Source organism: Equus quagga, chromosome 8 (assembly GCF_021613505.1).
Source record: "Equus quagga isolate Etosha38 chromosome 8, UCLA_HA_Equagga_1.0, whole genome shotgun sequence".
Classification (NCBI taxonomy): Eukaryota; Metazoa; Chordata; class Mammalia; order Perissodactyla; family Equidae; genus Equus; species Equus quagga.
The window spans coordinates 98,502,992-98,738,833 of record NC_060274.1 but is presented as its reverse complement, the minus strand read 5'-3'; the positions used below and the strand labels follow the sequence as shown (position 1 = coordinate 98,738,833).

The following is a 235,842-nucleotide window of genomic DNA, read 5'->3' as shown; positions in this document are numbered from 1 at the left end:
GGACTGAAGAATCTACAGTTATCAGATTTACAAGCTTCCAGGTGATGCAATGCTACCTGTCTGGAGACCACACTTGGAGTAGCAAGGCCTTGGAGTTTAGATGGGAGTTAAGACTTTAATCATGCTGTATACTAAAACTAATATAATGTTATATGTCAATTATAGCTCAATAAAAAATATATTTTAAAAAAGACTTTATTCAGCAGAAAATGAGAAGCTGTTGATAACTTTTGAACAGTGACGTGACATCATCAGAAATATGTCTAGCAAGATAAATCTGACAGCTGCGTATAAATGACACATGTGAGAGCATCTTCATTCAAATAACTATTCATATGCAAAACGCTATTATTAAGTAGTTTACTGAGTGGTCATAGTGTGCAAATCATTGTTTCTTCTGGGTGGAAAGCAAACAGAAGCCATGCTATTGAAAAGCGTGTAGTCCATTTGGGGAGAGAACAGAAAGGGGAAGCTTGCTGACAGATGCAGGGAAAAGCAGGTGTCCTGCTGAGCATAAATGGTGTAGAGAAGACACGATAGAGAATAAACCACACCATTTGGCCAAGGACCTCACTGGATGTAAATAAATAACGTTTGCTCTTTTACAATTTACCATTCATTGCTTCATTGATTTCTCACTGCAACCTCATGAAGTAAGGTATTTATCAGCATTATTATACCCATTTTACAGGAGACAAAACTGAGGCTAAATATTTGTCCAAGGTTGCACAGCTCCTAAGTGACTGATTTTAGATTGGAACTCTGGCATTTTATTCTATATGCTGTGTTCTTTTTACTTTGAGATCTTTCTCCCTCTCTAAATTCTAGGCGCTCTCCCACCAAATAAAACTTAATCAAGATGATTTCTCTTCCATCTCGTCAATTCTATTCACCACCACCTCCTGCATCAACAGTACTTCCTTTTTTCCTTCTGTTTTTTGATTTCTGTTTACTCAGCAACACAAACATCAATAATCTGTACACAGTGAGTACTCAGTAAAATGTTACTTGACTAACTGGCTGCTCTCTTCCTCTAGAAACCTCTCCCAAATATGGTAATGTTTGCAATAAATTGAGTCAGACTATGTTTATAACTGTAACCTTGATGATACTTTACATGTAGTTTCCCATAGTGACACAGCCAGCAAATTATGTATAACTTCTGATAATCCTTTCAAAAAGCTCCCAATACCACACTCTTGATACAGTTCGAAGAAATTATAGAATTCATGTAACCTAGGAATTCTGGGAAGATTTCAAGCTGTCACACAAAATGGATATAAATATGGAATAACCACATGACCGCAAGCAGAAATGTATTGGTATTCTTGATAATCAGTTACTTTATGATGAAGAGAAAAGAAACAAAATACTCTTCCCACAATTCTACCTACTAAGTGAGAATTTCTGCTCTTTTCTCATTTAATTTCCAAACTCACCTTTCTTCTACTTATTAGTGGTGTTATCGTGTCCTTTCCAATTAAGCACACTAGAATCTGATTTTTTTAAATAATTCTGCCTTTTGTAGTATTTGTTTTTAAGTTACTTATAAACATCTTAATCCATTTTCCTGTGAATATGCTCTATATCCTTAACTAGATTTTAATCTTGTCAAGGTCAGAGGTTACCTAATTTCATAGAATCACAATCTGAGAGTCCATCTAGTACAAACCTCTCATTTTACAGGTAAGTTGAGCCTTAGATAAATTAAATGATTTGATAAAAATTGCACATCTAGGTGCCGGCCTAGTGACGCAATGGTTAAGTGTGCACCTTCTGCTTTGGCTGCCTGGGGTTCACCGGTTTGGATCCCACATTGCGGGCATGGCACCGCTTAGCCAGCCATGCTGTGGTAGGCATCCCACATAGAAAGTAGAGGAAGATGGGCATGGATGTTAGCTCAGGGCCAGTCTTCCTCAGCAAAAAGAGGAGGATTGGCCGCAGATGTTAGATCAGGGCTAATCTTCTGCACAAAAAAAAAAAAATTGCACATCTAGCTGATATTACTTTAGAACACAAGTGTTCTTATGATCAGACTCATGTTCTTTCCTTTATTTTACATATATGTATATATAAATCTTATAAGGTATAATAAGATGATAAATACTCAGTAAGTGTTACTCACCACTAGATGGTTGCAACTAATATCTGTAGGTTAAAGTGTGGCTTACCTCACCTCTAAGAAAAACTACCAGTGTTAGACAACTGACATTTTGTTGTTTGTTACTGTCTCATAATCAGTGAACACAACTGGTCTCAAATAATATTTTTTATGGCAGTAAAAAAAGTGTCAAAAATATGCATATTTTAAAAGTAATTGTTTTTGTAAATCAAATCATCACCTAAACTATTGGTTTCTTATAGTCGAGTGTGTCCTACCTGTAGTCCATTTCCTCAGCTGGATTTGAAAAGGTCCACAAAAGTGGCACCTCTGGAGAAGCCTAACATGGATCATTCTAGAGCTACTAAGAAATTATTGAAGAAGCTTGTTTTTCAATTCCTCCTCCCTCCTGAATATGCTGTCCTTCATAATTTGGTTCCTACCAACCTCACCGAACCCACCTCTGCCGCTGCCCCAAATGCATGTCATTGAAACACACAAAGTGACTTATGTATCACCCTCCCTCATGCCTCTGTCGAAGCTCTTTCTGAAATGTTCTTTGCCACCTATCTTTTAAAATTCTGTTTATTCATCCCTTTTTCCATATAACCTGCATTGAATCCTCTAGTTAAAGATAGTAATTTCTTCTTCTAGATTCCCGTAGAAAGTTTTCCATGGATTTTAGCCATGCACACTAGTGGCCAAGGGTATAGATTTTATAATCAGAAAGTCCTGGGTTTTGATCTTGGTTCCAGCTCTAGTTAACTTGGGCAACTTGCTCTGGAAGCTTCAGTTTCTTCATCTTACACTGGGGACAATAATGTCCTCATAGGGCTGTTGTGACGATTTAATGAGATAGTGCAGGCAAAATGCTTAGTACTCAGCACAGGCCTTAGCAAAGGTCTCAACAAATGTTAGCTACAATCATCACATTATAATACCAATCTGCTCCGTGAGGACGTGACCTAAGTCTTAATTAGCTGCCTGACAAATACAGAGACTGGCACATAAGTGCTTTAAAAAGCTTTGCTGGAATGCTGATTGAACGACTCTTTCATTTCATATCCTCAAATGGGAGCTGAAAAATTAAGCTAGCCACCCATATGGGGTTTAGAGATTGCCCTAAAATGTGGCTCTGAGACTCCAGAACAGGAAAGCAAACACTTTTCCCAGCAACCCTCAAACCATACAAATACTCCTACTCTGTACTACTCCATATTCAATCACCACTTAAATATCTGTCTGTCCAGTTGATTTCCTGCTCTTTAATTTCTCTGTTACTTCAGCATTTTCACATAATGTCTCAAATGACGTACAGGGCACGAGGAATACCCTAGGTGATCCTTTATGGTGAAACAAGGAAATACTAAATTTTCTACTTATTTCCATTTATTTATTTGAATTACTATTACAAAATATGTCAGATATACATAAAAGTGTAGTTTATCCCTTCCAGACCCCATTCCCTTTACTTTTTCCCAGGGGTAACCACCAGCCTAAATCTGTTCATCATTGTCATGCATGTTGGTTTGATACTGGCTTAACACAAGGTTGACATAAGGGAAGCCATATTGTAGAAAAGAAACCGTACTGTAACTTTGAATGACCTCTGACTAACTAACCCAGCTAGATATGCACCCTCTAGGAGATATATATGCTCTGTAGATTTTATGGCCCCTGCTTGTGTATGTGCCTCCCAGCAGATGATAACTTTGTTCTTTTGAGCTCCCTAGGAATATGATGACCGCCGGACAGAGATTTTATGCTAATATCCACGACAACTGAAAGATCTGATGTGGTAACTCCAGTCTGTAACACCAGAGGGTCAACATTCCTAACCTCCTCCCCTATAACCACTGCCTATATAACTGCTTCAGGATTCTGTGCCCCCTTAAGATGGTTCTTTAGGACACTAGTCCACCGTCTTCCAGTTTGCTGGCTTATTGCTTAATAAACGCCCTTTCTCTGCCACCGTCTTTCATCTTGATGACTGGCTTTTGTCTTGCGGTGAGCAGATCTGGGGCCCATTTGTGCCATAATAGGTTCTTTTTCTTTTTCATCTTTTTTGTCCGCTTAATGTGGTACCTAATTTAAAAGGTATTTATGGAATCTATTAGTGAGTATGATTTCTTTGTATAGTTTTGAAAACAACATGGATAGAGAATATTAGACTAATTTCTCACTTTAAAAAAACTCCCTATATGGCAACATTACACTCTCATGAGTGAAAAATTAAGTCAGGCTCTTGACCTGGACAGGCGAAGCAACACAGTGAACAGATTTGCTGGTAGTAAGTGAAAAGATAGATTCGATATCTTTAATTTTTTACCCTTAATGTCTGATAATACATTTTCTTTTTTTTTAAGGATTGGCACCTGAGGGGCCGGCCCAATGGCGCAGCGGTTTAGTTTGCACGTTCTGCTTCTTGCTTCTCGGCGGCCCAGGGTTTGCCGGTTCGGATCCCGGGTGTAGACACGACACCACTTGGCACGCCATGCTGTGGTAGGCGTCCCACATATAAAGTAGAGGAAGATGGGCACGGATGTTAGCTCAAGGCCAGGCTTCCTCAGCAAAAAGAGGAGGACTGGCAGTAGTTAGCTCAGGGCTAAGCTTCTTCAACAACAACAACAAAAACAACAAAAGATTGGCACCTGAGCTAATATCTGTTGCCAATCGTCTTTTTTTTTTTTCCTTCTTCTTCTTCTCCACAAAGCCTCCCAGTACATACTTGTATATTCTAGTTGCAGGTCCTTCTGGTTGTGCTATGTGGGACGCTACCTCAGCATGGCTTGATGAGTGGTGCCACGTCTGTGCCCAGGATCCGAACTGGCGAAAGCCTGGGCCACCAAAGTGAAGTGTACAAACTTAACCACTTGGCCACTGGGCCAGCCCCTGATAACAGTTTTAACTCTTCTTTGGAATCAGTAGCATCAAATTAGCAATATAACCGGAAAAGAAGTTTGTCATTTGTGTTTCCCCAAGCCAATCAACTTACAGTAAAATTATATTTCTCTAACTCAGGTCTAATCCAAAGAATTGCAGGAGTACCTGCCCAAATTTCTTCCTCTTGGTTCTCTGGGGATGCCACAACGTGATATTGTGATTTATAATAAAAATATGTATGTGGTCTTTGTCCCCATTTCTGGCAGAGCTCCTAGAACCCTTGGAATTTCCTACCTTGATAAGAGATAAAGGTGTCTTCTGTTATGTTAGTGAGGTGACTTTGGACCACACCTAAGGATGGGGCTGGTTGCCAGTGGAGCCAACCATATGATTAGAGGGTTGGAATTTTCGTTCCCACTCCCCTGGCCTCTGGGGATGGGAGACGGAGGGGAAGTTGAATCAATCACCAGTGGCCAACGATTTAATCAATCATGACTATGTAATGAAGCCTCCATAAAAACCCCAAATGAGGGGGTTCGGAAAGCTTCCAGATGGGTGAACAGGTGGAGCTGCGGGGAGAGTAGCGTACCTGGAGAGAGCGTGGAAACTCCACGCCCTGTCCCTGCACTTTGCCCTATGCATCTCTTCCATCTGGCTGTTTCTGAGTTATATCCTTTTATAATAAACTGATCTTGTAAGTAAAATGTTTCTCTGAGTTCTGTGAACTGTGTTAGCAAATTAATCGAACCCGAAGAAGGGGTCATTGGAACCTCCAATCTATAGCGGGTCCCTCAGAAGCACAGGTGATAATCTGGACTTGTGACTGGCATCTGAAGTGGGGTGGCTGGGGACAGCCTTGTAGGATTGACCCCTTAGCCTATGGGATATGACACTATCTTCAGGTAGATAGTGATGTGGGTTCGGTGAGCCGAGGAGTTGAAACAAAGTTTTCTTGGACTCTTAAGTTCTGGTGGTAGCGCTTCTTTATTCAGAGAATAGCATGGGGACAGGATCCATGGGTAGTAAAGAGCTGCCAGCATGGGGACAGGACCCATGGGCAGTGGAGAGCTGAAGCATGGGGACAGGACCCACAGGCTGTAAGAGCTGCAATGGGTTGGGGGGGGGGTGGCTAAATTTATAAGGCATACATATATGAGTTATTCTTTACAAGACAAAGGAAAGATTCCATAAAAAAGTTGTTAAAATGGTATCAGTGCAGGTGGGGTCTGGTTATTGGGTGGTCCTATAACGGGATGCGAATCAGGTCTGATAAGGTCAGGACGTCCTATGCTTCCTGGAGGATGATGTAGATCGGTATGTAGGCCAGGATGCCTTGGGCTTTTCTTCCTGGGGCAGCCTTGATTCTCATCAGATAGTATCAGAATTGAGTCAAATTGTGGGACACCCAGCTGGTGTCAGAGACTTGCTTGGTGGTGTGGGGGAAACCCTCTCCACATACACCCATGTTGTAATTGGTGACCAGAACCCTTTTACGTGGTGCTTTGTGTGCATTCAGAGATGCTTTCATATTGGCCTTTATCACCTCTGCTGCTCCCTATCTCATCAGATCTCCCCCAATGTTCTAGCTCTGATATGTTTCCTGATGCTTCTCTCCTGGGACGTATGGCTCAGTGCTCATGTCACCTCATCTTCTTCTTGTGGCTTTAGCTGCATCTATTGCAAGTATCCCCAGCGATCCCTGCCCACTATCCCAGGCCATGTGGTGGGGCACTCAGTTTTCTGCAGTTTTCTCCTGTGAGCTATTTCTGATGGTGTTTTGTTTGAGGGGGCAAAAATTATACTCAGAGACTGAGACTGTCTTTGCCAATATTTTATTTAACACAGGTTCACTGTGGAATTTATAGTAGTTTCACAAGCCAATAGGCCACAGTATAACGTCTCTTGATAAGCCAACATAACAACTCCATAATGTACTCATAACAACAACAAGATAACAGACTCCAAACCAATGATAGACTAATCACACTATTGTTCCAGGCAAGAGGAGATGAAAGGAGTAAAGGCCGAATTTACTTCAAGATGTACCTTTTTACAGTAGGCACTCTGGAGAGATGGTTTGACCAACCGAGAGTGATGTCCAGCTGCTGGCAAAAAATGAAAGTGAAAAGTCTTCCGTTGCTAGAGCACGTTGCTAGGGAATGACTGTGCCGGTGTTGGTGGGCAGGCTGATCTTCTTCATGGGCCACTGCCTCTTTTGTCATCGCTACCGATAATGGAGTCACTCACACCACAGTAAGAGCTAATGTCCCAGGATCTTCGGAGAGTTTATTTAGGTCAGCAAAGTGTTGCCTTACCCAGACTGAAACTCTCAGATATTCCTCACGAACTCTGGGTATTGATAATCTAAATGTCCCCTTACCATAGTTGCTCCTCCATATGTTCTTATCAATAAACTCCTAGCAGGGCCCCTCAGCAACTAGGCTACTGAGTTCTTATCAACGACGACAGATGAGATGATGACATCCTGATACAATTTACTTCAATCTTATATCAAAACAACTTTTTTTGTCTTTGTTTGTAAACAAGTGCATGAAAACAACTTCATTTAAGTCATAAACAAGTAGATTTGAAATCACATCAAACCAGTACACAACAGATGGATGGAGCTGTAGCGGACACTGTAAGTGCTCTGAATGGATCCTCTCAGATCACTTTGACTATTTCTGTGCTTTGGTGTTTTTTGTCTGTTTCACAGCACCTGCAATTATTCTTTGAAGGACTGCTGTTGTGCTGCAGGGGCTGCTTTGCCAGCAAGCACAGAGCTGGGAATTTAGGTCCTCTGGGGCAGCTCTTAACCAATGGCTATCAGATGATGGAGTAAGAAAACCCAGCTCTCCAGCCTCGGGTCAGAACAACTCTGAGGTGTAATTTACATTTCAGATTTTCTCTGAGGGAGAAAGCCAATCTCAACTTGCCTTTTTCCCTTCCAGGGGCTGAAGTATTATGAAAATTTATCAGATTAGGAACATGAGAACAATAGAATGAAAGGGAGGTTTTGCATGTGAGGGCATTTTGGGGTTCCCAACTGGAGGTGGGAGGCCAGTCATAAAACTTGGAGCACCTCGGCAGGGTTGGACTAGCCTTGAGGATGAACCACAAAATATTCATTTTGGAAGGATATTGATTTACTCTTGCCTCAGCAATATTAGCCCTGGGAACGGAGTAGGGCTAACTTTGCAGGTGACTTTAAATGTGGAGAGGAATAGAGACAGCAAAGCCAGGAACTCACTCAAATTGGGCTTGAAATGTGTGAAACAGAGAGCCAGAGGAGAGAGAATTGTAAACTACCCGCCATGATCCATGTCCTAAAGTAACTTACATTCTGGTTGTAAGGGGCTAGAACTCAATGTATAAGAAGATAAGCCTATGAAGCAATGTGTGATAAGTGCAAAATAAATGGCACAAATGAGAAATGTTTTCCTTATATATATGAGCTTGGATGTAAAACATATTGAAACAACGGATGAAAGGAGGAAATATAGATTTTAAATTACACTTCTCTGTATTTCTTTTTTTTAAAGATTGGCACCTGAGCTAACATCTGTTGCCAATCTTTTTTTTTTCTTCTTTTCCCCAAAGCCCCCCTACATAGTTGTATATTCTAGTTGTAGGTTCTTCTGGCTGTGCTATGTGGGACCTCAGCATGGCTTGATGAGTGGTACTAGGTCTGTGCCCAGGATCCAAACTGGTGAAACCCCAGGCTGCCAAAGCAGAGTGTGTGAACTTTACCACTTGGCCATGGGGCCAGCCCCAAGTGTTTCTTAATCTGCTACACTGCCTATCTCATGATTGAAGTGTGACTTTAAGGCATGTTACAATGTTAAACTATTAATATTTATTTATTTATTTTATTTACTTATTTTTTGATGAAGATTAGCCCTGAGCTAACATCTGTGCCCATCTTTGTCTATTTTATATGTGGGATGCCTGCCACAGCATGGCTTAACGAACAGTGTGTAGGTCCACACCTGTGATCTGAACCAGCGAACCCTGGGCCACCAAAGCGGAATGTGTGAATTTAAGCGCTGCATCATCAGGCTGGCCCCTAATATTTATTTTTATTCTAAATTTTAATATTTCCCAAGAAGATCTAAATTCTAAAGATAGGTATACATGCGATGGCTTCTGTGAGTTTATATACCAACCACTTCTTAGATGAGTTGTCTTATTTTAGGAAACAGTTTCCTAATTTCACAATATTCGACACAAAGTAAGAGATTAATGTATAGCAGAACATATTAGATTAGGCTGTTTTGATGGTATTAAAGAAAGGGATGTCTGCCTCTTGGGAGGGTAATATCCTTTTATAAGAAAGCATCACATTTTCAGTCTAACATTTCTATATTTTAACTAATGGGAGAATTAGCTGGATGATTTCTGCCAATTAGGGAAATCATTCTGAATCTCAACTTTATCATCTGTTAAAGGGGAACAATGGTAATATTTATTACACTTGTTTTGTGAGGATAACATGATGTATAAATGTTGCACACTTTATAAATTCATAAAGCATAGTTATTTGTAACTCACTGTCTGATGGAAATTGAAATCTGCTCACTCATCTTCACCGGGATAATTGTAATGAATATATAAAATATTTCCACGAATGCTTCACTTTTCATTTAAATGAAACATTAAAAAGATATTTCCCCCAGTTTGCTTTGACATTGTCCTACTTTGTAGCTGTCATGGATAAAAAGGCCTTGTTAAATATACGAAAGAGATTGGCTTCAAATACACAGATTTTAGGCCTGTTTTTTCACTTAAAAAAGTCCAGTGATCTTGGTCAAGATTTAACATCTTCATCCAATCCAAAGATTTATTGTGAAGCTTGCATGAAATAATGTATGACAGGTACTTTATAAAATAAAAAGTGCTGGATGAATGTCAAGAATTAGCATTAAAGTACATTATACCTGTGACATCAATAACCTGTCATTCGTCTTTCTTCTGGTTGTGTCTCTAGTGTATGCAAGTCTAATAATGCAGGAGTATTTCTTCAAAAAACATGTAGTATGCTTCTACTATATGTCAGCACTCTACTAGTCATTGGAGATGTAGCAATGAACAAAACAGACGTTGTCTCTGCCTTCATAGAGCTTATTATTTAGAGAAGAAACAGATAATAAACAAATAATCACTCAAATAACTATGTAATTACAATTGTGATAAATGCAATGAAGGAAATATACATCATAATTTTTGAGTGTACAGGTTGGGAGATAATTCTCAATGAGTCTTTCATATTTCTGCACATCTTGCAAGCAGACTGACTACCCTTTGTTCTGGACTATCTTTTCAAAAGAAGTTTGCATAGCAAACAACCTTGGAAGATAGTTTCTCCCACCAGAACAAAGCATAGGCATGCTTACTTCCCATTATAAAAGATTTGGGTTCCCTAAGATCAAGATTCCTCTTCCGTGATGCACCCATTACACATGCGGACTTCCATCTGGATCCATCTGTGTTGCCAAGTGAGTCTTGGGGACAAGAGAAACTAATGCCAATATGTGGATGCTTTTGTTGTTTGATGTACCATGAGTAATAAGCCTTTTGTCTCTGAGGAAGGCATATTGTGTTTTCTGCCAGCATCCATGAAACGGTAGCAGGCTAACTTGTTAGGTTGAAAGTGGGGCAGAATCAGAGTCTCATTTTAAAAGGGGACTGATTCTAGGAAACGACATTTAAGTTTCTAGTCTAGCCTCCTTCTAATTCATTTTAAAAATAAATTTGATTTCACCATGAAATGCTTTAAATATGCAGACAAGAATGCAGATTAATATAATAAACATTTGCGTATTCACAGCCCAGCTTTATCAAATGCTAACTAGCATTGTGTTATATTTGCTTTAGATCTCATGTTTATGAATAAAGCATTACTTACATAGTTGAGGTTCCCTGTCTTCCTTCCTCATCTCATTCTTCTCTGTCTATCCCTCTCTCTGTAAGATAAACACTATCATGAACTCACTGTGTATCATTCTGTGCTGCTTATTTCCTTCATATAATATTTTATTATTTTATCAACAACAGTTTATATCAACAACAGTTAAGAACCTTGATGCTCAAGCATATATTTCACTGTGTAAGAAAAGGACAATATTGCCAATGATAAATGAAGTGGTGGAAATTAATAAACAGAAACATCATTAAAATGGAGTCAGGAGACCAAAAGGGGGAGCTCTCATGTCCTACATCTACAGCAGAGCCCAACAGGAAGAAGAAAGATTTCCTGTTCCTAACCAGCAAGAAGCTCAGTCAATGAGGGACTATTATAACTCAGTCAATGAAAAGCCACTACACTTCAAACTCCTAGTCTCCTCAAATGCACTCTTGGTTTACAACAGTCCTCCCAACTTCCTCTTCCCCTCTATAAAATTTTCTCCTCCCTTTGCTGCTCAGGACTTGCACATGGCTCACCATGGTTGCAGACTCCAAATTGCAATTCTTTGCTGATCCCGAATGAATCCATTTTCGCTGGAGAAAAAACTGGCTGTTTATTTGTTTAAGGTCAGCAAAGGCTTCTGGGAGAAAATCAACTAAACTATCTCTAGGTTATAATCTGGCTTCAGCATTTCTGTAAGTTTACACATGCTCTGTCAGGGGAAGTCAGGGGGAAAGCCATGAGTGAGTCCCAGGAAACACTCGGCTACCAGTCGGCACTAGAATTTGGGCCAGGTTTGAGACGTCTGAGAGCAATGAGTTAAGGGGGAGGTGGGCTTCTTCGTGTGTTCTGATCCTAAGCTCACAATGGCCAACCTTCTGCTCTCAGGATTAGGCTGAAGCAGTGTTCTGTGTGGTGGGACAGATGTCCTCAGATGGTCCTTGCCCTGGGCATGGAGGAGAGAGCAGAAACTTCATCCGCACACAGTCAAAGCAAACCAAGTACAGACACAGATCTGAGGCAGGCTCATCTCAGCACTCAGCCCTCAGATTGCAGCAGGCATTTTTATCCTTATGGACCTCAATATGTCCTATTTCTTGAGGCACACTGCACTCTAATCTGGATATGTTCCCCGCTTTGTCAGATACATAAGTATCTCCCTTGGCAGCTCCCTTTCTCATTCTCCCAGAGATTCCTTTAGTACTTTGTGTTGATTCTGTTTGAACTCTATTTTGTGTCAGACCTCATATTTTCTTTATCCAGTGACTTCTTATTTTTTGATTTACTCTTGTATTTATAGAACATATTGTCCAGAAGTTTCCTGAGAAAAAGTATCTAAGAGGTAAATTTTTGCAACCGCACATATCTGAAAGCATCATTATTTGACCCTCATGCTAGATGGATAGTTTGGATATAGAATTCTAGATTGGAATTCATTTTCATTCAGAATTTTGAAGGCATTGTTACATTGTCTCTAGAATTTTTTTTGTATGAGACCTTCTCTTTGTCCTCAATATTTTGAAATGTCACAATAAAATGAATTCTGTGGGGACCGGCCCAGTGGTGCAACGGTTAAGTTCACATGCTCCACTTTGGCAACCTGGGGTTTGCCAGTTCAGATCCCAGGTGTGGCCCTATGCACCGCTTATCAAGCCATGCTGTGGCAGGCATCCCACATATAAAGTAGAGGAAGATGGGCATGGATGTTAGCTCAGGGCCAGTCTTCCTCAGCAAAAAGAGGATTGGTGGCAGATATTAGGTCAGGACTAATCTTCTGGGAAAAAAATGACTTCTGTGGGTCCACTTTCATCCATTTTAGTTGGCCCTATGGGTCCTTCCAATCTGGAAAATCATGTCCTTCAGTTCTGAGAAAGTTTTAAAATTATTTCATTAATGATTTTCATTCTTAGACTTTCTCTGTATTTTTTTCCTACAACTCCAGTTATTTGTATGGTCTACCTCCTGGATTGGTGCTCTATTTTTTAAAAATCTTTCCTTTCCTATATTTACATATGTTTTCTTTTTTGTCATACTTTTTAAGTAACAGCCCTGAGTAACCTGATTACTTAGTTTTTCCTTTTATTTGTTATCTGCTTATGTTTATGAGTGTTTGACTAGCTGGTAGAGTTTTGCTTTAGGAACATCTGATTGGGCCATTTTGTAATTCTCATCTTGTTTTGGTCAGAATCCCCAGAGTAGAGCCTTCTAATCTCCTGCCAGAAGAGGAAAGACCTGGCTAACAGTATTTTAGAAGCCAAGTAAAGGAGGAAGCCTGGATATCTCAACCATTCACCATCCAGATGTTCCTTTAGGTCCCATTTTTGGCATGCTATCTTCACCCTCAGCTATGTTTGGTATCCACCAGTCCAGAATCTTTTATTTTACCTTCCCCAGAGAATAAACTTCTAGACTTCTCCCAGGGTGGGGATGGGGCAGTGGCTCAGCAGCACAGAGTAGGGGACGGGATCTAAGGATCTACCTGCTTCTCAAACCGCCTTCATCTGGTCCTTCTGATTTGGGCCCCACTTCACCTCCATTTCCAGAGGTACTTGATACTATCAAGTCATGGACCCTTGAGGATTCCATGGGTACAACTGAGGCTGATTCCCAGCTTTAGCCACCACCAGTTTAGGATCTGGCTTTTTGAGGTCCCCAAGTCTGCTGCAATCCTTCATCTGCTTTCTAGGCTCAAAATTTCTGGTGCTGTTGTATCCTTTCCTCTTTTCCACATTGTTGTGTGTTTATTAATCTTTTAAAAGGTTCCCTTTAGTGGAGCTTTCTGAGGGAAGAAAAATTGGATGCATGTGTTCACTTTACCGACTTTACTTAGAACCTCCAATCTATTCACCATATTGTAGCTAGAAGGAACATCCTGTTTTGTTTCATGGGTGCAATATCTCATCACATGAGGATATGATTTACAGCATTGTTTTTGTCTTCTTTTTCAGTTTTCCAAAGCACTGTATTTTTCAAAGTACAAAATCTGTTAGTGTCACTCTCCCCATGTAACTCCTATTTTAGCAGCTTCCTATATAGCTTTTAGATAAAGATAAAATTCTCAAGACCATATCTGGGGGATAAATTTATGGTGAAATATTTATGAAATATATATGTTTTTGCGGTATAGTGCTGTTTTTCTCTAATTCAAATGGAATTTGAATGCCTGCAGGCAAGGTTTATTTTCTCCATTTTACCATAAGTTCTGCCACTCCCTCTTGTCATTTCACACATTATCTGCCCAGTCTCTGAGGTTATAGAGTCATTTACCTCTGCTGTGCATTTTTTGGCATCTCTTGCTCATGTCTTACCATGCTTCCCTCATTCTCTCAGCTTCACCACACTGGCTTTCTTTTGGTTCTTTGTAAGCCCCACGATCACACTTCCACTGGGCCTCTGAATGTGCAATTTACTCTGCTTCTAACCCCTTTTTTTCTGTTTAATATCACCTTTCTTCAGCTCTCTACTCACTTGTTGCTTCTGTCTTCTGACCTTCCTGACCAGACCAAATCCCCCATCACAGGCTCCCCGAGCACTATGAGCTACTCCACATCTCTTTGTATGTTATTTGGTTGCTGTCCACTTCCCTCAACTAAATTATAAGCTTCATGGGATAAGATCTAGGTCTGTTTTGCCTTCTATTGTATTCACAGAGCCCAACACAGAACTTGGCTCAGAGTAGGTACTTAATAACCTATTTATTAAATGAATCAATAAAGCTTATACCTTAAAGATGAATAGAGATGAATAGAGACTGAAGAAAGAGTCTCCAGGCCAAGCAAACATATGAGAATAATCTTGGCGGATTTGAGGAACTGAAAGACAAGGGTTTTGGCTAAAGCCATGTGAACCATGGGAGGTGGGGGTAGATGAAGCTGGAAGGATCAGTAAGGGGCAGATCACAGGGGGCCTTTTCAGCAATGGTGAAACTTGTGAACATTTTCTAAGGGCAATGAAAATATCACAGGGGAGTTACATACCCCAGGATACCATGTGGAGAATGGGTTGGAAATTGCAAAAGTGGATGAAGGGAGGCCAGTTAAACATTACTGCTCCAGTCCAGGCAAGACTTGATGGCTCAGAAAGGGGAAAAAGGTAGTAAAGATAGAAGTATCAAAGGATATTTTAAAGGCACAAAATTTGATGATGGATTGGAGATGGGAAGTGAAGAAAAGAGAATTGTCAAGATGACACTCAGGTTTCTGGTCTGACCAACTGAGTGAACATGGGTACCATTTATTAAGGTGGGAAAGATTAGCAGGGAGCAGATTTTAGGAGCAAAAGATTTTGAATGCTTTGTTTTAGATGCCTGTGAGCTGTGGGAGAAGATCTGTTGAGGAGATAGTTGAAAATATGTGTCTAGAGCTGAGAAGAGAGGTTTACATATAAATTATTAGACATATAAATTTGGGAGTTGTTAGCACATAGTTGCATTTAAGCCATGGTGGTAGATGAGCTCATCCAGATAGAGGGTGGAGTAAGAAGATAAGAGGCCTGAAGATAACCTAAAGAAGAAGCTAAAATAGTAGGTTATTGTGGTTCCACACTGATGTCTACATTAGTGATTTTGATGTGGGAGCAGGAGTTGGGGCAGGAATAGAAAAAATCTGAGGTGGGTGTGACTTTAATGAAAGGGTGACTGAGCTGGGTTGGAGAAAGTCACTTGGGGTAAGGTTATTAAGTGAGAGGCCAAGATATTGAATGCTTATCAAGTGAACACCGATATAGTTTAGGTTAATGACAAGAGCTGGAGGGGCAGGCTGAGAGCCAGGTGCTACAGACCTGAGGGAGTGGAAAGGAGTGACCAACTCAACAGATGAGGTAATGAGGATGGGGAGTGGGATATAACTGAATGATATAAGTCAGGTTAAAGTACTTTGTGCTTTTCCAGGCAGCAAAAAGTATTTTCACTGTTTGAATTTTACAAATAAAAGGCAACAAACAAGCAAACCCAACTAAACTAAGAAAACAAACTAAACTAAAAACAAAAACAAAGTTTATTGCAATGATTTGCCTGGTTTTTATTTAAGCATGCAGGCTTTTTGTTTGAGTATAGTAACAAGCAAACATTAAATGCTCCAAAAAAAGTAATATAGTAAAACACAGTAATGTAAGAATGTGATATCTTCTCCTGATACACTTTGACGTTTAGACTCACTAAAGCTGAAAACTTTGAAAAATAAAATAGAAAGTGGAAATGTTGGAGACCTACAAAAATGGAAGTTCTATTTGAGATGATTATTTTTCTTCTCTTTGGTGCTAAATATTTGTCTTTACCACATTGTAATTAAGTGTGATCATGTCCTTCATGGATTAGACACCCTAAATTTATAGATCACCTACTCAATTTTCAAACATGAAAGTAAATATGCATGTGCGGTATATTCTGGTAGTCACCCTCAACAACAAGATAAAGTCACTGAATTATAGGTTAAATTGCATTAAATTATTAGTATTATCGTAAACTTAAGATATACAAGAACTTTGACTAATAGAATGATTATCCTTGAAACAATTCATTCACTCTCTCTCACACACACATACATGATTATCACATACCTGTTATCACAAGTAACAAATTTGAAACACGATATATAAAAATAGCCTCCATGACCAGTCATATAAAATTCCTCCCTACCGTCCCTTGCAAACATCAGCGAAACTCATTTTAGGCACTACAAACATCTGGAACTTTAAGGGGTCACATTTTAATAAGAGAAACTCCTAACAGGGTCTCATCTGTAGTTGACTATATCCCATTGAGAAAGCACACTTACTGCACCATGATTAGAACAGAAGTAGGTTTTCTTTATTTTATGTTTGTGTATCACCTAAAACAGTTGCTTTCTTAAAAAAAAAAAAAAAAGGAGCAAGAAAAATGATTGAGAGTAGTAAGTGTTTTTGCTTTTTGTTTTTTTTTAAAGATTTTATTTTTCCTTTTTCTCCCCAAAGCCCCCGGTACATAGTTGTATATTTTTTTTAGTTGTGGTCCTTCTAGTTGTGGCATGTGGGATGCTGCCTCAGCATGGCTTGATGAGTGGTGGGTGCCATGTCCATGCCCAGGATCTGAACCGGTGAAACCCTGGGCCGCTGAAGCAGAGCATGTAAACTTAACCACTCAGCCACCGGGCTGGCCCCAGTAAGCGTTTTTTGTTTGTTTTCATGGTGGACAGATATTCACCATGAAAGGGGCTGGCCCAGTGGCATAGTGGTTAAGTTCACATGCTCTGCTTCAGTGGCCTAGGGTTCACAGGCCTGGATCCTGGGTGTGGACCCACATACTGCTCATCAAGCCATGCTGTGGCAGCATCCCACATGCAAAATAGAGGAAGACTGACACAGATGTTAGCTCAGCAACGGTCCTCCTGGAACAAAAAGGAAGATTGGCAACAGATGTTAGCTCAGGGCCAATCTTTCTCACAAAAAGAAAAAAAAATTCACCATGATGAAAACTAAATTTAGGGGCCATCCCGGTGGTGCAGCGGTTAAGTTCACATTTTCTGCTTTGACTGCCTGGGATTCACTGGTTCGGATCCCGGGTGTGGACCTACGCACCGCTTGTCAAGCCATGCTGTGGCAGGCATTCCACATATAAAGCAGAGGAAGATGGGCATAGATGTTAGCTCAGGGCCAGTCTTCCTCAGTAAAAAGAGGAGGATTGGCAGCAGATGTTAGCTCAGGGCTAATCTTCCTCAAAAAAAAAAAAAAAAAAAACCCAAAACCAAAACGCTGAATTTAGTTTCTGTGCTAGTTATAATTTTTAGTTATAAAGAACAGAGACAGACTGGAGTTACCTCAGTTCTGAGGTAATTATTTTAAGGAAACTGGGGAATTAAGGAAGACGAGGATCTCAGTCAGGTGATGAGAGCTCAAGAATAGGAACTCCCTGAGTTCTAGTTAGAAAACTAGAGGCCTAAGTGCATCTCAGCCTCCTGGAGACCAGTCTACCTTCAGGACCCGGAAGATCACTCCAGACTGGACCAAGTCTGCTCTGGCATATAGGTTATCTGCTCATCTCATCAACCCCTATTTAGCCATTAATGACTCAACTCCTTTCTGCTCCTGCTGCTACCACTTCCAAAGTTGTAAATCAATGAACTCAAGCCTACTCTCCTCCCCCTTCTCAATTGTCTGAAAAAGCAAAAATAAGTAACAAAGATAAGCTAGAGAGGATGTGGTTGGAGGAAGGTAAGCACCACTCAACTGGTCTCTTCACTTCCCTGAGGGTTTTCTGGTTACTCAAGGATTTTGTTCCCTCATGATGGATGGGTTAACTACTCTGGGTATCTCCAGTTCAAGCTTGCCAGGAGGAGACTCTGATTGGTAGTACCTGTCCTCTCTGCTGGGTAAAGGTCTCATTCCATTTGGCCTCATTGTCTGCTCTTAGGTGTCTTTCTCTGGCTAGATAGCTGGTAAGCTGATAAAACATTATTTCTGGGTGTGTTTATGAAGTGTCTCTGGAAGATATTAGCATTTGAATCAGTAGACAGTAAAGAAGATCTCCCTTGCCAATGCAGATGGACATCATCCAATCAACTGAGGGACTGAATAGAATAAAAAGGCAGAGGATGCCAAGACATCCATCTTCTTCTGACCTTGGGCATTGGTGCTCCTGATTCTTGGGCATTCAGGCTCGGATTTAGACTCACACCAATGCCCCACCCTGCTTCTCAAGAGTTCAGAATGAATACACCACCAGCTTTCCTGGCTCTCTAGCTTGCAGATGGCAGCTCAGCAGATTGTGGGACTTTTTGGCCTCTATAACCACATGAGCCAATTCATATAATAAATCTCTTATGTATATCTATCTATATATCCTACTGGTTCTGTTTCCCTGGAGAATCCTAATACAATAATAGGTAAAATTTTCCTGTCATTGATAAATGATAACTGATTTTCATCTTGGGTAGTAATCAATTATACAGTCCGTTTGTTCTTATTTTCTTATCACAGACAAGGCCTATTCTTCAATATGTAAGTCTAGTAATTCTCTTGTTTTCTGGTACGATTCTGTTAAAAGTCGTTGGTGGGATAATGAGCCTCCTGATTCAATCCAGAGCTCATGGGAGGTAAAAACAGCCTACAGAAATGCACTAAATTGCAAGGCACGTTTTAATCAAGTTTAATCTTCTTTTGCCCCTGACACCCTTTCCTAGAGCTAAAGAGAACTCCTGGGTTTCACTTTTACTTCCTTGAAGAGGTGCTAATGAGTGCAAAAGGAAGAAAAAAGTACTTGAGTACTTACATAATTTAAGATATGTTAGGGGTCTGGCCGGGTGGTGCAGTGGTTAGGTGCGCACTTCCGCTTTGGTGGCCCAGGTTCACTGGTTCAGATCCCTGGTGCGGCCATGGCACCGCTTGGCACACCATGCTGTGGTAGGTGATGAGGATTTTAGGCTGGTTACTTTTAAAACTGCAGATGAGAAGCAGGCTCCGAGGAGTGGAGTTTGCTTGCCCTTTGTTGGGAAACATTTACATTTGTAAGGGAAACCTCCATTTGTAAAGTTGCCTCCCTCTCTGTGCCAGGAAGAAGGGAGATGACCTTATCTCTAGAAACTCTTAATCAATGGCAAAGGCAAGAACTTAAGTTGGTTACTGTCTGGCAACCTCACGTAACTGATTTAGGGTGGTGGCTTCTGGCCTTTACTTAATCCGATTTGATTCTTATCTAAAAGTTGTGGGACCACCCAATGGCCAGACCCCACCTACACTGATATCATTTTAACTTTTTTACATGTTCTTTCCCTTGTCTTGTAAAGAGATGGCTCACATATCTATGCCTTAAATTTAGCCTTACTCTCTACCCATGTTTGCAGCAGTAGCGGGGGCAGCAGCAGCAGCTCCTCCTGCCCGGGGGCCCTGTCCCCACGCAGCAGCCTGACTGCCCATGGGTCCTGTCCCCAGACAGCAGCCTGACTGCCCATGGGTCCTGTCCCCATGCTATTCCACACTATTCTCTAAATAAAAGAGCACTACTGCCAGATCTTGAGAGTCCAAGAAATCTTTCTTTTGACTCCTCGGCTCACCAACCCCGCATCAGTAGGCATCCCACATATAAAGTGGAGGAAGATGGGCATGGATGTTAGCTCAGTGCCAGTCTTCCTCAGCAAAAAGAGGAGGATTGGCAGCAGTTAGCCCAGGGCTAGTCTTCCTCAGAAAAAAAATAAAACAAAACAAAACAAAACAACAAATACAAGATGTGTAAACCCTGGAATGTTCCAATCTTCTACTTAAGTAAAACACTAAATTTATTTTTGTTAATTTTTGTGAAAAAATAAGAAAGCATATCAAAGCAAGGGCTCCACCGAGGTGGAGTATCTGGCGGTTTGAGGGTGTAATGGGGACTGATCTGGGGACCAGGGCGGTGGTTAGCCTGCACTGGGCTGAGAAGAATTTATTGTAACTCAAATCTGTATGCAAATCAAGCAGGCAACCCTGCCAGATATGAGATGGGAAAAAAGATGGTGTTTCTAGCCTTACAAGTCACAGAGGTTACATTTCATAAAAGTTATCCTGCATTTTACCATGCTCATCTTCCTATATAAAATCCTATTGCGAGGTAAACAATTTTGAGGAAGCCGAGATTCTATGTAGTTAGGACTTTTTAACATATTTTTTATTGCAAATTCAGAATTGTTTCCACTAGAGTCCAGAGCCTGATGGGAGACAAGAAAGGCCTTCTGAGGCATTCTTTGGCTGGGCCTGGGCCAGAGCAGGTTGGGGTGGGGGACGCTGGGGGAGAAGATGGGAAAGAAGAGCCAGCAGAAAGAGGAAGAGGCAGAGTTTTTCCCCCTCTGTGGTTCACAGAAAAGGGAAACTGGGTTTTCCCAGGCAGAGGGGGTGAAACTTCAGGGGAACCAGAGTTTCTCTTCATGGTTAGAGCAAGCCTGGGGCAGGCAGAAGTGCCAGAGGCCTGAAAGGTCTTTAGCCTCAGCTTGACACGAATCCTAGAGACCTGGAAATCCATGCCCAAACCCTGGGAGAGGTGTCTGTACACAAATCCAAGATGCCGAGTGAAGGGTGGTGAGGCAAAAGAAGCAAGAGGATGACTAAAATGCAGAGTTGGTCAAGCATTTGAGAGAATATCCAGTTGCATTTTAGACTTATCTTTAAAAAAGATTTCCTCTAAAAGGGCTGTAAAAGGAAATAAATAAGGGAATGAGATACTAACGAGGTGAGATCACTCAGGGTGGCCAGGGAAGGCTTTTGAGGCATTTGAGGCATTTGAGCTGAGGCCTGATAGGTGAAAGAAAATGAGTGCCCCAGGTGATGGGGCTGAGGAGCAGGGAGAGGGAAACACAAGGCTTGAGATGGGTCAGGTTCCAGTTTACACTCTAACAGTGCCAAGTAACTTTCCCTCATAGTCTATAAGTGGAAGGGTGAACAGCTACAAAAGAGCGTTGTGCTGGAGAAGTGGGTGGAATTCAGTTTCCCTGGACCAAAACATGCAATAAACTCACTTGTGACCTTGTCTTAGTCAACATTCAATGATATTTTCTTATGCCTCCTCTTGCTTGATTTCTACCAAACACATTTCTGACAACTTTCTTTTTTCTTCTAAATTCTCCTTTCCCCAACACTGTGTTTTCTTATAAGGAGGCTTAGAAATGATCCAAACCAGCTATTTCCAAACCTGACTGCAATTCAGAATAACCTGAGGGATCTTGTTAAAAACAGATTCTTCACGCCTTGGGTGGGGAAGCGCTCCATGTGATTCTGATGCTGCAAGTTTAGCAGCCTAATTTTGATTGGTAATTTCCAAATTATTCAGCAAAACTTTGGTTTCAGGAGATGTTATCAGTGCTCCAAGAATAAAAGTTTCTCTTGTCAAATGAACTTGAGAAACTGTCTTAGATTCTCCTCTTAGGCCAGCCCGGTGGCGTAGCAGTTAAGTGCGCATGTTCTGCTTCAGCAGCCCAGGGTTTGCCGGTTCGGATCCCGGGTGCAGACATGGCACTCCGTAGCAAGCCATGCTGTGGTAGGCGTCCCACATATAAAGTAGAGGAAGATGGGCACAGATGTGAGCTCGGGGCCAGTCTTCCTCAGAAAAAAAGAGGAGGATTGGCACATGTTACCTCAGGGATAATCTTCCTCTGACAAAAAAAACAATAAGCCTTCACGCATGGGGCTGGCCCCGTGGCCGAATGGTTAAGTTCACGCGCTCTGCTGCAGGCAGCCCAGTGTTTCGTTAGTTCGAATCCTGGGCGCAGACATGGCACTGCTCATCAAACCACGCTGAGGCAGCGTCCCACATGCCACAACTAGAAGGACCCACAATGAAGAATATACAGCTATGTACTGGGGGGCTTTGGGGAGAAAAAGGAAAAAAAATAAAATCTTTAAAAAAAAAAAGATTCTCCTCTTAGCATTTCACAAACCACCCTAGAATACAGACCCTGAGACAGACTGAAGTGCCTAACAGTCAACAATAGAATCATATTAGATATTTTTTCTTAACTTCCCACAGAATAGTTTTCCCTAAACAAGAGTAGGAAAACGTTGATCTAGAAAAGCAGTCTTGTTTAATTTCCACGAGTATATGCGTGTATGTATTTTTTATTATATCATAAATTCTTTAACAAGATGTTCCTTCGGTTAAGAAAGCAATCCCAAAGAAGGCATATAGTCCTGGTTGCAGGTAAAGCTCTGACCAGCCCCACAGCTGGTCCTGAACACCTTCCCCCATCTCTCTGCTCTTGTCCTTTTTCCAGGCTCTATCTAAAACCCCTGTGCTGACTCTCAAATTTACATCTCTAGGATCAGCCTGTCCCACACTTCTACCTGGAAGTCCTAGGCTTACTCTCCACAATTCTAACACCAATCGCAATGCGTGGGTTATTTCCCTCACACCACCAAGCAATTCTCTGATATCAGCTGGGTGTCCCACAATTCAACTCAGTTCTGACACTGTCCACCTGGAGGTAGCATCAGATCCCACATGTTAAACGCTCAGTCCTACGAGACTGCCTCCCTCCCTTCAGATGCCAATCACAAGTCCAGGTTGTTACCTGTGCTTCTGACAGACTGGCTATAAATTAGAAGTTCCTACCACCCCCTCCTAGCCTTCGATTAACTTGCTAGGTCAGCTCATGAAACCAGTTTACTCACTAGATTACCCGTTTATTACAAAGGATACAATTCAACAGCCAGAGGAAGAGATACACAGGGTAAGGTATCAAACAAAGGAGCTTCTATCCCTGTGGAGTTTGGAGCCCTGCATAGTGGCCCATGGTTGTGTTCTGGTTCACCAACCCGGAAGCTCTCTGAACGTTGTCCTTCTGGGGTTTTATGGAGGTTCAATACTTAGGTACAATTGATTAAATCATTGGCTATTGTTGATTGAACTCAGTCTCCCCTCCTCAGGGGTGGGGCTGAAAGTTCCAACCCTCCAGTCACAAGGTTAGTTGCCCTGGCAACCAGCCCCGATCCTTAGGTTACCTCACTAACATAACAAAAAACATCTTTATCTCACTCATCACTTAGGAAATTCCAAGTGTTTTAGGAGCTCTGTGCCTTGACTTTGGATGAAGACCAAATATATATTTCTTATTATAAATCACAATATCACACTCTCCAAAACAGAAAACAGAATTCATGTTCCTTTCCAGTTTCTCAGTGTGGTTTCTCTTCTTGACTTCCCCAGTTGGGTGGTGACCGCTATTGTCCTAGTGATGTAAATCTCAAAACTCTAGTAACCTCTCCTTCCTCATACCACTGGAGATTCAAATTCTGTTGCCTGTCATCCTTGAGTACCTCAGTGTCGTTTCTTCCCATTTTTACTATTAATAACTGCATTTTTTGTCCTCCTTACTTTATGCATAGATGATTTCAATTGTCTACCTTTGGAATGTTCATGTTTTCTTCCATTTCTCCAAAAGCCCTTCTCACTACAGAAATCCGCTGAGACCAGTTATTCTCAAATTTTAGCGCCTCTCAGCATTACCTGGAGGGCTCCTGAAGACAGTGCTAGGCTCCACCTCCAGAGTTTCTGATTCAGTAGGTGCCAATAATTTGCATTTTAACAAATACTCAGGTGATGCTGGTGCTGCAGCTCAGAGACCACACTTTGAGAACCACTGACTTAGACCAATGGCTCTCAGCCCTGGGTTCCACATTAGAATCACCTCGTACAGTAGATGCTGTGATGCTCTGCCCAGATCTCCCTTCCAGGACTAAAACCCTTATTTCCCCCCTTCACCCACCCAAGATGCTAGGTTTGTTGGTTGCTGATGGTTCACAACTGTATTCCTCTGAGAATTGTCCTTATACATACTCTGTGTAACTACCACCCAAATCAGGATTTAAACAAACAAACAAACATCTGGGGCCAGCCCAGTGGTGTAGTGATTAAGTTTGAGCACTCTTCTTCAGCACCCTGGGGTTCACGGGTTCTGATCCGGGGCAGGGACCTACATACCACTCATCAAGCCATGCTGTGGCGGCATCTCACATACAAAATAGAGGAAGAGTAGTATAGATGTTAGCTCAGGGCCAATCTTCCTCACCAAAAAACCCACAAAAAACAAAACACAAACATCTCTAGTTCCCTAGAAAGTTCTGCCTTGTCCCTTTCCAGTCAAGTCACTAAAAAATGACTTAGATTGCCATAAATTAGTTTTACCTGTTCTTAAAATTTTAACAATTGAATTATTCAGTATATACTCTTATGTCTGTGACTTCTTCCACTCAGCAAAATGTGACATTCACCCATTCTCTTCCACATATCAGTAATTTATTCTTTTTTATTGTGTGTAGTATTCCATTGTATCAATGTACCACAATTTATTTATTCATTCTCCTATTGAAGGACATTTGTATTGTTTCCATTTGTTGGATATCTTTATTGCTAATATCTTCATCCAGTCTGTGGCTTGTCTTTTCACTCTCCTCATGGTGTGTTTTAATGACCAGAAAATCTTAATTTTAATGAAGTCCAAATTATTTTTTTCTTTTATGGTTATTTTTTTCTTCTTTAAGAACTCTTTGCCTACACTTAAGGTTTTAAAAGATATTGATATCCAGAACCCATCCCAGATCAATTAAATCAGGATTATGGGTATTTTTAAAAAGCTCCTCAGGTGCTTCTAATGTGCAGCTAAGTTTGTGAGCCACTGACTCCAGCTATGAGCTTTCTGAGGGTAGAGATGGTAACTTGCTTATCTTTGTTTATACAGACCCACCCACTGCCTGACACAGCGATGCTTGATAATATTTGATGAGTTTGATCCATCTTTCCCAGGTCATCTCAAATTCTATCTTCTCTTGACATCCTTTTGCACCATATTACTCACAATGACATGGTCTTTCTCAGACTGTTTTGACCTATAAGTGTTTCTCAATTGTTTTAAGCATGTATATCTTCTGTTCCCAACTAGTTTGCAAAACTGTTAGTATAGAGAATGTTTAGGGGGAGCCCTTATGCTCTCTTTCTCTTGTTTCCATGGGGAGATTAGCCTTCCATCTCTGGAAGGAACAGTTTTGGAGTATTATTTCCACCTCCTCTCTCCATCCTCTCATTTTGCCTCTCCCCTGTACTTCCTCTCCTGAGAAGTAACTAATATGCTTGGTGAGATGGAGAGAATCCAGTGGACATCTCACTCCATGGACAGTTGGACAGTGATGGGTTTCAGGGCAGGCTGCCCCAGAATGTATCACTTTGGCATGCGGATTATTTTGAGCTGAGGATAATCAAGGCCCGACAGACTCAAAAAGAGCTTTTTACTTCCCCTTTAACTGCCTAAAAGAATTTACATAGAGGGCCTTGTCTGGGAAGACAGCTATCACCAGAGATAACTACAAAGAATATGGGCTAAGTATGGTAAGCTGTGGGGAGCTCGGCAGGGCCTGTTTGTTCAAATTTCTGTGTCCATTGTCTCTGCATGGCATGACAAACGTTTGTTTACCAAACATTTGCTCTGACGTTTTGGTCTTACATCCCATCTTCCTGTGAATTGTCTTCCTTCCCTTTGAAGCCCCAGACCTCTACCCACTTCTCCTTAGTTCAGGATGGCATAAAAACCTCAATTGCCTGTCTTTGAACTGTATGAGTTTCCCGTACATATGAAATTAAATTGGGTTTTCTCCTGTTACTCTGTTTTATGTCAATAGATCAGCCAAAAGAAGGTAAAAAGGTAGAGGAAAAATTTTTCCGTTCTACAATGTGAAAACCAGGATTCCTCTAATTCTTTCTCTTCCTCTAGGTAATGCACACAGTAGTGAGAATGCCAGGGCTCTCCAGTGCCCTTTTTCTCTATGTAGTTAGCCAACTAAACTTCTCCACCTGCAGCTGGTTGGGGAAATTATATTCAGACAGATTCTTAGGTTCAGGGTGTCAAAGGATGATGTGACCCTTGCTCAATACTTGAAATAAAATGACAAAACTGAATCGATTGCTAAACGTAGTAAAAGGGGTACAGTCTCTCTGAATAGTCTGCCAATAAAACTGCTGATACAGTTTCATAAGGGAAGTGATGAGTTCGGGGATTGGCAGATTTGCAGAAACTTATGGGTGAAGAGGGTTACTTGGGTGAGGCTATTTTTTTTTTTTTTTTGAGGAAGATTAGCCCTGAGCTAACTGCTGCCAATCCTCCTCTTTTTGCTGAGGAGGACTGGCCCTGAGCTAACATCCATGCCCATCTTCCTCTACTTTATATATGGGACATCTACCACTGCATGGTGTGCCAAGTGGTGCCATGTCCACACCCGGGATCCCAACCAGCGAACCCAGGGCTGCCGAAGCAGAACGTGCCCGCTTAACCACTGCGCCACTGGGCCAGCCCCGAGGCTATTGTTGATTGGTTGTCACAGTGGCATTATTATTGGGATGAGTCTGTGATTGGCTGACTTTTGAATAAGGGACTGACACCGATTGGTTGGCTTGTAAAAGCTGTTCAGTAAGGTACATTGTTGATGGCCTGCACAGGTTTCAAGCAGGTTGTGAGTGCTACTTATTGCCATGGTATAAGGCAATCAGGGTTTTCTTAGGGGTGTGGGAATTTTTTAAAATTTTCCCATTCAGCTTCACCACTTGGTATGGTACTTTTATCATCTTCAAGCTCCTTGTGTGCATTTTTTCAACGGGTTAGAAGCTGGAGAGAGAAAGGCAGTGACTAGTGCCCCCTAAACTTTCCCAGACAGAGAGGAGCAGGTAGGGCTGAAACAGGCTGTGTTACAGCTGAAAGGAATTTGGGAGTTTCTTTAGAGTTTTTTTGAACATTTTAAAACAATGCAATCACCTCTTTAAGGAGAAAACTTGGATGAAAACTTAGTATAAGCTAAGAGCTAGTGTCCATCTCCCTTTTGTCTAGGGCGCAGTGAGAAAGCAGACATTTTGGTCCTACATCCCTGTTAAGATAGTTATGTGCAGCTGCTCTTTGGTGTCTCTGATGTTCTGCGTGGATTCTGCCTCTGTTACTGAGCCCCAAGGAACCAGTGACCCACAAATGGGTCCTTTTGCCCGGAGTCGCCTGTGCCAATAGAATGAGACGGGGTTTGGAATAATGGAGCAGAAACGTTATTCATTGATCAATGAATGTAGAAGGCAGAGCTGTGCTCTAAAACACTTTCTCCCCAAGGGAGGGTGAGCAGGCTTTTTATGGGATGTAAAGGGGGCAGGCTCTCCGCCCCAGGTGGGGGGGCATTGGGGGCATGTGCAGATCTTCCCTTCTTGCACACGGGCACCTTTTGCACATGGCACCCCATTGCCATCTTGGACCTTTCTAGCTTGGACTGGTTCGGCCATTTAGCCACTGGCATTGTTCTGCCTTGGTTCCTATGAGCAAGGACAACTTAAAAACAAAGCAATAGGTATGGAAAATGTTTTAGGGACTTCCCTGGGTGACAGCTCCACCATGCACCATGGCTCCCTTTGCTGCTGGTCACCTCCTTGAAGTTCTGGGCACAGGCCCTGGTGGGAATTGGTGCCCTCACCTAGGTCCAGGTCGAAGAGGAAAATGTAGTTCTGACAACTATGATTCTACTGCGCGGTCCTTTCAGCCTCCAGAGCACCATCATGAGGGCGGTCAGGTTTTCATTCTTCGAACACAGGCAGAAGTTAGAGACTTTCCTGGAGTCCAATGGGAAAAGTACCACAAAGGCAAAACCTCTCTGCCGCGTTCCCTTGAATTCCATTCCCGCTTCCTTTCTGGCTCTCCTGCCTCAGCATGACCTTTCTTTACCTGGGCACTTGCCCTCAGGCATGGATCTCGCTCCAGCGTCAGCCTTTATTCTCTGCGGCCCTCTGTTGTCTACATCTGAATCATCTGGCCTTATCCTGTACTTCACAAATTTCAATGTACTTATAGCTCACTCAGAACCTTGTGAAAATGCAGATTCTGACTCATTAGATCTTGGGTGGGGCTTGAGAGTTTGCCTTTCTAACAGGTCCCCAGCCCGTGCCCATCCTGTTGCTCTGCCACCCCAGTATGAGTAGGAGGGTTCTCATAATAGGCCAGGCAGCAAGGGATTCATCAGGTCAAACAGGGAAGGCTGCTGACGTGATCATGTTCCAGGACACATCTTGGGGATTTGGCGCTCAAAGTGGAGTCTGGGCTGGGCTGGGGCGCTGTGCATCAGGCTCCCTTTGTGAGCCGTCACTGCTCGGATCTGTAGGCATCAGGGCTGCATTATGACATAAGTGGGCTGCAGGCACTAGTGGCCTTTGTGGACTCCTTCCTCCATAAAAAATGTTAAAAACTACATTTTATGGTTGTGTTGGTACAAAGATGATTACAATCAGGCTGAATTTATTATTACACATAATAAAATATTTTTTTCTTCTGATTTTAAAAGAAATGAAAATGAAAGCATTTCCGTGGGGCCCTAAAAGTATCCTGGGTCCTAGGCACTGTGCTGACTGTCTCTAACGGATACGCCGCCCTTGGGAGCATGCATGTTGGACCAAACATGGACATCAGCCATGAGAAAAGTGCTTCTCAGAAACAGGGCTGTCTAAACTAAGAAGGATAGAAATATTTTCTAACCGCCTTAAATTTGCAAAGCATCTCCCTTTCTGCGGCACTACATTAATATTCTGCACAGGAATTAATTCAATTTATTCATTCCCCTCCCCGCTGCTTTCCAAATGGTGCTCATTTGGATTTGTCAGGAATTAAAGAAAAGGGAATAATATTTTAATGGCTGCGTCCCTAATTACAAAAAAGAGGAGCTGTGAGACTCTTACTCCAAGAAAAACTTGATTACATTTTTAGTCAAGGGCCTGGAGTTCTCCTCTGTTTCCATCCACAGGTATTTTGTTCTTACAGTTACAATTCCATACAAAACAAATGCAAGTGGAGATGCTGTGGTTGAAGTGGGGCTGGGGTCTTGCCCGGTCTGCTTCTCCTCTGTACCTCCTGGGAGACCTGTGACACTCTGAGGAAAACCATGGTTCTGTCGAAGCCACCAGTGAAACCACAAGCCCACCACACTTTACATATAAGCAACCAGATTCCTTTACATATAAGGAATCACCAGTGTGATCATGTCTTCTGTTTTTTAAATCATAAACTTGGATGTGTTTCCAGGTATCAGAACTAGCCTGCTTCTTCTAGACTTAGAATAGAATGTGCCTGCCTATTAGCTCAGATGCTTGTCTTCCTTCCAGACAGAATGGTTAGTCACTTTGCCACTCTGAATGGTTTTGATCCCAGAACCACACCCTGATTTCCTGGAGAAAAAAAGAAAGGCCGGAATGGAATTGTCAAGGCGAACAATGTCCTGCTACCCAGGAAGAGATAACAATAGCACAGGGTACTTAGAACAACTGGGTCAGGCTGGTTCTAACACTTGACACTTGTTAACTCTATATGCTTCTCATGGCGGTGCTATGGGGTGGGTGCCATCTTTTCCGCACTTAAGGCACAGAGAGCTTCAGTATTTTGTCCAGGGTCCCTGGTTACTCAGTTGTAGAGTCAGGCCACAGATCCAGCCAGTCTGCCTCTAGGGTCTGGCTCTTAACCCCTCTGCTATGGGGATAGCCCTAAAAGTTCCCATCCCAGTACTGGAATTTTCTGCTTCAGAGAACAGATTTTTTTTCCTTTCTTTTCCACTTAGCTTCTGCTGCCTCTCCAAGGAACTGAGGAATTTCCAACATCCGTTCTTGTCTAGTGATACAGCTCCCCTTACTCTCTCAAAATCCATCTGCAGACAAGAGCTTCAGGTCATGGTCCTAATTATTCCCTATTTTTGTGCTCACCGGGAGCGATTGTGTTATAGAACAGTCTTGGGGTCTCAGGTGGAGCTCCTGGGGGCTGCTGTGGAGTCAGAGGGAGACTTTCCAGAGCCAGGGTAAGGCTGTCTCTGGTCGTCAGAGCCCGTACCGCCTGTCACCCCACAGCCTTCCCCATCAAGGCATGCCCTCCCTGACTGAATGCTATGTCAGCATCTCAGCACCCAGCTCTCCCAACTTGACCAATAAGTCAAGCTGCATCCCTGCCCAGATAGCTGTGTAATACACAGAGTTCCTGTCACCACTGAGGTCGATGCTTTCCCCTCTCCGGGAGGCAGCTGAGTCTTCAGACAGAAGATAGTCTCTGAGTCAAGCTGCTTAGATTCAATGCTCATCCTATTACTTACTAGCTTGCAGATGCTGAGTAAGTGATTTAATTCACCTGTGCCTCAGTTTTCTTATCAATAAAATGAAAATTATTATCGTACCTACCTCTTTCAACTGTTGTGAAGAATGAATGAGATAATGTACATAAAGCACTTAAAACAGTGCCTGGTTCATAGTGAAGAATTAATGAACAGTAGCATTTATTATGATGAGGTGGTTGGCAGTAGGAGAGAAGACTAAGTGATCTCCTGTTATCATCTGAGCATATTTCAAGACTAGAATTTTTTTTTTGCTGAGAAAGATTAGCCCTGAGCTAACATCTGTTGCCAATCTTCCTCATTTTTTTTTCTTTGCTTGAGGAAGATTAGCCTGGAGCTAACATCTGTGCCAATCTCCCTCTACTTTATATGTGGGATGCTGCCACACTGTGGCTGATGAGCTGTGTAGGTCCTCCTGGGATTCCAACCTGTGAACCCATGCTGCTGAGCAGAATGTACTGAACTTAACCACTATGCCACAGGGCTGGCCCCAAGACCAGAATCCTTCAGGTATCTTTCACTACCCTATTGGACTTCCTTCCGGTGTGTAATCAGAAGAACACAGATCTCTCAGACTTAAAATAAAAGTCCTTGTCCACCTGTGTCCCTTACAAGTGGGTAGGGACAAAGCAGAGGCCCAATTAGCAACATGAGCTTCCTAGGACTTGTCAAATTAACTCATCCCCTGAAGCTGACTCCACTATGTCTGTTAATCCTAGTCGCCTGAGTAATATTACCAAATCACTTCTGATTCACTGGTTTCACCTCTACGAGCAGAAAACTCATGTATTACTCCATGGACAGACACTCCCAACTCTGTGTTCAGTTTTCTTCCTCATCCTTCCTCATCACCTTAGGTTCCTGACTTTGTCCTGTCTTGTCTGAGATTCTGTACCACTCCTAAACTATTCCTTTTATAGCTTGGCCTTCCTGTCTTACTCATTTTCTTTTCTTTTAGACAGTTTTTATTGTGAAAAATACCACACAAACTGATGTTGTGGTGGACACTGTGATGTGCTGCCTGATGCTTTTCAGGAGTAAAGGACCTAGTCCCAGCTGCTAGGAGCATGGCCAGCCAAAAGCCCTCAGTTGTCAGCCCCTGTGTGAATGGCCTCAGCTTAAGAGAGCAGCTTTGCTCAAGGTCAAGATCTTCTGCCAAGGGGAACTTGCATCCAGTGACTGATACTGTGGGCATATAAAGACCTGTCCCCCATCACCAAATCAGGGCAACTCTGAAGGGCCATCCCACGTTCAAAACTCACTATATGGTTGGCTGAGACTGCATTGCAGATCAACTTCTTCCCCTAACCAGTCCTGCTTCCTTCAATTCCCTTCCACAGTTGTTGATTCCAAGAACACTGCCAAATAAATCTCTTGCATGAGAATCTGCCTCAGAGGCTGCTTCCCAGGGATCCCAACTTGTGACGTGTATTATACATTATAAACATGTCACTTTTCCTACTGTACTCTTAGAAGGAAGTCATAAGGCTCTGACCACACACAGGAAGTGGGGAGTTACACTTCATCTATTTGAGGGAGTAGTAGTTACATAAATTATTTGGAACTCTTCTATACGGGAGATTTGTCTCTTCTCTCCTCATTAATTTATAGAATCAATTAATCATTTATGTTAGTAACAATTTATGAATTTTAAAAAATACTTTGGGTTATAATCAATACCACTTTGTTATTCAAATTGTTCCAGCTTTGTTCATTGGGAACTCTTTCAGCTGGCTCCTGTGTTCTTTCTCATCTCATTGGATGTGTGTGTGTGAGCACTTTCTATCACTACAAGACGCTGCAGGCTCATCTTGTAAATTTCCTGCCCTTTAGTCCTAGACTCAACCATTTCTCCAAAGAGCCTTGGTTCCTTTTTCTTTCTTTCTTTCTTTATTATTTATTTTTTTTGAGGAAGATTAGCCTTGAGCTAACATCCGTGCCCATCTTCCTCTGCTTTATATGTGGGATGCCTACCACAGCATGGCTTGCCAAGTGGTGCCATGTCTGCACCCGGGATCCAAACAGGCAAACCCCAGGCCGCCCAAGCGGAATGTGCTCTCTTAACCGCACCACCGTGCCTGCCTGGATTCCTTTTTATTGAAAAATGCTATTAGAAACCAAGATCTGGGTGCTAGCTGTTCAGATAGATTTTTTTGGTTACCACTTCCTTTATTTTATGTTGGCTAAGTCCTAGGGCTAGGGCTAGCTTCTCCTAGGGCAGTTAAACTAAATCTGTTCATCACAAAAAATGCATACTATAAAACAACATACCTATTGGGATATCGTATTGATTAGTTGTTCTTCCACAGGGAACTAGGATGGAATGGAAAGCAACTGAAACCGTAAAGAGCTTTGAATCCTGCAGTTCCCCTTCTCGCCATAGAAATAAATATATATTCCTATAGACCAGGCGTCTTCTGTGCTGGCTGTGCATTACAATGACCTGGGAAGCTCTTAAAAATGCAGATGTCCATCTCTGCCCATAGAAATCCTGCTTTAGGAGCTGCCCCGTGGCGCAGCGGTTAAGTTTGCACGTTCTGCTTCTGCGGCGCGGGGTTCACTGGTTTGGATCCTGGGTGCGGACATGGCACCACTTGGCAAGCCATGCTGTGGTAGGCGTCCCACGTATAAAGTAGAGGAAGATGGGCATTGATGTTAGCTCAGGGCCAGTCTTCCCCAGCAAAAAGAGAAGGATTGGCAGCAAATGTTAGCTCAGGGCTAATCTTCCTCAAAAAAAAAAAAAAAAGAAATTCTGCTTTAATTGATTTTAGGTGGAATAAGTATTTTTAAAATGTTCCCAATGTGCAAATAGAACTGAAAAGCATTGTTGTAAACCATGTGCCAATTATTTGGGTCAAAATGATTATGACTTTATTTTGTGCAAAGGGTGCTCCTTTTGAATGATTACTATATGTTCATCAAGGTAAACTGAGATCAAGAAAGCATACACAATAACAATAAACTCAGTGGAGATAATAAGGTGTGTGATATCTCAGTTGTTTCTCTTCAGTAAAGGGTTGCCTCGCCCAACGATCCTGAAAAGTAATCAGTCAGTTCCTGAGTGGGGCTATCTGCTCTTCCTTTCCTCAGCCTGATGGTCTTCCAGTTTGTCTCTTTTATTCCATAGCTTTCTACATCCTTTACCATTCTATGTTCAATTATGAGACATTCAACACCATGCGAATTATACATGTTCAGACTGTTTCATCTGATTTTTGTTTTTTCATTGAATTAGAAGTATATTTTAGAGATAACAGGGTCACTGATCATCTCACATTCATCTGGAAAAAACCCAGAAAGCCAAAAACCTTCCTTCCTTGGCTGCCTCCATAGGTGGTAACCAGTAACACGTCTCCCCTCTCTCACTGACGACCTAAAGTTGGATTAATTTAACCCCCAATCTCCTACAAACCAAACCACCCAACAAACTGCACAGACTAACTGGGTGAATCATTTCCAGGGTGGTGGAGTCCTGTGATGATCCTCAGAACCATTGTGATAAAGGCCAGAAAGGCGACTAACAGTTAATTAACTAGAAGAGTAGAGCCTTTCATAAAGTAAAGGACAATTTCATTACAACGGTTTCCTTTGAAATTTTTGGCTTTAAGTATTTGGCATCAAAAAGGAAAAGCATTACTCATTCAAGAAGGGAAACTGTCCTTGATGAAGAATCTGAAGAATAAGTAACACTTTTTGGAGACTTTCTAATGTAAAAATGTATACGATATTTGTCCTAATGCATTCTGTTATAAACTATGTCATTCAAGTACCTCTAGGACTGTGGGCTTTGATATCACATTGCCTGGATTCAGATATTTGGCTCCAGCACTTATTTTGGGAAAATCCTTTAATCTCTATGAGCCCCAGTCTACTTGTTTATAAAATGGCTAATAATATTAGGCTGAAATATGAAATTATTATTTTGATAGGTCATAAGCAGTCAAATATGAGCAATTTCCTATGTTAAATCTGATAATTCCTACTTTACAAGGTTCTTGACAAGATTACCTGAGATAATGACAGTGAGATGGTTAGAATATTTGTAACCATTTGCCTAGCAGGACCAGTTCCAACTGACCCCATCTCTTATCAACAGAGTGACTATGAATTGTTTTTCAGAAAATTTGCAAAGTCAGGTAGTCATCGCATGCACAGAAGAGGAAATCTTGGCCTAAAATGACTGTGGAACCAAAGATTCTCCTCCCCAAGGACCCATGGGACTAGGACATGACCAGAACTTGCAAGTCGGACTCTCATCAGAGCCAAAGGTTCCGCCGTACAGAATGATGTGGTGTTAAAACCCCTTCCCCACCTTACCATAAAAGTTTAAAAGCTTACCCTAAATACTTAAAGTTCTCCAATTAAAACCTGCCCCACCAGCATTTCCATGTGCCAGCCAGTTCTCCATCCTGTTTTCCCTAACCTCTTAAATTCGCCTCAAATCTTGAATTGGGGAGACAGATCTGAGAGCATATGTCTGCTGTCTCCTTGCAGATTGATCTCACAATAAACGTATTTTTCTTTTCCTAAAAGCTGATGCTATAATAATTGGCTCTTTATGAGCATTGGGTGGTGAACCCTTGCTTGGTAACACATTCTTGGCACTTAGTAAGTACTCAATATGCACCAGCCAAGATTAATATATACTATTTTCTTCTTCTCTGTAAGCTCTAAATATGTAATATAACAATTTAGAAACTACTGCTATCATGATTGAACACACGAATGGTAGGCCCACTTCTTGCTAGTCATACACACTATATGTTTAACTTAGTCTTGCCTGAAGTGAAGGGAACAGATCAAATCAGGACCTGGAATAGAGGTAGGGTGGCACAATACTTCATGACACAGTTTGAGGAGCAGCAAAAGACTTCACTCCCCCAAAAGATCTTCCTGATCATGCTTACCATTTAAATATCCTCAACATTTCTTCTTTTTTTTTTTTTAAAGATTTTATTTTTCCTTTTTCTCCCAAAGTCCCCTGGTACATAGTTGTGTATTTTTAGTTGTGGGTCCTTCTAGTTGTGGCATGTGGGATGCCACCTCAGCATGGCTTGATGAACAGTGACATGTCTGCGCCCAGGATTCGAACTGGCAAAACCCTGGGCCGCCAAAGCGGAGCGCACAAACTTAACCACTCGGCCACGAGGCCGGCCCCATCAACATTTATTCTTTTAGGTTTCCCATTGCATCTGCCAAAGTCCCCTTAAACAATTAAAATGTCATAATTATATAAACATATACACATAACAAGAGGGTGGGGGAGAAATTCATCAAAAAACAGCTAGGATGAAGTAAAGATGAGAAGGGTGAGGGACCAAAGCCAAACTTCTCGCTTGTCAAGATGGCACCAAGCCAGCTCTCAGCAGAGACGATCTCAAGAACTCTTCCATCTTAAGATACTTTGACTTCATTGTGTAAATAAATTTCTTGGAAAAGGAAGGGAAAAAACGAAGAAAAGACAAACAAAAAGCAAAACGAAAAATTCCATCTGAAATGAAATTTTTAGTAAGGGCTACAGAGTGGTGACAGCATCCCTATTGACTTTATGCTGCAAACAGTATTTTTAACGTTATCTCATATAAAAAGTGATGTAGAAAAGAAGCCATATATCAATAAACTTAATTTTTTTTCTATTCAAATAGGAGGGAAAAGTAGCCCTACTGACCAGAACGAGGGCTGATTCATGCACACTTTAAATGACTGATTTACAAACATCACCATGAGAATGGGCTATGTCTTTGATAACAAAAAACCCAAACATTAACAAATCTTTTCCTCTTCCAGAAGAGATGCAGGGCAGCACAAGGAACCTGTAGTCTTATGCTTGCAGTAGAAACTGTCTGGATTATGTGCTCCTTTGGAATCTACATGCCCTTGTTTACTCCCTGAAAATCTGACAAACTACCACAGCCAATAGAGTAATGAGAATTTATTTTTGCATGGGAGAAATCTTCCCAGGTACTTCTTAACAAGATTTTATAAAGATTTTAAGAAGTTTTCTTTTTAGCACTTCCCCTTTCCTTTCCATTTTCTCTAGCACTAATATTATTATTATTTTAAATTTAGTATTTCTATTTTTCACTCTTTCCCCACCTTTCTCCTCATTATTATATATTGGTTCACTCATGACATTTCTGGTAAAATTATTCTTTGGAAATAAAGTGAAGTAAAAACAAAGAAGAAACAGCTCATTGAATTAGGCAAAGAGCAAACTGGAGCTGCGTGGAGAAGGAACATCTCCTCAGAGGCCCTTTGTGGCCACTCCGTTATCTTCCTCTCCCAACTCGCTTCTGCATAAGCAGTTACCTAATGTCCTTGTACCTTAGTTTTCTTTACCCATAAATTAAGTTAGTATGATGAAGTACCTGCCTGATAGGGCTTTTAATGAGAAAATACCTGTCAAGCACTCAACAGATGTTAGTGATATGGATGATTATGATAATGATGACAAAGAAGGAAAAATTCCTGGGGCCACTTAAACAGAATTTCAACTACATCTCTTAATTTGCCTGGGTCCCAGGAATGTCAGTGGAGAGAACCCGGCTCATGGCCATAGTTGGTATTTAGTCACATAGAGAAATGTCTGATGTCCTCATGGGAGGATGGGTCTAGGGATCCAGATTAAAGGGAGGGCAATGCGGCTTCTGAAAGGAAAATCCTTATACGGGAGTCGGGAGTCTGTTCCACTTAGGTGTCTTAGGTGTAAGTCTGAGTTAGAAGGTAGAAGAAGATTCCAGATAGAATGTGTGACTGCACATGAATCCACCGTGACTCCGTGTCAACCCTGCCAGCTGCTATATACGAAAGAATTATATCTTTAGGGGTCCGAAAAACTCTGCTGTGGGAACCCCTCTAAAGAGCTTAACAGGAAAAAGAGAAGGAAGCCTTCATCAGTCACTGCCTTCTGGGAGCTCAGGGAGATCTTAGTTAAGAACGGACCTATAAATAAGAGACATACAGATAGAACAAAAACAACATGAACATATAAAGTATTTATCCATTTACATGATGTGTAAGTCAAAGAGAAGCTACTTTAGAAATGGAGGCCATAAGATTAGTGCCATAAGATTACCAAATGGATATCGGTTATGGTGAAAGACAGATGTCAGCTCTCATTTGGAAGTGACAGGGCTTGGGACAAATCTTTTTTTAGAGCTTGGGACAATTTTATTTTAGGATTTGACCTATTTTAGACTCCCACTGGAGGCTGGATCAAGGGAAAGGATCCTGGGTGTTATGAGTTGAATTGTGTCCCTCAAAAAGATACATGAGGGGCTGGCCCTGTGGCCTAGCAGTTGAGTGTGCTCCACTTTGGTGTTGTGGGTTTGGTTCCTGGCCATGGACCTACACCACTCATCAGTGGCCATGCTGTGGTGGCGACCCACATACAAAATAGAGGAAGATTGGCACAGATGTTAGCTCAGGGTGAATGTTCCTTAGGAGGAAAAAAAAAGATACGTTGAAGTCCTAACCCCCAGCACCTGTAATGTGACCTTATTTGGAAATAAGGTCTTTGTAGATGTAATCAAGTTAAGATGAGGTAATTAGGGTGGGTCCTAATCCAGTATGATTGTTGTCCTTATAAGAAAAGGAAAACATCATGTGGAGAGAGACACACAAGGAGAACACCACGTGATGATAGAGGCGGAGATTGGAGTGAGGTAGCTGTGAACCAGGAACCACCAAGTATTGATGGCCACCAGCAGAAGCTAGAAAGAGGGAAGAGAGGATTCTACTCAGGGTCTTGGAGCATAGCCCTGCTGGCACCTTGACTGTGGACTTCTAGCCTTCAGACTGTGAGAGAATAAATTTCCGTTGTTTTAAGCCACCCCGTTTGTGATACTTTGTTACGGCAGCTCCATCAAACGAACATACTGGGGTATGTTGATAGTAATAAGTATTGTTGCCATCAACTTATTATTAAAGAGTGTTTTTTTCAGGCAAATGTTCACAGCTTTTTTTTTTCCTTCTCCTTTTTTCCTCTTTTTTTTTTTTTTTTGCCCCTCTGCTTTTTCTCCCCAAATCCCCCCAGTACATGGTTGCATATTTTTTAGTTGTGGGTCCTTCTAGTTTTGGCACGTGGGATGCTGACTCAGCATGGCCTGATGAACAGTGCCATGTCCGTGCCCAGGATCCGAACCAGTGAAACCCTGGGCCACCAAAGCGGAGGGCACGAACCTAAACACTTGGCCGCAGGGCCAGCCCCAGGTCACAGCTTTTTTAAATCTTGACTGTGCCTTTACAAATAAAAGTTTCAGTTCATAGTTGCTCTTGATAGCCATATTAGAATCTATTCTGTATCTGGCACAGAGACTTTACTTAATATAACAACTTTTTGCTGGTCAGCCTTTAATCTCCCCATTTCTTTTTTTTTTTTTTTTTTTTTTTTTTTTTTGCACTCAAAATAGGATATTTTATTAACATCAAACAGGAACCCCACCCATTAATTTATTAACAAAGTCAACCTAGAATGGAGCATAGAACCCAATATTCCAACAGACAGAATCTAAGCTAGATTCCAATCCTAGCTTAGTCACTTGCTTGTGTGACCATGGACCAGTTAACCCATCAAATCATGTTTCCTTGTCTGTAAATGGGAACGAGAAATGGTTACACATCAATGGACTGTTGTAAGGATTAAACGATATTTCAAGTGTATATGTGTACAATGTAACTTGGACTATAAATACTAATACATTTATTTCAAGAAATACAAAGCATATATGATAAAACTAATACGTTATTTCTAGGTGGTGGGTACATGTTTGCTTATAGTTTTTCTTATTTCTTTCAATTTTTCAAAACAGAAATAAAAATATTGATCTTATATACTTTTAATACAGAATCACACATGTAAGGGACTCACTCTATGGAAAGAACCTTCACCAGATGGATCACATGCTTCCACAAAATCTCTGGAACAATGGTTTATAGCAGAAAGCAGGATGTAGACATAAGAATCACAGAAGATGAGAGACGAAAGAGACCTCTGAAATCTAACTGAAACTTCTTATTTTTCAGACTAGAAAACTGCTCGAGTGGCTTTTCAAAGTTACATCTAGCTAGTTAATGCCAACCCCAACAGAAACACTCTGATGCTGGCTCCTGAAGTGGTCTGTATTTTTTTTTTTGCTGAGGAAGATTCACCCTGAGCTAACATCTGTTGCCAATCTTCCTCTTTTCACTTGAATAAGATTAGCCCTGAGCTAACTTCTGTGCCCACCTTCCTCTATTTTGTATGTGGGTCGCCACCACAGCGTGGCCACTGATGAGTGGTGTAAATCTGCACTGGGGAACAGAACCCAGGCTACTGAAGCAGAGCATGCCAAATTTAACCACTAGGCCATGGGGCTGGCCCCTGAAGTGGTCTCTAGTGTACCAGATTTGAAAAATGATTTTCTTATTTTATTTTAAAGTCCAATTTTATGGCACAATTTTACAACACGAACACGCTATTTGATTTTTTGCATTCCACTGAATAGTTTTTGTTTTGTCAGAACATGGCAAGCTTGCCTTTGTAAACTAAGTACATTGACTTCAGAGAACAAGAGATTATACTTTAACACATAAAAATCAGTCAAGTTGCTCAAGAGTCCTTACCATTTGGTTTGAATCCAAAAAGGATAAAAAACATAAACTATTCATTATCTTTTGTAGTAAGTACGTACAGCACATGGAAAATTAAGAATTTCTTCAATTTGAAGAATGAATCAGTGTTATAATGGAAACATTTAAAAATTTATCTTTGGACAATGATTCAGACTTGTATATAAAAAATTATATACGTAAATGCCTGAATTGCATACCAATGATTTAAAGATTATTCTTTAAAAAATTTTCAAAGAAAAGAGTTCTAAACTGGGGGATAATCACATCAATTTGGCTACCAGCTACATGCCCAGTGTTATCAGCTAATTTTACTTAATAAAAATTTGAATTAAAAAAAAAAGTGCTGAGATTTAAGGGCACCATTTGAAGTAATTTGGTGTTTTGTGGTGTTTTGTATTCCATTTCAAGACCAATCGGCCATCTTACAGCCAAAGGACCAGGAATCCAGCAGCCAGCACAGCACCCAAGACAGATTAAAACAGCAACAGATACAACTGATGAGTGTAGTTTTCGACAGCTTAGTATGAACAGCACTAATGACGTCAAACAGGTATATTATAGGAAGAAAACCCCAGGTTTAATACCTTATAAAATATGTACAGAACTTGAACATTCTTGTGAGATACAATTCAAGTCACAGTTGAATTATAAATGTAATCAGATACTCTGATAAATGAAACAGCCTAGTTGGTTAAGAAAAAACATATGTAAACCATAAAAAGATTAAAAAGTATTTAAAAATACAGAAAATTCTAACCAGTAGGTTTAAATTCTGATTTAAAAAGTCAATGTATATTTACAATCTTTAAATTTCACAATTTGTTACTTTAACATGATCTTTCACCTGGATAACGTAAAACAATAAAAAGCTTCTTTAACCATTTATACACAGAAAAAAATCAGTAGGGAGGGTGGTAGAACACAACGTCATAGTAGCTAAAATATGGAAGGCCAGGGACTGCTCAGTGAGTCGGAGAACAGACTTGACCCAAAGTGCGAGCTGGCCGACAGGCTGTGCCCTTCAGAGACGTCACTGCAGGGACCCACGCTCCTCATTTGAACAGGAGTGATTACGAATGACCGTGATGCGAAGGGAGGACTCTGGGAGAATTAACAGGATCACCGATGCGAACTGAGGAGCACTCAGATACAACGACGCGACCGCCCAGGATATGAAAGTTCACAGTACCGTTCTCTCCGGAACCTTCCTCAAAGGGTTAAAGACCTCAAACCACAGTTAGTTCTTAATACAAGAACCAGTGTTTAAAGCATGAAATCCTTAATTGGAGTGTTCAGCCCAGTTGATTATCAAAAGCTATTTATAAAATGCATCAATACTGTCATATTAAAGCTACCAGCACTCTGTTATGATCACAAAGGCCTGGGCTCCCGGTCAGTCCAGAGTCATCTGCCTCTGCCAACACCGCAGAGACGCCCGCTTCATCTTACTCTCGGTGTGGCGCCTGCCGCCTAGGTTTTCCGTCTGTCATAGTCTCCAACCATCTTCTTGATGTGCGACAATTTGCTCTTCAACTGCTTGCAGTAATTCCTCTTACTTTTGTAATCTGCAGACTGAAAAGGAAAAGAAATGAACTAGGTAAATTGAACAAGGTAAAAACGAGTTATGTGTCAGCCGCTGGGAAGGCAGAGGTGAAGAGACAAAGGGGAATATTAGTATATAGAATTGCTGGGGGTGTTAAATGGAGTCACACCTGTGGCAGCATCTCGGACCACACGGGTGGCTAATTCTCTTTGCTCTCTCGGATCTTCTAACCTGGGTTTGACAAAGGATACGTTTATTTCTAATGATTTGTAAAGTCACCAAGAAAACTTACTGGCCTTTCTGCTAATACGTTACCTAAAAAAAATCAGTACAACAAGAAACTGATGATATGGGTTGACCTGGGAAAGGGAACTGGTGAAGGAGGCTGAGACAGGAAAGGTTGCTATATGCCCTACTAAACTCCTGCTTTTAAATCATAATGTTCTGCAATTAAAAAAAATTCAATATAAAATCTTTTAAAAACAAAAAATGTTTTAAGTCCATAAAGACTGGTGATGCCAAGTGTTGGCAAGGATGAGGAGCAACTGGGATCTACACTGCCTGGTGGGAATGTGTTACACAAAGCAGGAAAGCTGTCTGACAGTGCCGACCCAGGGCTGGATGCACACGTGCCAGGTGACCCCGCAATTTCACCCCTAAGTATAAACCTAACAAACGTGTGCACGTGTGCATAGACACCCATAAACACGGACCGCAGCTGTACACCAAAACACGAATGGGTCTCACCAACGTAATACCAAGCAAAAGAAATCACACTCTAAATACATACTGTGGGATTCCCATTTATATAAAGTTCAAAGTAGGCAAAACTACTCGACCATGTTAGAACGAAGGATGTTAGAACTTAGGTACCTCTGGGGTGAGTGTGAAAACTGGAATGCAATACAAGGGCAATTAGGATGTGATTTCTTTTTTTTTTTTTTTTTTAGATTGGCACCTGAGCTAATAACTGTTGCCAATCTTCTTCATTTTTTTTCCTGCTTTTTCGCCCCAAATCCTTCCTGTACATAAGTGCATATATTTCAGTTGTGGATCCTTCTAGTTGTGGCATGTGGGACACCACCTTAGTATGGCCTGATGAGTGGTGCCACGTCCGTGCCCAGGATTCGAACCGGTGAAACCCTGAGCCACTGAAGCAGAACATGTGAACCTAATCGCTCGGCCATGGGGCCGGCCCCTAGGATGTGATTTCTTGATCTGGGTGCCAGGCAAAGGTGTGTGGCTGCTTTGTGGAAGTTTACCAAGTTGTACACCTATGATTTGTCTACTTTTCTGTATGCACACCTCGACTTAAAAAAAAGTTAAAAAAAATCAGTATCGGTTGTAGCTGCAAATGACCAAAATTAAGGTTCCAGCCTCTCAGTTACAGTTTTCCTCTTGCAATTACAGGGCCTTCTGTCTATAATCAGTGCAGGTGTGACCGGGGATTCAGTCATTCTAAAGGTTAAAAGGGAAACACATCACTAGCAGTTCCTCCTCAAAGAATCTTACAACGCGAATACTTACCCCCTTCACTTGCTTCAGCCTGTTGTATTCATCGGCAGCAGCCTGTTATGAGAAACACAAAGGAATATGCTTAGCGGGGCATTTCCTCTTTCAAAAATAACATTCCTGATGTTGTATTTTGGAGCTAAAAATGCTAGTTGATGACAAAAATATAGGGAATTAAGAGAAAGTCTTAAAGCTCTTAAAAGTGTTGTGGTCACCAGGAGGGCCCGAAGGGACCCGGTAAAGAGACATTCACAGCAGTAAGCTATTTCCCACGTTCCATCCGTGAAGGCCAGCACCCGTCAAGGCCAGCACCCGTCGTTCCGCTGCCTCTCAGCTCCCCCCGTGCCAGGTCGTGCACCCGCTGACACCACAGTCTTGTCAGGCACAGCTCCGACCAGGGTAGTCTCATTAGAACTGGGCTGAACTCCCCATTAACTTCTCTACTAATCTAGTCTCCTACCCCTTTCATTCTCAGTGCCTGTCATTTGCAATCCTTTAAATCTAAGCATGCTGGTGCTTCCAGGTTTCTACCATGTTCTTCTTATGGCCGTACTCATGCACCCAGTCCCCTACTGTCTGGGGAGCTCATAATGGTCACCTCCCAGTCAAGCCTGCCCTAAACTCTCTGGCCCCCCCGTGGACTCCATTCCTTCTGAGCTGTTAGTGACAGTGCTGCCGGCACTACTGTGAACACAGCACCAGTCACGTCGTCCAGCGGTTTAGATGCCAGTTTCTCTCCTACAACAGGAGCTCTTCGAGGGCAGAGACGGATTTATTTATGTTTCTAACCTCAGCATTTCCACATCATCTGGGACACAATCACGATCAACATACGTTCACTGAGTTGAGAAGGTTTATGATGACGCCACACAGAAGCCATGAGAGAAGACAGACTATATAGAAAGCAAATACTGCAAAACTGAAAAGCAGATCACCTCAATTAAAAATGGCAAAGCGGGGGGCCAGCCCTGTGGACAAGTGGTTAGGTTCATGCACTCACTTTGGTGGTCCGGGGTTTGCCGGTTCAGAATCCGGGTGCAGACCCGCACACCACTTGTTAGGCCATGCTGTGGCAGCATCCCACACAGAAGAACTAGAAGGACCTACAACTACAATATACAGGTGTGTGCTGGGGCTTTGGGGAGAAAAAAAAGGGGAGGGGGAATGGGCAACAGACGTCAGCTCAGGGCCAATTTTCCCCAGCAAAAAACAAAAACAAACAACTCAGCCTTTAAAAAAAAAATGGCAAAGGGTTTTAGTAAAATCAATATGAAGTGATGAAAAAAGTTTAATTACTAATATCTAAGACACAAGGCAGTCATTTTTCAGGCACAAAAAGTTAGTGAGCTGTGGGTCAAATGGGCCCTCAAGAACATAGCCAGCAGGAATGCAGCTGGCATAATCTTTCTGGGGGGCAGTTTTGCAACAAAACTTTAAATGTACATCATCTCTGACTCAGATACTTCACATTCTGGCTAGATAAGCAGCCAAGAGTACAGAGATAAGGAGGCTCCCAGGGTGTTACTGGGGCAGGTGTGCGTGTGTGTGCTGGGGGGAGACCACCTCAGAGTCACCCTCTATAAATGGAACTTCAAGTAAATTATGGCACAGCCATAGGAACGAAAATTGTGTAGCTATAAAAATATTCTTTCAGTAAGTAGATCTTTTCATTCATGTGAATTGAAAACAAACTATTGTTGAGTAAAAAAAGCAGGATATAAGCAGTGCCAGGAAGAACTGAAAAAGAAAACCCCCCACAATGATGGGGCTACAACATGGGAGGCAACTGAAAGCGTTCCCAACAGTCAAAGCTGTAACAATTCGAGCAACAACATAAAGTGGTGTTGATTATACGCCACAGTATAAAACAGATACCATGAGTCCATACTGATGTAAAAGACGGACTAAATAAATAGATAAACACATGGCAGGAAGTGACAAATTTCCCATGCAGAAGAATTCCAAACAATCTGTGCAGGTCCAGTGCCTTTAAAGAGCTGGAGCATAACTCCCCACTCCTTAAGTGCCATCCATGCACAGCGACTGCCTTCCAAGGAGTGCAGCATGGAAAGAGGGATTAAGAAGAAAAGAGTAGGGGCTGGCCCGGTGGTGTAGCAGTTACGCTCGCGCACTCTGCTTCAGCAGCCTGGGGTTCGCAGGTTTGGATCCCGAGAGGAAACCTGCACACTGCTCATCAAGGCATGCTGTGGCAGTGTCCCACATACAGAAAAACAAAATAAAGGGAGAGTGGCACAGATGTTAGCTCAGGGCCAATCTTCCTCACCAATAAAAAAATTAAAAAAAATAAAAGAGTAACTTTACCTAGATAAATACTACCTCAACAGGTGATCGAGGGAAAAAAAACTATCATGGAGTAAAAGAGTAGGAAGGATAAAAATAAAACACAAGACGATTCAATGTAGAAGACCGTGTGTGTCCAGTCTTGCATGGACGGGACAGCTTAACAACTAATATTTTGGTGACAACTAGACGGCAGAATTTAAGGCAATTTATTTTCCTGTATGCAATTCTGTATTATCCCAATTTTTTATAGAAAGAATGAACTGTGTTTACAAATAGAAAAAGTAATATAGCTGTTTTCTTTTAAAGAGGAAGGGATGTCTGTACATAGACTATTGCTTTGGAATTGTTAATTACATCAGCACCCTTCAATTTGGAAAGACTTTCATCCAAGACTCAATTTCAATTATTCTTCAATGAAATTACAGTCTGATAATTACCAGCAAATTTGTATCGACATTAGCATAAAGGATACTGTATCTCCATAGAGTGGAGTAAGATTACACGTCATCGATAATCGTCAGGTGTGAATTTACCATGTACTCTGCGCTTTCTTCTCTGTAGTCGTCCAGTTCTTTATCCAGACGAGAGAGCTCTCTGTTGACCTCATCGAGCTCAGCTTGTAAGCTCTTGTACTCCTGCAGGCCAGTGTCAAAACTTCTCTTGTAGAGCTGTCTTTGTTGATCTGAAGTGATAGGTGGATATTCCCTAAAAATTGAGTGAGAAAATGACTCCTTACATATCCCCAGCAGACATAAAATCCAGTGTGTCCTCCTCAAAGATAACAAAGCTGGTGAAAAGTGAGAATGACATTCTCTTGTCTTCTTTTTGCTGCTGATGGGCACACGAGGGCGGGATGCACACAAGTTCTCTTAAGAACGATGACACTATATACATCACTGCTCATGTTTTTTTAAAAAAACTATGCCTCCATAATGTTTAGAAATAAAGTTGAAAACCATTTATGAAATTTAAGATTCAAGTCATAGGAACTCATTTATTCTGAACATACAACATCATATGGTAAAGGAAAACTCATGTTTAAGTCTTAAAACTGGAATTCTGGACACAAAGTATGTTTTTATCACTGCAGCGACAGAGCAGCTGACTGGCGGCTGGCTCTTCTGCTACCACCTACAGTTTTCAGACTGTTTGGGTATTTTTGGTCTTCATCTTGTTTTTCCTAAGTGGAAATAGCTATTTTCAGTCCTTTGATTATAATGGTAGACACTAAAATTCACTTGTATAAAAATGCATGCTCATTGTAAAAATAACCTGGCAATGCATTAAACTATGGGAAAAACCCTGAAATTCTGTCTCACTTGTATCTCTCAACATTCCAGCTACTCTTTCCATGTGAAGGTGACACTATTAACCCATAATCCACTGACAAAATACTCTGAATTGTTTCACAGGACTCACGAACTTCACAGCAACACAGAACTCAAATTTTAGCTCTAAGTCAGTCTAACAGCTTCATTTGACAGAGGAGAGAACTTAAATGATTTGCTCAAAAGGGAAACAAGAATTCAGGATTCTGGAAAGTTTTCCTTTAAATCTCCCATGATACAAGTTAGGCAAACAGTTTACAGACAGATGCCTGAACTTGGCCAAAAACTCTCGGGGGAGGAGGAGAAGGCGAGGTAAGAGAACCAGCAGCGAGTACGGACTTTGAGCTCCATGTGCCACCCCCTCCCGCCTCCTCGAGAAGCAATATTGTGATGAACCACCATTCATGCCACAAATGTTCTGAGTTGTGTCCCGTTGCTCAGAAGACTTGCGCACAAGGAGGCTGCACGTCAGACATGAGTATAGTGGTAGTGATGGACTCACAATACCACCACCGTGGCTGAACACGGATCAACTCAGTTGTTTACAAAGCTGTTTGCCTAAGTCCTTTGGATTAAACTTTTAAAAGAATCTCTGGTCTCAACGTGAAAGCTTAACTGACAAGTGAACGCCCAAGGAGGGCCACAGCCCTGCTCTGGGGATTTGACCATCGGTAAACAAAGGTCCTCTACTCTTGCATCTTATTTACAGCAAAGATCTTTCTCAGGTGACTGCTGGTAAAGTAAGGGCTCTGGTGAGGCTTATCGGCTACGTGGGGGACGGTGGATGTGTTTTTAAGACGTGGTGACAGCCAAACACATCCCTCCACATCACTCTTTATTATGAAAGCGTACTAACGGAAAAACCTAACAAAAACTGTCTCCAGTCCTGCCCGCTAAAAATGAAGTCATAGCACCCACCCCAGTTTAGGAGGAGCAGCTCCCAGACCTGGCTGGCTCACGCTAGGCGCTCCGGCAGGCAGGGCACGCATACCTGACCCAGTCCTCCTCCAGCTCGTCGCATGACTCGCCGCCGGTCGTGTAGTCGGTTTCGTAGTGGTCCTGCTCTGGTCTCTTTGACTTTCCGGCTCTTCCCTTTGTGGGCGCCCTCTTTGAAGGCATCTCAAAGTTACCACTGCTGCTGTACCGAGGCTGCCTGACGTCGTCCACAGCTGAAGTCAGTGGAAGCTCCTGAACCACTTCAGGCACCGGGGTCGATTTATAGGAAGACTCTGGGTACGAGCGCTTGTCGTTGACTTTCCCGTTGGAGGAGTAGGCCGCGGGGCTGTCCACTCGCTCCATGTAGTCAGAAGGGGGAGGAGGCATGTCCTGGGAGCCTGCAGACACGTTCTTAACCTCTTGAAGTACGTAGAGGCCTTCTTGATTGTTTCGTGTTCCTTGTCTGTTCCTCACCGTGGCCCAGCGAGACCTCTAATCTCCCCATTTCTTGCTTCCTATGTTGTCACTTGTTTCTACCTCACTGGTGACTGGTCTTCAGTAGCCTATTCCAAGGTATCTACCTTGGAATTTTGATTTCGTAGCATTTCCATCTTGTAGCCTTTCCTGTTCACTTCAAGCTGTTCTTACTGGAATCCATTGGATGTGGGGTCTATTCCACTCCAGTGTACTGAGGGTAGGCGGTTCCATGTTCATGTCGTTTCTGGTGTTTTCACAAGCAAAACACTTCATTACTGTGGGTGCCCCCCTAGTGCTGACATTTTAAGAGGAGTTTTCGGTTCTAAGATTTTCTCACACTTTCATTAAAAACGCAAATGTAGGGAGATCTCCATTAAGTCAGGTCCCACCCCAGCTAGGAACCCCTAAAATTGCTTTTAATTTTTGATGCTTTTGCAGGTCATTGACTCATGAGTTTTCACTTTGTCACTGCAAGATAAGCTCAAAACAAAGTCTGTTTTTCTTTGGGACTGAGAATTGTCTTGAGCCCCAGAGAATCTTGAGGTTGCATCCTAACTCTTATCAGAGTGTCCTTCGGAGGCCATTACTCTGGTTCCTTCATTTCACAAGTTAAGTGAAAATCAAGGCCTGCCTTAGTCAAAAGCAGACTGAATATTGCCTCCAGTCCTGTCCTTCTCTTTTTGGGCTTCCTTTTCTATCAACAACTTCCTGTTTCCTATCCTTTTTAGCCCTGGGGAGGTGGTCTCTCTTTAAAAATCTGACAAAATAACACAGCCAACAGAATAATGAAAATTAATTTTTGCAAGGGAGAACCTTCCCATGTGCTTTTTAATAGGGATTTTCTAAAGATAATATGCTAACCTTACTGGTAGGAAGGACAAGCCTTAAATGGGGAAATTTTTCGTTTTGTTTTGGGCAAGAGAGGCCTTATGATGCAGTTTAGATGTACATCCCAGGTTAGTCTTTCAGACATTTTTAGCAGATAAAAGCAAAAAAAAGAGGAGGCTTATGTTTATAGTGCTTTCTACAGTGCAACCGTTCTAGCATTCATTGTATTTTCAGGCCCCATCAAAAGAACATTGAGCATCTCTCTCCCTTTTGGCATCTGCTTGGTTGCTCCGTAATTCCAAGGACTATTAAAAGAACTGATTTGTGCATTTGGTTCAGGAATTCCAAAATAACCTGGAGCTCTCATAATAAGCAGACTGCTGGCTTTTTTCTTTTCTTTTTTTTTTTTGAATCAATGCAATTATAAGATGCATGCAAAGTAAAGGGTTTTGTTAACTGGCCATTTTCGAAGTGGCAAATGGAGGGGAGGCAATGTGGTGACAAACAGTTCTCACCACTGTGTGATTTCGAAGTCTCTGATATGTGATCTAAATTAAGCAGGTTTTCAGAATATATAATTTCTATTCTTCCACCACTCCTTCAGGAAAATAATAAAGAATAATAGTGTATGACATCTTTCATCGATACTTTTTCTTTCTTTCTTGTTTTTAAAAAAATTTTATTTTTCCTTTTTCTCTCCAAAGCCCCCTGGTACATAGTTGTATATTTTTAGTTGTGGTCCTTCTGGTTGTGGCATGTGGGATGCTGCCGCAGCATAGCTTGATGAGCGGTGCCATGTCTGCACCCAGGATCTGAAGTGGCAAAACCCTGGGCCACTGAAGCAGAGTGCATGAATTTAATCACTCGGCCACGGGGCTGACCCCTCATTGATACTTTTTATTATTTTTTTTTTTTTGGAGGACGATCAGCCCTGAGCTAATATCTGCTGCCAATCCTCCTCTTTTTGCTGAGGAAGACCAGCCCTGAGCTAACATCCATGCCCATCTTCCTCTTGCTACTTTTTAAATGATGGTTTGGCAACACAACTTCTTTTATTTATTTGTTTTTTTTAAAGATTGTCACCTGAGCTAACACCTGTTGCCAATCTTCTTTTTTTTTTTTTCTTTTCTGCTTTTTCTCCCTACATCCCCCGAGTACACAGTTGTATACTTTAGTTGTGGGTCCTTCTAGTTGTGGCATGTGGGACACCACCTCAGCATAGCCTAATGAGCGCTGCCATGTCCGTGCCCAGGATCTGAACTGGCAAAACCCTGGGCTGCCGAAGTAGAGCGCGTGAACTTAAACGCCCGGCAACAGGGCCGGCCCCACAACTTATTTTTCATAATGCATGTTTGAGTCGCTGAATGCATTTGTCTCTAGCTTCTTTATTTTCCTCTATCAACAAATGTTTATTAGTAACATTTTATTATATTCCAGGCAGAGTGCTAGAGACACAAAGATAAAACATAGTTCCTATCATCAAGGAGCTCAGAACATGGTATCAAGCTAATCAATAATTGTCATATAGCTTGAAAAGTAAAAAAACCCCAAAAGTATGTATTTGTTACAGAGGCAGCAAGGGGGAAAAAAAGGACCAATGTAGATTTGGTAGATTGGAGAAGATTTTGCGAAGAGGAGATCGTTGAGTTGGGTATTGAAGGAAGAGTACGCATTTAACGTACAGAGGTAAGAGGCAAGGGCTGATGGAAAGACGTTTCTAGTAGAAGGAACAGTTCGTACCAGAGCAAAGGGGTGAAAATAGGAGGGCATTTGAAAGTCTTTTTGGAATGGCTGGAGTGTAGGGTGATCTGGGGAAGATCTGAACTGTGAGGCTCACAGGAGGCAGTGGCGCAATCACAGAAGACCCTTCCCCGCCTTACCTAGGAGTCTGTAGAAAAGGGGGAAACTCTGAAGGAAGGCTGTTAACTGAAATTTGTGTATTAGAGAAACTAGATACTGGATTTAAGAATGGTGAAACCAGACACAGGCAGACCAATTAGGAGACTGTTCAATGTTGAGGTAAAAGATGAAGGGGGCCTGAGGTCAGGCAGTAGGTGTGGTCAGGAGAGAACAAGATAGAAATAAGAGATGTTTAAGAGAGAGAATTGAATAACTAGTTGAGCCTTGGGAAACGCTCACATTTAAAATGTGAGTGGGAGCAGGGAAAGAGAAGAAAAGGCGTTTAGGTAACGCAGAAGGAATTGGCCAAGTAGCAAAAATTGAACCAAGTATAGGACGGTATTCCACAGCACCTGAGTCTCAGCCTTGTACCTAGGCAGAGCAACAATGATTACGTTCATTCATTCATTTGACACATCTGTTTGAATGTCTGTGGTGTGTCAGGCTCTGTCCAGGTTCTAAGCATGTAGGGTTGGATAAGAGAGATTGATCCTTGCTTTCCTGGAGCCCGTGATCTAGTGGAGGGGAGACAGTACAGAAGTAAACACATTGATAAACAAGATGATTTCAAATAATTACAAATAAAAAAAAGAAATCAGGGTTATGTGACAGAGCATGACTGAGGGGGTAGGTGCTGTTTAAGACTGGGTGATCTGGGAAGGCATCTCTGAGAATGATGAGAAGGGGTCAGCCATGAAAAGATCTTAGGCAGGGAGTTCTAGGCAGAGGCAACAACTAGGGCAAGACCCCAAAGGGGAAATGAGCATAGAGGAAAGAAGGGAAGCTGGTGAGGCAGAAGGGTAGCTAGAGTGGGTGAGTATAATGAGATGGGTTGGAGAGAAAGCTGAGGCTTAATCATGTAAGCCTTAACAAACCATGGTAAACAGCTTGGACTTCATTTTAAGTGCAATGGGAAGCTGTTGAAAGATTTTAGATATGAAAGCAACATGATCTGATTTTCAAAAGTTCACCCCAGGGGGCTGGCCCCGTGGCCAAGTGGTTAAGTTCGTGCACTCCGCTGCGGCAGCCCAGCGTTTCGCCAGTTTGAATCCTGGGTGCGGACATGGCACTGCTCATCAAGCCATGCTGAGGCGGCATCCCATATGCCACAACTAGAAGGACCCACAACTAAGAATATACAACTATGTACCGGGCGGCTTTGGGGAGAAAAAGGAAAAATAAAATCTTCAAAAAAAAAAGTTTACCCTGGCTGCTATGGAAGAATGGATTGTAGTGGAATCTTGGAGACTGTTTGAGTAGCAGTCCAGGTAAGAAACGGTGGTGGCCTGATCTTGGGGTTTGGTGGTACAGATGAAACAGATTGTGATGTATTTTGGAAATAGAATTAATAGCATCTGCTGAAAGGTAGGATTTTGGTAGGGTACCACTGGGAGGTTGATGATGCCATTTTACTAAGATGGTGGAAGACTTGAGGAGTAGAGGAGGTCAAGAGTTTTGTTTTTTATCTGTTAAACTTGAGGTGCTTATCACATGAAGATGTCAAGTAGGCAGCTGAATATATGAATTTGGAGTTCAGGGGAAGATGTAAATTTGGGAATCTACAGATGTATTTAAAACAACAGGACTGGATATTATTACTTTGGAGGAGTGAGGCCACAAAAGAAATGGGGCTCCAGAACTGAACCTGAGATAATTGAGTTTGAGCCGGGGAAAAGGATCCAGCAAAGGAGACTGAGAAGGAGCCTTCTGTGAGATACGTAGAAAACTGGGATGGTATGGTGACACTGAAGCCAAGAGAAGAAAGCGAATCAACAAGGGAGGAGTGATCATGTGGGTCAAACGCTGCGGAGAAGTGGTGCGAAACTGAGGACAGATTCAACACCACTGGGGACTTTGACAAGAGGAGATCTAGTGGAATGGAGGGATGGGAAACTCGACTATAGCGAACTGAGGAGAGAATGAGGTGTGGAAGTAGAGATTGTGTCTTTCAAGACATTTTACGGTGCAGGGAAGAAGAGAAATTTAGTGTTGCTGTTTATTGAGCACTATCCTGTGCTAGGCATTTTTGCATATATTATTTATAATTCTCACAACTCCACAAGGTGGGTATATTTATTTTAATTGTTTAGATAATTGAACAGAAGATGAAAAGGACAGGAAACGTTCTTAAAGCCACATAACTAGCAATGACAGAGCTGGAATTCAAGCCCAGGTCCATCTTGGTCTAAGTTCTATTTCGTTCCATTACGCCTTATCCCCTTCAGAGTAGCAGATCACCCCATCGGCATGATTTTCCAGAGCCTAAGAATTCCTTCTCAGCTTCTAGCTGGAAATATTTTTCCTGGGACTTATAGTTTTCCTGAAATTTCACTAATAGGGATTTAAAAAAATATCCATTCTTGAAAGTTTTGCAGACTTCTGTTATTAATTAAAATGTCAATAACAAAGGGAAAGGTAACATCCAACAGCTTAATGCAGATTCCCATGGTTTCAAGTACTGTCTATAAGCTCATGACATCCCAATTTTTATCTTAAATCTAGAACTTTCATTTGTGTTCTGGGTTCATATTTCCAACTTGACACTTGAATAGCTTACAGGCATTTAAAAATCAGCATCTCCCAAAAGGTACTCTTGACTTCCACAAACCCTCTTCCAATTTTCCACGAGAAAGTAAATGGTGACATAGTGCTTTCAGTTGTCTGTTATGGAAACCTAGTAGTCATCTTCTAATTCTCTCTTTCCTTATCCCTCACATCAGATCCATCAACTTATGTCAGCTCTGCCTTCAAAAGAGACTTTAAGGGCCAGCTGGTGGTGTAATGGTTAAGTTTGCAGGCTCTGCTCTGGTGGTCTGGCTTTCATGAGCCCAAAGTTTGTAGGCCTGGATCCCGGGCATGGGCCCATACACTGCTCATCAAACCATGCTGTGGTGGCATCCCACATACTAAAAATAAAGGAAGATTGGTAACAGATGTTAGCTCAGGGCCAATCACTGTCACCACAAAAAAAAAAAAAAAGAAGGAAAAAAAGAGACTTTAAATCTGTCTGCCCTTCTTCTTCTTCAGCATCCCACCTTTAACTACTACCCCACCTAAAGTGGGTTTCTCCCACCGCATCATCTCACCTATCAACATTAATTTCCTTCTAGCACTTATCCCATGCTATTATCATTTGGTTTAATTTTTTGTTTATGTCTCCCCTCTAGAATGTAAGTTCCATTAGGACAGGGACTTTATTTTGATTACTGTTGTATCTCCAGTGTTTATCATGATTAGCACACTGCTAGGCATATGGTAGATGCTCAACCAATATACTGGTACTTGAATGAAAGGATTAATGAATAAATAATTTCCCTATGGGTGGCAGAGACTCAAGGCAAGGAAATAGCCCCGGACAACTGTAACTGAAAAAAAAAAATGTGACAAAACCCATGGTCATCAAAATTGGGCTCTCCAGAATTTTTGAGGCATTGAGGTGACTAGGGCTGGCTCCCCAGTGGCATCCTTTCCTTCTCCCTCCCCTGGTTAAGTTGTACATTACTCCTGTCTGACATGGCAGTAATACAAACAACAGCTTAATTTTTGGTAGTTTACAAAGTACATGCAGATATGTTACTTTAATAACCTGCGAGATGGGGACATAGGTTTTACAGATGGGAAGTTTGAAGAATAAGAGGATTATTTCTTAGAGCCGATAAGAGCTGAAACCAGCGATGGGCCTGCATCCCTGACTCTAGCTCTTCTTTGCATTCCACACGCTACACTTATATATTCTATCAAAAGGACATCATAGCTAGTTTCAGAGAACAGCAGTATTGTAAGGTCAGTGCCTGGTGATTTGCCTAAGTATAAACCTCTCTGTTGAAAAGGGATATCTACCTTAGAATTTGGCTTAGGATTCATCTTGCTCATTTCTAAAAATCAGAAAAGAAACTGAAAACTGTAATGATTTGTAACTCACTGAGACTTTTACATATAATGATCTCATTTACTCCTCAAAAAGACCTAGGGAAATACGTAGAAAAGGATTATTATCCTCATGTTTGAGATAAGTTATCCGAGTTTTAGGAAGGAAAGGGCTCAAGGTGACCCACTTTTAGAACATTGATTAAAAGCACAGGTTCTTGGAGGAACACTGCCTGTGTTTGATTCCTGGTCCAACCACTTATTAGCTATGTAATTTTGTGCAAGTTCCAGAACTCTCTGTGCCCCAGTTTCCTCATTTTTAAAATGGGGATAATAATAGTATGTACCTCATCAGGTTATTGTGGGGATTGTATCTGTTAATCCACATAAAGCATTGTGTGTAATGTTTGGCACATCACAGGTTCTCAATAAATGCTGGCTGTTAAAAGAAGTGACTGAGCCAGGCCTTGGACCTACTTCTTCTGGCTCCAACTCCAGCGGTCTTCCTATCATTCATACTAGTCCTATTCTTAGAAAAGCAAGTTGAAAGAAATTTCTCTTGAAAATGCTCTTTTCAGGAGCATCTGAGGCCAAAGACGTCTTGTTTAGATTTCTACTTAACTCGTAACTGGATTGCAGAGGAGCGATAAGAACTTAATATTGCTACATCTTATGAAATCATGGCACGGAGCGTAATTTTGGCAGAGAGTATGCTGAGGATCATAATAGCAACATAAAGAGTTGTTCTTTTTCATTTTAATTTTTTTCTCCAGAATTTCAGACCTGGAGCAAATGTGCCCATGCCTTTTTGTTATGACACACGCTCAGACTTATTGTGTGTCGGAGGAGAAATCTTCTCTTTCAACTTCAGGTATTTAACATGGTATTAGAGGCTGCATCAGTTATTTATTACTTCTTCTGTCTCTTTAGAACTGTATCCCAGAAGAATAAAAGGCTGATATATTCAGATTATATGTATAAGATATTTTTTGCAGCATTATTTGTAATGTAAACAAAACAAAACAAAACAAAAAACCTGGAAACAACCTGAATGCTCATGAAGAGGGGGACAATTAGATGAATTCTGAAACATCCGTTCTGCAGAATATTAGGCAATGAAAAAGACTGAGTTACAGACCGGAGGAGTACCTGTGATGTACTGCTAAGTGAAGATAAATCCTGCTGCAGATTATGTACAGAGCATGATGCTGTTTTATTTAAAAACCCTAAATTCGACTTATATGTCTATCTTTCTACAAGGATGAGAGGCACGGAAATACAGAGGTGAGAGAATCTCTCGGGACAGGGCAGTACAGGAGAGGACTGTTAGCATCTGCAAGAACGCTAGCTTAAAAAACAATTACATCTTGACATTATTTTACACATAGGAAGCATACACTACATATGAAATAAAAAGTCTAATAAGGACAAATAAAAATTTGTTTTTTCTTTAGCAGTGGCCAGTTGACACATTCACTTTCCCAAAGCCCAGTGATCTTGAGGAAATATTGGTAAGACGCCTCAAGACAGCCAACAGTGAAGCTGTCTGTCCCGCTTAGGAATCAAACCTCCGACCTTGGTCTCAAGAGTACAAAGCTCCACCTGAACTAGTACCCGCTGTTTACACACAATCATAGCAAACTCAGAGTCTGCTTGCAAATTATATAAGTATGAGCTGATGCAGGAGCACACAGCTCCTTAACAAACTAGATTTAATTATTTAATTATGTTAGCCTTTTAATTCATAAAAAAATGATACTTGAATTTCAGTATAGTGTGAAGCTAGAACCTATAAAATCTCAACCTCAGTTATAATAAATGTAATTGCCTTTTTTCCGCTGATTTACCGGTGTTCTTTAAAATGTATGTCTGATGTCATTTAAGCCATATCTGCTATTGTCACAACCGCCTATAGGTTTCAGATTAGTGAAGTCTTTGAAATATGACTCTGCTCAGCAGAAAGGAATCTGCAGCACTTGGCATAAAGATTATAATCTTTGGCCTTCCTGTGGCAAGATTTACAACTGTGACCTTAGGCTCTATTTCTTTTGGAGCGCAGTCACTTCAAGTTACCAGTGATGATTGCTTTGAGTTACTAGGTCAGCGTGAATTGCCTACTATAATGTCAGATTCGTGCTTCCCGAGGGCTGGGCAGTATTAGGGACACGAAACAAAGTGAATTTTAATGTCTGCAGGAGGCAGGGCTCTGATATATGAGCCACCCCAGTAACAACGACTTTCCACGGCAGGAGACTTTATCACCGGTTCCTAACCTCTTCCATGCTATCCGTCCTTTAATTCATGAAAGATTATGAGTTCACTTTTAATTAGGTGAAATAATCCGAAACTACTCAGTTAAAGAGATGAAAGGAAAGAGTTGAAAGCTAGCTCTACCGTAGGGCCAAACTTTTCCTAGAATGATAAAAAGAGGGAGTTGTATGATGGATGATGCAAAGCTGAAAACAGTGCCTTTAACACTGCCTAGAAGCTGAAGTCTCCCTCTTGCTGCATTCCAAAGTGAATATTTTGTTTGTTTAAAATTCAGATCTGTATCCGGATGACAAGCGATAAAGGTAGTTTGAGAGTTTGGTTCTTCCTAGTCAGATGTTGCCTAGTTTTTAACAAGAGGGAGTCGCATACGGTGCATGAAACAAGACCCTTCTTGATACACTGCATTTAAAGACGTTGCTAACACTAGATGGCACTCTAGGGTTGCTTTTCTAGTATCTTCCGCCAGTTTCAAGGTCCTTCAAGATTAATTCTGTCCTTTAAAAAGAGCAAACATGCTATTCAAACAAAGGTCCCTGTAGTTGCTCTGTAGTTCTGTTTTTATATTTATAGTCATGTAATCAATATGTTGGAAGAGTAATTAATTTTTAACCTCAATCCACGGGGAGATCAAATGTTAGTGGAGTTAATGGATGGAACAGGCTTCATTATTCTAAAGTAACACTAATGATAAGGCAAGGAAGAAAGAGGAGGTTGTAAACAATTGTGCTTTCAAACACAATCATAAAGCCACAGTGCCATGTGGTCACGGGATGCTGACCTATTGCCACTCTCCTCAGTACAGCTGTAGTTTCTGCTTCAGTCAAGTAGTCTGAACAGAAATACTCTCTGAGCTGATCTTTTAAAATATTTCCTATTCTAGTCAGTGCTGTTGGAGTTATTATTCCAAATAATAGTCCTGGTTTTGTTGCCCTTCTGTTTTGAAAGCCTTTTGTCATTCCCCATTTCCTAATACCTTAGGGCGATATTAAAGGCCCTTCATGATTTGGGTCCTCTGCACTCCTAGAGCAAGCACCCTAGCTCCAGGTGTGCAATGTGAATCTTCACCCACAACATTTTGCAGTGCCATGTGCCTGACTGCGTGCTGTATTCTTCCAAGAGAGATAAAACTCAGTGCAGATTCTGTATTGCATCATATCCATGGGCACAGAGGGCTCTGGATGGGCTCACTCCCAGGACAGGAGTGCGGTGGCATGGACAGAGCTGAGGGGCTGGAAGCCAAACAGGACAAAGGACTTACTCTCTTTTGTCCTGATTATATCCTCCCATTACCCAGCCCCATCATTGAATTTCCAAACTTACTTCCCAGGATCATGAGAAAATAAGAAAGATCATACTGTTGTAGGCAGCAGAGATGTACAGTTGATTGTATACCAAGGCTCATTATCAATAGACACATTACTATTTCTTCCCTAAATGTTATTATATTCAAATCAATCTCTCTTGCTCCTTAACCATTCTTGTATGTTCCTTTTTTTTTGAGGAAGATTAGCCCTGAGCTAACATTTGCCACCAATCTTCCTCTTTTTTTTTTTTTTTTTGCTGAGGAAGATTGGCCCTGAGCTACCATCTGTGCCCATCTTCCTCTGCATTATATGTGGGACGCCTACCACAGCATGGCTTGTAAGTGGTGTGTAGGTCTGCACCTGGGATCGAACCAGCAAGTCCTGGGCCGCTGAAGTGGAACATGCAAACTTAACCGCTGCACCACTGGGCTGGCCCACTTTCCTGACTTTGCTTATGTGATTGTCTATATGTGGAATGTCCTTTTCTTGTCTATCTATCTGGGCCCATCTTGCCTTCATCTTCTTTCTTTGCCAAAACCTTCTTCAAAGTCTTCTATCATAATGAATCTCTTTATATGCTGAACTCCCAAATTTCTTAATTTACAGGACAATTCAATAGCCTATTACAGTGAGGATTTCCGTCCTTTTTCTTTTTCCTTTTTTTTTTTGCTGAGGAAGATTCACTCTGAGCTAACATCCGTTGCCAATCTTCCTCTATTTTGTACGTGGGTTGCTGCCACAGCATGGCCACTGACAAGTGGTGAAAGTCTGCACCCCAGAACTGAACCTGGGCCACCAAAGTAGAGTGCATTGAACTTAACCACTAGGTCACGGGGCTGGCCCCTTATTTTTCTTTTATAATAAATGTATATATCATGTGAGGATTTGTAAATCTTTGTATCTCCTATATTGCTGAACCAGCTGCCTCATGCAACACAGATGGTCCATAAACATTGAATTTACTTAAATTAGATAGGGTAAAACTTGATCAAAGGACTGAGGATGGATGGCTTTATTAAGGATAGCTTGTTTTTTTGGACTAATCATTAAAAGAGGAAGATTCTTAAATGGTTTATTCCATAAAAAACACTGGTTGATAAGGGTTGTGTATACCCCCTCTGAAAGAGACCATTAGTTGCCTACCAACATCCATTCTCCCCTTCTCCCTTAACAGAAACCTGGTTTTTAGCTGGCAACTGGGGCCAAAAGGCAGCCCAGTCACCCCCTGCATCTAGGTGTAGCTCTAAGACTACATTCTGGCCAAATACAGTAGGGAAAGAGTTTCACAGGCCTTTTAGGAAAGTTCACAAAGGATGCTGACTCAGTGGTTCCTCCATCTTCCTGAAACTCAGGAAGCCACCCAGACCACAAAGGTGACTTTGACGATAGAAGCCTTGCGCCGGGAACGACGGGGCAGGAAGATGGGAGCCTGGGTCCCCGACAACACCTTGCAGCCTCCACACCAGCCCCCAAATATCTGTCTCCCAACTTGTTTTCTGTAAAAAAGGAAACTCTTACCTCATTTAAGCCACAGTTGTTTTGGCATTTTCTGAACCTGATCCTGATACACATACTCTAGATTAATTGTGGATCATTACTTTTGTTGTTTTTACAGACTTTCTGTAAGTATGATAATGATCCTATAAACATACCATCTAAGTATAAGCAGGAGTTAAGGTGTTCAAAGAGAACAGGTAAACGCAGGATGAAAATTTTCCATTTTAAAATGAAAGAAGACAAGCTTGGGTATAATTTGTGTTAATTTAGTAACTTAAGCTTTAGAGTAATTAGAACGAGACGGAATTCTTTAGAAGGATAGGAGACCTGTCATTTGGGATTACTAGTTGAGACGCACAATGACTTGTCAATGTATGATCTTTGCTGGTTTATTACATGCAGTTGGGGCCTATGTAAAATTGAGCCAAACTTTTTTTATTCCTAGGATATACAGTGGCTCCCTTCTCTTTTTTTTAGAACAAGTGATTAATTATATTTGTATATCGGGAGTGGGTAAGAAGGGAGAAGGTTAAACAAAAAGGAAGAAATGAACAATTGTTGAATGTCTTTAACTGGCTAGTAGCAAACAATACATAATTTTATTTAATCTTTCCAGACAGTAACTTTGCATTTTACGACGAGGTAGGTAACTCCTGCTCAGTCTCACTTCCCTGACCTCTAAACATTGCATGCCCTGAGGTTTCATCCTTGACCCGCTCTAGATTCTATCCCTAAATGGTCTCATCTGGTTCCAAGGCATTATACCACCAAATGCTGATGGTTTTCCTCCTCTAAACTTTGGATTTTGTATATTCAAATGCCTATTTGGCATTTTTTTTCTTTTTGAGGAAGATTAGCCCTGAGTTAACATCTGCTGCCAATCCTCCTCTTTTTGCTGAGGAAGACTGGCCCTGAGTGCACATCCGTGACCATCTTCTTGTACTTCTTTTGAGGAAGATTAGCCCTGAGCTAACTACTGCCAAGCCTCCTCTTTTTGCTGAGGAAGGCTGGCCCTAAACTAACATTCATGCCCATCTTCCTCTACTTTATACATGGGACGCCTACCACAGCATGGCTTTTGCCAAGTGGTGCCATGTCTGCACCCAGGATCCGAACTGGCGAACCCCGGGCTGCCGAAGCAGAACGTGTGAACTTAACTGCTGCGCCACCAGGCCGGCTGCTACGAGTCATCTTTGATCATTCTCTTTCCCTTCTCATGCACGTACAGTTCATCAGCATGTTCCATTCATTTTATCTTCAAAATGTATCTCAAATCTGTCCACTTATTTCTCCCTCCACTGCCTCCATCCTACTTCAAGCCCCCCATGATCTCATGCCTGGAGTTATTCAATAGCCTCCCTGCTTCTCTCCCATTGCTACGATCTACTTTTCCCTCAGCAGCCAGACTGATCTAGTAAACAGAAATCATGTCCTCTCCTGTTGAACTCTCTTTAGTAGCTTCCCACTGCTGTTCGAATAGAAATCTAACTGGTTGTTGCTTACATTTCCCACTTTGCCTCACACCACTCTTAACCAGCTCAACATATTACTGCCATGCAGGCCTGTTACCTGGGCCTTCAACAGGCAAAGCCCTTTCCTGCCTCCAGAAGCAGCCTCTGCGCTTGATGTTCTCTCCGCCTGGATTGCTCCGCACCAGCTCTTCACAGGGCTGGCTCGTTCCCATCTTCAGGTCTCAGCTCACATTTTGTGTTCCTAGAGAGGTCTTTCTGGATCACGCTATGCCACATAGGATTATTTTACTATCCTATTTATTCCTTTCATAGCACTATAACAATTTGAAATTAACTTTTGTGTATCTAGCTCTTCTATGCATCTATCTACAACATCTATCTATCTATCTATCTATCTGTCTATCTATCTACCTATCTGTCTTCCTTCTTGCTTTGGAATAAGTGCTCCACGGAGGCAACAGTCTTGTCTAGCACATGCCCTGCTGTATCTTCCTTCCTTAGAACAGTGCTTGTCATGTAGAAGGCTCTCAATAACATTTTTAAATGGAATAAATAGACAACCGTATTTGTCCAGTGGCAGATGGTGAGTAGATGGCAGAGCTGGGATGGGAACTTGGCCCTTTCTTGCTTCAAACCCTTGTTTTTTCATTACAAGATCTCTGTACCAATCAACCAGGACTCAAAGTTCTTCTCTGCTATTGAAGCAAAGATTATTTTAGCTAAATGTACTGAAGAATTGCAGTAAAGATTTAGTTAATTGGTGTTCCCTCTAAATTATTTTACCTGAACTCCACAGATGCTTCAGTTAAACATACATTTTTTATTTGAATTATTTAAATAATTGCTTCAACTCTCACTTTTCTTTGCTATCAATTTTTATCCTTTCTATGTATGAAGAATCATTTCCTTTTAAAAATAATGTTGTCCATACCCTTATGAACTAGTTAATTTTCTTTCCAACATTTTCTTTTGGGCCATGTAGATACGACCTAACAGTTATTGCAATAATGCTGCTTTTTTCAAAGAGCAGAGACCTTTTTTCTTATAAAAAGTTGAATGTGAAAAAAAAAAAAAACCCCACCACATACAGTGTGAAAATGCCTGTTTTTCTTGGTCATATTTCATTTCCTTAGCAAGACTATTTTCTTCTGCTTTCCATTGTCAGCAGACAAAAAAGATCCAATTAAATCAAGGAAACCTGGCAGGGCTGATTTTGGAAAATTAAGGGAATTCAGTTTCTGATTTGAACAAAGAGCAATTTATTATGTTGGAAAAACACTGCCCTGATGAGATTCAAACTCAACATGTCTCATGTTAGCCCAGGACACCGCTTCAGATCTGCGTTTGTGTTTATCTTTGAGAAGGGGCAGTGATTTCACCCCCAAACTTTGAACTCCAAAGAGAATGTGGAGTTCTTTAAGGGTCAACTAGCAATGAGCACCCAGCACCCCTGTGCGGAGGCCCAGGGCCTTCTCCAGTCCTGAGCTCATTGATTCTAAGTACAGATTTCTGTAAACAACTCCAGCAATTACGTTGGAACAAATGAAGTGCCAGGGTTGGTTAGAGGAGATTTTATGAATCAGATGAGATCTAAGGTGACTTTTGAAATAAAAAATATTTTGATGAATCTAATAATAATAATACCTTATATTTGTATAAAACCTTATTATATAATTTAATATTTACAACTATCACTGTGAAGTATAATTATCTTCATTCTTTATAGAAAAGGAAAGTACAACTTAAAAAGATTGTGACATTGAGGGTGACACAGGTAGTAAAGTCAGACGGGACTAGGACCCCCTAACCTCGGGCTGGTACCACTAACAAGGATGAGGAAAATCAGCGTCTATTTTTATGACTTTCACCCTCACATATTTCTGGATTGTGCTAAAATTTGGAGCTGTTTGTGGTAATTTCATTCTAGAGACTTCCACTTTGAATCTTTTTTGTGGAGCAAGGCAGATGATAAATAATAATAATGATGATGATAATAATAATGATAATAGTAAAATTCAAGGTCTTTAGAAATAATTACTGCCACTTACTGAGAGTTTTGCATGCATGGTTTCATTCAATCCTTGCACAATCTTACGAGGAAGCCACTATTCGTATTTCCATTTTACAGATGTGGAACCTGAGGCTTAGGAAGGTTAAGCAACTAGTCCAGAATCACGTTACTGGTAAGTGGTGGAAATGATTCAAACCTAGAGTGTCCCAACCCAAAGTGTGTCCACCTAACCTCTATGTTACAGCACTTCTATTCAGAATGAGAATAAAGGGTGGGTCTGCCGGGTCACTGGGCACTGAATTATGACTGGATTAAGTCAGTAACATGATGTTGGGCGTTTCAGGCTTCCACTTGTAGCTCCTTATGTAACGGACAAAAATCAGGTTGAGTGTGCTCCTGCCAAAAGGACGGAGTGCAGCAGAACGACCCGCTGCAGTAAACAACCCGTCTCTGTGGTGTAGGTTTACCACACATAAGTACAGTTTCCAGTGAGTTAAAAGTCGTCAGTCAGCTGAAATTCTGAAATAATCCCTCAGAGAATGCTGCTTATCGGGAATGGGTGACTTATTTTTATTACCTAAGTTGAAAACCCTTTATAACTTACAAGCAGTCTGGTTCGGAACATTGCAAAAGAGAACTAGAATTTTAGAAAAGTGTACTATTTTGCTGACTTTTTTTTTTTTAAGCATATTGATTCCACTTTGTTAGATGGAAATAAAGAAATCTGTTCTTTAATTTTCTTAAATAAGAGAAAATCATTTCAATCTCCTCTCTATTTAAACAAAAGTTAAGAAAATATTTAAAGAATATCAGTTTGAAGGGATATCAAATTATAGGCCCCCTTAGCGGGTGAGGGTGGCCCGAAGACCTGGTCTAGCCATGTTTAAACAGCTCATATCAAAAGGGGGATAATTTTGGTGGAAGTTCAAAGTCACAGAGGTAGAGGGACAATCTCTTGACTGCTGAGATTATGCTAATAGTTTGGTCAGTAAGGTGGAGGCTTTTGAAGGACGTCTTGAGGTGTCTGGCTTAGTTTAGAACTGATGCAGGATGGAAATTTCTGGAAAAATAGACAAGAAAGTGTTAACACCGGTTACCCTTAGGAAGTGAGGATGGAGGGTGTGGGAGAATGGTCAGAGGATATTTCCTGTCCACTTTATACCTTTTGTCTAATTAAAATTTTTTTCCATGTGGATATATTTTATAAAAAAAAGAAACAAAACGAGACATAACAACATAAAGAATTGAATTGATGCAGGGAACATCTAGGAATGGGCGTAGGTTTTCAAGCAGGAAAATGATGTAATCAGATATATTATATAATTTTGGCAGCTGGTTTTAGATCATAAGGAAGAGTCAATATGGAGAGGGCAGAATTAGGAAGCTAATTGTCAGAATAATCTTGGAATAAGACGTTGAGTAATGACTTCCAAGCCAAGTATAATTTGAGACAATATTCTAAAGCCCACGTGGAGGATCCACATTTTCTTCACATCAGACTGTTTAAAAATACGATGATTCAGAGCAATCATAATTTTGATATGCCTGCATTAGGGGGAGTCACATTTTTATTCACAGGTTAAATCTCTGTCAATAAAACAATCCAAAAGTAAACATATCCTCAGAGTAAAAGTAGGAGATAGATGTATGAAAGAAAACAATTATAAAGAATATATATTTTTCCTGAATTACAAGTGAATTAAAAAAATGAGTAAGAGCAACGCATGACACATTTTGCATTAGCTTTTTTTTTTTTCTGTGAATCAACCAGGCTCAATGCTAGCAGCTCTGATTTTGAAATTTCTGTCATTTTAAGCATTCGTTTACTAAACTAACAGCATTTCACTAAGTAAGACTAATTCCTCAGAGCGTCCCCTTAGCCCATTAGCTTCCAGACAGTCATCAATTCCTGTGACATGTCTTGGGATGAGATCATTATTATTCTCATTATTATTTTTACCAATTAAGTTCATTTTCAGAAAAAATATCTTTGTAGTTTTAACACTGGATATTTGCTTTCTGAAACAAGTTTTTTCAGTATCTTTGCGAGAGTGATTTCTTGCTTTATCCACGTGTTTCCATAGACCCTTTGGCTACCACCAAAGCGAAGTTAAATTCCCTGTGTTTAATTCTCATAGTCTAACTAAAATTAGAAACAGCTTTGCAGAAGTATCCCGATAGGATATTTTGGTTTCTCTGTAACTTTTCTTTATTGCGACTTCTGCAATAATCTCTGAAGGTCACGCGACTGACTTCAGAAGAGAAGGGCAGGATTTCACAAAGGCTCTGAATTTGGCATTCTTGTTTACAAGGACTGTTGCCCCTGATGAATAAGGTGGTGCTTTAGTCACAGTGCTACAGGAGGGAGGGCCCAGTGTGACTCTAATGGAAAGAGCAGATGTCCCTGGAGCACAGTGACAAACGTCAAAGTGAGGGCTTTGGCTGGCAGGGAGCGGTGTGGCCATTACCACTTTCCAGTGCTTTTAGGATGGGAGACAGAAAGAACACTCATAAAACAACTGTGAAAATTATAAACAACCAAGAGAGGTAAGTGAAATATGGTGCTTAAAAATTCCAAGCTGCCCAATAAAATAGGAACTGAGATTACAGATCCCATGGACCATAATGGGGAACACAAATGGTTTGGGGAGTCAGCAAAAAACAGTTCTGACATGTTTGGATGCCAAAGATTTTTAAAGTTGATCTCTTTCGGCCTGGTAAAATTTTATGCATTTTTGTCGTTCCAGCCCAGAGATCTACGGATTAGTGGATGTTTCTGCCAGCCTGGAACTCATGTGGTGAAAAGAATGTACACATGTGACAGTGAAAAAGTGAATGCATAAAGACAAAGGGCTTATTTTCAAGAAAAGGATAAAAATTAATTATCATAGTAATCCGGATCCAGTGCTTCAAAATAATGTTAAGAGTTTAAATTAAAAATTTCTCTTTAAGCATCCTAAATATGGCCATTTTCAGCTTGGAGTTGCTTCTTTCATGCTGTCTAGTTTTCAGAATGCCTAAGCAGGTAGCATTTAACTGCCCAGGACAATAGGACCTGAGCCCTATTCTAAATTGGTCTATATGAGGAGCTAGCCCTTTGTTAAAAAATAATAATAAAGGATTAGGAGTTATTTGGATGTTTGGATCTACACTTTTTATTGATAAGAAGGAAAACACATTCATCAGAATAGCTCAGAAGCATGCAAGGAGAGAAGGGAGAAGACAGAAGTTCCTCCTGTTTCCAGCATTTGTTAAATATTTGCCTTGGAGCCAACACAGTACTCGCTGGCTGACAGAACAGTAAGTCCTATTAATGATGGGCTCTTCATTACCGTAGATATGCTTTTGCAATTTTCCTAGATTTCTGCTCCAGGGTCACATGGTAAGTCAATAGTAGTTATAAACCTCTCAGCGTGGTGATCGATACCTTTGGCTGACGTAATCTAGACCTCTGGTGTAATTTACAACAGAGGACAGTTTGGGCAAGCCTTTGTTTTATTACCTTCAATTCACCAACTGAAATATTTCACTGGTTTATGACTGAAGTTATTTCCAATTTTTGATAGATAGGGAATTGAGATAGTCCTGAAGAAAAACGTCAAGTATGAAGAGGAAAAACATTTCATGGGATGAAAAGCAATGCATTTCTTCCTTTGGGGCATAATGTCTGCATACCTATCTCCTGAAATTGTCTAAAGCGCCACAAGAGTGAATCGTGTCTGTGCAGTTACCTGGGTATGTCTGGTCCTAGTCATCCAGATGGATTACAACATTAATGAAGTTTTCCTTATCTTCAAACACACACCATATAACTAAAACAATATTGTATTTAGTCTACTTTTTCCTGAATCTGAATGATCATTAACCATGCATGTGAGTCAAACAAGCAACAGTAATAATCTCTAGACATGAATACTGAGGATTGTAACTCCTGTCATTGTGCCTTCATGCAACTTTCCTATAATTTAGGTGGATTCTTCCTTTCCATGTCTGTTGTGGATCCTAGGTCTGAAGGCTAAACCAGAAAAAAGGAAACTAGTTATCAGAGATGTGATTAAAGGAACAGTAGGAAGTTTGGAGAAAGAAGAAGGGATGGCGGTATTCTTCAGGTGTCCTGCACTAAGAGGAAAGGTGCCACCATCTTGTCACCCTTGTCATCCCCCACCCGCATTGCCATATCAATACTCAAGGATGAGGTGGAAATACTACTGCATAAAGCAGCTATGAGGTGAAGGATGGGTAAAGGATTTGGATTAAAACGTCTGTAAGGTCGCTTTCAGGCTTAATTTCCCTTTCAATCAACCACAAGCTAACTTTAGATGGGCTCTTATTGTCTGAGACTGAAGATAATAATAATATCACAATTATTGAGCAACTATGGTGTGCAGGTGCCTTTACATACTAGTTTTTTGTCCTCAAAAAACCTTATGAAGTAAGTAGAATTAACCTAGTTGACAGAGGGAGGAATTTAGGTAGAGAGAGGTGCAGTATTTTTCCCAAAGTCAGTCAGAACTTGATCTATTTGCCCAAGAAGCTTCACTTTGGTATGTTTAAACTGTGATGCCCTCCCTGATTTCAAAGTATATTACAAAACTGCAGGAATCAAAATAGTATGATATTGACATAAAAACAGACACATAGATCAATGGAACAGAACAGAGAGTCCAGAAATAAACCCACACATATATGGTCGATTAATTTATGTCAAAGGAACCAAGAACATACAATGGAGAAAGCTCAGTCTTTTCAATAAATGGTGTTGGGAAAACGGGACAGTCACATGCAAAAGAATGAAACTGGACCACTATCTTATACTATACGCAAAAATGAACTCGAAATGGATCAAAGACTTAAATGTAACACCTAAAACCGTAAAACTCCTAGAAGAAAACATAGGCGGTAAGCATCTTGACATAGGGCTTGGTGATGATTTTTTGAATCTGACACCAAAAACAAAGGCAACAAAAGCAAAAATAGCTGGCACTACATCAAACCAAAAAGCTTCTGCATAGCAAAGGACCCATCAACAAAATGAAAAGGCAACATACTGAATGGGAGAAAATATTTACAAATAACATATCTGATAAGGAGTTATAGCCATAATATCTAAAGAACTTATATAACACAATAGCAAAAAATCAAATAATCCAATTAAAAAATGGGCAGAAGATCTGAATAGACATTTTCCCAAAGAAGACATATAGATGGCCAACAGGTACATGAAACGATGCTCAACATCACTAATTATCACGGATATGCAAACTGAAACCACAATGAGATATTACCTCACATCTGTTACAATGGCAATTATCAAAAGAACAAGAAATAACAAGTACTGGCGAGAATGTGGAGTAAAGGGAACCCTTGTGCACTGTTGGTGAGAATGTAAATTAGTGCAGCTACCATGGAAAATGGAATGGCAGTTCCTCAAAAACTCAAAAATTGAGGGGTTGGCCCCATGGCCTAGTGATTACGTTTGGTGTGCTATGCTTCGGCGGCCTGGGTTTGGTTCCTGGGTGTGGACCTACACCACTCATTGGCAGCCATACTGTGGTGGTGACCCACATACGAAATAGAGGAAGAATGGCACAGATGTTAGCTCAGGGAAAATCTTCCTCAGCAAAAAATAAAAAATAAAAAATTGAACTACCATATGATCCAGCAATTCTACTCCTGGGTATTTATCCAAAGAAAATGAAAACATTAACTTAAAAGGCTATATGACCCCTATGTTCACTGCAGCACTATTTATAATAGTCAGGATACGGAAACAACTTAAATGTACAATGATGGATGAATGGATGAAGAAAATGTGGTATATATATATATATACAATGGAATATTATTCAACCACAAAAAAGAAGGAAATCTTGCCAGTTGTGACGACATGGACAGACCTCGAGGGCTTTATGCTAAGTGAAATAAGTCAGAGAAAGACAAATACCGTACGATCTCACTTATATGTGGAATCTAAAACAAAAAACAAAAACACAAAAAACCAAGCTCATAGATACAGAGAAGATAATGGTGGTAGTCAGAGAGGAGGATGGAGGGTGGGAGAAATGAGTGGAGGGAGTCAAAAGGTACAAACTTCCAGTTATAAACTCTGAAGCCTCTTCAAGAGAGTTTACAAATGTAAGAAATGATAATTCTAATACTCACTATTGCAGTAATTTTGTTTGTCTCTTTCATTAAATTCCTTAGGGTGGGAGGGACTATTCATTCTTCAGTCTTCATTGCCTAGAACAGTGCCTGACATATGTAGATGCTCAATAAATATTAATTGAATTAAATGAATACTAATCAATTTCTTTTACATAATGCTAACTGGTTTCCTGAACTAAACTGGGTCAATCAACAATGGGAGAAGTCAGCATTCAAACATTTAATTTGCTCTACAGGTTTTATATCCCTTCCTCATTTTTTTTTTTTTTAAAGATTGGTACCTGAGCTAGCAACTGTTGCCAACCTTTTCTTATTTTTTTTATTCTTCTCCCCAAAGCTCCCCAGTACATAGTTGTGTATTCTAGTTGTGAGTGCCTCTGGTTGTGGCACATGGGACGCCACCTCAGCGTGGCCTGATGAGTGGTGCCATGTCCGTGCCCAGGATCTGAACTGGTGAAACCCTGGGCCGCTGAAGGGGAGCGTGTGAACTTAACCACTCAGCCACGGGGCCGGCCCCTATATCCCTTCCTCATATTTCTTTATGATGCAATCTGCTGTCTAGGTCAGAAAGAGCAAAAACACAATGGATGCCTACATTGTGAAGTGAAAGATCCTGTGTTGATTAAAAATTCAGAGCATCAAGCAAAACTTTGCAAAAGGATATCTTTTTATCCCTCTCTCCCTAGAAAGGTACACCCCCCCCCCCCCAACAGTGTTCAAAAAATATCATGGGAGCTACATAGGTAATAACCGTATCTGTGGTGGTTTAAAGTGGATGATTGAGGATAAGAAAATTCTGTTTCAGTTCAGCAATTGTCTGAGAATCTATGTGCCAGACATGAGGGATATAAAGATACAGGTTCTTGTCCTTCAGAGGCACAGGGTCTGACTGAACTTCCGATGGAAATGCATCTCTTGGCCAGGAGGCAGTCTGGCTGGGTACAAGGGTTGAATTCTTTCTCAGTAAAGAATCAGCCCCCATTGTATTTTGTAAGCACCAGTTTAAACTTGGGTTGTTCTTTTTTTATCAGATTGCTCCAAAGTGCCACATGATTCTCAGATGACGGAAATATCACCTCTGCGTTCTCTTACCATTACAAGAATATTCATGGAGACAGCCTGAAGGTAGTTGCTCTTGTAATTGGGGGCTCTTGAACAGTGGGAACCTGTATAGATGGAAAGGGTAGTTTTAAGGGGGTAAGAAGGCCTCTTTCCTCCAACTTTCAACTAGGTATTTCTATGCTAACTGTGGGGTTGCAGCTCTGTTGTCATATCTTCTGGTTCACGGATGCACTTTGCTGGAGCCACGTGCCCTAGCAGTTGAAAGATTGTCAGAGAAATGCAAGTAATTTGGCAACTCAGGGCCAAATTAGAAACCCAAAGGCTTCCAGAGATTCAGGGATGCAAATTAGTTTAGCTGCTCATGCATTAACTTGACTAAGGTTCTCATAAATGGACCATCTTGAAGCAGCCAGGTGAAATCAATCTTAGACATGCTGTGTCATTATGTAAAAGCAGGCAATCAAGCGTGACTAGCAATAACCAACTCTCAGTATACAAGATGATACAGCACTTAATTTTAATTGTATGATTTATCAAAACAACAACTATTAACATACAAAGTACCATTCAGCTCAAATGCAGGTATCGGCAGTGACAAGTATCTAATTCTTAGAAGAATCACTTATTCCCACAATCTGTCCAGACACATTAATCTAAGGACACGTTTATAAATAGCAAACATGATTTTCACATTGCAGCTTTCTCAAACATATGTACACAGGTGTGTAGTCTTGTTGATGGGTTGTTTCCGTAAGTTCTTTCTATACTTGATGCATTCATTCTCCTGACATTGGTAGAGATAGTTATTTCTTTCTGTGGAGTAGATTTTTTTTTCGTCATCCACCATTTACAATACTCTGTGAATTAGTATCACTCTTTACACTTTTGAAATAGTAACATTTGAATGGGAATATCTCTGCAGTACAATTCTTTGTGTCTGCTGGTAAGTTCCACCAATGTGAAAGAGCTTTTGGTTGTGATCACTCTCTTGCAACAATAGCCCAATTCTACTATTGGGTTTTAGTGTAACTCATTCTCTTTATAGCTTGCTGTGTTAACCCTTGGCTTCAAGTCCTGGTGATGTAATGAGGGTGGGGTGTACTGGCAATCAGTAGATTTCCTTATCATTATTTACAGCCATTTGAAACCATGCTGTTACTAGTCCAAGTCTGACATACCTTTTCTGAAATGTTCACAGTGCAGTATTTTTGTGGCCTAACGAAAATTTTCTTATATCATTAAAAATAAACATTTTTATAAAAATATAATACTTTAAATGTTTACATTGACAAAACCAGTTAGAGTATCCTGTGCCACATGCACCATACAGTAGTAAGCACAAAGTCCCACAGAACAAAACATCACAAAAGTCCTGCCCAGAGTAACTGTTCATCCTGGCGAAATGGCCAGAACTTTCAATTGCTTTTTTTTTCCCTAAAATGTGTTTTGCTTAACACAAAATATACCCTAATGCAAAACAGGACTCCCCAAAAGCTTTATTGTCTCCAACTGTTTTGGGGATAGGAAGTTGCCACTTGAGAAAGAGGCTAATATTCCAGGCCATTGATCATTTCTTTGACCTATATGAGAGCTGTTTTTGGAACCAATGAACCTTTTAGTCAGATGTATTCTGCTTTAAAAACATGCTGAATTACCTTAGACACACTTATCATCACAAATTACTTGTCTTATTTGCAGAGACGTCATTTAAAAAAAATATAGACAAAACATCTAAATGTCCACATTCATTAGATCAGAATAGCATCATTCTCAAACAGTTGATTTTCAAACGACAACTAAATATTCCATTGTGACTAAGCTATTTTATGAAAACCTTCTTCATGTCATCTATGTACAATACGTAAATATCCCTATTAATTTATAAACACATTTCATGTCCTGTTGTTTTGAAATGTTGACTGTGTTGCCTATGGATATTTCTCCCATAAGAGGAATGTGTATGCAAAAATTTAAAAGAGAATGTTTGCCTAATGGGCAAATGACAACATCAGTAATAAAAAATGTTAGAGACCATACAATATATAAAAGTTCTTTGAAACGCTTTAATTCTAAACGAGTGGCCTGGTCCTGGGGCTGCCATATATGTCCTGGACACTACTGCTTCTTCTGAATTTTCCGTGATCAAGAAGTCCTCAAAATTCATCGCCTCAGTTCCTCATGTGAAATCAGGAGAGATCCCAATTTTCAAAAATTTCAACCCAGAATTCAGGTTTTGGCTTGACTGTGACAGGAGTGTCATCATAGCTGCAGTGTTGCCGTTGGACACTGGCCTGGGGGACAAAGCTTCTGGCTCTGATGCTTTGTCAGATGAGAAATTCCTTAGAATCCAGTTATTTTAAATAACAATATAAGGTCCTATAATAGTGCAATTTTGGCAGAAGCAAAAAATATCTGGTGGCCTTTCAGTGGCCAGGCAGTGAAAAAACATTGGACAAAGGGAGGACTGTTGTTTGGACAGTTCTGTGATGTTTCTCAGAAGGGGGCCAGTGGTGTACCCATCCATCATGTATCTACCTCGCCATCAACGTTATCTTGTGATGACAACAGAGAAGGATATGGAGCAACACATTTCACATTCACATAAGTAGCGTTCACATGGACGTAGTGCTCCCCGATGAAAGTAGAGAATATCGCTGATATCCTGGAGACCAGTTCAGAAAAGGATGGGCGCAGTTCAGCTTTAGGGTGCCAGCATTTTAGCATCACTTCATACCTGTTTCAGAAAGGAAGAAATGCTCTGAGAGACCCTTTGAAGGCAAGCATTTCTGCAAAAGTAAAGAATATAAGAGCTATAGAGGATTCTGTCAGAATTTCTACTTACAAGGGATCTGGGCAGTACTCTGGTTGTAAGAGCCTTCTGCCTTGCAACAAGTAAACTGTTATATCAAAGGTGTTGACATCGGGATAAGGTGGTGCTCCTCTTGTCATCAGCTCCCAGAGGAGCACGCCAAAGGACCACTAGTCAAACAAGGGAAGGGAGAGTCCATGTGAGAGGAGTTTGACTGTACAAATGTGAAAGGTGATCAGTAGGTCTTAATAACTAAAACTTGGCTTAGAATATTCAGTACTATTGCTGTTTCAGGCAAAAATTTCCTTAAAGGCAGTCAGCAAACTATACTTTTTATGACTTGTTTAAAGTAGAATTGGATAAAGTTTAGAGCACAAGTAAATGTAAAGTTTTCAAAAAGACTGTCTGAAGTCCACAGGATGAGGAAGATTTCGTCTGTAGTTAGTGGAGTATGAACTTCAAGTTCTCTCTTATGGATCAAAGCATCAACATGTTTCTATACTTCTCTTTTCCAATCTTTCTCTTTCTATCCTTCTCTTTTCACCACAATTTTAGATTATTAGTAAAAGAAGAAGACAAATAAGCCTTGCAAAATTTAAATTTGTGGGATTTCACAAATGAATGTAAATAGTCTTTAAGAAACGTAAGGTATCTAAAAGTTAATGTTAAAAGAGAAGATCTAAGTCAGTATAAGTAAAAATCCATATTAAAAACAGAAGTTATAAAACTGCTAGGCAGCAAGTCTCTCGACTGAAAACTAATTTCAATACAATAACTGTAATTTGAGAATGTTAAAGTAGGAGATTAGTATAAAACGGTTGTATCAGTACTTCATAGGAAGACCGCAGGGACACCAGGAAGTTAAGAGACTTTCTAAAAATTCCTCAATAAATGTGAATTCACACTAGGATAAACATTTAAGAGTTCTTGACTCTTGGGTCTTGCTTGGTCTACTAAACTGCACTAAATACGCAATTTCTTGATTTAAAACACTAGGAATAGATCAGGTCATACACATTATCTCCCCCTGGACGTGTGCCAAGGTGATAATGACACAATGATGGTAAGTCAGCATGTGTGGGTCACGCCAGGGCAGAGGACCCAGGCAGTCAGCTCTTGCTTAGCCAACACTTCCAGGACACTCATGGACTGAGAAGCCTATGGGGGGAGAAAGAGGCTCTGAGAAAAAAGAAGCTTGGAGGGGAAGGAGAATGCAGACCAGACAGGTGGAGTAGGAAAACCCTGAGAAGGAAGTGTAGCTCATAATATGCAGCGGGAAGGAAAATAAAGCATGTCCTTGAACCTTGCGATCAACCGAAAGAAAGAAACCAGGCACTGTAGTTGTTGATACAAATCTCCCTTAATGGCTCTTTCCCTTTGCCCAAGTGCAAGAACCCTTTAAGACTGCCTTGACCCAAATTGAGGAAACAAACTCTTTCCCAGGTGGGAACTAGGTAACTTTGCTGTCTTCCGCAGCCTTTCAAAATCAAAGTTTTCAAAGCTTGAAAATCCTAGGAGTCACTTCTGACAACTTCATTGTGTTAACCTTCAAGTTCCAGAATTTGCATTAAAATTTAAATCAATTTAACAAGCATCTAGTGAACCTTGATTAGGTTACTGTCCAAGTTAGGTTACTGTCCAAGTTATTGGATAGGCCCCAAAGCTGATTTAACAGGGTTAAGAGTATTGTGCAACTAACTGACACATAAAACAGTAAGATATCATAACTGTAATATAGAGCAATAACAGAAAAGAGGTACAAATGTGGACAGTCAAAGAGATAACAGTGGGGTAATGAGAAAGGCTTTAGGAAGAAAGTGACAGTACAGTGGGTCTTGAAGAACAGGGAGAATTTGTTTAATAGGTACATGCACTGTGAGGGCAGAAAGAGCATTCTGGATGGAGGCAGTGGGCCTAGGGGTGAGAGTACTCATGTGTTTTTTTGAACTGTCAGGACAATAGGTCACTCTGATTGACGTGTGCAGTACATGAAAGGACGGCAGACAGATAAGGTTGAAACAGGACCATGCTGTGGACGTTTGTGAATGTTGAAAGTGGGTTAAACTGAAATCGATGGGACGTGACTGGAGTTGAGCTCCGGGACATTGCATTTGTAAACACTACGCTTTAGACAAATAGGGGAGGTGATCCACAATACGGAGACCAGTCAGGAGGCTTCTGAACAAGAACAGGTGAGAGGTGCTACTGCACACTGGCAACCTGGAACCCCGAGACTGAACCCTGAATTAGGGGGGTGGGAGAGAGTATGTATCATATAATGAGCTGAGCACAGGCATCATGCCCTTTAAAAAAATGATTACCTTGGGGTCAGCTCCATAGTGTAGTGGTTAAGACCAGCATGCTCCACTTTGGTGGCCGAGGTTCACAGGTTTGGATCCCAGGAGTGGACCCACACCAGCCATTCAGCCATGCTGTGGCAGTGACCCACATACAAAATAGAGGAAGACTGGCACAGATGTTAGCTCACAGTAAAAAAACAAAATGGAAGACTGGCAACAGATGTTAGCTCAGAGTGAATCTTCCTCACCAAAAAAAAAATTGTTTTATTTAATCCTTATAACAACTCTGTAATGTAATTGGTTTTGTAGATGCTTTAAGGATGAGGAAACCAAAGTTCTGCGAGGCTGATTACTTGTCTGGGATCAGGTCTCCCTAAATGCCTAGGCTATAAGTTTGTCTGGAGGCAAATTCACAAAAAAGGGGGGAGAGTTGCATAAGTTTCTGAGGAGCTATAGGATTTGAGCAATAACTGGGTATCAGAGGAGGGTTGGAGGACTCGAGGGACTGGAGACGTGAGAGGGAGGCAGTTTCCAGGAAAAGCACAGTACTGTCTGCATTCCAAACTCCCCTTAACAGCTTTGCACTGACGGGATGGGGAGGGGTGAGGAGATGAAGGAGAATGATGACGACCAAGAAGGGTGGGGAGGGTGGGGGAAGACAGAAAGAGAGAGAGAAAGAAGAAGGAGTAGGAAGAGGAGGAGGGGAGGGAGGGAGGGAGGAGGAGGGGAGAGGGAGAAAGAAAGAGGGAAGAGAAGGGGTGGGAGAGAGAGAGGGAGAGGGGGTGTACAATGCATGTGCATTAGGAATGAGGGAAACAAGTCAATTTTAGTTTCAAGATAGGAGAGCTCTGCCATTCATGCTTACTGTGGGAACGGTTAAGCCTTTTTGAACATCTGAGCACCAGCAGTAAGCTCATCTAAAGAATCACTGCCTAACTTTATCAAAGGTGAAGACCAAAGCAGTGACTAGATGTGAGAGAGTGTTATAAGCTATAAACAATGATAGAAAGGGACACTGCTGAGGCAAGCAGGGAATAGAGACAGCCAAATGTGAGCATTCAGAAGTAGGTAAACTGAGATACAAGACAATTTGTAGAAAACTACAATTGACTGAAAAAATGGATAAATTAATAACATTTTTCAACTGGTAAACTGATAAAATTTTGAATAAAATTTAAAACTTCTGTTCTTTGAAAGATAACAGTAAAGAAATGAAAAGTCAAGCCACAGACTGGAAAAATATATATGCAAAAACACGTATCTGATAACACATACCTCATATTCAGAATATATGAAGAACTCTTAACAACTCAGTAATAAAAAATAACCCAATAAAAAAGTGATTTTCTAAAATTTATTTATTTTAGAAAATAAATTCTAAAACTTAAAAAAAATGGACAAAAGATTTGAGTAGACATTTCACTAAAGGAAGTATAAAGATGGCAAATAAACACATGAAAAGATACTCAACATCATTGGTCATTTGGGAAATACAGATTAAAGAGAAAATGAGACAGCACTACAACCTATTGGAATGGCTAAAACCTCCAGATTGACAATGCCAAGTGCTGGTGAGGATGCTAAACAACCAGAACTCTTATATATTACTGTTAGGATTATAAAATGATACAGCCCCTGTCGAAAACAGTTGGTAGTTTCTCATAAAATTAAACATACACTTATCTTATTACCCAGTAATCCTACTTCTAGGTATTTATCCAAAAGAAATAAAAAATTATGTTCACATGAAAACCTTTAAGAAAATACTATAGAAGTAATAATTACATATAAGCAATTTCCTAAAACTGGAAAGAACCCAAATGTCCTTCAAATGGCGAATGGATAAGCAAAATGTGGGACATCTGTACAATGGAATACTACTCACAAATAAAAAGGAATGAATTACTCTGCTATAGAAAACAGTATGGAGGGTCCTCAAAAAATTAAAAATAGAAAATAGAATTACCATACGATCCAGCAATCCCATTTCTGAGTATATATTCAAAGGAAATGAAATCAGTGTCTTGAAGAGGTATTTGCACGTCTATTTTCATCGCAACATTATTCACAATAGCCAAGAGATGGAAGCAACCTAAATGTCCATCACCAAATGAATAGATGAAGAAAATGTGGTATATACATACAATGGAATTTATTTAGCCTTAAAAAAGGAAATCTTGTCACATGCTACAACACGGATGACCCTTGAGGGCATTATGCTAAGTAAAATAAGCCAGTCACAAAAAGACAAACTCTACATGATTCCACTTATATGAGGTATCTACAGTATTCAAACTCTTAGAAACAGAAAGTAGAATCGTGGTTGCCAGAGAGGCTGGGAGGAGGAGGAAATGTGGAGTTGTTCAGCGTCCATAGAGTTTGTTTTGCAAGATAAAGAAGTTCGAGAGAGCAGTTGCACAACAATGTGCATAAAGTTAACACTACTGTACCCTACACTTAAAAATGGTTAATAGAAGGACCTACAACTATAATACACAACGATGTACTGAGGGGCTTTGGGGAGAAGAAGAAGGAAAAAAAGAAGATTGGCAACAGATGTTAGCTCAGGTGCCAATCTTTAAAAAAAAACAACTCGTTAAGATGGTTGATTTTATGTTATGTGTTTTCTCACCACTAAAACAAAAAGAGGAATAACTACTGATACACTGACGCCACTGATACCACAACATGGATGACTCTCAAAGGCATTATGGTGAGTGAAAGGAGACAGACTTAACGGCTACTTACTGTGATTCCGTTTATATGACGTTCTAAAAAGGTAAAACTCTAGAGCCAGAAAACAGACCAGTGGTTTCCAGGTCCCAGGGAGAAGGGAGGAGCGGCTACAAAAGGCACCAGGAAATTTTCTGGGGTGATAGAACTGTTCTATGTCTTGGCTTTGGTGGTGGTGGTCATACAACTATATGCATTCTTCACAACTTGAAGAACTGGACACTAAAAAGGGTGAAGAGCCGTTATATTGCACAATGGAGATGCCATTAATGGAAATAAAGAAGTGAGGAATTGACAGTTGGCAGGAAGGAATTTGACTTTGAACATGGTAAATTTGTGAGGCTGAGGAAAACATCCAGAAAGAGAGGTTGAAAGGTGACTGGTGATGGGAATGGTTGAAATTGTTGAGGCTGGCTGACACCTGAAAACCAAAATCCTGGGGGACAGTTGTATGATGTGGGATGTGAAAGAAGGAAGAGAAGCTGTCAAGGGTAAAGAAAACACAACCAAGAAGCAGGAGGAAAACCAGATGGTGCAGAGTCCCAGAAACCAAAGAAGGAGGACATTTCAAGAAGGAAGGAGTGGTTGACAATGTTAAATGCTGCAGAATGCTGAAGCAGGATGAAAAAGCCAGCTGGTTGAACAACTGAGAAGTCAATACTGACTTTAATGGAAGCATTTGTGCTAAGTGTGAAACACTGTACAATACTGGGTTTGAGTAACTGCAAGTATAGTGGCACTCCCATTTTTTCTGAATGAGTTTCAAGAGTATTCAGACTTTAGCTGAACTCCTTCTGAGTATTTGTGAAAAAGCGGACCTTCCTACAAGCAGGCAAGTTTTTGTTTGTAGGTTTCAACATACATAGAGCTTATTACATGCTTTTGGAAATGTTCCATGTCAACATTCAAAAGACTGTGCTATCCTGGAAATGAAACTTCACGCAAATTTATCCTTGCAATCAATAACCATTTGCCAAAGCAGCACTGTGCAGGGATTACCCAGTTTCACCCCTTATGTAATATAATATAGTGTCTTTTAATGAGAGGAAGAGAGACACAGTACTTCATTTCTACAGAAGCCTCTGTAAATTTCCAGTCAAGTATTTGAGTGATAGTTGCTATGTGAGAAGTGCTGGCCTCCGTACTCTGTGAGTATATTGGTGGAGGTAGGGGTGTGTTTGTGGGGTTGTCAAAAAGCTCAGAATCTCAACTCTTGCCTTGAACAGCCAAAATTTCATCAGGCTCTTTTTGTTTTGTCTTGTTTTAACAGCTTTGCTGAGGTATAATTTATATATCATAAAATTTGCCAATTGTAAGTATATAGGTGACGATGTAAATTTACATAGTTGTGCAATGATCATCACAATTCAGTTTTAGATCAATTCCAACATCCCAGAAAGTTCCCTCATGCCCATTTATAGTCAATCTTCACTCCCACTCTCAGTCCTAGGCGACCACTGATCTGTTTTCCATCTCTACAGTTTTGTCTCTTTCTAGAAATTTCATTTAAATGGAATCATTTAACACGTAATCTTTTGAGTCTGTCTTCTGTCACTTGACAAAAAGTTTTTTTTTTTTTTTGAGGAAGATTAGCCCTGAGCTAACTGCTGCCAATCCTCCTCTTTTCATTGAGGAAGACTGGCCCTGAGCTAACATCCATGTCCATCTTCCTCTACTTTATATGTGGGACACCTGCCACGGCATGGCTTGACAAGCAGTGCGTAGGTCCACCTGGGATCCGGGCTGGTGAACCCCAGGCCGCCAAAGCAGAACGCGTGCACTTAACCACTGCGCCACTGGGCCGGCCCCGACAGAGTTTTTAAGGTTTATCCATGTTGTAGCATGCATCAATAGCTCCTTTATATTACTGAATGGTATTGTTCCATTGTATAGATGTACCACGTTTGGTTTATCCATTCACCAGTTGAAGGACATTAGGATTGCTACTGGTTTTTGGTTACTATGAATACTACTACTCTGAACACTGATGTACAAGTCTTTGTGTGAGCATATGTTTTCATATTCTTATTAGTTAGCTATTCATGTATCTCTTTAGTAAAATATCTATTTAAATCTTTTGTCTATTTTTTAAAATGGAGTTGTCTTCTTTCTGAGTTGTAAGAGTTGGATCTGGTTCTTAATGGTAGACTGACAGTCAAGTCTGGGTGAAATGTAGGTTCTTGGAAGATGGGTTAATTCTCCCTATCTTATGCCTTCACCTGCCACAATCACTAACACGTCCCCAGCCTAACTCTCTAGTACCCACTTCTTTCATTTTTTTCAGAGTCTTTCAGGATCAGAATCCCAGGCATTAAGCTCTAACATGTGCTATCACATCCTCGTCCATCCTGAAGTCCCAGTCGTTCACCACATCCTGTGTCACACTTGTTTATTGAAGATAAACTCCCAGTCACCCTCAACTTATTCTCTTTCTCCCCCACTTCCTCAGGAACTGAAATTCTGCTTTCACTGGAAGACTAAAATATCTTTGAAACTCTTACCAACAGGGGCCACACCTCTCCCTCTTGCTAACTCCCAGGGAGGAGGGTAGATGACTTCTCGCTTCCCAACGCTGCCCTCAGATCCCTGTGCCCTGTTCTCTCTCAACGGCCGGCAACCCTTTCTCTTTTGAGGCCTATGCCCTCCATTAACATTATTTTCTGTCCGTCTTTTTGCTGATACCACTGTTTACACTTTTTCCCTTTTCAGTTGTTATCCTCAAGGACTGAAACATTCATGTTTCTCTACCTCCACACATCACAATCCTCTTGACTTGCGACATGCAACAGAATAAGTGTACTCTTTATTCAACTCAATACCCAGGCTCCTCGGCACACTCTAGACCTCGAAGTCACTCAGCTTCCAAGATCCTTCTTGTGCAGTGAGTAGCACTGGACCCTGTTGATCATATCTCATTTCTTATCGAAACTTTCTCTTCCTCTGCCTTTCATGATGGTCTCTTCTCCTGACTCTCCTACCTCTGCTTTTCTCCCTCACTTCATATATGTAGGTTCTCCTGAATAATTGTTTTTGGACTCTCAAAACCCTACTTCTAGCCTTGACCTCTGCTATGGACTGAACTGTGTCTCCTCCACCCCCAATGCAAACGCTGAAGCTCTAACTCCCAGTGTGATGGTATTAGGAGGTGGGGCCTCTGGGAGGTAACTGGGTTTAGATGAGGTCATGACGGTGGGGCCCTCATGATGGGATTAGTGCCCTTTTAAGAACAGACACCAGAAAGCTTGCTCTTGCTGTCTCCCCCATGTGAGGACACAGGGAGAAGGCGGCCGTGTGCAAACCAGGAAGAAAGCTCTCACCAGAACCTGACCATGTTGGCACCCTCATCTCACACTTCCAGCCTCTGGAACTGTGAGAAATAAACGTCTATTGTTTAAGCCACCCAGTCTACGGTATTTTGTTACGGCAGCCCAAGTTGACCAAGACAACCAAAGAGGTTGTACAGACTACAGACGCACATTTCCATCTGCCTCACAGACTTCTCTGCCCGGACGCTCTACTCCCAAGTCAAACTCACCACGTTCAAGGCTCAGCTGCTATTCTTCTTCCTAAACTGGCTTCTGTTCTCCTGCTTCACATACTTGTTATTGCACCAGTATATAACTTGGCTCTTCTTTGACTTTTATCAATTTCTTGCTAAATATTGTTAATTCTACCTCTGAGATGCCTCTCTTTCCATCTCTTTTCCATTCTCACAGCCTCTCTATTATTTCAAGTTCTACCTCTCACTTCGTCTTCCTGCATCCACTCCTCTCAGAACATCTTACGGAATGAAGAAAGACTGTAATCTGATCACACTTTAATGTTTCCATACGGCCGGAGAATAAATTCCAGACTTGCTAGTTTGCTAAGGACTTCTATGATCTAGTATGAATATATTTTCCTCAATTTACTCTCATAACTTCCCTCTGCGCCTTCTGTTTTTGCCCAATCATCCACTGCTTACTATTTCCTCAGAACTTTAAAGAAGCAGATACTTCCCTGCCCCTCTGCCTCATGTGGATTGGTATTTCTTATTTCGTTGCTCATTCCATCCTCCGTTAAGGCCCATTTCAAGCACCACCTCCTCCACCGGGTGGAAGGGCAGAGCAGTGGCTCTGGCTGCTCAGGTGAGCACTACCCTTAGTGCTTAGGTGCATGCCTTCTGAAGCTTGTTCTATGAGAGAAGGATGACCTCTGCAGATAAAGGAGAGCATGTTTCTAGCTAGGTGCAGGGATCATGCCTTCACTGCTAGACCTGTCTGTTATAGCTTCCAGATTTCTCACAGTGAATTCCTGCCCGCCTTGAGCTATGAGTGGCTGGACTAATCCCAGTCTACTTTATGTGACAGTTATTGATGGGCATGCCTTCTCTTCCCTGCTGAGCCAAAGCTCCTGGAGGACACGGTTCATGCCTGGTTCAGCTCTGGGCTTCCCAAGCACCTAGCCTGGTGCCCTGCTAGACAAATGTTTTTGAATAAATAAAGGGATTCATGAAACCATACTATGGGTACCTATTAGACAATCAAGCTCATTTTTACTTATGAAGAAAACTGAGATTAGTGGTGAAGGTTTCCTTTTTTAAAAAATTAGCCATAAAACTACTAAAAATGTGGGGTATGAAAGTAAAAGAGGAGAAGGTTCGGGAATGATCAATACGTTACCACATCTGACTTGGTGGTAAACTTCTGAGTTTGCAGACTCTCTAAAGCCATCCACTTCACAGGCAGTTTTGCACCTGTTTTGTTGTGCACACTATAGTATTCTTTATCATACATGTCTCTGGCAAGCCCAAAATCAGCAACCTTGACAGTGAATTTTTCATCCAGCCTACAGAAAAAAACAAAAGTTATTACTGGTGGCTGAAATAGAATAATTTACAGCAATGCTGAATATCTATTGATTAGAACAAGCGACTTCAGTATTTGAAATCCATAACTTCTGCAGGAAGGGCTTCATTGGGCCTCCATTGACTAACACTAAACTACAATGGACTTCTTGAATAAAAATGCTTTACATTTACATTACAAATTAAACAGGCCAAAGAAAGAGATTACGAATGATATGGCATAAGAGAATCCTTTTTTCTTTAAAGTATGCTTTTTGGTGAGGAAGCTTGGCCCCAAGCTAACATCTGTTGCCAATCTTACTCTTTTTTTTTTTTTTCTCCCTAAAGCCTCAGTACATAGTTGAATATCCTGGTTGTAGGTCATTCTAGTTCTTCTATGTGGGATGCCGCCACAGCATGGCTTGATGAGCAGTGCACAGGTCTGCACCCAGGACCCAAACTGGCGAATCCTGGGCCACCGAAGCAGAGAGTGCAAACCCAACCACTCGGCCATGGGGCCAGCTCCAGAGAATCCTTTATGCTTTAACATAGATCTGGAGACGTAGTAAAAGTGGTCCCCCTCTCAGCTTTCCTTTGTGGCTAAATCAAGTACGCCAACTGACTACCCAAAACAATTGCCAATCTCCCCTTGTCAGCTTATTAGCAATACTCAGTTTCATGAGGGAGATATGACAGGTGACTGTTATTTCACTTTTTCATTCTCAAATGGTCTAGATTAGAACATAAAACTCATATATCCCACCACTGAGGTAACAGAGAAATAGGATCCGTCGTAAAGCTTCTAAGAAAAACAGCAAGGTTCGACAACAATCAATTTCCGCTATCTGAGGCTATGTATCTTTTGTTTAAGCTGGCTTTTATGTTGTTACCTTGACCAAAACCAAGGTAGGAAATTAATAGCACAGCTCTTTCCTTCACACATACCCTAAGTCATGAATCAGTGCTGTGCAGGGGAAAAGCACTGAATCAATTACAAATTGTTGACTGTTGTATTAGACAGCCCAGGCAGCCAGACACAAATAAAGTTCTTTGTATATTCATTCCCAGATACCATTTTTGGTAGGGCTTCTGCAGGCTGACTTCAAATCCACTCTGGGAAGTTATACTATGTTGGTATTTGTGTCACCAGCCCTCTCCTTTTCACTGGAAAATGCTGAATATCAAATTCTCCTTCTCAAATACTAATGCAGTGTGAAACCACAAGATTGGGGGCTACCGGTGGGAAGGAAAAGAAAAGCAAAAGCACACAACAGCTGTTTAAGACCCCCTCTGGAGAGTCCCTTTTAAATTCTCCATTTGATAAAGACTGAAAGTCCCACCTACATCCCCAGTTCTCATATACCGATTAACACGGTAACAGAAACGAAGGACTTTTGCATAAGAAGAGAAAACATCCTCAACTAGGCTTGAACAGTGGGAAACAGATTCCTCCTTGTCACTCAGTTTGCACTGTGGGCACAGAGATTCTCATACTTACATACAGTTTCTTGCAGCCAAGTCTCTGTGGACAAACTTTTTGCTTGCAAGATATTTCATGCCTTTGGCTACTTGAAGACCAAAGCCAATAAGATCTTTTACAGTTGGGTTCTGTAATCAAAGAGAATTGGAAACATAAACTAAACACCCACTGTTCTAGCTATGATCTCAGAATTCTGAAGCATTTATAAGAGTTATCTTGTTTCACATAATAACTTGTGCCCTGTTGATGGCTGCAATCATTTATTAAGTACCTATTGTTTGCAAAGCACCAGGCTACATGTTTTTATAAATTCTGGCTAACTCTTACACATTTCTGTAAGGCGGGTGATACAGGTTCCATTTTCCAGATGGGAAAATAGAGGTGTTTTAAAATGTAGGTTTTATTATTATTATTCAGGTATGGTGAGGCCAACAGATGGGAGACAAATGCCACTGAAAAGATAGTTTGTTACTTGAAATTCCCAAGAGGAGGGAGCATGCCACGGCACTGGGGTTGGTTAGGAGGCAGAGAGAGCGAGGGGAAAACAGGTTGGAGCCTTTATTGTGATTTGTGTGGGAAGGAATGGGCGAGGCAGGGTGAGCAGGTTTAGGATTAGCTCGTCTGAACGATTTCAGCAGGCTCTGGGTGTAGGGCCTGTCCTTGTTGTGGTACCTGGCCCTGAAGTGACTGGGGCAAGGGAACAGTGGCCCAGAGTGAGCGCACCCTTTAAAGGTGGTGGCTGGGGTATGGGCTCTGGACTGGTTGGTTTGCTTAGGAAAGCCCTGTTCTTTGAAGGTGACTTGCTTATTGTCTCTGGGAATTTGCTAGTCCTGGGAGGGGCCATCCGTCCCTGCTCAGCAAGGCCCCACAGGTCAGAGCATCAGATACACATGGTTAATACAGGAAGTTCAGAGAGAAATAAATCACCCCAAACCACTCAGATGGTAAGTGGCAGAGTTAGGATTTTAACCTAAATTTGTTAGGCTCTAAAGCCCACGCTGTAGTGAAGCCAATCCTATCAGAAGCCCTCTTACTGGTACTAAAGCACCAGCCCACAACTCCAGTGGCCTGGACCCACATAGAGAACAGGAAATCTCATTCTCCAGAAACTCCATTCTCAAAACTGGGTGGACAGAGGAATGCCTTTAGTAACTATATCTGAAATCACATAGATGTCACTGTGGCCCTACTGGCACCTGGTCCTTAAGAAAAGAGTATCTCTTCTTCAGCAGCCACTGTGGAGTTTGTGAACCCATGAGGCAGGCGATGGGGACCCTGCAAGGAGGGCTACAGCCCCCTTCACGCACAGAGCATGTGGAGCGGCCAGTTCCTTGCGTGTCAGGCTTCTCTTTAGGACATGCCTGTGCATGGTTGTAGCAAGTACAGACTCCTCAGACTAGAAAGAAAAGGTCAAGGTACTGGATAATAGGAAACCCCTATCACGCTTTAATCCTGGGCAGTAACATCCGAGAGAAGGCAGCACAGCCAACCAGAGGAACTCATCAGGGTAACGACAAGAGTTAAAGTGGAAAAGTGGGATTTGTTAGAGCAGCTCTGTGCTCTGTAAGGTAAATCTGTCTTACCTGCAAAATTCACTACCAGGGGGTATTTTATTCTTTTGGCTGAACACAAGATATTTCTTTACCATCTTAGAGCTTATTTCCTCTGAGAACCTGACCCCATGTTTATGAAGTTGTTTTTGATCCAGAGTAAAGTTACTCTGTTAACTACCACAGAGGCCTGGACGCAGGAGCCAAGAAGGGGCGTGAGGCCATCTGTGACTTCAGTTCTGGGGACTCCTTTCTCTTCCCTCCCTGCCCTGGCCTGGCCATTGCTTGCCCACCCCTTAGGTCCTGGCACAAATGTCACTCAGAAACTCTCATTTGCAAGAACCTCTTTTATAACCCTGATCTCATTCATTCAACAAATATTTACTGAGAGTCCATGTACCGAATACTATGTTAAGTGTTAGAGCTACAGCAGTGAACAAAATACATGAAAATTCCTACTCTCATGAGTTGCATTCTAATGGGATGTGTGTGTATGTGAGCATGCATATAGTGCTATTTTTTGGGGGAAGGGGGAGGAAGATTGGCCCTGAGCTAACATCTGTTGACAATCCTTCTCTTTTTGCTTGAGGAAGATTAGCTCTGAGCTAACATCTGTGCCAGTCTTCCTCTACTTTGCCTGCAGCTCCTCCTGCCCATGGGTCCTGTCCCCATGCCTGCAGCTCCTCCTGCCCATGGGTCCTGTCCCCATGCCTGCAGCTCCTCCTGCCCATGGGTCCTGTCCCCATGCTGCAGCTCTTCCTGCCCATGGGTATTGTCCCCATGCCTGCAGCTCTTCCTGCCCATGGGCCCTATCCCCATGCTACTCCATGCTATTTTCTGAATAAAGGAGCACTACTGCCAGACCTTGAGAGTCCAAGAAATCTTTCTTTCGACTCCTTGACTCACTGAGCCTGCATCAAGATGATGGTAAGAGTGATGGAGAAAAATACAGCAAGGGAGAGGAAACAGACAGAAGGCATGGGGGTGGGGTGGGTCAGCTGCAATTTAGAAAGTTCAGGGAAGGCTCATTTTGAAGATGACATTAGGGCAAAAGGCTGAAGTTGGTGAATAAGTGAGATACGTGGATATTCTGGGGAAGAGTGTTCTAGGCAGCAGGAATAGCAAGTGCAAAGTCCTGAGGCAGGAGACCAGGTGGCAAGTTTTAGAAATAGTAAAGGACTCATTTGTAATTAGTTCTTCAATGTCTTTCCTTCTAGAGTTAAAACTCCACGTGGGCTGAGGCTCATTCTGCCTCTGTTTCCTGTGCTATGCAGTTTCTGGCATATAGCAGGCACTCAAACATGACTAAATGTACCTATCAGGGGGATGGTAGAGCAAGGTTGTTTGCAGGGCGGGTGAATCACTGCCCCCAGGAAATCCTTCTAGATATCACTATCTTCCCACTGGGATAGAGGATTTTGAAGTAAAAGCGAACTGAATTGGCCTTTTACATGTGAATGGTGCCAACGTTTTACATGCACTTCTTCAGCTAAAAGCTTTTAAAAAGGTTCAAAATAAGGCACATTCTGGAAGGCTGGCTGGCTTCCAAGCTTGGTAATACACTTACGTGGGTCTCATTTCTAATGAAATTTCGAAGGTCTCCATGTTTCATGTACGGTAGAACCACCAGTGGAGATCCCTCACTTCGAAGGCAGATTCCCAAGAGCGAGAGAACGTTGGGATGACTAAAATCTTTCATGATGATTCCCTCGGTGAGAAACTGGGAAACTTCTCCTATGTCAGTGATTCCTGAGAAATCCAGCGGTGAAGACATTAAGTTCATTATGGAACAACGAATACTTTATCAAGTTCAGATGGGGCTGGCAATGGAATGTAAAACCATAGGGTGACGTCTTGCCCTGAGGCTTCGTCCTCAGCGTGTTTTTGGGAGTACATCTGGGTAAATGATGTCACCCAGTGCTGCCCCTTCAAGTCACCACCTACACCCACTTCCGTAAGACAGAGTCTAGCAATCAGTTTGTCTCACACGGAAAAAGGCGAGGAAGCCGCTCAGTCCGTTTCTGTACTGATTTTCTAGGGCAGGAGGGGGCAAACTTTTCTAAGGGGCCAGAGAGTAAATATTTTTTGGCGTTATGGGCCCTATGGTCTCTGTCGCAAATACTCAACCCTGCCGATGTTGTGCAAAAGCAGCCACAGACAACAAGTGGCTGAATCTCAACAAACTTTATTTACGAAAACAGGCGGTGGGGCATGGTTTTCTGATCCCTGGCCTAGGAGGATCTGAAGACTAATTACTGTCATGTGGTCATATGACCACAATGTCATATCTACGTAGACTTTTTTTGGTATAATAGCTTCTAATCACTTCCAGATAGTGATCCTGAGGGCCTGACACTAGTCAGCATCAATGAGGAGTTAACAGCCTTTAATTTATTAATCTGACCAGTACCAGTCTCAGTGACGAGATTCTTTTACAAATGCAATGCATTCTGAGACCTCGAAGTCCATCTGGACTGAATCGAGATCAATGCACACCAGGGTCAGAGAAAGATTTCTTGGTGTTAGGATTGTTCTGAGTACAATTGGCAGTGGTGCTCTCTCATGAGGCCAATTTACTGACAATCATACTTAATCCATCACACTTTCTAGCTGGGTTTCATAGACAACTGTTCTTTTAATTACCTCGTGGTCAGACTTCCAACAAAATCAACCATATAGAGCACTGCTCAGCATGGAGATTTATGTAAAAAAAAAGGCTGAAAGAGTTCTGGCAAACGTATCTTTCAGGAAAATCTTCTTCTCGTGCATTTAAAGCTTATTAATGCCAATATAAATTTGTAATATAGCTGGTTAACATTTTTCAGTCTGCTGCAAATTATAAGCAGAAATTTAGAAAAGGCAAGCACACTGACTTTATATGTGAGACCTGTCAGCAAAGGTGGAGCCAGGAAAACTAGCTGAGGAGTCCACTGGGTTGTATGAGAGAGTAATTTATGCCTGGTCATCATTAAAGACTTAGTTTATGTTTGGAAGCATTCCCTGTTTCTTAAATGGAGAATGCCTTCCATTTAAAAAAGATTTTCTCAATAAATGCTAAAATGTTTTAAAATGTTCTAGCATTAAAAGGGGGGGGGAGTGAGTTTCACTTGTTTAGGAAGTTTATTTATGTGGAATACCTCATTCCCCAAAAATGCGGATAAATGAGGTATTACCACATTTACGGTTTTTTAATTTTCTGCCAGCATAGTTTTCTCCTGTTTGTCTTATTTCATTTTTTTTCTTTTTAATGAAAGTTGTGGTTAAAAAATAATTATAGTAATGCCTCTGGGTAAAATGAGTCATTACTACTGCATCTGCCAACATGCTTCCAATAGTTTCCATAAATGTCACTTGCAAAACAAATATCATAAGCCAAACATAGTTAAATGATGCTCAGCTCATCCAAGAACCTCATTTATCCCTCACTCTTACTTATGAGGGCTCTGACAAAAATTTCTGAGGAAATATTTCAATAAGAATTTAGACCAAAAAATTTTCAGGATTAGATACACAGTTCCAGCAGTCGCTGATTTTTCCAAAAGGGATAGTGTAAATCAACTTTCTTTCTTTCTTTCTTTCTTTTTTTGCTGAGGAAGATTTGCCCTGAGCTAACATCCACTGCCAATCTTCCTCTTTTTGTATGTGAGCTGCTGCCACAGGATGGCCACTGACAGACAAGTGGTGTAGATCTGTGCCTGGCAACTGAATCTGGGCCACTGAAGCAGAGCACAGAACTTAACCACAGGCCACAAGGCTGGTCCTAAATCAACATTTTATTATGAACTATTGACTAGTTTGCAAACCACAAAAGTGTAGTCCACCATTAAATAAAACATCACTTACTATTCAAGGATTTCACAGCACAGTGAATTTTCTTGTCATCATTGTCCAACAAAGTCCCATGATATACACACCCAAAATGTCCTACATGAAAGAGGGAACTTGATTAGTGCTGCATTACTTTTAATTGTGCAATAATTGTTTATCAAGTCCTTCATGATCTTCATTTCCTTTTTTTCCTACATGGCAAAAAAGTGCATTGTTTCTTCTACTTCTGAATACTACCACTGTGTGTGTGTGAATATACTAGATGTAAGACATTGTACCCAAAGGCATAAGCAATATGATTATTTAATACATGGTAAAAAATTTAGGTGACATAACTGTTATTAAAGGCTAATATAATAAAACATTCAACCATAGTGGAACCACTGAAAACAGGAGTAACATCTGCCTCATAAAAGAAATCTATATTTTTAAGGATCAGTCAAATAATACCTTTTAAACATGAAAATAAAGTTTGATCCACATGAAGAAATGCAATTAAATAAGTTCCCTATATTCCAATAAACTGAAACGAAATAAAAAGGTTACCATTAGAAGTAAGATGAGCATTACAGAATAAGGATTTCCCCCCTTAGTCACCGGTTAACACATAATCCAGGTTGGCAGAAACTAAGAGGCCCAAGTGAAGCAAATTCACTCTGAATCATTTTGTCTAGTTCTCTCTGGCTTTAGCCACATCACTTTCCCAATGGTGGCCTTTCATCCAGTGGCAGTAATTTTCCCCAGAGGTGCCAAACGTCTGATGGCTGTGTAAGTCACTCACTAATTAATGCATCTAGCCTCCGGGACTCCCTGAGTGCCTAGTAGGTGAGTCTCAGGCGAGAGTCTCCCCTCTTGTAATGCAAAGATGAATCAAATAAAAGCTATGCTCTTGAGGGCTCATATTCCACTGGGAAAAAAACATATACGTAAGTCATATTACAGAATCATTAATGATTATTACTTCATAAGAGAAATAATTCCCACTTTAGCACTTTTCACCATAAAAATAGAAAATTATAATTTTACAATGTGTAGAATTAGAACATAATCAGCGAGGGCACACCTTCTAAAGCTGGTGCAATTACTAGGATTTATAGACCAGTAACAGAACTATATATTACTCTGATGTGAAACATGTTTGTTAACAGCGAAGCTGCTATTTGGGAAGGGGAGCATGCTAAGGATTAAGACCTGGAGTATGGGATGGAGGAACGTGTGGATGCTATCACAGGAAAATGGGAAGGCCTCATTTTTATACAAGGCACACCATCCCATCACCTTCCTCTGCATCACGCTGGCAGATGCCTGTGCTGCCTCTTGCAGCACATATTGAATGAAAGGGATCAGAGGCCATTCAGTATTAAAGGTAAAAGCTTTTTAGAAAAAAAGGGGAGAGTGGAGTTAATTTCCTAGCCTCTGGTTGGTTTCTTTTCCTGCTAAACATTTCCTCAAATACTTGTGTTATGTTAGCTGTTACTGCTGCTCTGGCTGGCTTATTACAAATATTCATTCCTCCTTGTATAAAGAAATTGGAGTGCATTGTAGAGATGATATATGTTGCTTCAGATCAGGGGGATGCTATAAATTCCCTGTCTTCTGATGCTGTCCAGCAGTGTACAAACTGCTATAAACCAGGACTTCATGGAGTCAGTCACTGTTCTCAGGGTAAAGAAAGACTGGAGGGAGGTATGAGTAAAAATACTGGAACTTAAAAGAATGATTTTTAGAAGGAAGTAAATGGCACCTTCCAAGAAACTATAGTTGCCATTATGAAAAAGGTGAGGAAAGAATGTGATTTATTTCTAATGTGTTCAGGAGATTATCAAATTGCCTCCATGCACAGGGGCAGATCCCCCTGGATATGATTTGCAAGGCTGTATTTTTGCAGAACAGAAATCAGGAGCACTTGTTATCACTGCTCTGTCAGTTGCTTTCACCATTGTCTAAGTTCCTAATCTGCAAAGGCAGAAGATAAAATGCTTACTGGAAAATGGTCTTTAACCAAAAGCTGAGTGGAAATACTTACCTCTTCCTATGACTTCATTGAAATGCACAATCAGACTACTAGGCCCAATCACTACGTGCTGGACTGCCTGCACCAGCTCTGGATTTAGAGCACTGAGGTCAATGTGGACGGTATTTTGCAGTAATGGACTGGATATATCAGAGTCCCCACTAGTTAGGATGGGGGATAGGTCCGTCAGAGGATACTGCACTTGTCTGCATGATCCATTCTGAGATGAGTTAGGAAACTGGTCTGCAAGATAAAGCAACATTATTTGAAACAATAGCAAACCCTCACTTACTGGGGAATGCAACAGGGGCAGCAAATTAAATTAATAATGAAGCTGATTTTTAAAATTAGAGAAATGCTGGTTTTATCATTGAATGAGGCTAGGAAGAGGCTTTACAAAAGAATTGGTTTAATAAACACAGTAAGTTGGGAAAAGATGTATATGTACAACTGTTTTAAAAAAAATGTTTATGAAGTTTCTTTTAAGTAGACTGAGCACTCTTTTCTTTTTGCTTGAGGAAGATTATCCCTGAGCTAACATCCATGCCGATCTTCCTCTGTTTTGTATGTGGGACGCCATCACAGCATGGCTTGATGAGCAGTGTGTAGGTCCGTGCCAGGGGTCTGAACCCACGAACCCCAGGCCACTGAAGCAGAGCATGTGAACTTAACCACTGTACCGCCTGGCCGGCCCCTGAGCATTAACTTTGAAAGCTTGTTTACTCTCTTCCTTTCCTTAGACATTTCTCTTTTTAAATACAGCAAAAAGCCATGCTGGAGGTTTCTTTTTTAATATACTATATTCTTACGAATGGGAAGCAGCAAAAGTAGTCAAGCAGCTGCCTTGTCTCACAAAAATCCAACTCAAATAGAAGAAAATGACACAGATGCCTTTTGAGGGACTAGTGTTTATTAATCGAATTAATTAGGATTGCTTGAAACCTATCTGGGTTCCTGGCCAAGGAAAAATAAATATAGTGAAATATTTTATATATGATTAGAAATAAATAATGGCTAACTTTTCAGAACTGAAAGCTTTTCACATTAGTGGTAAACTCGCCATCATGCGGTGATGGTAGCAGATTTAGTGTTATTGCTGTTTAGAGAAGGCAGGTTGGAGCTGGGTTAGCGTGCTGTGCCCACTGCTTAGTTGAGGCCCTTTGGAAAGGTATCAGCATTCTTATAAGTTGATCTTTACAACCAGAGATCTGTAAGAGCCTCAGGCAAGGTTCCCTATTGCAATGTGAAGCTTTTCCATTTCAGGGGTAAGAAATTGTGGGCTTGAGAATGCCAAATAGGGCAGAAAAGCCACCAGGTTCTCTACCCTTTCCACCGGGCAGGGAATCCGTGCAGGTCAAGGAGAGGGCATCATATCCAAAGCAACTGACTTGAAGATGAGGTAGGCAGGGTACTGAAATGTATTAGTATATAATGTGGGGAGAGGGGACAGGGTTATGTAGGAGGTCCCCGCTGGAACCAAAAGGTAATATTGTTTGTTTGCAAATGAGCAGGAAAGTCAGAACTTGAGAGAGGGGCATGTTACAGAAAGTTGATGGTATCCAGACTATTCCTAACCCCATTTAAGCATTTTTAGTATTTTCCACAGTGGACAGTTTGGTTAATAACAAATCAATTTGGCCAGAGTAGTAAATCTCAACAGTAGAGCCAGAAAAGCTTTGGGGGCCACCTATAGTTATAGGAATCATTAGCTGGAAATAAGACAGATGCAATCTTCAAGGAAGGATCTAGACTATCAGAGGAGTACTTGAGATGTTGGATGGGTGAGGGAAGAAGGGAGCCTAGCTGGCTGCCTGTTCCTTTAATCCCAAAGAGTCAGGGTCTCCAAACCTTCCCTATGGGCTGGAAATGCAAATGAGCCTCTCTAAACCCAGTTCCTTCACTTTTACTTCCTAAACCTTTGCACCTGGAGATCAGGGTTCTGAATTCTCAGAGGCGCAGACATCAAGGGAAATCCTCGGTGAGACATAGCGAAGTCCTCTGGCGTGGAAATTCTACTGACCCTTGGGCTAAGTTCAAACGTGCACAAACCAACTGAAATCATCAATGTGTGATTCCGGTGTAACATCACAGACACCCTAGGTCTGCGTGAAAGACTGCTGAGGAGGCGGTCCCCACCAGCTAGAGAAAGGCTCTGTAGTTGCTTCTTCATTAGGTGCTGGTTATGCATTTCCTTTTTCTCCCTGGAGGGCCTTCTTTTGCCTACTTTCCCATGTCTCCAAGGATCAGGTGCAATGCAGGAAAAAGGATGAAACAAGCTTCTTGGCAACAATGACAGAGGTTTGGTGAGTAACGAGGTTGAAAGAAGATTATGTAAACTTTAATTGTGAATTTTAATGACCTCAGGTTGGAGCTATTAAATGTGAATATAAAATAACAGAGATCTAAATATGAAAATTATAAACTGGATTTGATTTGTCCACTGTGTTAATGGCATGGATTTTTAAAGGTGAATGGTGTCACGTGGGCAAAGACAATATTTATGAGATGCATCTCTACAGAACTAACACAAACTTCAAAAAATAAAAGGCAAAAAATAAAATGTTAAGTGCCTCATTGCTCTTGTACTTGTTTTGATGAGCAGCTTCTAAGTTTTCCAGTATCCTCAACCATCTGTGACTCATTTTATTTGCCCAATGGTAAATATTCAGCCAGGGAAATGCTTGTACTTGACTCACGTCCTGTAACTTCTAAAGATAATGGAGCAGATACAATACAGACATTTTGCTCTTACCAGGAGATTTTAAATAAAACAATGTGAAATACTCTGGTTAATCTGACCATTATCAGGCTTACTGTTTTGCAAAGCTGATGATGTTAACCCTTCCTTTTTTAATAGCATAATTAAGGTTTTTATTGGATAAGACTCAAACTATACTCAAGCCCTGGAATGCTGCGGGTAAAAGGCTGTGTATTAACAGTTCATCAAGAGTCCCTCAAAGGAGAACTGAAGGTATAATTTAAATGTTCGAGGACCAACAGGTAAAAAAAAAATGCAGCAGTGCCAACTTATATTTAAATAAATCTAAGTTTTGTATCTTAACTCTTCCTGGGTTGTGAAAGAGAGCTTCATAATTTTTTAGCATTGCACGCAGATGATAAACACCTTACCTTTGCTCAAATGATTTCAAAATTAACCTTTTTCTGAGAAGAAAGCTGAAGGACTCTAAAAATCTAACATAACATATAAATGAGTTCATTTAAAAAGAAGAGCCATATAATTCTGTGTCAAGTTAAATACTTCTTTGGCCAAAGAAGAGGTAAATACTTCTTTCATATTTTCATAAAAATATAAAGGCAAAACCAAAAATAAACAACAATGCCATAACCCACTGAGGTATATGTATAGGTATTTCTCAGAACAATAAACTGAAATATACCTTCTGGAAAAGTAGCTCGGTAGTCTACAGATTCATTTGAAACCATTTCTGTAGTTGGGCTTACACTTCGGGCACTTACAAGCCTATCCAAATGAGGAGTGTGTACTCTTGCATCATAGCGAACTAATTCACTGCCCAGATCTTAAAACAGAGAGAGAGAAAGAGCTCGTTAAAGACTTGGCTATCATGGGTCTCAGCAGACTTTGACCCAGTGACCAGAACTCATGGGTTTTATGGATTGCATATAAGACAGCACACATGAATCTATGACAATTTTAAACCGTAGTGACTGTATTCTTAAGGCAACTCCTTACAAAAAACAATAAAAAAAATATGCACCTTTAATTTGCTTTCTCCTTTTCAGCCACAGGAAAAGCCCGAGTAATAATAAGAGTATTATTGATATTGAGACAACACCAACAATCAATCCTGTGAAATTCTGATCTGGTTGAACTATTACTTTTCCAAGGATGGTTGAAGAAACTGCTTGCTTCCACTAAAAATGACAAATAAAAGTCACAATTTAGCCACGACAGATACAAAATATACTACACAGATTGAACCACAGTCTCTCTGGGCCCCAAATATCATCTGGTTATTACCGTTCTAGAAGTGGCATAATTGCCTTCAGAGTAATAAGACATTCCTCAATTCTGCTTCAGTGTTCAAATAATTAGGGGCTACTGATCCCTAAAGTACTTATACTATACTTGGCTATTTGTACTTGTAACTAAGTATTAGGGATAAAAAGAGAAAAAAAACAGTCTCTGATCTTGAGGAACTGAAGTTTAAAAGGGAAGATGAATGCACAAACAAATAATTATAATACAATGTGTTATGTACCATAGAAGTATGAATAAATATTAAGAAACAGAACAACAGGACATTAATTCTGTCCTGGAGGATGGGGTGGAGGGCAGAGAAGACTTCCCATAACAGTTAAATAATCATATTACTATTATGGGATAATAAAGTCTCAGAATATTCTTCTTTCAGTTTTGACACACAGAAAAAATCTCTGTTGTCCTTTCTGGCTCTAACATATCATGATTCTTAGGCTTTACAGTCCTGCTGAATTCCAAACTCTGATTTCATGATTCAGCTTTAGATTTCCTAATTTTCTTGGTACTTTCCCATTTCACAACTTTTTAGAAAACTTCAGAACCCTTTAAAAATCACTCATTCTTAGATAAACAAAATGTGTTGTGTATATATACATGCAATGGAATATTAGCCATAAAAAGGAATGAAATTCTGACATAAGCTACAACATGGATGACCTTGAAAACATGCTAAGCAAAAGAAGTCAGATACAAAAGGACAAATATTGGATGATTCCACTTACATGAAATATCTAGAATAGGCTAATTCACAAAGACAGAAAGTAGATTAGAGGTCACCAGGGGCTGGGAAAGAGGAGGGGGTATGACATTCTGCTTAACGGTTACAGAATTTCTGTTTGGGGTGATGAAAAACTTTTGGAATTAGATGGTGATGATGGTTGCATAATGTCATTAATACCACTGAATTGTACACTAAAAAATGGTTAAAATGGAAAATTTTATATTATATATTCCACAATTAAAAAAATTAATAATATACCCCAAACCACTCTAAATGGGTGAATTGTATGGTATGTGAGTTCTATCTCAATAAAACTGTTCAAAAAAGAATTAAAAAAAGATCACTCTGTTCTAGGTTACCTGATTTAGCTGTCTACCTGAAAGATGTTACTGTGAAATAGTTTAATTCTTAGTTTACTTTGTCCAGTGCATACAGATTCTTTTACTTATGGGGTCCATGCACTTGCGATCACTGTGGAAGGCACAGTGCACTGGCTCTGGCCTCCTGGGGTGGTGAGAGTTGGGGAAAAGGGCCCCCTTGGATGTCCCCTTATTCCTCCTGAGAACTACAGCCAACTCTGGCAAGAGTGTGGCATGACAGAGAGGCAGCGTGGCTAGGAAGCACTTTTGAGATCTACCCTCTGAAGCTTGGGAAGAAGACTGCAATAAAAAACTCACCATTTCTAAAATAAAAACTATTCAAGAATCAAAGCAGAACTCATGAGCCACAGCCAACACACAAATGAGCTTTAATGATTTATTTTAAGCCTGCAAGTGACATAATTACACTGGCATCTTTATTTACATCATGAGAGGAATGCAGGAATCCCACCTCTATATTTAGCTCGCTGTTCAATTTCAGCAGGTCACTGGGGACTGTACATAAAACGGCTTCAGAATGTGAGTGTATATTCTCACAGCTCTTATTTCCAACTTTTAACACTTCACCTTTAACGGCTTCAGGGTCAATATCATTTCCCTGGAAGGAGAAAAAAAAAAAAAAAGAGGTCGTTAACACTTCAGTTTTGCAGGAATGCTAACAATTGTGAAGGAATATAAATATACTGCAAACACAGGCCAGGATGTTTGCCAAGGCATGTGATTTTATGATACTCATTTTCATGGGAATTTGGATGGCTGGAAGACAGCATAACCATTTCAGGGCACTGATTAGTCAGGAATCATAGCATATAGCTTTTCCATAAATTGGATTTTACAGAAAAGGAAGGAGACTTTTGTTTCACATGATGTCTCATCCATAATCACCTTACTGATGTCTTCTAAGGGCACTGATGGTTGGCAAGAAGGAAACAATTTAGAGACTGAGTTGTCGTGATGCCCAACACTGCCTAATGCCCTGACACTCAGCGTTGGCTTCACTTTTAGAATCACATTGAGAGCTTTATAAAATACTAATGCCTGGGTCCCATCTCCAGAGATTCTGACTTAACAGACATACGTTAACATATTCCTTTTGTGTTTGAGTTGGGCAGTTTCTTTTCATCCTTCTAACACAGTTGAATCCTACACATAAATGAATTCATTTCTAAAGAAATTCCTGTAAGATGCTATATGACCCTTATGATTTGGGAGCATGATTACATCATTTTGAACAATTATATAGCTACATTAGGATTTTAAAAAAATTACTCAATTTGACATATTTAGTTAACTGAAGTTAACATCAAGCATTTAAAAAATATCAATGCTTTGTTGAAAAAACCAATAATCAGCTTTGGGAAAGAAAAGAAAACATAGATACAATTTCTCATATCAAGACTTAACGAGTACAGATATTTATTAAACAAGCTACTACTTTGAGGAGAGATATATCAAAACATATTACTATTTTTCTTATGGACAAAGAGCAGCAAGCAATAACTATAGTACTGCTATTTCATTTTATATAATATTTAATACTTGGCAAACTGCTTTCACATACATTGTCTCATATGGATCTCAAGAGATTGGTAGGTCAGATATTATTCTGGAAAAAGAAGTTGAAAGAAAATACTTCTTCATAACATGAATCTGGAGTTTAAAAAAAATGGATATAAACAAATCCTATCCTTATGATATTTCTAGAGGCAGAATGTGTACTCCATTGGCCCAGGTCAGCCACACAGGGCAATTTGATGTAGAAGCACATAAATCTAATAGGTCACCTTCGGGCTTCAAATGACAACTTGTTGGTTAGGTCTGAGGAGGGCCAAGGCATGCACTCACATATTGGAGGGAATTCAGCGAATGACAAAGAAAAGAGATTAAAGAGCTTGAGGTCTTGATTTATGAGGGAATGACTAAAATGTGTCTTGCTTGCTTGGATAATAATGAAGGCTGGGGGAAGGGATGAACATGCTGCTTTTACATTTCCAATACTGCTGGGCTCAGTATGTCCTAGGATGTTGCATAAAGGCTTCTCTAAAACAAAAACAGATCACACGGTGTAACAACTGCACTCCTTTTCATTTGTGCCTATTAAGGAACATGTAAGTAGTGACTTACATAAGAAATTACTATCAGCTTTGTATGTTTAGTAATTATTTTAAAAATCTACAATCCAAGATATCACAGAAGTGAAGCTGGTAGCCCACCACTATATAAAAGAGGGGCCTGAGTCAGAAAAATGCATAAGATATAAGGTATAAGCTACTTTTTGTCATTTGAAATAAACACCATGGAACTATGGAAAAACTGGATATGTTTAGAATTTTTATTATTTACTTTTTCATTATTTATTCCCTTTTTTTTATTGGCACCTGAGCCGACATCTGTTGCTAATCTCTCTCTTTTTTTTAATTCTTCTCCCCAAAGCCCCCCAGTATATAGCTGTACACTCGAGTGGTAGATCCTTCTGGTTGTGCTATGTGGGACGCCACCTCAACATGGCCTGATGAGCAGTGCCATGTCCCCACCCAGGATCCGAACCAGTGAAACCCTGGGCCACCAAAGCAGGGTGCATGAACTCGATCACTTGGCCACAGGGCGGCCCCTCATTATTTATTCTTGACTATTATTAACTAGAAGAACATATTTACAAAATTGGCTCAGTTCTTCAGTCATTAAAACGGTAATATATGGGTTTTTAAATAAAGCAACATAGAAGGAACTTTCTGGTCTTTAATCACCTATACACATAGAGCAATTTAGAGTTATAGTTATCTCTTTTTATCCTGTAAGGATACCCTATGAGGTAGGTATTATTATGAGGAGTATTATACTATGAGGTAGTATTATGAGGAGGTATTATTGCCATTCCTGCTTTACACATTGAGAACTAAGGTTCAGGAAGGGACTCGGTCATGAAGCAAATCAAATTCCATTTGATACAAAATCTACTTACCATCTACTGTATGTTAGACACAATTCCAGCTACTGAGAATATAAGGATGAATATGAGTTTCTTCCTCTCACTGTAACGTTAAAATGAATATATTTCTAAAGTGAAAACTAATTACTCTCTCTCAATGTGTCATACTAGGATGTTCCTTGTCCCTTTCCTCTCCAACTCTGATGAAGTGTGATGTATGTTTCTATCTGAGATTCAGTCCAGGGGATCCAGTCTGAGCTACTTACAGAACAGAGCAGATGAGAATAGAAATGAGTAGGATTTGAAAAATAGCATTAGAACATGAGGGGTCTGACAAGTTTGCAGACATTCAGGTGGCCACAAGATTGAGTCTGGGAAAGTCAGCTAAGGCTGTGAGGTGCAGGTTGGTAGCAGGACTCAGCCAGGCAATGGTCCAGGGAGGTTGGCAGCAGAAAATCAGTGAGTTGGTGGTGGTAGTGAGGAGAGAGATTTACCCACACAAGTCCCCCAGCCTAGGAATCAGGCCAAAGAAAGCTTCACAGAAAGCTTCAGAACTGAGTCCACAGGAAGTTAGCAGGCATTATGGGGGAAAAGTTCCCAGGTCATTTGAGAAAACCTGGGTAAACCAAAATTAAGCTTGTTTCTTCACTGGCTTCTTGGGGCACTGTGAAACCACAGGTGCTGCCTATGTGCCCTGGAATGTTTTTTTTCACAGAATACGTATTCCTGTGTGCAGCACAGGGAAATACTAGTTTATGATTACCATCAATAAGAATAGGTCTTGACACTGGGCCAAATACCTCTAAGAAAAGAGCCCTTCATTCCATCCTATCTGGAGGTAGAATTGGCCTCACTGGCTGTGACTGGGATTCGGCCCATAGTTGCAGGCAAATTGGTCAGAAGGAGGAGGGAGACAATCTGGCTTTGGGCAGCAGGTGGACGGGTTGGCTCAGAACTGCAGTCCCTTCTACATCCTTCTGATGCCAGACACTGACACAGGCCTTGACCTGAGCTCCCAACCTTTGTTCTTGCGCTCACCATGTCACAGCCCGAGTCCCTGCTCTCTACTTTAGCTGATCTTCCTGCTCCCTTTTTCCTGTTTTAGCTTTCTCCAGACTAGACTTCTGAAGCATCTCTATTATCATATACATCAATATGCTCCAGAATAAGATAACCCCTCAGGGCAGTGCCAGGCAGTCCTTGTTCCAGCATTAAATACTGTACTTCTCTGTTTTCCATAAAATATGCTCATGCACAAAAAAGTCATAAAATAAGATAATTAGGGAAAACTACAGGGTATCTTTAAATAGGATTGATTTTATGTATTTGTAAAGAGTTTAGAGCTATTTCACTTGAAGAATTGTATGGGTATCTACATACCATATGCTAGAAAAGTTTTTCTGTTACGAAAGGCATTTTGGTATCCATTAAATGAAAGCTAATATGGAAAGTACTGTAATTTAGTGGAAAGAAGACCAAATTCTAATTAAGAAATCTGAGTGTGAGTCCTAGTTCTGCTATTTGCTCCCTAGGTGACCCAAGACAAATCACCTAATCTTTCTGAAACTCTGTCTACTTATCTATAAATGGAGATCATCATCACTGACCTTCCAACTTCACAGGTCCACACGAGTCTCAGAGGAAATAATACATCAAAGTACTGTGTTAACTAAAATTCCATGCAAATGTGAGCTGCTATTGACATGAGCATTGTGCCTTAATGTGTACTCCCAAAGAGACGTCTACTTCTGCTGACCACTGTCCACAATCGGACCTGGCTGACTCAAAGCCTTGGTCATCAACTACCTCTCACATCAAATCAATAGGGTTTCTGGTTCGTTCTGAGGAGTGACTGATCCTTGGTCTCCGTTATGTTCTCTTGATCTAAACTTGGCTGGCCCTCTTGGCCATGGTTCATCATTGGGCCAACTGCTGACTTAGGCAATTCTCACAACTAGGGCTGGAAACTATCATAATCTCTTTTTTGCCAAGGAATTCTTGTATGCATGGCTGTTTGAGGAACATGAACTCCTGCTGGCAATGAGGAGCAAATCTCACTCTAAACACGATTCTCTCCATCGTGCTTTCACTGACAGAATACAAACACACTTCACACTCATGTTTTGGATGGTAATTGAACGAGCACAACATGAGATAAAACGGCATCTTTTCTTTTGATAAAAACAGTCCAATGCTTGCCCAGAGAGGCTTTCTGTTCTCTTTTCTTTTCTCATGCTTTGCTTTCCTTTGTTTCTGCCCTGAGAGAGGCAGAGGTTTTAATGAGATCAACTTTAGAGACTGGGAAAGTGTTAAAGGACTGTCACACAAATACTCTCTTATACCTTAAGATTTCCTCTTAAACATAAGGAAATGGAGTATGGGAAGAGACTGAATCATGACACAAAAACAGTCCCCCTTAACTGGCCCCTTTTCCCCAAGATTGCCACTCTGTTGCATGACAGGTGCTATACACTGATAGAGAAAAGAGTCATTCTGTATATAGGCAAAAAAAAGGAAAGTGTTTTGTGTCTTGTTTCCAGAGACCCCTTGGGCCATGTTGGGAATAGCACTGAAAGGCTGAGGATGATGTCAAATTGTGTTTTCCTTGGTCCAACAATTTTGCAGGATGTTGAATAATGGGTGTTTAATTTACAGAAAAAGAAGCTTTCTCCTCCATATCAGTGCTTGGAAGGGTAGATAAAGAACCATTTATCTCTAATCCTTCCATCATAGATACAGGAACAGAAAAATAGAGTTTATCTGGGCATAAAAATATTTGCAAATAAACCTTTGTTTTCATCAAGGAAAACCAAATGGAATCTTTCAAATGGCAAACACGGTAATTGTTAAAAGCAAAAGGTCACACTAGATTAGTTTTATTGAAAAAAAAAAGAAGAGATAAAAGCTCTTTTTCCTTTTCTAAAACTAATTAAAGAAGCAGATGAAAGAACTTCGCTGTGGTAAACACACTGCTCACTGAAGCAGGCTTGCATTTCATTTCATGCTGGGTTTGCTTAATTGTCGTACAAAACACAATTGCAATGCTGGAAAACTTGTATGGGTGTGAACGTGTGCTTGGATTTGGCTGTAGATAAGATCTTACTGAAAAAACAGAAAAATTTCAGTAGAAATGGATTATTACTTGGATGAAGATGATCTCTGGGAACTTATGTTACATCTAAACAAGGACTATCCTATTTATGTTTGTTCATATTGGCATTTAGGCTATCTTTCAGGGAAAAAATTCTGAACGTCAAAAACAACATGTTGAAGATAAATATTTTGCTGTTTCTAAGGACTGGGGCTATAGATAATTCAAGTCTTCATCATTTTGCCTGTTTTATTACTATTTGAAGTAAAAATGACTGAAGCAACATAAAGAGCTGTGTTCTAGACTTTGTTCTGCGACTATTTCATCACTTGTCAAAACACTTAACCTCTCTGGGCTTTAGTATTCTTTGTTTGAAACAGGCTGGGTTAGAAAAGATGATCTGTTATTCCCCAATTAAATTGCATTTGAGGCTAAGATACTCCTAAAGTAGAGGAAGACCAGCTCCATTTATAAATCAGCTTAGAGATGACCACACCCAGATACATAATCCCAAGTATTACAAGGAAGTACAGAACTACAATTGTTGCCTTCACTTTTATGGCTCTTACCTTTTATCTCATAATGAGTACATTTAGGAGTCTGGGGAAATACATAACATTGGCAGGATAATGCATCACAGGCAGCCTATTTAATGGATTTGTGTCCCACATTTGCTACTTTTTAATATATACATAAGAAAGAGTTTTTAAACGCTTCATTAAAAAGCAGTCCACGATTATTCTTACCTTTTAGTCTTATGACAAAAAGACTTGTTTTTCAGAGCTTAGGTGTTTGCTGATGGAGTGTAAGATAATCACCAAGTACAGCAATTCTATTCATGTAGCTATGAAGTCAATTAAATTCAAGTTGATGATTTAAGAGAACATTTTAAGCATTTCTTACCTTAATTTCCAGTACATTTTCATTGCCTATTGAGATCATCACTGGCTTTTCAAAAGGCTTAAACACAGGATTATGTACATAAATGAGATCAAAGTATTTGGAATGGATCCCGTCCAACATGAAGAAGGCTTTGGTTTTCAGAGGGAGTTGCAAATTCAGCTGTTGTAGTGAAGGAGTTGTACAGCAGATTATCTCTGAATTAGAGCGATGCTGACATGCCTGTAGTGAGACACAATTATCCACTGTAGATAGAATATCGCTGACAACATCAATAGTAACTTCCACATTTCACTGCTTCAGATAATCAATTGAAAAGATACAATTTTTGAAAAAAAATCTGCATTTAACTTCCTAATGTTGAGGAACACATTTCTGGAAACATGAGAGACACAAAATTATCCGCACAATGCTGTCTTCAAAGGGACACAGAGCTTCAACTACCTGGGATAAGCTTGCTGACCTATCAGAAGCTGGCTCTCCCTCCATCACTTTCTTTTCCTTAAGAAGACAGGACAGTCACCTAGAGGGACTGCCTCCTTGTTTATGAAACAGCCATGGCAGAGTGGGAGCTGGACCTAACGCAGTTAGAAGTCCTTGATGCACATCCTACCTTTACCTAACCAAGCTGTGAAGGCACGGCCCTTTCTTGGAAACTCAGTCTCCTCATTTAAGAAGAAAGACTAAAATGTCATTCACAATGACATGACATGACTACATGAAAAAGTGCTCTGTCAACCGCCAAGCACCATATGGTTCACATTACAATTATCTATGTAGTTAGGTCATCTTGTTCCTGTGTTTTAAGTTATCAATTACTGAGTGCCAGGTTTTGTGCAAAATACTTTACAAGGTTGGTCTCATTTAATTATCACAATAATGCTATGAGGTAGGTGCTATGGTTACCCACATTTTACAGACGAAGAAACTGAGCTTTTCCAGCTTATGTCATCAGACCAGGTCACACAGCTCTGCGTGTCAGAGAAGGGAGCACAAATCCTAGGCCATTGGCTCCAGAATTCACGGTCTTAACTCCCATGCTATACAGCTTCTGACTCACTCTATATTCTATATTGGTAAATCTTTTCCTATCCTCTCTATTTTACAAAGGCTCTGCTATTATTATTTCATGCCCTTTCATCTCTCATTTCAAATCTTCCCCTTTGGAATTCTGATTTATGGAAGATTGGAAAATGTGGTTTCCTCTTGATTGTGCTTAGACTAAACCAGCAGCACAAAGTGGCAAATTTAAGGTTAAATGGTTGAATTTTTCCCCCAAGGAAAAGACAAACAAGCAACAACATCCCTTAGATTTCCTTTTCTTTGACAAGTAGAGTTGGAGATAAAACAATTACTTATGCCTACAATAGAAAAAGGACTCAGGATACACATAAAAAGCACAAACAAAAAAGGGTATTTGATATTTTCTTTTAAAAATAATTTAAAAAAATTATCCTACATTTTAAAATGTATGCTGTAAGTAGATAAAGGAAACTGATACATAGATATATGAATAAAATATTAGTTTTGTATCAAATTCATATTATAATGCTTTTGTTCCTATCATCTTAAAAAATGGAAATGAACAATTTTACTTCCATTACAATAATTCTCTGCATAACAACAAGAAATTGGGAAACTATACAATAAACTGAGGGACATAATGCATATTAACAAATTAATATACATTTTGTTAAGAAGGAGATTAGTATCTGTATTTTTATTTTAAAAGATTTGAGTTTGTTTGACTTAAAAATAATTGTGGCTGGATCAATAAATCTAAATCAGACCTGACCAAGAGTTTTTATTCATTAAATAATGAATGGGCGCAATTCATCATGGTCAGCTTCGAATTCCATAAGCAGCAGAGAATATGGAAGGAACACATGTCTCTTTATGAAGTAGTTTTCATAAACAATAGTCAAATAGGCCTACTGAATTTTTCCTTCTTGTGTAATTCTAATGCATAGTTCTATTGCACTAATATGTTTGTGGCTAAAACAACAGAAGTTTATGTTTCCAGATATGTAAAGATACAAGATTTTTATCTTCTACCATTGTTTGAATCTTCCTTAGGATGTGCTACTCTCACGTCTCACATCTAGGAGGTTTTTAATAAATGTTTGATTACGAATGAATGAACAAAGCCAAGAGTAGGTCTACGTGTCATCATAATGTTAGTGAGGGAGAAGGAAGGAAATCTAGCCATTATTTTAATAACATACGCTCGGTGTGAATTAGATAAACTAATAATTTCCCAGATTTCTACTTTCAAAAGTCACACGCCAACACCAAAGAGGGGTACTGATATTCTTATTTGGTTAATGAAAAATTGTTATGTTTGGCTGTGGAGAACTGATGTCTTTTAAATTAATAGCAGCGGTATTCTAACTTTGTTTGTGGCTGTGTGAAGGGATTGGTTTCAAAGCTCTCTACTTCATACGGTGACTCCCTGGAGTACAATCTCTCAGGAGTATGATAAAAATCTAATAATACTCTTTAGAGGTGATGCAATGTGGCTGATTGAGAAGGTCAAGAAAAATCTCATTGGAGATGACCTTATTGTTTGGTGATCTGGCTTGACATTTTTAGCCCCAAATTGGTTTTTGTAATTAAAGAACACTGTGGCCTTAGTCTTCAAGAAATATTGGATGGGGAATCTAAAAGAAAGCGTTGTAATTCAATCTATCACCCACCCAATCAAGAACTACTTGAGAGGGGGCACTTAAAACTTTCATTCTAAGTTGAGTGCATAGGTCTAACTAGATTATGGCATTTTATATTAGTGAAAAACAAAAATATGAAATATGAAAACAAAAATATGAAATCTTTGTAAATAACTCCAACCTTCATGAGGTCTAAACTAAAACTATCATTTTAATGTGACCTATCTAAATTGTTAAAGTACAAAATAGGTTAATCACTTTTAAGGAAGCATTCAATTTAATTATGATTGACCTTGCAAATAAGAGGAGAGGCAGAGAAATACCAAACAACACACACACTCTAGGACATACATAAGTATTCTAACGCTCCTTCTCATTACTTGATAATGTGCTAACAAAGGGCCAAGAAGAATGGTAGGAAGGGGGTGTAAGAACACATGGTGTGCCCGCCACTTAGAAAGACAAGGATGCTGCTCCAAGATTAAAGGCTTTACCCAAAGGTGTTTTTAAGAGCAAAAGGGTTGATGTTCTATGGTGCATTAGAAGGGGGAGATGGGGAATAACGGACTGAATGTTTGTGTGCCCCTCTAAATTCGTATGTTGGAACTCTAATCCCCAACGTGATGGTATTTGGAGATGGGGCCTTTGGAAGGTAATTAGGTCATGAGGGTGGAGTTCTCACGAGAGAATCACTGCCCTTATACCAAGACACACAAGAGAGCTTGCTTCTTCCTCTCTCTGTCATGTGAGGATTCAGTGAGGGGATGGCCTTCTGCAAATCAGGAACAGCGCCCTCACCAGACACCAGGATCTGCTGGTGCCTTGATCTTGGACATCCCAGCCTCCAGAACAGTGAGAAATAAATGTTTGTTACGTAAGCCATCTAGTCTATGGGATTTTTGTTACAGCAGCCCGAACTGACTAAGACAGAGAATGGTGTGGTTTCCATTTGTACCGCCTGTCTTTAAAGACACTGCCTCTCGTTGATGATCCTCATTTGTGTGTAAACATTATATACGTATGTGTGTGTGTGTATTTTTTACAATGTTGGCCTAAGACTAGATAACTTTAGTTTTCAAATAAAAAATACTATTTGACCTCTGCTGCAAGAAGGTAACTAGCAAACATTAAAGGCAAAACCAAAATATCCTATGTACCCTGAAAGCCAGTGGTGGAGGCACAGATGCAAAGCTTTAAGCACAACCATCATTCAAAGGACTTACCACTGTAAAGTTCCTTCCTGCTTCACGTACATTTATCACCATCCTCAGGACACTAACCGAATTCAGATTTTTTCCAACACCTGTAATTGTGCTCCCACCACTGGCAAAATAAAATAGACAAATAGCAATAGCAATAGTGAGACGTTCTTTCCCTACCAAGTATTTAAAGAGAGAAGTTCAATTAAATCACATGTAGTGATTGCAAGTTACAGCCAAAGGCAAATGGAAGTTCAGTGGTAACTCTTCTTTGGGAACAACTTATTTAACTGGAAAATAGTTTTTAAAACTTATTTCATAAACTGAAGAACTTCATTTGTCCTTTTATTCACCAAATATGCAAAAGAAATATTTTTTCTCTCCGAAAAAAAATCCAAAGAAAAATGAACTATTGTTGCTAGACTGATAGAATTAGCGGAAACAAGGCAGCCTGAACTGCGTCCAACGAGATACTGATTCAAAGGGAGTCTGATTTCGGGAAAAGCTGCCTGTGAAGCAGGCAGGGCTAAAATATACTGAAGAATGGAGGGAAAAAGGGTGATTCCACTTTTGGGCACTAAGGTTAGTACAGAATTGACATGTACATAATATAAGAGCATAAATACTATGGTGCCACTTTAAACTGCCTTACTGAAGTCCATTTTAAAAGTAATAGAATAGGATAAAATGTTTCTTCTCGTGAACTAGCACTGATAAAGTCAAATTGTACTCAGACCTTGAATGTAGTTTTCACTCCTGATTTGGAAAGTCAGTCTTCAAAGGAAATGCAACAGCATCAAAGCCACAGATAAAACTGCAATTCCTCTACACTATTCGACAGCTAAACCATCCTTATGTTCATTATTTTCTTATACTCATCAGACACTCTTACTTACCTAATAAAAGATTTGGTTGGATGAATTTCATAGACAATGGGGTCTTCCCGGTAACTGAAGCTGTTCATCTCTCGGTTGGCTAAGTCAATTTTCAGTTTAACGGGAAACTCAGTTGGAGTGGTTTGGGCTGGAGTATAACATTCAAGAATACTATCTGACACACTGAACAAAAAAATTAAGAAAACGAACCTTAGCTACTAGATAAACACATATTTTAGAATTATATCCATATATCAAGAGGCTATCACTCAATGGCTCCCAAATGGGAATTTCCTGCTGTGGTCTAGAAAAACCTCTTACTAACATAGGCTGTTTCCTGATGTGGTCTAGAAAAAGCTCTTTCTTTTTTTTTGAGGAAGATTAGCCCTGAGCTAATACCTGTCGCCAATCCTCCTCTTTTTGCTGAGGAAGACTGGCCCTGAGCTAACATCCGTGCCCATCTTCCTCTACTTTCTATGTGGGATGCCTGCCACAGCATGGCCTACCAAGCAGTGCCATGTCCGCACCTGGGATCTGAACTGGTGAACCCTGGGCCACGGAAGAAGAACATATGCACTTAACTGCTGCGCCACTGGGTGGGCCCTTAGAAAAAGCTCTTTCTAATGTAGGCTGCTTGCATTTGACTGGATCCCAGACTCAGCCTTATGGTAGACAAGCCATCCTTGACTTCAAAATATTTGAGATTTTAAGCAATTTTTAAAGTATCCTTTTGGTAGTTGATTAAACTGAGCTCTTCCAACTCTAACAAGCAAAAACATAACTTCCCTCCAAACCCACTCTCCCTCATGATTTTCGCACCTCCCCAAAATGACTTAGTCTAATTGTAAATCTTGATTGAAATGTTTATTTTAATTTATTGTCAATCACCAGAATCTCACAGCTCATAGCATAGCTAGGATACTAAGCTATAACAGTATAGAAGGTTGATGGGAGGAGAAAACTTAAAAATGGAAGTCATAAACAATAAGGGAAGGGTAGAAAAATCCACAAAAGGGAGTAGATAGATATGGGAAGGAGGAAGTTTTGTAAGCAGGAGAGTAAATAATAAACATCTTGATATTTCTCCACAAAAAAAGAACAACCTTTTCCTGACTTGTTAGGTACAGATATTAATCTGACGTGACTGATGCAACAAAAAGTAAATTTACAACACCTTTTTAAGGTACATGTTTTTCCACCAATTGAAATGTGTCTAGAATTCCCACTGTTTAAGTACTTTCCAGTTAAAGTAAGTAAAGTGCCACCAGTCTTAGGACCATAACTTGGAGAAATACTTGTTATTATAGGATCCTGAATGGGAGATAAAAACAAAACAAAGTAACTTGTTAAGTTTATAACTCTAAATAGATTAAGTTACAATTAAATATCCTAGATCATGAGAAAAGTAATGCTTAGACTTACCACATAGGAAAATGTACTATATCGTGCTGTCCCTCGACTGTTGGAAACAATTATGGATATATTGAAACGCTCATTCATTGTAGGACCAACTGTGCATTTCAACCTGAAAAAAACAAAGTTTAATATGTTACAAATCCAAAGGCATTTTCTGGTTTGGCTGTTTGATATGAAGGGACATTAACTCTAAATTGTGAGCTGACTACTCCAAATAGCAAGCAGAGTTTTGTGGTAAGCATTTGGGCTGAAAATGATGTAATTCTGTTTCTGTACTACTACGCTAAACTTTGTATTGACTGCATTATATTATTTATACAGACAAAACAGGAAATGTTAACCTCATCAATGCAGACTTCACCAATTGAAAAGTTCAATCTTAGTCTAATCTAAGTCTAATCTAACTCTAATTCTATAAAATTGTAAGCATGATGTTTGACATACTTAAGATAAAGAAACGGTATTTCAACAGCATATGAAACATTGGGTTAATTATAAATAAACCCTATCTCTTTGTTAAAGTATGTCAACAGGTACATCTCTGTGGTTATACTTGTCATGATGTGCTTATTTAAATCACTTAAAAATAATGAAATTGTGATTTTCAAGACAATTATTTATTTATTTTTTCATGAGAAAGACTGGCCCTGAGCTAACATCTGTTGCCAGTCTTCCTTTTTACTTTTTCTTTTTCTCCACAAAGCCCCAGTATACAGTTGTATATCCTACCTGTAAGTCATTCTAGTTCTTCTATGTGGGATGCTGCCACAGCATGGCCTGATGAGTGGTGTGTAGGTCTGCAGCCAGGAGCTGAACCAGCTAACCCTGGGCCGCCAATGCAGAGCATGTGAACTTAACCACTTGGCCACGGGGCTGGCCCCCACCAATAGAATTATTTTATTTTATCTATTTATTTATTTTTTGAGGAGGATTAGCCCTGAGCTAACACCTGCTGCCAATCCTCCTCTTTTTGCTGAGGAAGACTGGCCCTGAGCTAACATCAGTGCCCATCTTCCTCTACTTCATACGTGGGACGCCTACCACAGCATGGATTGCCAAGCATTGCCATGTCTGCACCTGGGATCTGAATTGGCGAACCCCGGGCTGCTGAAGCAGAACGTGTGCACTTAACCGCTGCACCACTGGGCTGGCCCCCAGAATTATTTTTGAATTAACAATCTTATTATAGTCCTGAAAAAGTATAAATATAGTTTGTTTTATTAAATAACCTTTTAAAGAAGAGAGTAAATTATGTTTCACTTTTACAGGCTCTAATTTGTAATGTAATGAGTAACAATTTATAAGGGGAATTTCTAGAATGAATTTGTTTTGCCATTAAGCTAAACAGTATGACATGAATTGATTTGATCTCAGTAAAATGAGTAGATTTAGACCTTAGTGTAACCGTGGAAGGAATTCTACTAGGTATAAAATAACCGCTTGATAGAATAGGATCAACCATAAAACCTTAAATGCTTGGTGGTGTTACTACATGATAACTAAAAATTTCTGGGTTCTCTGTTCATTATGAGATTCAGATCTTACACAAGGTCCATGTAGGATATAGAACAAGCAGATGTCTTGGATCAGGAGAGTAAAGTCTGAAGGGCTGTTTGGCTCTTTCTCTCTGGATTACCTCTGCTAAGCTACACTCCATCTCTCCGAACTTTAGGTACCACTTTTGTAAAAGAGGAATGGTATCGCTATCTCCCAGGATTTGGGAATGGCTAAATAAGATATACCCTTATATTACAGTGCCAATAAATATGAGCAAATATAAATTTAAAATCATCAAAAAAAAATCAAGTCTCAAAAATGTGATTTAGCTGCTTCACTCCTTTCTGAGGTTAGAAAGTGAATTTAGAAGAGAGGGACTATACTGAGCTGTGCACTGACTTTTATTCAGAAAGCCGTTGGAGACTCTATATTTGAAGACTTTTAAAGATAGAGCGCCCCCAACTAGTGCTACTCTTTCAAATCTAACCAGACAATTTGTGAAGAGTTGTTACAAAACGGTTGAAAAACTCCCAGTGCTGGATTCTTCTTCACCTAGGTAATGTCATCTTTCTCCCTCCTTAATCGTGGTAAGGAAATAGGATTATAAACAAAACATATCCACAAGGGACGGGATAGGCCAAGATCCTTTTTAATTCAAGAGATGGACTTTTGGGGCAATTTTTACAAGTATTCATTCAAAAACAAAACCTGTTTTCCCACCACACCCCAGCAAAGTACTTTAAGCTCCTTACGTATTTGACGTGCTCTCACTTAAAGTCAAGGTGCAGCTCTCATTTCCAAGGAGAACTTTGGTTTTCTTTGAATCAAGTTTATTATTCTTCCTGAATCCAAAGTCCCAGCCACATACTGTCAGCGTTGTCCCTCCTTCGAGGGGGGCACTGGTTGGGAAAACCTACAAGAACAACATAGAACTTGAAAAAAATCCCAGTATATTATTATCTTTCATATGTATGAAAAACAAACAAAACATCTGTCCTCAAAGGGTCCGAGCTTCTTCCATTTTCCCACCAACTAAAGAAACTGAATTTTCATTAAAGGAAAAAAGGGTCACAAATTTCAGAAAATCTGGAACAAATGTTAAAACTATCTGGCATGCTGATGAAACAAATTGTCTCCACGAGATCCAGAGATGGCACAGAGAGCAGATTCAGCCTGGGTGCGAATGCAGGGCCTTCTGGGGCCACTCTGAAGTGTATTTGTCTCCTAGGAATCTTCCAGGCTGAAGACGACACACTTTGGACCCAGACTCTTACATGCTTATAACTCTGATTATAACTCCTTCATGGGCCTCCAGATCAAACTGCTCAACCCTCCTTCATGGGCCCTAGAAGCCAAGTCCCAATATATGCCCCACTCTGTGCACCCGCTGGGTGTGTGCGACATTTTTGTTGCTATGGTATTCCCCACTCAGAGAAGAAAGTCACACAGTAAAAATACCTCTTTTGGTATCTAGTGTTTTCACAGTTGCATTCAGCAGCTATCATAATAACAAACACATAGGTGGTATTCCACACATATACGCCATTCATTCATTCTTTATAAATCATCCACTATGTGCCAGGCACCAATAAATGAATAGCTGAATCTATTTCTTTACACTTGTTAATTCACATTTATTACCGATTTGTGATTTTTCTTTTTTCTTTAAATATGGTCATTATTTGATATATACCAGCTTGTTGGTTGACAAACTTAGCCTTTTCAAACTGATGTAATATTTAATGCAAACAATATATTATTTTTATTCGAAAGAGATAAAAAAAGAACTGGAGAGAGCCCCAAATGTGATTTGTATTGTAGCACTGTTTCTAATTACATTTATTTATTTACATTATTTACATAGGATTGATTCTTTTCCCCCATCCCATGTTCAATGTTAAATAAACAATAGGTTCATGTTTATTATTGTAGGCTCACTTTTGGTGTGTTAAAAGTAAAATTTGAATTTATTAATTAAACTTTGGCAACTGTGACATAAGATGGCACTAGCTCTTATGAAGTCTATAAGACAACTGTTTTTAGGCTACAACTATTACGACAAAACAAATTTCCACGTTAAAAATAATCTCCTCAGCAGCTCTGTGACAATTGAGAAAGGAAGTGCTCTTTTTGGGGGACACATTGTAAATTGTGCTGTAAAGTACAATGGTGGGAAAACACAGCACCACTCCAGAGGCAGCTCAAAAACCAGGAAAGGTATTTGCTTAAGGCCAGTTAGTGAAAGCCTCCAAGTGATTCTTTTACAATTTAGAAAGGCCTTTAGCAAAATTCCAATTTGCAAACATTCCCATCCCTCCCAAGTAAATAATCGCAAACCAAAGTCTTAACTTACCCTTGTTACCAAACCCCTTTAAAGTCTTAGCTTAATGCTTCTATGATAGCTGTTTTACCCATAAAATCCATTACACAGTGTGCCTTTCATGAAAACTTACCTCGTGCATGTCTAGCCAAATCAGAGCTGCTAGGGGAAAAATATCTGTTTATTATTATGTTAGAAATCCAGTAGGAGAGAACAGACAGCTAACCCTCCCCGACTCTCCTGCCCAAGGCAGCCACACAGTGCTGTTCCCTCATTTAATGAAGAGGCTCCCCCATTGAAAGCAGCTGCCCAAGGCTGATGTTGGCCTGATCCCGCTGCCTGAATCCCCCTGCCGCTTTCTATGTAAAAATTGAAGTCTGTCACTCCACAAACATCATCACTTTCTAAATAAGGAAAAAGGAGTGGGTGATGATTCAAGAAAAGACACTGAGAGGTGTTCAATTGGTGCACTGGCAACAGAAATGGATATTATAAAAACTCTGCTAGACTGTTAGGATTCAAAAGGCCAGCTCTACTGAGCTTTTCTTTCCAGGCTGAAATACTAGGGCAGGGGGGCGCTTCTGAGCATCTTCCCCTTAGCTTACGGGGTAACGTTCACTCTTCCAGGGGAAAAGGAAGGAAGTAGTCTTGGACTACACACCCTTGGATAGAACCAACAATGGGCTGGCAAACTCTGAGTTATCCTGAAGGGCAGAGAAACTCTGTGGGAAGGAAATGAGTGTCTGTACAAAGCCACAGAGGCTGGACTCCCACCTGTCTGGATTAGGGGAGAAATAGCCACAAAAACAGCTATCATCCTTTCACAGGTGAAAATGATTGAAATGATCATTTTTTTCAAAATCCACCAAGATAATACCTGAGAAAGCTAAAAACAGCAACAAAAACACCTTGGAAAGTTAAAATTTGCCTCTTCAGTAGGAAAAAAGTCACAGATATATTGGTGACAGTGTATTGCCGGCACGACCCCTCCCTCTCATAAGATATCACTGTAGCTTCTTATCTGAGTCTTCTGATCAATTAATAAATCGTTTTACTGTCTCACTGGGATTGAATCTGATCCTACAAGATGTGACAATTTTATCCTAATAAATTCAGAATACACTGGAAAATGCTCTTCCTTTTCTGAAGCATTTCTCATTGCTCTTTAACGACAAGATCAGATAACATGTTTGAAATAAAATAATGGGCTTGCAATCCTGAAATCTCTCCAAAGTAGAACGGCAAAGAATTTTAGCCACTGAACATTATGTACCTTGAAAAGCAGGTTAACTTACACTTATTGGAAAGTGAAATTCTAGACATTAGCTGCGTTTTGTGCCTATAGAGTTTAAGACAGATAAGAAAAAGATGAATAATCTTATTTTTTGCTGTAAGAACGCTAAATGTCACGCTCCAGTGCAGCATGAAATCTTTCTAACAACTATGAACTGAAAGGGATTTATGGACTCAGCTGCACCGCTTCCCTCTAACCGTTCAGCCCCAAGCCTCAGTGACTCGTGCAGGATGCAACGCAACCTTTTAAAATCACCAACTAGAGTGCTGGAGTTAAGAAAGGTGACAGAGGAAAGAGATTCAAACATTATGAGAGATTCTCTGGTTCCAGAAAATTCTGAAATATTTACTCTGTTTTTAACCATTTTAATATCGCTTTCATGACTCATAAAAGGAACTACATTGGTCAAAATGAAATGTGTCCTTGGTAGAGGTTCTCAACTTGCTCTTTATTTAAAACACCAGCTTGGCTATTTTTGCAATGAAATTGTTGTGATTTAATTGTGTATGCACTCCCCATCTCTCTTTCACGGACTAGCTGAGTTCAGATTTCCAGTGTCTCAAATTGCCAAGGCTGTGTGTTTAAAAAAGTATACAATTGCATGTAGTTTTAAAAGTATATTAAACAAAAAAAAGCTGCATAGATACTACAGTATAGATTTAAATTTGTTTTCTTACTATCTTCTGGTTTATTCTCTGGCTGATCAAGCTAAGTCTTACTAATTGTGTCACACCTAACAGAAAATGATTTGGTTTAAAATCCACTCACCCAGTACAAATCTTGCCCAAACCGTAACTAAATGAAAACAGCTATGCGCCTGGGGGCGTCTCTTGTTCTAACTCACGCACTTTGTTTACTTGCGCTTCCATCAGGCGACCAAGACCTTTAACTTGAATCTTTCACAAGAACTATTTACTAAAGTCCAACTGTTCTACACGCAGACAGAAAAAATACACACTGGGTCCTCGGCAGGGAAGTATTTTCAAGCACAGTGTATTTGGATTAAGACATTTAAAAAAACTGCCAGGGAGATTTTCATAGTGCCAAATATATGCTTAAGCAAACAGGGCAACAGAGAGTTAGAGCGTGCCTACAGTGTCACGGCTGAAGTCCACTGCTAGAAGCTAAGTTCTCTAATAGCAAGAGGCACTTTGTCTTGTTCAGACTGTATCGCCCCAGTGTCTAGAAGAGTGCCCGCTGTGTGGTATGCACTCAATAAATATTTTTGGAATGAATTGGCTCACAGAGCACAGAGGTTAGTATAGTCACCAGTTGCTCCTTTACTGCTCTTCCAGGAATTTTGAGAGAAGGCGCACAGCTACTCATGAGTGTCGACCATCCACTTTCCTTCCACATAATCCTGATAAGTAACCTCTAGTCTCATCTGTGATGAGTCCAGGCCACCATCTATGTGTCAGACAGGAAGAAAACTTTTGTCCTGTCTGCCCCAGCATGGCTGTGATCTCTACCTTGCATGGTTCAGCTTAGGGTTCTGGGTTATGCCATGAGCAGATCTCCATGTGTGGTGGAGGCTCATGTCTGGGCACCTGGTAGATAAAGTGAGTAGTGTGGAATCAGAGAGTGGGTGAGTCAGGCGGGAACAGGCCCCAGGGTGAGGAAACGGGGAGCAATGCTGCTCACTAGCTACCACTTTTATTCACACGGCACTAAAGGAGAGCTATTGCCCAGGAAAGAATCTACTTAGTGAGCGTGATGTCAACACTCCAAGGGCAGGACTCAGGGGGATGTGCCCAAAATGCCACCCTAAAGAAATAACACAGAGGGAGACGGTGCTTTGGCTGATGTCTTACAGCTAAACAAGAAAATTAATTTTGGGATTTTTTTTTCATTAAAGCTATTTGTGTTTACCAAGAAACACACACGTCAGCAGACAGAGATTCCTACCTTGTAGATTGTAGGCAGACAGATCTCTTGAGTCCATGTTCCGTTGTGGCATTCCTCCAATCGCACACATTTGTCGTGGCACCAGCCACACTGCACAAAGGGAGGGGCGGAGAGACACTGACTGCAGGACTGGAAATGTTCACAGCCCAAGCCATTCAGTGGGATCTTGGTGATCTGTGAAGAAAAGTGATGGGAAGAGCTTCCAGAGGAGTTGTTTGTTTGTTAAATAAAAACTAAATATACCAAAGATACATGTAAATATAATTTTACAGAATCTACTGTGTGCAAATCATATAATAATTAAGAGATTAATATTAAAAAATCAAATTCCTTCCTTCCCTCTATTGTTACGTGATAAAAGTTAACATTACTGTCCAGTGAACCCAAGCATTGTCATGCAATATTAGAGGTTCTATTTAGTAGGAACATTTTGCACTGTCTGAGACGATTTTAAAATAACAAGAATATAATTTAAGCTGCTGGAAAACACACTTGGACCCCTGGGAAATTCTAAGTAAGTTTACACATCATTCTGGCATCAAGACGCACCTCCTTCTCTCAGAGAAAAGGGATTACTGGCTGGCATCAGATTCCAGCGCACATTTCAGGATTCATCTGCCTGCCCTAGAGTTCTGCCAGTAGGACTGGAATTCTCATTCTGTGTTTGTTTTTCTCATTGAGAAATACAGGACAAAAGGAGAAGTACTCATTATGACGAGAACCTCCCCTAGGTCCAATCTTCCCTGAATAAAAATTTAACTTGATTTCGGAAGATCTCTGGAATACTCAAGAAAGAACTTGACAGAGGCGAGGTAAATCCAGGATGAAGAGAGAGTTTAAAAAGAGCCACATGACGCTGGCTGTAAATATCCATTCAGGAAGACCTGCACTCATGAAACCTCCCTGTGGGAACAGGGCTTACCTTTTTCCCGGTGACAACCAGTGTGTAGCCATTTTGGTTTAATGGGTGTTCCACAATCACTTCTGGAGACACAGGGTGGGAATCCAGGTGAAAATTCACATGAGGGGTTAACGATCCTGATCGAGAAACCACAACCTGAGAAATAAAACAGAAAACACCCTTAGTCCAACAAGCTCAGTTTAAATATAAGTGGAAAACGTGGATGATATGGTAATAACAGATTAGGGGGGTTTGTGGGTATTTGAACTAAAGGCCCAACAGTTTATCTCATTGTAAATCAATAAGACATCTTCTAATCTCCTGCCTTGAAGATAATTCATCTGAACCCCCAGGACAGACTTTTGCCTATGATCTTTTAATGATTTCTAGGGAAGGAGATCTTCAAGTCAACCAGCCAGCACATGGCGACAAATCCTCACGACTGTATTGGGAACTGGAGGAGCCAAAACTCTCCCTGGAACAGAAGACCTCACTTATGCTACAAGGATCCTGGATTATTTTTTAATATCCTCCCAACGCTCCCACTGGGCAGCTTCTCTTGACATAATAGAAAGTGTAGTGGACGGGAGTCTGCAGACCTGGCTCTAGTTCCAGCTTTGCTACTCTTAAGCCATATTTATAGATCTTTGGAGGTCAAAATAGGCCCTCAGCTAATTTGAAATGAAGTGCTGTAGTTTTTATAAACCATTGTCCCATCATGTGTTATTACTTGGATTATAAATAAAGTTCTGCTTCTTGGCTTGTTTGTATAATGAGGCCTGAGGGTTTTAACAATTCTTTGGAAATAAGGTTTGTTGGCTGGTGTCATTCTTGCTTTCAGGTATTTCTAATTTGGGATGTTTCTCAGCTATAGAATTTCCATCTGACCTGTCGTTAGAACTCAATAATAATGAAGTCCAGGGATAAAATCAGGATGACCATCTGAGATGAACACTCAGACTTCAGGAGAGTTTAGGAGCCCTCAGAGACTTTCAGTCTTAAATAGGCCATAAGGTTGCGTCTACATGAGGGGGCAGGAGGCTGAGCACAGATCTGGGCTTGAAATTGCCCGACATCCCCAAAATCCATTTAGGTTTCATTGAAAGTGCATTCATTTGCTGTGGGTATGAAGTCACAGGACAAACATGCGCCTCTTTGAGTTTAGGATTACTTGAACAACCACTCCTTCTACCCCAGCTTTCTCATCTGTAAAATGGGAATGAAAATTATAGGAGTAATTAACTGCTTAGTACTCAAACTCACACACAACATATAAATGTTCTGGGGAACCAGTAATAATTTTTTTCTTCAACATGATAAATGAGTCAAGCAGCCTGAAACAATTTGGGAAGATTCCCAAAGTACCTAATTTACTGCCAGAAAGTGAACTGTTAATAGAGAAACTAACCAACCTCATATAGAGCCATAAGAGTTAAACATCATGACATTTTTCATTTAACATTTGTTCTACCCCCAACACTTAATCCTTTCAAAACGTCTCCATTAAGCAAGATGGCTATATGTGCACAGAAGTTAAATGACGGATGAAAGGTCATTTGGCCAGGATGGGAAAGGAGGGAAACTACTGTTATTCCTAAATTTAGAGCCAAATAGGTATTTGTGACTTCTGCAGGCAAAGTAAAAAGAAGTTCAGTTACTAGTCCTGCCTCCCTCTGGGTGCTGGTTATGAGCAGAGTATCAGGACATGAGACTTCTAAAGCCTCTATCGCAAATTATCCAGATTTCAGTTATCCAATTTTTCGATCTTAACTCACTTCTGGTGCTCACCACATCTTGTTTTTCCTACCCCCTCTCTCTGCTTTTTTCATGTTTCCCTGGCTGATGCCAATCACTTCAAACTGCAAAGGTGAAAAAAATTCCTTCTCTCACACACAAGTCAAAAACAAAACAAAACACCAGTCTTTCTTAATACCCTGACTCTGTTCTCCACCTCATCCTGTGCTTTCCACTTCACTGAAGACTATTTATCCCTATGAACCTTCCTATGGATATTTGCATTTTGTGTCTCTCCCTCTTCCATCTTCCATTCTCTTCAGACCTGTTACATAGCAATCACCTTCTAGTACCCTTTTCTCTCCTATCTTCTAGCTCTCTTTAATGTCATTTCCCATATATATAATAAGCAATCTCTTCTTAATTACTAGGTCATCATCTTTGACTTTATCAAATACCTGACGTCCATCCAAATATTCATTTCCCAGAAAAGATTAACATTTCGGTGTCTTTTCATAAAGAAGCTCTTTGTACCTCTGGAACTAGGATAGATTGATTTGGCGTGTCCCCTGTCAAGACTTCTTGTCTAACATCCCACAACTAGAAGGACCTGCAACTAAGATATACAACTGTGTATGTGGGGGTTTGGGGAGATAAAGCAGAAAAAAAAAAAAGACTTCTTGTCTGGAGAGTCCCACATATATGGCACTCTCATAATAGGTAACTGAGTCAGGCATTGTGCTAAGTGCTTTAAATGGATATTTTGTTTACTCTTCGCAGTAATCCTACAAGATAGGTACTTTATTTTCCATAAAAAAAGTATGACAGAGAATTTTAGCTAGAAAATACAAAAGTCAGGTTCTCAAGGAGCTTTATCTAATGCCAGAATCTGTTTGCCTGACCTCTTCTTTAAACACTCAACTGCTACACTTTTGGAGCACCAGAGTAAATACGGATAAAAAGCTTCAAATCTGAGCTCCCAGAGCCACTCATGAGTCAAAGCATTAAAACAAATTTCACAATGTATTTGCCTTGCCAAATACTCCTTGTTTCAGTAATCTTGGCTGCACAAGTTAAGTGTGCTTAAGGAGAAAGACTCCACATCTAAACAGCCTTTGATGGTACAGGGAAAATGTTACCAGCACCGCTGGCAAGCTCTACTTTTGATCCTGAGCTGGGATGAGTGTGGCTTGGTATAGGAAATGGGACGAAAAGAGAAGACATGAAGGCTGTGTTTTTAAAGTGAGATGACTGTTTGGAATCTTGAGCAGAGGTCGTATCACAGATGCAAATACCTTCTTAGTTGATCATTAGCTGTCTTTCTGTTGTTACCCACTGCTATAAAATGCCAGGAATGCTTTTCTATCGTTAATTCTCCACTTTCTCTTATTGCCGGAACTCTAAATAATTGAGCAACCACTTTAACTCTCAAAATACCCCTGAACTAATGTTTTCCAGAAATTAGGAATTCCTTTTGGTTGTCATGGAGCTATTTCTAGGGATGGAACTGACTCTAGCATCTAAATCTAATTCTCATGATGAATCAGCTGGCAAACAGGATAATTAGTATGAAATAGAAGACTGGCAATTATCTTTTGTGTTGCCACTGTGTTAACAACTAATCGTTAGTATTTAGGTTTCAAAACCTTTTCTTTAGTGCTCTTGAAAAAATACAAGACTAAAATGTTTTGGGGCAAGGGAGTAGGGAGGAATCTGAATTTACTTGATTGTTATGGCTATGATCTCAAATTATCTGGGTGAGGACATGGGGAAAAAAAATATGTACAAATAAAACACAACCTTTGTGGCTAGGCTCCAAATTTCATAAATCTAGACAAAGTAATTTTGTGTGATATATCTACAAATACATAAAGGCCAGATCCCCTCACCCCCGACACACAGTTTTGTTTTTAAGATGTTTTAGAATTTAATTTTTTAAAAGAATGATGAATATAATTTAACATAAGATATTTGTACTCTCCTCATTTTTTTTTAAAGTGGACAATTCAATGGTTTTTAGTTTCACAGATTTGTGCAACCATCACCACAATCAGCTTTGGAACATTTTCATTACCTCAAAGGGAACCCCACATCTCTTAGCCATTCCCGCCCCCGGCTCCCCCCCACCCCCCGCATTCCCTCATATCCTCCAGTCCCTGGCAACCACGAATCTACTTTCTGGTTTTCCTATTCTGATTTTCCTATTCTGGACATTTCCTCTAAACAGAAACTTACAATACGTGGTCTTTTGTGACTGGCTTCTTTCACTTAGCAGAATGTTTTCAAGGTTCATAAATGTTGGAGCAAGTATCGATACTTCATTCCTTTTTATTTCCAATAATATTCCACTGTATGGATATACTATATTTTATTTATCCATTTATCAGTTTTTGGGCTTTTGGGTTGTTCCTACTTTTTGGCTATTGTGAATAATGCTGCTATGAACATTCATGTATAGCTTTTTGTGTGAGCATGTATTTTCATTTCTCTTGGGTATATATCTAGGAGTGGATTTGTTGGGTCTTATGGTAACTCTATGTTTAACCTTTTGGGGGACTGCCTGATCATTTTCCATAGGGACTACACAATTCTACATTCTCACCAGCAATGCAGGAAGGTTCTAATTTCTCAATATCTTCACTGACATTTGTTATTTTTCATTGTCTTGATTATAGCCATCCTAGTGGGTGTGAAGTGGTACTTCATTGTGGTTTTGGTTTGTATTTCTCTGCCAAATGTTCTCTTAAGTTAAGTAAAAGGCAAGTTTACTTCTGGGGGTTCACAGCCTTCCGCCCATTCCTCCTCCCTGAGACTGAGTACTTGAGCATCACCTGCTGAGCCTCCCAACCAGTGTTCTGAAGAACATCCCCTTATGGTCAGACTGGACTTTTGTAAAACACGGTCCTAGAGAGGCTGGACGTGGGGGAGGCACACAAGGGACAAAAATAATTCTCACTAGGAGAATCAGTCAGAGTGGGAGATGCAGCACACTCCCCAGCCCTACTATTTTTGAAGATCAAAGTGAATTTTCCTTTCATAAAAACAGAAAACACACTGTTATATTTCTAGGCAAATAGAACTGAATGGAAACTTTGATATTATCTAGATTGATTTCTAATTTAAAAGTTAAGAAAAATACAAGGTTTCTGTTAAGGAATAAGGAAAATTTTATTTTTAATGAAAAATGATGCAAATTATTGGAGTTTGAGACAAAGAAAAAAATGAGAGTGGAGAGAAAAAACTGTGAGTGAAGCTGATGACACCATTAATAAACAGACTGGGTTATAACTGGATGTGACCTTAGGGATCCAGGGAGTGGGTCTACTTTCCCAGTAGCTCCTAGTACAGAGTCAGGCACATGGAAGGTCCCAAAAGCACATTTATTGCCTAAACATTTGAATAGACTGAAATAAGATGCTCACTTAAGCCTTGATGAAGGGATGGGGTTTTTAAATGTTTCAGATGTTTAGATAATCTTCAATAGTTTGATCTGCATTTTCAAGGTATGACTTCTGATGCCTCTTGCCTGTTCCTTGCTGCAATGGACTGAATGTTTGCATCCCCCACAATTCATATGTTGAAATCCACACTCCCAGGTGCTGGTATTAGGAGACGAGACTGTTGGGAGGTGATCAGGTCATGAGGCTGAAGCCCTCTCGAATTCGATTAGTGCCCTTATAGAAAGGATCTCAGAGAACTCTCTTGCCCTTCTTCTCCCATATAAGGACACAGCAAGAAGATGGCCTTCTATGAACCAGGAAGCAGATCTTACCACGACAGTAGATCTGGTGGCACCTTGATCTTGGACTTCCCAGTCTCTAGAACTGTGAGGAATAAATGTTTGTTGTTTAAGCCACCCAGTCTATGCTAATGAGTTACAGCAGCCCAAACTAAGATACCCGCTCTGGGTTTACTATCTTCTTCAGTATGTGAGAGAAATTGGTGTTTGTTTAGAAGGAAATTAGATACAAAGAGTAGAGTTATGTGTTTCAGTCAAGCTAAACATCTAGTTTTACAGAATAGAAAAAAAAACAAAAGTGAGAAGAAGTAGAAGTTGCTGATTGGTGCTGACAGCTCAAAATTAAAGTGGTAAGACAAAGTACCAGGTGGTGAAAACGGAATTAAATGAAGCTTTATTGGGTTCTTTCCTTTTACTCTTTCTGGCACATGGGCAGAGGTGGTTTTGCACCAACTTGACACTACAAAGGGCAGGTGTACGAGAAAACAAAACAATTTTTCTTACTATTACAGTACTGATTGATGGATGTGTATTTCAACTTTTTGAAATGAGTCAGTGAGTTGAAATGAGTCATTACCAGGTTGAGACTTTCGTAAAAAATTTCAAGCATCTAAAAACCAAATAAGCTAGCAAGTTTGTAAAAATTTTAAAATAATATTTTCAAGTCATATTCCAAATACAATGATTGTAGGATTAGCCAATCTGCACACAAAGATATCTGTTTCTGAATTTTCACTGTCATAAAAATTCAAAAATACTACTGATATATATATTTTATGTCTTAAAATGTCTCTCCACTCTTTTAAATAAGCACCCAAACAAGAAATTCCAGTTATTCCCTGCTACCAAAACCAAAACAGAAAAAAAGTTTAGCATTATCTCATGGTTTCAAATATTTATGGTATTTTAAATTGTAACATCATTTAAATTGTAACACATGTAACAGTATATAAAATATATGTATTTCAAGAGCATGTATTTATTCATTTTAGGTGACTATACATGAACTGGGCTTAATTTTTGATTACAGATATAACTGAAATTATTATTTATAATTGGTTCTTTTTCACACAAAAGAAATTTCAGAACTCATGAGTATATTTTCTAAAGAAATGTACCAAAGTTACCATTCTTTAGGGATGTAACTAAATCAATAATGTACCCATTAAAAAAAGGCAGATGATATTTTTATCTGAACATTTTATAAAGACATATAAAGATGGTAAGTTAGGAATCCCTAAAGAGAAATGCTGTTCGAGTTCAAGTTTCATTTGGCTGTGTCTCTGCTGGATGCTCACAGCATTGATGATCTGTGTCTACACACTCTAAAATAGCAGTAATCCCAAACGTAAAATATATGCCACAGGCTTCCAACACAAAGCACTGATATGCCATGACGGTGGCACAGGAACCAAAGGAATTTGAAGACAAGAGGTCAACATATTGAATTGATTGTGGGTGATGAGTGGTAACAGCATCAAGGAACAGGAGAGAGCAAAAAGGGGGATGGGAGAGAAGCAAAGATGATGCCGAAGAACCTAATGACAGCTGTGATAGTGCCCAGGCAGTAGCTACTGTATGCAGACAAAGTAGCTGCCCAGGGAATGTTTGTGGAGCTGAACTTGAAACACGTCTTGAAAGTGCCTCCCCACCCCCACCCTGCCCCTGATCCACTCACTCTCCCTGGCCTGACAGTCATGCACAAATATTTTAATAGCAATGCCTTGCATCTAGAGATTAAAGGCCTTATACAAGAGCTGTAAAAAAAAAAAAAAAATCAAGCAAGCATTGTTTTTGGATGTAGATTAGACGAGGAGCTCAGAAGGGGAGATGTGGGCAATCCCTGTGATTAGTCCTGTGATCTTCACGAGAATCCCTCTTCCCTCTCCCATGTAGCTGGGTACACTGCGCTAATGCTCCCGAGCCTGTTCTTTTCTTCATCCCCTCCCCCTCCAAACTTGTAAGGCGCGTTCTCACCGTTTACGTATACTATCTCAAACATTGCTTATCATATTATTTTACTTCAAAGTATCCCAAGAGAGTGATCACAGAAACAAAAACTGTTTTTGAAATCTATATCTATATTGACATGACCCTCCAGATAGAGAGACTTAAATACATGTACACATTAGTGTGTTTATACATAGCTGCACCTGTACTGGATAAGTTTCACATGTTTAAATGTTAGAAACATGTCAACAATGTCTTCTCTGCCATACATAAAATATTGTTAGCTAAACAATATAATTCTTTCTAATCAAATAACCACTGTGAAATACCTGATTCACTTTGCACCCGACAGCTGGGGCTGTAGCTTGTATTCCCAGCCGGAGCTCAACATAAGCACAATAGGAAAGGCAGAAACAGCTGCAAACTCTTGGGAGAAAACATTTGCAAAGCAACTTTGCCTTTAGGCTTCAGGGTAGGAAGGAAGTAAAATCATTTTTCTGTTCCTTTTCATGTATGGCAGCTGTCTTTGGAAAAAAAAAAATTATGTCCATTCTACTTTGTAACAGAAACTCCGTAGTATTATTAAAACATGAATTGCAGAAATGTAGGCCTGGCCAACAGATTTAGCACTTTAGTGCAGTCAAAACATTTACAGAACTAGGTAGGTAATTACTGCTCTGACAGATTAAGCTAGAAGGTCCCCATGTCTTCGCTGCACTCCTGACTCCTCCTCCAATAGTATTTGGTGTAAACAAACTGGATTTCAGTAACGTTGATTCTTGATCCTCCAAATGCTTTAGGTTTATTTACAGAAAATTTTACCAAATGGAGTTCTCTTAGGCAAGTATCAGAGAAATAGATCCTCTCTCTGTGGGTCTCGAAAGCCCTTTGTGTGTACGTCTTTGTCTCATGTAGTCTTGGTAAGAGGTACATGTTTTTACCTCCCCTACTAAAATTTTAGTTCCTTAAAGGCAGATTCTGTGTCACTGCTTCCTTTGCTTCACTTATTTCCCTAGTAAAAGCCAAGTTAGTAAATTCCTGATATGTATTTAATGAATTAATAGCCACCTGGTTTTAAAAAAAATTAGTGATATCAGTACTTTTCAGAAAACAAATATCTACTTATTTACTTATTTTCATCTTTAATGCTTTGGATGCACAGGTAATGGGCATACTACAGCTTCCTTTATGAAAATGCTGGGAGGCAAGAATAAAACATCTGTTACAGCAGTTGTTATAATGAGACTGATGAGTGACATATCAGTTGGGTGGTGGCATCTGTCACACAGCACAACTTATTCAGTTATTAAAGCTATCTATCTAAAAGTGTGATTTCATTAGAACTTTAGAATCTGGAAATAGGCCAGGAACCTTTTGATGTAAAATAGTGGGGGCTGGCACTGTGGCTGAGTGGTTAAGTCCACATGCTCTGCTTTGGTGGTCCAGGGTTTCGCCTGTTCGGATCCTGGGCGAGGACATGGCACTGCTCATCAGGCCACGATGAGGCAGCGTCCCACATGCCACAACTAGAAGGACCCAAACTAAAAATATACAACTATGTACTGGGGGGATTTGGGGAGAAAAAGGAAAAATAAAATCTTTAAAAAAAAAGTGTCAGACCTAAAATGACTATAGAAAGCTGCTTAATATGAAACTGGATTGGTGAGGTAATAGAGAATTTAGAAAAAAAGAAAAGCAGAAATAAAGATAAAGGGAAGCAAATCAATAGAATGAACATATTAGGAAGTCAATAGATGTTAGCCTCTCTCATCCTCCTCCAAATCTTTCGGAATTCAGCACAATAACATCGATGTAAACTAAAAACACATAAACACAACATAATACTATGTATTTTGCAAGGATAATAGATATGACCATATTTCAAATATGTTAGAGTGCTTGTCTGTGTGGGAGGGGACCGGGCAACCCTCCTTCAGATTTTGAGGAGCTAAGGACAGAATTAAACGGTGTGAGGTGGGTAAATAAGAACACTGAGCTGGGAGGGTAGGAGGAGGGGGAGAAAAAGGGTAGTTAACTGTGAAGCAGTGGGAGGAGGAGAGACTAAGCGTGGGAACACTTAGATAACAGGATCCATATGATACGTTTTGAGCTAGGAAGGTTTTACTTACATGTTTTATGACTTTGAAAAAGCTCCACCCTGCCCACTAGTACAGGACAAACATGATTTAAAATATGGTAACGACCAATATCTAGACTGCTATAAAGACAGTGGAATTTTTAAAAATGTTTTGTAAAAGAATACAGATAGAGGATGTACATACGGACGGGCAAGTCACAGGAAAACATCTTCGTCCTCAATTGGTTTACTAGAAGTCGTTGTCTGACGAGGATGTTACTTATACCAGACAATTATGAAATAAGCATCTCTCTTTAAAAGATACTTCTAGTATTTGTGGAAAGTCAATATTTCCATAGATGCCATCGTCATCCTGCATTAATCAAGAATCTACTAATGAACTCAGGTTGAAAGCTCTACTTAATAACCATTAAAGCCATAAGACAGATCCAACACAAGAGCATTTTCATTTCTGCAAAGTGCTATAATTCTTGTATCTAGGAAACACAACAACTGCAAGTCTGAAATGTGAACTTTTATTGTATGGAAATACTGTTGCTAACCATTAAGAGCATTTCTTAACAAAATCCGGGTATTTTTCCCCCAGTATCTGAACTTCTTTGTGTCTCAGCCCATCATTTTGCAGAATCAGGAAAGCTGGAGTTACAATGGGATTTTGATGATAACGTCCCTTCCTAACTCCTGCCAATATTTCTCAATGATGTGAATGTTTCTTCTCATGGAGGCGCACGGTTCACACAATAGCTCTCCTTTGATCTGTAGCTTCCCTTGAAATAGGAAAACATCGCCTGGAAGTTCTTTAATTGTTTCATTTTATTTTCCAATCATGTGATAGAATTCATGAATGGAAAAAAAAAAAACCAAACTCAAACCATTCTGGGCAAGAAAATTAAAGCAACCACATTTAAACTGAAAGCTTCGTGAATTTAGCAAAAACAGGCCATACACTTCCTAAAAAGTGGACCAGGCTTCATTGTTTTGCTTTCATTCTGTGTCTCTAGCTTCTACTGTGATTTTCACTTTACAATATTTGCAAACACCTTACTGCAAAAACAAAAACAAATACAAATTAACTGCATAAATCCAGATAAAACAGACACACAGTCACTCTCAGAAAGCATTTACCTGCATGAAGCGACCTTCTGATGTCCCAAGATTAGCTATAGTGAGGTTTCCTTTAATGAAGGTGGATATAGATGTCAAGAGGACTTGGTTGAATTGGCCCATGAACAAGTCAACGCGCTGCAAAGCTGTGGTAAACTCCGTTCGATATTCATCATTGCGCACTTCACAGCCTGATGAATTTCTCAAAAGTGTCTGGAATAAAATGTAGTCATAGAATTAATGAGTCCAGATGCGAACAAGCTGGTAAGAAACTCTTTGGTGTGTCTTTTCAGAGCTTGGAGGGAAATGGCAAGGATAACTGTGCAAATAGCTCCAGACAGGCAGAAATATTTCTAATGACCTAAATGGCTCCAGTATTGCTAGGTGCTGTTGTGTATATATAGACCCTAAACTGAGGGCAAACCTTACTATCATAATTTGGACTGTCGTTCAATATGTGCATACCTAAAGATGGAACTTCGCTGGTGCTATTAAAAGAAAAACAAAACCATAAATGTCTCAGCCCTGGACATAAAGGGAATGCTTCTAGTAGGCAAGTCCAATGAGATGAAGTTCAACTAAAATAATCATGAACGTTGGAGTCACAGTAGGACATTGTAATTTAAAAAGTGTGCCTTTGTGCATCTGTGTGCAGGGAGATAGTGGGGGGTGGTGGGTGACAGATATTTCATGGGGAGCCCCCAGAGCATAAAGCCCAGACCCAAGTGCCTGCATCAAATCTGGTCCCCAATGCTTATTTACTTTCCACAGTCCCTATAATCTCTCTCTGTTTGTGAAATTCACGTTATCTCTGTTTCAATTCCCCCATCTGTAAAATCAAGGGAATTACAGAAATATGCCTAGCTGATAGAGCTGTTGTAAAGATTAAATGGGCTAGTTTATAGAGCTCTCTTACCACACAACCCAGCATGCAGAGAATACCACTTAAGTATTTGTCATCGTTAGGGTGAAAAGGCTCAAAAAATGTAAAAGCGGCACATCAAATCCCTCAGTAGTCAGCTTACTAAAAAGCAATTGAGGGTTCAATCAGGTATTTATCCTTTAGGCTCAACTTTAAAGGGAAAGATTTTAAAAAATATTGTTCAGTAATATATGACAGTTAAACACTGTGGAGCCCTCCTTGCACCTTGACGCTTCAGTCTGCCAGTTTCCTCTACTTCTCAGTCTCCTTTGCAGGACCATCCATGCTTGGCCATCAGTGTCAGGGTCTCTCAAGGCTCCAGCCTCGGGCTGCTCCTCCGCTCACTCTTCACACTCCCCAGGCAATCTCAGTCTCTCCTGTGACGTCTATCACTAGTTAGCTGACACACACGTTGGGACCTCCAGGCTACCCCTCTCCTCGGAGCTGAGTGGCATATGTCAAACTGCCTATGAAACCTGCATTCAGATGTCTCAAAGACCTCAGGCTCAACAGGACCAAGGTAGAAATTACAATCTTCCTCCATGCCTGATTTTACGATAAAATGCATCCCAGCAAGTGGCTCTACCACTCCTCCAGGTGCACAAGTCAGGAATCTAAGCATCACCCTTGATTCCTCCCCACATACAGTCCATCACCAATTCCACCAACTGCAGTTTCTATCTCTTGGATCCATCCAGTTTTCTCTATCTCTACCATGTCACCCTTCCTCCAAGCCACCCCATCCCTTTCCTGGACTACTACAATGGCTTCTCAACTGGACCTGCCACATCCAATCTCATCCAATCTCTTTCCATATCCCTTCTCTATATTGCAGACAGATTTTCTTTCTACCTTTTTTTTGGTGAGGAAGATTCACCCTGAGCTAACATCTGTGCCAATCTTCCTCTATTTCATGTGGGATGCTGCCAAAGCATGGCTTGAGGAGCGGTGCCAGGTCTGCACCCAAGATCCGAACCTGCAAACTCCGGGCCTGCTGAAGCAGAGTGTGCGAACTTAACCACTACGTCACTGGGCTCACCTCCAGATTTTCTTTTTAAAACACAAATCTCATCATATTACTCTGTTTAAAACACTTAATGTCTCCCAATTGCACTCAGGATCAAGGACAAAATTTTCAACATGGCCTGTTGGGCCCTACATCATCTGGCCCCTACTCACCTTCTCCAGACTCACCCTGGACCATGCTCTCCCTTGCTCTCTGTGCTCCAGTAAGCTGGCCTTCTATCAGTTCTCCAAATATGCCATGTGTCCTCCATTATAGGGCCTTTGCACATGCTGTTCCCTCTGCTTGGAATGCTCCTTCCACCTCTTTCACTTTGTTAACTCCTACACCTCCTTCAGATCTCAGCTTGTCATCATTTCCTGAAGTTAAATGTTTCTAGGTCAAAGGCTTCTATTGTAGACTGTCATAATACCTTTTATCTATGTGGCATTAGCATTCGTTACAGCTGCAACTGCTATTTGCTTGTGTGATATATAATTGATGTGAGACTTGTCGCAAGTGGCTCCCTGCGATCAGGGACCCTGCTTGTTCACCACTATATCGCTGGCAGTAGATGAAATATCACACATAGTAGATGTTTAATAAATATTAATTGAATGAATGAACAAGTAAGTAAATCAATTACGGGTAGATGGGGAGTGAGTGTGGAGATATGAACCAATTTACGACAGCTATTTTTTCAGGAATGGGGTAGTTTCAGTTTGTAACGGACAAATAAAGGAACTGGATCTTGACTATCTTAACAAGATAGTTGTGAATTGGTAAATTTGGGGCAGAAAATGGGGGGCAAGAAGATGTATTAATGAAAACAAAATCTAACTTGGAAGAAAAAGAGGAAAAAAGTTCATTTCTACACACCTTTGGATGCAGCTACAAGTCCAGGAAAATGATTTGAAGATTAGAAATTCTCTATTATTGCCCTATTATATTTATAATAATCAGAAAGTTGTCACAGCATATTTCAAACCAACTTAATGTTTAAGAACAAACTGAAATAAAAAATTTAGTTATCCTTATGTAAAATAACCCTACTTCTTAACATCAGACTTCTGTCACATAGAATGCAAAGTTTTTATGTCTATTGACATTAAAGGTTAAAAATCACCTAAGATGCTGTTTTATTTGGTGACAACTGTTTCTTCATTTTAAATGGCGATAAATGAGCAAGCAGAGAATCTCACAGATGCTAAACCTACGGACTCCTGTAATTAATAAAATGCCCTAGTTCTAGACATTTATTTTGATATATTAATGAGTGCAATTTCACTATTTAATTAGAAGCTTTTCTTCACTAAAGTACTGTAGATTGCTCTTAGGAGTAGCAGATAACTGAGATGTACCAGCAATTCAATAGTAACCTATTAACTGGTAATTAAGTTTCTATCGGTGATCAATCATCCATTTTGCAGAGATAGCCAGAGCTAAGCGAAGCTACTTAAAGGAGCAGAGACCAGTTTTAAATCAAACACCATCCCAAGTTTTCCATTATAGAAGTGACTGCTCTCCAGGGCCAGCTTCTGTGGTTTTGTTCCTTCTCTTGCTCGTTCTTACTTTTTTCTACGTCTAGGTGGCATTCTGGGAACTTGAAAGCCTCAAACTTGACCTGGGGTTCGGTGCTGGTGAGATATAATGGATTCACTGGGATGGAAAACAATCGGCTGTGTGTGGAGTAGAGTTTTACACTGTAAATTAATAGCAGCCTTCAATTAACAAGAGGACAGGGCTTGTCTCATTCATCTTTGATCCCCCTTGTGTATCATGCCCAGCACACAGTAGGTATTTAGTAACAACTTGCTGGAAAATTAAGGCATATGCAAAGAAACCAGAGAGAAAGCCCGTCTGCCTACCCAGCTTGCTCTGTGGTCTGTCTTGCTGAGCAAGGTGAGCTGGGGAATGGAGGCGAGATGGATCCTGGAGTGTTTGCAAACCTGCAGGAACTCGCTGATCTTTTCTAAATGGCAGGAGAGCAGTATGAGGAGAACTTCAGCTTCTCTGTGTTTGTTTCCTCACATGTAAGGCATAAACGTAGAACTCAGCCTCAGAGTTAACGTAACATTTATATTGTGCATTTCAAGATTGCTCCTTCAGGAAATAACAAGCTCTCTAAACGGTACCTCCTCCAGGACTGACAGGATTAAGTTATGTCTCTATTTCCCCCCAAAACAAATTCCTCAGTAAAGAAACATTGCACAATGTTGGACTAGGATCTATGGAACTCCTTTACCTTGAAAAATTGTGCAATTTGGAGCCAAAAAACAAACATCATGTCAGGTTCAGGTGGCATTCAAATTCATAAGCCAGGGGAGCCCCACCTTTTTCTTTTTCACTTTCTCCATAGCTGAGATCTACAGGAGAGGGGTAGGGGCATTAGCATCCAGGAGAGAGTGACATTCCAGGGTTCACTGTAGGAGAGGGGACTACTCGTTGTCTCTTCCCTCGGAGAATCCTGATAAACTCCATGACTGGGGTCAGCGTGGCAGGAATTGGCCTGCAGAGCCGCAGGCTGTCTTTGAGCTTGAAGAGTAGCACTTTAACCATTACAAAGCCTCAGCATTGCAAAGGTAAAGCCTTGTGCAAATATCACTAAAGCTCAGTCTGACTCACTACGTCCCTTAAAGATAATGAGCGAACATGTTTGCTGCTTACTTGTGCAGGGATGCTGGGGTGGCTGCTTCTACTGTGTGATACACAGTTAGCTCCTGGGTGTTGCATTTGGGGCAGGATTGGGTCCAGCTGGAAGAGCAACTACAGACTTGCTGCCAGAGGTCTCCTTGCCACTGCCACTTCCCTCAAAGCCAGGAGGTCTTGTGCTTTGGGGTAAAACTAAGCAAGGTTGGTGGAAAGCAGTTCTCTGGTACAACAGCTGATTTGGGGCACCGCAGAAGAGTCTACAGAGAAGGTCTCACCCCAGCACGAGTTGGGGAGCCAGACTAATGCTCTCCCTTTAGTAACAAAGGGAGGAAGAAGGAAGGAAGGAAGGGAGGGAGGGAGGAAATGAATCTTTACCCTGCACCTTCACTGTGCCAGGCACTGAGCTGGGCATTTTCACATCAACAGGACTCATAGCAGCCCCGTGAGCTTTTATTGCGCTCAATTTCCAGGAGGAGGTGGTTCAGGGCAGCCAAGGGTGTGGCCACAGTGTCCAGTTCACTGTAACTGGCACTAGAATTTAGTTCTCTCTGATTCTCAAGCTCATGCATTTCTTTTGCTACTGTTTACTATTCTGGGCAAAGTTCTGAGAATTGCACAATTACAAAAATGGAAAGGGCCTTCGAGACCATCTTACTCCAGCTCCTCATTTTATATGAAAAAATGAAAGTCAGAGAAGTCACAACTCTCAGAGAGCTGGAATCATTGAACAGAAGTTATCATTTAACATGTAAAAAACTTACAACTCTTCCAAGTAGGAAATGTAGATTTGCTGACCCCTGATTCCTTTGCTGAGAGAAAGGCTGGAATTAATGTTTTTCTGGCTAACAGCCCAGGGATGACCACTCGCATTTTGGGCTGTTCTAATCAGCTTGGCTCTCATGTCTAGTTCTCTTTGTTACCTATTTAGGTTAATGAACATCACCATGTTCCATCCAGGTAACTGTGAAATTTCGGTCATCACCAACTCCTCTTTCTCTAGCATTTCCCACATCCAACTAGCGGCTAAGTCCTGCTAAACCCCATCTGCAGTGTCTCTCCTGTGCAGCCCTCCAGCCACACCCACACCCTGCCCCAGGTGAGATGTTTCCTCAGTGGCCTTCTGGCCTCCTATCTCAACTGCCTTGCAGCAGTTAGGAGCCATCACTCCCGGCTTCAAAACTTTAGTTGTTCCCCAAAGGCCTTCAAGAAAAGTCCAAATTCCTTAGTACGGCATCCAAACCTGTCTCGATTTATGTTTTTAGTCTTTCTTCCATTAAGGCGAAGGTCGGGTGACCATCTAGGACAGAAATGAATCTCAGAGTGGCCATCCTGACACAAGACCCTTCCCATTCTTGGATTCTTGCATTTGCTCTGGCAGCTGATGCCCCGCCTCCCGCTAGTCACTGATATCCGCTCCTTGCTCATGTAAACCTGAAGCCTGGCTCTCTTCTAAAGTCTCTCTTTACAAGGTCTTTTGACTGATGGAAGTAATGTGCTTTATTGGGTAGGGGAGGGGAGACAGTGACAAAAAACAAAGTGGATAGTATAAGGTACAGGAAGATACCATGTAGCTTGAGATTTGAGTCAAGAGGAAAAAAGAAATCAGAAAAAAAAATTCACTCAATACAATATATTGTTCAGACATATACACATGTGTAGTGCAACTAATGGCAAGAGCAAGATGGACAATTTACAATTGATATTTACCCACTTTTCTAGGAGGGAGAGGGACATGACTGAGGGGGATCCAGAGGGGGCTGCAAAGGCATTGGTAATAGTCTCTTCTTTAAGCCCAGTGATAGAAAAATCCGTATTTGTTTTATTTTTCAAACATACACACACACAACACAAATACATTATATACATTATGTAGTACATGATTCTTTTGTATATATGAATACATTATATTAAAAATAAATTTTAGGGGCCAGCCCCATGGCCGACTGGGTAAGTTTGCACATTCCACTTTGGCCGCCCAGGGTTTCGGCGCTGTGGCTCCTGGGTGTGGACAGGTACTGCTCATCAAGCTGTGCTGGGGCAGCGTCCACATAGCACAGCTAGAAGGACCTGCAACTAGAATATACAACTATGTACCGGGGGGCTTTGGGGAGAAGAACAAAGCAAACAAACAACAAACAAAAAGACTGGCAACAAACGTTGGCTCAGGTGCCAATATTTAAAGAAAAAAAATTAAAAGAAAGCAGTGAATAAATGGGAAGTGAGAAAGTAGAGAGCCTTTTGAGAAATCTCTCCACTCCAATTCCTTAATGTCCTAAGCAGGTCTGAAACTTCTCAAGGCTTTTCTCAGCTCACAGGAACTCATACTAATAATATTAAATAACATCTGCATAGTGGATTATGGTTTCCCAAGTACATTATCTCATCTGATCCTCTCAACAAGTTTGTGACTTGCGTTTGTCATGAACATCGTATTTCTACAGATGAAGGAACTGAGGTTCAGAGAGTTGTCAGTAAATTCAGAGCTTGAATCCTAGTTGTTGATTTCAAATCCTATAGTCCTTATGCTGCATCATGCCACTTACTTACAGGTTCCTACATATTTCTGAGACAGATCCACACTCTAGGGATGGTCTGAGGACCTGGTAGAGAAGAAGAATCAGCATGCCTACAGGACAGGACTGGTCCTACCCCAGCTAGAATGTGAGGAGTCGAGTGACTTCAGGCAAATCACTTGATCTCTCTGGGTCTGAGTTTCATTTTACATATTTAACAAATATTTGTTCGTAGTGCTCACAATGTGTCAGACACTGTTCCACAGCATTTTCCAAATATTAATTCACTGAATCCCAGGAGGAAACTGAGGCACAGAGTGGTCACATGACCAGCAGCGGCAGGGCCAGGACTAAACCTAGGCCATGGCCTCAGGGTCTTCATCACCGCACTAGGCTACATGCTCCTTGTCTGTAAAGGGAAGGGTTGAGCAAACTGATCTCAAAGTTCTCTTCCAGCTCCACCACGCTTGGATCTATGGATGGCTTTCCAAAGCTTCCCCTGGGCTTGGAATCGCCAAACTGCCATCAGCCCGCAACAAACAACAAACAAATGATTGCTCAGGACGTTTAGGACGCCATGAGTAAACAGTCACCATCCCCCACCCAGCAGAGGCTACTCCCAAACCTAAATAGATTCTGGATACATATGCCTATTCTAAAAGAAGTTTTGAAAAACATTTAATTTTTCAAGACTTATTTCTTTCTAAAATAATTACATGACATCAACTCTGAGATCAGTGGTAAGTAGTTTTGTTTTTTTTAAAACTGGTTACAAACTTGATTCCGTAACTCAACAGCTTATATACTGTCATAGGGCTAAATAACAGGAATTACTCTAGAATCTGTAAGCCTTGAAACAATAATTAATTTAGTCTTTCTTTAACTTTTCATGAGAACTTGCCAGCTTTTTTTTACCTCAGACATACACCTTTTTTATAAAAAGAAAACTGAAGTGGTATATAGCTTAATGTATTTGATTCAAAATGTTTCCCCTAATTAACATTATGATGCATGCAGTGAATATGCAATTACATTTAATTCAGTATAATTAAGGATGTGATATATTTAAAATAGTGATTCTTTTAATTGATCTATAGGACAGATTTACCTCATCTATAGATAATTTAAATCAGTCTTGCAGACAGATTTTTAAAAACGTGCTATCTTGCAAAATCTTTGCCAGTTCACTCATACCAGCTCTCTTCCCTCCCTGCCCATAATTAACTGAAGCAATTTAATATAAACTTTATTCATAATTATACTTTGTACAAATTCTGTGGTTTTCAGGGGGATACATATTTCAAAATAGCAAGTTCCTCTTTGCCTAGGGCTTTTCATATAGTTGGCTAAAAACTCAATTGCTTTAATTTCAGGAATTCCACTTAGCTTATTTCCCTAAATTTCATTCATGTGCTCTCTTTATGCAGTGGGACTGGGAGGGGGGTGGTGTGGAACTGACCGCAGGCAGAAGCACAGAGCTTTGAACTTCAGTGTCTGGTTATGTTTCTTTCAGACATATTTACCTTCTCTCAGTCTGTTCTCAGATGTCTAAGATTTCAACAATGAAGACTGATTCTCTGTAAAATGCAGAAGAGTCAACTCTCTGACAGAGCAGACGCTTCTCTTTGGGGTCTTTAATACAAAGCCAGACTGTTAGGGTGGTGTAGTCAAACCCTAAGAATCTGACTACGTTGTTTTGCACTATGAAGAGGACTTGGTCTGATGCTGTGCTCAGTGCACAGTTTAAAAAAGCTGCCCCAACACTTCTGCTGCCACGAACTCCCCTTGAAGTAATCCTGCCTCACGGCTTCAATAGCCATGGTTCACGACAACCTGAGACCTCAGTTGGAGTTCTAGCAGGGGAGCAAAGCTGAGGGGCAGTTAAGGAAGAGTTGCTTCCTCTCTAGGAAGGAAGAAAGGGCATCTTCTCTGGCTGTGTGCAGAACCTCAGATGGCCATGAACGTAGCATAACCAGGCATCTGGCCAGCCAGCTGCTGGCTCAACACTGGTGATTCATGAGGTGATGGATGCTGCCTCGTGGCAATGATCTAACTTCACACCCCAGCAGCACTCTGTCTTCTGAGGACCAGCCCTGTCTCTGCAACTGCCTTCAGGCCAAGTTTGCATGTACCGGTGGTGACATTCAAACTCATCATTTTTTCCAAAATGACTCCCTCTTCTAGTTTCCTATTTCTTTATAGCATCAATAGCTACCCTCTCCCTCAATCTGAGATCTCATCTATCTTTGACTCTTCCTTTTCTTTTATTGTTTATATCCACCTATCAACTCTTATATATTTTTCTATTGAATTAAAGGAAATCTCATACTTGGCTTCCTACAATCTGACTTCCTTGATTCCAGAATCTCCTTCCTCAAGTCCACTCCTATAACTTTTTAGTGTAATGTTCCCCAAATACCTCCTTGGTCATGTCCAGTGGTAATCACCCTAGCCTACTGGAGAAGGGCATGGGCTCAGGTTTGGCCCTGCCCTTACCAGCTGTGAGAACTTAGAGAGGATACTTAGATCTCCAAGCCTCAGGTCTTCACCTGTAAAACGGAAAAACACATACCTATATAACAGAATTGTTTTGAGGTTTAAATGAAATTAATCCAGTACCAGCTATATATTAAATGGTTACTTCCTTCATTCATTCAGTCATTCAAAAATATTTACTGAGACCTGTAACAGGTTGAATAGTGTCCCCTCAAAAATTCATGTTCACCTGGAACCTCAAAATGGGACCTTATTTGGAAACAGGCTCTTTCATATGTAATTAGTTAAAGATCTTGAGATGAAGTCATCCTGGATTTAGTGTGAGCCCTAACTTCAATGAACGTTGCCTTTACAAGAGGAGAGGACACATAGAGACACACAGGGAAGATGGCCATGTGAAGATGGAGGCAGAGATTGAAGTTGTCTGCCACAACCTAAGGACTGCCTGGGACCACCAGAACTCTAAGAGGCCAGGAAGCCTTCTTCACTAGAGCCATCAAAGGGAGCACGACCTTGGCTGACACCTTGATTTCAGACTTCTGGTTTCCAGAACCATGTGAGAATAAATTTCTGTCGTTTTAAGCCACAAAGTTTGTGGTAATTTGTTCTGGAAGCCCTAGGAAACGAATACAAAACCATACCATGTGACAGATACTGTTCTGGGTGCTAGAAGGATACAGTAGCAGACAAAAAAGACCTAAGTCCTTGCCCTTACATAAATAGTTATTACTACTTTTGCTGTTGATGGTCTAGCGATTCTTCATAACGCCTATAAAGACAAAGACTAAAATTCTAATTATTTAGATTAACAAGCCTTCGGGTCTTCTTCTGTAAAATGGAAACACTCACACCTATCTAATAGAATTACTTACAGCTAGTAAGTAAGGTTGGACCTGTTACCTGTCTACTATTATTTTTCATTATGCTTTAAAGCAGGGGTTGGCACCCTTTTTTTGTAAAGGGCTAGATGGCAAATATGTTAGACTTTGAGTGTCACAGGGTTTCTGGAGCATACATTAGTTTTTGCCTGTGTGTTATTTTTTAACCCTTTAAAAAATGTAAAAACCATTCTTAACTTGCTAAGTGTACAAAAACAGGCCACAGCTTGCCAACCCTAGCAAATGCTTCTACCTGTAGTCCAGTCTGTTTCCTCAATGTCCCTTGAAGGTACCATGCACACAGGAAGACAAGAGACAGATACACAAAACAGCTAGTAGTATTGCAAAGGGCAAAGAACACAGTGGATAGATAAGTTCTAAAAACACTGGTACAGGTAGTAAATGCTATCAGATTAGGAAAGGATAAGATCAGTGTGGCACTAACGGCTAGAGAAGGCTCATGGCAGAGGCTGAAGTTGAGCCAGGTCTTGACGGGACAGAAGTTAGATTAGTGAAGAGGGAAGAGATAAATACTTGGAGCAGAATATATTATACGTATATGTGTGTATGGATTTATAAACATGTACAAATGCATTTATATATAAATAAAATAAATATATATCCACTCTCCTCTCAAGGTCTCCCCAGGATTCAAAAGACTCAGAATTCTACAACAATAGGGGCTGTGGAATTCTAAGTGTTAAAACTTTTGCTTCTTTATCATCATTTCCTAACGTGAATCAGATCTGAAACAGACCAAGTCCACGTGGTTTCGGTTAGCAGCCTTCATATTGCACTTCAATCACAGCCAGGAGTGACAGAGTGATTCATTAAAAAAGTTGTTCCAAGCGAGGCACATTGTAATGCTGAGTGTTAGAGGTTTTCTGCTTTTCTCTATTTAGTTAAAAGAAAACAAATTTCAAAGTACTTACTCATAGAAATACAAGAGATACTCAGAAGACAGAACACCGATTACCCTGCATTAACCAATAAAACAGAAGCAGTTCTTCCTGTAGGTGATAAGAGCTACGGTCTGTGTGCCTAACAGTGTCACACGCAAATAGAAACAGGCTGAGGAATGTCTTAGTGGAGGGCCGGGAGAGGTGAAAGAAGGATGAAACCAGAGTCCGTCAGCTGTGCCCGATATATTGTTTAAACCCATGACTATATTCTAGCCTGCCATCACTGTCATCGCCTCCTATCCCTCCTTCCATCTTACCATTGTGCAGTGAGACTCTTTACTCATCTCCTCCTCTTGTTCCTGACCAGAACCTCAATCTGTGGGCCACCCTACTCCCTGGCCAAAGTCCCTGAGGCCCTTACCAAACTCTCTACTAATCTTACTGCATTTACGTCAAGGCCAAGATCAGGAAAGTTTCTCCCTGTAGCAGCATGTAGTTGGTGCCTCGGAAGGTGGTGCTATGTGAAGTATAATCTTGCGGCCACAGTCACAGTGGTATTAAAAAAGACCGTCACCCTTCACTTCTTTTCCTTAACCCATACATTATTTTGAACTTGAAGTCATAGATTGGTGGGCAATAGTGAACACGTGTGGATTCCAAATGCAAACTTCATGGCAGGGCACCTCTATGGGTACCACTGCTTCAGCAACATCCACCAGAAGGTGTTGTTTAAAGTCTAACACAGCGGTTGGGCCAGTGGCCGAGTGGTTAAGTTCACATGCTCCACTTTGGTGGCCCAGGGTTTCACCGGTTCGAATCCTGGGCACGGACCTGCCACCACTCATCAAGCCATGCTGAGGCGGCATCCCACATAGCAGAACTAGAAGGATCTACAACTAGAATATACAACTATGTACTGGGGGACTTTGGGGAGAAGAAGAAGAAAAAGAAGACTGGCAACAGATGTTAGCTCAGTTGCCAATCTTTTAATAAAGTCTCACACAGACAGTATCACACACTCAGAGGGGAAGCCCTGTTCACAGGCTCAAGAAAGCCTTAAGGAGCAAAGAAGTTACTCTGTTCTTTCTCCTTTTAATGGCTTTAATTGTGTCTTCCCAAAGTTGATCACAAAGCTCTGGAATTCCCGTCTATTCACCCTCCCTCTCTTCACTTTTCTTCTCCTTTCATTTTTCTCCTTTGTTCTTTGATACATCTTCATCCCAAACTGGAGGATGGAGGAAGGGCTGTGTGTGTGTGTGTGTGTGTCTAAGGAAAGGGCATAGGTAGTAGTGAGTGGAACTTTCCCGAATTTCTTCAATGCTAATTTAACTCTTGGAAACTACCCAATTCTATAAATTAGTTTTTAGAGATTTGGGGGAGAGAATGAAAAATTGTTTTATCTAAAAATTAGTTTTACTAATCAGCAATTTATTACATTATTTGAAATATGGGGGGCTTTGTTATAATTATTTACTCATTTGATAAATATATATTTTGTTCAAGCTATTGTGTTAGGTAGTGGAGATAAAAGCCATAGTCCATATCTTCAGGGGGCTAATGAGGGAACCAGTGAACATATCAGCACAGAGTTTGGTAAAAGATACGGTAGAAATAAGCAAAGGGTGCTACTGGAGTAGTCAAGAAAGGCAGCTTATCCAGAATGGGGGTGAGGGGAAAGCTAGAGAAGATTCCCAGGGGAAAGAAATGCCTGAGTGCAGTTGTAAACAATAAGGAGAAAGTGTTAACCTGACAAAATGAGTGTTAAAGGGAATCTGAGGCAGATAAAGTGATATGTGTTAAGGCAGGTTGTGAGGGAGACTGATGAATCTGGGAATTACAAGAATGACAGGTTGACACATATCCATTAAGGCGTTAATATCCAGAATATACAAGGAACTCATAAAACTCAATAGCAAAAACCCAAAGAACCCAATTAAAACATGGAGAAAGGACCTGAATACACATTTTTCCAAAGAAGACATGCAAATGGCCAACAGGCACAGGAAAAGGTGCTTAACATCACTAATCACAGGGAAATGCAAATCAAAACCACAATGAGATATCACTTCACACCTGTTAGGATGTCTCTTATCAAAAAGATAAGAGATAACAAATGCTGGAGAGGATGTAGAAAAAAGGAAACCCTTGTATGCTGTTGGTGGGAATGTAAACTGGTACAGCCACTATGGGCAACAGTATGGAGGTTCCTCAAGAAATTAAAAATAGATCTACCATATGATCCGGCAATCTCACTTCTGGATATATATCCAAAGGAAATGAAAATATTATCTCAAAGACATGTCTATACTCCCATGTTCATTACAGCATTATTTATAATAGCCAAGGTATGGAAACAACCTAAACGTCTGTCAACGAATGAATGGATAAAGAAGAAGATGTGGCATATATATAGATAGATAGATAGATAGATAGATAGATAGATAGATAGATAGATATACACACACAATGGAATATTATTTAGTCTTAAAAAGGAAAGAAATTCAGTCATTTGTGACAATATAGATAAACCTTTTATGCTAAGTGAAATAAGACAGAGAAAGACAACTACTGCACGGTATCACTCATGTAGAATCTAAAAAAAACAGTCAAACTCATAGAAACACAGAGTAGAAAAGTGGTTGCCAGGAGGTGGTGGGTGAGGGAGAGGTTACTAAAAGGGTACAAACTATCAGTAAAAAGATAAATAAGGTCTGAGGATCTAATGTATAACATGGTGACGATAATTGACAACACTGTATTGAATAATTGAAATTTGCTAAGAGAGTAGAACTTAAATATTCTGACAAAAACAAAAAGACAGATTGAGAATAGGGTAGAGTGGCAGTGGTGTGCTTGAGCCATCTTGTACATTATATAGAGAGCCAATTATAGAGCTTACACAGAGCCAATTAGAAATTATAGAAACAACTGTGAACATTTCTTCTTAGTTCTTGTTCAGTGACTTTACCTTGATAGCTTGAAGTTGGTTTGTTGGGGGTATTTAGACCGCACAAATGGGCAAACACTACAAATCAGGGGCTTCTGATCCCTCTCTCCCCAGAGTTAAACATTTACCAGCACCACACTGGTAAGAGCCAGGAAATATCCAGGGCCAAGGTAAGAAATTCCTTAAATATCATACTAAAGAATGTGGATTTTACTCTGAAACCATTGGGGAGCGCTCAAATTATTATAAGGGATGCAGTTACACAAATGGGTTTGCTTTCGAGAAAGATTACTTATTCTAGCAGCAGTATGGAAACAAACAAACTGGCCGGGGATGAGGATGGAACCAGAAAGATCTAGTGTTATCTTACTGGCATCATTTCCAACATGCTAATAAAACAAAACTTGTCTGGAATGATAACATACAATTTTTTGTTTCTGCTTTGTGTTTATGTAGAAGGAGAGAAGTAGTAAAGATTTTTAAACTTCATATTTACTATGAATGATGCTAGGTTTTATTCTGAAAAACGAAAAGAAGCAGCAGACTGATTTAGATTGAGCTAATGAAGAAGGCTGAGATAAGCTGAATGATTTTTTGGAAATATTAAGTTTCTGGATTAAATAGGTGTTGTTAGTTGCACCCAAACCAGCAGCTGGATAAGGTGCTTTAGAAAGTCTTAAATAAGGTTGGTACAAAGAATGAGAATGTCAACATGGGTTAATGAATGAGAGAGGTTGTGTAAACTATTACTTAATCCCATTTGAGGGTTTCCTGAGCCACTGGGGAACTGGGCTGAGGTTGATAGACAAGAATAAGGTTAGAAGGAAACAGAACATTAAACAAACAATAGTTCAGTTTAACTTGTGATTTACCCAGAGTTTAGAGTATAAAATGAAAGCCTTGCTAGTAGCAAAAAAGGTAAAATGAAGCTAAGCCAACATTGTTATTAAAATAATTGTCCAGCCACTCATGGAGCAGAGATTTTATTATATAGTGGCAGAGAAAATAGAAAATTTGATAGTTTCTTAACTAGTTCTTGAATCCCCAGCATACAGAGTATTAAATAAGGCTCCAGGAGTAATAACAGTTGGTTCCAAGGGCCCAGGGAACGCAGAGAAAGACTTCATATCTAAAGCTCACACAAATACTAAATTAATATTTACTTATGAAAACTTAGGTGTTTACTTTCCAAATATTTCATAATCCTTCTTTTTTCATGAGTTCATCTGCATTCAATTGGATTGTTATCTTATCACTAGGGTCATACGATGTTCAATATCATCTAGCTCACACCACAGCTCCCCTAGATCCCATTATAATTTGGAGGTTTTTTTTAATAAAGAACTTTCTTTTGTTAGGTGTGGTAAAGTCCTGGTACGTATTTTCCTATGATCTATAACTGTGCGACAAATAGTAAACTCCAACTTTTCAATACTGAGGAGAATATGCTTTCCTGTGCAGAATCTACTAGAAACAAATGGAGATAGGAGGGGCAGCATGGAGCTAATTAGTGCATACCCAGGATCATAAAAAGCATTGTTTGCCTAAAAACTTGAAAATGCTGCTTATGTTTTCATAAACATTTTATTCTAAAAAATTAGATAGAAAATATTATAAAGATTGCCACAATTTACCATCATATATTTTTTTAAAGCAGCCACATATCTTAGTCCTCTTTGTACACGTCAAAAACCTGTACTTTGACCTTTCAATGTTAATTACAAGTTATACCTACTATTGTTAAACTGCCACTTTTATATTACTCATCATTTTGCAAACACTGACTAATATTCTTAATATTGGGCCAGTAACAGAAGTGATCTTGTGCTTTGCCCAATTCTACTTGGAATCAATACCTTTTCTATGATTCTTCTAAAATGAGAGTAAGTTTAGTTGAGAGCAAGAAACACTGTCCATTTTTTTCCATATTGGCTCTAGATAAACGAAACATAACTGGTGTTTTTTAAATTAGAAATATTTCTCAATTACTCTTACTAATACATTTACTGATTCTTGTTTACCATGATGTTGGAGCCACAAATAAGTTTACATTTAATGAATCAGCAAATATATCATATTCTATTAAAAATTTCTCTTCTTTATTCATTTAACTCAGAGCCTTAAGTACCAGGATCACCTAATTTGACCTCATATTCACCTCTTTTATTCCACTTTAGAACATTTCCAGAGTCTTGGACCTTCTCATATTAGTGAATATATGAAGAAAAATAGTCTCACTTCCTTATTATCTTTCCTGAGGCTTTGTATAACTCCTGCACACACTGTACTCTTATAAACAATCTCTTACATTCAAGATTCTGGTCACTTTACTGGAAAATAAATAGTCCTCTGCCTGTAATTACAGCCTTCAGGAAGGGGCAAGCCGGTGACCTCTCTGACTTGTAGGCACAGGAATAAGCCCTGAAGATTAACGTCTGCTATTCCCTCATCTTTTCCTTTGGCAAACTCTACTTCTTTCCTGGCCAAACAAAAGTGAACAAAGTGAACAGAGAAAAAGGTGAGTCTTTCTTTTGATTCCTCACACATATTTTTTGCACCTGCATTTCAAATCTTCATGGTTTGTGGAGAGGACAAAAACAATGCCTTTTATGATCCAGTCATAAAAATACATCTGTAGATTTTATCAAGGACTTTTATCCAAACACTTCAGCAATTCAGAAGGTCTCTGTTTACCGTGTCAATATATAGATTTCTTTTGGAAGACAAAATTTGCTGTCAAGTAAAATCAACACTGTTGTCTAGGGTCTGCAAAGCATATGCTTAGGTACAAAGAAGCATGACAAACCGCCCGCCCTCTAAGACCTTAAACTTATTTAGATATTTGCATGATTAAATATATATAGATAAAAATGATTAAAATGAAAGAGAAAGGCAAAATGTGTCTGCAGCTAGGGAGGCATTAGAACAACACAAAGGAGGCACTAACTGGAGAGCGGGTTCCTGGATGTTCAGTAGGTGCTCATGACATCCTCATGAGGCCCGGGAGCATTCGTCTCTCACTCAGCCCTCTAGGCCACAAGATTCTCATGAGAAGGAAATGGTCTAAAATGGATGCATTTGTGCAGAGGACAATACACAGATGCAGAAAGACAATATGACTTGGACTCACTCAACATCACATTCCCTTGAATTCTATCAACTTTTATAATTTTGATAGTTCAAAAGAGCTTTTTGTGTGTTCTTGGAATTATATGATTTATTCTATCATAAGACTTACTGGTAACAGGACAATCTCTTCCACTCCCAAGAAACACAGGTTCTTCTGACAAATAGGGTCCCAAGTGTCGGCCACAGAAGAAAGGAGAGGGGGACAAGAAAGTAACAACTTGGACTGATATAAGAAATAACTATTCTCAAAAAAGCTGATAAAGTGATGGGCAATGAGAGGCAGTGAGAGTGAGTGCTACCTAAATTATGCCCTCAGCTCCTAGAAATCTTCACATTGTCTTCTTCAGACTAAGAATGATTTACTGAAAAGGAGCTTGATTCATTTAGAAATCAAAGAAAAGACAAAGTTTGAACACACTGACAACTTTTCTTTAAACAGAAACTGCCAAATCAACATGCTCCTCCTCATTTACATTCACAGACGTTTATTTCTCTCACAGTATATTTCAACAATTATCATGGTGTATTGGTTTATTGTTGTGACTGATGGTTTATTGTCATTTCCTCTCCTAGTCTGTCTCCTTCATAAAAATGAGACCCATGCCTATCTCATTCACCATTGTAATACCAGCAGAGTTAGGCACTCAAGAAAGAGCTGTTGAATTTCCTGTTGAATCTTGGTTGTCGGAATAAATCCCTTCCCCCGTCTCTTGATGAAAACAATGATAACAAGTTTTTGGTTGTTTTAGGCACTAAATAAAATGGTTAGGCTTCTAGCACTCGGCTTAAACTAATAAGATGAAGAACAAGCGTGTAATGTAATTAGCTTAAAATAAATGGAAAATATTGCACATTTTATTGTCAAGATAATTTTTAGAGATATTCGTTTTTGCTATTGACTGCCACTGCATTAGTGCTTGTAATCTGCTTAGTGCATTAGCACTAAATACTATTGATTCGCTCAGCTAACAGACCAATTTAATCTTTGCATTCTGCCCATTTCCTGAGCACCACTTTACCTACAGTTTAGTTAGTAGACTGGCTGCTAGATGCAAGTGTTAATCAGATTTTAAATTTAAAATGTCATTAGAAAACTTAATGTCATACGGATTTACACTTTTCTGGGACATGGACACAAATTCTAGCAAATCATGAATAATCCATGTATTTTGAGATGACAAGTCAGCAAACTTAATTTTCATAAAATCAGCTCGAGAAAAGAATGCTTTACAAATCAAAACTGACCTTAATTCACCCCTTTTATCTAGAGCACGATTTGAAATATCACTTTCCATTTTAATGTCCTCTGATTGATGAACATTTTGGTGATTTACCCAAATAGGACAACTGAAGTCAGACTTCAGTGTGAACTCAGAATTTTTATTTGTTTGTTTTATAGTATACTATTCATAAGCCATTTTCTCCTATTTGTGAACATCAAGAATGGTTAAAATCAGCCTTTAGTCTATATTTAACGCATCTGTAAGACATTTTTCCGTCTTCTTTTGGAAAACTAGAGGATATTTTGAAGTCTAGAAGGTAGACACACTTCATCCGCTCCAGCACCAGCCCAGGTCTAGGGTGAAGAGCAGTAAACCTCCTCCCCAAGCTTTGAGGATAGGAAGTCAGCATTGCTCTGCAAGTCATTCACATGCAAATGAACCTGCCTGGAACATTTTACTTCGAAAAAAATATATAATTAGCAGACTGGAATGTATCCAGGATCCTAAAATCACTTACTTCATTCACTATTATTAAAAAAAAAAAAAATCAAGGGAGTTTTAACAATTTCAAGAGTAGCTGAGCCCTTGGTTTTATTTCTCTGATAAACGCGCCCTTTACAGCCCTCCCTGGCTGCTGGAGAGGCCACTTACACCGCACATCTGGGCACTGAGTCATTCTGGACTCCGTGTGCCCACTGACTCAGTATCTGTGCCAATCCATGAATAAGCAATGCCAGAAATTCCCAGTGGGTCTTCTAGCCAAATTCTGACAGATCCTCATTTTTCTTATTAGAGTGAGGAGGTGAGAATGCAGGGTGGGACGGTGGCGGATAAGATAGAAGTCTGAAATAAGGGTGTAACACTCCAAATTTGACATATTATTCCGAGTGAGAAAATCCATTATTACTCCAGGAATATTCTTATAAAAATGCAGGATCCCACATGCTTTCAGAAGTCTCTAATCGTGTGTAGTATGGCAATGGAAATATCACGTATTAGAGACGTGTCTTCAAAGTTCTATTAACACCTCAGCTTTTCAAAAACCAACTTTAAGGTTAACTTTTCTGCATGAACTCCTTTTGTTTACTACACTTATTTTACCAAATGAATCTTCGTGTAAAAATCAACTACTTAAATAAAACACAGATCACACCACCTGCTTCAAAAAACATTAAGAACAACCGAGAATAAAATTAAAATGCATGCGGCACAGTTAATGCTTAAATACCCACCCCACGTGGGAAATGCTATCCATCAATCATGAATCAACATCATCCACAGGTAAAGCCCAACTACGTTTTTGGTGACAGTTTCAGCATTACCTATGTTTCTTTGCTGTTAGCTTATAAAAACGTCTTGCCTTTGCTTTTTCATTCTTTCCTGGGGTGGACTTGTGAATAAGCTAGGAAATGGTTTAAATAAAGGTCAGCAGGAGGGAGAGGAAAAAAGCAAAAGGAATTAATGGTTCACTCTGTTACACATTTTCTAATACCCTCAGGGTGTGCCCAGTGATCTCAAAAAGTGTTACAAAATTCTAGAAAGAAAATAATTTTAAATTCCTTTCAATAGAATAAGGCCACATGCCACTTTTCTTGGGACGGGTAGCATGGAGAATTCAAATACACAAGTTAGGGAGCAGAGAGGCCCCGAGCCCGAGAGAGAATAAAGAAGAGTTTACAGAAAGAAAGGAATCAAGTGTAAAATTAATAAAGGTGTACTTAGGTTTTTTAAAAACGTATACTGAATCCTTATACTTTAAGGATTTTCTTTCCTGCAAGATTTTGCTTTGGTAGCTATTACAGTTGGCATATGGCCAAGATATTTAGTGTTTAGAATGAAGAATCCTCAATAACATTTTTCATATAGGATAACAGTCTCTTATTTCTGAGCATAGGAAGTGAAAAAAAAAACCCCTGAAATCTGACTTCACATTTTTCATCCCTAAAACATAATGCGTTCTCTGGAGAGTGCTAGATTGTTTAAATAAGACATGCCAAACCAGTATAATTACATGGATGTTATTTGTAACATTGACTCCACATTCTCAGTTCAAATGGTGTGGTGTGGGAGATTATAGATATATGGCTTATAAAGAGTTATAAATCTTTGGGTTTTTTTTATTAAATATTAGGAGACATGCCCTGAGGATGACAGATCAATAATGGTCCTTGTGGTTTCCTGATGGAAGGCTGCAATTATTTTCTTCCATTACAACTTAAATGTAACCCAATTTTACTCATCTATCATCTTCATAATAGTAATAAACATCACTATATGTTTATTTTTCTGCCTATTCCTATTATTCCTTGTTTGCATCTTGTTTTGATTTTGTTTTCATTCAAAATTGTTCTAATCACTTTGCTTTCTTCCTTTGATGGCTCTGAGTGGTGACCCTTTAACTTTGGCACTCATTGAAACGGAGATGGAAAATTACTACTTTAAGTTTCCTTTATTTTGGGAAGCAGTTGGCTACTCTTTGAATGTGAGTATAAATGATATTTAAAAACAAGGAAGCTTGATACAAACAACCTGTGAGGTTGACTTTTTTCTAAAACTGCATTATCTGCAAATTCTGGAATGCGGAGTATAACAAATTACACAAGCATAATATCTTATAGTAGCATGGGTAGTTAGCATTGAAAGTTTGGAAAAGGAGCACACCTTATACCTTCTAGCTTGACTACAGTACAATTCTGATTCAATCGTCATTTTCACTACCCCCAAACCACCACCATTCCCCACCTCTCCTTTTTTAAGAAGGACTTATGGGGCCCAGCCCCGTGGCCGAGTGGATCAAGTTCTGTATGCTCCGCTTCGGCAGCCTGGTTCACAGGTTTGGATCCCAGGTGCAGACCTGCTCCACTCACCAGTCACGCCGTTGAGGTGTGCCACACACAAAGAAATAGAGAAAGATTGGCAAAGATGTTAGCTCAGGGCTAATCTTCCTCAAGCAAAATAAGAGGAGGATTGGCAACAGATGTTAACTCAGGGAGATTCTTCCTCAGCAGAAGAAAAAAAAAAAGGATTTATGTAAATTAAGCATTTTGGAGATAGGTCACTTATAACAGGTAGGGAGAGAAGTGAAAGACCTTCATAAGCAATTGAACCAGACCATGACTCTTTCAGGAGACAATCTAAAAATTTGAATTTTCCTTTCTTTACACACGCATTCCTTTTTTTTTTTTCTTTAGCTAAGGAGGACTTGCCCTGAGCTAATATCTGTGCCACTCTTCCTCTATCTTGTATGTGGGTTGCCACCACAGCATGGCTGCTGCCAAGTGGTGCAGGTCTGCACCTAGGAACTGAACCTGGGCAGCCAAAGCAGAGTGTGCCGAACTTAACCACTAGGCCACAGGGCCGACCCTATACAAGTATTCTTACAATAATAACTGCTGTTTATTATATGCCAAGGACTAAGTTAGGGACTTCTACAAACACTATTGCACTTGTCTACACAATAGTCCTGCACAGAGGAAAATGGGTTCAGAGAGGTTAAATAATGCTTTCATGGTCAGACAGGTAGAAAATGATGGGGTCCAGATTTGAATCCAGACATCTTTGACTTCAGTCACATTCCATTAGGCCAAGCTGCCTCCCAAAAAGCTAAATTTATGGCTATCTTATTGTGCCAGGTACTCTTCTATACATCATTCCAAATTTTCACAAAACCCTGTGAAGTAGGTACTATTATCTGAACATTACAAATGAGGAGACCAAGGCTCTAAGAATTTAAGCAATGTGGCAGAAGTCACACAACTGGTATGCAGTAAGCCAGCACTTCGATCCACATATGTCTGGTACCAAATTGCATGATTTTTGCCTTCAATTGATCAGTCATTGGTCATTAAGATGACCAAGATGTTGGTGAAAATATTTGCTACAAGTCTACTTTTATTCTTTTAAATGCTTATATAGAGAGCAAAACTTTAATAATGGGATTGCAAGAAAAAGTATAATGTGATAACTGTATTTTCTGGGTAGGTGAGAGATATTTCAAGAACTCTTTTTTTATTTCAATTTTGATTAAAGATCTTTCTAAAATGTATTATTCCACTTCTCTTAGTAAGTATATCATAATTCAGGGAACAGGATCTTTGCTGATTTAGGATTTAAAAGAATTCCCTTATCTAATATTGATTCTCATTTGTAGGAAATTGGGCCAATGTGTATTGATTCTAGTTTTTCCTGGAATAACTGCCATATTAATAGATTCCTTATACGATACTGTTGGAGATTCTGGTTAATGTGTTTAAAATGAACTGATTTTTTTTTGCTGAGGAGGATGTGCCTTGAGCTAACATCTGTGCCAGTCCTCCTCTATTTTGCATGTGGGTCGCCACCACAGCATGGCCGCCAGCGAGTGGTGTAGGTTGGCACCGGGAACCAAACCTGGGCCGCTGAAGTGGAGCATGCTGAACTTACCACTAGGCCATGGGGTTGGCCCCCATAACGAACAGAATTTTTAATACTGCTTATCCCCAAATAAAAGGTGAGGATTTTTTCCTCCCCAAATTTGGGGATGTACAATCTCCATATTATGGGGGTATTTTCTTAATTACTTTATTTTGAATAATAATGTGCTGTTTAGGGAATACACATTAGCCTAAAACAACTTCAGTCAATACTAATTTAGGATGCTTATAGAGGTCGAATGATGAATGAGTAAAAAAGGCAGCAAAGATATTTAAGACTAAAGATTTAGCAATTCTTTGTAGGTGTATAATCTCATAATTCGAAGTGTTGGAAATCATTGTAAACAAACCCTTTAAGAATCCCTTTCAAAACTAACATAGTGAGGGCTGGCCCGGTGGCATAGTGGTTAAGTTCACACGCTCTGCTTTGGTAGCCTAGGGTTTGCGGTTTGGATCCCAGGCACAGACCTACACCCTGCTCATCAAGCCATGCTGTGGCAGGTGTCCCACATATAAAATAGAGGAAGATGGGCACAGATGTTAGCTCAGAGCCAGTCTTCCTCAGCAAGAAAAAAAAGAGGATCGGGAGCAGATGTTAGCTCAGGGCTAGTCTTCCTCAAAAAAAAAAAAAAAGTAACATAGTGGGGCCAGTCCAGTGGCTAGTGGTTAAGTTCACATGCTCTGCTTCAGTGGCCCATGGTTCACCGGTTTGGATCCTGGGTGCGGACCTACACACAGCTCATCAAGCCAGGCTGTGGCAGCATCCCACATAGAAGAACCAGAAGGACTTACAACTAGGATATACAACTATGTAATGGGGCTTTGGGGAGAAAAAGAAAAAAGAGGAAGATTGGCAACAGATGTTAGCTCAGGGCCAATCTTCCTCACCACTACCACCATCAACAAAAAGTAACAGAAAATGGTTTCATTGTGAAGATGAAGAGCTTATTCTTATAGAACAACCAATATAATCCACACTAATATTACATGAATGGGTACCCATGTGTTGAAATAAGTTTTTAGAAACAGCATTACATGTGGAATCAAAGAATTCTGAAGCACACGTAACTTAGAGGTGAGGATGATGTGCTTTGGAAACTATGGGATGCCTCAAAAGAGGGCTTCAGTGATGTCATCATATGAGAAAATGTATAACAAGAATTTGCACAGATACATTTCATAAACTGTGAGAGTGGGAAAAGCAACCTACTATGTGATTTTAAATAAGCAATCAGGCCTGATACACCGGCTGGATCCCTAGAATTTAAAAGACCGTTTCCTGGGACTCTGTCTGATCCTGTGATAGAAACCCTTTTTGCTCATGGTGGAAGCTCAAGGAAGGCCAGAAAACCCCCTCCGAGGCTGTGCCCAGTCAAGATCTCGTGGATAAGAGATGTTAATAACAAAACTACAATACATGTGTTTACTCACCAAACTTTATGCCAACCCAAAACTCAATTCCAAGAAATTATTAAGTCACCTGATACCCTTGCCAAGTAAATATGCCAAGACAAAATGGACTTTCCTACTGCTTAGAGTCTTTCCCAACTGGTCTGATCTTGCAAATCATTTTGTTTTTGCGTAAGCAATGGCTCTAGGTGCCTTCATTTTAAGATGAAGCTGGGCAATGACTGTCTGTTGATTACTGGAACCATCTGAGGGCCTTCAGTGGAACCGGTATGTGAAAACCGGGAATGTAGGTAGTCTCATTCTCAGAAGATCTTGATCTTTAGTAACCAGAAGAGATGAACATGCAAATAAATAGAGGAGGTCTGAAGGTTATTTGTCTTTATGGACTTTCGCTGGTTCAAAAATTGGCTTCCCTTGTAAGAAGACTATGTTGGCAAGTTCCATCTCGATTCCCACAAGAATTTTTGCGATGGGAGCGATAATGGTTTCAGATGTGGCTGCTGCATTTTGGGCATTTTTCGGGGGTGATAAAACTGACCTGAATTTCACTGGATACTCCCACCCTTCTGTTCCCCCTGGAACACTAGAAAGGTCAAAGGAGGAGGATAAAGTTCAGACATGTTTTGAGAATTTCTAGAATTGCTAAGTCCTTGTACATCTGGGGGCTGAAATGTAAAATAAAATAATGAGATAAGATATCAACAAACCCTCCTAAGGTAAAGTCTTTTTTTAATTTTTAACAGAACAAGATTTAACTAGCAAAGTCATGTGCTCTGGAGGCCCTGGAGGAATTCCTAATAGACTCTTTAAACTTGTGTTTCTGAAGCAATTTCTTGGATGCAGGAAAAGCGGTTTCTCTGAAATGCTATTAATATTACACTTTTATTTCCTAATTCCAAGTTTCTAAATGTCCTTTTGTTTCCTTTCATTCTTTTGTATTTTCTAGTGAAGAAAAAGGGGCAGCCTGGTGACAAATTCCATTGCTTCTTATAGAGTTTGCAACACATGTTAAACATACTCACGGGAAAATAATCTTAGTTGGGATACATATGTATGTATATTATGTATATTTATAGACAAGAGAGGGAAGGAAGTTATGTCTTTAGTTCACTAAAAGATGAATTCCTTTTCTTGACAATATTTTTTCAGCTTTATAAAAAAATTACATGGAGTTTCCATCTGACGAAGTATCCTAGACATTTCAGCAAAGTGAAGCAAATATTTCTGAATTCATATGCCCTTGGTACTCCTCAGCAAATTATATACTTCCTCTTATCAAGGACATGTTTAATGTCTTTCCTGCTTGCAATTATAACCTTTATTACCTAGACTGAAAACTCCTAGAGTAAGTAAGATGTACACTTCCAAAGTTAAATCATCTTTAGAAAAGCTAGACTATTTACTCATCCGATTATGATCACTAATGGTCATTATGTTAGGAGGCAGAGCCAGGTCCTTATGTTCAAATCTGGGTTCACACCAAGAAAGCCCAACACCACAATGGTCTCACAATTTGGTGTTCTTCCTCTGGCACCAAGCGATCTGATAACTAGCAGGATAAATCCTCTGGGTAGAGCTGGCAGTTTTTACTATATCTAAATCAAATCAACAAAGAATTTTCCTAAAATCTCCTGTGAAAATACCATTTCATGTAAGTACAAATAATCATCAATCAAAAATATTTATATCTATAAATATCAAATACCAACCAGGTAAAAAGCACCAAACTAGAACTTGGTAAACACATGGCTATGCAAGTAGGAAGTCCATGATTGAAGTCAAGATCCAAAGGAGGGATGTGGGAGCAAAAATTTCCTCTCTAGTTTTCTAATTTATTCCGAGAGGTATATTAGCACATTTAAAAATGTTTTATTTACCAACATTTTAGAAGATATTTTTTGTTTTGTTTTAAGTTTCTTTAAGTAATGCCAAGAATATAGATCATTTTTCTATATATCAGTGAGCAAATGAGGCCTCATAAGCAACAAGCCTTCAAAACTCACAATTAACTCGAATGTCTTAGCTTAAAGGTTGTAAAGTTTGCATCGGGATCTCAATAACTATTTTTTACAGTAATTGCTGTTATGTTAAATTTTGTGTAAATCTGACCAGAACTACTAAAGGTTATATGAGAAATAAGTTTAATAATCTGAAAAGTGTTGGCAAACATGCAAACCCTAATTGTCAAAATATTTTATATTTTCTTTTACTTACCACATTAACTTTTTCTCAAGCTATGATTTTACTTTTAAATGAAGATTCAACTCCTAAATCTTCTTGGAAAGAATTAGCAAATATTTTGGACAAAGACTGTTTACCAAGCACTAAAAAGTCCGTGATATTCTTTTCTACGTTGATACTTATTCTGATTTATACCTCATAATTCCCAAGTGAGGAACCTGTGTGGCTTACCCTATTGAAGCAGTGTTCATGGTGGGGTCCATAAAAATGCTGGAGACATCTCACGTTGTTTTTGTTGACAATCTTGTTGAAGAATTCATTGACATATTTGACAGGGAATGCACAGACGGCAGAGCGATTCATTGGTTCAGCAGAATCTGGCTTGCTCTGTGCAAACACCCCATAGAGAATGTCATCATTCAGGTTGGCACCTATTTGCTTAGCAAGATGAGCCCCAGGCTTACTGACATATGCAGCTTGGAGGATATTAAACACTTCCTCACTTGTGGATCTCTTTCTTCTCTTTTCTGTGAGAATACACTCCAGAGGCATTTCCATGTAGGAATGCAATCCAGAGTCCACGGAACAGAACCTGATTATTCTTGTGTGAAAAGTCTGAGCATCTAGAGTTTCCCGTTGGACCGTTAAAAAGTAAATAAAATGGTTGCTTTCAAAGGCGTGGATATACTTAATGGGGTAAGAATCTCGGAACTCAGGTAGAACATCAATATAGGACTGATCTGTCAAAAACTTAAAACCATCTTGCGTTTCCTTTAGCCTTCTCACCGATATCGAATGCAATGAATGATCTGGAAGGTAAGAAGAATTTATGGTATTGCCCACAAAGAAGGTGACAAATCGGTCCTTTTCAGACAGCAGGACTTTGGTTCCCAGGGCACTCACCACACAGTCAGGACACTGGTGGGGCTCTTCTGCTTGTGGAGAGTACATGCAATAAACTTCTGACTGTATGTCAGCAACATTGTTGAGTGGAAGGACGTGCCGCTGGCAGGTCCCTCTGTGGACGCTGCCGCAACTAATGAGTTGATCGTCATAGTATGTGTCAACAAGCAGAGCCATGTTGATGTTATCTTTCCAAGCGCCACCTGATAAATTGGCTTTGCGGCTGCAGTCCTGACATGGGAAACAATCTGGGTGTTCCAGCACGGGCCCAGTCTTGTACTCAGCAACTTTCTGAAGATCTTTGTCATTTAAAACATAAATGTAGTTAGTGGCCCCGAGGTAAATGTGATGCTTGTGTAAAACGACGTTCTGGATGGGTGTTTCTGCAGTGAAGTTGGGAAGCTGATACTTCATGTTCACATTCATCTCGGACTTTACTAGCGCCTCTTTACACTCCCCATTGCTCTTCTGCACCAAGGTAAACAGAAGCACAAGGATGCCAGGTGCAAGCACAGCAGGTGCCTTCATGGTGAGATGTTTATCTGCCAAAACATGTTCAAGGCAAGAGCAGTTTAGTTGCCATTAGAAACAAAGAAGAAGAAACTGAAAGGACTACACCAGTTAAAGTATTACAAACAAAGCTTCCTAACAGGAATTTTTACATTGAGTGAAAACAAAAAACTCTAGCTGGTTTCACATAAAGATGCATTGTGTGGTTGGACATGACTCTACATAGTTTAATTTTAGAACTCAAGCCATGAACAAGTAATTTTAGAGAACCATTATGAGATGCAAACAATGTTCTGTACTAAGGACGATACAACAACTAAGTTAGACTCATTCAGCAACGAAGTCAGAAACACAGCAAATTCCTTTCTTAACCCCTTGCTGGTTGTTTAAAGTGGTTTAATATCTGTGGTTAATGACTAGGCTGATATTGAAACTTTCTCAGTTAGTCAAGTAAAGGAATTGTGGTTCAGATTCATTTATTCTAGAAATCACAGCAGGCATTGTTTTCTTGGGAGCATGTAGAATTGCTAGGCTAAATTTAGCTTCCTTTTGGAAGAAAACAATCATAAATTCTAGAAGCAATATGATCACATGCTGTTTATAGGATTTTGTGTGCAGAGGAAAGGTACGGTTATAATTTGGCTATAGTTGACTTATTGTTTTGGATAGACAAATGCTTAACTTAATGTAAGATCACTGGGAACATAAAAACAGCAAGCCGAAAACGTATAAAATAAAATATAACCTTCAGGACTAAAGTCCTAGAATTATTTCTCAGGGAAAAACAATATATTGTTCTTACCAGGTCAAAAGCTACTAAACAATAAAAAGAACATTATTTTAACATTCCGTTGTATGCACATGAACAATATTTCTACTAGGAAGCATGAGTGGATGTTATGCAGTTTTTAAAAACTTAAAGTGCACAAGTTATAAACACTGTGAGTTCTACGTATAATAGCTATAGGCAGGGTGGTAGGTTGGAAAGGAGAGGCCTTAGAAGGAAAAGAAACCAAATAGCTATTACATGTTTTTTTTAATGCAAAATTCTGACAGGACAGTGGGAGGCTCTAGAAACATACTGGGCATTATAACTATGCCAAAGACTAACCCTGGGTCTACAAAATTACAACAGAATTCACTTAGCAACCAGTATGTACACGGCTCTGTGTTTGCACTATGGGAAATATGACATGGCGCCTACCCTTGAGTAAACCTACAATGAGGTCAAGAGATAACATCCACATGCAAATAACTTTGATACACAGTATTATAATACCTCACATAGCACAAACCAGAAGCCAAAAGCATCAAGAGAAGGAGGCATGGCCTGTGCTTAGGATTACTATGATTATCAGAAATATGTGAGGTCCAGGAGAGCAAGGACAACGCCTGCTGGCTCATCACTCTATCCCAAGTACCTGACATGGAGCCTAGGACACAGTAGGTGTTAAACAAATATATGTTGAATAAATGAGTGAATAAAAATGAAGCAATAAGTTCAAAATCACAGAACAGATAAGTATATCAGTCAGAACTTGAATCCAAATCTTTTTGACTCGAAAATCAAAGACAATTTTAGTTTACTAAATTGATAGGAATTGCAGACATTATTTAAGAGCTAACAGAAAGTCATTGTAGGGTTTTGAGCTGGAGAGACATATAACCAAGGTTTTACTCTAGAAAGATTAAGCTGGAGGCAAAGTGGCTTAGAGCAGGGGGAATCTGGTAATGGGAAGACCATATGAAGGCTATTATTATAGCCCTTAACAAAGTAGTAAGGGCCAGAACCAAGATGGTGGCCCATAGAAAGGAAGGGATGAAGGAGAGACATATTTGAACAAATAAGATTTGACACTTAAATTGGTGGCTCACAAAGGAGAAGGCAACAATGATTAGCAGTCATCTGGGAAACAGTGGAACAAGTTACAAAACTAGAGTAGTCGGTAGGAGAAGTCAGGCTAAAGACTGCGGAATATGATAAGTTGGTTTTAAACACTGTGAGTTTGATGTGTTACTGAGAAATGAGTGAAAATGTTCTCCTGCGTGGATGATTAGCAGGTGTTACATTATTCACTAGGAAGCAGGTGTCTGGAATAAGTGAAGAATGAAGATTCCAAGCAGACAGAGCATTTGTGCCAAGCAACAGAGGAGAAGCCTACCCTTAACTGGGAAAGTGGCACGATCGGTCTTGGGTGAGACAATATGCATCCTGGATGAGACAGCAGCAAGTGGAAGCATGAGTGCCAAGTATTTGCCATCTCTGCACTAGAAGGAATGAAAATTCGGAAATTGGGTTGGCAGAGCAATTGGGATTCTAGTTGAAACAGACAAACTTTACATGTTATCTGAACAGAGGTGACAGTTAAAACGAAGAGTATGTTCGTGGACAGACAAGGTGAAGGAAGAGAAGGCAAATAAATGAACCAAATCTTAGGGAATACTCACAATGGAGAAACCAGTGAAGGAGTCAAGGAAGGTAAGTTCAGTAAGGTGTCAGGAGAGCCAATATTGCAGTGTGTCACAGAAGTGAGGCAAGGAGCTCAAGAAGGAGGACATGGTCCACATGGAGCTCTTTGTTGACCTTCACGAGAGTAATTTCAGCAGATTCAGTAGTGGTATGCTAAACTGCAAAGGAATGTGTGGTGAAGAAGTAGTGTTTGTCAAAGGAAGGACAAACAGAAGGCAATATCAAGGTCAAGAGGAGTTTATTCTTAAATTGTACAAAAGATATATGCTTATTTGTAGATCTCCTTGTCTTCTACTAACACTTATTGGGCATGTACTAAGGGCCAGGCACTGTGGCAGGTGCTGGGAATACAGAGACATGGTTCCCTTCCTCTAGAAGCTCGCAGTCGCTTGGTGGAGGCATAGTGGTTGACAGATAGTTATGGGAGTGTGCTGGAAGGGCAGCCAACCAGACTGGAAATGACGCTAGAGCTGAGCCTTGAAGGAGGATGAGGAATGGGAATTCCTAGTGGCAGAACAGTTCGTGCAAAGACATAGAGGCAGGAGAGAGCTCATGGCATGGTCAGGAGAACTGCAAGTAGGTGAGCCTAGAGAAGCGGGGAAACCAAAGAGGGCAAATGAGGGAGATAAAAATTGCTGGAGCAACATTCCAAAGGAGCAAAAAGAGGCATTTCCAAGAGGCCTGAACATAAGAGAGGTCATTCTTTCTTTCTTTCTTTCTTTTTTTTTCCCCAAAGATTTTATTTTTTTCCTTTTTCTCCCCAAAGCCCCCTGGTACATAGTTGTATATTCTTCGTTGTGGGTCCTTCTAGTTGTGGCATGTGGGACGCTGCCTCAGCATGGTTTGATGAGCAGTGCCATGTCCACACCAAGGATTCGAACCAATGAAACACTGGGCCGCCTGCAGCGGAGAGCGTGAACTTAACCACTTGGCCATGGGGCCGGCCCCCGAGAGGTCATTCTTTCTGAGACAGCAGGAGAGGAGGAGAAGTCAGATAAAGATACAGGGACACTGAAGGAGTTCAGGGCATATGATCTCAATGTTCTAAAAACAAATTAGGGTATATGACCATCTGCTGAAATTGATGGTTCCAGAGGAGGGACTTCAGGGTGGAGGAGGTTCAGAATACCTACAGCAGGGCAGGCAGACTGAGGTCAGCAAGGAATGAAAGAAAGGATTGCACAGTAGCTCTGAGGGCTCCTTTAAGATAAGGCACAATGTATTATGACTTCCTCTTCACATTGTGAGGTATGGAAGAAACCCAAGGCAGAAGGTCAAGGACACCATGAATTTCAGGGTCCAAGTGAAGGCATCTGATTGGGGATACAGGCTTTAAAGGCTAGAAAATTATAGTTGGACCAGAGGGCAAAGCAAAGCTTCATTAAGGTAAAGAATTGGAAGAGGTTCAAACCATATAATAATAAAAATAACAGTAACATGCATTGAGCACATACCAGGTGCCAGGCATTCTGCTGAACCCTCTGATTTACTCTTCATTAATACCCTGTGCAGTAGGAAGTAGTATTATTCTCCATTTCCAGACGAACAAACTTGCCAAAAGTCACACAGAACCAGATTCAGTCCCACGTCTGGCTGACAGGAATCCGTCTGGGCTCTTAAGGGCTTCACTCACACTGAAGCAGCTTCCTGAGCTAAGAGGGAGCATGGACTGGAGCAGAAGCTAGACAGTTGGAACTCTGGTCTCTAAGCCTAATTATCTGGCCCTTTCCCTCTCCGCCTGTGTACTTCAGGCAATTCACCCACTTCTGAGTCCCAGGGTCCAGCATCCTCACATGGCTGTTTTAAGTATCAAAAACAGATTTCATCTTTGAAAGCACTTGATTACTTAGCGTATATAAACATAAACGTAGGGTGTTGTACTTGCTATTTTTATATATAATCCTCATTGTTTTGAAATGTACTAGAAAATTTTGGGTGCTGGTAGAGGGAATGACAAGGAGTAGAAGAAAAGGATTTGGGACAAGCTGTCCTATGAGAAGACAAATACAAACTGTAAATAAACTGCAAATACACGTTGAAGCCTTCTAGAATGTATTATGTGGAAAAATTAAATGTACTTCTCGATAGTATCAGCGTATCTTCTAAAATTGGGAACATTAGCCTAATAAATAATTTATCACCATATTTTTCTCTAGGAAAAACAATAAAGGAAGAAAATAAATGAACCATTACTGCCAAAAGAAAAAAAAAGCATTGTAGCCAATTTGCATCTTACTTGATGCCCATTAACGTAGCGTGGAGAGTGAATGACTTTTTTTTCTTCTAAGCTTCTTGAAAGAGCCTTCAAAATTATCTTGTTTTTTAAAAAATCTGAGGTATTATACTATGTTTTAAAAATAAGGTTCTTATCTTAAGGTTGGTACATAAGTCATTCATGGTACTGACGTCAATTAACTGGAATCCAAGAAAATGTACAAACGTACTAACGGGCTTTTTTGTTATTTCATTTGATGAGATGGAAAATCATAAGAAAATCAGTAGGGAAGGAGGAGACTTTTTTTATTTAAGCAAAGAAACTTGCAGAATACCCCTGGAGTTGGCAACCCAGTCTCCCACACCTTCTTTATAGTCTCTTGCTAGCAAACGGTGATGCCATTTTTCAGATGGAGAAATCAAAGACAGGGTAATTTTTTTATTAAAGCAAAAAAATAGGACTAGGGCCCATTGTCAACAACAGGATTTTTAATTACAATATGAGTTTCCGTTTAATCCTCAGATAATAAGAAAACTTATACATCCTATTTCCTTGATCATTCCAATTAAGGCTCTTCCCCATCAGCAATGGTGTGTGTTGGTCAGATGAGACCTTCTCCAGGAACTGTGTGTGTCCTTCATAAGAAATGGAGGAATGCTTTTGGGAGTGTTTGTTACTGAGCCGTGCACCCTGATAACAATGCCAGTTAACTGAGTGACAGCTGAGTGGTCAAGTGCACAGCCTCTAGAGACAGACTGCAGGCTCTGAATCCATTCACTGTCTGTGTGACCTTGGGCAAATAACTTCTCTGAGCCTCTATTTTCTCATCTGAAATATGGGAGTGATTATAGTACCTACCTTGATGTGATGGTCACTCTGAGGATTCAATACGTTAATGCATAAAAGCCATTAAGAGCAGGGCTTGGCACAGAGTAGGCCAATAAATGTTCTCTATTATTATTGTTTGTTCATGCCCTCAATAAATATTTTTTTGAGCATTTGCTGTTCTAGATACTGTGCAGAGTGCTGAAGACACAAAAATAAAATATTTTTCAATTGTCAGTGAGATCTCAGACTAGTAGGGAAGGCAGACAGACAGACCACAGTTTAAACTCAATGTGGAAAGGTCTATAGGGGCCCCTAAAGGGGAACTTAACGAGGGTGGGGAGCCAGGCGGGTTCACCGATCAATCAGCCATGGTCCTTTCTTCATCATCTGTTCACAATACTGAGGGGCGGCGTGGGGGAGAACCTGAGTTTTAGCTGCAGCAGTTTAGCTAAATAGTCGCATGACTCAAAGCCAGTCACTCAACTCCTTTGGCCTCAGCTGCTTTCCAATTTGTGAAATTGTACTGTTGAGCCAGTTGTGTGCTGGAGCCTCTGACACTGGCTCATGACAGCCTATTGTGCCCTATCTTTTCCCAACTTGCGTTCAGTGACCTCGTCTTGGTAACTTGAAATCAGCCATGGTGGGAGTATTGACATGAAAGAAAATGGAAAACACTGCACAAATCAGGGCTTTTTTCCTCCCCTGGAGGGATGGTTATTAAATATTTATAAGCATATTCCTGGGTTAAACTAATGAACTCCAAAGTATTTTCGAACTCTCATAATTTTCAGCTCTGAGACTGTTTTTGTACAATTAGATTTTACTTCAATGCCACTGGGTTGGCACGTACTGCTCTCTCTTCTCTATCTCTATAATCTGCCAGATCGTGCTGGGTGAGCAATTTTAATATGTATATTGATAGTGACTCCAAAAATACTTTCACTTTTCGTATATTTTTGTCTCGATACCTTTATTCCTGTGATGTGCCTGAAACAGCCTGTCAATATAGAATGCCTTTTTACTGTTTCTGTTTTTTCTTCCTTTCTTCCTGTAACAGTGCTGGCCACTTAGCCAACTTTGAGTTCCTTACTAAAAGGAACACGTAAAGATGATTCAAACAGACTAATTCATTCTCTTAAAATGTGCACATAGCAGGTGAAACTGAATCATCCATAAAACATTTCTTTCTTTCTTTTCAGTTGATAGTTAAGATAATCTCACTGGCAAAACATTTCCTGGGAGTGATTATCTCAATGGCACCGTGGTCATTAAACCATTGGTATTTAGGAGTACTTCCTTTAAAGAGTACTGCTCTGTTAGCTGCTGAGCAGCAGCTCAGCCTAAACTTAAGACCAGCTATTCAACTCTGTCTGCCATCTCTCTGCCTCTATTTTTCTCACTAAACTAGCTTACACTGGTCTTTTCATCTCCTCGAAATCTAGCAATACATTTAATTCTCTAAGAATTCATTGAATAGCTATCTATGGCTATCACCACCATTACTGTCACCATCACGGTCCTCATCATCAGCAAGAACCTGTTGCAAAAGCATCTACATGTGTTGTATTCAAGTATTGATTCCTCAGGAAAAAACAAAACAGGTGTAATGAAATACATTTTCTAAGACAGAGACTTTTCAAACTTTAACACAGGTAACTTTGCTTTCTTATTGATTTTCCCAGAAATCATAATATTTGATAACTATATAGATAGTACTTTATTGTTTACAAGACACTGTCAAGTATCATCTCTTCTAATCTGCATGATTTCTTAGAAGGTTAAGGATAATTCCCACGTTTTCAGATAACAAAACTGAGATTCAAAGAGGATAAAATATTATCTTAAATGTGATAATGATGCAATCTAGTTCTGAGTATATTTCTAATGCCTTTTGTTTAAGTATGTTGCTTATTTGAACTGTTTCAAATTATTTGCATTTCTTGGAAAAGATTTTTATTCAAAAAGTGTAATATTTTAATAAACATCTGTTTTTACCTGCCCAGCCCCCACTGTCTCTACTATTAGTGATGCTTTTGAAAATTCTCCCTCCTCTATCGAATGGGGCTGTCAATCACATGGCCTACCTCCCTTACCACAAGGTGAGCTTGCAAACCAGGCTGGCCTTTCAATGAACTCTATTCCTTTGACTCAGAGCTTCATCAGGAGGGAGCATGTGACCAAAGTAAGGTCAATCAGAGTCTTTTTTGGGATTTAATATAGTTACTGGGAGAAGACCTCTCTCCTTCAAAGATCACGAGCACTAAAGATGATGTTATTTGGAGTGTCTGATTAGTGCAGTTGCCACTACGTGAAGAAAGCCTGCCTGAGCATGACACTGACCCAAGGGGCAGGAGATCCCGGGCATGGAGAAAGGCAGGTTACTGACGTTATTGTTCGAGCATCTGTATCCACCAAGTCTTAAGCTAATGGGAACCAGTATAATTTTTTGTCCTTCCTTTCTTCCTTTTTCTTTTTTTGTAATCAGCAGTTTCATTGTGATTCTTTTATTCCTTGCTCCTGAAAAAGTCCTGACCAAATAAGATCCACTTGAAGATACTAAAAACCTGCAAATTCAAACACAAAGTCAAGCGCATAAAAGCAACTTTATGTAAAATACTCAAGTAATTGGAAAAAGATGGTTTCTTTATTCACTTGAATAATTACTTTAAATATTTCACTTTGCATTTGGAATTATATATATTAGTTAAAATTTCTGAGGTGGTATACTAGCTTTTTCCTACTATATAATTTCAAATTCTTCTATAATAGTTACTTAACATAATCTCAAGATAGAAATAACATATCTAAGTGAAGAGTCAAGGTATAAAAACTAGAAAACATTTCAATTCTGCTTTTAAGTGTATAAAAGGGATTTATGATGATGGAAATTGCCGAGACTCCATATTAAGGAAATTGCAGTCATAAAAACAGTCACGGGTAAATCTCCAGGAGGACTTGCCAGAGTGAAATCCTAAGGAAAATTCTTAGCCCTTTCTACATTTATATTATTCCCATTAACTCTAAAAGTGAGCCCATAAAAACAAAGTTAAGGAAAGAAGATTCCGATAGGAGATTCCTGATGACATTTAAAATACTGTATTTATAAACACTCACTGGTTATAAAGAGTCATGTTATATTATATCACACAATACTAATCAAATATTTGTGAGCACCCATTGCATACCACACTGTTGTCTAGATACTGAGAATTCCACCCTCAAAAAGTGTACAGTCCAAGGACTAGAAGATAGCAAGATAAACACCAAAAATCTAAATGTGTAACCTAAGTTGAAAAGTGAATGGATCTACTGGGCCGCTGAGAAAGCAAATTTTAAAACATGCTTTGCTGGACATTTGATTCTTATGTCTAAAGACTTAACACAGTGTTACGATCATCAAAAAAGCCTAAACTGACTTTAGAAAGGTGAAACAATACACCACGTCAAAAATCCCTTCTAATGCAGCCAGGCCTTGACAATGATTTGTAACAGTAAGTTGAAGGACAGAAGAACTCTTCAGCAGTTTTCAGCCCATCCAACTGCTCTTTTATATGACCACACTGAAATGATCCAAAATACCCATGAGTCAATCTTATGTCTAATATTTACAGACTGGTTTGAGTGACAACATTCTTCCTAACAGCTCATAAAACCTTCTGGAGAAGAGGTGGGGCACAGTGGAGAGAGTATAGTCAGACCAATTTCAATGTGATGTAAATCTGGGCTTTACCATTTACGTACCTCTGTCTTTGAGTGTCAGTTTCTTCAGCTAAAACCTGAGGATAATGGTACATGTCTTATGGGTGGGCCATGAGGATTAGAGATAATGAGGGATACTGGGATTCAATTATGCAACATATACTGGCATTCAGTAAACATAGCTACTATGCTTACCATCCTAAGTTGTGTTTTAGCCTGCCCTCATCAAAAATGAGGAACTTGGCACAGTCCACCGGGTGAGCCCACTCCAAATACTTGGTGACTCTGTAATTACCTTAGTCCTCTCATCTACAGTTTAAATAGTGTTATTTCTTATTTTCCCACGCTTTGGCTATCTTGTAGTTTTCCTCTAAACTCATTTTAAGTTCTTTAGGTCCTTCTTAAGTAGTCCTCCAGGACAAAGGCCACGGTAAGAGCTTTCTACACTAAGGAAGAACAACAAATAAAGAACTATTACTTTACCTCGTTAAAGAGCGAACCCATACCTCCACTGAGGTTTAGCAGATAAAGATACAGGATGCCCAATTAAACCTGAATTACAGGTAAGCAATGAATAATTTTTTAGTGTAAGTATGTCCCATAAATCTATTTACAATCCTAGTTGTAAGCAAATGAAGAAAAATAAAAACAGCATAATCACTGTTTTTACTAACAGAACTTAGATTGAAAAGATTTTGACTGAACCTATCTGTTGGGGTATAATAGTATTTTCAAGGTTTCTGTAGCACATACATGTTGCAACACTGCATACAATTTTTTTTGTTTTTGTTGTTGTTTTGCTCCTGTGTATCTAAAACATGGTGTTTTCAAAGAGATCAGGGTAACCTGTTCCTAACAGGTGGTTTTAAATATCATGGGAAGGTATAACTATGAAAGGGAGTAAAGACTTTTTTCTACTAAAAATCAAGGATTTGTGTGCTTGTAGATTTGTGTATATGGCAGCCTGTCACTGACATGAATTTCTGAAACAGAAAAAGTATTCTTAGATTGAACTGCATACTTAATTTATAATAAGCAAGCTTTATTAAAAATTCATATGTAGGCAGCAATAAGAGAAAAAAAGTTAAACATAGTACAAGAATAATTTTCATGTGTTATAATTAATGTTTTGGGGGCTCCTCTAAACACTAATTCTTGATTGTTACAAAAATGTTGTTTCTTTGAAAGAGACCTAAATAGTGCTTTTATTCAGATTCTTATCCAATACTGCATCCCTTCTCTTCCAAAAAACATTCTAAAAGTTGAAAATGACTGAATCATAGCATAAGAAAAAGCCAACTGTGTATTTTCTAGTTGTAATATATGATTGGGATCATTGTCCAACTCTGATATGGTAAGAATAAAGATAAAAAGAATTGAACTGCATTATATTCTCAAGATTATCCCTCATACATTCATAATCTGTTAGTAAACATCTTTGTCCTTTTAAGAATGGCTGAAAGTATTCAACTTCTGGGAAAGAAGAATAAAAGGACATTTGTTTTATCTCATTGTGCATATTGTAAAGAGTCCTGTTCAGAAAATACATTGAACTGTCAAAATCCTGATTGATGGATAGGCTTTTGTTCCATTAATAAGTTGTAGGTCAGACAAGAATGTTTCATTGTCCTTGAAAATGTGAAGGTTGAACTCCCCCAACATTAAGAAAGTGCTAAGATGCTTGAAATCCTATAAAAGCACTGAAAAATATTTTTCAGCCTAACGGATAGTTGTAATTTTGTAGCTCAGAGTGTGCAGAAGTGCTACCAGATTTTGTTCAACTAATCCAGGAATACTGAATAACATGAATCCACAAACCACATTTGAGAAACATCTTTCTAAGTGCGTAAGTTAAAATAAAATAAGTCTAGTAACCTTTTCCAGTTGCATTCAAATACAGAATTTGAATAGGATAAACCTGACTGAACAGTCAGAATGTGAACCCCAGAAAGGAGACAAGTTGGAGAGGAAGCCGGTACATTACTCACTAATGAATCAGACATTTCCCTCCCTCAGTGTTTGAAAATGTTCTCGGCATAGGGCATGGTAAATTCCAAATGAGGGGAACTGTGCTTAGGATGGGATTATAAAACGAATTCATCTCCTCTGGTGTTACCTAAAGCAGAAATCAAACGGCTGCAGAGCAATGGTGGTGAATGGACCCCATTCTTGTCACGGTGGCTGTCACGCAAAGAAAGAGAAATCAACATCAAGGCAAAGAGACAAAAGGGAGAGGCACAAGAGTGCCAGAGGCCCTGCGCTGGCCCTGAAATGGGGAGTGGTCAAACGAGGTGGGCGTTGACTATTTTCACTTAGTTCTTAGGGTATGTCTGGATTCCATTTTGCTCACACCTGAGAACTTTTTTTGGAAATCAGTTCGGCAAATAGACTCTCTGGCAGTGGAATGAACTAGGGATCTTTTTCAAGGTGAATTTTGTTAGTATATGACATTTCCTTTTTCAGGCAAAGTAGAAAAAAAGTTCTAGAAATCATGAAAACACTGTGAATGGAAGGAACAGCCAAGCCTGGCCATATTTTGTACAGATGTGGATTCCTTCGGTGAACATAATGCAATTCTAACAGTGTTGGGAGAAAAATCAAAAGCATATAAATAACACTATGTTGAGTTCAATATGTAATCAGAGAATAAAGAACATATATGTGGAAGATAAAAATACAACAATAAACAAACACATAGATACAGAGAGCAGATATGGGGTTACTAGAAGGGAACGGGGTGGGGGAGGGTGATATGGGTAAAGGGGGTCACTTGCACAGTGATGGATGGAAACTAGAATTTTGGTGGTGATCACGATATAGTTTATACAGAAGTCAAATTATAATGATGTAAACCTGAAATCTCTATAATGTTATAAATCCACATTACCTCAACAACAAAAAAAGCAGCCAAAACTTTCTACCAAAATCTTAACTACTTTTAAACGAATAGAGAATGTGAAGCAAAGCTATCCTAGTAAAAATAGAACAGTACAGAAAAATAAGTACGTGAGTACAGAATCCAATTTCTAAAACTCAGTAAACACTCTGAATCTTACAAAATCAATAAATCAAAAGGTTAGGGCAACTTAAAAACAACTCTGTTTATGTAACTGATCAATTCAAGGAAAAATCGGGGCAGTTTGTGCGTGTGTGGAGGGTATGTGTGTTTGAGGGAGAGAGAGGGAGAGAGAGAAACAGAAAGAGAGAAGAGAGGGCAAGACACAAAAAGAAAAAAACCCTTTTCAACCATGTAGGTGCTGCTCACTGGCTGGCAGTCCCAGCACCCCAGCCCGCTGCACTCCAGGCGGTGCTGCAAGGACAGGTGCACATCCCTGGAGGAACACAGAGGGGAGAAGAGCTGACTACGGCAGGCAGAGGTGGGACTGAGGAGTATTTCAGAGTGGAGATATTACTAGAGCTGGGCATTGTAGGATAAATTGGAGTTGCTCAGGCATGGCTGAGGCAGGGGACAGACACTTGGGACAGAGGACCCACACACAGGCACCTCAGGGAGAATGTGCAGGGCTGTTCGGAATGCTGTAACTGGCATAGAGGCTGCGTGGGCTGGGCCGAGTGTGGGTGAAGCTGGAAGGTTAGGCTGGGGCCACATCACAGCAACCTTTCTATGTCCTGTTGAGGGGCCTGCACCTTATCTATAGTGGAGAGTCATTGGGAGGTTTCAAGGAGAAGATGGAAATCAGCATACCATATTAGATAATTTTGGTGACAATGTAGAGAGTGGACTGGAGGCCAGAAGACATGCCAAAAGGCCACTGCATCTGTTCAGGCAATAGGGAATGAAGATTAATGATAGAATGAAGACTCCCAGATCTCCAGAAAGTCCAGAAACCCATCTCTCAAGCATCAGTTTTGTATGTCCAACAGCTATTTACGACTAAACTTGACAAATGTTTATGGAGGCCCTACTATGTGCCAGGTTCTTGGAGTGCACCAGTAAACAAAACAAACATTCCTGCTCTTACAGAACTTAGTTTCTCGGAGGGTGATCCAGACAACAAATTATACACATAACAATTAAGTTGATCATGTTGTATGTTAGAAGTTGATAAGTGTTACAGGTGAAAAAAAAAAGAGAGAGGGGTTGGGGCATCAGGAGTACCCAGAAGGAAGGTGGTGGGAGAGATCAGTAGCTTTGAAAAATCGAGAAGGTGGCTTTTGAGGAACGAGTTGAAGGAGGAGAGAACTTAGCCATCTGAGATGTGAAAAGAGATTTCTGGTCAGAGGCAAGAAGGACCAAACTGAGAGCATGCCTGGTGTGTCTGAGGCACAGCAAAGGGGCCAGTAAGCCTGGACCTTAGTGACCAGAAGATGAAATCAAAGAGGAGAAAGAATCAGAGCACACAGGGCCTGTGCCCCACTGTGAGGCTTGGGCTTTTATTGGTGTGAAATGGGGAATTGTTGAGCAAGGGAGTGATTATGTTGGAATTGGCATCACCTTGACCGCACGTGGGAGAAGACTGCTCGTGGCACGGGGTAGGACAGGGCAAAAATGGAGAAGTGAGGGTGGTTGAGAGGCTGCTGCCTTAGTCCAGGTGAGCGATGGGTCAGAGAGGAAGGAGTGAGTGATGGGAGGGGGCTGAACTCTGGTTATATTTTGAAGACAGAGCTAACAGGATTTGCTGATGGATTTGGATATGAGATGTGTGAGAAAAAAAGGAGTCAAGAACGCTCCAAAGATTTTGGCTTTTGTAACTGGGAGAATGGCTTTGCCAGTTACTGACATGGAGAAGCTGGTGGGTGGAGCAAGTCTGGCAGGGATGTGAGAAGATCAGGAGTTCAGTTTTGTTATGTTTGAGATGCTTTTTAGGCATCCAAGTGGGGCTGTTGAGTATGCAGTTGAATATTTGAGTCTTGGAGTTGGTCTGGACAAGAGATGTAAATTAGGAAGTTGTCTGCATATCGATGGTATGAAAAGCCATGAGATTGGATGAGACCACCCAGGAAAGGAGTGTAGAGAATGAGGAGAGGAGGAGGCCTGTGCGCTGGGGCACACCAGAGCTCAGAGGCTGGGGAGAAGAGGGTGAATGACACAGAGACTAAGAAGGAGCAGTTGGATTTCCCTCTGGCACCTCCATTTACTCCCATGAAACTTGCTCTCCCACTCAGTATCCTATCTCAGTGCTTAACACTTCCCATATTTCCAGGACAACACCCTTGACTCCCACCTACAGGTGTTTTAAATATGTCCATCTTCTTCCATCCCCACTGGCAGTGTCAGGACAGTGTCACTTCTTGCCTGGATTACAACAGGTTCCTACCTGCCCTTCCCTCTCTATTCTTGCCCCTGATCATCCATTCACCAACGTACCAGAGATATCTTTCTTAAATGACAAACTGATTATGTTACTTTTCCGTTTAAAAACAGTTCGACTCCTTAGCACAGCTTAAAACCCATGCATAATTTGGCTTTTGCCTAACTCTCCACCCTTGCCTCTTGCCATCGCCACCCTAGAAATCTAGGCACTAGCCACCCTGCCCTTCTCCAAGTTGTTGCAGCAAGCTATGTATTCTCCCACTCTGGGTCTCAGCACAAGTGGACCCCTCTTTATGGAACACTTTGCCCTGATCTTCACCTGGTTAATTCAAACTCTCTCTTCAAACCTCATCTTAGGTAAGACTTCTTTTAGGAAGCATTCTCTGATGCTTCTCTCACCCTCTAGTAAGAGATTAGGAACTCTCCTATGTGCTAATACATCAAACCTGCCTTCCCCTTGTATAGACTTTATCATGTTGTGTTGTAATTTACTTAACCTGTATCTCTCAGTAGACTGTAAGCTCTACTTTTAGCCCCTGGCATAATGCCATCGCATGGCACCTGGTAAAGATTTGTCGAAGAATGGATAATGGAATGAATTAACACATGAAAGAATAATCCTGAACAAAGACTCTGGCAGTATGGATATGATAGAAAGAAAGGACAACACTAGAAAGATATTAAAGAGAGAAAATTTATGTGACAATGATTTAACATAGATTTTGATCATAGGAAAGAATGAGAAGTCAAGGATTGCTACACAAATGTCTATCTTGGGTGTCATAAACAAAGCTAAGGAAAACAGGCAGAGAAAAGTTTTGGGGCCAAAATAATACTTCAGATAATAACTGTGAGGTATCTGTTGGTCAATCAAGTGGAAGTGTCTATAAGGTAGTTAACAACATGGGCATGAGGGTATAGAGCAAAAAGGGAATCAGAGAGAGCAATGTGTGAACCACCCGTCCATCAGTGTATCTGAAGTTATGGAGGTAAGTGAGACCTCCCCATGGACACGTTCAGTAAGTAGAAAGGAGGCATTCAGATGGATCCATAAAGACCAGAATCTAAACTTTAAAGGTAAAAGGAAGAGTTTGAGTGGTATTTCAGGAGCTAAAGAAGAAATTTCAAGAAAGGAGGAGCGAGATGTATGTGTACTGCCAAATTTCACAGAGGGATCAAGTGGGATTAAAAACAAAAATATCCATCAGATGTGGCAAAGAGGAGGCTACCGGTGATTAGAGTGAGGACACTTTCTTGCGAGTGTGGAACAGACTGCTTGAGTTGAATGAGTTAAGGAATGAATGGGAATAGAGAAAATGACTTAGAAACTCATTTTGAAGAATTCTTTATTTAAAGGCTAAGGTAGAAATAGGAGTGAATACTTAAGATAACTGTGTATTAAAGACCTATCAGAATGTCTAACATATGTGTTTTCTTTCTTTCTAGAAGAAACAGCCAGTTGAGTAAGGGCTGAATGAAAAAAGGTAAGGGAGATTTCAAAAGATAGGAGGGGTGGGTAGGGAGGATGGGATAGATGGAGCAGGGTGCTCGATTTGGTGGGGAAGGATGGGATCAAGACCATAGGTTGAAAAGTCCACTTTATCATTTGAGACAGAAGCAGGGAGATAACAATGGGTGACATGGAAACCATATGGGCTTCTGTTTACTGTCTAAACTACAAAAACATATTACACTAAGAATGAGGGGAGCCAAAGAGATTCAAGAGCTTGACAGAATGGTGGAAATTTGAAATCACTGTAATGGGGATGGGGAAAATGGGAAATGAACAAAACAAGAATAAAAGTTTGCTCAAGGTAATACTCATCCTAACATACAATGCCTGTTCTCATTGAGTGTCCAAGCAGTCAGCAAGGCAGATGTGGGAATTAAATAATTCCATAATCATGACCTGTGTAGTGAATTCCTTCTAATTTTTACATAATTCATCAGATCTGTGGGCCTTTATTAAGAGGAAATGCCAGCGTTTGATTATTTTATTTCAAAATCAGTTTTAGTGAAATCTGCAAGGAATAATTTCAGGAAAAAGAAAAACACTGAAGTAGATACTCTCTTTTCTTTCCAATAAAACCAACAGTCCAAAGATGTTAAAGAAATGAATCATACATAATGATCATCTAACTCTGAAAATTAAAACCCACTTAGGAATTGTGAGCGAGCCTTGATGCTAAACACCCGTCTAGTTATTCATTCAGAATCTTTAATAACATTTGGAAAGTAATTAATCAACTTATGACATAGACTCAAGGGCTGTCGCCTTTCATTGTCGTTAATGAAACTGTCCGGGGTTTTATCTGCACTTTTCTGATGATTTAAAGAACAATTTTTTTTGGGTAAGCTCTATGAAGACCAGAAGAATGTTTAAAATCATTGGACCTTGACATACAGATTTCAATGAACAATCCCAGCGTGTGTTAATGAGAGTGAAATAAAATTTAGAAGTATCTTAACTTTGCCATGATAGAAAGTGAATTTTTGAAAAGTCCAAAGTGCGTATCGATTTCTGTTAGGAGGAACCTTTTTCCTGTCAACAAACTTTGCCTTGGCTGCTTCTTTATACACTTCAATAGAACTTAAAATATTTGTTGTACTATTTTACACTCAATTAAAGAAAAACAGCTAGGGTAATATGTTAAGCCCAAAGGTTCCCACAGGCCCTAAATGACTCTATTTGTCTGGTGTCTTTGTGTTAACTAGATAATGGCTGGACCATAGGCTCACTTTGGACAGTGTAGCCCCTTTAGGAGCTGGAGGGATTCTGCCTGAACGTGAGGCCAGTGAGATGACAGGCCACCTAAGACCCTCAGAGGAGAAAAAGACACGAAGGGAAGGCAGGCCCTGATATGATTTCCACGAATCTTCAGACCACTGTCTGAGTTTGTGTTTAGAACATGAAAAATGCAACTCCAATGCACAGGCCAGCATGAACTCTGTATAATGAAGGTCCAAAGAAACGGCCTCAAGATAATATCTGCAAGAAAAACTAATACACATCTACACTAGATGATATTCTAATGGAAAGTAATTATGGATTATAGTTTTTAGGGTCATGACTTTTGGTCCCAACAGTGATAAATGCATTAGAATGCTCTGATCCACTAGAAAATGAATACAGTCATGATAATAGTGTAAAACATTTGTAAGATTGTGTGGTTTTTCTTTTAATACTATGATTTCCTTTGAGAAAATGAAATTTCATTTGAGTGTTTGCGAGAAGCTAATAGAGTGCTTAGGGCATGACTCCGACACTCTTTCTGCTCCTGCTCCAGAATCCTGCATTCCTCCTGGTAGCTGAGGGAAGGACAGACTAAGAGGTCTGATTTAGGAATGAAGAGATGACAGTCTAGGGTCTCCCCATATCAAACCACATGTGACAGAGATGGAGGAAGTTTAGGCTTTGCTTATCACAAGCTCTGCCATCTTCCTGTGGATGTCCCTTGATCCCCACCCAGTTTTGACCAGCCTTCTTCCTACTTGGAAGGTGGCAGCCTGGTTCCTAATGGGACACTCTCTTCACGACTTGCAATGCACCCAAGCCCACGACTCTCCAGCATGTCCACCTACCTCTCCCCTCCCGTAACCTCACGGATCCAATACCCCATCAAAACCTCCAGGTCTTCTCCTTCATTATCTATTTTCTATATCTGTGACATGAGAGTTATCATGAAAAATTGAAGTTGAACTACATTTTTCAAAATGTAAAAATATAGAGGCATCTGACTGCTCATTTATCAAAGCGTGAGACCTATTAATTGAAGTTTAGAAAATCATCTAAGTAGGAACGTGTACAAACACACTGATACATGATTATTACTAATGGTTTGGTCAACCATTGAAATAAAAATTAAGCATGTCAAAATTATATAAGTAAATTACTCCCCATACAGAGCTATCTAAAATTAAATTTCAAAACAAGCTTTAATGATGGTATACATACTCAGTACACCTCCAGGTTCACCTAAGAGAATCTCTATTTCAAGCCCATAATAAGACAACTTTCGTTCTTCTCCACACCAAGACGTAAGAAATTGCCAAATTCTGGCCTCCTGATGTCACATGGAAACAATACACTTTTGATTAGGAAGGTTTTCTGAGGACAAAATGTGATGAGCAGTTAGAAATTCACAGCATGGTATCAAGAAAGATCTCAATTCGCATGTTTCAGGACTATGCCTTCTTCTATTACCACTTTCTTTCTTTTAGAGAAGAGTTGCTACCTCCATGGCAGTTGGGACTCTAATCACATGCATTTCAACTGCACTTCAAGCTACCTATTTGTGCCAGTCCACATGGGAAGTCTAGTTAGCAGAAAATACACACTCACAAACAGGAAATCTAACTACAGTAAGAAGGTGTTTTTCTCCACATAATAGAGTCAAAGATGTGTCATCTGTGTAATTTGGAGTAAAACCCAACACGACTCATTGTTGAGTACCTCTCTCTCTCCCCTCTTATATTATGGCAACTTATGATTACAGCATTATGTTTTCTAAGCCTGTGTGAACCTGCTTATAGATACAAACAACCTGCCCTTTTCTGTGTATAGCTTTCAATCAGTAAGCACGTCAAGGTGCGAGGAAGAATGGCAAGAACATTTAATGGAAAAAAAAAATCAATTTTGAGAAAGCATATGGTAACAACTGCATATTTAATCAAATTAGCCTAGAAATTCCTTCTTATTTTCAGCACTCTTTGCAAGGCAGTTGCTTCATGGTACAGGATGAATTTCAATAAATGTCATATATTTCCTTAGGTGGCTTATTTTTAAAATTTGTCGAACCAGGTCACTGACTCGGAATAGATCTCATTGCAAGACATGACAGATGGATATTGATATTGAATGGAAAGACTGACATTAGCTGAAAGGTTCCGGGAAGAAGAAAAAGTCATTCATCATTCAACAAAATATTTACTGAGTACCTACTGTGTGCCAAGACAAAATGATAAATATTTGGACTTTATATTTACATTACAGTAGAAAGAGGAGTGATGCCAAAATAATTTCCTTGGGGTTAGTAAAGATTACAATTGAATACTATTGGTAAGCAAGGTCTTCAAAAATACTTATATTTTCCACAATGCATCAGAAGAATGCATTAGCACTCATTCAAACATCCATTCTGTCATGGTTGCAGGATTTTAGAACTAACTTCGATTTTTGAAGATGCTGTTTACTGACCCTTAGTGAAAACCAACTTCCTATTTTTCTGGAACAAAAAGGGCCTTCCACGGTTTCAAAGATTTCTTAGACATCAAAGAGCTTAGAGAGACATACAGTTTATGGGTAATGATTTAGGATTTAGAGAATCAAAAACACATGGATTAAATTTCCTTTAAAAGACCCCTAGGTTTAAATTTTAAAAGCTAAAAAGTTGGTCTACACATATGTTAGTCCCAAGCAAAGCCAAAACTTCTTTTTAAAGATAGTTGGCGTTGTCTAATGGACCCAGAACTTGGCTGGATTTTGCCTTCCCACATGATCTGGCCTCAAAGGAGGCAACCTGCTTCCGCTAAACAAATTCACTCCACCTCTCTCTTTCTCTGCCTGTGAAGCCTACATTATTTCAAAGGTCTCCAGCTTTCAGTGCTCTTCTTGATATTTTCAATAAAATATTAAAAATCAGAAACATCCTGTGGTCTTAGAGAACAATTAGAGTACTTTTTAATTTCTCTATTATTATTATTGTTTTTACACACAATTTCAAAATGGGACCTGAGATGTTAGGTGCTGCCGCAGATTTCCAATTATTGGGGAACACGAGATCATTTCAAAGCAGGAAAAGGCCACTGATCTTAATACGTGCAGTGTTTCATGATATATCATTATATTTGCATTTAAAATAGTAGGAAGAAATACAGTACATAATCTTCCATTCTAACACATCGGCCTTCCAGAAGGCCGCTAGCCTGGGCTTTTCACTGAGTTTTTAGGATTAAAGGGAACAAGTTAGTGCACAACCTGTGAGGTTTCATTCCTTTGGAAAAATAGATTGCAACACTGATCTGATGGCTTTTAAAGGGCACTGGAAACCAACACAGTGAACGTTTTGAATTTCAATGGTCAAGGAATAACAACTGATGAAGTTCAGGCAGATCTAAAAAAACAAAACAAAACAAGGAAAGCACCAGTATTGCAAAAAGAGAGTTCATTCTGAATGAGAACTTGGAAATGAAATATGAAATCTACATATAAAGTTATGATGAATTTAGGTTTCAGAAAATGATTGCTTCAGTTTAAGAACGAGATAACTAGATTACCCTTTAGTTTAGAAATATACATAGTTTGATAGAAAGACTGTGGGCTGATGAGTTTAGAAAAATAAGTATATGCCAACAGATGATGAATTATAAAACATCTTTTTCTTTTTTAAATTGCTAAGCTAATTTTCCAGAGAGGAAAAATATCTAAGAACTCAAGAAGATAGAATACTTTGCAGAAGCGGTCCTGGGGCCTTTGGCCATGCATACTGCTAAATTCAATAGCACCTAAAGGTGACACAGGGGACCACTTGGCAGGTATGGTCAGGGCCAAGATTGCAAAGGAGAACCACCAGGAGCCAAATTTGGCCTGCAGACATTTTGTCTCTCTAGCTTGCACAGTGTTTTAAAGATGCTGAGTCAATATTTTAAAATTGAGAGAGTCTAGCTTCTCCTGAAGATTTGAAAGACAACACCACATGGGCCCATGCCACACACTGGACCTCATGGCAACTTCGATGATGCCAAGTGGTGGCTGCTCCTCTTAGGCAGGGCTTTTTCTGAGCAGACCGTCAGTCCCTAGTGAAAGGGTTAGTTTTACCCATTTAGGTACCTGTTTGCAAATCTGATACAGGATATAGACAGGGCATAAAGGGGAAGGAAAAAAAAGATGAAGAAAATCCAACACAGTAGTTTAACACTGGAGAGGGAAAGGAAAGGAGAGAGAGAAGGAAAGAAAGAAGTGCACAGCAGACAGAAGCTGTATATCATCAGCAATTGCCTCCTTTGCTGTCTCCAGATTTATACTATGGAAGGGATCCATGACAAAACCTATGGGTATTATTCTCAACAAATCCCAGTGGGTCAGGCTCACAGTATAGAAAATAAGAAGGAAAACTGTCTGAGTGGAGCAATATCCCCAATCAGAGATAGGGTGTGGGGATGGGACCAGGGAACTGCAGGAAAATATCATGTGTTCTCTCCTTCCCAGTGAACTTTGACAGGCATTGTCTAGGTCCTTCTCATAAAAAACAGGGACTCCATATACAGCTGTGCAGGCTGTGCACTGCACAATTCTAGAGAAAACAAAATGAGAGTGGCACTCCTGAGGAATGCAAAATAGAAGCCCTGCTCCAGATATCCACATGGCTCTTTCTCTTGTCTCCTTCAGGTTCTAGCTCAAAGGCCACCTTTGCAGAGAGGCTTTCTCTGACTCCACTACTGAATTTTTCAATCTCCACCCGACCCCTTCTTATCCTTGACAGTCCCTACTCCCCTTCACCACTTCATGCTTCCTTGTAGCTCTTACCACCACCTCACATACATCACGTTTTATTTATGTATTTTGTTTGTTTGCCTTCCTCAACACAGGACAGAGCATCATGAGGTTGGAGACTTTTGTCTGTTTTATTCTCTGCTGCACTGCCGGAGTCTAGAATTATGCCTGGTAGGTGCACAACAAATTATGCTGATTGGCTAAATCCACAATCACATTCTTAGAGTACAGCAACCAGGCGTTCACTAGAACCCGTGATTCTCTGACCACATTTCATAATTGCTCTTCCTTATATTAGGAGAAACACATTTTCAAATCTTACGGACCATTACATAATTTCTGCGGCTCATAAGCTTTTACATAGTTTCTAGGGGCCCTACAGCTACATAATTTATTACAGAAATTAAAACAACAGGAGTAACCTGCATAAACATACTTGCACAAATTTATACAATCACAGAAGAAATATGTATACCCAGGTATGCGATTAGCCAGTTAGCTGTTTTTTTATGTCACTGTGCTTACACTTCCTTCTATAAATGCCACACATGTGATTTTTCTCTCAATTACGTTTTATAGCTTATAAAAACACTTTATTTTGTCCCTTGAGAAGCAAAGCAGTCTGATTTTACTGAATGTTTTTATTGAAACGAATCCCAAGGGGAATATACTAAACTGTTAAACACAGCTGGAGAGATATGTGAGAATGGGCCTTCTGATAGAGGAATAGATTACAAAATTACTCACAGCTCTTAATCTGATAATGGGAGAATGTCCCCCACATATGAATGGAGCCTTTCTTGGTATGCTTTACTACAATGAGAAAGAGAGAAAAAGAGAACTGGAGAAAGAGAAGGTGAGAAAAACCCCAGAGACTAGAAATGTTCTAGTCATCATTTATCACTAACCTAAGAATCCCAACCTATTTCTCAGTGGAAAATGCATCAGATAGCCAACCTTCACTGATGTCTGGGCAGAGGCTGTGTGGTGCTGTTGAATTATGAGGGCCAGGCTCAGGGACACAGTTTCCTTGGCTATAACACGGGGAGGTCAAGATTTTGATATCAGCCTTGTCTATCTTGTAAGGTTGTTGTACAATCAGAAAGATGATATACTCAGAAACAGCTTGAAAATTTTAAGAGGTCTCTAAGTTCGAAATTTTTGATTTCTAAAAAATGTCTATTATTTAACAGCAAACAGGATGACTTCTAACATTGTCATTCTTGTGTGATGTCCCCTTAATAATTATGGATCTTGGTTCTAGTGTCTACGTGTGACATTTATCTGTATATGTAGATTGTAAACTCTTCAAGGGCAGAGATTTCATTTCTTTCTTTTTAAAAATGTTCCCCTAGGGGCCGGCCCGGTGGCGCAGCGGTTAAGTTCGCATGTTCCACTTCTCGGCGGCCCGGGGCTTGCCAGTTCGGATCCCAGGTGAGGACACGGCACCGCTTGGCAAAAGCCATGCTGTGGTAGGCGTCCCATGTATAAAGTCGAGGAAGATGGACACGAATGTTAGCTCAGGGCCAGTCTTCCTCAGCAAAAAGAGGAGGATTGGTAGTAGTTAGCTCAGGGCTAATCTTCCTCAAAAAAAAAAAAAGTTCCCCTAGTACCAAACAGATATGATGCTCAACATACAATCCTCAGCTATTTTCGGCGAGGCGAATGTGGGCCTGGCAGCAACTCAGCGTCTGTTAAGAACAGGGAATTAAAGTGATCCTGAGTTGACAACAGTCAGTATATCTACCATTTATTACTAAGAGGTGACTATCTTCCAATGAGCAAAGCCCTTGAAGAAACTCTGCCCTGAAGGCTCAGAGTCAAAGACACCAGTTTCAACACACACTATGGAAGTAAAGGAGGTTACCTGCCCAGCCCTGGAGTTTCTGCATATTTTGTCCCCTTAAGGTGGCACAATTAGGAAATTTGCTATTCCATGAACAACCACAGAGAATATTATGGATGGTGGGAAAACAAAGCATAGATGGTTCTGGTGAGAAGCATTAAGCCTAATGACAGTGAAGAAGAAACCATGAAATTGGAATGGAGAAAAGCATAGAAGGGCTTAGGAGCAGCTCTGACCAAACCAAGGGAAAGGGATGAGGAAGAAAGGGGCAGAGAGTTGGGAGCAGCTCTGAATGTGCAGGGAGCTGTGTACACATCATGGATGTGTCACCATAGGCACTGGCGCAGCCACTTACAGAAAGGGGTGTGTCCTGTTAGCCCGCTTGAGTTATTCACTTTGTTCTGAGATGACCACGTTTGAGAAAAAGTTTATTTGAGGATATTATATACATTTGTCAAAGGAAAATTAGACTAATGCTATTTTGGACTATTTTTTTAATCAACAGATAAAGAAATTGATGTTTGAAATGTATTTCTTAGTCTAACTCATTGAAATAAATTTTTAAAAATTTCAAGATTATAGTGGGACATATGCTTATATAATTTTAAAAGGAATTTATAAGATAAGGGTATTTTTCATGCTTAGAAAAGTGTCATTTTTCTTTTATTGTAGGTTTAAAAGTCATGAAAATACTACTTATGAGCTTTCATATTGACTGGCTGTGGTTAACCTTGTACATCTTTATCATTCAGATAAACCTTATCCACTAATTCTGAAGGCACTGAGTGCACATCTAATGTAAACCTCTACTGCGATGTATTAAGAACAAAGCCATCTTTGAAAAAGCAGTAGTCAGCAGATCATCTTTTATATGCCATAAATTCCATCATACTAAAATCAAAATATACTTAGGTTAATAACTATAGGCTTATGCACTGTTAAGTCTGAAACCTGAACAGAATTTTTTAAACACCAGTATATTTTATAGGCAATCAGACACATTTTTGGTACTACAAAAATTTCTTATGAGTGACGTAAATTTTACCTGTCTTATTCAGCCATTCAAAAAGAATGAACAGTGAATACACCACAGACTTGCAGTCTATGATTGGAACCAAAGCACCTCACTTCTGTTCCACTATGGAAGTTTACATGTTAAAACAAAGCCCAATAAGCTTAGAGCCAGAAAGGAAAGCTCTGTACCTGTAAATAATCCAAGCATCATTTACAGTTTACATAAAAGCACAATTTATGCCCCAGTAGCACAGAGAAACATGATGTACATCATTTTCAGATCATCCTCATGCAGACAAAATTCATTAGTCAGCTATAATAGTTTAGCTATAAAGGAAAATAATGTTTTTCTGAATCCATTTGCATGGCAATGCGCATGTGTCTGGCTGATGAAAATGACAGCATAAACCTCCACCACAGCATAAACTCTACAAAATGTGAACAGTCTTCTTAACATTCAGGAGAGGGTCCAGATAGTCCATATTCTCTCCAATGTCAGTTTTTACAATCCTCTCGTATTCATCGACCATCTTAACTTGGCAATTAAAGTATCCCGATTATTTTGCCTAAGAGAGTTGACAATATTTCATTCTGCCCCAGGGCTCCTTTGAACATAAAACGGTGATAAGGTAAAATACACTGGGCAACTATTCATGTGTGAGCCACTGCAATCCTCTCCAACTGTCAAACGAGTAAATGACTCTTAAAACATAAAAGGTATGAAATGGGAAACCTTACTTCGGAGTAAATTCTGCATTGGCAATGGTTGGTGAAAATACTCTCGCTGGTGCTTTAATTATTGGGTCAGTACCAGTACAAGCCAGACTGCTGACCTCTGGTTATAATCTACTTCACCCAGTAAGACAGATGTCGTTCACAGAGCCCCAGCAGAGAAGGTACGAGTGAAAACGATGAATCACAAGCCTGTGTATTTGCTAGAAATGAAGAATTCAGAACTTCACAGAAACACCTGCCCCTTAGAAGAACCCCCATGTAATACAGATAAAGGAGAGCTGGGAAAAGGAAACCGCTCGGCGGCCCGAACCTTGCCGGCTGCATCACCCTGGGACTGGGTGACCGGATCCCTTTTGTAAGGGCTGAGTCAGATCACAGCCTTGAAACTTGCCCGGCCATAACAGTCATACAACCCCCTCTACCCCAGCGCCCCTCTCTCTCCAGTCATACAGGCGGCCATCAGAAGCGACCCCCTAAAACGAAAAGCCCCATTCTAGCTTCGACCTCCCCCCTGGGCACAATCCTTCAGTTGCTGAAGCCCCTAAACTCTCGCCCACCTCCCTGGTCTGGTCCTCTGGAGCAGTAGTCGGGTCTCTTAAGGGAACAAAGAGAGCAGAAGCGCTGGGGCGAGGGGTGGGTACGGGATCCGAAGGGGCTGTAGTTTTACCTTGCAGTGCCAGGACCCGGCCGGGCGAGAAGTCAGCCGCGCCGGGACCACCCGCGCGCTCCGCGCTCCCCGCCTCCTCGCAGCAAGTCAGCTGTCGCCCCGCATCTGGCTCGCGCCCTGCGCTGGGCTCCGCATCTGCTCACAGAGCGCTCGGGGCGCTGCGGTCGGCGAGAACCTCCGGGTCACCTGCCGCCGGGCCCAGCCGAGCGCCCCGTCGGCTCTCCGGCCGCTCCCTCCGCCCCTTCCCACCCGCGAGCTGCCCGGCCCGTGACTCAGCCGGGCATCGGCGCGGGCCCGGGCGCGTCCAGGCTGGAGGCACGGCCAGGCGCCCCAGCGCGCCGCCCGCCCGCCGCAGCACGTGTCTGTCTGCCCGGCGCACCGTCCGTCCGCCCGCCTGCTTGGTCCGCGGGTCCAAGGACCGCTGAGGTGCGGACCAGCACCACCCCGAGGGGGAAATCGGCCCCCGCCCTTCCTGCCGCCCGCGCGCCGCGCCTGGCCCCGCGGGGGTCGCGTTTCCTCCCTGCCCCGCCCCCGCCCCGGCCCCCGCAAGGTGAAACTTTCTCGGGGGAGAAGTTTCTCGCTTGGCTGCGCGCTCTCGCCTCTCCGAGCTCGGGCAGTTTGCTGGGAGCCCCGCCGCAGAGCGGCGCGACCGAGTCTCCCCCTCCTGGTGCTCGCGCGGCGAGCGTCCCCGGCGCGCACTCCGCGCTGCCCGCGCGCCGCCGGCGGGACAGGCGCGAGGCTCGGCGGCCGCCGGGCGCTGCCCCGGGACCGAGGGATCCGGGCAGGGCTGAAACAAGGCGTGCATTGTCGGGGCGGAGGTAGGAGTGGATGCACGAATTGTCCCCAGGATTTCCTTGCGTAACCATGATCCCGTACTATCATAACTCGAATTTCTGGAAGGAAGAACAACACGGGAGTTTAACCCTGAGGAAACTTCAGTTTCTTAACGTTTTCTTTCTTTTTTTTTTTTTTCCGTAGCAGGAAACAGGCTGATTAAATAACTAGGCAAACAGCAATGAACAAGCAAAACAGAACAAAAGTTTAATTCTTGAATGTTGAAATCTTATGATGCTTTGTAAAAAAAGGGTTTTAGTGGCTTAGTGCATTGTATTAGGATAACTTTTTATATCTCACATGTCTGAATATAGAAATTGACATAAACCTTCTGGAGAAAACAGACACTCAAAGGTAACAGGATCTAAGGAAGAGCATTGCCTGCTAGGACGTGTCATTGTCCCGTTTGACTCTCAGAAGGCCCTGACACATGCGGGCATCTGGTAGTTATCGACTGTCGCAGGACAAAACGACATTGTGCAGGTTCAGGAATTATTTAGTAGAGAATGAAAAATAAGGAAATACAGTAGGAGTAGTTACGGTTTTCCTGAGATCTTATTATATGCCAGGCACTTTACTGGGGACTACATAGAACAATTACAATTTTCAAGAGAGATTACCTCATAATTCCCCAATTTTATGGAAAAGGAAAGTTCCTGTTACATAATATTGTACTAGAACTCTGCCTTGAACCGTTTTGCAGATGGGGAAACTGAGTGCCTGAGAGGGTCCCATAGCTGGTTAGTAAAAGAGGAGACGTTAGAACCCAGCCCTCAAGTCCCAGTCAGGTGTTCTTCACACCGGGCCAAGAGGCCACAGTCTGTCCCGGGTAAACAGACAACGCAGTCCTACCGAAGTTTTCCTGACATCACCTGGCATGATTTAACAATGACTACAGTTCATAGTAAAAGGCTGATTTACTGGTTGGAGGGCACTGGGTCTATTTATGGGCAAATCGATTATAGATTTGGGGTTCAGTACCAACTTCAACAGAAGGTGAATAAACCAATGAATTTACACACACACACACACGCACACACACACAATTAGCCATAGTTGTCCAAAGGCATGATTAGAGTGCTGTTTCTATTTCCTGGTTTCCATAGCAATGTGTTAACTGGATTTTTAGATTGCATTATGTAGTTGCCTTAACAGGTTTTCTGAGTTTGTGTGTCATGATACAAATATAAAAGAAAAAAATTAAAGTGGTAGAAAGATCCAGAAAAGCCAGTGTAAACTGGAAAATAAAATAGATTATAAATCCAAATAATCTATTATGTATTTTTAGCTCTGAAGTTTCCTAGTTACTATTACTGACAAATTTGAATCCAGCTTTGAAACTGTATTAAAAGTTATCATTTTGATTTATTAATTTTAAATAAGGAGATCACATTTTATAAAAATAACATAACTAAGAATAGCATAACTGAAAGTATGTGTGTGCACATCAAATAGTTAGTTTTTACTTACTGCCTAGATAGATTTGACCAGAAAAAGAGTTAAAAGTAAATTCACATATTTGGAAATGGAAAGAAGAAGAAAAAAAGTTAATAGGAGTTCTACAATTCAATTTTGGTTTTGTGGCCAACTTTAATTGTTGCTGTTTAACTTTCCTTGGATCCATGGCATGGGTGACACACTGTATGATGAAGTTCTGTTGGTATTTTCCTAACCAAACCAAACCCCTGTGGCCAACACTGTTGGCAGTCTAAGCCAACACCTGTTCCCAACCAGATAGATATTCTCTTGCCTACCTCCACTCTTGTGGCTGGAAAGGAGAAATACTTGCTTTCCCAAACACCTTTGCAACCAGACATGACCATGTGACGTCATTCTGGTGAGGAGTTAAGCTGAAGTCTGTTGGGGACTTCTGGGAAAGAGTTTAGTTTCCCTAATAAGCTGGTACCACCCCTTCTCACTTCTTGCTTTCTTCATTTCATATATAATGCCCAGCAAAGAGCTAGCCTTCTTACGACCTGAGGAGAGAAGCGGGTCTCTGATATTGCTGAGCACCAATGCCAGTAGACACCTGCTCCCAGATTTCTTGTTTTGTGGAAAAATACTTATGACAGACAGTTAGCCAGAGTTTCTGTCTCCTCTGGCCAAAAGCATTCAAACCTAATACACCCCTCAAATGGGGAGCAAGACATCTCCAAGTTTAGCATAGTAGTTAAAAATGTGGGTTTTAGAACCAGACAGCCTGGATTTCAATCCAGGTTCTGCTGCTTGCCAGCTAGGTAACTATAGGCCAGTGGCTTAAATTCTCTGTGCCTTATCTGTAAAATGAAGATAATAAAAGGATTATTGTGAGGGTGAAATGAGGAGCTACAAGGAAAGCACATGGAATAATGTCTGGTAAAATATAAGTGCTCGAAAGACGTGAGCTATCCTTGTCCACATACTTACGGATAACGTAGTGCCCAGCTATAAACAAGACCCCGTCTTTAACCCTGAGATGGGCCTAATGCTAGCCATGGGCAAAGGAGAGGAACAGTGGCATCTTGCTCTGGATGTGCCACATCCTTTCTGCTCTCCCTTCAACACAGTAAAATTTGGATCTTTGAAGGTACTCTTTTGTTCATTCACATGGTACTGTTCTTGAAAGAAAAGGAAAGACGTCTTCTTAAGCACAGGGCCTTCATGCTGGCAACTGTGGAGGATAGGGCCCACAGACTTGCATAGGCCCACACAATGTTTTTTAAAAGTTTGGGTTGCAGTAGACAGAACATAGGTTCTGCAGGTTGCTGTCATCCTACTGTCTTTTCTTGTAGTCCATCCAGCCAACCTCCAATCTTGATGCCACTTTCTCTTGTAGGCATTACGGTCTGTGACCCCTATTTTAGAGTATGTATTCTTGGATTCTTTCTCTCTACTCTCTCTCTCCTTCCCTTGCCCTGTCACTCCTATTATTGTACCTATGGAAAATGTCTCCACAAAAGGGCAAGAATAATAATTTAGGTGATGGTTCCTCAAATCATTTCTGTAGGCAAATGCAATTTGGGGATGTAGGACTCTTCTTACCTTTTTAGAAATACATCACGCATGTTAGAATATTGAAGATTCTGAAAATTCGAATGGATAAACCAAACAGAACAAAACTAAACCAAAAGCATGCTTTTTTTTTTTTTTTTTTTTTTTTGCCTTGTAACATCTTCTGTAAAATTAGTTTAGTAGGTAACACACTTTGGGAAACCTTGCCTTAAAGAAAGGAAATGCCAGCTACAAGGGGTTAGAATGAGTCTCTTTCAATATGAACTCCTTTTATGTTGATTTATATTGGTCATTTGCTTGTGGCTGGGCTCTCTAAAAATAAAACATGCAATGCTAAGTTATCTAAAAATATGACCAAGCATATTCAGTATCGAAGACAAGTACAAGACTGCTAGGCTCTTGAAGCTACAAGTATCATGATTTTAATCAGAAGGCCTAGGAAACTAAAGGCAGGAAAATTAAAAATAAATTACTATCTCCAACAGGGTGCCGTAATTTTGTTAGTAACTTGGTTAATTTTTGCATCCAGCTTGTTGCCTCTCTCCTAAAATCAGGCCAAGGTATAATATATCTAGCTCTCGTTTATTAAATGTCTACCATGTATCAGTCATGTGTTTGAGTTCTACTTGTGACCTCATAATAAAAATCCAAGACAGGTATCCTTCTCAGTTTACATCCCGGGAAATGAGCACATAGAGATCAAGTAACTTATTCAACATCATACAACTGGCCTAAGTCTGTCTCTTTCCAGAACTCCTGCTCTTCCCGTTTATTATAAACTGTCACTGGTCCTCTGGTGAGTGACGCAGTTATTGAACATGGAGCAGCAGAACTTAAGTCTTCCTCTCATTTTCCTTTCTTTTCTGTCCACAAAGTCAGCTGTAACTTGAGGCACGGTCACCCCTCTGTTTGCTTGACCCCTGGGGCCTGGATGTTGCAGTGCAGAATAAAGGTGCTGGCACCACCTATATTGTCCATCTGTAAAACACTGCATGGGGTGGAGTGAGGGACCCCGGCAGTCAGGTGGCCTGGGTGGTGGGCTCTAGGTGCAGAGGACGTAGACCTCCTGCATGTGAAAACGACTTGGGGTGCGCTTTCCCCAATGTCTCTGTTTTTATAACCCCTGAGCTCTCCTTGGGGACCCAGGGAATGTGAGAGAGAGAGGGAAGCACCAGATGACAGAGAGTCAGGACTCCTAAGAGAGGGTGTTTAGGAGAGTCTCTGTCCTCTCAGAAGATGAGAAACAGAGGCAAAGACTTGCAGAAAGTCCCAGAAGGCTGCCCTTTTTTCTATCAATACTTTCCCTCCCTGAAGCTGTGTTAATTTGTCTTTCATTTCTTTTCCTCTCTTTTCCTTTTCTGTCTTTTGCCTTGTGGTAAATTGGTAAAAGCCTTTTGGGAAAGAAAATGCGAAAAATCTTTCAATTTTATACAACATAGTATATAGCATTATTTCCCAACTAGCGTATCCATTCTATTTGTTAGTTTAAACTGTTTGGTGCTAACACAAATGGATTAGCCGATCTTGGGAAACAATACACAAAAATAAATGTGATTCCCACACTAATCAGTATTTCCTTATGGATAGCCCTTTAAAAATGTGTGAGTGTGCATGTTTGTGTAATTACTACAGTTCTAGGTTTTACCCCTAACTCTGTGAGTGCTTTGACACTTAGCCCCAGTGGATCGGTTTCTTCAGCTATAAAAACAGTCCCACAGTTTGATGAAAAGGATTTAAAAAAATTAAATATCAACCAAAATTTTACTAGAGCTAGTCCTTTTGGAGCAAATATGCCAAGCAATTTACTAATTATATTGTATATAAGGGGACATTATACTAGAAAGAAAGTACTCCAGTATGTGGTTCTTATTAACTACTGCCTTGTCCAAATATGTTAAAATTCTTTTTTGTATCCCAATGATTGATTGATTTAATAATCAATTTAGGGATAGTATGTCTGGTGAGTCCAATAGTAAATTAGGCAATTTAGAAAGGGCTACAAAATTTAACAGTTCGAGAGGGAATATGTAGGTCTTAGTGGCACTGACAATGGGAGAATGTTTGAAAGGTTTGACTGGAATCTCTAACTATTACATGTAACTAGTGTTTTCTGAGGAATAATAGAGATGGTTCCAACACTTTCGCATTGGCTAGACTTCCACCTTTTGTTTGACAACCTCAGAGTCTAAACATAATTACTATTAATGTATGTTCAAAACACAGAAGAGATGGCAGTCACTCTTCATTAACCTTGGTTTGCCCATGAAGAATTAAAAACGTAAGAGCACAGACAAATTGGGAATGGTCACGGGTCATGTTCAGAGAGTCAGCAGTGATGCAAACTGCTTTGGACTTCCAGTTCATTGGTCTGTTATAAACATTCCCGCCTTTACTTACTCTGAAAAACAAAATTCAACCAAACTACCCCCTAGAGACAATTGCAAACTAACCTCCAGACAGAACTGTCAGAGCCAATAAAATCATCTGCAAACTTTCATGCTTATGTTGAAGGAACTTTCAAAGAACGTGTAACCTGAATTAGAAGAGACATCTTTTTAAAGCTTTCCCTGAAGTGTCTGGGCCATCTGTTTTGGCCCAAGTTCCCCATGTTAGAGCTGTTATCAAGTTCTGTCGGCTCTCCCATTGCTACTGTTAACAAATGGATTTGTCACCCCAAAGTTAAGAAAAACCAGATGTTTCCTTTGTTGTTCTATATTCTGATGGCAGGTCAAAAGCATGTTAAACAGCACCAGTGAAATTGAGATTTAGAAATAATCTTGTTAATCTGATCAATGAAGTCATATGATTTAGGGGTGTTTCAAGATTTAGACTGAATTTCAATATTTGGCCGTCTACGTTTATAGGATTACCCCCAAATTAATCCTATTTTTTAAATAAATATAAACCTATATTTCATGGGAATCATAACTTGTATGGAAGCTGTTATAAATATGGAATAAATTATTTAAACATGTCGGTTCTTGTAATCCATCAATTAATTTCTTAACCAAATGTTTATTGAGCCCCTATTGTGTGCCAGGGAAGTGTTGGTATCTCGGGCTACAAAGATGAATGATTTGTGGTCCTTAACATGGAGGGACACATAGTCTAGCACAGAAAACCTGCATGTAAATCAGCAGACCCGGTACAATGTGGCAAGTGCTAACCACTGTTAGGAGAGCGTCATGGCCTAACTGTGGCGATCAGGAGGAGGCCAGGAAACATGGAAGACACTGCAAGGGAGGCCACATTTAAGCCACACCTTAAACAATGAGCAGAAGTTTGGCTGGCAACTGTATCTGCAGGAAGATGGAAGTGAGGAAATGAATTCTTAACAGAGAGAGCAGGCACACAAACTTAAAATAATTATATATTCAGGGTTCTGCAAGTAGTTCAGAACAGTTGGGGTACAATGTGTTTGGAGGCTGAGGCAAGAAATTAGGCTACCAAAGTAGGTGAGGATCAGAATATGACTGGTCTTGTATACCACACCAAGGAAGAAAATCTGTATAGTAGGTGATGCGTCACTAAAATATTTTAAGTAAAATAATTAGAATGTGCGCTTTAAAAAGGTCACCCTGACTTAATGGAAGTTTTGGAGCTGGGGGAGACTGCAGGCAGGATGGCAAGAGGGAAGGCTATTTCTTTAATGCAGGAGAGCAATGATGAAAGTTTGATGTAAGGCAGGGACCGCTGGGAGGCAGGGCAGGGAGGAAAATTTGATAGATGCCTAGGAGGTGGAACGTACAGGACCACTTAGAGGTAATAGAAATTGACTGATATTCAGAAAGGTTGCTTTTTGTTTGTTTTATTTATTTTTTGTTGATTAATGGAAGTCTGGGACACAGCGATGCATTCATTTTGGACTTGTTGAGTTTGTGGAGGAGTATTTACATGTCCCTGCATAATGAGCTGTTGGAGATCCGGTAGTTAAGTCAAAATACCAGTCTGCTGGATTGATCTATCCTCTACTTAGTTATGTTGGGGACTACGTTTTTGAGACTCTCCTTCTCCATGTAATTCCAGATTGGATTTGGCCCAAAGGGAAGCTGCATGAGCTCTGGGAAGCAGAAGAGAAGCCACCGTCATTATATTCTGAAGGTTATTGTCTCCTGTAGGTGCTAAGAGATGGATTCAGGAGTGCCACTGGCTCCAGTTTGTTCTTACTCTTCCCTGGCTTCCTGATGCTGGCCTTGTCCACCCAAAGTGACCTCAGGCATCCACCAGATGCTTTACTGACAACTCATAGAGATGGCAGCCATGAAAAGCCAACAATCTTCTATAGACTTTGCAGTCCCACCTCACCAGCAGGATGTGCTGGCTTCCAGAGCTCCTTGCAAGTCCTTACATGTTTGTGACTTTTCTCTGTTCCTTCAACTATGTTTTTCGGATCTTTATCTTCCCAGCTCTTCCCACAATTAAGTACTCATTCTTATCATAAATTCCTTCTTACATATCACTCATAGTGATTCTGCTTCCCTGATTGAGTCTTTTTAAAGCTAAATCCAAAGTGTATTAAAAACACTCCATTTTCCACTCAAAACTTTTATTCCTTGAAATTGTTTTGATTTTGAGAGTCTGATTTTTTCCTGACTTTCTGATAGTGATCACTAGTACAAAATAATGATCTTAATGTGTCCAAATAGGAAAAAAATGTCAGAATAGCTAAGAGGAATTTCAAGAAAATTCAACATTTGGTTCTTAGTCTGTTGAAAGAAATCATTATTATTTTTTGTATGTGAACATTTTAATATAATCCAGTACTTTAGAACTATCTGGGCCATAGAGAGCCAGGTGTGAAAGATCTTAGGAGCCTTGGAGAGAGGACCAGGGCAAATTGTGGCAGGAAAAGATCTCTTCCTGTTGGCAGTTGGAGCCTTTCTTGGGGTGAAGTGGGATGAAGCCTCTTGTTGAAAAAGCAGCTGTGGAACAGAGGTCCTGATGCTGTTGGCCCAGTGAAGATCCCATTATGAGCAGGTCAAGAATAGGACTGAGTTCTAGAATGAACATTTGGGTTGCTCCTCTCCATCTACTCCTGCCCTGGGAGAGGGTGGAGTTTAAGTCCAAGGATGGTCATGAAGAAGTATTGACTTTGTTGTCAGTATTGGGAAATGAGACTTGACCTAGAAAGGTGTGTGCTCTGGGGAGTACTTTCTTGTTTCGTTCTGCCTTTTGCCTTTCTTCCAAAGCTGGCAAAGGAGAACATGGGTGTTTCCTACTCCAAGAAGAGAGTGGCAAAGGAGGCAGTATTGGCAGCCTTTGCCAGCAAAGGCAATGGTATTGGCATTCTTTATTCCTTCGGTGGGAATAGCCTTCCTTCTTATATTTGCATGGCAAACTCTGACTGATCCTTCAAGATCCAAACCTAATGTTGGAAGGCTTCCGTGACTGGCCCTCTCCCACCCTACCCTGTCCCACACCCTAGGCAGGTTGACAAGTTGCTTTATCTGTTTTCCAATGGCACTTCATACTCCTAATTTAGCATATCTTGCACTGTATTACAATTAGCCTTTTTTGTTGACAGCATAACCCAATGATATACTAATTTGTGTGTTTTTTTTGTGTCTTCTACTTTGTGGATCAGAAAGCATTAAGGCGAAAAAAAAAAAAATGAGATTCAGAAATGTATTCAGAAGGGGCTGCCTTGCTGCAAATACAGGATCACCAGCTTTACATTTGCTTGGTTAGGCAAGGAACCAGAAATAACACTGTTTCAATCTGTTTGCCTATCTATGTATTTACAAAATTCTTAAAATTCATAAGCAAGTGTGGAAATTGGGCTGTGTCCTCTCAGACTGCTTTTCAGGCATAGCAGGAGTTGGAGATTGTTCTGGGGGCAGAGCCTTCATATCGCAACCCCTTTTATGGGTCTGATGACCCCCGACCCATACCGTGTAATTAATAATCTTTCACTTCTCCTGGGAAACAAATGGGATTAGCAAACTGTGACAGAGTCTATTATTCTTAAGGAAGTCACACCGAGATCGGTGTCTCTTCCCTAAAGTGCATATCATACATACCACACAGAGAGTCAGGCAATATGTGCCAAATTTTTGCGACAATTTTCTCTTTGTCCAGAGACCATTCTTGCTAGCTATTTTCTATTAGATATTTGGAAGGTAGCCACTACTTCGTGCCACAAATGAGGCAAAAATGTTAGGATTGAGTGTGTCCATTAAACCTTTTACAAATAAGATAAAGTGTGTGATCAGAGGTACCAGTAAACCCCTCTCAGGGGCTTGGGGGAGGAAAGTTGCTATTGGATGTCACCCAGGACTCACAGTATACCTGTTTCCTTGGAGGCATTTGCTGATTCTGCCCATGGCTGTTGGCTGCAGGGTGGGGAGAAGCCCCCTTGCTGCCCTGGGACTAACTGAGCCATGCCTGCCAGGGCTCCTGTTCTGCATAAGCAAGCAAGACTCCACGTCACCCTGTTAGTCTCTTGACATCCTGAAATGACTTTCTCATTATAATTAAAAGAAGTGAAATGAAACCTGACCTAGGAAGGATCCCCAATTTTGGTAATATTCTAAAACACGTACAAGGGCTTGGTGTTTGAAGGCTAGCATAATCCTACTGGAAGAGTGCTAAATACGTAATTGTTGTGGTCTTTCATGGTTGTATCAGTCAAGTCCCATGGACCTTGTCTGGGACTTGGTCACTGAGCTGAAGTAACTTTGACAGAAGCCCACCCCTGAGGGCTTGGGTACAGCCTAAGGTTCTACAGGCCAGGCCAGCTCAAATGAAAGATTTACTTATTTGCCTGTGACGGCCGCAGTAACATAGCCAGAGTATCTGATTAAGGTTGAGGAGGGGAAGGCAACGGTGAGAATCAGGAAGAAGCACTTTGTGTCAGGACTGAGGGATGAGGTGAGGCCACATTCCAAGGCGTGAACCGAGAGGTCAGTAGCAAGATGGTTGACGTTTCCATCACCTCTCACCTGTTTCCCAGGTCCTCTGTCTTTCTCTCCCTTGGTTTACTTTTTTATTTTTGGTGGAACACTTCCTCCTGTAGCTTACAAAAACGGGGTGCGTGTGATGAGAATTTTTTGAAACCTTGTAAGTCTGAATGTGTTTTTATTTTACCCTCATGATTGATGGTTTGGGTGGAAAGATCCATCATCTTCTAGTCTCACTCTTGTTCTTGAAAAGTTTGATCCTGTTTTAAATCCTGATTTTTTTTTCTCCAATTCATTTTCTCTGCTCTCTCTTCTGAGACTCCAGAATTGAGTGTTAAACCTGCAGGATTTATCTTCTAATTTTTTTCATATGTATATGAAATATGTACATATATATACAAATATATACACAAATATATACATATATGCAAAGATACCAAGATGCCAGGCATCTTGGTATCTTTGAGGATCAACAAAGTGGCCAGTGTGGACAAAGAAAAGTAAGAGAGGGAAACGGTGTCAAATGTATTTGTCCTAATTATTCTAAATAAGCCAGGAGGTCTTACTTTAGTAAATGATTTTTGACAATATAAGTAGAAGAAAAAAAAACCTTTTTGCTAAATTCAGTATTCTTTCTCCCTTGCTCTAAATATTATCTATTTTATCTTTAGCTTTGAAAATTTGCTAGGGTAACTTACTGGCTAACTTTGGGTGAGTCACTATGGATTTTTATTTCCTGGATGTAAAACAAGCAATTGGGTACACGTAATCTTTCGTATTACCTTTGGCTCTAAAAGCCGATCTTGCATTGGGTTATCTCAATACTAATTAGTACTTCTATTAGAAGAAGGCCTGGGACAGAGAGGAAGTGAAACCTAAATCAGTTAATACTGTGCTCATTCAGCATTTCCAGGAAAAGTGTTGGTAAGAAGTGACCTGTACCTCTAAGGTCCGTTTATGGATTCTAAAGTTCTTCTAAGTTGATTATATTCAAAGAGAAAAAGATCAGAGACAATACCCAGCCAATGTGGTTCTTATTTGTTAAATATAATGAGGTTTTAATATATCTATGATCATTTCAAGTGCACAATTAATAAAATGTTTGGAGCATTTAATGTACAATTATATGGCATAGCTCACTATCACAAACATTAAATGAATACTGTTAGTGATAAAAAGCGTATGGAGCAAGTTCTTAAAATCAAGTCCAATCTCAGGAGTTTGTATCCAACACTTTTAATGCACATATTGCAAGCTGAGACGAAAAACAGTATTTACTCTGACCTATCTTTCCGAATTCATACTCTATTACTTGGCTCTCTACATTCTCCTTTATATGAGTCTCATACTCAGTATGTTATAGACTTTTCTGTGTCCTGTGTCTTTTGTTTGTGTTACCTGGAATCCTTCCACCACTACCGCCCTCCCTCCCCCATGTCACGGACTCCAACTGCCAAAATCCTCCTCATCCATCAAGACTCATATTAAATATTTCTTTGCTCATACAGCCTTTTCTGATCTTCCCAAGAAACTCAAGCTTTTCCCCTTTAAAGTTCATAACGTGTTATTTGTACCTTTCTGATGATGCAGGACTTATTTATTCTCCTTGGAAATATACCTCCCTATCTTCATTTTACATTATAAACTTCTTGAGGACAAGAACCATGTCTTGCTCATCTGCGTGTGTACTTAGTAGAAGACTCTTAAAAACTGTTGAGAAAATGAATTTTATATAACACATCTGCAGGCAAAAGTCTATAGTCACTAAAAAACAAACAAAAAACCAACAAAACCTTTCTCACGTGTATAGGAAAACACGTATACGTATCTTTCTTAAAAAGAGTTCTATCTCTGGATAAAGCTATTTTCTCTTCTATCAGAAATGACTACCATCTTTTCTATTCCACCTTTATTATTAGCAGAAACATTGCATGTTTATCAGATTTTGATGACCTGAATTCTTTTCCCTGGGTAAGTCGTTAAAGTTAAATTTGATATTCCTTTGGAAAAGTACTCCCCACGCCCTCAGAACCAAACAAAATAACCCATAAGGTTAAACTATTAACTTTCAAATGGCTTTCATTAGTTAGCTGGCTTAAAACTCTAATGTTTTGAGCGTGTCAGTCCACCAGAAAGGGGGAGCCAGGTGGAATGGAAGCCCAGTTCCCCCTCTTTATTAGCCTGGCCGGGGTAAATGTTCTGGGAGAAATTTTCCAAAAATTTGTTTTCAATTTCTTATGATTTGGAAAATCAGCTACTTCAAAAGATCTTTTAGGATATTGTCCTATATCTAAACTTCAGATTGCTCTTATTTGAAGAGTTTTAAAAAAAACTATTTAAGGAGGTTTTTGGAAAGATTATTGATGAAAGTCTGAGTTAAAAGTCATTGGTTCATATTTCATTAGTCCTCGTGCTGTTTGTCACCAGTAAATCTTGTGCTGGACACTTGTCCATTCCTATGAAAATGACACTCTTGCTTTTATTTCTATATTTTAGCTTCTATTAAACTGAGGCTAAGACCTCATTTTTTTTCAGAGATAGATGAGATTACCAGAAATAAGTGTAATGTTGAAACTTCTATTTAGTGACTGAAATAGGTTTATCTCCCTCTATAAGGGACCATGGTTATGTCCTCTTGTGTATTTGAAAAATTCCTTTGAACATATGAAATATATTTAATGAATTTATGCAATGAATAACAACAACAATGTAAAAAATCTTGAGATTTTAAAGATTTGTAGCATCTCTTTGGTATGTTTCATGCCATACCAAAGAAGTTAGTTCTTTGGATAGCACATTCACAGTAATCATGCATTTTGCCATATTTTTATTATTTCTTCATGACAACAACTCTAAGATAGGTTCAGATAGATAATACACATAATATACATTCATATATAATTTGATTATTTCATTGAAAGAAATCTGATATGTGCTATCCTTTCCTGACTGTGAACTGAATAACTCTTTTTTTAGCAGCTGTTTCTTCAAATTTAATCTAGAAACAAATTGCATCAAGCTTGGTGCGAAAAGTCTATCTGATGAGAATCTTTCCAATTTTATTTTTATAGTTAGATTTACAGATAGAAGATTACACGTCAGTCGCATTTAAACTGAGGTAGCATTTCAGGATAAAGAGTTTTGCTTTATGTTTGTTTTAGTAATGTGGCTTTGGTTGTATTAAATATAGAGGAATAATCATTTGCCAGGCTAGAAGTAGCTAACTACCCAATTTTCAGATTAACATTGAATTTCTAGTACTGCCTGTTTGATGTCCTTGCATGGCTGAACCAAGTAAGCTCCATAGTGCTTGATTATAATGTTCATCTGGCTCCCTGCCATGTAAATGGATGTATTAATACTCGGTTCTTGAGAGTGTTGTGAAGTTCAGTTAATTAATATTTATAAAAGCTTCTTGAGATTGTCTGCTGAAAGATATTACATGAGTTAAAATTATATAAAAGCACACATGTAGAGCACTCTAGAAATTGTTGCTTAGCAAAGATGAAAGTGCCCTGAATATCTATTAGCTATGTCTGAATCAACTACTTCTGGTTTCTTTAATTTACTATAGTATTTTATGGCTAATACATAAAGATGACTTAAGGATGCATCATCTCTTTTCATAGTGCAGAATTCTTTATGAAATTTTGGTCAGAGAAGTTTAGGTAAAACATCTGTCTGGTGCTCATTTGGGCAGAACATTCAAATCAAAGATCTCATATAGAATAAAATGTTAGCCGGAAGATTCATTCTTTCTCCCAAATGAGTGCTCCTGATAGAAGGCATTCTAGTTGTTCACCAGCATCTAATCTCCATTTCTCTCTCACAGCAATAGAATGCCTAATTTCTTGCTGGGCACATGGCCAATCTGAATGAAGTCTACATATTGTCCACCTTTCTTACAAGCTGGATGTGGCCTGTGGTAACTAAGTTCCAGCCAATGGAATGTGAGCAGAATTCATCTGTGAAACTTCTAGGTTGCGTCCTTAGAGGGAGGGCATGCCCTTCTTTCTCTCTTCTTTCATCCTATTGCTTGGAATGTAGATGTGGTGGCAAGCCACCCTGGATATGTGGGTGAAGAAAACCACATAAATGGAGGAGCAACAAGACAAAAGGAGTTTGAGCTCCTGAACTACTCACAGAACAGAGTTGCCATGAGCAACCTTATAATGCCTGCCTGTGAATATGTTTAAGACACGATTAATTTGAATCTTGGTTATAAACCATTGACTACATCTAACTTAGGGATATCTTTATAGAAAGCAAGAGGGGAAAAAAGTGATTCAGTTTTTTCAGATCTTATATCAAATTGCCCACTCAAGGATCAGGTCTCATTGAGAAATCAACTGTAATTTTATTTATATGCTGAGTGCATTAAAAAGTTTTATTTTGGGGGTGTGACTCCCCAGCTTAAAAAGCATAAAGAAAATTTTTTTGGTTGTCCCTCTGAACAGACTAGGGAGTTCTACTTTGAAATGACTTCATCCTCTGAAAGTCCTAAGCATTACAAAAGTAGTAACACTGAAAAAAAAGTATTTTAACTAAAATTGTACAATTCTAATATATTGGACAGATAAACCATCTTGACTGACCATTGCACTCTGTCCTACTCTGTCTCATTCTTGTGCTTATCAGCTGAGTGCTTAGTAACTGATTTCTTTAGATGGAAAAACCCAACAGATGTAGCTGTACATTGTTAAAAAAAAAAAGTAAGTGATCTCTATTCTAAATTCCTTTAGAGTTCACAGTTTATTAGGAACTCAGGAAGGTGATACTACTGTATCAGATGCTTTTCAGGTATCGTTTTCATTTGCTTCATAAATACTTTTTTCTCTCATGTAAGTGGGAAATATACCCTCCCCAATTTTTTCACCAAATATTTATATCAAAAGCTATAATTAGCCATTGTGTATATTATTATCTAGTATAACTAGATAAACTACAAAGTCAAGTATCAATAATAAATACATTTCTGGCTTATTGTACTAAATAAAGATAAGTGGCATGTTTATGATGATATTTATATTCTTCGCAATTTTTGACAGCTAGAAATTCATCTATATTTACATTTCATTAGGGCATCATTAATTTCTTTCACTGAAAATAATCTATTACCATATAGCAAACCACCCCAAAACTTAAGGCTTAAAGCCATAACAATTATTTATTTTTCTCACAAATCTGAAATTTGGGCAATGTTCAGAGGGGACAGCTCATTTCTGGTTCATAGGTTGTCAGGTAGGACAGTTCAACTGAGGCTGGAGGATCTACTTCTAGAATGGGTCACTAAAGTGGCTGGCAAGTTGGTGCCAACTTTGAGCTGGGAGGTCAGCCAGGGCGATAGGCCAATGGCCATGGTTCATTTCCCTGTTGACCTCTTCATGATACTGCTTGAACTTCCTCCCAACATGGTGACTGATTTCCAAGAGTATGTATTTGAAAAGACAGGAAGAGGAAGCTGCCAGTCTCTTAAGTCCTGGGCCTGAGAACTGGCACAGCACCATTTCTGCCATGTTACAGAGCCCACTCAGATTCAAGAAAAGGGGACATAAACCTCACCTCTTGATTGGATGACTGTCAAAAAATTTGTGGCTGTCTTTCATCTACTCCACTATTAAACATTTTCTAACTAGTAGTGAAGACACAATAATAGAAATAAAAATTAACATAATAAGCAGTAGCAGTCACTCTTCCTATGAAAAAATGACAGAGTATCCTGAAAAGAAGTAATAGAATGGATTGATGAGTGTTTTAGAAATGTTTGTAATCTTATATTCCAGTGGCTCTAATCTTTTTGAGCTCCTGATTTCTGGTTGAGTAGCAGAATTTTTAGTAACAGTACGTGGCAGTCACTGATGGGTGCCTACCCAGTATCCACTCTCTCCTCTTCCTTAGTAAGAGATCTCTGAATTTTTCAGCAATGTGCCCAGGTAAAAATTCACACTTCCCTGAACTCTCTTACATTTGAGGATTGCCATGGGACACAGTTCCGACTAATTCATTGTAAACAGAAGTCATTAGGTAATAATTGTAGGAAAACACCTTAAGACGGCAACCTCAGCTTTTTCTTTTGTTCTTCATTCTTCCCCTCTTCCTGCCTGGATTGAGAATGTGATGTCTTTGGTGCAATAGCCTTGTCATTTAACAGAGATGATCACAAGGAAGAAAGAAACATGTTAAGGATCAGTGACAGGAAAGCTGGAAGGCTGGGAGGTTGGATCTTTCATGGCCTTGTGGAATCACTGTAACAGTCTTCTAACATCCACCCTAGATTTCTTGAAATGTGATATAAACAGTCCTGTATGTGGTCAAACCACAGAAATTGGGTTTCTGTTGCATAAAGTCAAATCCATTTTCTAACTGAATTACTGCTGTAAAAAAAGTCAGCAATAATTGTAATCATTTCTAGGGATTAACAGTATATCACAGGATCTGTAAAAGCACCCACAGATTCTCCTCTGTGTTCTCCTCACTGTGTTTCTGTGTGAATAGAGCTATTACTGCTCTGACTGCCTTCTCTCCTATACTCATGAGAGACAGTTTTGGCATTCAATAAGTGTGGGTTCTCTGTGCCAGCATGACATTATGGCATGCTTCTTATGTCTTATTTGCAGCATATTGAACCCTGCTCTAACATGAGCAACACGGTCTACTCAGCAAAACATTCTATCTGATAGACAGTACCACACTTGGTTATAGCAAAAATAAACCCAGTGAAATGCTTGCAGTATATCAGTGTTGGAACCATTGTTATAACTGATGAGGTATAATTTTGGACTGAGTTTAGAGGATATTTTGTACTTCATGATTTTAAGGGCTACACCCAAAGACTGGAGTAGCATCAATAGATGAATTTATATTCTAAGTAAAGGATATGGATTTGGTTGCTTTAACAGAGACCAAATAACAGTGGCTTAAACATGATAGTTTATTTTTCTCCCATGTAAAAGCCTGAGTTGATAGGTGATTGAGGGAGGGAGGGTAGGCAGCTCTAGTTCACCGGGAAATCCAGGTTCCTTCTATATCATTGCTAGGCCATCTCCTAGACTAGAATGTTGTCCTTATCGACATGGTCAAAGCTGGCTGATTGGGGTGGGCCCCATGGCCGAGTGGTTAAGTTCACATACTCCACTGTGGCGGCCCAGGGTTTCACCTGTTCAGATCCTGGGCACGGACATGGCACCACTCATTAGGCCATGCTGAGGTGGCGTCCCACATACCACATCTAGAAGGACCCACAACTAAAAATATACAACTATGTACCAGGGGGTTTTGGGAAGAAAAAGGAAAAATAAAATCTTTAAAGAAAAAAAAAAAAGCTGGCTCGCTACCACCATGTCTGTGTTCTAGACTTCAGGAATGGGAGAAGTTAGAAGCAATGGGCAAGTAGCCTCTCGTAAGAATCTGATCCAGAAATTGTCCATATCCTTTCTGCTTGCATCACATTGGCCATTTATTAACAAGCCACAACCAACTGAATGTTCTGTTAGGAAATGGCTCTAGCTGGTACCCTATGTAGCTAGCTAAAAACAGGGAGGTTCTATAACTTAAAAGAAGGTGGAAATGGATGCTGGGTGACAATTATCTGCCTCTTTCACAAGGAATTTGTCATCTGCCTTCAGAGGAGGGATGGTCTATCATGCTGGCACTGTTAGGCGTTTGGCTTTTCTGAGGAGTTGTTGAAGTGAACACTTGTTTATTTGGTGTCGAAAACCTGTGGACCTACCGTGAATCAGCATTGCTTTTTGCTGTCCAGTTCTCATTAATACCAGATGGCTTACAAACTCCTGGTTTCCTTTTTTTCTTGGCTTCTGGATTCCTCACATTGTGTTGCCATCTTGCTCCACTCCAATTTGACCAAAACTTAGCACTGTTTACTTTCAGTATATGTATTGAAATACCCAAAGTAATTATTAGTTTAGCAAACTTTACTGAAGACTAGGGATGGCGGTGGGTGATGAGGGTCACTTGTTCACAGAGCCTTTCACCTTTTCAGTGGCTTCTGTTCTTCCTCATTTCCCTTCCAACCTCAGCTCTTCATCCACTCATTTCCTAACTACCCTAGGAACCTCCAAATTCCTTTTTCCCTATTAGGAAGAACTGTTTTCCTGTTCCTCTCAAACCTTCACAGACCACACCAGACCCTTAGAGGGCTCTGCTTCTACCCCAAGTGTTATTCCCAGCAAAAGTTCTTTTCTCCCTTAAAGAAATTATAGTGCCAGTTGTTGAAATAATAATTTCCCCCACCTCATTATAAAATGAAATCAACTTCTGCATTTGCTGTAAAAATGTTGTTGAGAACATTGTCCATTACATCATTCAATGTTCCCTCTATAAAGCTCCACATCAGAAAGTTCTTTAGATTTCAGTGCCAGGAAAAACTTTGATTCTCCTAAAGCAGGCTTCCTCCTTTCTGATAACAAGAACCATATAACTTATCATGCTTTCTGAAGTGTACAACTCTGACCCAAATTTGTAGCTCTATCATTTGCAATTGTGTCAACATACGATTAACATATTTCTATTTCCTTCATATGCTTGGGCCATTTAATATTTCTATCATGTTGGTCTGCCTTTTGTTATAAGCCATTTCAAATCCTTTTGAAAAAGAGTCAAGATAAAAATAAGTTGATTGTTAATAAGTAAAGTAAATAAGCAGCTTAGAGGTCATCTAAGGCAATAGTGTGCAGTATTTTTATTTTTTTGAGGAAGATTAGCCCTTAGTTAATATCTGTTGCCAATTCTCCTCTTTTTGCTGAGGAAGATTGGCCCTGAGCTAACATCCATGCCCATCTTCTTCTACTTTATTTGTGGGACACCTGCCACAACATGACTTGACAAGCGGTGCCGTATGTCTGCACCTGGGATCTGAACTGGTGAACCCTGGACCGCCGAAGTGGAATGTGCGAACTTAACTGCTGCACCACTGGGCTGGCCCCAGTATGCAGTATTTTGACACCCCTCCGCAAATACTTAGATAAGGCAAAAGGCCCTATGGACCACCTACCCTACTCATTCCCACTTCCCAAGGGAAAAATAACTCAGAGAATATGCTACCTTTAGATTAAGAAGGGAAAATTTAATGCTTACTAACTCACGTACTAGAAGTACCACACTTCTGTACCATTTTAGATCCTTTGTATGTCACTTGTCTCCAAGAGTCTTTGATCTCTTGGTCCACTCCAGTCGCCACTGCAGTGACCATCTCAGTAAGGGTTTTAACTGATTTCAAGAGAGTACAACTCAACAGCACCTCTCCTTATGCTTGACCATGCACTGCTCACCTTCTGCCCTGGGGCTTCCTTGTTGATAGTGAGGAAGAAGACACTATGAGATCTGTTTGGTGCCCACATATGTGTGACCTAGAAATGAGGAGGAGCTAACAACCTATGGAAGGAAGGGTGTTCTTTCCTTATGGAAGGGCCACTCACTAGGCAAGATTGCCAGACCCTCCAAAGTGCTGGCCAAGAATGAAGGAATCTAGAATGGATGGTGGAGGAGGGAAGACGAGATGATGAATATCAAACATGGCCTTATTATGGGACCAGCAACAGACATGGGAATTGAAGCTGATTCCGCTAATTTTCTTGCTGTTAGTTCCCTGCTTTGCTGGATTGTGCTGTGTAATAAAGTAGGTGCACATATGCTTTAGCTTCTTTCTCTGCTTTCCAGGGCACCTGGCTAAGATAGTAGGTTTTTGAAACTGGTCCTTGGTCATATGTACAAATGAAAATCTGTGGAGGCTCACATCATTCCCCTGTAAGAGACTAGGAGAGGATTTTTGTCCTTTCTTGGCCCATGAGGAGAATCCTCCTTGCCCACCCACCAGTGACGTCTTGACTACCAGAGGCCTGAAAAGTCTGAGGGACTCTACCATTGCTGCAAGCAACTTAAACTCTCAGAAATTTAGTCACAAACAAGCACTATCATTAGTAGAAGATACTGCAATATACTAACCTGGGTGGAAAGACCTAACCAATCTCTAGGCCTTCCCAAGCGAATCCAATTTTATGTAGGTATTAGAAATGTTCCCGTTAAAAACAAAGCATATCTAGTATTTTTTGTAGCATTCTTTCTGATCCATAAATATCAATGGTCTGCAAATATGTTATAGTTAGGTTTATTCTACAATGAGAGTGAATTATATTAGATGCTTTCTAAACCGGAGAGATTGGACATTAAAATAGTTAGGCAGAGAATTTTATTGAGGTTGGGAATATTATAACAGATGCCTCATTAATTACTTATATTAAGAGAATATTCTCTTTGCTATATCTTTAAGAGTAACATAGACCTCATTTCATGGTTTAGTTATATCATGTATCAAATCATATCTGCACCCACTTATCCTGTATATATTTAATGTTACACAGATCAGCTGTAAGAAATATAGAAGCATTTATGTTTACTACTAGAAATCTTTTAGCTCTAATCATCGAATTTTTTTCCCCAGAAAGTGTTACTAAACATTTTGTGGGATAACTTTTAAAAAATAATCAAATAGAAAACATGGCAGAGATACATAAGGGGCTTCTTTATTAGAAAGTTATTTAGGGAATTTTCTTAAAAAAAAATCCCCAGAAGGGAGACAACTGAAATGTCTTGTAGAAGTCATGAGTAAGCAAATATTTCTAAGGAATTCTAGGGAAAAAAGCTAAGAGATAGCTTCTTCATGTACGTTAATTTTTCTTTGGGTAAGTTTTCTTTTTTCAAAAATGATATTCAAGAAGAATATTATTAGGATTTACTTATATTCTTCTTTCTATTTTACAATTCTCAAAGATTTTTCAATAGTACCTCTCCTGATATAGATCGCAATATTCTTAAAAAGTCAACTTCAAATGGCATTATTGATTTTTTTTATCATGTCAAAAGAATATTTTCTGCAAGTTTTCACAAGGTGAATTAAATCTATATCTAATTTTAAAACATCTACTGGGAACAATTTCAGGAATCTGAAAAATTTCATTAGATGATACTGTACCTTAATAGAAATATTGTATTGACAGGAATGCTTCAATTGGTGGAAATATTTGGGTAATATGCTATTTTGTTTAATTATTTTTTTTAAATTTAAGATTAAATGTTTCACTTTCAATTCTTACTGAAAATCTTTTTAAAATGTATTCATAATCTTTAGTGTCATGGGAAGTACAAAAAGTATATTAATGTTTCTTTGGCCACTGTGGATTTCCAGCGTCTGATATTGATCCTTCTGAATGTCAGTAATCATTGTATGGTCTGACATTGGAATGAATGTATATAGCTTCAGCGCACAAGCAGGGAATTTATTATTTGAACAAATCCTTGGGGTACACTTCCTTTCTCAAGATGTGCTTCTTTTTCCTTTTCCTCAAAATAGAGTTCTAGCCACTAGGCTTAGGATTGGAAATGTTTAATCAAGGGCTCCAGATAGTTAGATATTTGTTAGAATAAGATTTTACTTTATTCTCGGTGAGGTTTTGGTGAGCACAGGGTAGAAGGCTGAGGCCTAGTCCATGTGCTGGCAGTGATGCGTTCAATAGGTTTTGCTCGTGGTTGGGGACCGGATAGGAGGAAGTAACCTGGATGGAGAGTTGGGCCTTGAGTGAGGGTAGTCTGTTTAGCATCCAAGCACTGTCATAACCTCTGGCTTGACCTTGGAAATAGGAGTTCAAGTATGGCAGGGCTGCTACAACGAGGAAATCTAACCAGAAAATCTAATCTAATCTGACTGGTTCTGGAAGACTTTCGTATAGTGGTGCTTGTGAGTAGAGGATTCAGTGGGGAAGAAAGGCTAGGAGACATTAGGGCCAGTAGGTAGGAGCTGGATTTAGAATAGGGTCCCAGTGCTACAAGGGGACTGGGAAAGTAAATAGGGTCACCAGATGTCACTCTGCAGTAGAAAGTCAAGGCAGAGACTTCCTATCAACATGGTGAAAGGAAATGACAGTGAAAGTCTCTTCCTCCTGCTCCTAGTTATGGAAATACTGGAAAATATGTACATTTTTAAAAGTAAATGACCAAACTTGGGAGAAAGAAAGTAAAAATCCCCAGTACCAGAAATGAGGAAGGAATATGAAGTCAGATTTGCGAGGAGAAGGTGAAGCCATGAGGCTCACAGGGGTTTCCCAAACAGACTGAGATTTGAGACTAGTGTCCAGTTCAGGGACAGGAGATGAGGCTCAGGTGAGACAGACACTGGGAAGGTCCCCTGCAGCAATGGGAGTGTTGAAGGGCTGAAACTCTGCAAAAACTGCAGAGTTCTACAGAAACTCTACCCTCTGGGGCAGGCCTCGGGTGGGTGGGGTAAAGAAATCTGCAAGGATTTGGAAACGTAAGCTGGCACAAACAGGTGTGAGTCCTGAATTTACACCACTCCTGGGGTGCAGGAATCCTAAATTGAGAAATTAACACCAATGTCGGCACTAGAACTCATGAACCTCCCAGGTCTCTGGAAGAAACAGGAGTGGAACAGCTCTGAAAGGATCACCCCACAAAACGGAGCACAGGGGATTTTAAAAAAAATCAGAACACAAAACTCCATGAGGGAGAGGGAACAGCTGCAATAACCAGGAGAATTTGCACACCAAGAGCCAGAGATTATAGAATTATCTGAAACATAATAGGCATATTAAAAAGGCTGAAAGAGATAAAAAGAAAGAATAAAAACAGTAATAAAAAATTAACAAAATAGAATGGAAAAAGGACAGGCAGAGTTATAAAGCACATATAGTAAATGAAATGAAAACTCAACAAATGTTAAATAGCAAAGAGAGGATTAGTGAATTGGGAGCAATTCTAAAAAAAAATCAATCAGAATATAGCACAAAAGATAAAGAGATATAAAAAAATGATGAGGAGAGAGGGAGGGTAGATAAGAAGGCCCAGTAAGAATTCCAGAAGCATAAAACTGAGATAATAAGAAAGAAGAAATATAGTTGTAAATTTTCTAGACCTGAAACAAGACGGGAGCATATTTTCAAGTACCACATCTGACTGGGCAAGGGAAACAACAGAACAAATAAGCAAATGGGACTACATCAAACTAAAAAATTTCTGCACAGCAAAGGAAACCATCAGGAAAACAAAAAGACAATTGGGAGAAGACATTTGCAAACCATGTATGAGATGAGTTAATATCCAAAACATATAAAGAACTCATACATTTTAACAAGGACAACAAAAAACAGCTCAATTAAAAAAATGGACAAAAGATCTGAAGATATACAAATAGCCCACAGGCACATGAAAGGATAGGAGTCCTTAATTTGACAAAATATACCAACATCTGAGTGAGATAAATGGAAACAAATACAAATCCAGGCTCCTCAAAAACAAACGAAAAATCTTAAAAGCTATCAGAGAGAAATGGAAGAAAACTTAAAAGAAATGACAATTAGACTGAAACCAGTTTTCTCACTGCAAAACTAGATTCAGGAAACAATGGAATGCATTTTTTTTTTCTTTTTGAGGAAGATTAGCCCTGAGCTAACATCTGCCACCGATCCTCCTCTTTTTGCTGAGAAAGACTGACCCTGAGCTAACATCCATGCCTATCTTCCTCTACTTTATATGTGGGATGCCTACCACAGCATGGCTTGTCAAGTGGTGCCATGTCTGCACTTGGGATCTGAACCGACAAACCCTAGGCCGCTGAAGCGGAACATGCGAACTTAACCGCTGAGCCACCGGGCCGGCTCAGTGGAATGCATTTTTAAATGTTGAAGTGAAAAAGAGGTGGAGTGTATTTCTCTACTGCTTAATTCTGGGCTCAGCCATGTGACTTGCTGGAGCCAACAGAATGAAGTGAAAATGACAATGTACCAGTTTCAAACCTACACCTCAGTTGTGAGTTTCTTCTGTGCTGTTGCCATTGCCTTGGGGAAGAACATGCCTGGGCTACCCCACTGGTCCCAGGAGGAGGATGAGAGACACAAAGAGCAGAGCCACCCAAAATTGAGTGTGGAGGAGATAAGCTGACCCACAGATCCACAAGAATAAATCATGTTTTTTAAGTTCTTGAGTTTTGGGGTGGATTATTGCATTATTTTCCTGTTACTGATGTAACAAATTAATACAAACTTAGTTGCTTAAAACAACACAAATTTATTCTCTTACAGTTCTGGAAGTCCAAAATGAGTCATACAGAGCTAAAATCAAAGTGCTGGCAGGGCTGATTTTTCTGGAGGGTCTATGGGAGAATTTGTTTCCTTGACTTTCTAGCCTCTGGGAGCCGCCCACATTCCTTGGCTCATGAACCTTCCCCATGTCACTCCAGTCTTTTGCTACCATTGTCACATCTCCTACTTCTGTAGTCAAATCTCTTTCTGCCTTCCTCTTATAAGGACACTGGTGACTACATTTAGGGCCTACCTGGATAATCCAGGATAATCTTCCCAGTTCAAGAACCTTAATTTATTCACATCCGCAAAGCCCTTTTGCCATATAAGGTAACATTCAGAGGTTCTGGGAATTAGGATGTGGGTATCTTAGGAAGCAGGCATTATTCAGTGGACCACAACTGTTATATAGTTTTTTATTTTTATTTCTTCTTTTAACAAAAAGACACTTTTTAGAGAACCAAAGTTCAGGAGGCTCACTAGGCAGAGATAAATACTGAAGAACTACTAAAGGATGTAATTAATAGATAGCATTAATATAGTGACAAAGCACATGAAGTTTTTAGACTGACTGCCTTGATTCAAATACAAGCTCTGCTACTTTCTATCTGTGCAACCTTGAGCAAATTACTCACCTCCTCGTAACCCAATTTCATCATCTGTAAAATGGGAATAATCATAGTAGTACCTACCTCATGGGCCTCTGATGGGGAATAAATGAATTAGTATTAGTAAAGTGCTTAGGACATTTATGAGGCTCATAGTAAGTGCTATATAAATGTTTGTTAAATAGCAAAATATAAAGGACACAACCCAGAAAAAAGGAGTGAGATAGATGAATCGTTTTCCTCCCAACCTGGTAGCAAAATTTAAAATGCCTGACAGCAGCAAGTGCTGGAGATACTGTGGGGAAATGGGAACTCTCATACGTGGGACTAGTTGTATAAATTGATGCTATTTTCTAAAGCAATTTGGCAACATCTAACTGAGTTGAAGATAAGCCTATTCTACTAGCAAGCAGTTTTGGTGTACCAAGCAACCCCCTGGCAAATCTACACATGCGGATGGTCACAGCAGTTTATAATAGCGTTGATGGAAGGGACCTTGTCTGAGGTCGGGTTCCTCAGGAGTAGAGTCTGAGACAGCAATGAAGGTGTGTGCCATTTATTGCAGGCTTGCTCTTGAGGAGAAACCCGTGAAGTAGTGAGGGAAGCAGGGCTAAGATAGAGAAACGCCAGGAAAGAATGTGGTCTCAGGTGAAGAAGTCGAGTTTTTGTCAGATCCGTGAAGGGTTCTGGGACATAAAATCACAAGGAAGAGTTCCTCCCTTGAGGTAAAGGGGTCGTTTTGTACTCCATTACTGTCATAACTGGGGTGTGTATATGGGGTGGGGCAGTGTCAGCTCCAGGGAAAGGCAGCTCCTGTCAGCTGAGAGGGATTTCTGAATAAAGGGGCAACTGTGAGCCATCAGCAGCCAAAACTTCGAGCTGCTGGGGGTGGATGCACCACCTAGGAAAAGGGATCTGGGTGGGGCACTGCAACCCCCCTCACAAGTGTAATACAACAAAACCTAACGCTCAGCAATAGGAGAACGAGTAAGAAAATTATGGCATATGCAAACAGCGGAATTCTATATAGAAGTTAAAGTGAATGAACAAGATTTATATGTATTACATGGATAAATCTTGAAAGCATAATGTTGAACGAAAAAAGCAAGTTGAAGAATGGTTCGTATAAGTGGTATCGTTTATGCATATTAATAACACATAAAAGAATATTTATGTGTTGCTCTGGTTGCATAATATGTAATAAAGATATTGTGGATTCACACTGACTTTGTTAGGATAGCAGTTACCTTTCAGAATGGAAGAATAGGAACAGGACCAGGAGGGCTACAAGTGGTATATCTGTAATGTTTTATTCAATATAGCCAATGTTAACATTTTGTTAAGCCATGAAGTGGGTTTAAAAAATATCATTCTCAGGACGGGCCCCATGGCCTGGTGGTTGAGTTTGGTGAGCTCCGCTTTGATGGCCCGGGTTCATAGGTTCAGATTCCAGGCGCAGACCTGCACCACTTGTTGGCTATGTTGTGGCAGCAATTCACATACAAGATAGAGGAATATTGGCATGGATGTTAGCTCCCGGCTAATCTTCCTCAAAGCAAAAAAAGAGAAAGATTGGCAACAGATGTTAGCTCAAGGCAAATCTTCAGGGGAAAAAAAATGTCACTCTCTTCAATTTTCTGTATATTTTAAATATTTTATATAAAAGAAATAAAGACAAAAAATTCAAAGAAGAGGACTAGATCTCTGGGCCATGCTAATCCAGAAGGGGATTGGGAGAGTATAACTTACACACACATAATTCTGGCTCCTGGCACCCAGGTTGTCTATGAAGGAGACTGTGAGTACCTAGAAGCTACGTTTGGGTATCTAATCCTATCTCGGCTCTGGAAACATTGAATTAGGAACCAGAAAGGCCCACACTTAAATGGTCAGTCAGTGAATCAACTTCAGGGAGCTGAATGGGAGAAAAAAGAGGAAAGGATAATGAGACAGCAGTGTAACGACAATATCTTAAGTAGAAATGTTTAGCAAATATTTATTGAGTCCTTAATATATATCAAGCAATGTGCTAGGCTGGGGAGTCAGTGATGGATGACACTGCCTCTACCTTAAGGGAGCTGAGAGTCAAGTGGAAAACTTATAAGAGGGGAGAGCCCAGACTCAGGAGCATCTTTCCTTTAGAGGCCAGCAAATATATTTGTGGCAAGAGTCCTTTTTTTCTGAAACAAAAATCCCCAAATGATTTCTGTATAACTCAAGTCCTCCAAGATGATCTGTGAAAAAGGGGTTTTAAAGTCAAACATTTCAGGAAATACTGTATGTCGTATTTCCTTCTTGGAGATTCATAAGGCAATTAACATATGAAAATTATCAATGAGTTATAGGAAAGAAACCTGTAAAGAAATTTCGCATTTCTCCAGATTCTTTGATGCCAAAATGAATTTTCTGGAGGGAAAGGGTAACGCCTTTAACAGTCCTTTAGTGTTTTGTGGAATTCATTTTGGTCCTCTGTATTTGCATTATTATTTTCCTAACTTCTTTGAAATATTTCTAAAAGATTTATTTAAAAAAATGTAAATTAAACCTTCATTCCAGTGTTTGTATTTGTCTTTAAACTCTAATATTGTGCTTAAAATATTAACCAGAGGTTTAGTACAGTTATTTTGTTCATCTTTAGAGGGAGAATTAATACTGTGAAGTTTTCTGCAAGTTATTTTAGGTCTTCAAAATAACAGTAAGGCAGTGCATTTATGATGGGCATATAGACCATTGGACTTTTTGCAGTTTGATTTTATGGTACCTCCTTTAAATGTCTAATGCAACACTCAGTCTTCAGTCTTTTGAACAAACATATCAATAGCCTTAAATCAAACCACCATGCTAAAATAAATTACTGTGTCACAACCATTTGCAGCTATCCCCTTAATTGCATCCTATAAAAGGAACCAGGAGGTATAAGTTTACAAACATAACATCTGAGGTGGTGGTAAGATTAGAGCTAAATAACACGTGTAGTTTAAATTCTCAATAAAGTCAGGAAAGGCTGTAATTTTAATATACTGCTGACAAGGGGCAGCTGAGGATTAATGTGCATTCCGATAAATATTTTTACTGTTAGAGGACATAATACAGCTTCAGTTTTATGTATAATGCTCACACACACTTTTTTTCGTGCATCTTTTGCTGGAGCGTGGGACTACTCAAATAGTATATCGTCTAACTTTAAGGAAATGATGAAAACATTTCACTCCATAGGATAATTCTTGGCACAAGATGGTTGCTGCATGACTGTTTACTCACTATGTGGTTGAAATTTTTTTTGTTTGATTAATCTAAACTCCTCCTCTCAGAAATTACAACAGAATTAATTAAATGTGGGATATGAAACCAATTTCCATTTGTCAAAGTGTATGGTTATTTATTTTTTCATTTGCATGATTGTTTTTTAGTAAGTTTCAAGTTTCTCAAGTTAGTGAAAATTTCTCGTGTGTGTGTGACCCTGAGTCTGCCACTTATGAGTTGGGTGACCTTGGACAAGTTATTTAACCTTTTAGTGTCTCTGTTTCCTTGTCTGTACAACAAGGATGCTGCTAGGATTGTTGTGACTGGTAAGTTAGTTTAATATATGTGAAGTGTTTAGAATACATGAAAGTGTATGGCATATAGATATATACGATAGTTGTTATCTATTATTATTATCATTATTTTGAGTGTACACTGGAGAGACTGTAAATTATTAGCAATACACCATTTCTTCCACCAAAATCTACGATCACAGTTAAGCATGATCAGATCTATTAGCCTCACTCATAAAAACAGTCTAGGTTAGATCTTATTCATAGTTGCTTATTTGGTTCTCTTTTATGGGAAAATTTATGTAAAGAAATTGAGTAAGTGTTTAAGTTTGGAGGGGAGGAGAAGGCTATTGTTGGATAGGGAACGCAGATGCTGAACATTCTCCTGTTCTTTGGTCTGCTTCAAAGTCTGTGCATTACTGTTTAGTTAGTAACAAGAGTGCAAGAGCCCACTAGCTTACCACTCAAACTTCCCCCATCTATTTCCTTTTATGTTTTAGCCTTGTTTCCATCTCTCCTTAGCAGTCATTCCTTGATTCTCCTTTACCTCCCATTGGCAGGTAGACCAGTAGGCGGAGTCAACAAGCATTGGGAGGTAGGTGGGGTGGTGATATAGGCGAGGTCTGTATAAATGGGATCTATGGTCGAGAATAGAGCTGGGAGAAAAAAACTTGCCTTCTTTTCATCTTCTCATTTAATTCTCTCAACTTATCAAAATGTTTCTTCATATAGTTTATAGTTACGATAAGTATATGTATCTCTCTCTCTATTTATATTTTCAAGGCCATACTCTTAGAAGAAAAGGCAGAGAAGTTATACAGAAACGTTGCTCACTAAGCTTTAAAAGAAATTAATAAAGTGAGACTATCACTCAAAAAAGTGGAGCAATAAGTAGAAATAGTGATGGCTGTTTTTAAACAGTTTAGAAAAGCTGGATTAGGAAATGAGTTGCAATGTGTAAAAATATAAAAACAACCATAAAAATATTTCTTACATGTGTCAGGGAACATGTTCCTTAACTCAGTGGAAAAAGACAAGAAAAACTGATTCCTACAATAATACGTGTTTGGATATATCATGCATTAAATTGTGTCTCTGCAGTCACAAATACATACTAAAATAAACCAACATTAATTTCAGGCCACTGTTCAAGACACACTAGGAATGTAGGGCAGAGCTTGGGACAGGAGTTAAAAGGGAGGGTAAGATAAAATGTTCTAATCCTTATTCTTTCTTTCCAATTTCCATTCTAAACCTATAGAGACAAGAGTAGGGCAGGAAGTATGCATATTAGTAGTGGAAAATTGAGCTAGGATTTGGAGGACTGGCCTTCAATTATTAAATAAGTGATTATAGTGATACGAGTTGCTGGTTTTGAGAACAGAGGCTGGAGAGGTTAGTGAATGGGTACATGTGTGCGTGCACAAACATTAGAAACATATTTTGCAGATAAGGGGGAAATATACATTAGCAAGAGTATAAGTCATGGAGGAAATACACATGACAATAATTTTAAAAGTGTTATGCTGTCAGTACAAGCAATACTGACCTAGATTCTTATTTTATTCTTATAACCAAGCAGCTGACCTGAGTATAAAGTCCCATTCAAGGTCACTGGAAACTTTGAACTTGGCTTGGCTCCAGGGGAACATTGGCTAACACAGTAATTGTCGCCCTGAGTGCCAGAAGTTTAGTAAGATTCAAAACTGGTAAATATTTTTATAGAAACTCAATTCACTGTTTCCTACCATCGAGCTATTCCAAAATTTACTTTTTATAAATTAAAACAGTGACTACAAAAAAAGACATGATACACAGGCCATAAGCATGAGTTTTCTCTTTAAAACCCTTGAGGGCCCGGCCCTGTGGCTGAGTGGTTAAAGTTCTGCCTGCTCTGCTTTGGCAGCCCAGGATTGTGAGTTCAGACCCAGGGCGCAGAACTAGTCCACTCACCAGTCACTCTGTGTGTGTCCCACATATAAAGTAGAGAAAGATTGGCACAGATGTTAGCTCAGGGCTAATCTTCCTCAAGGAAAAAAAAAAAAAAGAAAAGAAAATTGAAAAAAAACCAACCACCCCTTGAGAAGCTAATTTCCATGCTCAAGATAATGTTTCAAAGAGATTTCTTTTCAACGTGTTTTCTTAGGAGGGCAAGATTTCAAAGAGGAGAATTAGCAAGGCAAGGTAACTGTGATACTGCCATCTGGAGTTTTCAATTAGCATTTATGACTAATACTTTGGCAAAATTACTCGCAAATATTTCCAGAGTTGAGAAATAATCTTGTGGCACTTTCTGTTCTTATTTTAAGGACATCAAGGCATGTAAAAATAATACGAAGAGCTTCGCAAAGTCCAGCTGAAAGGACTTGGAGCCTTCTGGTTTTACTATCATGCTTAGTTTTTCTATGTTGCTTGTATGTAAAACAACATATTTAGAAATGGTCAGAGAAGTGATTGGCCCAAAACTCTTGTAATTCAATGACTAAAGGATGATTAACATGTACAGTTGTGTAAAACTAGACAGATTAGGGCTGGCCTGGTGGCGCAGTGGTTAAGTGCGCACATTCTGCTTCAGTGGCCCAGGGTTCGCTGGTTCGGATCACGGGTGCGGACATGACACCACTTGGCACGCCATGCTGTGGTTGGCGTCCCAATTATAACATGGAGGAAGATGGGCAAGGATATTAGCTCAGGGCCAGTCTTCCTCAGCAAAAAGAGGAGGATTGGCAGCAGTTAGCTCAGGGCTAATCTTCCTCAAAAAAAATAGATTAGATCAAGAGATGATTTAAAACATATATTACTGGATATTAATTTTTAAAAATTAAACTTGTTGACATGAACAAAATGAAAAACGTTAGAAGCAAAGATTGTGGATCTAGAAAGGGCCTTAGAGATCATTTCAAATGATTACCTCGTTTTACAGGAGAGAAATCTGAGGACCAGGGAAATGAAGTGACTTTCCAGGGGTCACATCACAAGTCAACAGCAGAGGTGTCATGGCACTCAGATCTCCTAACCTCCTGGCTATGCTCATTCACCAAAAGCGCTTCAAACAATGTTTACAACATTTAGTCACAGTTTACTTTTTGGTTAATTCCACATTTACTCCTATTTTTGTGGCTGCAAAAATAGCCCAGAGTGATATAATTTGCTCCAGATCAAACGGATAATAAGAAAAAAGGCAAAGCTTTCCCTAGTCATACTTCTCGTGTGTAGTTCTTTATTATGTGTGTGCATATATGTGTATATGTGTGTGTGTGCGTGTGAGTATGTGTGAACCCCTTATGCACTGTTCCCAAATCCAAAAAGCTCTGAAAACGAAGTTTTTTCATATTGTGACAGACTCCATCGGTGGCAAAACCTGATGTGAACTGATGGGAGGCTATTTCTACACTTCATATATACCAAGTGTGACTCATACATTTCATTTCAGAAATAGGCATATGTTTGATTATAGGGTGCCACCTCAGGCTCTGGAAATGATATGTAACACAGGCTCCATATAATTTTTTGCATTTTCAAATTCTGAATAATTCTGAATTCTGGCCCCAATGGTTTTGGATAAGTGATTGTGGGTCTTCAATTTGTCCATAACGTAATTTTGTTACATTGGTTTAAGCAGTTTTGGCTTACAACCAGGCAATTCAGAAAACCCTTTACACATATGATTCCCTTTGGTTTAAAGTATATGAACCAAAGAGAATTAAATGACGTAAGCAGAATGTTATCTATGTGGTAGTAAATATGTAAAAATAGGGAGCTTAGTTTCACCAATATTATTTGTGGTCAGGAAGCCCAAGACAAACTCAGTGTTCAGGCAACTGCCTCATCCCAAATTTCTGATAAAATTATGTGTCTTTTGCCTTTTCCTACCCCTTTTTTGTGACCTTTATTTTATAACTTTCTTATATATATATATGTTTCTTTGTTCTGAGCTGCATCGAATGTTAACATGTAGGTGGAGAATGAATTAAAGATTTTCTACCCCAAGTCTCACAGTAACTCTGTGTTCTATTATCTACTCAGTAGTTAAGTTAAAGATTAATCGGTCAACTAATGTTTACAGATTATAATTTATAATATGTGTGTTGAGTAGGTTAGAGTTTAAATGAATTTGACCAGACCTGACATAATATATTCTTTCTTTACATTATAACCTCTACATTTCACCAAAGTCTAGATAAACTCAGCGTCCTGATGATCTGTGCTCAGCCTAAACAACATCGACTGCCGAGCCCACGGCACTGGATTTTGTCCCAGCTGGAGTTGCAGCTTGACCAACGGCAGATGGAAAGGAAGGGGCAGTCATTAGGGCAAACTCACAACAGGGCCAGCCCTTTCCTTGTTTGCAGGAAACTTCACCACTTGAAAAATTTGACCTGCCATGCACTGTCAGGATAAACACACATGCACACACACGCCAGGTGGATAAGAGTTGACAACATCTTAGATTTTTCCTTGTCTCTATTCAGGATCCTAAAAGTAAATTTTATAGATGAAAGTCATACTTTTTGGTGAGCATTGCTCCCCTCATAATTTTGGGTGTGTTCGTAGAGACATAAGTTTAATTTCTAGACAATCAAGTTAAATGTAAGACATTTGCTTATTTCAATGTGTGCCGATCTCAAAGTAGGAGGGCATTCTCTCTTTTTGTCAACAGTCCCTATAATATGGTAGCTGCTTAGATTGTATTATTTAAAGGGACATGTTTGACATAATCTAACACTCTCTCTTCACCCCTGGGCCAAAACAGGAAGAAAATAGTAGGATCTAATGGAAAGATACAGGACCAGGAGTCAGGTCCCTCCCAGCTGCACTGTGACCTGGCTGTGGGACCTCAGACAAGCTGTCAGCCTCTCTGGGCCCCAGTTTCCTCTTCTATGAAATGAGAGGACTGTACTTGGTTCAGTTCTAAACTGCTACACTTCTGTGAGAGGTGACCATCAATAGACTCGTAGTCTGTTTTGGATCTTCACTGCGAGGAGACTCTTCAAGTAGCAAGTTTCTTCCAAGTTTGGGGCAGCTGTTCGTTGCCTGAGGAGAAATTTTTAAGCATGAGATTCTAACATGGCTGGAAGGGAAGGAAGAAGCTTGCTGATGAGCCCAGTTCAAGAGTTCCCTTCTCCTTAAGTGGCAGGCGTTGTGGCCTTGTGACTGCTGAATGACCCAGGGTGAGAGGCTGGCCGCTGTGACTCTGCTTGGCTGACTCACCAGCTGGCTGACTGCATCTGCACCTTGGAAGAGCCCATGAAAGTGACCGTACTGAGCTGGAGGGCTGGAGAGGAGCAGGCAGCGTGGGCATTACCTCCTTTGTGGCCGAGCCAGCTCTGGTCCAGGAAACGTGGGAATGGGGACGTGGTAAGTGAGGAACTGGGTGAAGAGGAACTTATGAAGGACAGGCTCATTATATAAGCAATAGGTGGAAAAATCGACTCCAAACGATTATGAGGGAGAGCGAATCCCTTTAAGGCAGAACCCATTTTATAGATTATGTCAGATGTAATGGATATCTAATAGATAATGAGTAGAGATGGACTGTTTTATTTATTTATTTATGTAGGAACGCCACTTAATTTTTATCAAGTACCGTTGCCAGCCATTCTGGAAAGTGCTTTATATCTATTATCTTTTAATTATCGTTATAACCGTATGAAGTCGGAACTCTTATTTCCAATTTGCAGATAAAGAGACTGAGGTTTAGGGGACTTACATGATGCCCAATGTCACTCAGCTGATACACGGGGGGACCGGAGGTTTGAACCTAGATAGGATGCATCTGTACTGCCTTCCTCTTCCCTGTTTTCGGAGTATTACAGGCAGGCTGTGGAGGCTATTCCTTTCTTCTCTCCACTTCTCTCTTTCTTATGTTAATTCTCGCTTTCTTTCTCACTCTCTCCTCGTTTCTAACAGTATCATCATATAGAGGGTTGACTGCGTTGTTACAAGGCGGCAGCTTCTCACATTTATTGGAGAAGATAATTAAGGGAAGTTTTCTTTCCTGGACATTCTTAATGATTATTTTCAATTATTCTTCTGGAAAATATAAAATTGAGCTGCAAAGGGATTGCTGAAGTCGATTAATAGAAAGTTCATTCTCCGTAAACTAGCTCCTACTGCACCCTATTAAAGATATTCTTCCCCATTATTATCCAAATGGTTTTATGAGCTACAGACCAACGTTACCTGTAATCACAAAAATTAAAATATTGTTGACTCATGCTCCCCAGAAACAAAATTGAGATTTATGCTGTCATTTATATTAGTAAGAAGATATGATGAGTTATTTTTTCTCTTCTTCAGGGGAGAAAGAGAATAAAGCCCTAAAAGGCTTCTTCTTTTGCTCCTATTGTGCAGGCCCTACTCTGTTGGCTTTCAGGATAAGGTGGGTCTTGCCTAGAGAGAGAACAGCCTCCTGAGATAACTGCTAGAAGCTCCCTTCAAAATTGTGTTTGGATTAGTTCCATGCCTCCCCACTAGTGATAAAGGATGCTACGCCCCTCTCTGGAAGCAGCTGAAACTCTAGGCCAGACAGCTGGGGTCACAGCTGATGCTCAGAAAATGAGATGAGGTCCATAGCCACAATCTTGTCCATGGTAATAGACTGCAGCTATACCTCTTGTAGACTTCATTGCCACTGATACTGATTCTGGTCTTTCCTAGGGCATCTTGGGAGAGAATCACCCTGTGATTCTTCAAGGCACTGAGGGAAAATTCTCACCTTCCTCTGCTTACTCTGCTTCCCTCCTCCTAGCCCTTTCGATTCATTTTCAGAGCCACTTCTTTGGGGCACAAGCCTGATCCAGAAGGGTAGGGCTGGGCAATCCAGCTTTAGTCTCATCACAAACCCAGAAACATCATTCTCATCTGACTCCCTGAGTCAGCACTGGGTCAGCTCTTTGGGCCAGGCTTTATTCCACCACCAAGTAACTTTATTTTAGGAATCTTTTGCCTTTTCCTGTCTTTGGGACTTGGTTAAAGCCGTGTTGATCTGTCACAGCCTATTTTAATAATTTTGAATCATAGGAGAAGGGATTGAGCATTGAACATTTCTTCCCAGAATGCCCTCCTCTCAGGCCTCTATTCCTCTAATCCCTCCCCGTATCCTAATTTCTTTCATGGGGACAGATGAAGCTCCTGGATCCGAGAGCATGCACAGGCAGGAACCAAGACACATACCTCATGCATCTCTCTATATACCTTCCTTCACCAACACTTCTAAGCCAGGTTGGATGTGGCGCTAGGTCAGTGCAGGGCCTGACTCCAGGCTTGTAGCCTCCCCCCAGCTGCACCCAGGTGAGTGGTCTACTTGCTGAAGCATTCCCGTGTACTTCCATTCCTATCTGGGCATTGTTACAGCAAACCCCTTTCTACCACAAGGTTAGGATAGAGAAGTTATAGCACAGAAGATGGATTAGCTCACTCAGTCTCCAATCCCAACCACCTCCTCTCTTGCCTTCCTGTGACATCAGTGTTGGAAAACTAAATATTCAGTTATCCTAGTCATCCAGTCAGAGGTGGCCATGGGGCACAGTTCTGGCCAAAAAGATGCTGCAGAAACTGGAAAGGATTTCCTTTCTTGAATGAAAAAAACAAGGCCATAAGAGGAGAAGGTTTTTGACTTCTTCACCTTCAACCCTGTTTGGAATATGTACATCCTGCAGTCTTTTAGGATCATTAGAGAGAGAAAGAGAGAGAGAAGAGGAAGTTATAGGCTAAGGATGGGAGAACAAAAGGATAAAAGGATTCTGGATGTTTGATGACGTGGGCAGCAACATCTGTCCTCAACTGCCTACGTCAGTGCTTCTTGTTATTAGGGAAAAAAACCCAAAAAACCTGTTTAAACCACTGTAGTGGGATTTTCTGTTACGTGGGGCCAAATGCTTCCTGACTGACACTTTGGGAATGTCTGCTGGATTGTTCTCATTCACTTTCTTTCTCATCTCCTTTTCCATACTTCGTAGGATTCTACACTCAGGGTTTTTCTTCTCTCCTCAGGCAATAGTTTGAACTATTGTGCAGCAAATTTCACTCTCCTCCTATCCCATTGGGGGGCAGAGTGTACTTCCCTTAACCATTGATACAGGGCTTGACCATGTGACAAACTTTGGCCAAGGAATGTTAGTGGACATGACATGGGCAGAAGCTTTAAATATGCTTGTGCAATGTGGCTGGCCTCTTGCATTCTGATAATCCACCATGAGAAGAACATGCCCTGGTAAATTGCTGCTTCATTAGCCTTGGCCCCAGAATGAGCAGACATGAGCAAACTTGGGTGAACCTACAACCTGGAGCACAGCCCAGCAGTACCTCAGCCTGAAACACAGTCACTCCACTGAGCCCTGACTAGATTAGCTGAACCACAGTTGACCTACAGGCTCCAAGAAGATGAGAGTAAGTTCTTATTGTTGTAAGCCACTGAAATTTGAGGTGGTTTCTTATTCAACATTAATGTGACCATAGGTGACTAAGACATCATGTAGCAGACTTCCCTTAAAACATAACCTTTACTCTTTTTCTTTGGCTTAGTGCAACTGAAGGTAGCAGTCAGTCAAACCTGGCTCATGATATGTAAATAGGAATTTAAGTAATTTTTTAAAAAAAGAATTTCACTCTGCTATGCTTGGCTTCAATATTCTGGCCTTGCTTGGAACCAAAATATTTTATTTCAGTAGTCAGTAGCTAAGCATTGTTCTTTCTCCCTCTTTTCGTATCTGCTAAATAATTCCAATCCACCCCCAAGGCAAACGAATGCCTTTGGCCAATCAAAGAGAAGTTCAAACAAAATGAAATGTGAAATAAAGATGCACATAAATACATTTCCAAAAACATGTAAATTACGATTTCTATTGTTATTGGTCTTTGCTTCTGCTTTTTTTTTTTAAAGATTTTATTTTTCCTTTTTCTTCCCAAAGCCCCTGGTACATAGTTGTGTATTTTTAGTTGTGGGTCCTTCTAGCTGTGGCATGTGGGCTGCTGCCTCAGCATGTCCCAATGAGCAGTGCCATGTCTGCGCCCAGGATCCGAACTGGTGAAACCCTGGGCCGCCAAAGCAGAGCGCGCAAACTTAACCACTCAGCCACGGGGCCAGCCCTGCTTCTGCTTTTTGACTCTTCTGTGGCATCACTAAGAAGTCTCATAGTCAGCCATGGTCTGCAGGCCAAATCTGGCCATCTGATTTTGTATGGCCCATGAACTAATAATGTTTTTACAGATGAATATTTGCAATTGATTTGGTGATAAGGCACTAACTTTTATCCCCCAATTAAATGAATTATCCCCCAAAACAGAATTTCACTCTTCTTATCAGTAGACCTGTATTCCAAAAAAATTGTACTCAATTATTATCATCACTATACTTTGAATTTTGCCAATAAAAGATTTATGGAAATAGGTTTTCTCTCTTGTTATGTATCGACATGCTATCCTTGATTTTGCTTCTTGTCTCACAAAGGCTAAAATATTAACTATCTGGCCCTTTCCAGAAAAAGCTTGCTGACCCAAAGTGTGAGGTTCCCAATGACTATGCGAAGAGACTTCTCTGTTCTGCATGTCTTGAAGAGGCGAGCTCAGGTGAGCAGAGGATAACTCCTCCCCTCTTTCTGTCATTGACACAGGGCGGTTTCGTTCCCAGAGAAATTTTAGAGAAAAATCAATGCCAAACAGTTTTCATATATCTCTGTGTGCTTTTTACTATTCTTATAAAAGCTTTCTTCTGAAAAACCTAAGCAGGACTGTACAGACACTCCCTGGGCTGGTGCTCACACTGTTGTGCTGAGGAAGTTAACGCGTGGCCAGCTAACTCACAGTTAGAAATAAACTCTGACTGCCGGGTCAGGCATCGTTCATATCACTTAAGTAGAAATAGCTTAAAGAGCACCTGAACTAATTTACAACTGGAATTAAACTCTTTTACTTATATTTCTCAACATTCAACATATAACTTCAGGTAATCTCTTTCGTGACTGTGATCTTTTGCTAATTACTGTTCATACTTTAACACTTCAGTTAGCTGTGGTAGTTACTAGATGTGCTCTACTTCAATCTTTGTTTTATTAATCCTATTTCCTTTTAGTACTCCAGATGGTGAAATGAGTTGTGTTACCACTTTTCGCATCATCCATTGATCCATTTAAATGTACCTTGGCCTTTATTGTGATGAAAATAATTTTTTTTTCGGTATCATTTTTAAATATCATTATAGTTATTTCATGGTTGATATTGTATAGATTGGTTGTACTGATTTGGTGCATGCATAATCATGGAATTGCTTCACATTCAAGTTTTTAAGTTTTTTATTTAATAAATATTTTTTAAAGCTGTATTTATTCTCCTGCTGGGATCTTCAAAAATCACTTGTGACTTGTATTTCATTTTTGCTGTTTATTATTTTACTTTCTTAGCATCTGTTTGGTAATAATAATGCTTACTGTATTTCAGTCGCTCCAGATTTCCCCCCTGCTCAACAGCAGGCTAGGAACTCTACCAACCACACAGAGAAATCTCTGTTATAGGAGAGACTCAGGGGGTGCAATTGCTAAGCCTGCCCTGCTGTTTCCCCAGAGCTCTTGGAGCTCTGTGCTCTCAACCTCCAGAGACTGCAGTTTTGATCCGAAGGGAAAAATTGATTGAACTCCTAAATTTACATTTTTATGATTGTGTCTTTAAAGCTTATTACTTTAATAATACCTCCCATATGCCCACTGTTTTTCAGAGCCAGCACTCCATGCTTATATTTTGTAATCAAATTTTCTCTTTTAGATGCCTGTCATTTTTCATGGACTTCTGAAGCTTTCTACCTTAGGGAAAGATTATGCATGCAAAGAGCTGAGCAAGGAGCCTGACACCTAATACGTGCTCAATAAATGGTAGCTGCTGTTATAGTTTGATTTTATTTGCCTTAAAATCCCTATGTACTTTTGCCAAAATTCATTGACATTATTTTTACATCAAAATTTGAAGGTCTGGTTATGAGACTGAAGGTCTGTGGTTGGTAAAATTCTGTATTTCTCAAGACGCCTGACTGGGGGATGCACTAACATCACTCTAAGCCTGAAAAAGAATTGTTCTGCTCACTCTTTTATAAGTCCTATGTAAAGAAGCTCTTGCCTGGATCTGTTCTATAATACAAACAGGTTATTTTCAAAAAGCTGCTTGATTAGAATACCTGTTTCTTGGTCCCAGCGGTTAACTGAAGTATTATTGTGTATTTATGCTGTATGGGTAAGTATTAATTTTAGGAATCTCTGTGGTGTTCCTAGAGGCTGCACAGAAAGACCCAGAAGGAAGCTCATGCTTTTTCTGGAGGAGAGAAACTTCTCCCAGGTATTTGCCTACTATTGTGAAGTCAGCACTGGAGTCCCAGTAACCCTGGATCTCAGTTTACTTCTGTAACCACAAGTTCACATGACATTTCATAAATGCCCTGCACTATAATTACAATTTTAAAAAGTCACAATTAAATTAAATCACCATTAAATAAGGAATATCCTAATTAATAGAACTATTTGACTAATGAGGTTCCAAGGTCAAATAATTAATTAGTCTCAAGGACTATAAAGTGGTTGGAGATCTCATTTTTTTTCTTTGTGGTATTAAAACATCTTAGCAGATCAAACCCAAGGTATACTTGCTAAATTCATCTATTTTGGTAAATTGTTGCCTCTCCTACTTATCTTACAAGGAAGATGTGGTTCGGTTTGAGTCCAGAGGATACCTAGCATGCCAGGACAGTCTTCAGCAGACCATTTCCAACAGGATCAGTCTTGTTTTAGTTCATGAGAAAGCAATTTCTTTGCCAATCAGAACAATTTACATGAAGATAGGAAAATAACAAATGGCTATAAACACTGTCAGGAAAGCTTTACTGGAAACTCCCTTTGAGATAAAGTTCTCATTAGCCCAGCATGGTCTTTTGCTCCTTTTTGGCCATTAGTTACTAAGTGTTGCAAGGACAGCTAATACATGGGTGGCTTGGCACCTACTTCTACCACATTACTAAATGTAAATTACTTCAAGTCCCATTGATTTCATGAATTTCTCAAACTGTATTGCCTCTGGGAAGCCATTTTGTCCATCGAGGCAAACACAGGCCATCGTTTATTCATTTAACAGGTATTTACTTGAAATTTGCTTTACATCAGGCACTGCAGTAAAGTTTAGGAAGACAGCAGTAAAGTCGTCAGACAAAAATCTCTGCCCTCATGGAGCTTACAGTCTAATTGGGGAGAGAATCAATAGTGTGAAAGTGCTTTGAATAGGGGGGTGCAGGTTATCATATGACCACGTTTATAATTTAAAAAGATGGATCTGCTCTGGCTGATGACTGGATCCAAGTGTTGGGTGACTGAAGTGCTGGCCAGCTTGTTCTTATGAGCATTGATTTTTCCCAGAATTATGATTCCAAGTGTGGATGGAGACAGTGTGTCTAAGACTTCGGTGAAAAGGGGGAAGTGACTGGAAGCTGGTAGAGAATAGGAACCAGGAGAAGTAGCAAAATGCCACAAGCCTCATAAGAATGGGAAAGTTCCTGAAAACATTGACCCCACCTCCCAACTCAGCTTGAGAGGGAGGGTGTAGAGAAAGACTATTCTCTCGGGCAAACTCAGCTTGAGAGGGAGGGTGTAGAGAAAGACTATTCTCTCGGGCAGGCCAGGAAGGGGAAGGAATGTTTAGTGAGGAGGCTGGTGAAGTTTGTTAACCATTAAAAGGAGTTCTAGGGGCACCCATGGAAGGCGTGAGAGGGAGAAGAACAGGAAAGTTGGGTCAGTGGAGAGGAAGCAAAAAGTATTTTGGGATTAAATATCCTGGGGCAGACAAATGATTGGAGAGGCTTGTGTCTTGGAGGGTGACTAAGGTTTGCAGGAATGTGAGGCACAAGGACACTCAGATCCCTCTGGAATCACTGAAGGTGGGTGGGGTCCGTTGAATTGCACTTCTCAGGAACACCTGGTCTTATTTGGGAGACTCTCACCAAGGTCTGGATGGATTGTATAGACACAGCGACTGGTTAGTGGCCCTGTCCATCTGGCCTCATGTGACAAGGAGCTTGGAGGCATTGAGAGCCCTCCATGACAGTGTGCAGAGTGGGAATAAGAACTCACCATATCATGTCTAAATCTTGATATGATAAAGTTCAGAAAATCTTGTGCTTTTCTTATTTGTACCTGTCTTCAAAAGGGTTTAGAAGAATCTTACAAAATCATGTTAGTAATAAGTTTCTCCAAAATTATGACCTATTAAATAATTAAGAGTGTAAGGGAGAGTCTGTAAATCAAGCACTGGGGAGGAGGAAGAGATGGATAAAAGCTGTGAAGGGGAAAGACCAACTACTGGCAAAAGCAATCGAAAGCTGAGATAGTAGCAAGCACACTGCAGGCCACCTGTAGCGGCCGTTCTCTGTGAAAAGCTCTCTATGTGAAGTTAAATTGGTACAAAGCTCTGGAGGAAACGGAGGATTTGGGCAGATCTGTTTATTCCCAAAACCTCCACACCCCTCCCGCGGCTGCCTTTCAGGTTCGTGTACCACGTGTTGCAGCCTCTTTAGAACATCCCTGAAGTGCTGTTGGCAAAAGAGAACCTCTCAGGATTGGTTCAGTCTCTGTGCCCTGAGTTGAGTTTTTTATGTTTCCATCCTTTCTTCCCCAGGCTTTCGTGAAGGGAAAAAATGCACCCCATGAAACTCAATTGCTAGTGTTAATATTAAGCTTCTTAAAGTAGATGAAACTATCTCCTCTCTTTTCCTCCCTCCCCCACACCCCCACCCCAGGCTCAGGTGGGCTGTGGTCTGCAACCTCTCATCCACTAGCCTTGGGTGTGACAGGCTACAGAGAAGTGACTTGAAATCCTGGACAATTGCTTAAGGACTGCGCATACATACCAGTCAGCACGTACTTACTTTCTGGTCACAGTATTAATAATAGTAGTGATAACTCTTTCTACATGCTTCATGTGCAAGGCACTGTTCTAAGCCTTGCACATTTTGACTACAATATAAGCCTGTTTTATTCACTGCTGTATCCCAGGTGCCTAGAATGGAGCTTAGTCCACAGAAGGCAATCAATAAATATTTTTTGAATGAAATTATTTATTACATTATCACCACAACCATCTGAGGTAGATACTATTATTGTCCCCATTTTACAGACGAGAAAACCGAGGTGCAGAGCGGTTAAGTTTGCACAGCTAGAAAGTAGCAGAGACAAGTTTTGAACCAGGCAGAACTGCTGCTTTGCAAAAATGTGAGAGCAGTTTACCTAATAATCACAAACGGAAATGGGGCTGTATGCAAAATGAAATGCACTTGGATAACCTCACTTTTGGTTAACCAAGCACTGAACAAATTATACTGAGTCCTTTGCCATATTTTTTGCCACATGTTGAGTTAACTTAATACCCTTAATTATTGTTGTTTTTTGAAGTAACTTACATTTTCCGCACTAGCATTTTATGAATTGTGAGCTGTTTTTCAGCCCCTAAGAATATATCTCATTTTGTTAATCCAGATGGCATTTCTTAAGATTGCCAAAATACACAAACAACATAACAATATTAACATCTCATTTTTAAGGGGAAAATATCTTCCCCTTCTGAAAACTCAATAATTCAAACTCTATAAGCTTAAAAATGCAAATCATTAGCAAGTCCACAAACTGGTCATCAGAAAGAGATGCCCTTTTTAGAGTATCGTATTCCAAAACACACTCCTCATTTCCAAAAATGTAGAGAATGAGAAGTTCTGTGGTTTCCTATATTTAGAAGGTTCCAAAGACTACATCACAGCAGATGTTATAAGTAGGATTGAAAAGATGAAGTAATTAAAAGGCCCGTCCTTATAGCTGAAATTTAAGGTGAGTTTAGTGTGTACTCAGAAAGATGAAAGAATATCTGATAACTCAGTACTGGCACCTCATGGAGCAATGCCTCTTTCAGGGCACTCCTGTCATCAGATTTCTTTGTAACAACCCAAAGGAATTAATAAAATGATTTCAACAAACATGGAAACTCTCAAGAGCAATCTTTGTTCTTAGCTACAGAGATAAGAGATATTCTGCCTGTTCCTCAAGTAACTCACAATCTAGAGGGCGAGGCAGAAAAGAAAGGTGAACAGAAATGTAAAATCCCATTCATAATAAAACACAACACAGGTGCTGTGGCTGCAGAATGTGTGGGGTGTGCAGAAGCACTGTGAAGGAGTGGCTGATGTTGTAGGGGGTCATGTCTGCAGGTTTCTTGGTGGAGTGTCACCTGAACTGAGTTTTGAAAGACAAATCTAGGTGTTTCTAGGATGGAGCACTTAGTGAAAAGTACAAGGCAAGAGGGAGGAAATGGCCAATACTTAGGTACGACTGGTGCAGAGCCTGTGGAGGGGGTAAGCCTGGAGAAGTCATCAAGAGCCACATTGGGAAGGAACTTGATCAAATGCAGGGAGACCCAATTTTGTCCTAAGGATAACTGAGAAATAATGAAATGTGATAAGCTGGGGAGGGACAAGTTGAATTTGCATTTGTGAAAGGATGGTTTATTGAATGTCTCGTGGGATAATATTTTGAGATATTAGCTATGTTCATTAGCTATGTTTTATTTTCTCCCTGCATTTCCCCCTTTCTCTACTGTTTGCCTACCCCACCTGCAAAATTCAGACTGCTAGCTCTGTGCTCATTGCCTTACAGTTGTAGCAAGAAATAAAGTACCAAAGTCTGAGAAATTGTGTCTCTGAACCCTAAATCTTTTGTTCAAAGTTTCAGATGATTTGTAGAAAGAGTGAAAGGAGGAGTTTAAGAGGATACAGCATGTATTCAAGATGTCTTGGCCAGAAACATAAAGGGCTGAATATTTTTTCTAGACTAGAAAGATTCTGACCTTGTGTGAGATACTAATTTCTGTTTTGTTCTCCCTGTATTTCTCTCTGTTTTTCCATTTCTAGAAAGTGGCCAGGATTTTGTGTTTCTTGGCCTGAGGAATTTTGTGTCTTAGTGTCTAAAAGCAGAGTTACCAGAACAAATAAATCTTACTGAGAGGAAAGCTCACCTTGTTAAGCAGAGGGAGAGGAGAGAAGCAAGAGGTCTCCCAACGTGGGGCGGGGGGGAGGTCTTCAGGGCCCATGCAGACCTGTGCTCCAGTCCCTTATAATATCCCAGGAAGCTAGCACAGGTTGGGAAGGGAGTAGGGTGAGGTGCCCTTAGAAGGCTGAACTCATGGTAATGGGTCTACCAGCTTCAGCAAAGATTCCTGTGCTTTGGGAGAACTAGCTATGCCACCCACCATTAAGGGATCATATTTTAATCTACATAAGACTCTTGGATCCTCACAGAATCCTGGAGAGAAGTGTTGGGAAGATTAGAAGAAACTCAATAATAACTAAGAATAAGATTTTCTGCTCAGAGTTAGATTTAATTAGGTTTCAGGAAAAATAATTTGATATTTCATCCACATTTGAATTGGTGACTCAAAATTCACACCTACTGCACATTATAGAATGATTTCTCTGGTGTAGGAAGAAGTACTAGAAAACATCTAAACTGGAAGTAGGCAATTGCTTAAGAGGCTTATACTAAAGACCAAACTAAGAATGACACAGGTCTAAAGTTAGGCAGGAAGTCTGGGACTGGAGAGAAGTTGATAAATCTGAGAGATGCTCAGGAGATGGAATTGAGATGGGGAGGGATATCAATCAGGCTTCAGTCAGGAGACAGAAACTACACAGTGATTCCAACAGGGAAAGTTTAATATAAAGAATTATTAACTAATAACAGAGGATTAACTACTAAGAGGTAAGGAGAAGTCTAAAGAATACAGGAATAGCAGATATAAGCAGCAGCCACTGCCCCTGGTGTAGACAGAGCACCGAAGGAAGGAATAAATTTGGAAATGTTCCTACCCGCCAAGGCTGAGATTTAGATCTCAATGGAGAGGGTTTCTGTAGCCCACTGGATGGTGAAGAATTCTACTGAAGTCCAGCAGCCTGAGGCTGGCAAGCAGAAAACCATCTGCTAGGGTGCTGATGAAGCTTGCCATAAAACTGGCCTCTGGGTGCTGGTGGAATTTGTTGGGAAGCTGTCTGGAGGAGTGTTGCTGAACTTGCTGGGGAGCCACTTCATGGCGACTTTGCTGGGAAGCTAGTTGTGGCAGCAGTAGAACTCACCGGAGCTGTCCACAAGGTGGCTGCTGAAACTCTCTGGGGGTGAGTACCACTGAGTACCCTTTACACTGGACCGGCAGCACAGGATCAAGAAGAGAGTAAGTAAAACTGCAACCAGGAAGAGAAGCCCCTTCCTTCTGTGATGTTTCTTCAGTTCCCTCCACTGACAAGCTTAACTTTGGGCCAACTGGCAAAGGGGAAATGTTCACCGGGACCAGCTTCAATATCAGAAGTAAAGCAATGAAGGGTGGATTTGGAGCTCAGAGGCAGGAGATTGATAGCTGGCATGAGACTGGGGGAACTTCTAAGATGACTTACAGGATTTTGGCTTGAGTGGTTGAGTTTATGTTGATGCTTTTTGATAAGGAAGGAATAGGAGGGTTGGGCGAAGAACTTGATGGCTTTAGGTCAAATTTTGTGCATCAATAAGATTGCATGTAGAATGAAAAGAGGACATGACTGATAATTAAAACATGAGAATAAAAGTATTTTAGGGTTAGGTGAGGAAGAGAATCCCATGAAAGAAAATGAGAATAAGGAAGATTATAGGAGGTAAAGTTAGGAGGGAGTGGGGTTATGGAAGCTAACAGAAGAGAGATTTAAAGAAAGAAAGGAGTGAATAGTGCCAAATGCTGCAGAGAGGCCAGTAAAAATTTTTGAAAAAGTAAAAATAAGAACTAAAATGTGTCAATAGACTTTAGGAACTAGGAGATCTTTTATAGAATCTTATCATATACAGTGTTAGTGCTAAAAGTGGATAAAGGAGTCAGGCTATTGGACCATGGAGGTTGAATAAGTCATTGCTCTAGAATTTTGTAGGACAGAGAGATGTATAAGATGCTGTGACTGTCTTCAGGGAGTTTACTTTAGAAATGGAGGAAAGGCATATATAAATAACTCCAATACAAGGTATACTGCAGTGAATGTGTGTGAAACAACAAATGAAGTGTAATTGGAACACGAGGGAGGAAGAGCTTGTCTCATGACGAAAGCACCAAAACTGGTTTGATTTGAAGGAGGATGCATTTAAGTTGGGCTATGCAGGATAGACAGAGTTTCAGGAGTTAAAGAATGAAAGGAGCCAAGACACTGAAGTGGAAAGATGAAGACAGACCAGAAGACCATGAAGTTTGACCTCTATGCGTTATGACTCATGGCAAATATTGAGGGTACTACCAGAAATGGAGGCACAAAGAGAGGAATTTTTGTATGGCAGTTGACCATTTAGTGAGTAATGGAAATGGAATGCCAATGAAGGCTAAGTCAGGACTTTACCAGCACTGTGCTTAGTAAGATTGCTAGGGGCAGTTGCATGGACTGCTGATTGGACGAATGATAAACTGGAAAGAAATATACCAAATCAGGGGGCTACTGAAGTAGGCAAGGGATTAGCCCAGCCCAGGAACCAAGAACTTTAATTGGGGAGTAGCTGAGGAGGTGGCTCAGAGGGGAACTAAAGGTATTGGCAAAGGAAGTGACAGGAAGTAGTGCTGAGATGTTGGTATCTAGTTGAGGGAGAAGTAGAAAAGACACGAGAGTTTACAGAGATGGGGTTTGAGGAATGGTGACACCTTTAGTAGAAATGAGGAAGAAAAATATGGGTAGCTTGGGATAGGATAAGCTTTAGTTCTGGACAAATTTAGTAATTTTAGGAGATTAGAAAATTTTGATTCTCATCTTTCCAGTCTTTAGCATAGTAGTTACAACCTGGGTGTTTAATATATGCTATCAGCTGTGCAGAGGGCTTTAAGAATGGGCTCTCGTCTAGTTCTTAGGACTACCTGTGATAGTATTTCTTCCATTTTACATGTAGGGAAATGGAGACTTAGAGAAACTGTTATGTGACAGATGTCCTACAACCAGTAAGCGGCAGAGCCAGCTTTCAAGGTCAGGTTTCTCTGTCTCCAGGCCCAGGCTCTTAACTTTTACATAAGAGTCTATTTATGTCTATGTCTTCTCCCCTCAATCATCTAACCTGTAACCTGGTGACCAGGAGCCACACCTTGCACTGCTTGATAGCTCTCAGATTACTGAGGACAAGACTTGCTCAATTTAAGTACAATTCTGAGCTGCATAATGACATTTCGATCAACTGTATGATACAATATGTATGATGGTGGTCTCATAAGATTAATACCATATAGCTGAGATGTGCAGCAGGCTATACCGTCTAGGTTTGTGCAAGTACACCCTATGATGTTTGCACAATGATGAAGTCACCTGACATATTCCTCAGGACATATCCCCATTGTTAAGCAATGCATGACTGTATTCAATTAGTATCTGTTGAATGAATGAATGAATGAATGAATGCTGAAGTCCCCGAGGAGCTTGAAGAAGTTGAGACTCCCATATTGACCAAATAAATATGTGCTTGGACTTAAGAAAATACAGCTGGTTAACTCAGTTGATTTGAGTATGATACTAATGAGGCCAAGGTCATAGGTTTAATTCCCTCGTGGGCCAGTTCACTTTGCACTATTTTCATGCTCTCAATCTTAAACAGACTTTCTAGCAAATGCAAATACATACACATGGTCCCAAGGGAGCCAGCAAAATAAAGAGAAAGAATGAATCAGTGCAAATCCATCACCGCTGTTGGAAAAACACCTTGAATAATATTACCTACTTATGGCAGGTCACTGGTTTCACTTATGTTTATATATGAAGAATTGCTCATAATTATGTGCCCTGCTTGAATTTGTTATACTGAAGTCCAAATTCGGACATGTACCTTAAATATAAGAGGATTTAATAATTTAAACAAAACATTATTAAAATTATTTGCCAAAGAATTTATAGCAGAAGAATACACCCTTGGTTCATTTAAAAATTAATTTGATTTATACATAAGAAGACCTTTAATAAATTAAATGATGTATTCCTGAATAGTTCCCTGGCCATTGTGATATAAGAAGTTTGCTTTTGGAAAAAAAGAGAAAAGGAAGATAGAGAACTTTAGGGAATGACGTCTTGTGGTGGAAAGGCTACAATGGTTGTTCAGGGCAGATAGTCCCAGGTTTGAATCCTGAATACACAACTTAATTTTACAAAGTCAAATTGTCTGTGTGATCTCAGACAACCTAGTTGGTCTCTCTGAGCCTCAGTTTTTTTACCTGTCAGATAATCCCATGGACCCTACAGGGTTGTTCTGAGAATCTAGAGAAATGATATGAGTAAAGCAGCTTGAGTACAGGCGGTCTTAAAAAAAATACTGTTTCCTTGGCTCTTTATTTCTCAAAACTCCTCTGACTTTATTTCTCTGAATTGTAAGTGGTAAGAATAATTAGAGAAATTGTTGTAAATAAAATGGTCGCGTTTAAAAAATATCTGTTATATTAGCATCAAATAGATCTTTTAAGGGCTTGATTAGTTTTTCCAAGAAATTTTGATTTCAGTTGATTCCTGTTCTCTCTGTGGGAAATATTTGTTCTAGAAATAAGGAAGTACAACTTCTTGTAATACTTTTGCTTTTTCTTTGGCAAAGGTGAATTTGGTTTTTTTCTGATGTAGTGTAAATGAAATTGCAATTAAAATGGTAGACCCTTTGAGGAACAATAATTCTTTTCAAAAGGGACTGTAGAATACAGAGGTTTTCATGGCATTATCTGCTGGAAGAATCATCATTGTGGGTCATCGTACAGTGCAGAGTTTAGTTTATTCCCTGTCTGTAAAGAACAGATTACAGGATCAGGCATTATATGTTTGCTGGGGTCAATCACCCTCTTTGAAGCACTAATATCATTCTTCCCAACAAACAGGCAAATTGGCATCTTTGTAAAATTAGATTAGTCACAAACTCCAAAGGAAAGCATATTTATTAATGTAAGACCGAGTGTTTCCCAAAAAGGTATTTGGAAACATTCATAGAAAGGAAGGGATTGGCCCACATTTACCTTTGGGAACCAGTCTCGCTGGGTTTCTAACATGTTTCCGTTCTTCAGAACACCGATCGTACTGAGCCCCTGGCCTCTAAGTGGTATCTATTAATCTCTGTTACGCATATTCTCATTTTTCTGACTGATGTTGCTCTTGTCTAAGGAAATTTAGCAGGAGAAAGAGTAAAAATGTAGCCTGTCGGGGGGAGGGATGGGGACAAATATATGAAATACATGGAAGAATCAGGAAAAAAAAAATCAAAGTGGAAGCATTAAGATCAAGAATTTATGGAGTACAATTTCTCATGAGTTGTATTGACCAATAAAGAAAATGAGAAGTTTGTGGATTAATATTTTAAACTCATACCCTGAATTAGAATCTAGCAAATCAATGCCAGGAACCAGCAAATGTACTTAGCAATTAGCAGAAGGGGGGAAAAAAATGTGAGCTAGTTAATCAGCTTTGGAACCTACCGTGGTTCAATTTTGCATCCTGATTAAACAGTTTCAATGTAGTTGTCATTTACTTTTAAAGTGCTGGTACAAGGAGTTTTCTGTAAATAGCAGTACTAATTGCACAGACTTGAGCCAAGCACACATACTGCACGCTGTGCGTGTTTGTCTTTTGTTGTGTAGCTCTGCCAACGAACCTACTCCTGCTGCTCCTACCCTTTCCTTTCTTGGGCACTGAACACCCATTTACTGTGTTCTCCGGTGGGTATGTAGGTGTGAACGTGTGAAGGTGTGAGTGTGTGTGGTATATGTGTGTATGTTCTCATAACTGAATAATAGCATGAGCATTCAAAACAATTCCTTTTCATTTATTCCCAGGCCTTCAAATCCCCTTTTCCCAAATGTGAAAACCCACTGTGCTAGCCTAATGAGCCACTTACATCCTGGTGTCACTTTCATTCTTTTATAGATGGCTTTTGTTTCTCTTCAGTTTCATTATTTTCCCTAAAAGTATAAAAGGATTAGCCATTGCACTGCTGTGCATTCCCATCTCTCTCAAGCTGCTGCTTGTCACTGAATCACTGAGCTGTAACTGAGAAAACTCTGTGCTAACTCGATGGAATTGCTGATAATTGGGGGACTGGTATGTCAGGTCTCAGGTTGGGGCAAGACCGAAACCTGTGCTGAAACTGAAAAACCAATAATCGCCTAAACCGAACTGCATATATACTTCCAGGAAATTAATGGAATGAGAATGGGTAAGTTATGAAAAGAGTTGTGAAGAAATGGTTTACATGTGTCATATACCAATTGGCAAGAGATGATGTAGCATTCTTTTCTTTTCTTTTTTTTTAAATTGAACTTACTAAAAGTATTTTTATAATGTGGACTAATTGCAGCCCATCAAGAATGAACAAGCACATGGGTGAATTAACACCAAACCTCATTTTGACAATTGATGAGGAAGGAGCCCCTATTCCCATGTCCCTATCAGGGAAGAGGTTAAACTTAGAAAGCAAATGTATTAATTACTGTTTACTTCGAAAGTACTTAATTTTATCATGGTGTGCAGCATTCATCACCTAGACAACCAGCTCCTCGAGAAGGCCATGCCGAAAAAAGAAAGTCAAGATAAAGCTCAGATGTCAATATTGAGAGTACAGCATTCAAATCAAATTAAAGAAACACTACTGAAGTTGCCAGCTGTTGGACTTGTCTATTGTGTAGGTTCAGACATCAGGGAACATGCCATCACAGGGATTTCTTTTTGATATACACATGCATCCCCCTTAAATGAACTGTCTGTATTTACTGGGTCCAGAATTGAGTTCTCCCTGATTATTAATAAGCTCAGATCTTTGACACTATCTTCATCATTTAAATATATTTTTTCCCTCGATCTACCCTGAGATCATAGAGGACACTCCTAACAAATAATCTTGTCTGGGCATAAGGAAAACGCCAGGCTCATGAAGTATACTCTGTTGTTGTTCTACAGCCTGGTCGCCCTTAGTGAGCAGCCTGTGCACCTGCAACCTCAGCTGGAGGAAGGAGCATAGCCTTTCCAGATTTGTTTGTTGCTAATCGGTAGGGAAGGATTCACTTTGCTGTCTAAACCTGGGCAATGTGATAGTCTAAGCCACATGTTTAGGCAAATGAAATATGGGCTTATGCAGTTTTCTTTTTCGATTGAGATTGTTAGGTAATCCTTCTTCAAATTCCTGTCTCTGCTCTACATAAAGATTATCTGAGAGAATCATAAGTACAGTGGGAAGGGAAATCAGGGCTGAAAATTTAAACTCTCCCATCCAGACCTCACGTAACACGAGCTCTGGTCCTGGACACGGAAGGGATGACGGCGTCGGTCCCATCAGACACATCATCGTTTATCAAGGGTCGTCTGGCTTATGTTTTAGTTGCATTTGAGATGCTATTACTTTGAAAAATTTGAAGCTGCAAAGGAGAAGGGCAAGATTTTGTTTTTGTTTTTAAACAGTTATTTAGGGGAAAGCTGTGTTTTGTGATCCAGAAATCAGTAATTTGAAAATTGTTTTTCCCCTAGCCGTATGATCAATATGTACAGTTTTATCAGGAATATAATATCTTCACACGAAGCATCTCTACCTGGACAAACATTCAGGAGAGCATGTTGATTTCTCCTCATTTTGTAGAGCTGGTTTCACGTTGCTCAATGTGTAAGCCAAGACTGTGTATAATTGAGTGAATTAATAAG

At 40.1% G+C, this 235,842-nt stretch overlaps 3 protein-coding genes across 5 annotated transcripts; 1 reads left to right on the top strand and 2 right to left on the bottom strand.

Annotated features, from left to right (window-relative positions):
- Positions 1–40,649: 40,649 nt before the first annotated feature.
- Positions 40,650–61,541, bottom strand: LOC124243327 (occludin-like). Its single transcript, XM_046668937.1, has 5 exons — positions 61,427–61,541; positions 47,770–48,133; positions 45,984–46,155; positions 43,162–43,203; positions 40,650–41,663 (listed from the first exon to the last, which is right to left on the bottom strand). Exons 1-5 carry the CDS (start codon positions 61,539–61,541, stop codon positions 41,562–41,564), a joined length of 795 nt encoding a protein of 264 aa, XP_046524893.1. The 3' UTR covers positions 40,650–41,561.
- Positions 61,542–71,067: 9,526 nt separating this feature from the next.
- On the bottom strand, positions 71,068–183,536 carry MET (MET proto-oncogene, receptor tyrosine kinase). 3 transcript variants are annotated; one of them, XM_046669429.1, is made up of 21 exons: positions 183,169–183,533; positions 155,746–156,959; positions 128,868–129,059; positions 118,243–118,377; positions 117,321–117,494; positions 112,554–112,714; positions 110,311–110,413; positions 110,063–110,199; positions 108,910–109,071; positions 108,038–108,137; positions 104,152–104,370; positions 97,680–97,826; positions 95,844–96,000; positions 95,505–95,645; positions 92,119–92,349; positions 90,108–90,188; positions 87,832–88,013; positions 84,733–84,842; positions 83,071–83,236; positions 73,410–73,546; positions 71,068–73,301 (listed from the first exon to the last, which is right to left on the bottom strand). In XM_046669429.1, the coding sequence occupies exons 2-21, from the start codon at positions 156,943–156,945 to the stop codon at positions 73,091–73,093; spliced, it is 4,146 nt and encodes a 1,381-aa protein (XP_046525385.1). In that variant the 5' UTR covers positions 156,946–156,959; positions 183,169–183,533; the 3' UTR covers positions 71,068–73,090. The 3 variants fall into 3 exon arrangements, with proteins under 3 accessions (XP_046525385.1, XP_046525386.1, XP_046525387.1); XM_046669430.1 differs by lacking the exon at positions 95,505–95,645 and having other exon boundaries at positions 183,169–183,536; XM_046669431.1 differs by lacking the exon at positions 155,746–156,959.
- Positions 182,678–223,225, top strand: LOC124243325 (basic proline-rich protein-like). Its single transcript, XM_046668936.1, has 5 exons — positions 182,678–182,839; positions 183,163–183,986; positions 216,895–217,499; positions 221,624–221,711; positions 222,900–223,225. Exons 1-3 carry the CDS (start codon positions 182,678–182,680, stop codon positions 217,028–217,030), a joined length of 1,122 nt encoding a protein of 373 aa, XP_046524892.1. The 3' UTR covers positions 217,031–217,499; positions 221,624–221,711; positions 222,900–223,225.
- Positions 223,226–235,842: the final 12,617 nt, after the last annotated feature.

What these genes read in the sequence shown, in the direction of transcription:
- LOC124243327 (XM_046668937.1), bottom strand. Translation starts at nt 61,541, where the DNA reads ATGGGAACGAGCCAGCCCTGTGAAGAGCTGGTGCGGAGCAATCCAGGC. An exon ending in CTGGAGGAGGACTGGGTCAG is followed by an intron (nt 46,156 to 47,769) that starts GTATGCGTGCCC and finishes CTCAATTTTTAG; the next exon opens with GGAATATCCACCTATCACTT. An exon ending in GGCTGAAGCAAGTGAAGGGG is followed by an intron (nt 41,664 to 43,161) that starts GTAAGTATTCGC and finishes TTTCCTTTTCAG; the next exon opens with TCTGCAGATTACAAAAGTAA.
- MET (XM_046669429.1), bottom strand. Translation starts at nt 156,945, where the DNA reads ATGAAGGCACCTGCTGTGCTTGCACCTGGCATCCTTGTGCTTCTGTTT. An exon ending in TGGTTGTCACCGGGAAAAAG is followed by an intron (nt 117,495 to 118,242) that starts GTAAGCCCTGTT and finishes TTTTCTTCACAG; the next exon opens with ATCACCAAGATCCCACTGAA. An exon ending in TGCTGTGAAATCCTTGAATA is followed by an intron (nt 88,014 to 90,107) that starts GTAAGTGATGTT and finishes TGGATTTCTCAG; the next exon opens with GAATCACTGACATAGGAGAA.
- LOC124243325 (XM_046668936.1), top strand. Translation starts at nt 182,678, where the DNA reads ATGAATCACAAGCCTGTGTATTTGCTAGAAATGAAGAATTCAGAACTT. An exon ending in CTGCATCACCCTGGGACTGG is followed by an intron (nt 182,840 to 183,162) that starts GTGACCGGATCC and finishes AAGGGGCTGTAG; the next exon opens with TTTTACCTTGCAGTGCCAGG. An exon ending in CGTGCATTGTCGGGGCGGAG is followed by an intron (nt 183,987 to 216,894) that starts GTAGGAGTGGAT and finishes GGGCCAAAACAG; the next exon opens with GAAGAAAATAGTAGGATCTA.